Genomic DNA, 288,358 nt, shown 5'->3' on the forward strand with positions numbered 1-288,358 from the left:
AACCTTGCAAAAAGACGTTTTAAAAAGTTGACTACAACTCGTGCATCGTTAGTTGGGAGAGCTTTTGCTTCCGCCCATTTAGATACATAATCAATGGCTACGAGTATATATAGATTATTATGAGATTTTGGAAATGGACCCATAAAGTCAATACCCCAAATGTCAAATACTTCACATACTTGGATGACATTTTGTGGCATTTCATCACGTTGACTTATTTTTCCGGCTCTTTGACATGCATCAAAGGATTTGCAAAGAAGGTGTGCGTCTTTGTAAATTGTAGGCCAATAGAATCCAGCTTCATAAACTTTTCTTGCTGTTAGTTGAGGCCCATAATGCCCTCCTGTTGGTCCTGTGTGACAATGGTTTAATATTTTACTGGCTTCATCTCCAAATACACATCGGCGTATTATTCCATCGGGACAACTTTTAAACAGATGAGGATCTTCCCAGAAATAGTGTTTTATATCACTGAAGAATTTCTTTCGTTTTTGGTACGATAATCCTTTTTCAAGGAATCCACAAACTAAGTAGTTTGCATAGTTTGCAAACCATGGAATTTCTTTATAATCTATCTTCAATAGATATTCATCAGGAAAGTTGTCTTGTATGGCCGATTCATTTAGAACTTCTAACTCGGGATTTTCAAGACGAGAAAGATGATCAGCGGCGAGATTTTCTGCTCCTTTTTTATCTCGGATTTCAATATCGAACTCTTGTAAGAGTAAGATCCAACGGATTAATCGTGGTTTAGCATCTTGTTTCGAAAATAGGTATCTAAGAGCAGAATGGTCGGTATAGACCACCGTTTTTGCTAGAACGAGATATGATCGAAATTTGTTAAATGCAAAGACAATAGCAAGGAGTTCTTTTTCAGTAGTTGTATAGTTTGTTTGTGCTCCTTGTAACGTCTTACTAGCATAATATATAGGTTGAAATCGTTTTTCAATCCTTTGTCCTAAAACGGCTCCCATTGCAAAATCACTTGCATCGCACATTAGTTCAAATGGTAGATTCCAATTTGGTGTTATCATGATCGGCGCATTAGTGAGTTTCTCTTTAAGAATATTAAAAGATTTGATACACTCATCTGAAAAGATGAATGGAGCATCCTTTTCTAGGAGTTTATTCATAGGAGTGGCAATTTTAGAAAAATCTTTTATGAAACGTCGGTAAAAACCGGCATGCCCTAGAAAACTCCTAACTCCTCTAACATTGGTGGGATGTGGAAGTTTAGCAATTACATCTACTTTAGCTATATCCACTTCAATTCCTTCTTTTGAAATTTTATTTCCAAGAACGATGCCTTCTTTAACCATGAAATGGCATTTCTCCCAATTAAGTACTAGATTTGATTGTTCGCATCTAATAAGCATTCGTTCCAGATTAACTAGACATGATTCAAATGTATCACCGAAGACTGAAAAGTCATCCATGAAAACTTCCATGCATTCTTCTATCATGTCGTGAAAAATCGCCATCATACACCTTTGAAAGGTTGCAGGGGCGTTGCAAAGTCCAAATGGCATGCGTTTGTAAGCAAAAGTACCATAAGGGCACGTGAATGTGGTTTTCTCTTGATCTTCGGGTGCTATTGGAATTTGAAAATATCCGGAAAATCCATCTAGAAAACAATAGTAACTATTTCCGGCTAATCTTTCCAACATTTGATCAATAAAAGGTAAGGGAAAGTGATCTTTTCTGGTGGCGTCATTTAATTTTCTATAATCAATACACACACGCCATCCTGTTACAGTCCTAGTAGGAATAAGCTCATTTTTCTCATTTGTAATGACAGTCATGCCACCCTTCTTAGGCACGCATTGAACTGGGCTTACCCATAGACTATCAGAGATTGGATATATCAAACCTGCATCTAGCAGTTTAATAATCTCTTTCTTAACTACATCTTGCATATTAGGATTTAGTCTTCGTTGGCGTTGCACATACGTTTTATGACCTTCTTCCATAAGGATTTTATGTGTGCAATACGAAGGACTTATTCCTTTAATATCATGAATCTTCCATGCAATGGCTGGTTTATGAGATTTCAACACAGAAATGAGTTGTGATTTCTCATTTTCAGTAAGAGAAGACGATATTATTACAGGTAATTCAGATTCACCATGTAAATAAGCGTATTCCAAATGGTTTGGAAATGGCTTTAACTCTAATTTCGGTGGTTCTTCTATCGATGATTTATATCGATATCTGTCTTCTTCTTTTAGCATTTGAATTTCTTCTGTTGTTGGTTCATATCCATTAGCTATAAGTGTAGCTAACATTTTAGCTTCATCAATTGGTTCATTACCTTCTCCTAAAGAACATTCTCCTGTTCCTTGTAATTCTGGAAATTCTTCTAATAATTCTGCATGTGCATCTATAGTTTGAATATAATAACATGTATCATCTGCAGATTGTGGTTGTTGCATTGCTCTATCAACTGAAAAGGTAACACTCTCATCCTCTATACTTAGGGTCAGTTTCTTATCAAACACGTCTATCATTGCTTTAGCGTGTTTAAGAATGGTCTTCCTAATATGAGAGGAACTTGAGAATCTTCTTCCATGTCCAAAACAACAAAATCTACTGGAAATACTGTAGCGACCCGACCAAATCGTCATTGACGGCGCCGTCTACTTAGGTTCCGTTACGTGGTCATAAGTCTTTAAAACAACGTTTGACCAAAAGATATGTCGCATTCATTTCAAATGTAAAGGTTGTTCAAGTTTACAAGAATAGTTCCACCACAAGTTACGATACAAAGTTTTAAGTACAAATGAAACTTATGCGACACAATTTAAAAGTATCCAAAAGACGCTCCATGTATGCATATATACTCGACATCCAATGCAAGTATCAAAATAATGAGCGGAAGCATGTATCATGTATCGTTCAAGGACCTGAGAAAAACATAGAAATCTGTCAACGAAAACGTTGGTGAAATCATAGGTTTAAGTAAGTAAGTACAAGTGAACCACAAGATTTGCATCAAAGAAATAATAGTAATACATTCCAAAAGTTTGTTTCACGAGCACCCAATTATCAAAGCTTAACATTCCATCCATTGTATACCCCATGCATAGTGCTAGAACAAACACTGATTCTCGAAAATATATTTCATCCGTAGACGGTAGCGAACCGTCAAAGATGAGGGTTGTCAACCCATATGGCCATATAACATAAGTTCTCGCTTACACCCGGCAAGTGTAACTAATGATAATCGAATTGAGGATTTTTGTTCTAAACTCGTATGTAGAATGTTTGTTTTCCCGTTCTTGTGTTCACTTAGTTCAAAAGAATCGTTTATGTTTTCTCATCCCAAATATAAGTTCAAAAAGAGTAAAAGTGGGACTATGATCTCACCTTGAGTGCACGAGTAGTAAAGTACTTCGACAAGTAAACGTGTGCAAAGAACAATGCTAGTCTTGACCTAAACAATAGGTTTGTATCAATAACGGTAAACACGATAGGTCAAAGATGTTCAATTAGTCCTATGGCTCGTTACGACTCAATAATGTAGCATGTGAATCAAGTTGTCATGTTTCATGCAAGATACAAGTATAAAAGCATGTTAGAACGATTGCACAACCATTTGGTTAAGTTTGATTAAAAGTCAAACTTGGTCAAAGTCAAAGTCAACGGGGTCGGGTCGGGTATCCGACAATTTTTTTAAGTTATATAATCATATATGAGCATGTTGGCCAAGTTTCATGTTAATCGGAGGTCCGTAGCATAGCAAACATTTTTACGTCAAAAGACAACCCAAACAGCCAGTTTTAGTACAATGGGACGGCGTCCCAAATGGCTAGACGGCGTCCCACAATGAAGGGTGGGACGTCGTCCTGATATCCTAGACGGTGTCTAGGTTCAAAAGGTGGGACGGCATCCCCAGTATCTGGACGGCGTCCTGATCGGTTCCCAGGCCCTGTTTGCTGTATTCCTCAAATGGACGAACCAAAACACAAACAATCACATTTTATGATCCGCAAACAATTAGAACATGTATTTTATATCATCGGAAAGCTATTTCGACAAGGAACGCAACTAAGAACTTTTCATCAAGCAAAAACATCATATACTATAACCGAAATCCCGTCAAGTGATCAATAGAGGTTTATTTTCAAGTTTCAAGTTTATCAATTGTAATTTAAGTTTCGGGAATCCAATTTATACATATGATATGCCGTTTTGAAGGTAATGAAACATGTAATACCACTAAACACTTATCAATAACATTAACAAGCATTCAACGCATCAAAAGTTCGTTTTAAGAGTTGTCAACCCTAACCAAAAGTTCACAAAATCAATAATCGCGTTTATGAAGTTTCTTTAATCAATCTATACATCAAAATGAAGCTAATGATACTAGTAACACTTTTAAAACATGCACATTAACAATCTAATAACATTTGATCATCCAAAATCAAGGATTTAGCAAGAAATTTTCATAATGAACTAGTTACACCAAAAACAACAAATCGAGCATACAAATTACATACACGACATCACAATGAGCCATAGACACTAATTAACATACTTTTAAGTCAAGAACACAAATTTAAAGAAAACTAGTGTTTTAGAAATGTTACCCAAACGAGATGAAGTTGGTACCAAAACGAAGAGGATGAAGAGAGGATCACGAATATGTAATTTATTTTGTTGTAAGCCTCCTAGATCGAATTTAGATGATGATTGAATGAATTGGAAATTGGGTGTGTTCTTGCTAGAGAGAAAGAGAGAGAGAGAGAGATGGTTGAATGGTGGTGATTGGGGTAGACTAGGTGACCTAGTCAACTAGTTTGCCCCGTGTCAATTTTAGTCCCTCGAGTTTGTAGTCGGGTGCGGAAAATACCTAAACGGAATATTTTAAAACGCGTATTAACGGGAGATGTTATAGACATGTAACGGAGTTTAAATTGGTATAACGGAAAAGAAAACGGAAAAAGGCGGGATGTTACATTACCTACTCCTTAAAAGAAATTTCGTCCCGAAATTTAAGTAGGCGTAGTAGTCGTTGTTTCTTCCTCGAGATCTTGCGTTTCTGAATTCACAAATAGATGAGGATACTTCCTTTGCATTTGATCTTGTCTTTCCCAAGTAAACTCGGGTCCCCTTTTGGCGTTCCAACGGACTTTAACAATCGGGATTCGGCTTTGTTTCAATGTCTTGACGGAGGTGTCCACAATTTCAACCGGTTCCTCCACAAAATGAAGTTTGTCATCAATAGTAAGTTCCTCGAGAGGGATGATGATATCGGGTTCGGCAAGACACTTTTTCAAGTTAGATACATGGAAGGTAGGATGAACGGAGTTCAATTGAGGCGGAAGATTTAAACGATAAGCAACGGTTCCAATACGCTCCAAGATTTCGAAAGGACCAATATACCGTGGATTTAGCTTCCCGCGTTTCCCAAAGCGGATTACACCCTTCCAAGGTGCGACTTTTAATATGACGCGGTCACCGACTTGAAATTCAAGGTCGTTGCGTCTTTTGTCGGTATAGCACTTTTGACGACTCCGGGCCGTCCGAAGCCTATCTCGGATTTGAACGATCTTCTCGGTGGTTTCGTGAATGAGTTCGGGTCCGGTGATTTGTACGTCGCCTACTTCGGCCCAACAGAGAGGTGAACGACATTTTCGGCCATATAGCGCTTCAAAAGGTGCGGCCTTTATACTCGCGTGATAACTATTATTGTAAGAGAACTCGGCGAGAGGTAAGTGCTTGTCCCAAGCTTTTCCGAAATCAACCACGCAAGCTCGTAACATGTCCTCTAAGGTTTGAATTGTGCGTTCGCTTTGTCCATCGGTTTGAGGATGATATGCGGTGCTCATGTCTAAACGCGTTCCCAACGCTTCTTGCAAAGTACGCCAAAATCTAGAAACAAAACGGCCATCTCGGTCGGAGATAATCGATAAAGGTACACCGTGTCGGGCTACGATCTCCTTAATGTAAAGTTGTGCAAGTTTCTCCATTTTGTCCGTTTCTTTCATGGCCAGGAAGTGTGCGGATTTGGTGAGACGGTCAACAATAACCCAAATGGTATCATAACCGCCCGTCGTTTTTGGTAGTTTGGTGATAAAATCCATCGTTATTCTTTCCCACTTCCATTGCGGGATCTCGGGTTGTTGAAGTAGTCCGGACGGTCTTTGGTGTTCGGCTTTGACCTTGGAACATGTCAAACACTTGGAAACATAAGTAGCTACGTCCCTTTTGATGTTCGGCCACCAATATAGTTGTTTAAGGTCGTGGTACATCTTATTGGCACCGGGGTGAATCGAGTATCGTGACTTATGGGCTTCATCTAAAATAAGGCTTCGTAGGTCCCCATAACTAGGCACCCAAATCCTTCCGGCGTAATATCGGAGTCCGGTCTCCCTAATTTCGAATCGAGAGACGAGAATGTTCAAGAGCTCTTGTGAAAGGTTTTCATCCTTGAGGGCCTCATCTTGGGCTACCCGAATTTGGCTATTAAGGTTTGTGTGGATGGTGATGTTTAAGGCTCGGACACGAAGAGGCACCGCTCTTTCTTTTCGACTTAAGGCATCGGCTACTACGTTTGCCTTCCCGGGATGGTAACGAAGCTCGCAATCGTAATCGTTCAAAGTTTCAATCCACCGTCGTTGTCTCATGTTTAGTTGCTTTTGATCGAAAATGTGTTGGAGACTTTTGTGGTCGGTAAAGATAGTACTCTTGGTTCCATAAAGATAGTGTCTCCACATTTTAAGTGCAAAGACGACGGCTCCGAGTTCGAGATCATGCGTCGTGTAGTTTCGTTCATGAATTTTGAGTTGTCGAGAAGCATAAGCAATGACTTTCGTTCGTTGCATCAATACACACCCAAAACCATGTTTCGAGGCATCACAATATACAACAAAGTCATCATTGCCTTCGGGAAGTGACAAGATAGGAGCGGTGGTTAGCTTCGTTTTCAAGATTTGGAATGCGGATTCATGTTCGGTCGCCCAAATGAATTTCTTTCCCTTGTGAGTCAATGCGGTTAGAGGACGTGCAACCAAAGAGAAATTTTCGATGAATCTACGATAGTACCCGGCGAGACCCAAAAATTGACGAATGTGAGTAGGAGTAGTAGGAGTCTCCCATTTGCTAATGGCTTCGATTTTCGTTGGATCGACTTTAATACCTTGGTCACTTACAACATGACCAAGAAATTGAACTTCCTTTAACCAAAATTCACACTTGGAGAATTTGGCATAGAGTTGTTCTTGTCTTAAAAGTTCAAGCACAAGTCGGAGATGTTGTTCGTGCTCTTCTTCATTTTTAGAATAGATCAATATGTCATCGATGAACACAATAACGAATTTATCGAGATACGGTTTGCACACGCGGTTCATAAGATCCATGAACACCGCCGGTGCGTTAGTGAGACCAAATGGCATGACAAGGAATTCATAACTACCATAACGAGTTCGGAAAGCGGTTTTGGAGACATCTTCCCCCTTAACCCTCAATTGATGATAACCCGAGCGGAGATCGATTTTCGAATATACACAAGACCCTTGTAGTTGATCAAAGAGGTCATCGATGCGAGGAAGAGGATATCGGTTCTTAACCGTCAATTTATTTAGTTCACGATAATCAATGCACATTCGTAGGGATCCGTCTTTCTTTTTAACAAACAAAATCAGAGCGCCCCAAGGTGAATGGCTAGGTTGGATAAAACCACGATCAAGTAGTTCTTGGATTTGACTTTGCAATTCTTGCATTTCAGATGGAGCGAGTCTATATGGTGCACGTGCTACGGGTGCGGCTCCCGGAATAAGATCGATTTGGAATTCAACCGGTCGATGAGGCGGAAGACCCGGCAATTCGTCGGGAAATACATCGGAATAGTCACTAACAATTGGCACATCATCGATGTGCTTCTCATCGGACTCGACTTTCTTAACGTGAGCAAGGATCGCAAAACAACCCTTACGGAGTAGTTTTCTAACTTTAATACACGAAACGAGGTTGAGTCCGGTGCAACTCTTATCGCCATAGACGATCAAAGGTTCACCATTCTCGATAGGAATTCGGATTGCGTTAAGATCACAAAGAATGTGAGATTTCGTTTTGACTAACCAATTCATACCGATTATTACATCAAAGCTTCCTAGTTCCATGGGTATCAAGTCAATTTCAAATTCCTTACCCAAAATGTTTATCGTACACCCTCGGTAATATGTGTCGGCACTTAATAGTTTCCCGTCAGCCACTTCAATGGTATAAGTGGTATCTAATGGAAGAGGTGGAGTGCTAAAATAATGAGTCAAAGTCTTGGATACAAAGCATTTATCGGCACCCGAATCGAATAAACAGGAGACATAAGAATTGTTGAGAAGAAACGTACCCGTGACTAGTTCAGTGTCATCCCGGGCTTCCTCGGTGTTGATGTTGAAAGCTCGGCCGCGCGTGTTGGGGTTATCTTTCTTCTTTGGGCATGCAGTTCTATAATGACCCGTTTGACCACATTCGTAACAAGTGCCCGTCTTTGGTGCATTGGGCCACTTTCGAGCAACGGGAGTGGCACTTTTACAATCGTTGGCCTTATGACCAACTCCTTGGCACCGGTGGCAAATTAACTTGCCACATTCACCAAAGTGATGTTTGTTGCATTTGTTGCAAAGAGGTAGGTTCCCGGCATAACCCCTCTTGCCGTCGGAGGTGTAAGGCTTCTTAGCAAAGTTGTTGTTGCTTGGTTGGGAGGGTTCCCACTTTCTTTTGTTGCCGCCCGATTTATCCTCGGCCTTAGGTGCCGGAACTACGATTTCGTCAACCGTTTCTATCAATTTGCGGGCCATGTTCAAAGCTTCTTGATGATTAGTGGGTTTGGATGACATTACTCCGTGTTTGATGCTCTTTGGAAGACCATCCATGTAAAGTTCAACCCTTAAAGCTTCGGGGTTCACAAGATTTGGGCACATCAAGGCTAGTTCGGAAAATCGTTGATTATAAGCCTTGAGATCATTTCCGATCGCCTTTAAAGTTCTTAGCTCTTGTTCGAGCCTTCGGGTTTCTTCACGAGGGAAATATTCGACAATCATCTTTTCCCTCAAGTCGGCCCAAGAGAGGGCGTGAGCTTCATCGGTACCCACCGATTGTACATAAGTATTCCACCATGTAAGAGCGACACCGGCGAAGGTGTGAGTGGAGTATTTGACCTTGTATTGGTCCCGACAACCGCTTATGCTAAAGACGGCTTCCGTTTGCTCAAACCATCGGGTGAGCACGACCGGTCCCCCGGTTCCATCAAAAGTGTGAGGTTTGCACCCCATGAAAGCTTTATAGGAGCATCCCTCGTTTGAGTTTCCGGCTCCATTGTTGTTGTTGTTGTTGTTGTTGTTGTTGTGGTTGTTATTATTATTGTTGTTGGATGAGTGACCGGCCATGGCCGCATCTACGGCGGTGGCTATCATCCGTTCGAGAGCTTGTTCGGGAGTTTCATTGCGGCGTACACGACGAGGAGCCATTGTTCCTTCAAGACACAAGAATATCATTCATTAGTATTCTCAATAATACTAACCGTGATATAGAATAAAGATAAAGAGAAGTTTTTCCTCGACTCGCCTTAAATTCTTTATGTCATAATGTCGGAACGTTCATATGAGTCACCGTAATATAATCCCGGAAATTATATTACCCTGATTCATATGTGCATTCGACATCATTTCATATAGTCAAGGTGGCGCGTCAATCAAATTAAACAACGTGAGATTAAGATGAACTAAGAGTAGATATGAGTAGAAGCATTCGAGTATAAATGCACAAGTAGTCAAGTAATTCCTACTTCAAGTCTATATGCCGGTTGTAGTCTAGACTCACCAATGTACCCTATGACTCGGGGTTGACACTAATGAACTCTAAATCCCTACAACCAACGCTCTGATACCATCTGTAGTGACCCGACCAAATCGTCATTGACGGCGCCGTCTACTTAGGTCCCGTTACGTGGTCATAAGTCTTTAAAACAACGTTTGACCAAAAGATATGTCGCATTCATTTCAAATGTAAAGGTTGTTCAAGTTTACAAGAATAGTTCCACCACAAGTTACGATACAAAGTTTTAAGTACAAATGAAACTTATGCGACACAATTTAAAAGTATCCAAAAGACGCTCCATGTATGCATATATACTCGACATCCAATGCAAGTATCAAAATAATGAGCGGAAGCATGTATCATGTATCGTTCAAGGACCTGAGAAAAACATAGAAATCTGTCAACGAAAACGTTGGTGAAATCATAGGTTTAAGTAAGTAAGTACAAGTGAACCACAAGATTTGCATCAAAGAAATAATAGTAATACATTCCAAAAGTTTGTTTCACGAGCACCCAATTATCAAAGCTTAACATTCCATCCATTGTATACCCCATCCATAGTGCTAGAACAAACACTGATTCTCGAAAATATATTTCATCCGTAGACGGTAGCGAACCGTCAAAGATGAGGGTTGTCAACCCATATGGCCATATAACATAAGTTCTCGCTTACACCCGGCAAGTGTAACTAATGATAATCGAATTGAGGATTTTTGTTCTAAACTCGTATGTAGAATGTTTGTTTTCCCGTTCTTGTGTTCACTTAGTTCAAAAGAATCGTTTATGTTTTCTCATCCCAAATATAAGTTCAAAAAGAGTAAAAGTGGGACTATGATCTCACCTTGAGTGCACGAGTAGTAAAGTACTTCGACAAGTAAACGTGTGCAAAGAACAATGCTAGTCTTGACCTAAACAATAGGTTTGTATCAATAACGGTAAACACGATAGGTCAAAGATGTTCAATTAGTCCTATGGCTCGTTACGACTCAATAATGTAGCATGTGAATCAAGTTTTCATGTTTCATGCAAGATACAAGTATAAAAGCATGTTAGAACGATTGCACAACCATTTGGTTAAGTTTGATTAAAAGTCAAACTTGGTCAAAGTCAAAGTCAACGGGGTCGGGTCGGGTATCCGACAATTTTTCTAAGTTATATAATCATATATGAGCATGTTGGCCAAGTTTCATGTTAATCGGAGGTCCGTAGCATAGCAAACATTTTTACGTCAAAAGACAACCCAAACAGCCAGTTTTAGTACAATGGGACGGCGTCCCAAATGGCTAGACGGCGTCCCACAATGAAGGGTGGGACGTCGTCCTGATATCCTAGACGGCGTCTAGGTTCAAAAGGTGGGACGGCGTCCCCAGTATCTGGACGGCGTCCTGATCGGTTCCCAGGCCCTGTTTGCTGTATTCCTCAAATGGACGAACCAAAACACAAACAATCACATTTTATGATCCGCAAACAATTAGAACATGTATTTTATATCATCGGAAAGCTCTTTCGACAAGGAACGTAACTAAGCACTTTTCATCAAGCAAAAACATCATATACTATAACCGAAATCCCGTCAAGTGATCAATAGAGGTTTATTTTCAAGTTTCAAGTTTATCAATTGTAATTTAAGTTTCGGGAATCCAATTTATACATATGATATGCCGTTTTGAAGGTAATGAAACATGTAATACCACTAAACACTTATCAATAACATTAACAAGCATTCAACGCATCAAAAGTTCGTTTTAAGAGTTGTCAACCCTAACCAAAAGTTCACAAAATCAATAATCGCGTTTATGAAGTTTCTTTAATCAATCTATACATCAAAATGAAGCTAATGATACTAGTAACACTTTTAAAACATGCACATTAACAATCTAATAACATTTGATCATCCAAAATCAAGGATTTAGCAAGAAATTTTCATAATGAACTAGTTACACCAAAAACAACAAATCGAGCATACAAATTACATACACGACATCACAATGAGCCATAGACACTAATTAACATACTTTTAAGTCAAGAACACAAATTTAAAGAAAACTAGTGTTTTAGAAATGTTACCCAAACGAGATGAAGTTGGTACCAAAACGAAGAGGATGAAGAGAGGATCACGAATATGTAATTTATTTTGTTGTAAGCCTCCTAGATCGAATTTAGATGATGATTGAATGAATTGGAAATTGGGTGTGTTCTTGCTAGAGAGAAAGAGAGAGAGAGAGAGAGAGAGAGATGGTTGAATGGTGGTGATTGGGGTAGACTAGGTGACCTAGTCAACTAGTTTGCCCCGTGTCAATTTTAGTCCCTCGAGTTTGTAGTCGGGTGCGGAAAATACCTAAACGGAATATTTTAAAACGCGTATTAACGGGAGATGTTATAGACATGTAACGGAGTTTAAATTGGTATAACGGAAAAGAAAACGGAAAAAGGCGGGATGTTACAAATACTAAAGTACCAACTTTAACTAGCATGTTCTCCATTATCCCTCTAGGATATTTTATTGATCTATCGGCTAGTTGTATGCTTATTCTGGTTGGTTTCAATTCTCCAAGGTCTAGTTTAGCGTATAGTGAATATGGCATTAGATTTATACTAGCACCTAAGTCTGCCAATGCTTCTATTGAACTAAGACTACCCAGAAAACATGGAATTGTGAAACTTCCTGGATCAGATAGTTTTTCTGGTATCTTATTCAACAGCACTGCTGAACAATTAGCATTCATGGTAACAGCCGAGAGTTCTTCCATTTTCTTTCTATTTGAGATTAGATCTTTTAAGAATTTAGCATATCTAGGCATTCCTGAAATCACATCAATGAAAGGAAGATTTACATTTATCTGTTTAAACATATCCAAGAATTTGGATTGCTCGGCTTCAAGTTTCTCTTTCTTCATTTTACTCGGGTAAGGAAGTGGTGGTTGGTATGGTTTAACATAAGGTTTATCCTTAGCTGTGTTATCTTCATTAACCTTTTCAACTACCGGTTCTTTTTCCTTATCTTGATCAGGTTGTGGTTCTTGTAGAGTAGGAATAGCTTCATCAGAAGTTACAGGTATTTCCGGTGGTTTAAGTGTTGTACCACTTCTTGTGGTAATAGCTTTAGCTGTTTCATTCCGGGGGTTAGCATTTGTATCACTAGGTAGACTTCCCGGTTTTCTTTCACCTATTAACCTTGCTAGGTTACTTACTTCTTGTTCCAGATTTTGAATAGAAGCTTGTTGATTTCTAAATGCTTGAGCATTTTGTTCATTAGTTTGTTTTTGAGATGTGAAAAACTGCGTTTGAGTTTCAACTAGCTTCGTCATCATATCTTCTAAATTCGGCTTTTTATCATCGGTTTGTTGTGGTGGTTTGTTTTGAAAATTAGGTCTTTGCTGATTGTAAGTATTATTGGATACTTGTTGATTGCTAGGACCTTGTTGGTTGTTGTATGGAATATTTCGGTTATAATTCTGGTTTTGATTGTAAATCGGTCTTGGCGGTTGATAATTATTCTGATAATTATTTCCAGGCCTTTGGTTTATGTATGAAATATTCTCTCTTTGTTCCATTGTTAATTCAATACTGAGACAATCTTTTGTCAAATGTGGTCCTCCACACTGCTCACAACTAATTCGTATTGAGTGAATATCTTTAGTCATCTTTTCCATTCGTCTCTCCACAGCATCTATCTTTGCGGAAATGGAATCTAAGTCATGGCTAGAATCGGCTCTAGCTGCTTTAGATGATCTAACGATATCTTTTTCTTGGTGCCACTCATGTGAGTGGGAAGCAGTGTTATCAATAATTTTGTAAGCATCAGTTTCGGTTTTCTTCATAATAGAACCACCAGCTGCTATATCTATGTCTTTCCTTGTAGTGATGTCGCATCCTTGGTAGAATATTTGTACTATTTGACAGGTATCTAAACCATGTTGCGGACATCCTCTTAACAACTTTCCATATCTTGTCCACGCCTCATATAGAGTTTCATTCGGTTTCTGTGTGAACGTAACAATTTCTGCTTGAAGTCTTACGGCTTTAGATGCCGGAAAGAATTGTTTAAGAAAATTTTCAACTAAAACGTCCCATGTATCAATCGCCCCTTCAGGTAACGATTCCAACCAATCTTTGGCTTCTCCCTTTAAAGTCCAGGGAAATAACATGAGATATATCTGTTCATCCTCAACTTCTCGGATTTTAAATAGTGTGCAGATCCTATTAAAGGTACGAAGATGTTCATTTGGATCTTCCTTCGGCGCACCACTAAATTGGCATTGATTAGTCACCATATGTAGAATTTGTCCTTTGATTTCATAATCTGGCGCATTAATGTCAGGATGAGTAATTGCGTGACCTTGGCCAGTGCGTTTAGCTCTCATTCGGTCTTCCATACTTAAAGGTTCCAGATTTTCCATAATTGAATTTGTTGAATCTGAATCACTAGAGGATTCTGATTTAATGGTTCGTTCCTCAACAATCTCTGTTTGAATGATTGGTGGTTCCGGAGGAAAATTTAATGGTTCAGGATCTACGAATTGTCCCTGAATATTCTCCGGATTCTCAAATGTGAGGTCGGTTTCAAAAAATGGATTATCGGAAATTTGAATTGGAGTACTTGGTCGACTGGATGACGATTCTAAAGAAAAATCAACTGCGACAATATTTGCTAGATGTCTTGATCGAGTTACAGGTGGTGAACGTACAAAAGGTGGTAAACGTCTTGCTCGGTGCATTCACTGAATATCCTATTAGTTTTTAAAAAGGAAAGAAAAATTATATAAGTTATCCAATCAATAGACTTTTCTGATTTTGCCCACGTTTCGAATAGCCAAAAGATGCAGCAGAGGGGCAGGATTCGTTTGGTCTCAATATAATTGAGGACTGTTTGGCTCCAATAACCCGGTCCACGTACAAATCCAACTATTACTACGAACCAGAAAATTTTGATGTCTATCAATTTAACCACTTAAAATAAATTTTCGTAATTTTAAGAAATTTAGATAAGAAGTAGAATAAAAATCTTATCCTAAAACTAGAATAGCGAGAAATAAGAAAGAAAAAAAACGCGTCGAAAAAGGTCGAAAAATAAAAGGTCGAAAAATAGGCGTCGAAAAATAAGTGTCGAAAAATAATAAGAAAATAGCGCGTCGAAACTTAAAAAGGCTAAAAAATAAAAATTAAAACTTGCGTCTAAAGGTATTAAAGCTTAAAAGGTATTCTAAACGAAAAACGGCAATTACTTAAAAGATACTAAAATTTATAAACTTAAAACAGCGTCGCAAAATTCTAAAGCACCTAAATCTTAGTCTAAAGAAAAAGTACTTAAGGGATTTTACGGCAAAGCCTAAAAATCTAGAAATATAAAAATAAACTACGGCAAAAACTAGACTTAAAACTAAAAGTTGCGATTATAGTCTAAAAATCTAAAGTTAATAAAACTTAAAATAAAAACACTTTTTAATTTTATAGACAAAATCTTAAAAATATATTATTTTTAATTTTTAATTTTTTTAGAACATGGGTAGTATTTGTACTTGTGTTAGTGTACTATAAACAACAAGGAGACCCATACTGTGTGGCCGTGAGGTGTGTGACACGGCTTCTACAGCCGAGTACCCCAATTGGGGTTGGTCTTCGGTCAACACAAGGAACAAAGATCAAAGAAGCAAGACACAATTTAATTAATTGTTTGAGAATATAGCAAGTAATTTCTCGAGCTATTTTTTTTTTCTTTTCTTTTCTAAATAAAATTAATTTTTAATTCATAACTTTAATCTTTAATTAATTTCACAGTTTGCATTAAAGCACTTAGGATTCCGCTTAAAGACATACAGTTGGCTACTAATAATTTTTCAAGAAGTCAAGATTTGAGTAGTACAATACAGAGAGCCGATTGTCTCTTAGTGATTTTGAGTCATGACAAACAAACAAAAAGAAAAAAAAAATACTATAGGCGAAACATTTACAAAATATGACACAAGTTTTATTAATTTACGGATGGGATATACCTAAACCTTGCTACAACACTTATAGGCAGTGTACCTAATCGTAGAGTAGTGCAGTTTTTAGTAAGTCCGGTTCGTTCCACAGGGAGCTGGTGATACTTACTATATTTTTAACAACTATATTTATACAAAATATATATAATTATATAAGTAGTAATATTATTATAAAGGGGGGTTTTTTTACCGTTTAATGACCGGTTTGTCGATTTTAAAACTTTAGTCGCAGTTAAAACTAAATGTAAAATAATAAATAAATACAAGACTTAATTTAAAGCGTAAAGTAAATAACAATAATGAAATTGCGAATAATAAAAGTGCGATAAAATAAATTGGCGATAATTAAAAAGTACGATAATTAAAAGTGCAATTAAATATAATAACAATAAATAAAAGTGCTATAATTAGAAGTGCAATTAAATATAAAATAAAGGAAATTAAATATGAAATAAAAGAATTATGCTTATTTAAACTTTCTTAATCATGATGTTTGACGTGTTGATTTTAGTTTTATGCCCATGGGTTAATTGTCCTTTGTCCTGGATTATTTAATATGTCCGTCTGGTTTTTGTCCATAACAATCCATCAGTCATAAATATAAAGTGCGAGTATCTTCGTCAAATTATCCTTATACGCGAAGTTAAATATTCCAACTAATTGAGAACTTAAACTGTAACAAAATTTTAATACTTTGTTTAATAATTACACCAGGATGTCGACTGAGTGTAACCCAAGGTTTTAATATTTTGTTATCAATTAATGCCAAGTGTCCTTTTACATAATTTCAACCCTGTTTTAACAAGTCTAGTGGTTATTAATCCATTCCCGTGTCCGGTTAAATGAACGATTATTTGTACATATAAATACCCCACCCATCGTGTCCGATCGAGTGTAAATGGTTATTTATAGGGACGCCCAATTGTAAATCTTTATATTAACATTAACAAACTATCATTTAGTTAAACAAATATAAAGCCCATTAATAGCCCATAGTCTAATTTCCACAAGTGTCGTTCTTTTGTCCAAACTCCAATTATGGTACAAAGCCCAATTACCCAATTTTAGTAATTAGCCCAACATCATGATTACTTCGGATTAAATAAGCATAATAATAACTTAGCTACGAGACATTAAATTAAAAAGGTTGAACATAACTTACAATGATTAAAAATAGCGTAGCGTTACACGGACAGAATTTCGACTTACACAATCAAAATATTCTCTATCATAATCTTATTATTATTATAATTTAAAATTAAAATTAAAATTATTATTATAATATTTATATTTATATTACGATAGAGAGTATAGATAGATTTTAGGATTGAAAAGAAAAGGTGTCCTTATTTCATCGAATTACATGGCCTTTTATAGGCAAATTATAATTTGAAATTTTTACTTATGACCCCTTAACTATGCTCAATTAACAACTTTTTATTATTTATTATTATTCATATTATGAATTATTTAAATATTATATTATATTCTTGAGCATAGTTGACTTGTACTTTCAGCTCCATTGCGTCGAGCGTTGAGAGTTGACTCTGGTCCCGGTTCCGGATTTTCGAATGTCCTTGCGTACAATTTAATATCTTTTAGTTTGCGTTTTGAATCTTGTACTCTTGTAATTTCGAGACGTTTCTTATCAATAATTGGAACCTCTTTGATTGTCTTTTGTACTTTTGAGCTTTTTGGTCGTTTGCGTCTTCAATTCGTCGAATCTGTCTTTTGTCTTCACCTTTTATTATTTAAACGATAATTACTTGAAATTAGAACAATTGCAACTAAAAGCTTGTCTTTCTTGAAGAATAATGCTATGAAATATATGTTCGTTTTTAGCATTATCAGTTGGTAATATTTAAAAATCCATTTTATCAATCTCGTAAACAAGTTGTTTAAATCTTAATTGTAGATTCAAAAGCAATTTCAAGTAACGTCAATCATAATTCAGTTGCTTATATCTTTTAATCCGTTCATCGAAACTATTCGATATCTAAATGAAAAGTTATTGATTTTTCGCTAGCTTTCCAAAAACATGTATATCATATACCTTTTACCAGTAATATATGTATTTAATTCATGATTCATTATATACTGTTTAGCGACGAAATTTAGCATACAAGTATGTATAAATATATATATATATATATATATATATATATATACTCGAGCACTAGACATGGATACACAATTATTATATAAAAGATAAAATATAAGTACTTACATATCAATATTGAGATTCAATATTGTAGGAAAGGACGTAGACGTAACGGAACTGATAAACACTAGGTTTGATTCATAAATATATCCCCGAATATTACCCATAACCTCCTTGGCAATAACCCATAGTTTTCTTAGTTATAATCGGTTTGTAACCCGAATTAAAATACCCGTGTATCACTTGTTACAGTACCATACTACTAATTTAAAATTTAAGCTAGGAAATATACAGAGTGATTTATTTATGTGAGTGTGTGCGTGTTTTTAAGTTCCTAATCACAAGTACTTCGTTCATATATATATATATGTAAAATAATAATATAATAATATAATATATAATATAATAATAATAAACTGTGCCTAATTTAAGAAAAAGGTAAGCCGCCATCACTTTTTATGTCGACGAACTTTTTATGTCGACAAACATTACGCGTTTCGCGTAGATAGATACGCGGTCCGCATATGGTGTCTTTACGAAAGTTGTAGATTTTTGAGTTACGGACGTCTGGACACCGGAATCACCCTTTTTCGAATCAGTATAATTTAGTTATGATTTTTCTCGTGCAAGTGCGCAGGTTTAGTGATTTCCATCATTTTAACTTGAAATCTTGAGATGAAATGTTGTAGTCTTTTAGTGCTCATTAGAAACCTTTATTTTATCTTTATTTTCATTTTCATATCATTGAAAATCCATAAAAACATTTTAACAATCAAATTCTATTATATCAAAAAACGTGTCCATACTAAATCGAATAACTATAGTTCTCTAAAACTAATTACATTCACATCTTTTTATCGAAACGTTATAATAATTAAAAATCTATTATTTCGAAGAACGCTTTCATATATTTGAACTAAATCGAATAAATATAATTTAGTTTTCCAGAATTAGTTATATTCAAAATCATTCTTTAAAAGGTTTCATCTATGTCGTAAAACGTTTTCAATATTAAGAAAACTAAATAATTAACTTTATCAAGAGACACGAGACAATCATTGTGTTGAAAGTTAATCTCTACTAACTTTTGTCCAGTAATCGTTAATTGACATATTTGATCTTACTTGTAGGTCACTTTACCATTTATTTTGAATATCGTTAAAAAGGAAAGGTTTCCTAAATCAAAGTGGACCTCTCAATAGGGACTCATGATCATAAAATGTATCTGATAAATCAATCATTTGATATTATCTTTTAATTCCGTTGATAATTATATTAAACATATATCGAAACAAATACGTTCGTGTAAAGTATTATACGTCTAATACTTTGTTAACGTTTTCAAGTTATAATATATACACATATACATATATAATCATGTCCGTTCATATAATGGTTCGTTAATCATTGGAATTTGGTCGAGGTTAAATGAATGTATGAACATAGTTTAAAATTCTTGAGATTCAACTTAACAAACTTTGCTTATCGTGTCGGAATAATATAAAGATTAAAGTTTAAATTTGGTCAGAAATTTCCGGGTCATCACAGTACCTCCCCGTTAAAGAAATTTCGTCCCGAAATTTGAGTGAGGTCGTCATGGCCAACAATAAAAATGTTTTCATGACAAATATGTGTTGATAAATAGAATTTTTATCACCGTTGAATAATATGGATAAAATAATCCAATTACTCGAAGCGTATGAGGGAAGTTATTGTAATAAAGTGAAATAGAGAATAGAGATGCGTCTTATCTCTTGACGTAGTAACGATTGATTTTCGAAATGTAAGGAATAGAAAATCTTCATAATCTAAATAAGATTTGATTCTTCGGAATTTAAGGAAATTAAGATTTCCTTTGATTAAATGCGTAATCTGCCTCGATTGCTATGTCTGATATTTCGCTATAAATTGACCTCTTCCGTTTCATTTATTTTCACCACTCCTATAATCTTCTTCCTTATTTCAAACATCCCAATAGATTGTGAAAATGCTTAATCCAGTTCTGATTATTGATATTTTCCTGGCTATCGTATCCTTCATTCTTCTTTTTCATCTGCCACCAGAGGAAGTTATTTTCTTCTACTATTACCTTGGAGTTATAGTGTTTTTCGTTCTCCCGTGTCTTTATATTGCTATACACATCAATATACACGGTTTGTAAATTCCGGGGTTGTTATCGGGCTTTATATTTTCCATTATATTTCAGAGCTTCATGCTTTTATTTTCTCTTCCCGACCTTAAGTCAAGCGGATAATGGTCCAGAATTTGTAGATATGAATTTCGGAATGAACATAGTTAATATTCTAAGAAAGAAACGGTAATGGCACAATCTAACTTGTCAAATTACCAAAATATCTGGAAAAGACCGAATCATCAAGAAAAATATTTTCTTGATATATTTAGAGGTTAAATATAATGAAAGAGTTATGTAACATGGTTCATGATGAGGGTCTGATCTGTGAACCTTTATCACGTTCCATTAGAAACTCAGCATGACTTACTGTAATATAATCACGCTGATCAAGTGTCATTATATTATACTAACTCATGCTTCAATTCCCAACATTACTTCAAACATCCATTTTTTGAAATTTTTTTCAGAATTTTAGAAACTAAAATAGTTTCTTTTATGTTATAACACAGATAGCGTGAAGAGATGAATGATTTCAAATAAGAATGGTTATGAAAATATCTTCAGAAATATCGAGGATATTTATAATGAAAGATATGATAATATCTTAGAATTTCTAATATCAACGGATGGTGAAGAAGATTTGTCTCTGAAGGTTTAGAGTCAAGAGAAAGGTATTCGTTAATGACTTCAGCAGACACTGAATCATTTGGATTCTTTGAAGGCACGTTTAGTCTTTGTGATTTGTCCACATCCTTCTTCATAGTTTGCTCAATCCATTTTCCAGTTCCAAATTTTCTCTTTTTTTGTACTTTTCCAACACACTACTCTTTATCATCAAACTTTCGACTATTAAATTCGTTTACAGTTTTTGCTGCTTTATCAGCATTTTTCCAAAATTCGGAGAACTAGTTTCGTAGTTTGGGGTGTTTTTCAGAAACTTCACATTTGAAGTAAGTAAGTCTAGGAGATGGACATTATATGTATATGTATAACCGTTGGCGTAGAATTGCTGCGAAATTCGAAATACTGATTGCTAATTCCCGGTAGTTGGTATGGCAATTATTGTTACAAGATGTGGATGAGTACATGATGGGGTTTCAATGAGTATAAGGATTTTTCGGAAGGTCAAGGATCAATGAAGTTGTTGGTAAATTTACTGCTAATGTGGTGGGACATGAAAGGTTCCCCGGTAACAAGAATGTATATGTCAAGATTATAATAAGGCTAATCTGAAAAGTCGAAGTTGACTGTTGGAAGTATAGTAAAACTGGATACTTTGAAAAAGGATTGCAAGATTATTTTCGGTAAAAACAACGCTAAAGGATCCTGCACAGTTTTGAAGTCAAAGTATAGCTTTGAAAGATATAGAGATCTAAGAATGATGTCACTGGTTCAGAGTTATGACTTGGATTCTGATCCGTCAATATCAGAATATGTAATTGAATTTGTATGAAATGATTGTGTATTGCAGTTAAGGTAGTGAGTATAGTTAATGATTGTTTGTTTTTTTTTAAAGTTGAAGAATATACAGTGTAACATATTAATTGTGAACTTATATATTTCCCGAGTATTACCTACCCGTTAAAGATTTCACAAGTAATATTTTGTACAAAATAATTTTTCATTACAGTCTTTATGAAAATATCTGTATGTATATTTTCTTCAGATGTAATTCAGATTAAATGAGTTAAAATTATATTAAGCTCATTTGATTTTTGGCTTGAATTAGAAACGAATAATCTCTAAAACATTAGAGATTACATAATCTTCGTGGAGTATTTCACTAATGAAATCAATACTTCGTTATTCAGTTTTATTGATATTTCCTCAGTGAATCATGTTGGTGCTTATGGAACTCTTGCTAACTTCGCAAGGTAAAAATGATGTTTTCTGGAAAGTTTCGAGTATATCGAAAATGAAAATGTAAAATCAATTATGTAATTGAATAATACACTTGTTTTATTATGAAATGGAATTCATTAAGTTGAAACATAGATTGTAGTTAACAATGGTTAAGTTGTTAAGGAAGGATGTACATCATTGCATATTAGTAATATGAACTAACCGAGTAGTACCTACCAGTTAAAATTCACACGTAATAGCTTAGTACGAAAAGATTTATTTTGATTTCAAAATTCATATATATTAAATATACATAAATTTTCTTCAGGGGAAATGAGTTAATACTTCATCGGTTATTGTTGCTGGTATTTCTTGGTAACTACGGTGCGTATGACATTGATGCTCGTGGAACAGATTGTGAAGTTGAGGTTTGCGATGCGAATATTGTTGGTGGTGGTAATAGTACTGTTGGTGTTGTTGTTGGTGGTACTGTTAATGCCGGTGATGCTGCTGGTGTTTGTAACCTTTGCACCATATTCTCCAAAGCCACTACCCGAGCGCGAAGCTTGTTGACTTCTTCTACTACACCGGGATGATTGGCAGTTCGAACCAGTGGATAAATAAGATCCAGAATTTGAGATAGTATATTATCGTGACGATATACTCTGGAAATGAGAGAGAAAATGGTGTCTCGAACAGGTTCGCCGGTAAGTGTTTCAGGTTCTTCGCCAAGAGGACAATGTGGTGGATGGAAGGGATCACCTTCTTCTTGTCTACAATGATTAAGTAGACTACGAACCCATCCCCATTTCATCCAGAATAGATGATGGCTAATTGGTTGATCCATTCCGGTTACACTATCTTCGGAATTCAGGTGAATATCCATATCGGAATAGCTGTCGAAGTTTAAGGAATTTGAATTAGATACGGGATCCATCTTGTATAATTAGGGAGATGATTTTTGATATGAATTAGATTATAGAATTTAGTTTGGTATTCTTCAATACATAATTTACATATGTATATATAATACCAAATTCCATAAATCACGGAGAAATTTTCGGAAGATGTCAGGAAAAGTTTACAGTAACAGATACGCTAAGATATGAATTTTTGTCTATACACTATTTATGCAATAAATGCAGGAAAACGTGTCTAGACTTAAGAATGATAAGCATGTAATTTTCGACAAGAAATGATAAGCAAAACTTTTAACATGCAGACACGGTCGAAGTCCAGACTTACGAATGCATCTTAACAACTATCAGTTAGACACATTCATGCAAGACCTGGTTCGCTAGGACCAATGCTCTGATGCCAACTGTGACGATCGCTCCAAATCCATATGGACGAACACGTCATTCATCGATTTCATTGCGAGGTATTTGACCTCTATATGATACGTTTTGTAAACATTGCATTCTTTTGAAAAGGCACACCATAAATGAATATTTAAATCAAAGGTTTTCGACATCTGACGATTTCTACATATAGACAATCATCGTAAATAATAGTTTACAATAGTACTTCCGTTGACAATGCAGTTAAAATAAGATACATGGTGATGATTTGGTGAATGCAACGTTTCCTTGTAAAATATGCCATGTAAGACTCCATGCACATAGCTTGTCTAACATATAAGCAAACAGCGGAAGACTTCTAGGGAACCTGAGAATAAACATGCTAACAAGTGTCAACACAAAGGTTGGTGAGTTCATAGTTTTAGTGTTTCGCATAATCTGTATATAAAGGTGGATCACAAGATTTCAGTTGTTTCATCCAGAAATGTTTATCAAAATATTCTATGAAATTGAGCACCCTGGTAACTAAACTTTAACGTCTATATAATAAGTACCCTTTGTATAATCATCTTAATAATACACGCAAACCAACATATACGCCTCTCAAATAGCATACGTCCATTAAAGGGCTAGTGCTCTAGCTCGGACGGGGATATCAAGCCCTATAGATCCATATATAACTACTCGCACCCACCAGTTCTTATAACTGGCAGTTACTAGTTACCAAAGCTAAGGGATTTTTGGTTCAAACTCAGTGTAGAATTTAGTATGTACTTGTGTTCATTGCGTTTAAAATAAAGTGCATGTATTCTCAGCCCAAAAATATAGATTGTAAAAGCAATTAAAAGGGGATCTATAAACTCACCTTAGTAGCATATAAAGTCGTTCACCAAAATGTGACCGAAACTCGGATTACCAAATAACCGTAGATCTCAACCTAGAGAACATATGTTGGTCAATAAATGTCTATCAAGCTAGGTCAGGTCATAGTGTATCACAATCCTAATGCTTGAGATCGACATACAAAAGTTTATCAAAAGTCATTTCAAAAAGTCATTCTGACTTTAGTTCAACAAAACGAGACATGCCTTATATAAGGATTCATTTAAACGGTTGGTAATATTTAAAAATTCATTTTATCAATCTCGTAAACAAGTTGTCTAAATCTTAATTGTAGATTCAAAAGCAATTTCAATTAACGTCAATCATAATTCAGTTGCTTATATCTTTTAATCCGTTCATCGAAACTATTCGATATCTAAATGAAAAGTTATTGATTTTTCGCTAGCTTTCCAAAAACATGTATATCATATACCTTTTACCAGTAATATATGTATTTAATTCGTGATTCATTATAAACTGTTTAGCGATGAAATTTAGCATACAAGCATGTATAAATATATATATACTCGAGCACTAGACATGGATACACAATTATTATATAAAAGATAAAATATAAGTACTTACATATCAATATTGAGATTTAATATTGTAGGAAAGTACGTAGACGTAACGGAGATGATAAACACTAGGTTTGATTCATAAATATATCCCCGAATATTACCCATAACCTCCTTGGAAATAATCCATAGTTTCCTTAGTTATAATCGGTTTGTAACCCGTGTATCACTTGTTACAGTACCATACTGCTAATTTAAAATTTAAGCTAGGAAATATACAGAGTGATTTATTTATGTGAGTGTGTGCGTGTTTTTACGTTCCTAATCACAAGTACTTCGTTCATATATATATATATATGTAAAATAATAATATAATAATATAATATATAATATAATAATAATAAACTGTGTCTAATTTAAGAAAAAGGTAAGCCGCCATCACTTTTTTTTTCCGAAAAGCAATAAGTATATTAAACGAAGCTCGAGCAGGGGCAGGCCATAAGGCACCACCCCAAGTACACAGATACACGACTTCGGCTCTTGTGGCCGGTACAGGAGATAACAACGATTAGCATTAGTTGCGGAGGGGGCAACTACAACACAGGCTACAACTACCAAAAACTGATCAATCTATCATACTAACATACAGAAAGCAAAAAACAAATCGCGAAACATAAGGTCTTCAATCCGCATCAAGAGTTATCGAGCATATGTCGAAGGAGACGACATTTTCTAGCCAATCTATCTTCACTTTCTTGAAACGAGAACTAATCCATTCATAAGACTTGAGTTGAATTTCCATTAGAGCAATCGGACCATTACCATTCCAACCTTTGTTTGTAAAGACTTTTAGATTTCGATTTCGCCAAATTAGGTACCCACACGTCCATTCCACGGCTTGCCACATTATGCTCCCAAGCGAAGATAATGGTTGAGGACTCTTGCCACGGAACGCTTCATTGATACTAAGATTTGCAACCGGCCCTAAACCCCACCACTTATACACCCTTTCCCACACATCCAAAGAACGTCGACATAGAATTAGAGAGTGGTCAATCGATTCCACATCGTCATCACACAAGGGACATCTAGTGGAGTTCAAATCAATTCCACACCTATCAAGTTCAATACGTGTCGAAATACGCCTTCTAAGAACGTGCCAAATAAAGACTTCCACTTTTCCGGGAACTAAATAATTCTTGAGAGTTTCGTGACCCATGTTGTTACCCCCAAATAATTCATCATCAATAAGTCGTGATAATTTCTTTGTAGTGAAGATGCCATTCGTTGCTAAGCTCCAATACCACCCATCCGAGCTTCTGCCCTGTTTAACATAAGAATGTAACAAATTGGTTAGTAATACTAAATCGTCTCGAGCTCTTCCAATCGGTTCGTGCTTCCAACTCCATGATAATGCCGCCATGTTTTTAGTCCATATCACCCGATCACAAACAGAGGCTAGTTGATTAGCTTCCAAGTGGAATAGTCGCGAAAACTTGTCCTTTAACAGCTCACCCGAATGCCACGGTTCTGACCAAAAAAGAGTGTTGCTGCCGTCGCCTATGTGCTTCACGAAGGAGGATCCAAAATGCAATCCCATCTTGTTGATAGAGTAACCTGCACGTACAACGTTGAGCCACACACCACCCTTACCAAATGGCCTATTAGAGCCAAGGGGGATGTGAAGCCCGTTAGCGCCATGGATGCTTTTTAAAATTGACACCCAAAGTGAGTTGGGTTCCGTTTTAACCCGCCAAAACCATTTGCCCAACAAAGCAAGATTTTTACCCCGAAGAGACCCAATGTTAAGACCTACTTCACAATATGGCAAAAGAGATTCTTCCCATTTGACCCAAGTTAATTTAGCACGCTCACCCGTCCCACCCCAAAAAAATTGCGCCTAACACTCTCTAATTTTTTTAAAACACACACGGGGGCACGAAAAAGTGAGAAGTAGTATAACGGTAAGCTATTTAGAACCGATTTTACAAGCGTCAATCTACCACCAAACGAGATCGTTTTTGCTTTCCAATCCGCAAGCTTGGAGTGGACTTTATCGAACATGGGCTTCCAATTTTCCTCTCTATTCATGTTACGACTAATAGGGAGTCCTAGGTATGTGAACGGGATGTTACCCACTTTACACCCTCCTCTATGGGCCAACCGCTCAACTTCGTCTAAAGGAACCCCTAACCCGTAAATGAGACTCTTATGATAATTAACTTTTAGACCCGATACTCGTTCGAAGCAATTAAGAAGCTTCATTAGGTTGCAAAAGTTTTGCCTACTCCATTCTCCTAGGAAAATCGTGTCATCCGCGTATTGAAGGTGCGGGAGTGAGACTTTATCCGACCCAATTTCAACCCCTTTAAATAATCCACCGGCCATTGCTTTTTTGGTAAGGATGTTCAAGCCCTCCGCCGCAATAATAAAAAGGAAAGGTGACAACGGATCACCTTGTCGGATAACCCTCTCAAGTTTGAACTCATTTGTGGGGGAACCATTTACCAAGACCGAAACAGAAGCCGACTGTAGACATGCGAGAATCCACTTTCTCCACCTCTCACCAAACCCCATTCTTCTCATAATTTCTAGAAGAAAGTCCCAATTTAAACTATCGAATGCCTTTTCAAAATCGACCTTAAAAATGAGACTCTTGCTTTTATTTCTCTTAAGATACTCAATAGCCTCATTAACAATAAGAACACCATCGAGGATGTACCTCCCTTTAATAAACGCGATTTGAACCTCATCAATAGGACATGGAATGACTTTTCGAATCCGATTTGATAAGACTTTCGCAAGTATTTTGTAATAACACCCGATTAAACTAATCGGACGAAAATCGTTCAAATTCAAGGCGTCCGTCTTCTTTGGAACAAGTGTGATGAATGAAGCGTTACACCCACGTGAAATTTCACATTTCTCCCAGAACCATCCTAATGCCGAAAGTAAGTCCCCTTTGATGACGTCCCAGTTAGAATTAAAGAAATTAAACTTGAACCCATCGAGCCCCGGAGCCATTGTAGAACCACAGTCCTTGATAGCCTCAAATACCTCATTTTCAGTGAATTGCTATTCGAGAACAGCAGCCTGTTCACGGCTGATGCAGTTTGTCAGGTTCTGATTACACCCGTCGGTTATCTTCAGCCGTCGCATTCCTTGTCGTTTAAAGAGTGACACGTAATGATTAAAGACAGCATGTTTAATGTCAATCGGGTCCTCATTCCACACCCCATTGATGATTAACCCACGAATGTTCCTTTTAGAGTATCTTCGTCGCAAGGTGGAGTGAAAAAACTTGGTATTTTCATCCCCGTCCATGACCCACTTAACCCTTGATTTTTGTTTTGCCATACTACATCGGGTCTTGTCCTTTTCAATCCACATACGTCTAGTATTCAGCCATTCGTCTCTTTCAGCATCATTTAATTGTCTGACTTCAGCCATTCGCTCCCATTCGGCTACTTTCTTTGCAAGAACCTCAACCTCATTGTCAATGTTGCCAATCTTTTTTTGACTCCACTTTTTTAGTGCAATTTTGACACTTTTTAGCTTGTTCCGAAATCTGCAGTCTAGCCAAAGTCCATGGTGAGGTTGGTTCCAACAATCTGAGATAATTTTGTTCGAGCCTTCCAATTCTAGCCATTCATTAAAAACTTTCGTTGGTTTTGGGCCAAAGTCAATGGCCGCATCACGAAGTACAATCGGACAATGATCGGATAATTTACGTTCCAACGCAAGAACCGAGAGTTCCCCCCATGTGTCCCAAAATTTCTCCGAGACCAAGAATCTATCCAACTTGCCAAATATTATACCATTATCACATATACGGGTGAACCTTTTACCACCCATGGGGACCTCGATAAGCTTAGATGTGTTGATAAACTCATTGAACCACCTTGCTCTTCTATCCACGAAATCACAATTTTTTCTCTCCGATTCATCACGCACTTCATTGAAGTCACCACATATCACCCAATCCGTATCGAAAGAACCTACAAAATTCGCAAGACTCGACCACATTTTTGTTTATTAGAGTCGTTATGAGGACCATAAACGTTGGTAATGATAACATCCGCCCCTTTCCCTTTCCATTTACCCTTTACCGCGATAAAGTAATCGTCTATTATTGATTCCTCGACATCAAGTTCATTGGTATCCCAGATTAGTAGCATACCCCCCGACAACCCAACTTTTTCCTTTTGGATAAAATCGAAGTCATTTGACCGCCAAATTAAACTTACCCATTTTTTGTCCACGAAATTTCACTTAGACTCTTGGATAGCCACAACATAAGGTTTTTCTTGTAAAAGAAGTTTCCTACAGTCGCCTATTTTGTTATCTTTTCCCGACCCAAAACCACGGATATTAAAAGAAAGGATCTTCATTAAAAAAACAATAACTAACAAGATAAAGAGAGAATAGAAAGGTTAGACATATTCGTTCTCCCATTCGAGCCCAATCTCTTTTGAAAACTCCTCAAGCTGCACACTCCCTTCTGAGTAATCGTTTCTTGCCCCACTATCATTTGATCTGAGAGGTTTGGATCGCGTAGAGAAACTATGTTTGGAGCTTCGCCCTTTCTTATGATCATTGAGATTATTTCTACTCTTTTTCTGTTGAGATCTTGAGAAGCATTTGCCCCTCATAATAACAGAAGAAGCACGCCAGTTCCCACACCCATGTACACTGGAGCACCCACCCTTATCCTTTGACAGAACCCGATTTTGAGAATTGACCTTGATATTTACTCCATCATCGCATACATCATCAAATTCGGTACCTGCTTCCGAAATCGAGTCGACATACTCAATATTGGTACCCTGGTTGATCTCTAGGTCACGTGCCGATCCCCTTTCCACTTCAACAGAATCAGACGACTTATCTGTGTTAAGGTTGGATCCCTTTGCTTTCATTATACTTGGTTTGAGTGTAGAAACATATGGCCCGGTCTCTTGGACTTGTGTAGGGCTAAAATTGCCATCCTTATTTTCTTCCATTGGCCCGTTTGAATCACTTGAATTTTCACTTGTTTTGTCAGGCCCACTAAGTTCATTTGGCCCAATAGGTTTTTCTTTTTCTTCTCCTGCGTTTGTTGGGCTTTCATTTTCCTCTGCTACAGTTGGGTTTTGCTTTGGCCCATCCTTATTAACATTAGGGTTTGAGTTTGAGATTATTCCTGGCTCGACGGTTCGTTCACCCAGCCGCCATCACTTTTTATGTTGACAAACTTTTTATGTCGACAAACATTACGCGTTTCGCGTAGATAGGTACGTGGTCCGCGTATGGTGTCTTCACAAAAGTTGTAGATTTTTGAGTTACGGACGTCTGGACACCGGAATCACCCTTTTTCGAGTCAGTATGATTTAGTTATGATTTTTCTCGTGCAAGTGCGCAGGTTTAGTGATTTCCATCATTTTAACTTGAAATCTTGAGATGAAAAGTTGTAGTCTTTTAGTGCTCATTAGAAACCTTTATTTTATCTTTATTTTCATTTTCATATCATTGAAAATCCATAAAAACATTTTAACAATCAAATTCTATTATATCGAAAAACGTGTCCATACTAAATCGAATAACTATAGTTCTCTAAAACTAATTACATTCACATCTTTTTATCGAAACGTTATAATAATTAAGAATCTATTATTTCGAAGAATGCTTTCATATATTTGAACTAAATCGAATAAATATAATTTAGTTTTCCAGAATTAGTTATATTCAAAATCATTCTTTAAAAGGTTTCATCTATGTCGTAAAACGTTATCAATATTAAGAAAACTAAATAATTAACTTTATCAAGAGACATGAGACAATCATTGTGTTGAAAGTTAATCTCTACTAACCGTGGTCCAGTAATCGTTAATTGACATATTTGATCTTACCTGTAGGTCACTTTACCATTTATTCCGAATATCGTTAAAAAGGAAAGGTTTCCTAAATCAAAGTGGACCTCTCAATAGGGACTCACGATCATACAATGTATCTGATAAAACAATCATTTGATATTATCTTTTAATTCCTTTGATAATTATATTAAACATATATCGAAACAAATACGTTCGTGTAAAGTATTATACGTCTAATACTTTGTTAACGTTTTCAAGTTATAATATATGCACATATACATATATAATCATGTCCGTTCATATAATGGTTCGTGAATCATTGAAATTTGGTCGAGGTTAAATGAATGTATGAACATAGTTTAAAATTCTTGAGATTCAACTTAACAAACTTTGCTTATCGTGTCGGAATAATATAAAGATTAAAGTTTAAATTTGGTCAGAAATTTCCCGGTCATCACACACACACTGGAACAAACAGACAACATTACCATCAACCTCCCAACCCCAACCTCCATAACCAATCCACAAACCGTAATCCCAACTACCGTCATACCAATACAACCTTCAGCAAAAACAGGAACGTTAGTCAACCTTTCGATTCACCAAACTTTTTGATCCACCTTTCGATTCCCCCGAACCCAACAAAAACCATCCTCCTATCGATTCCTCTCAGCCCAACAATAACCAATCTCCTGACCACCCATTCAAAACTCTCTCTACTCCAGCCCAACTTTCCAATCCCTCTAAAACCATACCCCATAAACCTTCCATAATCGAGCCCAATAACCATTCCCTTTTCGATGAACACACTAACTTCAAAACTACTCAACCTACTCAACCCGTTCAATCTCCGTCACCTGCTATCTCCCCTTCACCAACTAAACCGTACTCTATTTCCAATAATCAAACCATATCGGCTAAAACCATAGCTAATACCTTCAAAAAAGATAAAAAAAAACACTCCTTTGGTACCAGGGAGAAATCCAACCATGAGTCTTCACATAGTAACAATAACTGGAAATCCATGATCGGATAGAAAACCTCTTCTCGCATGCTCCGAATTAAAAGTGTAGCTAGAGGTACCTCTAAAATTCATCAGAATGTCCCAGTTTCCACAAGTAAGAACAAAGCTAAAGTTGCCTCAAATAATACCAGGCAACCTACGAAATCTGCTTCTGTCAATCATAGTAAAAGGCCGAATATATCTGTTAATCATAGTAAAAGGCCAAATATTTCAAGAAACTCCAAAAACTCAACGTCTATCTCTGAAAGCAGTGTTGGGATCAAAGAGTTTGGAGAAAAGTTTGGCCTGCGATGGGTTGAAAACCCACAATAGAATAACCTTCCTCTATTCGCTTCTATATATTTTTCCATGAAGATGCTTTCAATGAACATTCGAGGTTTCGGTATATATGATAATACCGAGGGATTAATCAATTGGTTTAGAAGTATTCGCGTGTCTGAATGCCCGCAATTGGTAGCCATTCAAGAAACCAAATGCCCTGAAGTCAATGATCGTTGGGTAGAATATATATGGGGAGGGCCCGAGTTCGGCTATATCCAAAAACCTAAGGATGGTAAATCGGGAGGCATGCTTATTATTTGGGACACTAATTCATTTTCGGTATCGCATGCTGTCGAAGGGATACATTACTTGGCTATTAGGGGCAGGTGGGTAGGGAAAGAAACGGATACCGTCTTCGTGAATGTGTACGGCCCACATAATGATGAAGGTAAAATTGTGATGTGGAAAAGCTTGGAGAATCTCATGGAATTTAAAGATGCGGAATGGGTAATATGTGGCGATTTTAATGAAGTTCGTTCCCCGACTGAAAGATTGAACTGTCAATTTATCGAAAAGCGTGCAAATATGTTCAACGATTTCATCGATATATCTCATCTGCTAGAGGTCCCTCTTATCGGAAAAAGATTCACAAGGATTAGCGATGATGGTGTGAAGTTAAGTAAACTAGACCGCTTTCTAGTTTCAGAAAGTTTCATCAATAACTGGGGGGATGTCTCAGCTATTGCTCTGGACCGAGATAAATCGAATCACTGTCCCATTGTTCTTCGTGATAAAAACATCGATTTTGGGCCCAAACCCATTAAAATCTTCAATGTTTGATTAGAAAATAAAGAAGTGGAAGAAGTAATAGTGCATGCCTGGAACAAACCTATTTCGGGCCCTAGAGCAGATTGTCGCTTCACAAACAAATTAAAAAACGTCAAAGAGGCACTTCGCGCTTGGAGCAAAACTCAATATGGGTCGATAGACATCGACATAGTTGCTGCCAAAAAAACAGCCATGGAGCTTGAAGCAAAGGCTAACGCAAATCAGCTTACTGAAGTTGATCGTGAGATATGGCTAAAAGCTAGATGTAATTGGATCAAAAGGGAAAACGAAAAAAGCAGATGCTAAAACAAAAAGCCCGTTTAAAGTGGGCCTCGGAGGGGGACGAAAACTCAAAATTTTTCCACTCAACCATTAGACACAACCTCAATAAAACCAACTGTAACAACCCAACCCAATATACAATCGAACACGTGTAATAATTTTTTTTTTATTTTTTATATCCGAAGAGTGCGCCACGCGCACCACCTCAGGGTGCGCGGCGCGCACAGGCCCACATTCAGTTCTGTCCGGTTTTATCAATTTTCAATTAAAGATCTCCCACTTCCCGACATATTTAGACGAAACGCTTTTCACAACATGTTATAATGGTTAAAACTCACACGATTCAATAATAAAATGAGTTTTTACAAAACGGGGCCCACATCGGCCGTTTTACGAGTTTCGTACAAAAGTTCGAGTTTCGAACGCACTAGTTTAAATTCCAAACGACACTAGGAGCATGGTGTTTGGGGTTAAACTACCCATATCTCGGTCAAACTCCAAAAGCTATTACATCCCAAAAGCGTCCCCTAAACAACAAGCGGGATCTCTAATCCAATCGAAGGCCCTTACCCTTGTCAACGCCGGAGCCTATAAAAAGATAAACAACGAGAGGGTAAGCAAAGCTTAGTGAATGCAATAATTATACCCATATATATATAATATACCTACTTGCAATCACTTACACATATACCGCATACACGCTAGCAATACAATCAGCATACCATCACAAGTACGAAGCTAATATTCTCCAACAAACCGCTACTAGCGTAATAAATAACATATAATCGACATAATATAATATGCTACAAAACAAAATACACAACCATGGTTAACCATTCTCGCGTCATGGTGCTACCGGCTCTTTGGTTCACACCATACGCATTTGTCATGATGCTACCGGCTCTTTGGTTCACCCACAACTCGAGTCATACTCATGCTAGAGTGCTACTGGCTCTTTGGTTCACACCTAACAATGCTAAGGTGCTACCGGCTCTTTGGTTCACACCCTAACAAATCGTGCTATAGCGCTACCGGCTCTTTGGTTCACACTATAACACACGCACTATGACGCTACCGGCTCTTTGGTTCACATCATAGCACGCTCGCACATACTATGGCACTATCGGCTCTTTGGTTCATACCATAGCATACAAATAAATACATTACATACATATGCATATAATCATTCCACTCACCTTTAACGATTCGGTGACGGTTTTATACTTCCGCAAGCTTCAAAGCAAAGTACCTAATATAATAAGTACTTCAATCAACTCACAAAAACTAGTTGGACTAAATACCAACAATTTCACTTATTTGCATTTTAATGACTTATATGCATTAAATGCCCCATTTTCACCAAAACCGCCTTTTAATGGTCAAGACCATCATTAATCACTTAAAAGCTAGTGATTAAGGTCCAACAACACTAACCATTACACAATTAGGGCATTTCATACCCATTTTTCCCAATTAGGTCAATCATTAGCCCTTTGACTAATTTAAAGTCAACACACCCATTTCGGCTTATCTACTAACCCATCTAACACCCATTTACTAATTAACTAGGTGTGCTAGTGATTAACTAACCAATTAGAACTCATAGACATCACTTAACATTTTGAAACCCTAGGTTAGTCACCATTGAGTCTTCATGACTCCCTCTTACCCAAGAACACCCAAAATCATTAATTATGGGTTTTATGTTCATCACTATCCCAAACCCTAACCCTTACACAAAATCAAAGTAAGGAAATTAAAGTTAGAGCATACCACTACAACCACAACGGAGCTAGGGAGGAGATGAACAACTTTAATACCCGCACTTTGGTTCGAGAACAACTTCTTCCTCTTGGATTTAAGCTTTCTCACTCAAGAATCACACTCTCTCTCTAAAATTTAAGTGAAGAGGATAAGGTTGTTGATAATGGAGTTAATGATACTCCACAAACTGACCAACTGGCCTTTAACTCGTCCACAAGTGCAATTACCAAAATGCCCATCAAAATATCTGAATAAAAGAGCAGAAACACGGCTACAGTGTTAGTGCGCCACGCGCACTATTAAGGGTGCGCTGAGCGCACCTAGCTCAGATCCGTCTCTGACTTCTGTTTAACTGCACAATCATTCCCACTCTTTATGTACTCTATTTACACAGCTGTACAATGAAGATTAGGGTCTTACACCAACATTCGGGGGCTTCATGTTAATGGTTGCTGGCACGAATGTCCATATATTATCAAAGATGAAATTTATAATTTCTTTAAAAGGCACTTTGAGAGAAATCAAGACACTGATGTATATGTCGAAGGGCTTCACAATCTCAACTTTAAATCTATCTCTGTCTCAGAAGCATCAAATTTAGAATCAAGGTTTCGTGAAAGTGAAATTTGGGAGGTTTTAAAGAATTGCGGAGATTCGTAAGCACCGGGGCCTGACGGCTTCAACATTAAGTTTTTTCAGAAATTTTGGTGGTTGATCAAGGATGATTTATTAGAGGCGCTTGATTGGTTCTGGTCCTCCAACTCAATATCGAAATGTTGTAACGCTTCTTTTGTGACTCTTATTCCGAAAAAGAAGGATCCCTTGGGGCTCGGTGACTATCGCCCAATCAGCCTTATCGGTAGCTATTACAAGATTCTCTCTAAATTTCTTGCAAACCTCATAAGGAAAATAATCCCTAAGGTGATCGATTCCGAGCAGAGTGCCTTTATTAAAGGGCGACAGATTCTAGATGGCATTCTAATCGCTTCTAAGACTATAGATGAGCAGAAAAGAAACAAGAGAAAAAGCCTAATTTTCAAAGTTGACTTTGCGAAAGCTTTTGATAGCTTAAATTGGGGTTTTCTTGATTCGATTATGAATTGTATGGGCTTCGGTACTAGATGGCGCACATGGATAAAGGCATGCCTAACATCACCTTCGATCTCTATACTCGTTAATGGCTCGCCAACAATAGAGTTCACCCCTGAAAAGGGCATTCGTCAAGGAGACCCGCTATCCCCTTATCTTTTCATAGTCGCAGCCGAGGGGTTAAATCGATTGGTTAAAAAAGCTATTGAACATCGAACAATTAAAGGTTTAATCGTGGGAAGTGATAACATAGTGGTGTCTCATTTGCAATATGCGGACGACACCATTTTTTTCGGGGAGTGGAACAAACGAAACGCACGAAATATAATGAAACTCCTAAAATATTTTGAGATGATATCCGGGTTAAAAGTCAATTTCGCAAAAAGCTGCTTACACGCCATTGGTGTTCATAATATCGAGGTAGAGGAAATGGCAGCAATCATGGGGTGTAGCATCGGAAAATTTCCTTTTAAGTACCTCGGTCTCCCAATCGGTAGTAAAATGAACAAATTGAAGGACTGGGAATCGGTTGTAGAAAAGGTCAAAAATTAATTGTCGGATTGGAAGGCAAAGACAATGTCTTTTGGGGGTCGTATCACTCTTATAAAGTCGGTCCTTAGTAGTATCCCGTTGTATGCTTTCTCCCTCTTCCACGCTCCATCGTGTATCATCAACTTGCTTGAAGGTTTGCGTCATAATTTTTTTGGGGGCGGGTCGGGAGACATCTCAAAAATGCATTGGGTTAAATGGGAAACCATTCTTGGGTCTTACGAGTCGGGTGGGTTAAATATTGGGTCTTTAAAGGCAAAAAACTTAGCTTTACTAGGAAAATGGTGGTGGCGATTTCGAATTGAAAAAAATGCGTTTTGGGTTAAAATCGTGAAAAGCATTCATGGGCGGGATGGGGGGTTATTATCGTTTCCAAGCAACACTTGCAAAACGGGGTCGATTTGGAATAACATCATAAACTTAAACAAAGATCTGCTGAAACTAGATTTTAATTTTACTAGTTCGTTTGTTGAAGTTTTAAGTAATGGCGCGGACACACTCTTTTGGAAAGATTTGTGGATTGGCAATCAACCGTTATGTGAGCGTTTTGGAAGAATTTTCAGGCTTGACATAGACGCTAACACCACTGTTGCATCCAGATTGGAAAAACATGAGGATTCATGGGCCTTTACATGGGCCTGGCACAGAGAGCCCACAGGTCGATCACTAACAGAATTGATGTCCTTAAAAGATTTACTTGCAGGTTTCAAATACATCGACAAGGAAACAGATTCGTGGTCTTGGTCGATGCAAAGCAACGGTGTCTTCACAACCTCCATGCTAACCAGCTTAATAAATGAAAGATTGTTGCAAACAAGCAGCTCCGCGGATGAAACTCTACGTAACATACTCCTTCCCCAAAAGATAGGCGTATTTATTTGGCGGGCGATTCGAAACAGGTTGCCGGTTCGAGTGAAATTGGACAAAAGAGGGATCGACCTCGACTCGGTTAAGTGTCCGATATGCGACAACGACATTGAAAACCTCGAGCATATACTTAAGGATTGCATCTTCGCTAAGGAAACTTGGAACAAGGTGTTTCGGTGGCTAGGAATTAACAACAACCCTTCATGGTCCTTATCTGAAATACTAAAAGGCAACATGCTTAATGATGTAGGATCAAAGCCAAGTATTCGTCAAGCTTGTATTTGGGTTAGTGCATATGTCATTTGGCACAATCGCAACCATAAAGTATTTCGAAACTCGAGCTCAACGGTCCCGATGGCGTTTCGAGACATACAAATAAGAAGCTTTGAATGTATATCAAATCGGGCAAAAAACCTAGAACTTGATTGGCTTCAATGGATATCGAATCCCAACTATTTCGACGACAAAGGAAAGGATATAAATACCTCGTGTAGTTTTTCGTGGAGTTTTCTTCTTCTTTGCAATTGTTTAGTTTTTCTCGACTGTTGGTAGTCCTTGCCCATACTAATCTTATGTATGGCATGTTGTAATTCCCCTTTTTAATAAATCTTGCTTTTCAAAAAAAAAAACTGTTGATAATTTTGTTTGACCAGATAAATCATTAAAAGTTCAGAATCATTCATATGGAAGGCCGAAGTGAAATGAACACGACTAGTCTGGTGCAAGCTTCTTCATCAAGGAGTGCACATGAGTATGTAGAACTTGATGGCACTAAAGGTCTTCCCATTGATAATGAACCAAATAACTTAAATAGTGGCTAGCTATTTGTACTTCATTTTAGAAATGGTTGTAAATTTATTATCATGGTAGAATTGTTAGGTTTATATGTATGTTTAATTTATGCTACTGCTTGTACTTCTTTTTTTAGAAAATGTATGTTTTAGATTTAATGCAACTGAATGTAGTTATGACTCAACAGTTATCACAAGATTGGTTTTTTGAAAAGCTTCAAATTAACGAGCTCGAGTTTTTTTTAACGAGCCGAGCTATTACTTCCCCATTGATCCTGCCTATATATATATATATATATATATATATATATATATATATATATATATATATATATATATATATATTGAAAAGCAAAACACATTCTTATTACAGGATCATAAGCATGTAGAACATGCTCAAGTAAGGAAACAAAGTACATTAATAGGAAGTAAAAGTTAATAACCGTTATATACGACACATTGATGTACGTTAATAACATATAATACGGTTATCGTTAAATTAATGAGTAATTAAAATTGTAAAACAAACTAAATAATAATGAAAACAAATATATACATTATATATAAAGGATTTTGCTATAATGTGCCACCATAACTCATGATAAGATGCATTAATGACGGTGCTTGTTTCCTTCTTTTTTTACCATTTAAGACCCTTCACAGTGCAGCGCCATCGCCTCAAAACCTTCACCATCACGCCACCATCGCGCCCTAGTGCGGCATGATGGGTGGAGAAAATCGTCGGCGCCATGGCTGGATCACGGAGGCGTGTTCATTGCTTGATGGCTTCTGATTGGCTTCTTCAAAACCTTCCATTTATACATTGTTATTGTTTTTTTTCTAATTTGTCAATTTGATAGAAGGGATGAAGGATGATGAGAATGGTTCTGTGGCCACATATCGATGAAGATGATATGTTTATATTTTATATTTACTAATTTAGTCCCTCAACTATGTATTAGTGTATATAAATAGTAATTAGTAAATAGATTGTTTTATTTGTTACTCCTAATAACTAGTGTAGTACTTCGGTATATATGGTTTCGTAAATTATATTTTTTTAACAAATTATATCTATGTAGTGTATATGGTTTCATAAATTATGTTTTTTTTTAACAAATTATATCTATGTATTTAAATTATACTCATATTAAATAAAGATTAGTTATTTACACTAAAAAAATTAAACATTATAAACATTAACTTAATTAAAAATGAAAAAGAAAATAAAAAGGTGGGATCAATTACCCCATCACACAACCATCACGCCTATCAATACAAACTCCATCACGTCATCACTTTTGTCAAATCAGCACTATACGCCACAAAAACACACTATCGCGCCCCATCACTCCGTCACCACTAATAATGGTCTTAAGTGGGTTTTTTCATTTTCTACCATCCACAAAACTCCAAATTTTCAAACTTTATTTACGAAGTTGCTCCTTATGGGTGTGTTTGGGTGAAACTAGCTGGAGCTGTAGCTTATAGCTGGAGCTGGAGCTTATGGACTAGAGCTGGAGCTAGAGCTTATTTTTAAAGCTGATAGCTGGAGCTTATTATTTTTTATAAATGTTTGGTAAACTAGCTGGAGCTTATTTTTCAGTTCATAAGCTCTAATTTTTTTTCATAAGCTACTACAAGTAGCTTATTTTTTAAGAGCTTATGATTTTCATAAACTCTGCTTTTTATGTCTACCAAACAAAGCTTATGACTTGAAGCTTGTTAAAATTATAAGTTCAAGCACTCATAAGCTCCCATAAGCTCCAACAAGCTATTCAGCCAAACATACCCTATATAGAATTCACAGTTTCACACGTGGCCCACAACCATCCATAAAAACCCACTTAGATGTTAAGGTTAAAACGCAGAAAATTTAGAGGTTTGATTCTTACAATTCACAAAGTTATTCTCCCTCATAGTCATGGAAGTTCTCCTGCAATGACTCCAGGCTGGTCGCAAAGAGGATAGTCGTCATGAAATTAGTCGGTTCAAAAAAATGATTGGATATTCAGGTTAACAAAAAAAAAAAAAAAAAAAGGCAGAAAATTTCTAAAGAAAACAACATCCAACACCTTTTGTTATACAACGGATAATTTATATTATAATAAATAAATATAAATAAATATAATTCGACAAATTTCCGAAATTAATTTAATTTCGTAGGTATTTGCTAGTTTCCATAAATCAAAACTCCAAACATTTTCATAAAAACTTTTCATAAAAACTCTGAGTATCAAAAAAGATACTGACACTTTTAAAATAATTGAAGTCGGTTTACGAATATGGTTATAAAAATTTTAGCTTTATCTAAGTCTTAGACTCTTAGGAGATGCGTTTGCAAAATCTTAACAAGTAATATCCCCAATAAGAAAGGTTACCCCGTATTAATTACTTCCGTATGTTTTTCTCTCAAAATTTCTAGAATCCTTCTTTAAATAGCATGAACAATTCAAGCTTGACACTTCAATTCATACATTTATTCGTCAATATTTTTTTTTTTTTTTTTTTTTTTTTGAAAAGCAGAGAATTATATTATACTCACAAAAAGAAACTGTACAAGAGATGGGGAGTAGTCAGCAGCAAACTCCCAGTTACATACAATCATACAGATATCACAACTAAACCAAGGCTAGACTTGCTAAGATGCTAAGGTTGTATCCTAACAAGAACCAAGACTAGTAAATAGACATCATCATTTATACAATAAGGCTTTGTGGGTTATGTAGTCAAGTAAACCAATCGATCTTCTTTGTCCTGCAACGTTTCGCGATCCACTCAAAGCTTTTAACTTGAATTTCATTTAGAACAACCGGAGGATTCCAACATTTGTTTTTAAAAACCTTTTGGTTCCGATTTTTCCAAATGAGATACCCGCACGTCCACTCTACCCCTTGCCAAATCTTCGCACCCAATGAAGTCATTTGAAGCGCCGAATGTCCATTAAAGGCATCACCAATACCGAAGGCACTAGACCCATTCAAACCCCACCAATTACGCACTTTTGCCCATATATCTAACACGTCTTGACATAGGAAAAGGAAATGATCAACCGTCTCTATATCATCATCACAAAGAGGGCATCTAACCGAATGAAGATCGATACCGCGTTTGTTAAGTTCCGACAACACGGGTAATCTCCTCCGTTTAGCCCTCCACACGAACACCTCAACTTTTTTAGGTACCAAATCATTACGCATTGTTTCAAAACAGTTTGTTCCAGCACCTAGGAGTTTTGTTGTAATAACATCAGAAAGGATTTTAGTTATAAAAATACCATTACCACTTAACGTCCAACGCCACGAATCGATTTTGTCCGGCACCATCACCACCGAATTCATCAAACTGATAAGCTCAGCAAACTCACCAGCCATCCTTCTGCTCGGCTCTCTTGACCAGTCCCAAGAACCGCAACATGATACACCATTCTAGCCCGCACGATCAAAAACAGAAACATTTGGGTCCGTTTCGAGCTGTCGTTGTGTTAAGCGTTTTTTAAAAAGTGTCCGTTTCGCGTATAGTTAGTCCCGTTGGGTTCGTGAGACTTTTTCGAGTTGAACGGTTGACTCGAAAAAATTTAACTCGCACCGAGAGAAAAGATAGAGCCCGTTATAAATTCGGGGGAATTAGTTTATTTCATTTTAACAAAATTATATGTTTACACTTTCTACCCCTGAAAAAGTGTAAACCTGAGGGGTTATTGTGTAAATTGAGACGAAGTTGAGGACTGATTGTAGTGTGAACGCAAACTCAAAACTACAATCAACAGTTGTGTTCCTGGGGACTCGGTGAATGGCCGAAATTCGCCTCCTCTGTCTCCTTTACGCAATCATCATTATCCTGAAACAAATCACCAAAACCAAAGCACCCAGACTCCTCATCTTCCAAATTTGTCACCTTCTCCTCTGCATCTCCGGCCATCTCTTCTGAAACATCATCCTCATGAATATGATCATTGTTACAGAATACGTCGTCATAGAGACCATATTCGTCACCTGATGGAAAATCATCAGAATTAGATAGGTCGTCTGAATCGATACAATCCGTAGAGTAATCCGAATAGATATCGCTGGAGTCAGAATCAGGATCATTGGACGATGTCTTATTAACCGAAAAAACCTTACGTTCTTCTTCTACATTGATGAAATACGGTTTTGCTTTGTAAATAATTTTGAGAGAATCATTAACTATTTCTGGATTGTTGAGTTTCACCAGGACCCTTCCATGAGAAAGTTTTTGATTTCCTTTTAGCGAGCAATTTTCCATCACATGTACCGTACCCCACCATTCTGCAATGGACATGAAGGTTTCTTTGGTCCAGCATGGTGGTGGTACCCCACTGATCCTCAACCAAGACATGCGGCCATCAGGCCAGTAGTCAAAATCCCATAAATGCATCTTATGGATCCACTTATTGAATGGATGGTCAGCGCATAATGCCTTCTTCGCAGCTTCAACCGAATCGAGGACAATCAAGACATCTAATCCCCCCAATAATTTAACTTCAGTTTCCCCGAAACCTTCAGCGTTGATGATCGATTCAAGATTGGACAGGATATCCTGACTCTTTACCTCACCTATAATAGCCCTCTGAAGCAACTCAAGATTATTATTGTTGTTGCGATCGTCATTGATTTCAATAATTTTTTCCTTCTCATTATGAGCCATCGGGACCTTCCTTTTACTGTTTAGCATATCTCTTAGATCAGCAGGTTTGTTTTCCACTACGTTGCGAAAACTCCGGCCATCGTGGAACCTATTAGCACCTGGACCACCCTGGAACTGAACACCATCACTCCTAGAACCCATCTTCTTATTTGAGGTCTGTTCTCCTTTAGGTGCCCTAACAGTTGCCTTGAAAATTCAGATTGCAGCACCATTGAACTTGATGCCCTCTAAGCGTTGCAGCAGCTTAGATTCATCCATTACATCTGCAAATCTCACGAAAGCAAAACGACATCCGTTACGCAGTCGTTTACCAACTACGTACACATCTCTAACAACACCGTAAGACTTGAACACTCGCCATAGATCGACAACTTTACAGTCCTCCGGGAAGTTGAAAAACATGTATGATGTTAAGTGGTTTCTATGTGATCTCTCGTAATGATTTCTGTAGTTTCCGTTGTATCTCTCTTGAACTCTAGCCGTGCCTACCCCTGCCGTGCCGTTCCTCACCGGATTCACTCTTTCTCTCTCAATGTTTCCTCTCTCTCTCATTCTGTTGTTTCACTAATTTTTATTTTCATTTATTCGTCAATATGCTCATATAGGTAGATTCAGCTAGAAGTATTAAATCTTGAGACCATTTAAAAAAAATCAAAATTTTTCCAACTTTAATCGTATCTAGATCGCGTAGTTATGATAAGCCAAATAAAAATTACTCCGTATGAAAATAGTTGAACTGAATACCTGACAATGAAATCGTTTCAATAAGTTCTTATTCTACATATATTCAAGAGCTAAACACAAACATTAAGAATTTAAAAAAGACACTTTAAGATAAATGTTACTCCGTATTATTTTAACTAGAAAACGTTTGAAGAAATAACATTCATCGATAAATGTTATTCCAATAACATTCATCGAGGTGCATGCTATTCTTCGAGCATTTGTTTTTCATCTTCTATGAAGTTTTTTTTTTTTTTTTTTTCCCCTTCAAAATTTAGTCTGATTTAGAGTTTAGGGTTTAAACTCAAAACCCTAAACCGTTCGTGTTAAAAACTAAATCTAAACCCTAAACCCTAATTTCTAAACTCTAATTTCTAAACCCTAAAAAAAATCGCTCGAAAAGTAACATGCATCACGATGAATGTTATTTCTTGGAGCGTTTTCTGGTCAAAATAATATTAACATTTCTCACAAAGTGTCTTTTTTAAATGTTTATATTTTCATGTAATCTTAATATTTCTATAAAACGTTTTATATAAACAAAAAAATTACTTCCCTCGTTCTGTAAAAAAAAAAAAGTGTTTCCTATTGATTAAATCTAAACTAATATTGATAGTTTTCATTTTTAGCCTAATTATCAAATGTCCATAGCCTTTTTACAAAAGAGGGTTAGAGTGCTCACAACCAAGACATACTACCTCTCCAGAACTAGCCGCCACATCAGCACTTCCTCACGAGGACTAATCCAGGACTAAACACTAACAACAATGACATACTTCCTCAAATAAATTGGGACCCACTATATTAATTAAATAAATAAATGTACAAGTTCAAAAGCAAAAAGTACTACATAAATATACACTCCCTCCGTCCTCGGATATTTCACAAAAACACAAGAAGAGGAACGAGGAGCTGGGCTAACCCCTGGGCGGTGGTCTAGGCGGCTTGCTACCAACAAAGCCCTCCTGGGCGGATGCTGGGCGGCCCCCAAGGACTAACCGTTGGCACCTGCCTTATAAACACAATTAGAAATTCCATAGCCTTTTTTTTTCTTTTTCGAAAGGCAAGTCCATATTCAATACAAAGTAAAGTGTGCTCAACTGTTTCAATAGGACGCTGATCCAGATCCAAATTAATCCTTTTTTATAAAGATCGATATGTACATGTTATCTTTTAGCTTTGCCTTCCATACAAATTGTAAACAATCGTAAGTAATTGACTACTTTATTTGATAAACTGAATTGAGTTGATCGATTTTTTTACAAAGAACTTATATGGCTATTTATAGGGTTACTATGCAACGGCTATAACTGTAACAAGGCAAGAAACCTTCTTGTATCTTTGGAAAGAATTCAATTGTGATATGTTTGGTATGTAGCCGTTGGCCTTCTATAATCTCGTGGTATTCTTTTTCTTCTTAGTATTCCAACACTTCCCCTCAAGTTGAATAGTGAGATTTCCAATATTTAACTTGATTAACACTTCGTTGAAGATTCTTTCATTGACGACCTTAGTAAGGATAGCAAAGAGAAGGTCTTCTGATGACTTCGGCTTCGAACTTCTCTTTGATGAAATGTCTGTCGATTTCAACATGATTTGTTCGATCATGTTGAACTGGCCGGGTTCCCTGAAATGGCAATTGTAGCTTCATTATCGCATATTATCATGCTTGAGTCTACTGGTGGGAATTAGATCTCTGTTAGTAGCTTTTGGATCGACAATGCTTCTTGTACTCCTCGTGATATTCCCCTGAACTCAGCTTCAGCACATGAAAGAGCTACAACCTTTTGCTTCTTGCTTCTCCAAGTAACAAGGTTTCCTCCGACTAAGGTGAAATAGCCTAATGTAGATTTTATATCTCATATAATGATTCTCCAGACTGCTTCCATGTGATGTACTTGAGGTTGATTAATGAACTGGCTAACGAATCCTACCCCATACGCTATATCCAGACGAGTATGAGAGAGGTATATCAGCTTTCCAACAATCTTTTGATATTGTTTCCGATTTGTTCAGCTCCTTCTTCCATATACAACTTCTTATTCGGGATCACAGGAGTATCAACTGTCTTACGGTCGACCATTCCCGTTTCAGCAAGTATATCAAGAATATATTTCTTTTGAAAAATAAAAATTCTTTGATGAGATCGTAGAACTTCTACCCCAAGAAGTATTTTAGTCTTCCCAAATCTTTCATTTCTAATTCCTTTGACAAGTTTTTTTTCAAGTTTTCAAATTTTTTTGTTATTTCCTGTAATTATCATGTCATCGACATAGATAATCAAGCAAGTTATCAGTTAGTTTGTTTGTTTTATAAATAAAGTGTGATCTGAATTACCTTGTTTATAGCAGTACTTTTTCATGGCCAAAGTAAATTTCCCAAACCCTGACCGGGAGATTGTTTTAACCCGTAAAAAGATTTTTTTATGGAGACAAACTTCCCTGTTTTTGAAGTTTTTCGCGAATCCTGGAGGAGCTTCCATATAAACTTCTTCCTTCAGCTCGCCATGCAGAAAAACATTCTTGATGTCGAATTGGTGAAGATGCCATTTTTTGTTTACAGCGAGACTCTGATGGTGTCAATTTTTTCCACCGGTGAAAAGTTTTCTGAGTAGTCAATCCCGTATGTTTGAGTATATCCTTTTGCTACAAGCCGAGCTTTCTATCTTTCTATGGTTCCATCTAGTTTATTATTTACTGTAAATACCCAACGGCATCCCACTAGCTTCTTGGGTTGAGGAAGGATACATTTTCCCACGTATCATGCATCTTCAAGGCTTCCATCTCAACTTCTATTAGCTCTCTCTAGTTTTTCAATTTTAAAGCTTATTTTACCGCGGTTGGTATTTTTTCGGAGTATATCGTGAAATTGAATTTATTGGCTTCTTTTGATAGGTTCTCTTGAGCGATATTTTCCATCAGATATCTTAATCTGAGAGCTTCTTTTTCAGGATCATATCTTTTAGGTGGAATTCCACTATTAGCTCTTGGAGGAAGAACATATCCTTCGTTTGATTGATTTCGACTCTCTTGAGCTGCATCAACTTGATTTGAAGTTTATGGTTCATCTAAAATCGCAGTTGATTCTTGACTTGAACTTTGTGTCTATTCTTCAATGTCTCGTTGATTTGTTTCCTTACTTGAACTATATTGTTCGTCCGAAATATGTTGTTGAATTGATTCATCCTGACCTGAACTTTGTGGTTCGTGTAACATCCTCTACTAGGCCTAGTTGTAAGATTACTATATTGCCCTTAAGTTGTGTTGAGTTAATATTTATGATTTTATTTTTAATTAATATTTATTATTATTTAATAATGTGGTTAGGACCAGTTTGTGACAAGGGTCACAGAACAGGTTTGTTTATTTAATTTGGACTTTGTTTGGGTTGTCAAATGATGTACGAAAGATATCAGATAACTGATAAATACCCGTGTGTTGCACAGTGTGGGAATTAAACCCAAATATGTTGACTAGTGCTGCCCATTTTCTCCATTATTCCAGATTATTCTCAAACACCCCGTTCTTCATCTTCTCCACCAACACCAAACCCTAATCTCAAATCCTTGTTCTTGAGCTCAAATCTTTCTTACTATCTAGTTCTTTGTGATTTACTGATTCTTTTAAGGAAAGATTTATAACATTTCGTGATTTAATCTTTGAGAAATTAAGAATTTTGTGTTAGTTTTTATAAAAGTGTAAATTAGGTCAAAATGGATTGATTTAGTGTTGTTTGTGTCAAAACATTGTGGGTTTGTGCTTCTAAATGATCATTGTTTCAGATTTGGTAAGTTTTGTGGTTAATAACGAGCTCTAGATCGAGAATTGGTGAGTTTGGTGTGAAACCCGTCACTTTGGTAGTTGTTGCTGCTAATGAACTATCCTCGGCTGATGCTCCCTGATGACCGACCGATGGTGTCTGGCGATCGGCCGATGGACTAGACCGTCGACCGATGGTGTGAGTCCTCCGACCAATGGTTGTAATTTTATTGATCGACCGATAGTGAAGTCCATCGACCGATAGTGTAGTGACGATCGACCGACCGTCTCTGACGATCGACCGATGGTCTTTGTAGTGAAATATTTTACTAAGTGTTGATTTTTAGCCGTTATGCTGCCCATTTGTATATTGATGATCAGGATGTAAATTTTGAAAATGCTTAAGTGTTAAGTAGAAATTTTTAGCGAGCGCTTTTTGATACACAAATTTCTGTACTGTATTGTTTGGTGTTAACGGACAGCAACTAACTTGATTTGCCTTATGTTTAGGTGATAAGGATAAGGAAGCCGCTCAGTAGTAGATTATCTGAGCTGGTTGCTTATATTTAGTGAACGGGACTAACTGGAGTATATAGTATAGAGTAGCATGTTATATTATGATTGCCATGCTTGTTAGATATACTTACTGATACAGTTAGTTAGTATGTTGTGATGACTGCATGTTGGTTGATGTTTGTCTGTTGGAGCCTAGTGCGTCCCTATTGTGTGGTTGCCTCGGTAGGAGAGATCAACCTGCGGGTTAGGTTCCTCAGGTGGTTGCCTAGACAATCGTGGTGTATATATATGTGAATGACGCGTCCGTCGTGTGTGGATTATATATATACATACGGCGGTGGAGGAACTTCTGGTAAGCCCCAATCTGATCAACTGGTGGTTAATGGTTTGGACGAGCCGCCAGAGTCTCTGTAGATGGCACTTGGGTGATGTTTATGTGTTAGTATTTGCGACATGATTAGTATGACGGTTCCTGTATACTATTGCCTGTAGTTAGTTGTACTCACTTAGCTTCGTGCTAATTCCCCTCCATCTCCTCCCTGCAGGTTGATAGATTTTGTAGATAGTGCTTTTTGGGAGAAGACGGGCATGTTGATGTTATGTTTGACAGGGTTTAACTCTGATGTGGTCTTTTATAGTCTGAACGCTGTTCTTTTGTAAACATAATGGAATTATGTCTTTCCAGTTAAACATGTATTTTGTTGAAACGACACGTGACACTAGTTGTACTGTATTAACAATGGATGAAGTTTATTTTGTAATTAATTAATAAATGCTTCCGCCACGTATAAAAAAAAATTTTATTAGTGGTGTCTCAAGTTGGTATCAGAGCTTGGTTTGGCAGCATGTGCATTGTGATCTAAATGTCATGTTCCCAAACTTAGTAGAATCATGTCAAACATAACATGCTGGGGATGGGTTAAGTGAGTATTAGGACAGGTTGTGTGTTAGTTGTTAGTACTTACAGAGTTTATACTAAGTTTTGGTGTGAGTGTTGTGGTAGTGCAGTAAAGGCAGATAATGAAGCAAACACTACTAGCCCTACTGTCCCTGGAACTGGTACTTTCAGTGCTCCCGATGAAGATGGGCATGTGTCATCAGAGGAAGAAACCTCTCAAGAAGTAATAAACCTTCAAAGTCGATTACTAGAAGCTCAAGAGAAAATTAAGGAACTTGAATAAGAACGAGCGAGATGGAACCCTAATAGCACTGCGTTAAACACAATTTTTCCTCCAAATTTTTATACTCAAACCGGTGGCAGTTCCCAGTCACAATTTTCTCAAAACACCTATCAAAACCTCCAAATGCCATTCCCGTTTAACCAAGCCCTTCCGAATCAGATGATCTACCCATTTCAAATCCCTGATACAAGAAAGAAGTGTACGTATAAACAGTTTATGGACTGCAAACCTCCTGAGTACAGCGGTCACCCAAACCCTACAACGACGCTCAATTGGTTAAGAGAAGTGGAGCGAGCATTAGAGGCATGCCTTTATGAACCTGAATCTATGGTAATGTTTGCTAGTAGGCTTCTTAAAGGTGACGCAATGGAATGGTGGGACTCTATCACCGCATATTTACCCAAAGAACAGATCAGTTAAATAACCTGGGAACAATTTGCTGCTAAGGTGCGTGAGCAGTCTTGTTCAGAATATGAAATGGAAAGATTGAAAACCGAGTTTCTGAGTATGAAGATGACAGAAAGTATGATGATTGATGAGGTTTTCAGAGATTTCACATCTAAGCTAAGGTTCGTTCAACAGTGGGTACTGACTGAGAAAGATAAGATTCAGCATTTTATGCGGGTGATTAATCCAGAGTACAGAACTGTTACGAGATTAGCAACCACATTGGCACAGGCTCATGAGATGGCGAAGATTACTGAAGGTGATATCATGGCAGCGAAAAGAGAAAGTTCAAAAGGTGGGTCTTTTGAGGGAAAATCAGAGAGTCAAACTGGTGGTCAGTGTGTTTAGCAATCAAGTAAGCAATCATAATTTCGTGATAAGAAGTCATGTGGGTTTAAACAGAAAAGTAAGTCTGGTACTAGTGGACGGGGTTCTAGTCAGTCTGGGTGGTGTAATGTATGTAAGTCGACTCATGTCGGCCCATGTTCTCCAATGACCCGAAGATGTCTGAAATGTGGAGTGTTGGGTCATGAAGCAACAGCTTGTTCTTTTAAATCTTATGTTTGTTGGAGTTTCCATCAGGAGGGACATAGATCTCCAAATTGTCCATCTGCGTCAAGAGCTAATTCTTGGGCAGGGTCAGGGGCAAGGTCAGTAACTTCTGTAGGATCTTCTACTTCTACTGCCAGGCAGAAGAGAAAAAATCCTCCAACCACAAAGGCAAGGGCATTTCAGATGACGGTAGAAGCTGCAACCACTACCGATGATGTCATTACCGGTATGTTCTTGGTTAATTCCTTGCCAGCTCGTGTGTTATTTGATTCAGGAGCGAATCGATCTTTTATGTCCTTAGGCTTCTGTGATAAGTTGAAGTTGCCTGTTAGGATGTTAGATGCGCCTTTTGGGAATAGAAGTTACTGATGGTAAAATGGTTCCGTGCACATCATCTGTGTCTGGAATTATCATTGAAATCGACGGCCATTCCTTTCCTTTAACCTGTTTGTTGATGCCTATACCTAGCTTTGGTGTAGTCATAGGCATGAATTGGTTAAAGCTAATAGGGCTAATATTAAGTGTGATAAGAAGATTATTTCTTTCCATTTGGCCGATGGATCCCGAGTGATAGCTAGGGGAGAGCGCAGTGGATTTAGCTTTCATATGGTTTCCCTAATGAAAGCTCAGAAGGTGATATCGAAAGGGTGTGATTCGTTCTTAGCCTACTTGATCGATGTTAAGAAAGAAAAGAAGCAGGTGACCGATATTCCCGTTGTGTTAGAATTTCCAGAAGTGTTTCCAGATGATTTACCAGGGTTACCTCCAGTACGTGAGGTAGAGTATAAAATCGATTTGGTTCCAGGTGCTACGCCAGTTGCAAAAGCTCCTTACAGATTAGCTCCGTTAGAAATCAGAGAAATGATATCTCAGATTCAAGAACTGTTAGATAAGGGGTTTATTCGACCAAGTTCTTCACCGTGGGGTGCTCCTGTGTTGTTTGTGAAAAAGAAAGATGGGTCGCTTCGTATGTGTGTAGATTACCGCATTTTGAATAAGAGAACAATAAAGAATAAGTATCCATTACCGAGAATAGATGATTTATTTGATCAGTTACAGGGTGCTTCTTACTTTTCAAAGATTGATTTACGTTCTGGATATCATCACGTACGTGTTGCAGAGACTGATATACCGAAAACAACATTCAGAACAAGATATGGTCATTATGAATTTTTAGTTATGCCATTCGGGTTAACAAACGCGCCAGCAGTATTTATGGATATAATGAACAAGGTGTGTCATCAGTATCTTGACAAGTTTGTGATTGTCTTCGTAGACGATATCTTGATATATTCGGAAACCGAGAAGAATCATGCTACGCATCTGAGGTTGGTGTTAGAGCTTCTGAAACAGGAACAATTGTACGCTAAGTTCTCCAAGTGTGAATATTGGCTGCGGGAAGTACAGTTTCTGGGTCATGTGATTTGTAAACAAGGTATCAAAGTAGATCAGTCTATGATAGAAGCTGTAATGAATTGGAACTCGCCGAAAACGCCGACAGATATTAAGAGTTTTCTGGGTTTGGTAGGTTATTACTGCAGATTTATTAAAGACTTTTCTAAAATAGCAGGTCCGTTGAATAAGTTAACCAGAAAAGATGTAGCCTTTCGATGGACTGATGAACAAGAAAAAGCTTTTCAGACTCTTAAGCAGTTGTTATGTCAAGCGCTGGTTTTAGCTTTACCAGAGGGATCAGAAGATTTTGTGGTTTATTGTGATGCGTCACGTGCAGGTTTGGGTTGTGTTTTAATGCAAAGAAATAAAGTTATAGCATATACTTCACGACAGTTAAAGGATCATGAACGAAACTACCCTACTCATGATTTAGAATTAGCCGCAGTTGTGTTTGCCCTGAAACTTTGGAGACACTATTTATATGGTACGCATTCTGAAATCTATACAGATCATAAGAGTCTTTAGTATATCTTTTCGCAGAAGGAATTGAATATGCGTCAACGTCAATGGAAAGAACTGATTAAAGACTATGATTGTGAGATTAAGTACGATCCGGGTAAAGCAAATGTGGTAGCAGATGCTCTGAGTCGCAAGAAGACAGTCGAAAATGTCAAGTTTATGAGAATTGAGATAGTTTCAGACTTAATCGATCGATTGAAAACTATTTCGTTAGTAGCATTGAACGATGAAAATCTAAAGACTGAACAAATGACCAAAAGAAAATTTGACCTATGCAATAATTCTAGAGGATTAAAGACCTATAAAGACCGAATTTGGGTGCCTATGCTTGGAGATTTAAGGGATTTAATCCTTACAGAAGCGCATAAATCTAGATTGACAGTGCATCCAGGTAGTACTAAGATGTATATAGATTTGAAAACGTTGTATTGGTGGCCGACAATGAAGACAGATGTTGCAGGTTTCGTTGAGAAATGTCATATTTGTGCGCAAGTTAAAGGAGAACATCAGAAACCATATGGATCTCTACGACAGTTAGAAAATCCTTAGTGGAAATGGGATCATATAACGATGGATTTTGTCACCAAGTTACCCCGAACCCATAAAGGTCACGACATGATCTGGGTGATAGTGGATCGTTTAACAAAGAGTGCTCACTTCTTAGCTACTCGTGAAATAGCTTCATTGAGTGATTTGGCAGAGTTGTACTTGAAAGAAATTGTTAGTCGACATGGTGTACCGTTGTCAATAGTTTCCGACATAGATACCAGGTTCGTATCAAACTTTTGTAACAGTTTACAACAGAATCTGGGTACGTGTGTGAATCTTAGTACAACTTATCACCCACAAACAGACGGTCAGAGTGAACGAACGATTCAGACATTAGAAGATATGTTGAGAGCATGTGTCTTAGAATATGGTGGTTCTTGGGATTCACATCTTCCATTGATAGAGTTTGCTTACAATAATTCGTATCATTCGAGTATCGGAATGCCGCCGTATGAAATGTTATATGGTCGTAAGTGTAGAACTCCAACGTGTTGGTTAGAGGCTGGAGAGAAACAATTTGCAGGTCCCGAAATTGTTCAGATAACTGCAGAAAAAGTTGAAATTGCACGTGAGAAATTAAAAGTAGCTAGAGACCGACAAAGGATGTATGCTGATCCGCGCAGACGTCCAGTGATATTTAATGTAGGTGATCGTGTATATCTGAAAGTTTCGCCATGGAAATGGGTGATCAGATTTGGTAAACATGGTAAGCTAGCACCAAGATTTATTGGGCCATTTCTGATTAAAGAAATTCTGAATGATCAAACTGTTATTTTAGATCTTCCTTTAGAGTTAGCAGGAATTCACAACACGTTCAATGTATGTTATTTGAGAAAGTGTAAAGTAGATGATGAAAGCCTGATTCTTCCACTTAAGGATTTGAAAGTGGATTTAAGCAAGAAGTTAGTAGAAGAGTGTGATGGCCCCGTCAAAACACATAACGGCTCCGTCACTTGGTCCCACAGCTTGATCGAACTTAAATGAATTTAACAAACGACATTGCATTCTTTTATTTCAAAAGTTTCCCAAAAAGGAAAGCATACCAAAATATGTAGTTTAAAAGTAACCCAACATATTAATAATCCAAAGTTGACACAAAACATTGTCAACAACCCACAAGTATTAATTATTCAAAAACCGAATGCAAGCAAAAGTTTCATAAATTGTTTCATAAAAATCTGCCCAAATGCATGCAGACTCTTCTAAACACATCGGAAGCATCACATAAACTCAAGTACCTGTGAAAACATGCGAGTAAACTATCAACACAAAGGTTGAGTGAATTATAGGTTTAAATAATTGAATAAACTTTAGACCACAAGATTTAAAAATGTTAGAAAACATTAAACATTATTCCATTATCAATGAACCACCTGGTAACCACTTAACCCTTTATTTACCCTTGCCAAACACAATAAAAATATACACTGGACAGTATATCTACAACAAAATACGAAGTACTAAACATTCCGATTATAAATTGCTAGCGCGACTAGCTCGAAATGGGGTTGTCAAACCCGATAGATCTATCTGTAGGATTCGCGTTCACCGGTAGAAACCATTGATTACAATTACCAGACTAGGGAATATTTTTGTCCAACTCACAATGAATAATTTAAATTTAATTGTCACTTGTGTCTAAACGTGAAATAAAATGCATGTAATCACATCCCAAAAATATACTTTGAAAAGTATGTAAAAACGGGACTATAACTCACCTTAATAGTAACGAAGTAACCAACAAAATTAAGCGAACAGCATAAGTAGTACAGTGATCAGGAATGATCACAACGCTGACCTATAAATAAAGTAGGTCGATATAAATAACTAACTTAGGTCAAGTCTTATTATGATAGCTATTGTACATGTTACAAGTAGACATAGAACAATACTCAATATGCATCAGTTTGATCGGAAAAGCTTACGGACACACACTTTCTATTTTTAGAAAGTTTCTATTTTTAGCAGGTTTCCATTTTCGGAAAGTTTCTATTTTTGGAAAGTTTCTATTTTTGGAAAGTTTCTCTTTTTGGAAAGTTTCTATTTTTGGAAAGTTTCCAAATTTAGAAAGTTTCCAAATTTAGAAAGTTGCTATTTTAGGAAAGTTTATAAGTTAGGAAAGTTTCCTTAATTAGAAAGTCAACAAAAGTCAACTGAAAGTCAAAGTCAACCGAAAGTCAACTCAAAAGTCAACCTTGGTCAAACTTAGTCAACATAAATTTTAAAAGGGTAAGTTATAATAATAATGTAAGTTATAACGTTTGTTAAAGTTAAATATGTCTAATTATGTCATAACATAAGTTTAATTAAATTAAAATGAATTATTAAAGTTAATATAAGTTTAAATGATATATTTAATATAACATAAGTATTTAATTAATTAATTAAATATTAGTCATAATATAAGTATTATTAATTAATAATAAATTATTAATCATTTCATAAGTTTCTAATTAACAGTGAATTATTAATCATATCATAAGTTTCTAATTATAATTATTAAATTATAAGTATTTAATAATTAAATTATAAATAAATAATAACTAAGCCTTATAATAATTAATTAATTAATTAATCCTTATTGTAAGTCTCATTATAATAATCTCATAATATAAGTTTAATACTTATTATAAGTATTTTCCATTAATAATAAAAGTATTATTAATCATAAGTTTAATTAAAATGTTAATTAAATCATAAGTAATAATTAAATGATATAATAAATATATATATCATAAGTCTTAAAATTTTAGTAATTACTTTTTATATCATAAGTAATTAAATTATAATGAAATTCATTATTTATATCATAAGTTTAATAATTAGTCATAAGTTTTAAATCAAAAGTTCACCGGGTCGTATCTTGAGCCCCGGGTGTCGGTTTTCGGCGAGCCTTACATATATCTCCGCCTAATCAAACCACCCGAGACTTTGGTACACTCAAGAACACACCAATAACAGCCCACAAGTCGTGGTGATCAGCCATGACACCACTTGAAACTTTAATTCAATCAAAATCGTGTTTTAGACGTAACGGGTGATTCGTGGCTCGGATTTAGATGACCCGAACATGAAAGTTCATTCCACCATTAATCCTAAAACACTAACACACCCTAAATTCACCAAATATTGTCACCAAGTTGGACCAAACCTGGTTCATACCAAAATCACATTTCAATCTTAACAAAATATCATTTTGATCATATCTAGGGCTCCGGGAATCGAAACGACATGAATCCGGAGTCTAAAATTAATGTATTGATGAGAGGAACTCATCTAGATACTTTATTTTAACTTTTATAACAGTCACAATATCAGAAATACACGAAATAGCTGCTGTCCCAATTTTATCAAACCGAAAACATGTGTTTATGAGTAATTCTATGCATACAAACACCATTACAATAACAAGTAATCATCATACTATTAATATATAATCAAAATACAGAAATATAATGAAAAATCAAAAGTTCTAGGGTTAGGGTTTATACCCTAATCAAGAAACGAGAAGTATAATCGCGTAGAGAACGGAACGAGGAACGCGTTGGTGTTAATTGATCCTTGATCCAAGCTATAATAATTGATGAAGATGATGATATTTGTGTGATGTTGGGCGACGGCCAAGGTGCAAGAAGGGAGGAGGAGAAGAGCAAAAAAATAAAAGCTAGGTTTTAGGGATATTTTGGTGGAATGAAAAATAATCACCAAAAAAAGAAATCAAGGGAGTAATACTCCCTCCCTCCCCCCATTCGGCTGAATTTGGATGGGGTGGGCCCCATGGTGGGACAACTTGCTAAATGTGAAATCCCTTGTGGCCCGGAAGCCCGAACGAAACCCGAAACGCGAAAACACACTTATGCGATTAAAAATTCGGAGAGATAAAAAACGCGCGATGAAAAATAAATATAAATACTCTATATAATAATATGACCTTAAAATATCATATTTAAAATAATTAGGATTTAAATATCCCAAAAACGCGACCGTTGGTTTGAAAACCGAAAAGATTCGCCGGATAGAAATCCGCGACACGTAGAAACGTATAAATTAAAATATGAATACAATTATTCACGTAACACTTAATAATTAATATATTACTATTAATATAATATAATAGGTCATAGAAATGACGTAACACAATTAACAGTTAACGGTCGTTAAATAATTAACGATAAAAGATAACGGAAAAGTAGGTTCGTGATAGTACCTTCCCGTTACGGAAATTTCGTCCCGAAATTTAAGCAGGTGCAGGGGTTGACTCAGCATCTGGGAACAAATGCGGGTACTTCTGCTTCATCTGATCTTCACGCTCCTAAGTGAACTCGGGACCACGTCTGGCGTTCCATCTAACCCGGACAATAGGAATTCGGCTCTGCTTAAGAGTCTTAACTTCTCGATCCATAATTTCAATAGGTTCCTCAATAAAGTGTAGTTACTTATCAACATGAAGTTCTTCCAAAGGAATAGTCTTGTCAGCCTTGGCCAAACACTTCTTTAAGTTCGACACATGAAAAACATCGTGAAAAACACTGAGTTCTTGTGACAACTTCAAACGATAAGCCGCCGGTCCAATTCTCTCAACAATCTCAAACGGTCCAACAAAACGAGGACTTAACTTTCCCCTTTTACCAAAACGGATCACACCCTTCCAAGGTGAAACCTTTAACATAACACGATCACCAACTTGAAATTCTACATCTTTCCTTCCCCTATCGGCATAACTCTTTTGCCAACTTCTAGCAGTTCTCAATCTTTCTTTAATCTGTACAATCTTCTCGGTAGTCTCGTGAATAATTTCTGGACCTGTGAGTTGAGCATCCCCAACCTCATTCCAACAGACAGGAGACCTACACTTCCTACCGTATAGAGCTTCAAATGGTGCGTCTTGAATACTTGTGTGATAACTGTTGTTATAAGAAAACTCAGCTAGCGGCAAGAATTTATCCCACCCATTACCAAAATCGATAACACACGCTCGTAACATATCTTCCAACGTCTGAATGGTCCTTTCACTCTGACCATCCGTTTGAGGATGATAAGCAGTGCTCATATCTAACCTAGTTCCCAAGGCTTCTTCTAAGGATCGCCAAAACCTCGATACAAATCGACTGTCTCGGTCTGAAATAATGGATACAGGAACACCATGCCTAGAAACAATCTCCTTCAAGTACAAACGAGTAAGCTTCTCCATTGAATCCGTTTCCCTAATCGTCAAAAAGTGAGCCGACTTAGTGAGTCGATCTACAATTACCCAAATAGTGTCATAGCCACCCGCAACTCTCGGTAACTTAGTAATAAAATCCATCGTAATTCCTTCCCACTTCCACTAGGGAATCTCAGGTTGCACCAAAAGTCCAGACGGTTTTTGATGTTCAGCTTTAACCTTAGCACAGGTCAAACACTTAGCCACATACGTAGCCACATCACCTTTCAAATTTGGCCACCAATGCAGCTCCTTAAGATCATGATACATCTTTCCTGAACTAGGATGAATAGAGTACCTAGACTTATGAGCCTCATCCAAAACAAGTTGTCGCAGTTCCCCGAACTTCGGAACCCAAAGACGTCCTGCAAAGTACCTAGTACCATCTACTCGAATCTCAAATTTCTTAGCCATACCTCTTACGTTCTCATTCACAAAAATCTCTTCCTTTAAGGCTTCTTGTTGTGCCTCAAGAATCTGCCTTGCAAGGTTTGTTCTAATTGTCATATTCAAGGCCCTAAACATGCGAGGTTCAGCCCTTTCTTTACGACTCAATGCATCTGCCACAACATTGGCCTTACCCGGATGATATAAAAGTTCACAATCGTAATCGTTCAACGTCTCAATCCATCTTCGTTGTCTCATGTTCAACTGTTTCTGATCGAGGATATGTTGAAGACTTTTGTGATCTGTGTACACAGTACTCTTGACCCCATACAAATAATGTCTCCAAATCTTAAGCGCAAAAACAACAGCCCCCAACTCTAAATCATGAGTTGTATAGTTCTGTTCATGAATCTTCAATTGACGTGACACATACGCAATAACTTTCTTTCGCTGCATCAAAACACAGCCAAAGCCTTAACGTGAAGCATCACAATAAACAACAAAATCATCATTACCCTCAGGTAGTGACAATATCGGAGCGGTAGTCAACTTCTTCTTTAAAATCTGAAAAGCAGCCTCTTGTTCATCCCTCCACTCATACTTCTTCCCCTTATGCGTTAAAGCAGTCAGAGGTTTCGCGATACGAGAGAAATCTTGAATGAACCTTCTATAGTAACCTGCTAATCCTAGGAACTGACGAATCTGAGTAGGAATTTTCGGAGTTTCCCACCTTTCAATCGCCTCAATCTTAGCAGGATCAACTTATATCCCTTGTTTACTAACAATATGTCCAAGGAATTGAACTTCTCGTAACCAGAATGCACACTTAGAGAACTTAGCGTACAACTCTTCTCTTCTCAACAGATCAAGCACTAACTTCAAATGTTCCTCGTGATCTTCATCATTCTTCGAATAAATAAGGATGTCGTCGATGAACACAATAACGAACTTATCCAGATAGGGTCTACACACACGGTTCATGAGGTCCATGAACACAGCATGTGCATTTGTCAATCCGAACGGCATAACAAGAAACTCAAAGTGACCGTAACGGGTGCGAAAAGTAGTTTTCGAAACTTCAGATTCTTTAACACGCAACTGATGATAGCCGGAACGAAGATCGATTTTTGAATAAACAGATGAACCCTGAAGCTGATCAAATAGATCATCAATTCTCGAAAGGGAATAATGGTTTTTAATAGTAAGCTTGTTCAACTCACGATAATCAATGCACAAACGAAAAGAACCATCCTTCTTCTTAACAAACAGAACAGGAGCTCCCCAAGGGGACGAACTAGGACGAATAAAACCCTTGTCTAACAACTCACGGAGTTAACTTGACAATTCTTGAAGTTCAGAAGGTGCAAGACGATAAGGAGCACGTGCTACAGGAGCAGCACCGGGAACAAGATCAATTTGAAATTCTACCACGCGTTGCGGCGGAAGGCCAGGTAAATCTTCGGAAAATACCTAAGGAAAATCTCTAACAATATGAACATCTCCAACGCTCTTCGTTTCTTTATCGGAATCAACAACATAGGCTAGAATAGCATGACAGCCTTTGCGAAGATGTTTAAGAACTTTCAAACAGCTAATAAGATTTAACTGTCGGCATTTCTTATCTCCAAAAAACCATCAGCGGCTCTCCAACCACATTAGTAATATGAATAGCTTTATCATAACATACAATCTCAGCACGATTCGCAGATAACCAATCCATCCCAATGAAAATGTCAAAACTACCAAGTTCAATCGGTACCAAATCTATCTCAAAATCTCTACCCGCCAGATTAATGTTACACTTACGATACACAGTTTTAGCAGTGAGCACTTTACCATTAGCTATTTCAATAACATAAGTATTGTCTAAAGGAGTTAACGGTGTTTTAATTTTTGGACTTAATTTACTCGACACAAAACTCAAATCAGCCCCTGAATCAAATAGTACATAAACTGATAAATCGTTGACCGAGAACGTACCAGTAACAAGTTTAGGATCTTCCTCAGCATCCCTAGCGTTAATGTTGAACGCTCTTCCTCGTGCAGTCTCTGCAGTCTTCTTGTTGGGACAGGCATCACGGAAATGCCCCGACTTCCCACACTCGTAACAAACTCTCGGATTACCACCATTATTCGGCTTTCCATTACCATTACCATTACCATTCCCACCTCTATTACCAGCATTATTACCATTATTACCACCTGCGGTAGGAGTAGCAGAACTCGGCAGAAGCACCGTACAATCCTTAGCAATGTGTCCCTGTTTGGAACACCTCTTGCAAGTCACGGTACAGAAACCATCATGAGCCTTGTAACAACGTGGACACACACGCTGACTGTGGTTATTTGAACCAGAAGTATCCTGCTTTTTCTGCTGACCTTGGCTTGATTGCGGTTATTATCCCACTTTCTCTTCCCATTATTAGCTTTCTTAACAGTCTCTTCACTGGGTTCGGTTACAGCAGCCTTGCTTCTTCTTAAGATCTTATCATTCAACTTATGAGCCATAGACATCGCGGCCTCAATAGTCTGGGCTCACTAGATTCAACCCCATGCTCAATTTTCTCGGATAGCCCATCAATGTAAGCTTCAATCTTAAGATTCTCATTGGCATAAACATTAGGGCACAACAAAGTCATCTCAAAGAATCTCTGCTCGTAGGCATCTAATTCGGTGCCCTTTATTTTCAAGTTTTTAAGTTCAACCTCTAACTTCTTAAGCTCACCCCTAGGACGGTAGCGGGTGATCATTCTTTCCTTGAAATTATTCCAAGTTAAACCATAAGCCACATCATTTTCCAAACTGTTAACCAAGTTGTTCCACTAGGTCAATGCACTATCCTTCAAAGTGCAGCTAGCAAAACTAACCTTGTCCTCCTCTCGGACTCGACTAACCCTGAAAATAGACTCGATTTTCTCGAACTAGTGGGTAAGTCCTATGGGTCCTTTTGTACCACTGAATTCCTGTGGGTGACTTGCCATGAACGTTTTGTGGGAGCATCCTACCTGATTGTTGTTCGCATTAGCATTAACATTTGTAAAGACCCGTCCTAATCCATCCGAACGAAGTCCATATCGATTACAAATGATTCACAACAGTTGATTACATCGCGAGGTACTTGACCTCTATATGATACATTTTACAAACATTGCATTCGTTTTTGAAAAGACAAACTTTTATTACATCGAAAATTGATGGCAGGCATACCATTTCATAATATATCTAATTATAATTGACTTAATAATAATTTTAATGAACTCGACGACTCGAATGCAACGTCTTTTGAAATATGTCATGAATGACTCCAAGTAATATCTTTAAAATGAGCAATTGGACAGCGGAAGATTTCTTAAGCACCTGAGAATAAACATGCTTTTAAGTGTCAACCAAAAGGTTGGTGAGTTCATTAGTTTAACATAAATAATCATTTCATAATTTTAATAGACCACAAGATTTCATATTTCCATTTCTCATAAATATACGTCCCATGCATAGAGACAAAAATATCATTCATGTGGATTGAACACCTGGTAACCGACATTCACAATATGCATATAAGAATATCCCCATCATTCCGGGATCCTCCTTCGGACATGATATAAATTTCGAAGTACTAAAGCATCCGGTACTTTGGATGGGGCTTGTTGGGCCCGATAGATCTATCTTTAGAGTTCGCGTCAATTAGGGTTTCTGTTCCCTAATTCTTAGATTACCAGACTATATAGGGGCATATTCGATTTCGATAATTCAACCATAGAATGTAGTTTCGATTACTTGTGTCTATATCGTAAAACATTTATAAAAGCAGCGCATGTATTCTCAGTCCCAAAAATATATATAAAAAGGGAGTAATGAAAACTCACCTAATGTATTTTGTAGTAAAAATACATATGACTATATTGAACAATGCAGGGTTGGCCTCGGATTCACGAACCTATATCATTTGTATATATATATTAAAACATATAATCATAATTGGATCAATTTATTTATTATATCCTCAATTTATATCTTATGTATATTTAATTTGTGTATATATTCAAAATGGTTAATATTTATATAGTTACATTAATATGTCCATATTTATATACATAGTTGTTTAGTGTTACATTTAAAAATCGATAGTTGTCATTTGTAAGTATTTATATACATAACCTTAATAGGTTTGATATATATAGTTATGTGAAATTTAATTATAATTATAGTACATGTAATAAGTATATTTAATGTTCACAATATTTATTTACTAAAATGATATTTTTGAAATAATGATTTACTACTACTACTACTACTACTACTACTACTAATAATAATAATAATAATAATAATAATAATAATAATAATAATAATAATAATAATAATAATAATAATAATAATAATAATAATAATAATAATAATAATAATAATAATAATAATAATAACAATAACAATAATAAAAGGAAAACTACCTCATCCAAGTAGGCTTTAAAAAGAAAAACAATGCCACCAGCAGGGATCGAACCTAATACCTCTCGCTTAATTCAAACACCACTAGCCAATACATTGTATGCTTCATTTTGTGATTTAGAACACAGGCTTAATATATATTAAGTATGCTTATTAATTTCTAACATTTACCATCTCTGGCCCAAATTCCTTTGGCCCAACAGTGACTACTTGGCCCAACTCGCATCAACAGCCCAAGAGTAATTAGTTAGATTTCGACCCAAGAAACAGTCCGTTTGAATAGCCCAACAGCTCCTCTTGATAATAAAAAAAATATTGTAGTGGCCTGGGTTCGAACTCAGGACCTCTCGTTCAATACAAACACCCCTAACCATTACGTTATTTACGCTTTTGTGTAATAATTCGTATTTAAATATATTTAACCCGTATTTTCTGTTTCTCTTATTCTTCAAAATAAAACCCAGAACTATTCATCCTCTTCTTTAATACTTCATAGTCTCCAATCATCTTCATGATCATTATCATCATTCACCATCTTTATCATAGAACCTAACCCGATCAAAATCATCATATAGACATCACCTAATTATCATTATCATAGACTAATACTTATCATCATCTTTCATCGTGTATTATTATCATCACCATAACATCGTTATTTTCTCTCCTCATTAAACATCATCGTTCCTCACCATCATCTTTATAGTATTATCACACATCTTCATCCTCCTCTCGTTTAATCATTACCATCTTTGTCATCATCACTTTAATACTCGCGTACTATTCATCGTTTTCAATATCGTGATCGTACATCACCATCATCATTTCGCTGTCAACATATACATCATATTATACGTGTCTTCTTTTTGTCATCATGCACGACATCATTAATTCTTAACCTTACCACTTCATTATTGTAACAGAGCCACATAAACAGAAGTAGCGGTTTTAAAGGGGTGACGTTTTAGGCTAGTGGGCTGTAAAACATTAGCAAGAAAAGAGCTGCAACCGGAACAGTATCTCAGTAGTATCCGCAGCCTGTGTTGGTGGTGTGGTGGTTATTCGCGACGGTCGAAACAGATAAAGAAGAAGAAAAAATGACGCAGCAGTAGCTGCAGTAATTATACTAAAATTATGGCGGTTTGTGGTGGTTGTACATGGTTGATACAAAGACAATAGATGGTTGTTGGTATGGGTTGTGGGTTCACGAAGAAGGTGGGTTAAGGGTGATGGTTGTTAACCGGTGATAGTGGCGATGGTGATCATGGAGGTCTCCGATGATTGAAGGTGGCTTGATGGTTATTTTGTGGTTCTTACGAAAATAGAAAAGAAATATACATATATGGAAGTGGGTTTGTTAGTGTACGTATGTAATAATGTATACATAAAGAAGATGAATTGGTCATAAGTGGGATGGTGGTGAAGTTGACAGAAAGCATGTTTCAATCAAATTGCATCTTTCTTTTTTTTTTTTATATGTATATGCATGTGTTAAATATAAATAGATGACATAGTTGATGGTAATTGAAACGGTCAAACACAGTATAATACAATTTTATAATCAACTTTAATTAAACATGAATCATAATAATTAACTTCTGCCGACACTATTTTTGGGTTTCGAACTCCGTTGATATTCAGTAGCGGATAAAAGTCTTTGAAAGAAAAAAATCCCAAATTTTTAGATTAACTATATTTATTTACATTGGTCATTATGGTATAAAATTCGAGCATTAACTTGTTAAATAAAAATTACCTCAACTGTCCCTCTCATTTATGGGTGAAAAATAAAAAGTATTGAAATTTAATAACTAGGTCCTAAATATAATTTTAGTAAGCCTAAAATTTATAGAATTCATTTTCGTATCACCGTTTATTTTAAAATTACACTAGGTTGAATTTAACTTGCTTAATATCAATCGAATCATCAAACGAGTATTACAATCAATTAATATTTATTTTTAATATACTTTACTTATATATAGAGATATATTTTTAAACAATAATTATTATAATATCCTATTTTTATTTTATAAATTTTTAATAACAACAACATATAATACTTCAAATTATATTTCGTATTATTATTTATATATACATACACACATATCTATTTACAATTAATTGTTCGTGAATCGCGAGAGCAGTCGAAGGTTAACTAAATATATTAAAACAGTTCAAAAATTTTGAGACTCAACTTTACAGGCTTTGCTTATCGTGTCGAATTCATATAAAGATCTAGTTTAAATTTGGTCAGAAATTTCCGGGTCATCACAGTACCTACCCGTTAAAGAAATTTCGTCCCGAAATTTGAGTGAGGTGGTCATGGCTAACAATAAAAATGTTTTCATGACGAATATGAGTTGATAAATAAAGTTATATCATCATTGAGTAATATGGATAAGACAATTCGATTACTCAGAGAGTACGAATGAAGTTATCACTAAATAGTGCAATGAGAAAGACAAGTTTCATCATAACTTTTGACTAGTCATGGTTGAATTTCGGAATTCAAGGGGTTTAAAGAAAATCTTCGAAATCTGAGAGATTTGATTCTTCCGCGAATAAGGAAATTAAGATCTCTATAATTAAATACGGTGATCTACCTCGATTACTCTGTCTGATATTTCTATTATAAATTAAACTCTTCCGGCCCCTTATTCTCACCATTTCTATACAATCCCCAAATTCAAAAGATTATGAAAATGCTTAATCCAATTCTAAACCCTGATATTTTCCTAATTATCATTTCTGTCATCCCTCTTTTCAATCTTCCACCAGAAAATCTGTTTACTTTTAATATAACCTTGGGGTGATACTATTCTTAATTATACCGTATCTTTATATTGTTATTCGTATTAATATCCACGGTTTGTAACCTCCGTGTTGTGATTGAGCTTTATATCTTCTCTTATATTTTGGAGCTCCTTGCCTTTTTATTCTCCTCTCGACCTCTAAGTCAAGCGAATAATGGTCCAGAATTTGTAGATATGAAATTCGAAATGAACATACTTAATGTTCTAAGAAAGAAATCGTGATAGCAAAATCTTGATTTGTCAAATTTCCAGAATCACTGAGAATAGAACTATCAAGAATATACTTTCTTGATATGTCTAGAAGTTAAATAGAATGAAAGAGTTATGTAACATGGCACATGATGATGGTATGATCTACTGTGAACCATCATCACGTTTCCTTAGAAACTCAGCATGACTTACTGTAATATAATCACGTTGATCAAGTGTCATTATATTATACTAACTCATGCATCAGTTCTCAACATTACTTTAATAACATTCATATTTTAAGCTGGAAAGTTTACAGAATATAGAAACTAACAGTTTCTATATGATGTAATACTGATAGCACGAAGAGATTAATGTTTTCAAATAAGAATAGTTATGAAAATATCTTCAGAAATATGGAGGATATTTATAATGAAAGATACGATGATATATTGGAATTTCTAATATCGAAGGATGATGAAGAAGATTTATCCGTAAGGGTTTAGATTCGAAAGCAAGGTATTCGCTAAAGATTTCATCAGAAACAGAATCATTTGGATTCTTTGAAGTCAAACATATTCTTTGTGATTTGTCCACGGCTTCCTTCATAGTTTCGCATAATCCGATTTTCGGTACTAGATTTTCTATTGAATGTTTCCAATATAATGATATACAGGAAGCACGAAGAGGTGTATAATTTCGGACGAGAATATTTATGAAAATATCCTCAGAAATATCGAAGATATTGATGATGATATTTTGGAATTTCTAAGTTCGATGGTTGATAGAGAAAGATTTTTCCGTAAAATTTTAACATGACTTCGGAGCAAGATATTCTCTAAAGATTTCAATGGATCCAGAGTTATCTGGATTCTTTGAATATAGGGTATGGTCCTTGTATTTGTCTTTGGTCTCCTTCATGGTTAACTCTATCCGTTTTCCAGTTCCAACATTTCTGAGCTTTTCCAACATATTATTCTTTATCATCAAACTTCCGATGACTAAGATCGTTTACGGTTGCCTATAGTTTCTGCTGCTTCATTCAGCTTTTTCAACATTCAGAGTATCAATTCGTAAACTGAGTGCCTTTTCAAAATTTCAGAATTGAAGATCGTAATTCTAGGAGATAATTGTTATATGTAAACATATAACTATTGATGTAGAAATGCTACGAGATTCGAAATACTGATTGCTGATTCCCGGTAATTGGTATGGCAATTATTGTTACAGGGTATAGATGAATACAAGATGGGGTTTCAATGAATATAATGATTTTTCGAAAAGTCCAAATTCATTGAAGTTGCTGGTAATTTTACTGCTAATGTGGTGAAATATAAACGGTTCTTCGGTAACGATGACGACAAGCAAACTTATATATCGCGGTTATAATAAGGCTGATTCGAATAGAAGTTGAAGTTGATTTGTTGAAGCTGTGATAAAATTGGCTAATTTGAAAAAGAGTTGCAATGTTATTTTCGGTAATAACAATTCCAAAGGAGCTAACACAGACACGTGTTAAATGTTTAATCAAGTTCCGAATGTTTTCAGGTGCGTAACTATATGCATCGATCTTTTCTTCTGAAGATGAAGTGCGGTTGGTTCATCCTCTCGATTGAGGTGTTTTCAAGAATCATGAAAGGTTTGAACGTAGATTGTAATCGTTAAGATACAAATGAGGTTTAAGATGAAATCAAGTGGCAAACTTGAAGAATTGTTTAGTTTCATATGTTATAATCAATATTTTAATCCTTTTTAATTGTCCAATGTCATTAGTCCACAGTTAACAGTCCAATAATTCATATATAGTTTAATATATAATATACGAATTAATTAATACGTATCGTGACCCGTGTACATGTCTCAGACTCAATCAAAACTCAAAGTATATATATTATTATAGAATCAACCTCAACCCTGTATAGAGAACTCGATCATTGCTGCATATAGAGTGTCTATGGTGATTCCAAATAATATATATAGATGCGTCGATATGATATGTCAAAACCTTGTATCCGTGTCCCGATATTTAAAGTGCGTAAAAATAAATAACAGAAGTTAAATGACGATAAATAAAGTGTGTAAAGTAAATAACAGAAACTAAATGACGATAAAAATTGTGAGAATGTAAATTGCGATAATTAAATTGCGATAAATAAAATGTAATCAGTTAGCTAGGAACAATTAGCTAGGAACAGTTAGCGTGGATTCTTAACAATTATTTTTTTTTCGTAGTTAAATTTGTTTGTTTATATCAAATTTTTATTTCGTCAAATGTTTTCTTCATTATGCCACTTGTTGGATTCTGATAAATCAAAATCCAAATATGAAATTGGATGAAAATGATTATTCTGTGGTGAACGGATTTGTATAACGGTGGATGTAAGTAAGATAGTAAACGACTGTTGAATCAGCTTTGAAGAATGTACAGTGTAACTTATTAATGTGAATCTTAAATATTCCTCAGGTATTACCTACCCGTTAAAATATTTTTATCATTAACAGTTTGTACAAAAGGATTTTTAATTACAATCTTTATGAAAAAAAATATATATATACCTATATATTTTCTTCAAATGTAATCATGGATTTAATGAGTCAATATGATATTATACTCATTTGATTTATCGTTAGAACAAGAATATATAATCTCTAAAACATTAGAGATTATATAATCGCCATGTCGAACGAAGATAAATGATGTAGAACGATTCGTGAAACGATAATTATACTCGAGGTACAGAATGAGATGTTGAGGCATGGATTGTTGATGGTACTGGTTCTGTTACTAATGGTACTGTTGGTGCCGGTGATGTTGCTGAAGCTGGTACATTTTGCACCATATTTTCCAAGGCTACAACTCGGGTGCGAAGCTCGTTGACTTATTACTCCGGGATGATTGTCAGTAGGAACGAGCGAATGAACAAGGTTTAGAATTTTAGATAGAATATAATCTTGGCAAGATGTTCGGAAAATGAGTGTGAAAATGGTGTTTCGAATGGGTTCGTCGGTAAGTGCTTCAGGTTCATCGTCAAGAGTGCAGGTTGGTGGGTGGAAAGGATCGCCTTCTTCTCATCTCTATCGGTTAAGTCGACTACGAATCCATCGAATGAATTGGGGATGGCCGAATGGTTAATTAGTTCTGGTGACGCTGCTTCCGGAGCTTAGGTGAACATCTAAGTCGGAATAGCTGTCGGGTTCCGAAGAACTTGAACCAGTGACAAGTTCCATTTCGTATGATTGAGTAAAGGATTTTTGATAAGAAATAGATTATAGGATGTAGATTAGTACCCTGCAATACATAATTTACATATGCATAAATAATACTAAAATCCCATAAGTTACGGAGGAATCTAGGGAAACTGTCAGACAAAGGTAACAATAATAGATACGCTAATATATGAATTTTGTCTATACACTATCGATGCAATAAAGGCAGTAAGGCGTGTCTAGACTTAGGAATGTTAAGCAGGTAATTTTCTAACGATGAAAAGCAGATGATTTCCGACCAGAAATGATAAGCAAAACTTTTGACATGCATACACGGTCGAAGTCCAGACTCACTAATGCAACTAAACAACTATCGGTTAGACACACTAATGCATGACCCGGTTCGCTAAAACCACCGCTCTGATACCAACTGTAAAGACCCGTCCTAATCCATCCGGACGAAGTCCATATCGATTACAAACGATTCACAACAGTTGATTACATCGCGAGGTACTTGACCTCTATATGATACATTTTACAAACATTGCATTCGTTTTTGAAAAGACAAACTTTCATTACATCGAAAGTTGATGGCAGGCATACCATTTCATAATATATCTAACTATAATTGACTTAATAATAATTTTAATGAACTCAACGACTCGAATGCAAAGTCTTTTGAAATATGTCATGAATGACTCCAAGTAATATCTTTAAAATGAGCAATTGGACAGCGGAAGATTTCTTAAGTACCTGAGAATAAACATGCTTTTAAGTGTCAACCAAAAGATTGGTGAGTTCATTAGTTTAACATAAATAATCATTTCATAATTTTAATAGACCACAAGATTTCATATTTCCATTTCTCATAAATATACGTCCCATGCATAGAGACAAAAATATCATTCATATGGATTGAACACCTAGTAACCGACATTCACAATATGCATATGAGAATATCCCCATCATTCCGGGATCCTCCTTCGGACATGATATAAATTTTGAAGTACTAAAGCATCCGGTACTTTGGATGGGGCTTGTTGGGCCCGATAGATCTATCTTTAGAGTTCGCGTCAATTAGGGTTTATGTTCCCTAATTCTTAGATTACCAGACTATATAGGGGCATATTCGATTTCGATAATTCAACCATAGAATGTAGTTTCAATTACTTGTGTCTATATCGTAAAACATTTATAAAAGCAGCGCATGTATTCTCAGTCCCAAAAATATATATAAAAAGGGAGTAATGAAAACTCACCTAATGTATTTTGTAGTAAAAATACATATGACTATATTGAACAATGCAGGGTTGGCCTCGGATTCACGAACCTATATCATTTGTATATATATATTAAAACATATAATCGTAATTGGATCAATTTATTTATTATATCCTCAATTTATATCTTATGTATATTTAATTTGTGTATATATTCAAAATGGTTAATATTTATATAGTTACATTAATATGTCCATATTTATATACATAGTTATTTAGTGTTACATTTAAAAATCGATAGTTGTCATTTGTAAGTATTTATATACATAACCTTAATAGGTTTGATATATATAGTTATGTGAAATTTAATTATAATTATAGTACATGTAATAAGTATATTTAATGTTCAAAATATTTATTTACTAAAATGATATTTTTGAAATAATGATTTACTACTACTACTACTACTACTACTACTACTACTACTACTACTACTACTACTACTACTACTACTACTACTACTAATAATAATAATAATAATAATAATAATAATAATAATAATAATAATAATAATAATAATAATAATAATAATAATAACAATAACAATAATAAAAGGAAAACTACCTCATCCAAGTAGGCTTTAAAAAGAAAAACAATGCCACAAGCAGGGATCGAACCTGATACCTCTCGCTTAATTCAAACACCACTAGCCAATACATTGTATGCTTCATTTTGTGTTTTAGAACACAGGCTTAATATATATTAAGTATGCTTATTAATTTCTAACATTTACCATCTCTGGCCCAAATTCCTTCGGCCCAACAGCGACTACTTGGCCCAACTCGCATCAACAGCCCAAGAGTAATTAGTTAGATTTCGGCCCAAGAAACAGTCCATTTGAATAGCCTAACAACTCCTCTTGATAATAAAAAAAAATATTGTAGTGGCCTGGGTTCGAACTCAGGACCTCTCGTTCAATACAAACACCCCTAACCATTACGTTATTTACGCTTTTGTGTAATAATTCGTATTTAAATATATTTAACCCGTATTTTCTGTTTCTCTTATTCTTCAAAATAAAACCCAGAACTATTCATCCTCTTCTTTAATACTTCATAGTCTCCAATCATCTTCATGATCATTATCATCATTCACCATCTTTATCATAGAACCTAACCCGATCAAAATCATCTTATATACATCACCTAATTATCATTATCATAGACTAATACTTATCATCATCTTTCATCGTGTATTATTATCATCACCATAACATCGTTATTTTCTCTCCTCATTAAACATCATCGTTCCTCACCATCATCTTTATAGTATTATCACACATCTTCATCCTCCTCTCGTTTAATCATTACCATCTTTGTCATCATCGCTTTAATACTCGCGTACTATTCATCGTTTTCAATATCGTGATCGTACATCACCATCATCATTTCGCTGTCAACATATACATCATATTATACGTATCTTCTTTTTGTCATCATGCACGACATCATTAATTCTTAACCTCACCACTTCGTTATTGTAACAGAGCCACAGAAACAGAAGTAGCGGTTTTAAAGGGGTGACGTTTTAGGCTAGTGGGCTGTAAAACAGTAGCAAGAAAAGAGCTGCAACCGGAACAGTATCTCAGTAGTATCCGCAGCCTGTGTTGGTGGTGTGGTGGTTATTCGCGACGGTCGAAACAGATAAAGAAGAAGAAAAAATGACGCAGCAGTAGCTGCAGTAATTATACTAAAATTATGGCAGTTTGTGGTGGTTGTACATGGTTGATACAAAGACAATAGATGGTTGTTGGTACGGGTTGTGGGTTCACGAAGAAGGTAGGTTAAGGGTGATGGTTGTTAACCGGTGATAGTGGCGATGGTGATCATGGAGGTCTCCGGTGATTGAAGGTGGCTTGATGGTTGTTTTGTGGTTCTTACGAAAATAGAAAAGAAATATACATATATGGAAGTGGGTTTGTTAGTGTACGTATGTAATAATGTATACATAAAGAAGATGAATTGGTCATAAGTGGGATGGTGGTGAAGTTGACAGAAAGCATGTTTCAATCAAATTGCATCTTTTTTTTTTTATATATGTATATGCATGTGTTAAATATAAATAGATGACATAGTTGATGGTAATTGAAACGGTCAAACACAGTATAATACAATTTTATAATCAACTTTAATTAAACATGAATCATAATAATTAACTTCTGCCGACACTATTTTTGGGTTTCGAACTCCGTTGATATTCAGTAGCGGATAAAAGTCTTTGAAAGAAAAAAATCCCAAATTTTTAGATTAACTATATTTATTTACATTGGTCATTATGGTATAAAATTCGAGCATTAACTTGTTAAATAAAAATTACCTCAACTGTCCCTCTCATTTTTGGGTGAAAAATAAAAAGTATTGAAATTTAATAACTAGGTCCTAAATATAATTTTAGTAAGCCTAAAATTTATAGAATTCATTTTCATATCACCGTTTATTTTAAAATTACACTAGGTTGAATTTAACTTGCTTAATATCAATCGAAACATCAAACGAGTATTACAATCAATTAATATTTATTTTTAATATACTTTACTTATATATAGAGATATATTTTTAAACAATAATTATTATAATATCCTATTTTTATTTTATAAATTTTTAATAACAACAACATATAATACTTCAAATTATATTTCGTATTATTATTTATATATACATACACACATATCTATTTACAATTAATTGTTCGTGAATTGTGAGAGCAGTCGAAGGTTAACTAAATATATTAAAACAGTTCAAAAATTTTGAGACTCAACTATACAGGCTTTGCTTATCGTGTCGAATTCATATAAAGATCTAGTTTAAATTTGGTCAGAAATTTCCGGGTCATCACAGCATTAGCATTCGCTGCCATAGCAGCAGCTATCCCTTCGGTAATAAGACGTTGCATACGGAATAACACAATGCGTCCTGAAACCACAAGCAACGCGTTTAGTACTAACGATTGTGTTATAAAGGAATAGATCGAACACGAAAAGATTAACCATTAAAATAATAGTCAGTAACCACTATGAGTAATAACATGATAGTTATGATTGTTATAGAAATAACCACCACATGCATACATATTTTATGATAACATCATACAACAAACATAGCGCCTAACATACATGATCTACATTACGCATAATATAACATGCCAAGAGTCACAACATCAGAAATAAAATGTGATAATGATAATAGATATCATAAAAATAACCATCCATACATAATGAAAAACATCCCATAACAAAATTTTAATAAAATCCTCGGTAAAACGCCGTACATAATCCAAAAATGTATGTATGAAAGGACATTAAGTCTTATGAAATAAGTAATCAATCATGAATCATTATATCACATCTGCTTAGAGCGAGTGTGATAAGCTGGGCCGGCATGAGTCTCGGCAGAAGGCTCATACTTCCGCAACTTTCCTTTCACTTCTTCCAACTCTACCTTCAAACCACGAACTGTGCTCTCTAGAGCCTCGAACCTAGCGTCAACTTCACGGTTACGCTTACGATTCTCGAACCCAACATTGTTCTTGAAGCTAACAAACGAATCCATACTAGCTCGAATCTGGTCCATCATCTCGTTATGTGGCAAAGTACGCATACAATCATTAAGAGTATTAATACGCGTCACTTCATTGTAAGCCCTGTTCATATGAGTAAGGGTGGAAAAGTAGTAGTGAACAGGATCATCGATCTGGGGTTGACCAGCACGGCGTCTGGCAGCAGCCGGAGGAGCAGGAGTAGCAACGGAGTTATCGCTCGAAGTCGACTTCTGCAAACAGTAAAACTGCAAACCATATACATAATAGGAATAAATGCTAATGATATAACTTATACGAAATGGAATGCATAATAATGCTATAACAAAAGGGTCGGGCTGTAGACTAGACTCTAATGCACCCTAAGAATCAAGGGTTGACCACATTAAGACCGCCTAGTTCCCTACAACCAGAGCTCTGATACCAACTATGATGGCCCCGTCAAAACACTTAACGGCTCCGTCACTTGGTCCCACAGCTTGATCGAACTTAAATGAATTTAACAAACGACATTGCATTCTTTTATTTCAAAAGTTTCCCAAAAAGGAAAGCATACCAAAATATGTAGTTTAAAAGTAACCCAACATATTAATAATCCAAAGTTGACACAAAACATTGTCAACAACCCACAAGTATTAATTATTCAAAAACTGAATGCAAGCCAAAGTTTCATAAATTATTTCATAAAAATCTGCCCAAATGCATGCAGACTCTTCTAAACACAGCGGAAGCATCTCATAAACTCAAGTACCTGTGAAAACATGCGAGTAAACTGTCAACACAAAGGTTGAGTGAATTATAGGTTTAAATAATTGAATAAACTTTAGACCACAAGATTTAAAAATGTTAGAAAACATTAAACATTATTCCATTATCAATGAGCCACCTGGTAACCACTTAACCCTTTATTTACCCTTGCCAAACACAATAAAAATATACACTGGACAGTGTATCTACAACAAAATACGAAGTACTAAACATTCCGATTATAAATTGCTAGCGCGACTAGCTCGAAATGGGGTTGTCAAACCCAATAGATCTATCCGTAGGATTCGCGTTCACCGGTAGAAACCAATGATTACAGTTACCAGACTAGAGAATATTTTTGTCCAACTCACAATGAATAATTTAAATTTAATTGTCACTTGTGTCTAAACGTGAAATAAAATGCATGTAATCACATCCCAAAAATATACTTTGAAAAGTATGTAAAAACGGGACTATAACTCACCTTAATAGTAACGAAATAACTAACACAATTAAGCGAACATCAAAAGTAGTACAGTGATCAGGAATGATCACAACGCTGACCTATAAATAAAGCAGGTCGATATAAATAACTAACTTAGGTCAAGTCTTAGTATGATAGCTATTGTACATGTTGCAAGTAGATATAGAACAATACTCAACGATAGATCGGTTTGATCGGAACAGCTTACGGACACACACTTTCTATTTTTAGAAAGTTTCTATTTTTAGCAGGTTTCCATTTTTCGAAATTTTCTATTTTTGGAAAGTTTTTATTTTTGGAAAGTTTCTATTTTTGGAAAGTTTCTATTTTTGGAAAGTTTCCAAATTTAGAAAGTTTCCAAATTTAGAAAGTTGCTATTTTGGAAAAGTTTATAAGTTAGGAAAGTTTCCTTAATTAGAAAGTCAACAAAAGTCAACTGAAAGTCAAAGTCAACCGAAATTCAACTCAAAAGTCAACCTTGGTCAAACTTAGTCAACGTAAATTTTAAAAGGGTAAGTTATAATAATAATGTAAGTTATAACGTTTGCTAAAGTTAAATATGTCTAATTATGTCATAACCCAAGTTTAATTAAATTAAAATGAATTATTAAAGTTAATATAAGTTTAAATGATATATTTAATATAACATAAGTATTTAATTAATTAATTAAATATTAGTCATAATATAAGTATTATTAATTAATAATAAATTATTAATCATATCATAAGTTTCTAATTAATAATGAATTATTAATCATATCATAAGTTTCTAATTATAATTATTAAATCATAAGTATTTAATAATTAAATTATAAATAAATAATAACTAAGCCTTATAATAATTAAATAATTAATTAATCCTTATTATAAGTCTCATTATAATAATCTCATAATATAAGTTTAATACTTATTATAAGTATTTTCCATTAATAATAAAAGTATTATTAATCATAAGTTTAATTAAAATGTTAATTAAATCATAAGTAATAATTAAATGATATAATAAATATATATATCATAAGTCTTAAAATTTTAATAATTAATTTTTATATCATAAGTAATTAAATGATAATGAAATTCATTATTTATATCATAAGTTTAATAATTAGTCATAAGTTTTAAATCAAAAGTTCATCGGGTCGTATCTTGAGCCTCGGGTGTCGGTTTTCGGCGAGCCTTACATATATCTCCTCCTAATCAAACCACCCGACACTTTGGTACACTCAAGAACACACCAAGAACAGCCCACAAGTCGTGGTGATCAGCCATGACACCACTTGAAACTTTAATTCAATCAAAATCGTGTTTTAGACGTAACGGGTGATTCGTGGCTCGGATTTAGATGACCCGAACATGAAAGTTCGTCCCACCATTAATCCTAACACACTGACACACCCTAAAGTCACCAAATATGGTCACAAAGTCGGTCCAAACCTGGTTCATACCAAAATCACATTTCAATCTTAACAAAATATCATTTTGATCATATCTAGGGCTCCGGGTCGAAACGACATGAATCCGGAGTCTAAAATTAATGTCTTGATGAGAGGAACTCATCTAGATATTTTATTTTAACTTTTATAACAGTTACAATATCAGAAATACACGAAATAGCTGCTGTCCCAATTTTATCAAACCGAAAACATGTGTTTATGAGTAATTCTATGCATACAAACACCATTACAACAACAAGTAATCATCATACTATTAATATATAATCAAAATACAGAAATATAATGAAAAATCAAAAGTTCTAGGGTTAGGGTTTATACCCTAATCAAGAAACGAGAAGTATAATCGCGTAGAGAACGGAACGAGGAACGCGTTGGTGTTAATTGATCCTTGATCCAAGCTATAATAATTGATGAAGATGATGATGTTTGTGTGATGTTGGGCGACGGCCAAGGAGCAAGAAGGGAGGAGGAGAAGAGCAAAAAAATAAAAGCTAGGTTTTAGGGATATTTTGGTGGAATGAAAAATAATCACCAAAAAAAGAAATCAAGGGAGTAATACTCCCTCCCTCCCCCCATTCGGCCGAATTTGGATGGGGTGGGCCCCATGGTGGTCCAACTTGCTAAATGTGAAATCCCTTGTGGCCCGGAAGCCCGAACGAAACCCAAAACGCGAAAACACGCTTACGCGATTAAAAATTCGGAGAGATAACAAACGCGCGACGAAAAATAAATATAAATACTCTATATAATAATATGACCTTAAAATATCATATTTCAAATAATTAGGATTTAAATATCCCAAAAACGCGACCGTTGGTTTGAAAACCGAAAAGATTCGCCGGATAGAAATCTGCGACACGTAGAAACGTATAAATTAAAATATGAATACAATTATTCACATAATACTTAATAATTAATATATTATTATTAATATAATATAATAGGTCATAGAAATGATGTAACACAATTAACAGTTAACGGTCGTTAAATAATTAACGATAAAAGATAACGGAAAAAGTTGGGTCGTGACAAAGAGCCAATTCGAATAGTAGATAGGAAAGTCACCAAGTTAAGAAAGAAGCAGATTCTAATGGTATTAATAGAGTGGAAACACAGTTTAGGTTCTAACTTGACGTGGGAAACCGAGGAGTTAATGAGGGCGCGCTATCCCCAATTGTTTGACCTTGACCAGATTTCGAGGACGGAATCTTCTTAAGGGGGTAGATTTGTAACATCCTCTACTGGGCCTAGTTGTAATATTACTATATTGCCCTTAAGTTGTGTTGAGTTAATATTTATGCTTTTATTTTTAATTAATATTTATTATTATTTAATAATGTGGTTAGGACCAGTTTGTGACAAGGGTCACAGAACAGGTTTGTTTATTTAATTTGAACTTCGTTTGGGTTGTCAAATGATGTACAAAAGATATCAGATAACTGATAAATACCCGTGTGTTGCACAGTGTGGGATTAAACCCAAATATGTTGACTAGTTCTGCCCATTTTCTCCAATATTCTAGATTATTCCCAAATGCCCCGTTCTTCATTTTCTCCACCAACACCAAACTCTAATCTCAAATCCTTGTTCTTGAGCTCAAATCGTTCTTACTATCTTGTTCTTTGTGATTTACTGATTCTTTTAAGGTAAGATTTGTAACATTTCGTGATTTAATCTTTGAGAAATTAAGAATTTTGTGTTAGTTTTTTTAAAAGTGTAAATTGGGTCAAAATGGGTGATTTAGTTATGTTTGTGGCAAAACATTGTGGGTTTGTGTTTCTAAATGATCATTGTATCAGATTTGATAAGTTTTGTGGTTAATAACTAGCTCTAAATCGAGAATTGGTGAGTTTGGTGTGAAACCCGTCACTTTGGTAGTTGTTGCTGCAGATAAACTACCCTCGGCCGATGGTCCCTGACGACTAACCGATGGTGTCTGGCAATTGGCCGATGGACTAGACTATTAAGACGTGTATATCTTCTCTATATTTAGTATATTTATGTATTTTTAGAATAGCTATTATCTTGATTTCTATGAGTTGTAAATAGCTTTGTTACATCCGTAATTCATGGATGACAGTTGTAAATATTGTACTATATATTGTTTTTGTGTGCAATGAGAAAGATACAGAGAAACCATTTCAATTATATGGTAATCAGAGCATTCATCTCTTCCATAATTTCTTCATCTTCTACAATCCTCTCACCCTAATTATCTTCCTTCAACCCTCTCACAATCCTCTCCCCTGTTAGATAGTAAAATTTGAATATCTTTATGAAATTGAGTTTGAATCATTTTATAAAATAATTAAAATTAATCAAAAACTTCAAATATATTCATTAAGAAATAGGTCCATATCATTCGCGTACAATCGTCAATAAACAGTAAAAAAAAATATCGTAAGTCTTTTCCCTGTTTATTTGAGCTGGTCCCCATACATCTGAATGTATAAGTGAAAATGGAGTTTTTTTTTGTTTTAGAGGGTTTAAAAGTACTTTTATGGCTTTTTGGTAATATACATGTGATAACTCCTAAGTTTTACATGTTTTTGAATACATTTTGAGGAGTTATTTTAGCATTTTAATGACATTTTAATTTGAAGTACTTTAACATACAAAAATGGGTAAAAACTGGAAAAAAATGTATTTTTAATGTTTTGTTTGAGAAAATGTGTTAAAACAAGGAAAAAACAGGAAAAAGCAGAAAAGTTGATTGAAGCCGCCGGCATGAAACAATGGAGGCCGCCAGCTTGGTGTTAAATAGAGTGAAATTCCATAATGTTCTAGAAAACAAGTCAGAAATCGAAGAATTTGGAGAACAAGTAAAAGCAACAGAAGCTGCCGGCTTGATCAAATGAAGCCGCCGGCCAGATCAACTTAAGCCGCCGGCTTCACATCCAAAGCCGTCGGCTACAGAACCATTTATGGAAGCGACTTGGCGACCAAGTAATGCGTAAAAGCTGCAGAATCTATATTTTGGCCATAACTTACTCATACGATCTCCGATTAAGGCGTTCCAAGTGTCCCGACGTCCGTATTACATAGCTCTACAACTTCCGTTTTATAAGCTTTGTCTAATTCGGCCCGGTTCGGAAGCTAGAAGGAAAAATATGGCTGCTGAATATTAAATACGGGATATTAAAGGTTTTTAGCTAGTTTTTGTCCCACATTGGTAGAAAACAAATGTAAGAGGCTCATCGTTCACCTATAAAAGGAGGCATCCATCCCTTAGTTTTGATGTACCTTTTCTTTCATTCTAACGTCTTCTTTTTATTTTGTAAGTATTTTCATTTTAAGTTAATTATTTATTTTCTTTTTTTATTGTCTTTTAATTTATTGTTATTTATTTAATGTCTTTTATTTATTTGTCTTTAGTTTATTTTATTGCTTTAGTTTATTTAATGTATTTTATTTATTTAATTGCTTTCTGTTCGTCTCCAACTATGAACTAAACGTTCATAGTGATTACTTGGACGAAAACTGTGAAAATATGGGAAAACAGATGAAGCCGCTGGCTTGGCTGAGCCAAGCTGCCGGCTTCGTGCTTCAGTCCGTACGGATTCTGGTTCTTTTTCAGATCTGTATGTTCATGTTTCTGTGATGATTATTTAAAATGTTTATATCTGCCATGATTAAATAACTTGTTTGCCATGCTTAATGATTAAATATTATTAATCTAGAATTAACTAATACTTGATTCTATGATCTTATATTTGATTCATATCACTTGTTTAGATCTAGTTCATCAAATATAGTGTTTGGATTGCATGCAAATTAGCTAAACATTATTGGAAGTTATACAACTAGTTGAACTTGAATCACACTTATATAATAGAATTCATTATTGTTAGGCTTAATCGGAGAACCTTTATTTATGTGCGTTTAATTGTCAATTGCATGAGAGCTTGATTAAGATTAATTTTCAGCTAGTAACTTGAGTTGATCTGATTAAGTTTATTAGCTTATATAATTTGTCAGTCTAATTAAATGTTGCCTTGGATCCACATCAGGTTTAAGTAATATTTATCATGTGATTATTTGAATGCCATGAATGAAGACATAAGCTATGAACATCACTTAGTTAATGTATGCTTTAGGTCCTACCTTATGAATGATATGCGACACTTAGCTTAACCTTTTAGGGATAATGATTGGTCTATGTTGTTATCTTACCTTATGCACGTACTTGTAATCACTTCTCTTTTATATTGTTTATTTAATTTAAATCTTTATTTTATCTTTCCTTAATAGTTTATTAAAAGTTTTCAATAACGTTTCATTAATCATCTCTTTCCTAAGAGATAAGAATCAACAACCTAAAACACATAAAAAAAACTATCTTTAGTTCTTTAATAAGAGCTAAGCTATATAATAAAACAACTATTAACGCATCTACGCTCTCTTGGGACGATAACCTAAAATACTACATCTGACCGGGTCTTATTGCTCGTTAGGGTGTTAAAAGTGATTCAAAAGGTTTTATATATTTATAAGTTTGAGAAGCAAATTAAGCACTACACACTTTTGCACATCAACTTTTTGGCGCCGCTGCCGGGGAGCGCGGTAAATACAGAAATTGGATATACTTTGGTTATTGATATTTCTTGAAAACGGGTGATGACTGTCTTCCTTTAGGGGAAGGTTGCTGGGGTTCCAATTTAAAGGCTCCTGCTCGAACCTAGACGCTGACGGGTCACTTAAGTATTGAAAGATTCAATAGGCCGTGTATGTTTGATTATTTGTTGTTATGCGATAAAAGTTGTTATTTAATTTATTTATAAGTTATTTATATTTTATTACTTAAAATTTAATCTATTTAGTTATTAGTTAATTACTTAAATTATTTTCTCATTTAAATCTTAATTCCTCCTATAATTAAAATCACCATTTTAAAATATAAATCTCAACTCTCATTTAAAATTATGGAACAACCAACAAAGAGAGAAGAAGATATAAATTTTATGGAAATGTTTAGAGACTCTATTAAAGAGAATAGGGCTGATCCATTTTCACTAAAACAAATACAATCTATATTAGAATGAAATGAATACATGAGACAAGTAAAGGAAAAGGAAAAAAATGTTCAAACTCAACATGCGATAACTGTCACACCATATCTTTCCAATGCGTATTATTTGACTAATAATGAGGAAGAGTTGATTAATGAGGAGTTCGAACCAGTCAAAGAAGAGGTAGTGGAGATTGGGGTTAGTGTTAGAAACATGTCGGTAGAAGAGATGATGATAGCTGAGGGATTTTGTCAGTGTTTTTATGGACCCTTTCAATGTTGCACAAATCCAGACGTAAAACATTCACGTGCCCCATCTAATACACAATTACCTACCGATTCATACCTAGAACAATTAAGTAAGACATAATATATTACAATACCACAACCTACCATTCCACCACCTATGTTAGTAGACCCGGATAGTATATTTAGCAATGATATTTTAGATGAAGAATCACTGGGTATAGATTGGGATCCTTCAGATACCGAATACGATGATGAGTTCCATCCGATCAAATGGGATTCTTCTGATGATGAAGATGATGATTCTTATCCTAATTTTGAGGTGGACGTATTGCTAGAAAATACTAGGTTAGTGGAAACTGCTCCAATTTTAAGGTTATATGACATTGATTCTTCTCTTGAGGAAGACTTTCGGGAATTAATTAATGTAGACATAGGGGATTTCACACCTATAAGTATTAAGGATGAAGATCTAGATGCCAAGTTTGACAAGTATATGAAGGTCAACATCAATGATGAATCCGAGGATGAACTGTTTGAAATATTTACTAAGAAAGAACTTATACCGGAAACACCACTTGAAATATGTATAACCCCGATAGACTTTGTGTATCCTTAAGAAATTATCAAATGTGAAATGGTATTTAAAGACCCGTTTTGGCAAGAACCTGCAACGAAAATAAACTTATTACCGCATGACTTACACAATGAGAAACTATTTATTGACACTCGGGTTAATTTCAAAATTTTGAACAAACAACAAATTAAATATATCTTTACAACCCGAGGTGTTAATGATTGGCTCACGTTACTAATTCGTGGAACATTTTCCACCGATTTTATATGCCACCCGATAAGTGTGGGGGAGGTTAAACCCCACTAAGGAAAAATTTAAATGGGGTCGAGTCTAGCTTATGACTCGTTAATAAAGAAGAACGTATTTATTTCCTTTTTATTAGTGATTATTTGAATAAATGGGGTGATTGGGCGCGTGTTCTTCAAATTCAACTTCTGCAACTATCCTGTAACTACAATCTAATTCCAAGTAACATCATTCTTCTCCATATTTACATTTTTGTCTTCCTTTATTTTATCGTTGTAATATAAATTCATGCAAATAAGGACATTGCATGATTTTAAATGTGGGGGGAAAGACGTGAATTCTTCACTTAATTAAAAACCTAAGATATTTTTTAAAATTGTTAAGAAAAGACTAATAAATGAGGTTTTTATGATTAAAGAGTCACACTTGATTTTGTTTGTTCTACAGTATAAAAAATTGTTGCTTTTTGATTAATAGTTTTACCTTTTAAAAGTAACTAGTTTTTTTTTTTTTTTTAAACTCCTTAATATGGTGAATTTTTTAAATTTTGAGATGAAATAAAATATAAAACACCTAAGATCAAGGTAATGTAAATGATAAAAAAAATATCTAGGATTTTATTTAGCTTTTTTATTTTAAAACCAATTTAAACCAGTACCCAGGTCGTTAGCACCCAGTATGTGTGCTAGATATAACTAGTTACCATTAGAAACCTTAACCTTTTTAGGAATAACCAATTTAAACCAAATTCTCATTCCTAACCCTATATTTATGGAAGTATAAATTCTTAGTTAAACTTATGTCTTTTCATTAATCTAATCTTAAAGCTAATAGAACTACTCTCAACTTCGAGATCGGACTACTTGTTTAAGCTAGGAAGTAAACGCCAAATATTGTGAAACAATTGCAAACTTATAGCCACTACCATATTGCATAATAAGTATGGACCACTGAGGCAGCAAAAGAGTCCCAATAAGGGCCAACATAGAAAAAAATTGTCAAGTGTAAAGCAAAAGCTAAGCATGAAAGCAAAAGAAATGAAAAGCAAAAAGAGCCCAATGAAGGCCAATAAGAGTGATAAAAGCAAGAGAAAAGAGTTCCAATGAGAACCACACACTTTTAAAAGCTCTAGTTAGAAAATAAAAGAGTCCAATGATGACCAACTGTTGTATAAATCTGGATTAATGAACATTATGACCACTTGTACTTCTTGGTCTGGTTCAGACTAGTTCTTATAATAATAACTAAACTTTAATGATTAGACATTTTTTTGACTTTGCATTTTGCTTTCGCTTTTAAACCAATTTTATCCGTGTCATGACCACCCTGATAAACCAAATCCCGATATAAACTACCCGTTTAATATTTCTTTTGATACATTACCTAGGTGAAATTCATAAGTAATTGTTAATCTTTGATTAGTTTTAAAGATAATTTTCAGCTGAAAACACAAGATTAACCATAGTATTGACAAAACAACTCATTAAATACTATGTTTGATAAAAATGCCTAAGGGAGTATACTTTTAAATATTTTTATCTTTATTTGTTTGAGGACAAGCAAAAGCTTAAGTGTGGGGGATTTGATAACTCCTAAATTATACATGTTTTTGAATACATTTTGAGGAGTTATTTTAGCATTTTAATGACATTTTAAGTACTTTAACATACAAAAATGGGTAAAAACGGGAAAAAGGTATTTTTTAATGTTTTGTTTGAGAAAATGTGTTAAAACAGGAAAAAACGGCTTGGTGTTAAATAGAGTCAAATTCCAGAATGTTCCAGAAAACAAGTCAGAAATCGAAGAATTTGGAGAACAAGTAAAAGTAACAGAAGCCGCCGGCTTGATCAAATGAAGCCGCCGGCCAGATCAACTTAAGCCGCCGACTTCCCATCCAAAGCCGTCGGCTACAGAACCATTTATGGAAGCGACTTGGCGACCAAGTAATGCGTAAAAGCTGCAGAATCTGTATTTTGGCCATAACTTACTCATACGATCTCCGATTAAGTCGTTCCAGGTGTCCCGACGTCCGTATTACATAGCTCCACAACTTCCGTTTTATAAGTTTTGTCTAATTCGGCCCGTTTCGGAAGCTAGAAGGCAAAATATGGCTGCTGAATATCAAATACGGGATTTTAAAGGTTTTTAGCTAGTTTTTGTCCCATTGGTAGAAAACAAATATAAGAGGCTCATCCTTCACCTATAAAAGGAGGCCTCCACCCTTTAGTTTCAATGTACCTTTTCTTTCATGCTTTCTCTCTTTTGGGGACTTAGATTCTCCAAACCCTTTGGGGTTTTGAATTATTCGGGATCTCATCTAGTTTAATATTTTATTTGACGTCGAGGTTCTGCCCGAACGTCTTCTTTTTATTTTGTAAGTATTTTCCTTTTAATTTAATTATTTCTTTTCTTTTATTTATTGTCTTTTAATTTATTGTTATTTATTTAATGTCTTTTATTTATTTGTCTTTAGTTTATTTTATTGCTTTTGTTTATTTAATGTCTTTTATTTATTTGATTGCTTTCTGTTCGTCTCCAACTATGAACTAAACGTTCATAGTGGTTACTTGGACGAAAACTGTGAAAATTTGGGAAAACGGATGAAGCCGCCGGCTTCCTTAGTCCAAGCCGCCGGCTTGGCTGAGCCAAGCCGCCGGCTTCGTGCTTCAGTCCGTACGGTTTCTGGTTCTTTTTCAGATCTGTATGTTCATGTTTCTGTGATGATTATTTAAACTGTTTATATCTGCCATGATTAAATAACTTGTTTGCCATGCTTAATGATTAAATATTATGAATCTAGGATTAACTAGTACTTGATTCTATGATCTTATATTCGATTCATATCACTTGTTTAGATCTAGTCCATCTAATATAGTGTTTGGATTGCATGCAAATTAGGTAAACATCATTGAAAGTTATACAACTAGTTGAACTTGAATCACACTTATATAATAGAATTCATTATTGTCAGGCTTAATCGGAGAACCTTTGTTTATGTGCGTTTAATTGTCAATTGCATGAGAGCTTGATTACGATTAATTTTCAGCTAGTAACTTGAGTTGATCTGATTAAGTTTATTAGCTTATATAATTTGTCAGTCTAATTAAATGTTGCCTTGGATCCACATCAGGTTTAGGTAATATTTATCATGTGATTATTTAAATGCCATGAATGAAGACATTAGCTATGAACATCACTTAGTTAATGTATGCTTTGGGTTCTACCTTATGAATGATATGCGACACTTAGCTTAACCTTTTAGGGATAATGATTGGTCTATGATTGTTATCTTGCTATTTGTTAATATAAGTTATGAAATAATTAATATATTTCCCTTATGATTCGCACGTCCTTGTAATCACTTCTCTTTTATATTGTTTATTTAATTTGAATCTTTATTTATCTTTCCTTAATAGTTTATTAAAAGTTTTCAATAACGTTTCATTAATCATCTCTTTCCTAAGAGATAAGAATCAACAACCTAAAACACATAAAAAAAACTATCTTTAGTTCTTTAATAAGAGCTAAGCTATATAATAAAATAAATATTAACACATCTATGCTCTCTTGGGACGATAACCTAAAATACTACACCTGAGCGGGTCTTGTTGCTCGTTAGGGTGTTAAAAGTGATTCAAAAGGTTTTATAAATTTAAAAGTTTGAGAAGCAAATTAAGCACTACACACTTTTGCACATCAACATGTTTCACAAGTTATTACGGAATTTGGTGGAAATAATTTTGAAAAAAGAATATTTAACTAACTTGCAGAAGGGTGACCAAACCTTCTATGTCATAACCAAGCTTTCCTATTAGATGTTCCGTGTGCTAGCATCATGGTACCTTGTTGGGTTACTTTGTCCACTTAATATAACGCTCCCCGTTCAGTACCACGCCCAATGATCACTCCAGTCCTTTTATCTTGTAAGAAACAAAAGTGGGCTATAATAAGATAGAAAAATTTAGTTCTTTTGTAACATGGCTACATGATAACACTTTATGAGATAGAGTTGGAATATACAGGCAATTAGACAACTTCAAGTTCGGAGTAATTTCAATTGTCCCTCATCCTTTTCCATGAACATCCCCTCCACTCGTAGTTTGAATTTTATTTATCAGGGGTTTAGATTCAGAAAAAATGTCAAATTTTTCAAAAGTCATGTTGTCGGTAGCACCACAATCAATAATTCATTCGTTACTTTTTGTTTTATTTGTAATAACATTAGCATATGAGATATTATTATAATAATAATAATAATAATAATAATAATAATAATAATAATAATAATAATAATTATTATTATTATTATTATTATTATTATTATTATTATAATATTATTATTATTATTATTATAAGTTTATAACTATAATATTTATAATTATTATTTTTTATTTTATAAAAGAAGATCCAAATATTTTATTTTCTGAAAAATATGATGGATAGGAGCTGTGTTGCAAATTCTGATTATAGAAGGGTTTATTTGTAATAAGTTAAGTCATGTAAGGTTCTTTTTGAAGTTTATGGTCAGAGAGGACTCTAGTTTCTAACTTATGGTCAATGGAGGGTTTAAAATGACAAGTAGAAGTTTAAGAGGGGTTTGAGAATCAATACCCAAAATCTTAAATATAAGAGCACTCGGTGTCCATCCGTCGAATTCCCCGTCGCCCAAAATTGACGCCAGGATCGACTGTCGGTTGACACCCGGCCGCCGTCGCAGCCACCGTCGATTTCCACCGTTTTGTAGTCGACGGTGAAAAAAGTGACCGTTGCTGTTTTATTTTTTGAATTTTCTTTATTTTTACTTTCCTTTTTTATTTAATTTTGCTGTTTTATTTTTGATGGCTTTTTTTGGTTTTTTTTTTGCAGGTTAATGGAGGAAGAAGGATAAAGAAGGGAGAAGAAGAAGAAAGAAGGAGGTGAAAGTTGCTGTTTTATTTATATGTAATTTTTGCACATTTTTTTTTCTTTTTAAAATTAATAAAAAAACAAAAATATAATAATAATAATAATAATAAAAACAAATATCTTGTCCGGGATTTCCTTGTTGATGTTTGTTATCGATCTGGGATTTCAGCGAGAAAGAAGGTTGACATTGGATTGTCTGGAGGGAACGACAGGGCCCTCAGACCTGCAGATGTGTTACTTTATTCCTGGGATTGTGGTCGCGATGTTTGTGTTGACTTGACAGGATCTTCTCCTTTGACACAGTCTGGGCTTTCTGACTTTGTCCCTGGACGTGCTGTGATTGATGCGGCTCGTCGGAAGCGGGTCAAGTACGAATCTAGTTGTCTGGCGATTGGTTATGGTTTCATTCCTTTCTCATTTTCTTCCCTTGGGGAATTAGAGAAGGAGGCTGTTTCTTTGCTAAAGCGGGTTCAGAAGAGTTCGATGGCGCAAGATATTGGTGCCGGTGCTGCTGCTCATATTTTTACTAGGATAGGTTTTGCTATTGCTAGAGGTGTGGGGGCCCAGATTGTCTCTAGGCTTCCCACTAATTTTTTGTAAGTTTTAAAACTTTTAAGTTTATTATTATTTTAATAATAATAATAATAATAATAATAATAATAATAATAATAATAATAAATATGTTAAAATATAATAAAAATTAGTTAAAAAATTAAAATTAAAAAAATGAACACTGAAATTGACACTGTAGACACCTTCACCTTACATACTGTCAGTCAATTTCAGCTTCCAAAATGGACACTGAAAAATGGACACTGAAATGGACACGGACACCTTGTGCTCTAATGGTGCCATTTGATTTTTCTCAGCCAAAAAAATTCTCCGACCTTCCAAATCGCTCGTTTTTCATCAGCTAAAAACAAACCAAAATCTCTTATGCCATGGCTGTCACTGCTGCTCTTTTGTGGTTGTTGGTGGCCGTAGCTACTAGTAGTTGCTTCGTTGTCACCCACCTCCGCCGCCTCTCTATCACCCATGACCGTCGTCTCTTTATCACCCACGACTGTCGTCTCTCTATTACCCACCACCGTATCTGTTCCATTTTTCGATTTACCACAGTATCTGCGTTTAGATTTATTTGATGTAAATGTTAGAGGTGGATTGCGGTGGTAATGGGTTCCGGTGATGATGGTTTGCTATGAACAACAAGTGCTTTGTTCTTCTTATTGTTTATTTTTCACAATAAAAGGCAGCTGATTGCGATTGATTAACGTCTTTATTTTGACTGAGATATTTGGTTGGACATTAAGGCTGTTGGCTGAGCTACCGTCCCTTGACATGGCAGCTCAGTTTTGTTCGCTAGATGATTAAGGTTGAAGTGTAATTTTGATCCTAGAATTAATCACGCTGCTCTTGATACCATGTAAACAATTGTAAGTTATTGACAATTTATTTGATAAACTGAATTGAGTTGATTGATTTTTTACAAAGAACTTAAATGGCTATTTATACAGTAACTATACAACAGCTATAAGCCTATGACTCTAACAAAGGCAAGGAGTCTTCTTGTATATTTAGAAAAAATTCAATTGTGATATGTTTGGTATGTAGCAATTGGCCTTCCGTAATCTCGTTGTATTCTTTTTCTTCTTAATATTCTAACACAAATATTCCAAACTTTTGTGGAATCGGTCAGTTTGTTGCTCTATATGAAAGGAAAAAAAAAGGAAGTGAGGAGGATGTAAGCTCGGGAACACATATTATTTTTAATTTCCCTTTCACTTCCTTTCCTTTCTCTCCAAAATAAAACTCGAGAAAAAAGCCTAAGTACACGTTTACAAAAACTAATAGCAACTATTGTATCGTTCTTAATAATACGAAGTACTGCATAATTTAGTTAGTTTCAATATAACATTTCAGTACACTATAGATACCATCTATCGATCATTTCATTTGGGTTGATCAGCTGGAGGTTCATTCTTGCAGTGCCTCTTATTCATGTTTTTTATGCGGTTCCTAGGCTTTTGGGAGTCAAAGGGGTCTTCGAGCATAGACAAGATAGACAACCGCTTAGGGCTCAAAAATTTAAAAACTCCCAAAAATTGAATATGTAAATATTTTTCTCAATATATTTAATTAAATCAAATAAAAAATTGACAATTAAAGTTAAAATACCTTGTTTTTTATAGTTAAATACAATGTAAGTAAATAAATATATAATTTGAGTGTGACTATGCCAAATACAATTAAGCTTGAAGTTGAAACTAGTCAATACAATTCGTGAGCAGAATTATTTAAAATTCACTGTCGTGTCCATGATCTAATCGAACATCTTACCTCAGATGATACTCCTGTTATATCCGTTGGTTCGTCGAAAGACATACCAATCTCACCGGAACTCTGGAACCGTCAAGACGCCATTGTGTTACAATGGATATATGATACCATATCGAAGGATTTACTCCACACCATCCTGGAAACCGATACTACTACAAAGAAGGTGTGGGATCGTCTTCCGAGCATTTTTCATGATAACCAACACTCGCGTGCAATTGCTCTCGAACACAAATTCACCAACATCAAACTTGAAAACTTCCCCAACATCTCTGTATATTGTCAAGAGGTGAAAATGCTCGTTGATCAATTGATTAATGTGGGTATTACTGTTACCGATCAGAGAATGGTTCTTCAGATGGTGGCCAAATTAGGTGATAACTACGAAACAGTCGGTACATACATCTCTCAAACCGACCCTCTCCCAAAGTTTTATAAAGCTAGGTCACGCTTGATTTTAGAAGAAACTCGCAAGAGTCAGAATACAAACTCTTATGCAATCGCTGTTGACAGTGCTCTTCATACAACTACTGTCAATCGTGAATCACGTGAAGCACAACGCTCAAATGATGAGATAATTTTTGAGGGGATAACTCACAAGAAAATCGGGGCAGGAGTGGTCGTTTTGGCATCCGTGGTGGTCGCTCTACTTATCGTGGCAGAGGATAAGGTAATAACCTAAATAACCACTACTCTGGATCACGACCAAATTCGGTTTCTCCATCCCCTTGGGCTTGACAATCCAACTGGAATACTTTTCCACCATGCCCCTACCCTACCTCATCTTGGGTCAGGCCCAATATTTCAACCAATTCAAGCAACACTGCTCCTGGAATATTAGAACCACATCCAACTAACTCCTACCCCTATGCTGACTATATTGAACCTTCAGCCAATTATGCACCAACATTAATTGACAGTGCATTTCAGTCCATGACTTTAAACCCACCCGAAGAAAACTAGTATATGGATACGGGAGCTTCTTCACACATGACACGTAACCGAGATATGATTTCTTCTTATATTAATACGAATGTGCCTAAACAAATAATTGTCAGGAATGTGTGATGATCCTTCCAAATCCCTTTAGACGAATACATCATTCATCGATTTCACAGTGAGGTACTGACCTCTACATGATACGTTTTGTAAACATTGCATTCTTTTGAAAAGGCACACCATAATTGAATATCAAATTCCAAGGTTTTTGACGTTTGATAATTTCTACATATTGACAATCACCGTAATTAATAGTTTATAATATTACATCCGTTGATAATGCAGTCAAAATAAGATACATGGTGATGATTTTGTGAATGCAACGTTTTCTCGAATAAACCATGTATGACTCCATGCACATAGCTTGTATCACATATAAGCAAACAGCGGAAGACTTCTAGAAACCTGAGAATAAACATGCTTTAAAGTGTCAACACAAAGGTTGGTGAGTTCATAGTTTTATTGTTGCGCATAATTTGTATATAAAGGTGGATCACAAGATTTCAGTTGTTTCATCCAGAAACGTTTATCAAAAGATTCTACGTAACAGAGCACCCTGGTAACTAAACTTTAACGTTATAATGATAATTACCCCATTCGTTTTAATACACGCAAACCAACGTGTCATAAACTCAAAGAACATACGTCCGTTAAAAGGCTAGGGCTCCAGCTCGGACGGGGATGTCAAGCCCTATGGATTCATATACTGTTATTCGCGCCCACCAGTCCATATCCTATGTACTGGCAGCTACTAGTTACCAAAGCTAAGGGATTTTTGGTTCAAACTCAGTGTAGAATTAAGTATGTACTTGTGTCCATTGTGTTTAAAATAAAGTGCATGTATTCTCAGCCCAAAAATATATATTGCAAAAGCAATTAAAAAGGGAGCAAATGAAACTCACCTTAGCAACACATAAGGTCATTCACCGAAATGTGACCGAAACTCGGAAAGAAAAAAAATCGTAGATCTCAACCTAGAGAAAATATGTTGGTCAATACATGTCTATCAAGCTAGGTCTGGTCATAGTGTATCACAATCCTAATGCTCGAGACCGACATGTGAAAGTTAACAAAAGTCATTTCAAAAGTCAACCTGACTCAATATAATATTTAAATCTATACATGTTTATTATATTAACATAGTATAAGTCTTGATAGTTGAACGAATTTATAGTTTATCAAGCTTAAAACATTATTTATTTCAAGAGTTATATTGTATTTGAATGATCATGGCAATTGGATATATTTTAACATTTCATATAGTTTCCCAATACTTTTAAAACCAGATTATAGTGTTTATAAAGCTTTAAAACATGATAAGACAGTCAACTTTAACAATTGATCAACAAAACAAAACGTGCCTTATATAGAAATTCATTTATTCAATTAGTAATATATAAAAATCCCATTTATTAATCTTATAAACAAGTTGTTTAAATATTAATTTACAGTTTCAAACACAATTTCAATTAACGTTAACCATAATTCAGTTGACCATATCTTTTAATCCGTTCATCGAAATCACGCGATTTCTAAATGAAAAGTTATAAATTTTTCGACAGCTTTCCAACGACATGCATATCATATACCTTTTATCAATAACATATGTATCAAATTCGTGATTCATCATAAACTATCTAACGACAAAATTAAAGCATACAAGCATGCTTAAACATATATAATCGAGCACTAGATATGGATACACTATTAATATATAAAAGATAAGATATGAATGCTCACATATCAATATTGTGATTCAATATTGTAGGAAAGTATGTAGACGCAGCGGAGATGATAAACGCTAGGTTGACCTTTGACTCATGATCATAACCCCCAAGCAATACCCATAACCTTCATAGCTATAACCCATAATTTCCTTATTTAAACAGTTTGAAAACCCGTTTTGAAAAATAACAATAAATTGATGCGGAGTATAGATACGGAATAATTTAAAAATTTATGTTGCGGAGTATGTTGTTCGACGATATTCACACACATACACACACACACACACACACATATATATATATATATATATATATATATATATATATATATATATATATAAATACATATATATAATATAATAATATAAATATAATAATATAATAATAATAAACATGTTAAACAGTGAAGCCGCCACAAAATATGTCGACGACATTACACGTTTCGCGTAAAGATTACATCTCCCGTGTAATCTTTTAAAACATTACGCGTTTTGCATTGATAGGTACGCGATCCGCATATGGTGTCTTCACGAAAGTTGTAAATTTTTGAGTTACGGACGTCTGGACACTGGAATCACCCTTTTTCGAGTCAGTATGATTTAGTTATGATTTTTCTCGTGCAAGTGCGCAGGTTTAGTGATTTCCATCATTTTAACTTGCAATCTTGAGATGAAATGTTGTAGTCTTTTGGTGCTCATTAGAAATCTTTATTTTTATTTTCATATCATTGAAAATCCATAAAACATTTTATAATCAAATTCTATTATATCGAAAAACGTGTTCGTACTAAATCGAATAAATATAATTTAGTTTTCCAGAATTAGTTATATTCAAAATCATTCTTTAAAATGTTTCATCTATATCGTAAAACGTTTTCAATATTAAGAAAACTAAATAATTAACTTATCAAGAGACACGAGACAATTATTGTAAAGCAAGCATTAAAAATTAAGCAGGAATCTCTACTAACTTTTGTCCAGTTACCGTTAATTGACACTTTTGTTCTTACTTGTAAATCACTTTACCATTTATTCCGAATGCTGTTAACAAGGAAAAATTTCTCAAATCAATGTGGACCTCACAACAGAGACTTATAATAATATCACAATACTTATGGAATTGATAAATGCTAATAAAATATCCATTAATTAATTCATTTGATATTATCTTTTAGTTCCGTTGATAGATATATTAAACATATATCGAAACAAATACATTTAATGTAAAGTATTATATATTTAATACTTTGTTAATGTTATCAATTAATGTAACTATATATTATATATACATATCTACATACACATAAATGTTCGTGAATCGTCGAGCACAGTAAACAGGGTAATTGGTTACATGAATATAGTTCCAAAGTTTTTGAGACTCAACATTACAGACTTTGCTTATCATATCGGGAACATATAAAGATCAAGTTTAAATTTGGTGGGAAATTTCCGGGTTGTCACAGTACCTACCCGTTAAAGAAATTTCGTCCCGAAATTTTATTGAGATGGTCATGGATGACAATAAGTATGTTTTCATGACGCATACGAGCTGAAAATTAGAGTTTTATCATCATTGAGTAATATAGATAAAACAATTCGATTTTGTGAAGAGTACATGTGAAGTTATCACAAAAGAGTGAAATGAATAAATGTAGATTCGTCATATCTTTTGATGTAGATAGGATTGATTTTCGGAGTTCAAGGGATTTAGAGAAAATCTTCGTAATAAGATTTGATTCTTCGATAATTAAGGAAATTAGGATCTTCTTTGATTAAATGCGATAACCTGTCACGATTGCTCTGTCAGATTTTTCGCTATAAATTCACTCTCTTTGTTTCTTTATTTCCACAGCTCACCTTCTATTCTTCCTCCCTCAACTCATACTTTAAAGTATTCGTTAATATGCTTCATCCAGTTCTGATTCTTGATATACTCCTAACTTTCATATCTATCATTCTTCTTTTTCATCTGCCGCCGGAGGAATCTATTCACTTTTACTATACTCTTGGATTTATAGTATTTTTAGTTCTCCCGTGTCTTTACGTTGCAATACTTATTGATATACACGGTTTGTAATTTATGTGTTGTAATCGGACTTTATATCTTTCCTTATTTTTCATAGTCCCTGCTTCTGTCTTTCTATAATCACCGGCATCCACAGTTAATGCTCTCTCCTACTATTTGCTGCGATTTATACCCCCATATCTATTTCAGAGCTTCATGCTCTGTTTTATGTTCTATCCATTAAGCACCGCATGTAATGGTCCATAATTCGCAGATATGAATTTCAGAATGAACATAGTTAATGTTCTAAGAAGGAAATTGTAATGGCACGGTCTTGATTTGTCAAATTACCAGAATATCCGGAAAAGACCAAATCATCAAGAAAAATATTTTCTTGATATGTTTAGAGGTTAAATAGAATGAAAGAGTTATGTAACATGGTTCATGATGAGGGTATCATCTGTGAACCTTTATCACGTTCCATTAGAAACTCAGCATGACTTACTGTAATATAATCACATTGATCAAGTGTCATTATATTATACTAACTCATGCTTCAATTCCCAACATTACTTCAAAAACATTCAAATTTTGATTCGATTTTTTTTTTCAAAATCTAGAAACTAAAACAGTTTCCTTTATGATGTAATACAGATAACGCGAGGAGATAAATGATTTCAGATAAGGATAATTATGAAAATATCTTCAGAAATATCGAGGATATTTATAATGAAAGATATGATGATATCTTAGAATTTCTAATATCGAAAGATGATAAAGAAGATTTGTCCGTAAAGGTTTAGAGTCGGGAGTAAGGTATTTGTTAATGACTTCAGTAGATACTGAATCATTTGGATTCTTTGAAGGCAGGTTTAGTCTTTGTGATTTGTCCACAGCCTCCTTCATGGTTTGCTCTATCCGTTTTCCAGTACCAAAATTTCTCTTTTTCTGAGCTTTGCCAACACGTTATTCTTTATCGTCAAACTTTTGACTGTTAAGGTCGTTTACAGTTTTTGCTGCTTCATCAGCATTCAAAGTTATCATAACCGAATCGTCGGTTATCAATCCGAGGTATTTTCAAAAGTTTGAAGGGTTTGCATGAAGATTGTAATTGTCAAGATATATATGATGTTCTAGAAATTTGAATGATACAAATAATTTTTTTCTGGGTTTATGAGTAGAAGTGATGTTCTAGCACAGTTTTGAAGTCAAAGTATAGCTTTGAAAGATGTAAGAATCTAAGAGTGATGTTTTCTGTTAAATCTTGACTTGGATTCTGATTTTTTTTTTCAAAATCAGAATATGTAATCAAATTTGAATGCGAATGGTTATTTTGATTTCTAGGAAAGAAAGTATATCGTTATGAAAGTAGTGAGTATAGTTGATGATTTGTTGAATCAGAATAGAAGAATGTAACATATTATTTGTGAATTTATATATCTTTTGGGTATTACCTACCCGTTAAAAGTTTCACAAATAATATTTTGTACAAGAGAATTTTATTACAATTTTTATGAAAATATTAGTATGTATATTTTCTTCAAATGTAATACAGATTTAATGAGTTAATATCATATTAAGCTCGTTTGATTTTCAGTTGGAACTAGAAATGAATAATCTCTAAATCATTAAAGATTTAATAATCTTCGCGGAGTATTTCACTAATGTAATCAATACTTCGTTATTCAGTTTTATTGATATTTCCTCAGTGAATCATGTTGGTGCTTATGGAACTCTTGCTAACTTCGCAAGGTAAGAATGATGTTTTCTAGAAAGTTTCGAGTACATCGAAAATGAAAGTGTAAAATCAAACATGTATTTGAATAATACACTTGATTTATTATGAAATGGAATCTATTAAGTCGAAGCAGAGATCATAGTTAACGATTGTTTAAGTCATTAACGAAGGATGTACATTATAGCATATTAATAACATGAACTAACAGAGTAGTTAGGATTCACACGTAATAGCTTAGTACGAAAAGATTTATTTTTATTTCAAAATTCATATATATTAAATATACATATAATTTCTTCAGGAAAAATGAGTTAATACTTCATAACTCGTTGATACAATATACGCGTTATTGATTTGTGATGATGTTGGTGATTATGGAATTGGCGGAACTTGTAGTGCTACAGGTTTTTGCCGGTGTTGGTGATACTGACGGTACTGTTGATGCTGCTGATAAAACAAGTCTAGCTTGTAAATCGTGCACCATTCCGTTTAGAGTTTCTACACTTCCTTCTATTGTTTCGGTCCACTCGTCTGATTTACAATTAGAACTAGAATAAGTAATCTCTAAAACTTTTAGAAACTACATATTCTCTGCAGAATATTTCTTCAATGAAGTTATGAATCAATACTTCATCGTTTGTTGTTGTTGGTATTCCTTGATATCTATGGTGCGTATGACGTTGATGCTCGAGGTACAGATTGTGATGTTGAGGTGTGGGATGCGGATGTTGTTGTTGGTGGTGGTAATGATAATGTTGGTGTTGATGATGGTGGTACTGTTGATGCCGGTGTTGCTGCTGGTGCTTGTAACCTTTGCACCATATTCTCTAAAGTCACTACCCGAGTGCGAAGCTCGTTGACTTCTTCTATTACACCGGGGTGATTGTCGATTCGGACGAGCGGACGAATAAGATCTAGAATTTGAGATAGTATATAATCATGACGAGATACTATGGAAATGAGAGAGAAAATGGTATTACGAACAGGTTCGCCTGTAAGTGCTTCAGGTTCTTCGCTAAGAGGAGAATGTGGTGGATGAAAGGGATCACCTTCTTCTTGTCTCCAATGATTAAGTAGGCTACGAACCCATCCCCAATTCATCCAGAATAGGTGATGGCTAATTGGTTGATCCATTCCGGTCACGCTGCTTTCGGAGCTCGAGTGGAAATCCATATCGGAATAGTTGTCAGAATCTAAGAAATTTGAACTAGATACGTGATCCATCTTGTATAATCAGGGAATTGATTTTTGATATGAAATAGATTATAGGACTTAGATTGGTATTCTTCAACACATAATTTACATATGTATATATAATACCAAAATCCCATAAATTACGGAGAAATTTTCGGAAGATGTCAGGAAAAGTTTACAGTAATAGATATGTTAAAATATGAATTCGTCTGTATACTATCTATGCAATAATTGCAGGAAAATGTGTCTAGACTTAAGAATGATAAGCATGTAATTTCTGGCAAGAAATGATAAGCAAAACTCGATAAAAACAAATACGGTCATAGTCCAGACTCACTAATGCATCCTAACAATTACCAGTTAAACACACTAATGCAAATTCTAGTTCCCTATGACCTTAAGCTCTGATACCAACTGTGACGATCCTTCCAAATCCCTTTGGACGAATACATCATTCATCGATTTCACAGTGAGGTACTGACCTCTACATGATAGGTTTTGTAAACATTGCATTTTTTTGAAAAGGCACACCATAATTGAATATCAAATTCCAAGGTTTTTGACGTTTGATGATTTCTACATATTGACAATCACTGTAATTAATAGTTTACAATACTACATCCGTTGATAATGCAGTCAAAATAAGATACATGGTGATGATTTTGTGAATGCAACGTTTTCTCGAATAAAGCATGTATGACTCCATGCACATAGCTTGTATCACATATAAGCAAACAGCGGAAGACTTCTAGAAACCAGAGAATAAACATACTTTAAAGTGTCAACACAAAGGTTGGTGAGTTCATAGTTTTATTGTTGCGCATAATCTGTATATAAAGGTGGATCACAGGATTTTAGTTGTTTCATCCAGAAACGTTTATCAAAAGATTCTACGTAACAGAGCACCCTGGTAACTACTCTTTAACGTTATAATTATAATTACCCCATTCGTTTTAATACACGCAAACCAACGTGTCATAAACTCAAAGAACATACGTCCGTTAAAAGGCTAGTGCTCTAGCTCGGACGGGGATGTCAAGCCCTATGGATCCATATATTGTTATTCGCGCCCACCAGTCCATATCCTATGTACTGGCAGCTACTAGTTACCAAAGCTAAGGGATTTTCGATTCAAACTCAGTGTAGAATTAAGTATGTACTTGTGTCCATTGTGTTTAAAATAAAGTGCATGTATTCTCAGTCCAAAAATATATATTGTAAAAGCAATTAAAAAGGGAGCAAATGAAACTCACCTTAGCAACACATAAGGTCATTCACCGAAATGTGACCGAAACTCGAAAAGAAAAATAATCGTAAATCTCAACCTAGAGAACATATGTTGGTCAATACATGTCTATCAAGCTAGGTCTGGTCATAGTGTATCACAATCCTAATGCTCGAGACCGACATGTGAAAGTTAACAAAAGTCATTTCAAAAGTCAACCTGACTTAATATAATCTTTAAATCTATACATGTTTATTATATTAACATAGTATAAGTCTTGATAGTTGAACGAATTTATAGTTTATCAAGCTCAAAACATTATTTATTTCAAGAGTTATATTGTATTTGAATGATCATGGCAATTGGATATATTTTAACATTTCATATAGTTTCCCAATACTTGTAAAACCAGATTATAGTGTTTATAAAGCTTTAAAACATGATAAGACAGTCAACTTTAACAATTGATCAACAAAACAAAACGTGCCTTATATAGAAATTCATTTATTCAATTAGTAATATATAAAAATCCCATTTATTAATCTCATAGACAAGTTGTTTAAATATTAATTTACAGTTTCAAACACAATTTCAGTTAACGTTAACCATAATTCAGTTGACCATATCTTTTAATCCGTTCATCGAAATCACGCGATTTCTAAATGAAAAGTTATAAATTTTTCGACAGCTTTCCAACAACATGCATATCATATACCTTTTATCAATAACATATGTATCAAATTCGTGAATCATCATAAACTATCTAACGACAAAATTAAAGCATACAAGCATGCATAAACATATATACTCGAGCACTAGACATGGATACACTATTAATATATAAAAGATAAGATATGAATGCTCACGTATCAATATTGTGATTCAATATTGTAGGAAAGTATGTAGACGCAACGGAGATGATAAACGCTAGGTTGACCTTTGACTCATGATCATAACCCCCAAGCAATATTCATAACCTTCATAGCTATAACCCATAATTTTCTTAGTTTAAAACGGTTTGAAAACCCGTTTTGAAAAATAACAATAAATTGATGCGAAGTATAGATACGGAGTAATATAAAAATTTATGTTGCGGAGTATGTTATTCGACGATATGCGCGCGCACACACACACACACACACACACACACATATATATATATATATATATACACATATATATAATATAATAATATAAATATAATAATATAATAATAATAAATGTGTTAAACAGTGACGCCGCGACAAAATATGTCGACGACATTACACGTTTCGCGTAAAGATTACATCTCCCGTGTAATCTTTTAAAACATTACACGTTTCGCGTTTATAGGTAAGCGATTCGCATATGGTGTCTTCACGAAAGTTGTAGATTTTTGAGTTACGGACGTCTGGACACCGGAATCACCCTTTTTCGTGTCAGTATGATTTAGTTATGATTTTTCTCGTGCAAGTGCGCAGGTTTAGTGATTTCCATCATTTTAACTTGCAATCTTGAGATGAAATGTTGTAGTCTTTTGGTGCTCATTAGAAATCTTTATTTTTATTTTCATATCATTGAAAATCCATAAAAACATTTTATAATCAAATTCTATTATATCGAAAAACGTGTTCGTACTAAATCGAATAAATATAATTTAGTTTTCCAGAATTAGTTATATTCAAAATCATTCTTTAAAATGTTTCATCTATATCGTAAAACGTTTTCAATATTAAGAAAACTAAATAATTAACTTATCAAGAGACACGAGACAATTATTGTAAAGCATTCATTGAAAATTAAGCAGGAATCTCTACTAACTTTTGTCCAGTTACCGTTAATTGACACTTTTGTTCTTACTCGTAAATTACTTTACCATTTATTCCGAATGCTGTTAACAAGGAAAAATTTCTCAAAACAACGTGGACCTCACAACAGAGACTTATACTAATATCACAATACTTATGGAATTGATAAATGCTAATAAAATATCCGTTAATTAATTCATTTGATATTATCTTTTAGTTCCGTCGATAGATATATTAAACATATATCGAAACAAATACGTTTAATGTAAAGTATTATATATTTAATACTTTGTTAACGTTTTCAATTAATGTAACTATATATTATATATACATATCTACATACACATAAATGTTCGTGAATCGTCGAGCACAGTAAAAAGGGTAATTGGTTACATGAATATAGTTCCAAAGTTTTTGAGACTCAACATTACAGACTTTGCTTATCATGTCGGGAACATATAAAGATCAAGTTTAAATTTGGTCGGAAATTTCTGGGTTGTCACAGAATGGCAATCGGCTTCCAATTTCGTGGTCTTGGACAAACTAAGATATCAACCATCAATCGCCCATTACATATAAATTCTGTGTTATATTCGCCTAACCTTATTACTAATTTAATTTCTATTAGACGCCTTTTAATTGATAATAATCTCTCTATTACTTTTGATCCGTTTGGTTTCATTGTGAAGGATTACAGGACGGGGATCCAACTCATGAGATGTAATAGTCAAGGCGACCTCTAGCCTCTCACCGCCACCGCTCTCCACAACCTTCAAAACCTTCCAACTGTTCTCACCACCGTGTCTGAAGATATTTGGCACCGACGATTAGGTCATCCCGAGGCTAATATTTTACGTTTGCTTAAAAATAATATTTCTATGTCTAGTTCTACAAATAAAAGTCCTTCTACTTTATTTCAATCTTGTGTGTTTGTTAACATATTGGGTTACCATTTATAACTCAAACTCGTCTACTTTGTTTCCATTTGATATTGTTCACAGTGAGTCATAGACATCCCCGGTTACAAGTTATATAGGCCATAGATACTATATCCTTTTTCTTGATGATTATTCTAATTTCTTATGGACTTATCCCTTAGAAAGCAAACCACAATTCTTCAACACTTTTCTTAATCATAACAACCATATACATACTCAATTCTCAAAAAAAACATAAAAAGCTTCCAATGTGACAATGGAACCGAATATAAGAACTCCTCGTTCGACAACTTCTGTCAAAAATATGGCATGTCTTTTAGATTTTCTTGCCCGCACACTTCGGCCGTAAATGGAAAAGCCGAGCCCAAAATTTGAGTAATTAATAACATCATGCATACCTTACTTGCTCATTCTTCCGTTCTTCCTCATTTTTGACATCATGCTTTATCTATGGCCACATACTTAATTAACATTCTCCCCACTAAAAATCTTAAGTATCAAACTCCTACCTACATCGCGTTCAATAAAATACCTCAATACTCTCACTTATGAATTTTTGGTTGCCTTTGTTATCCATTACAACCATCCACCAAAATCAACAAGCTTCAATCTCATTCAACACCTTACGTTTTTCTCAGATATCCCACATCACATCGAGGATATAAATGCTATGATCCATAAATGAATAAGATTATTATCTCACGACATAGTACTATTTGACGAAACACAATTCCCCTTTTCTTCATCACAAATAAATTTGGATGGTACCTATAAATTTCTACATCAAATTTTTTTCCCAGATCTTCTACCACATTATGTTCCACCAGTTGTAAACTCACAGCCCAATAATGACCAGGCCCAACAACCTTCTTCTCCTGTCCAATCGACTACTAATACCTCAAACTCAGATTCAAGTCCACATTATTCCACTAATTCTAACACCTCAAGCTCAAATTCACAGAACACCTCACAGGCCCAATCATCGGCCCAAGCCTCATAAACTCCTCAAGACACTCAATCGGCCCAATCCATACCACCACCAAGTCACAACACAAATACAAATATCACTCCTTCACCTTTTGTACTCACCCAAAAGATACACCAGGAGCATGTCCAACATATTTAAAACCAAACCTTAATTCAATCTCCATTCTACTACTTCCAACCTTTCTCCAATTCCTAAAACTCCCCTAGGAGCTCTAAAAGATACTAACTGGAAACTAGCCATGTCCGATGAAATTGCCGCTCTTATTAATAATAAGACATGGGATCTAATACCTCATGAACCTAACATGCATGTAATACGATCTATGTGGATTTTTAAGCATAAATTGTGCTCTAACGGATCTTTTGAGTGATACAAAGCTCGTTTAGTTAGTGATGGCGGGTCGCAACAAGTCAGAATCGATTGCACAAATATTTTTAGTCCAGTTAAACCGGCTACTATTCGAGTGATTCTATCTTTGGCACTATCTCACTCTTGGCAAATACATCAACTAGACATAAAGAACGCCTTTCTTCATGGAAACTTACAAGAAACAGCATACATGCACTAACCAATGGGATTCCGGGACCCAACTTATCGTGATTATGTGTGTCGTCTCAACAAGTCATTATACGACCTCAGACAAGCTCCGAGAGCGTGGTATCAATGCTTTGCCTCTTATGTCTTCACTCTTGGTTTCAAGCACAACTTATGTAATCATTCCCTATTTGTATACAAGAAAGAAAAAGATGTTGCATATGTTCTTCTTTAGGTCGATGATATAATCCTAGTTACCTCATCAGATGGTCTATGATGCCAAATTATGGAACTTCTTGCTTCGGAATTTGCCATGAAGGATCTAGGACCCCTTAGCTATTTCTTGGCTATATCATTGTGTAAGAAACAGTCTGGTTATTTTTAAACCAATCTAAGTACGCGAAAGAGATCTTGGAACGAGCAGGCATGAGCACTTTCAAACCATCCAACACACCTATAGACACAAAGTCAAAGTTAAGTAGCAACTTAGGCAATCTGTGATCCATCTTTCTATCATAGAATGGCAGGGGCTCTACAATATCTCACTTTTACAAGGCCCGAAATATCGTATTCTATCCAGAAAATCTGTCTTCATATGCATAATACTCGCGACACACATGGCAGCTTTAAAAACAATTCTTCGATATATACAGGGTACGATTTGGCTTACACATGACAAACACATCAACAACTTCCCTAATATCATACACAGATGCCGATTAGGCAGGTTTCCCGGACACAAGAAGAACCACATCTGGCTACTGTGTCTATCTAGGTGACAATTTAATCTCATGGTCCTCAAAACTTCAGCTTACAATTTCGCGGTCTAGCACCGAAGCAGAATATAGAGGAGTTGCTAATGTGGTCTCAGAATTGTGTTGGTTACGCAACTTGTTACTTGAACTCCATCATCCTCTGAACAAAGAGAATATTTCTTATTGTGATAACATCATCACCATTTTTCTTGCAAGCAATCCCATACAACATCAACGTACGAAATAAATAGAGCTTGATGTCACGACCCATAAATTTCGATCAAATTTAAACTCTGATAACTCCGACAAGATAAGCAAATTGATGTGTTGCTTTAAAATGTTTTTCATACATTTAATTAACCATTGGACTTTACCCTACGATTCACGAACAACCTATAATTTAAAACTCAAATCCGTCATGATTTATATATGATTTTACTTTCTTAAACGAAGACGTTTTATGATATAATAATTTCTATTATTATAACCTCTTAATAAAAATGATTTTGAATATAATTAGTTCTAGAAAACTAAATTTTATAATATTTATATACGAAATGATAAAAATTTACTATTGAATGATGCAATTTCAAATTAAAAATTTTACGTATATAATCGTTTTATTTTTATGATGTAATTTTTTTTAATTTATAAGAAAAACACAATTAAATCAAAGATGTACAAGTCGTAAAGCACAACGTACAACAATCTAACTTAAATAGTTGAATCAAAATTAATTCATTTACTATTCATATGAATAGTAAATAAACGAAATTAATCAATTTACTATTCACATAAAAGCGACATGATAGAAATTATTAATTATAAGTTACATAACATACCCCTAAAGTATTTGAGAAATATGACTTTTTAAAATTTTAAAATTCAAATTTGAATCGAATTATTATTATATTATTACTTTATTATAATTATTATATTATATTTATATTATTATATTATTATATTATATATCTTTGTCCCGTCAAAAAATAGGAAAACACATATTACGCGTACAAACTTTATATTACGAATTTTTTTAACAACTAGTTTTATAAAGCTTAAGACCAAAATAGATATATATTTATTCAAATATAAAAGTGGAATTTTTACTCATACTTTTACCCATCAATTATTAGCAACAGAGTACGAAATACCAGTCCGTGAAAAACTGTCGGTAGAATGAGACAAAGGGGCGGCTAACATTAAGCACGTTTGATTCTCCATAAACTTTTATATATATTTTAATATTATTATATTTATTATATTATATATATATATATATATATATATATATATATATATATATATATATATATATATATATATATCATTCGATTTCAGTTTCTGCTAGATACAAAACACACACACATTTTACATTCATATATATTACTCCCACCTTATTATTATTGTTATTATTTATATTTACATTATTAATATTATAAATATTATTAATATTAAGATTATTAATAATAATCTTATTATTAAGAAGTATTATTATTAGTATTATTATTAGTATTACACATAGAATACTACGACGGGGTTATGTTCAAGTGATTTCAAAACGGGTTTTCAAATGGGTTAAAGCTAAGGAAATTATGGGTATTGTTCGGGGGTATTGTTCGTGAATCAAAGGCCAACCTTGCATTTATCATTTCTGTTGCATCTGCATACTTTTCCTGCAATATTAAACCACAATATTGATACGTGAGTTTCATTTGCTCCCTTTTTAAATGCTTTTGCAATATATATTTTTGGGACTGAGAATACATGCGCTGCTTTTATAAATGTTTGACGAAATAGACACGAGTACTTAAAAACATTCTACGACTGAATTATTATACCGGATATCACCCCCTTATAGCTTGGTAACATAAGAATTAGGGAACTGGCCCCTAATTGACGTGAATCCTTAAGATAGATCTATGGACACTAACGACCCCATACTGAGAGTTTGGATGCTTTAGTACTTCGATTTTTGTACAGATGTGTTAATCCTGTACGTATACAGATGTGTTAATCCTGTATCTTTGGGGATATCCTATATGCATTATTGTTAATGTCGGTTACCAGGTGTTTATTCGTATGAATGGATTTGTATACAGATGTGTTAATCCTGTATGTTGATTATAAAATAGAAATCTTGTGGTCTTTTAAAATTATTGAAATCGTGATTATTGATAAACTTATAAACTCACCAACCTTTTGGTTGATACTTTTAAGCATGTTTATTCTCAGGTATTAAAGAAGCTTCCGTTGTTTAACTGCTATGTGCATGGAGTCTTGCATGGTTTATTCAAGAAAAATTGCATTCAAAAGATATCATTTAATTTATTGATTATATCATTATGGATGATAGTTTATGAAAACAATTTATTTATGGGGACTGTATTTATGTAATTTTTGTCATCTGTCAAAACCATTTGTCTATATACATTAGAAATGTATAATGATTTTGAAAACTTTCTTGTATAGAAAGCACGTCTTTTGAAATGAATCCAATGTTTACAAAACGTATCATATAGAGGTCAATACCTCGCAATGGGATCGATGAATGATATGCTAGGGATTTTGGCGGGCCGTCACAGTTGGTATCAGAACGTTGGTCTAAGCGAACCAGAATCTGCATTAGTGTGTCTAACAGGTCTTTGTTAGGATGCATTAGTGAGTCTGGACTTTGACCGTATCTGTTTAGTTATAAGTTTTGCTTATCATTCCTTGTCGGAAATTACCTACTTATCATTCTAGTCTTGACATGTCTCACTGCAATTATTGCATAGATAGTGTATAGACAAATTCATATCTTATCGCATCTATTATAGTAAATCTGCCTTACATATTCCGTAATTTCCTCCGTAACTAGTGGGAATTTGATATTATATATACATATGTAAAATATGTATTTAGAATATCAATTTAAGTCCTAAAAAATATTTTTCATATCAAAAAATATTTCCCTGATTATACAAGATGAATCGCGCAACTAGTTCGAGTTTCTCGGATTCCGATAGATATTCTGATATGGAGATTTATTTAAGCTCCTAGAGCAGTGTAACCTGAATGAACCAAATCATCAGTCACCACCAATTTTGGATGAATTGGGGATGGGTTCATGGAAGACTTAACCAGTACAGACAGGAAGAAGGCGATCCGTTTCATGAACCGAATTCGCCTCTCGGTGGAGAACCTGAAGCACTCACCGGTGAACCCATTCGAAATACCATTTTCGTTCTTCTTTCCAGGATATGTCATCATGAATATAATATTACTAATATTATAGTCTATCCGACCTTTACTCCGCTTAAACAATCAACCGAACCTGGTAGACGAAGTGAATCAACTTCGTGCTCGAATAGTGGCACTAGAGAATACGGTGCACAATTTGCAAGCACCGCATGCACCACCAGCACCAGCAGTACCTGTACCAGCAACAACGGTACCACCAACAACAACGTCAGTAGTATCACAAGCCTCAACATCACAATCTGCACCACGAACATCAACATCATACGCACCATAGATACCAAGGGGTACCGACAACAATAAACGATGAAGTATTGATTCATAACTTCATTGGATAAATATTCGCGAAGAATATGTAATTTCTAAAAGTTTTAGAGATTATTCATTCTAAGTTCCAACCGAAAAATTCAATGAGTTTAATATTATATTAACTCATTAAATCCATGATTACATCTGAAGAAAATATATATGTACGTATATTTTCATAAAGACTGTAATAAAAATTCTTTTGTACAAACTGTTAATTGTGAAAATATTTTAACGGGTAGGTAATACCCGAGGAATATTTAAATTCACATCAATATGTTACACTGTACATTCTTCAATTTTGATTCAACCATCATTAACTACATTACTTACGTTCACAGATATATATCTCTTCACAAAAATCAAGACAACCATTTTCATACAAATTCAATTACATATTCTGATTTTGACATATCAGAATCCAAGTCAAGATTTAACAAGTGGCATCATTCTTAAATTTCTACATTTTTCAAAACCCTACTTTGAATCCCAAAGGTATTTGAAAACCACATTTATTCACAAAACCCAGAAGAATATTTTTGCATCGTTCCGAATTCACGATGATTTCACCTCAACTATCATATGTAAATTGACAATTATATCCTGCTCTTGAACACCTCAATTCAAAATTCTTGAAAACACCTCAGATTGAAAATCAACGATTTGGACACGTTATATATGAGAATGCTGATGAAGCAGCCAAAGCTGTTGATGGACTTAATAGTCAAAAGTTGATAATAAAGAAAAGTATGTTGGTAAAGCTCAAAAGAAATTTGGAACTGAAAAACGGATTGAGCAAACTATGAAGGAGGCTATTGACAAATCACAAGGACAAAACCTGTACCTAAAGAATCTAGATGATTCAGTTTCTGATGGAAATCTCAGAAGATATGCAATCTCTTTACGTATTCTAAATCCTTGCGGAAGAATTTTTCTCATCATCCTTTGATTTTAAATATTTAAAAAAAAAATCTAAGATATCATCGTATCTTTCATTATAAATATCCTGAATATTTCTGAAAATACCTCCATAACCATTCTTGTCCGAAATTAATTTTCTCTTCGCGCTATCTGTATTACATCATAAAGGAAACTGTTTTAGTTTCTAAATTTCAGTTATATTTGAGTTTAAATTCATTGATATTTTAGAGTAGTGTTGGAATGAAAGCATGAGTTAGTGTAATATAATGACGCCCGATCAACATGATTATATTACAGTAAGTCATGCGGAAGTTCCAATAGCACATAAGGAAGGTAGTACTTGATCAATATTACCCTCACCATGTACCATGTTACACGACTCTTTTATTTTACTTAACATCTGAATATACCAAGAATGTATTTTCTTGATAGTTTTATACTTTTCGTGATTCCAGCAGTTTGCTAATATAATCGTGCCATTACATTTTTCTTTCTGCTTATAACACTAGTTATGCTCATTCGAAATTCAAAGAATAACTACGAATTCTAGACGTCTTAATCTATTTATTTCAAGTCGAGAAGAAAAACAGAAGCATGGAGCTTAGGAACATAAGCAAGAATATAAACGACAGCAAACAACAAATTACAAACCGTGTATATCTATGCGAATCGCAACATAAAGACACGGGAGAATGATAAATACAACAATCCCTAGAGCATAGTAAAAGTAAATAAATTCCTCCGGTGGGAGTTGAAAAAGTAGGACGATTGTTGCAATGGTCAGGATAAGATCAAGGATCAGGGCTGGACTGAGCATCTTCACAATCTTTAGAATAAGAGTCGAGAGAGAGAAGATATGAGTTGAGAAAACAATGATACGAAGATGGTAAATATATAGTAAAAGAATCAGACATGACAATCAAGGCATATCACTATATTTAATTACAGAAGGTCTTAATTTTTTTCTTCTCTTATTCTCCGTAAACCAAATCTTTCCGATTCGAAGAGATCCTAATCTCCTCAATTATCGGAAAATCCAATTCTATATTAATTATGAAGATTTCCTTTAAAATCTTTAAATTCAGAAATTCAACACGTTTGAATTATAAGGCTTCGCAATTAATTATTACCTCCTACACTCTTTTGCAATCTTACCTCTCGTAAATTAATCATTTTATTCATATATCTCAATGGTGAAAAATTCTGTATTTATTAAAATCGTACTTATCATAAATGAGACTCGACTCATTCAGAATATTCAAAATACTCCATATTATCATTATTTTTATGATGATTATATGAACAATCGAATTCATTTTAAGAATTCAAGTTAAATAATAGTTCGTGATATGAAAATATCCTCGTTTTCGTTATCAACTTTCCTTAGCTAAATTTCGGGTCGAAATTTCTTTTAACGGGTAGGTACTGTCACGACCCGGAAATTTCGGTCAAATTTAAACTCTGATAACTCCGGCAAGATAAGCAAATTGATGTGTTGCATTAAAATGTTTTTCATACATTAATTAACCATTGGACTTTACCATACGATTCACGAACAACCTATAATTTAAAACTCGAACTCGTCATGATTTATATATGATTTTACTTCCTTAAACGAAGACGTTTTATGATATAATAATTTCTATTATTATAACCTCTTAATAAAATAATTTTGAATATAATTAGTTCTAGAAAACTAAATTTTATAATATTTATATACGAAATGATAAAAATGTACTATTGAATGATGCAATTTCAAATTAAAATTTTTACGTATATAATCGTTTTATTTTTATGATGTAATTTTTTTTCATTTATAAGAAAAATGTAATTAAATCAAAGATGTACAAGCTGTAAAGCACAACGTACAATAATGTAACTTAAATAGTTGAATCGAAATTAATTCATTTACTATTCATATGAATAGTAAATAAAACGAAATTAATTAATTTACTATTCACATGAAAGCGACATGATAGAAATTATTAATTATAAGTTACATAACATACCTCTAAAGTATTTGAGAAATAAGACTTTTTAAAATTTTAAAATTGATTCGAATTAATATTATATTATTACTTTATTATAATTATTATATTATATTTATATTATTATATTATATATCTTTGTCCAGTCAAAAACTATGAAAACACATATTACGCGTACAAACTTTATATTACGAATTTTTTTTACAACTAGTTTTATAAAGCTTAAGACCAAAATAGATATATATTTATTCAAATATAAAAGTGGAATTTTTACTCATACTTTTACCCGTCAATTATTAGCAACAGAGTACGAAATACCGGTCCGCGAAAAACTGTCGGTAGAATGAGACAAAGGGGCGGCTAACATTAAGCACGTTTGATTCTCTATAAACTTTTATATATATTTTAATATATATATATATATATATATATATATATATATATATATATATATATATATATATATATATATATATATATATATATATATATATATATCATTCGATTTCAGTTTTTGCTAGATACAAAACACACACATTTTACATTAATATATATTGCTCCCACCATATTATTATTGTTATTATTTATATTTATATTATTAATATTATAAATATTATTAATATTAAGATTATTAATATTAATATTATTATTAAGAAGTATTATTATTAGTATTATTATTATTAGTATTAGTATTACACATAAAATACTACGACGGGGTTATGTTCAAGTGATTTTAAAACGGGTTTTCAAATGGGTTAAAGCTAAGGAAATTATGGGGTATTGTTCGTGAATCAAAGGCCAACCTTGCATTTATCATTTCCGTTGCGTCTGCACACTTTTCCTGCAATATTGAACCACAATATTGATACGTGAGTTTCATTTGCTCCTTTTTAAATGCTTTTGCAATATATATTTTTGGGACTGAGAATATATGCGCTACTTTTATAAATGTTTGACGAAATAGACACGAGTACTTAAAAATATTCTACGATTGAATTATTATACCGGATATCACCCCCTTATAGCTTGGTAACCTAAGAATTAGGAAACTGGCCCCTAATTGGCGTGAATCCTAAAGATAGATATATGGGCACTAACGACCCTCATCCTCAGAGTTTGGATGCTTTAGTACTTCGATTTTTGTACAGATGTGTTAATCCTGAACGTATACAGATGTGTTATGTAAAGACCCGTCCTAATTCATAAGAACGAATACAATAACATATGATTACATCGCGAGGTAATTGACCTCTATATGATACATTTTACAAACATTGCATTCTTTTTTAAAAGACAAACTTTCTTTACTATGAAAGTTGACGGCATGCATACCATTTCATAATACATTCAACTATAATTGACCTAATAATAATCTTGATGAACTCAACGACTCGAATGCAACGTCTTTCGAAATATGCCATGAATGACTCCCAATAATATCCTTAAAATGAGCTAATGCACAGCGGAAGATTTCTTTAATACCTGAGAATAAACATGCTTTCAAGTGTCAACCAAAAGGTTGGTGAGTTCATTAGTTTATCATAATCGATCATTTTCATCATTTTAATAGACTACAAGAATTTCATTTCCATTTCTTATAAATATACGTCTCATGCATAGAGACAAAAATCATTCATATGGATTGAACACCTGGTAACCGACATTAACAAGATGCATATAGAATATCCCCATCATTCCGGGACACCCATCGGACATGATAAAATCGAAGTACTAAAGCATTCCAAATTCCAGAATGGGGGTTGTTAGTTCCCGTAGATCTACCTTTAGGATTCGCGTCAATTAGGGGTGCACTAATTCTCAAAATTAATGATGTTCCCTAATTCTTAGGCTACCAAGCTAAAGGGGCATATTCGGCTTCGATCATTCAACCATATAATGTAGTTTCGATTACTTGTGTCTATTTCGTAAAACATTTATAAAAATTTCGCATGTATTCTCAGCCCAAAAATATAAAGGGTAAAAAGGCAAATGAAAATCACTCTACAATATTTTGTAGTAAAAATATTCATACGACGATACTGAACAATGCTGGGTTGACCTCGGATTCACGAACCTATATCTTATATATATATCTTATATATATATATATATATATATATATATATATATATATATATATATATATATATATATATATATATATATATATATATATTAACACATATAATTATAATCGAACGAATTTAGGTATTATTATTAATTTTTATTTTAGTAACTTGTACGTTTCATTAATAACTAAATTAACTATATTTATTTTTATATACATTAAATAGATCATTAATATTTATTACAAACATATTAATATAGTTATGTTTTATGTAACTAATATATTTTTATATAGAAAATCTTTATTTGATATATTAATAATACTAATAATAATAATGATAAAAATAATAATATTAGTGTTAGAAATAATAAAAATGATAATAAAAATATTAATGATAAAAATAATGATAATTCTAATAATAATAATAATAATAATAATAATAATAATAATAATAATAATAATAATAATAATAATAATGATAGTTCTATTAATAAAAAATGATAATTTTTATAAAAAGAAAATTAGTTTCAATAATAATACTACTTACATTAAAATGATAATAATAATAATAATAATAATAATAATAATAATAATAATAATAATAATAATAATAATAATAATAATAAAAATGAGTAATAAGTAAACTACCTCAAAGAAGTAGTTCTAAAAAAATGCCCAAGTCTGGGTTGAACCCGCGACGTTCCGCTAACCCGATAACATCCTTAACCATCTCATCCATTACTATTTTCCCGAACTAATATGAAACCCATTTATATATATATATATATATATATATATATATATATATATATATATATATATATATATATATATATATATATATATATATGGTTCTATTCGTCTCATCCCAACTTCAAAATTAAATACGGCCCAATCGTAACATGTAAACGGCCCAAGTTGCATGTCATCCTAAAACTAAATGGCCCAAATGTTTTTCGATCCAAAACGTTCAGTTGGTCCAAGATAATTTTAAAGGCTCGGTTTCAATAGTATAACTCGTACGTTCTCAATCTCCTTCTACAATCGACATCATCATATCGTCTATTAATCATCATCATACCTCTATTTTCATCATCATTATCATTTTATGTACATCGTCATCATCATTTATAGCATACATCACCAACAACGAATATCATTATTAACATTATAATCTTATATCATCTCGTCATTCCATAATCCTAATCACAACCTCCATAATCTTAACATCATCGATTTGTTATTATCATCACTTAACATAATCATCATAATATCATTGTGATCTACTTCGTGACATCACAACTGTGTACTCGTCCTTAACTTCATGTACATATTATCTTTATGTTTTCACGATTCATGATCTTAACATCTAATTATGTATAAATTCCGGCCCAAAATAGAAAACTTAAACATAGGGCCCAATAACTACATCAGCCCAATGGCACAAAGAGGAATACGATCCAATAAGTAAAACATTATCATTACGGCCCGAGTCTAGTAACAATTTCACGGCCCAACTGCTAATATAAGTTCACGGCCCAACAAAAGATTATATATGGCCCAATTATTAATTTAGGATCATAACAGCTCGCTAGTAAATCGTGTTCCCCAAAAGTTTTATAAAAAAAAAAAAAATCGTTGTTAACTGCAGACAAAGACAAAGGAGATAAGTGGTGTTGCTTTATATCAACAACTTTTCCTCCCTCCAGCTGTTGTAGATGTCACAATATGGCTCCCACAACATTTCAATAAAGCTTGTTAAAGTAATAGGAACGAATTAACTAATTGTAGTAATTCAACAATTTGTTTGATGGTGGGGTTATTCGTTTCTTTTCTGGCCGAAGAACTGTGCACAACAAGAATAATAGTAACAACAATTGATCGTGCTCCAACAGAAAACGAAGCTGCACAGCAGTTATGATTGTTTTGGGAGCATGGGTTATTCAAGTGGGTCTGTGGTGTTGAACAGGAAAATAGAATCGAAACATAGCAACTGGGTTTCGTTTAATAACTCAACATCAAAGGTTTTGGCTTACGGTTCTGGTCTGTTAGAAGTGAACGTACATAGTAATAGTATGAAAGGGTCGATGAAAGTGATTCGTGGTGCGTTATCAACCCCTAACATGACCAATAGTCTGGTACGTAAGGTTAATCGACCAATGGTTTAGTAGCAGCAAGATTATAGCTGTAGCTATCGAAGGAACAAAATAAAAAAACATGGTGGCGAAAAGAAGCAGTATGGAAGATGATTTGTGTGGTGATGGTGATCGAAAAAAATATAAAAAAAAATATAAGAAGCAGTAGCAGCGTAGCAAACTTGCAGGTTTTCAAGTGATTTACGATGATAAACTGAAAATAGAAAGTATACCAGCGTATAGTAGCAGTTTGAGATGTTGGTTGCTCGTGACTTTTCAACAGAGAATAGAGATACGATAGCAGCGAGAAATATTGGGTTTATGGAGGTGACTCGATGAAAAAGATCGTTGTGGGTTTCATCAAAGGGTGGTGGTGCGATGAAGGGTGGTGGTCATGGATGTTAAGGTGATGATAAGGTGATGGAAGCTCGATATGGGTGGTGGTCTTGGGAAATAGTTGGTGGTGGTATTGAGACGTAAGCAATGAAATTGATGATAGTTTGAAGGGAGGATTTGGGCTTAAGAGAATAAGTTTTAGGAGATGTTGACGATTTGCAAAGATTCAGTATTGAAACTAGTGTTGAACGTTGAAGAATTATTAGGATGATTATGTTTAATTTTAGATACAAGAAATAAGAACACAGTAGGGATTGGAGAAGATTTTGGGATTACATTTAAAGGGTTTTGTTCTTGTATATATATTATGAAAGAAAAGGAACAATAATATAACTACTAGTCGTGAATTGGAATTGCATGGTACGTGAATGGTTGATGAGGGTTGTTACATAAGATTATGATATTGATAATCAATCAACAACCTTAGCTGGAAAGGATGTGTACTCCACAAAAGAAAATATAATAATTAAATATTAAAACAACAAAGAAAGAAAAAAAAACGTTTTAAGATAAATGATTAAATCTCTGCCGACAGTTTTAATGCAATTATTATATCATTTTTAATGCAATTATTATATCATGATCCATTGTTAATCTGTGACGGATAAAAGTCCTCTAAAAATTCCAAATTTTAATTTAACTATATTTATTTATTTTGGTCATTATAGTTTAAAATTTGGTCATTAATTATTAAATAAAAATTAACTCAGTTGTCCGCACTCGATCCTGGGTAATATATAAAAAGTGTTGAAATTTGTTAATTAGCTTCTAATTATATTTTTAATAAGCCTAAAATTTATATAACTCATTTTCGTACCACCGTTTATTTTAAAATTACATAAGTTTGAATTTAACTTGCTTAATATCAATCGGAACATCAAACGAATATTATAATCATTTAATATTTATTTTTAATATACTTTATTTATATGTATAGATATATTTTAAATAATAATTATTATAATATCCTATTTCATAACAACAACATTTAATATTTCAATTTATACTTTCGATTATTATTTATATATATACACACATATTTATATACAAATAGTTGTTCGTGAATCGTAGAAAATAGTCAAAGTCAAATGAATGTATGTAAACAGTTCAAAAATTTTTGAGACTCAACATTATAGACTTTGCTTATCGTGTCGAAATCATAATAAGATTAAGTTTAAATTTGGTCGGAAATTTCCGGGTCGTCACATGTTAATCCTGTATCTTTGGGGATATCCTATATGCATTATTGTTAATGTCGGTTACCAGGTGTTTATTAGTATGAATGGATTTGTATACAGATGTGTTAATCCTGTATGTTGATTATAAAATTGAAATCTTGTGGTCTATTAAAATTATTGAAATCATGATTATTGATAAATTTATGAACTCACCAACCTTTTGGTTGACACTTTTAAGCATGTTTATTCTCAGGTATTAAAGAAGCTTCCGTTGTTTAACTGCTATGTGCATGGAGTCTTGCATGGTTTATTCAAGAAAAATTGCATTCAAAAGATATCATTTAATTTATTAATTATATCATTATGGATGATAGTTTATGAAAACAATTTATTTATGGGGACTGTATTTATGTAATTTTTGTCATATGTCGAAACCATTTGTATATATACATTAGAAATGTATAATGATTTTGAAAACTTTCTTGTATAGAAAGCGCGTCTTTTGAAATGAATGCAATGTTTACAAAAGGTATCATATAGAGGTCAATACCTCGCAATGGGACCGCTGAATGATCTGCTGCGTCAATAGAGATTTTGGCGGGCCGTCACACTTGACATCCACTTTGTCCGGGGAAAAGTTGCTCGCGGACAAGTACGCATTCTTCACGTTCCATCACGGTACCAAGTTGCGGACATATTTACTAAAGGTCTTCCACGACTTATATTTGATGACTTTCGGTCAAGTCTCAACGTCCGTGCTCCTCCCGATTCGACTGCGCGACTCTAGTAGTCAACGATTTGTAGAAATAAATGTATAAAAGAATATCTCATACATAAGGAAATGTATATCAATTAGAATGTCAAGCATATCGTTTAAAATCATGTATAAATATTGACAATGAGAATGACAGAAGGCATCAATCCTTTACATACTCATATGGACTATAGGTCCCATGACCCCACAATCGTTGAAATATTTATTAAATACACATAAAATAGCATTTGACATCACTAAATTTAACTATAGAACCCCATATATTTGTATGGTTTATGATTTTTCTAAAGTAAACAACTACTAATTATGAAGGGTACTTTGTAAAAAAAAAATTACCACACCTTTAAGTTTTCATTCTAGATTTGCCACTGTGTGCCATTAGAGATTATTTCTATGATGAGTACTGCACTACAAAACAACTAATAAGCTTGTTGGGCTACATTGTGTCGCCACGACAAATTATACCGTTGTCATTCATAAGGCAACAATCCCCCGCGTTGCTACACATAATGTAGTAGCCACACCTTCAATAAGTTTAGCAAGAAACACTCGAGAAGAGTAGGTAAGCAACTCGTACCCCAAGCGACCCTGGGTGGGGAAGGCATGCAAATCCGTACTTTAAGTGATCAATGTGCCCCAGGCAAGTCCTCAGGAGGTGTCACAAGCAAAAACGGTTAACACAGAGGTCGAGGATGACGCCAGGGGCGGACCTATATTATACTCAGTGGTTGCACGAGACACCACTGAGATACGCGGTGTAGTGGAAATTTTTTGGGTTTTTAACTAGTAACACTACTGGATAGTGTAATTTTTTTTTAGTGACACCACTGAAATAAGACATCTAGCAGAAATTTTTTTGGGGTTTTAACCGGTGACACCACTGACTACCAATTCTAGATCCGCCAATGGATGACGCTGACCAACTTGCTAAGAAATGAAGAGCCACCAGCATACGCTTCACCAATAGCACAACCACCGGTATGAATATTATCTTGCTTTTTAAAAACAACTTAACACACTAAAATTTTTACATATCCTTCAATCTCATGTATTTTTACGGTCAATTCAATGAAATTACGATGCTATAACAATTCGTGAATGTTTCATGAAAAGAAAAGCTTCATATTAGAAGTAACCATTAGCTAGGGTAACACATTTTCTATTACTACACATTAAACATCGGTTAATATGATATTCATTGACTATCAAAATTGATAAATCTACTGAAGTTATGATTTAATTAATTAATTAAAGTTAATTATATATGTACTTTTGTAATAACTAATTGAAGGACTCGTGCAATTACAAATTTGTTGAAGAAAAAATATTGAATAATATATCATAGTCTACAAATGTGTTTAAATTAACATGTGAATCTTATATAAATGTAGCTTATCTATAATAGACAAAATTTCATTCCTCGTTCCTGAACTATACATCGACTTTGACTCCCGGTCCTTTTTCTTTTTTTTGTGCATTCCGAGTCCCTAAACTATAAAAAGAGTACATCCCTCGTCCCCCCGTCTACTTTCTGTCAAAACAAGCCGTTACCCCTTATCACGTGTATGTCATGTGATGATATTTTTGTCATTGTTTTTTCTTCTTATACCATAAAAACCCCCAAATCTTCACAGCTCACTCTTTATTCCTCGTCCCCAAATTTATTAGGGTTCGTGAACTTAACTTTTTCATTAGACTGCATGTGAAGCTCGTATTCGATGGATTACATAATTCGACCTAAAGATCCTGATTACGATCTTAGATTTATTTATGGTGAGTGTCTGTGTATCTTAATTGCATTTTTTGTTCTGTAACAACACCCTCAATTTGGTCCCACTAGTCTCACCTACCTCCACATCTTTTGAAGTTTGACCAGACTCTTTCCAAACAACACCCTCACATCTTGCCCTCACTCTAATCCTGTCATTTTTCACTATTACCAGATTCCTTCTACTCTCAACTACATGCAAATTAATTGCTTCTGTAACCTCTGCCTTAGTTCCAAATTCTTGACCATGAATGAACCTAATAGTACCAACTCCAGCTGGTCTTTCCTGCTCTTGTGCCTTCAATTCTTTAATTTTTTTTCTTCATAAAAGCAGGGTCATCCTCATCACCAATATCACTATCAAATTGATCAATACCAAAATCTTCATTATCAACATAGTCATCCTTTTGTGCTTCAGCAGGTTGTTTGGTTGAATTTCCCATGTATTCAACATCAATATCAATATTGTTTACAAATTCTCTCATGTCAACAAACTCATCAAATATATCATTCTCTTCATCTACAATAAACTCAGCATCATCTTCATCATCATTATCACTTTCATTTAATGCCTCAGGTTCATCATCTTCAACACCTTCTTCCCTAACTACTGGAACTTCACTGGATAGGACAAATGGTTCATCATCTTCAACATTATTAGCTTCTTCCCTAACTACTGGAACTTCACATGCAGGGACCAATGGTTCATCAACTTCAATATTAATATCACATTCCCTAATTACTGGAACTTCACTAGATAGCACCAATGGTTCATCATCTTCAACAATTAGTTTACCTTTTAAAACTTCAGCTCCTTCTACAACTAGTTTCTTAGCAACTTTACTTTTTTTACCTTTTGGTTTATTCTTAACTGTTATTTGCTCTTCCTCAACTATCCCCTCTAAAACAAATTTACTTCTAACAGCTGGACTAACAAACTCAGGCACAATCACCTTTGGGTTGAGTTCATGTTCTGTGTAAACAGACATTTTCACAATCCTATTCTTCTTCCTACTTTCTTTGACATATTTAAGCATATTTCTAACATCATCATCTGAACCTAATGGTTCTAAACCAAAATCAAGGTCACTATCAGGCCTAAGAAAGTGATATACTATCACCTTAAAACCATCATATCCCAGGTCCTGAATGAGATGGTCAAGCTCATGTATTAAAAACATATCCATGTCAATAAAATCAATGTAACTTACTTTCCCATTCACATATTCCCAACCTGGAGCATCAGTAAACTCTTCACCATGATGAATCTTTAGTGTAAATAGTAAATTATCACATCCTGTTAAAAATAAAAGACAAAATAAAATAGACAAAATTAGGGTTTAGAAGGATATCGAGTGTGAAATTACAGAACAAAAAATGCAATTAAGATACACAAACACTCACCATAAATAAATCTAAGATCGTAATCAGGATCTTTAGGTCGAATTGTGTAATCCATCGAATACGAGCTTCACATGCAGTCTAATGAAAAAGTTAAGTTCATGAACCCTAATAAATTTGGGGAAGAGGAATAAAGAGTGAGCTGTGAAGATTTGGGGGTTTTTATGGTATAAGAAGAAAAAACAATGACAAAAATACCCTCACATGACATGCACGTGATAAGGGGTAACGGCATGTTTTGACAGAAAGTAGACGGGGGGACGAGGGATGTACTCTTTTCATAGTTTAGGGACTCGGAATGCACAAAAAAAAAAGAAAAAGGACCGGGAGTCAAAGTCGATGTATAGTTCAGGGACGAGGAATGAAATTTTGTCTCTATAATATTATAAGTTTGTAATTGTAAAATATGCAGATATCTGAACTATATTATGAAACCTTGCAATGTAGTGTAAACAAATGTTATGTAGGTCCTTAAACAACATCTATAGAACAAACACTTGTGGTAAACAAAACAATTCGTGCATTGCTAAAATATGAAAGCATAGTAAATTGTAATAATTCCATACATGTCATGATGAAATAAAGTATTCAATCTGCATAGATAATTTCAATTCCAATGCGAAGGATCTGCAACCTTTATAACTTGTATAGTAAGATCATCAATGGCTAAAACCTATCGGCATAAAACCTGTAAAAAATCAGATGCATGAAAACGTAAATAAAAGAATGTGTGTAAACTATTGAGAACAGTTGGCTATAACATGAATTAATAATTTTATTTAGCAAACTATATAGAATACCTGTAGACGAAAATGAGTTCTTTTTTATGATTATTATTATTAAAAATTCTGTAGACGAAAAGTCGTCCCCAAAAAGCCACAATCCGACAAAAAAAATCTGCTTTTTCGTTCACTTTTTACTGAATGGTTTGACCAGACTTTCCCGGACGACCCAATGTCGTCCGGAAAAGTAGACACCAATTATTGTACTGGCGAAAATTGGCTCCAAAAAATAGAAAATTTTCGCGCGTTTTTTCCCCGGAAGACTAGTCGTCTGGAATGCCTTTAGGGATGACTGGTCGTCTGGAATGCCTTTAGGGACGACTTGTCATCTGGAATGCCTTTAGGGACGACTAGTCGATTTGCCTACTTATACTTCATCCTCAACAAATATTGAACACACATCTAACACATATCCAACACTTAAACTGCATTATCACACTTCCAAACTCAAAATGGTGACCCTTTCGCCGATGATTGTCTCAACCGAAGTGTATTACGGAAGTGAATTCCGTAATGAAATGAAACTTTACGATTATAAGCGTGGTTCAAAAGCTATGTTCAAAAACATTGACGTTCGCGACGTTGGTTTAGAGGAGCTTTTAACCTTTTTGAAAGAAAATGTTCCGTTCGAACACACGGACGTCTTGTTTTATGAAGATTACTATGTTCCGGAATTTTCCGCAACATATCTCCGTACTAACGATCAGTGGAACGGTATAAAAGAAACCCTGAGTTGGCGTTCTGGTCACATTTCTCTTTATTTGGTTTTGGAAGACGAAAAAACTTTTTTAACTTTCCGTTAAGTTAGTTAGTTAGTTAACTTGGGTATTATTTGTATCGTTTGTATTTGTATCGTTTGTATTTGTGTCTCGTTTGTATTTGTATCGTTTGTATTAGTTATGTTGAATGAAATTGTTATATTGTTGTCATTTGTTTTGAAAGAAAACGGATTTTAAGTAGATAAATCGGTTATTATATATAAAGAGCAATATTTAAGTAGACAAACGAATTTTTTTTTGAATTAAACACAACAAACGACAAACATTAAATTAATATAATACAAAGTTACCGAATTAAACACACTTCAACGATAGGTAAAGTACTTATCAGACGTCATCCTACATATCCTTCAAGCACACGACTAAAATTAAACACACTTACTAAATTTAAACACACTTACTGAATTAAACACACTTCAAGCACACGACTACAAAGTTACTGGTATTGAAACACACTAATAACGACAACGAGGATGACTACGAGCATCAGATTTAGTGGACGAACTTTCAGAACCTGAGCTCGATGCTGCCGATGTTTCAGAAACGAAGGACCGGTCGATAGGTAACGTGGTTATCGGACGTCATCCCACCAGACCTTCAACCACATCAATATTAGTAAATACACGGTTCAGAAATGCTCCGTACGGAAGATGAGGTCTGATGTGCGAAAAGTGGTATATGAATTATCATATGGAAAATACCGGTTTTAGAGATTGCTACACACTAACGGGCAGTGTACCCGATCGTGTAGTAGTATAGTAACTGGTTTAGTTCTGTGTATCGTTCCAAGGACAGTTATATCAGTCAAACTAGAATTAGAAACTATATTATGATTAACTAAGTGAATGAAAATTAAAAGTACAAGTTTTATGTTTTGGTGGCTATTTAACGATTTAGCCAAATCAACGAAGGTTAAATGTAAAAACAATATTTTTGTCTTTTAAGTTTATGAAATGATAATAAATGCAAATAAAGCAAGTAAGATAGTTTTGAATTAAATCAAAGAGATGAAATGTTTATCTAGATATTTTACCCTCGGTATTAGATGTATTTTTAGATATTAAGTCCTGATTGAATAATTATGTGTGTAGTTATCTAATAGGTTCACTAAGAGTTCTCTCGGATAAACACGCAAATACAATAACAAGATCAAGGGTTCCCTTTTCACTATGGTTCTTGTATTTGTAATCAAATAACTATAAGCATGCTAATCACCTAAATCGACTCGCCAAGAGTTCTCTTTAGCAAGTACTCAAACTAGAATTACTAAGCGATGGTTCCCTATTACTTAGACCTTTTCGTTTGTGACTAGTTGATCAACAAGATCAAAGACTTGAATAACAATTGTCTTTGCGTTCGCTCTACACAATTCATTCCTATTTTGTTTAACCGTTTTAATCTAGTTTACCCCCTTGGTCCGGTTTAGCAAACAATCAATCTAAGACAAGTTGATTGTAAATTAATATGATACATCAACAAGAGTTCTCTTTATCAACAACATATCAATTAACTAGATACAAATGATTTTAACAACAATAAGCATGGTTCTTAATTCAAGCTTCAATCTATCACGCATAATACATTCAATCAATAAGATTACATCCAATACCTTGGTTATTAATCTAGACAAACATTATAGAAACTAGCCAACAATCATGGTAACAGACAACAATACAATCAAATTATTAACTGAAATCATTGCTGAGAACAAGTAAATAACCTACAAGAACAAGAGTTCTTGGATGAAGAAGGTTCTGATGGATGATGCCTTGATGTTGAGCCTCTTCAAAGAGGTTGGAGTTCTCCAATTTGTTCCTGAAAATCGCCTCTAAACTCTCTGGTTCGTATTCTCATGAAACAGTCTCTAAAAAACTGAAGTTTTAAAGTGGAGAGAGTAGGTAAAAAGCCAAAAAGTCGGCTACACCTACTACGGGACGTCGTCCCAAAGGGCAGGACGGCGTCCCGGTATAAAGGGCTAGACGGCGTCCCAATTTCCGAGACGGCATCCCGAATTGAAAGACAGGACGGCGTCCCACCTTCCAGGACGGCGTCCTGTTGTGCTGATTTTGACTGTTTCGTTTTCTTTTCAATATTACTTCATTTGGACGAAGCCTAACACCTTGGAAGCTTTGTTTTATCATTTTAGAGTGCTATCTTGACCCTAACTCGTATCGGGATCAACCAATGTCATAAATCATCAAAATTCTTTGTAAATCATTCTTCCGATACAAATTTGTACATCTTGGCCTATAGCTTGTAGAACACCTTCATCATCTTCGATTCTAGAGCGTTTTTAGTGATATTGCGATAGATATATATGATGTTATTGAGCAATATCAAAACACCCCACACTTAAACCTTGCTTGTCCTCAAGCAATTCTTTCTTTACAAAGTAAAACAATATCAAACATAATCACACAATATAGATTACAAACATTACATGAATCACTCGTAACACACAAAACACACACGTTGATATGAAACACAAGTCACACTATATAAAACACACGCTTTAAGTAACACACTCACGCTATATACACAATGGAAACACACACACACATTTTTGAGAGATTAAAGCCAAGTATCCGAAAAATTTGATCCTAGGGAAATCAGGACCTTGATGAAAAACGTTTTATGGTTTTGAAAATATCATGCTAGTTTTTAATACTAGACACGTTTTCCGATTTTTGTCGGATTTTCTGAATTTTGAAAAATGAGTGCGGGTTTCCCGCTATTGGTCAAGCCAATCCCTCCCACGGTACCTAACATCGCGAGATGTCGGTAGAAAATAATGTGCTTAGGAGGATACACATTACGTCCGGATATCATCGATAATCATGAGGTAATCATCTAATCCGTTAAGTCAATCATAAAGATTGAAGTTCATCAGGCTTAAAAGCTGATATATTACCTTTCTGGAGGTTATCCTTCCGGGGATCTGATAAATCACTAACATTTTGTGTATACATGGTGCCCCCCCCCCCCCCCCCCCCGTTTTACTAGTTAATCCCCCTCATTGAGACAAACCTTGACTACCAGTTTCCCTGTTTGACGTTGAGGCCTGGTAGATTTCCAGTCGATGTTAGTAATGACTTTTCAAGAGTTTTTATCACCCTACGACTGGTCTGGACTACATCTTCTGAATTGAATCAGTAAGTGTGTCATTCGGAAGACTTTACTTCCTTGAGGATGGAACAGATACATCCTATTGGTTATAATAGGTGGTCGGACGCAACATTGTCCTTGTTAGGAGAAACAATGAGGATCGTCCTTAAGGTTTTCGATCTGGCGCGAGATCCGGTTTCCGACCACGCTATACAATCACCGCTCTCTCACGGTTTACACTCGTTTTGGTACAAGTGACCTACAAGTTAGCTTACTAAACTAGTAGGATTTTCATTCAAATAATTGAATGATAGTGCAACTTCAAAGACTATTAATAATTTAAAATGTAAACCAACATTTATTTTCTAGATTTTAAGACCATAATGTGTATAACGTGGTTTTTGGGCTTTTAATCGTTTTTAAGGCTTACATGAAAATTTTAAAATTTTATAATAAACGCCTTAATTTTTGTGAAACGAGTTCCCGATAAATTTCTATTCCCCACCCCACACTTGAGATCATGCAAGGCCCTCATTGCATGAAATCACAAAAAGGATTAAATTTAGAGGGCAAAGTGATAGGGTGATTGTAGAAATTTTCAATTTTTAACCTGTAAATCGTGGAATATGTAGACGGATGCCGCTGAACTTACTGCCAGCATAAGAGCATCATCCATTCCGCGATTATCATCATACACATATCATAATATCAAATGTCACTGAACTTAATGCCAGTCTTTGAAGTTTAATCATGCTGCACAAATTAACAAACCAAACAAATCATAATAAAAATAACGGTGTTTTTACAACCACAACCGTTTATCAAACCACACCAATAGTAAATTATTACAAACCAAAATATTGTCTAAAATCACACCACACAAATTAAATTGTCTCAAAACAAAGTACAAAATGATCAAAGGCACGCAGGCCTAGTTATCAAACGGCCAAAAATAATTACCCGAACCATCTCTGTACGGGCGTCCCTGTGGATATTGCTGCTCAAATCTGTTCCGAGCATCCTGCAACGCAGCGGTATTATCATAAATCGGGTGAGGCGGAGGTGGGTTTTGAGGATCCGTGTAATATTGGGGTGTCAGACGTGTCGTCCTATAGTACTGCTCGGGGTTGGAATAAAACAACTCTGAGTTATGGTTATTCCAATCAATACCATAACTCATCCATCCCTGATCGTGCACTTGAGCAATATGTCATTGCTCCATTCGCTGCTGACTATCCCACATTCGATCGTTGTGCATCCTTTGTTCGTTCGGGCTCAACCTCATGTTATTAACACTACCAACCAAACTGTCCCAACTTGATTGGGACGGATGCCACGGAACCTGTTCACCAACATTAGTCTGTGCCTCCATTTCCGCCTCCTCTTCCTGCCGCTGCTCTTGCTGAACACCACTGCCACTTGCGTCACCTGCACCAACTGCCACAAAAGGCACCAAATGCCCATTTCTATCTTTCATAATGATTTCGGCATTAATATAAAAAACCTTTTTAATGGTTTCATTACGCTCGTGTACTCCTGTAATCTACTGAAATCAATGTTAAAATGTCGGGCAATTCGGGTGATGTAGTGGCCTCCCAGAAGTGGCTTCTGTAGCCGTGTCTCAGTCGCAATGGCAAGGAAATAATTACCGATTAGCCCAGGAATGTCGGTATAGGAACCCCGCTTGATTTGATCCATAATCCACAAATCTAATGTTTTCACCTTCTCATTACCCTCAATCCTCGCATTAAACGTGCATGCGATGAGTCGATGAAGCAGCTTATCATCCCGGGCTGCGATTTCGTTGTACCTGTGCTTGCTTGATCTAAAATGTGCAGGCACAATATTTGGCTTACAAATTCTGCGCCAATAAGAGGTGTCATCAAAAACATGCCTGCCAACGTAATCAGAAGCCCGCAAATATTCACCTAACTGATTATCGGTGAATTCCTCAAAAATTCCCAGAACTCTACAAAGCTGTAAACTGCTTATACCCCTATCTTGGCCCCCGAGACGAAACCGTAGAAACTCATTCGATAAATAATCGCTGACATTGTTAAACCGCATGGTAGAGTAAAATTCTTTAAGCAGCACCGGGTAGATTGGTTCATTGATGCTAAAAACATGTTCCCAAGCGTGGGCGACTACTCTATTGTACGGGATGGCTAGTAAATTAGTAACATGTCGGCGCATGCCCGCTTCTTCCAATGGCCCCCAGAAAAAATACCAAGTGGCATTAATCGGCCTGCGATTTATTCTCTCAAACGTTTCGGTGTAGTCTTCGTCGTTCTGAACCTGTGTTAACCAAACTCGAGGATCATTTAGATCCTCCTCCTCTTCTTCTCCGGAAGACGATGATGAATGATGTTGTTGTTGTGGTGGTGGTGGTTGTCGTGGAGGAGCCAAACCTGCTGTCCTTCCTCTTTTTGCCGGTCCTCCTCTGCTTGGTTGTCCCTGCAAAACATTATACACCAAACCAAAAGAACATAGAAACCGTTGTGTTAATGTTAGCTAAAACATAACCGAGTAGCAGGAGAACTTAATCATTCAATTCCTAGTTCAAAAGTATCAGGATTCATTTACACAAAAGTGCATGTTCACCGTTTCAAACCAAAATCAACCAAAGTCAACATGAATTCGTTAAGACGCCTTTAAAAATGAAAATCATAACTTCACAAAGTAGCACAAACTTAGGACTCAAAGATTCAAGTATGTTGTGTCATAGGTCATAACATTTAACTTTGCATTCTAATCATATTCATCACAAATCATAATACAATTTTCACAATTTTTAGCTCAAATGACCATTATAACATCATACATTAAGGCATTCCATTCCCTTAATTTGATTCAACAGGCCCTTACAAATGAAAAACAAGCATACACATTTCATAAATTCATTACAATTCAACAATATGCTTAGAAATTTACTAACATTCAAAAACGACCCGGCCAAGTTGACATCAACATCACCAACACAATCATATACTTCACAAGAATCATAAACATCATACATAAACTCAACTTCATAAGTTAAGTCACCCTAAATTCGGATTTAATTTCTACAAACCCTAGAATCATGAACAAAACCCTTAAAAGTATGTAATCTTTGCAAAATAAACACATTAAGGGCAATTAAAACATCTAAGGCATGTTAATCTTAACAATAATCATGCAAATCAAACACCCCACACTTATCTTTAACCAATTGATAGATATAAACATACAATTCAAGTAATTGATAAAGAAAAGTGTAAAAATGGAGTATCCATACCCAAAAGTTCATGATTTGAAGCTTGAATTTGAAGAAGGAAACGCGAAATTGAAGTAGAAATTAGGGTTTTTGGAGAGTGGTTCGGGTTAGGGCAGAGAGAAATAGAGAAGAGTGCGTTTTGTGGATAAGAAATGGGTTGGATATGGTTTAAAAACGTATTTTTTTTCTGACTCAGGGGGTCTAGACGTCGTCCTGATTTTTTGGGACGGCGTCTCGATTCTTTAAGTGGGACGGCGTCTAGGGTACCAGGACGGCGTCTAGGTCTTTAAGTTGGGACGACGTCTAGGACTAATGGGACGACGTCCCGTTATGCTAAAACCCACTGATCTGTTTTTTCGAGTCGTTCGCGTTTAGAGGTTATACGTTAATCATTTTATACCAAACTAAAATTTATCGTGCACACAATACAAACCTAATTACAATTGTGAACCATTTTTTTTTACGAGTCGTTCACCAACTCGTCCCCATTTAGATTTAGGCGTTTTTCTTGAAGTTGAGGCTAACCTCATCCTCAATTTCTAGGGGACCATCAACATAGTGTTTGACCCGGTGGCCATTCACTTTAAAAATATCACCCTTCCCGTTCTCCATTTCGACTGTACCATAAGGGTACACCTTTCTAACAACAAACGGTCCCGTCCATCGGGACTTAAGCTTTCCGGGTGATAACTTGAAACGGGAATTATAAACAAGGACACGATCGCCTTCCATGAATTCCTTTGGACGTTTCAATCTTTTGTCGTGCCATTGTTTGGTTTTTTCTTGTAAATTAGAGAGTTGTCATAGGCTTCAAGCCTCAACTCGTCTAATTCATTTAGTTGGGTCAAACGTAACCGACCCGCTTCTTGGTAATCTAAATTGCATGCCCTTAGTGCCCAATGTGCTTTATGTTCAATCTCCAACGGGAGATGGCATGCTTTTCCTTATACCATACGGAAAGGAGTTGTTCCAATCGGTGTTTTGTAGGCCGTGCGAAAGGCCCACAATGCATCGTTTAACTTGGTTGACCACTCTTTTGGATTGGCACCAACGGTCTTTTCAAGTATGCGTTTTAATGACCGGTTGGTGTTTTCTACTTGCCCACTCGTTTGGGGATGATAAGATGTCGAAATTTTATGGATTACTCCATATCTTTTCAACACCTTTTCCAATTGCTTATTGCAAAAGTGGGTGCCCCGGTCACTTATAAGAGCTTTTGGTGTGCCGAACCTAGAGAAAAGTTCCATCAAAAAGTTTACCACTACTCGGCCATCATTTGTTGGTAGAGGTTTTGCCTCCGCCCATTTAGAAACATAATCTATGGCGACAAGTATGTAGAGGTAAGAATGAGATTTTGGAAAGGGGCCCATAAAGTCAATTCCCCAAACATCGAACACCTCGCATACTTAGATGCTTTGTTGAGGCATTTCATCCCGTTTAGTTATTTGACCGGCCCGTTGGCACGCGTCACAAGCTTTACAGATAGCGTAGGCATCTTTGAATATGGTAGGCAAATAGAAACCGGCCTCGTAAACTTTCTTCCCCGTGATTTGGGGACCAAAGTGCCCACCTGTTGGACCAAGGTGACAGTCAAGCAGAATTTCGGTGCATTCCTTCCCCGAAACACACCGACGGATTATCCCATCGGGACACTGTTTAAAGAGATATGGGTGTTCCCAAAAATAGTATTTTAAGTCACTAAAGAATTTCTTTCTTTTCTGGTGTGACATACCGGTTTCTAGGAATCCACCCGCAAGATAGTTGGCAATGTCTACAAACCATGGATCATCAATTTTCTCAACTCTCATGAGATTTTCATCAGGAAAATTATCTTGGATAACTGTCTCATGTAGAACCCCAAGATTCGGGTTCTCAAGTCGAGAAAGGTGATCGGCAGCTAGGTTTTCGGCACCCTTTTTATATTTTATATCGATGTCGAATTCTTGCAAAAGCAAGACCCAACGTATTAAACGGGGTTTAGCATCTTGCTTAGAAAGCAAGTACTTTAATGCCGAGTGGTCTGTGTAGACAACCGTCTTTGCTAGCACTAAATAGGATCGGAATTTATCAAACGAAAAGACGATTGCAAGGAGTTCCTTCTCGGTGGTAGTGTAATTAAGTTGGGCTCCTTGCAGTGTCTTACTAGCATAGTAAATGGGCTTGAAATGTTTTTCTATTCTTTGCCCCAAGACGGCACCAATAGCAAAGTCACTGGCGTCACACATAAGTTCAAATGGTATTGACCAATTCGGCGATATGAGAATCGGTGACTGCGTGAGCTTTGCTTTAAGAAGATTAAAGGCGGTAAGACACTCGTCCGTAAAGACAAATGGAGCGTCCTTCTCAAGAAGTTTGTTCATGGGGGTTGCAATTTTGGAAAAATCTTTAATGAACCGCCGGTAAAAACCGGCGTGCCCCAGAAAACTCCTAACACCTTTCACATTCGTTGGTGGTGGTAATTTGGCTATTACTTCCACTTTAGCCCGATCCACCTCAAGACCTGCACAAGAAATTTTATGACCCAATACAATTCCCTCTTTTACCATAAAATGGCATTTTTCCCAGTTTAGTACAAGATTTGATTCTTCACACCTAATCAACATAAGCTCTAGATTTTTAAGACATGAGTGAAAAGAATCACCGAAGACTGAGAAGTCATGCATGAATACTTCCATAAAGTCTTCAATCATGTCATGAAAAATAGCTACCATACACCTTTGAAAGGTAGCAGGAGCATTGCATAAGCCAAAAGGCATACGCCGATAGGAGAAAGTACCATAAGGACATGTAAAGGTCGTTTTCTCTTGGTCCTCGGGTGCTATAGGGATTTGGAAATATCCCGAGAAACCGTCAAGAAAACAATAAAAATTCTTTCCCGCTAATCTTTCCAACATTTGATCAATGTAAGGAAGGGAAAAATGGTCTTTTCGGGTAGCATCATTTAATTTCCTGTAGTCAATGCATACCCTCCAACCTGTGATAGTCCTGGTAGAAATTAATTGGTCGTCTTCATTTGTGACAACGGTCATGCCACCCTTTTTGGGCACGCATTGGACCGGACTCACCCAAGGACTATCCGAAATTGGATAAATAAGACCCGCATCTAGGAGTTTTACAATCTCCTTCTTAACAACTTCTTGCATATTGGGGTTGAGTCGCCTTTGTCTTTGTACACACAGCTTATAGTTATCTTCCATTAATATCTTATGTGTACAATAAGAGGGACTTATACCCTTGATGTCATGAATTTTCCATGCTAGAGCCGTTTTATGGGCTTTTAACATGGAAACAAGCTTAGATTTCTCACTTACAGAGAGTTCGGATGAAATGATCACCGGGAGAGTAGAACCTTCTTGTAGGTAAGCATATTCCAAGTGACTTGAAAGTGGCTTTAGTTCCAAAACGGGAGGTTCTTCAATCGATGTTTTACATCGGTATTCATTCCCTAAATCCAACTTTCTGTACTCTTCATCATTTGGCTCATACCCGTTAGCCATCAAAGTGGTCAACATCTCCACTTCTTCCACCATTGTTTCATCATCACCTTCCGCAAAAATGCATTCTCCTGTACCTTGCAATTCTGGAAATTCCTGCAATAACTCCGAATACGTGTCTATGGTTTGCAAATAATAACATTGATCATCAGTAGACTCGGGGTATTGCAAGGCATGGTCAACGGAAAAGGTAACCTTCATATCCTCAATACTAAGGGTCAATTTCTGCCCATGAACATCTATCATAACTCTAGCGATATTGAGGAAAGGTCGACCTAATATAAGAGGCACACATGTGTCCTCCTCCATGTCTAGAATTACAAAATCAGCCGGAAATACTAGGGTACCTACTTTTACTAACATATTCTCTAAAATTCCACGAGGGAATTTAACAGAGCGGTCTGCTAGTTGGATTGCCATTCGAGTTGGTTTCAGTTCCCCGAGGTTTAGCTTAACATATAATGAATAAGGCATTAAATTTATGCTAGCCCCTAAATCCGCTAATGCTTTAATGCATTCCAAATCTCCCAGGAGACATGGTATGGTAAAACTTCCAGGATCAGCTAACTTTTTCGGTATTTTGTTCATCAAAATTGCTGAACAATTTGCATTCATGGTGACGGATGAAAGTTCCTCCATTTTCTTCCGATTAGTAAGTAAGTCTTTTAAAAACTTAGCATACTTGGGCATACCTGAGATTACATCAATGAAAGGCATGTTTATGTTAATTTGTTTAAACATATCTAGGAATTTTGACCTTTCGGCCTCTAGCCTCTCTTGTTGTTGTTTTCTTGGGTATGGGAGCGGTGGTTGATATGGTTTCACTACGGGTTTTTCCCGTTCTTCCTTTTCAACCACTTTTTCTGGCTCCTTAACCGGTTCATCATTTTGGTTCAATGGAACCCTGAAATCAGAATTTTCGGGCATTTTTGGAGCATCGTATGCTAGACCACTCCGTGTGGTGATAACATTTGCGTGCTCATTTCGTGGGTTTTTACTGGTATCGCCCGGTAAACTACCTGGTTTCCTCTTGCTCAGTAAATTGGCTAAACCACTCATTTGTTTTTCTAAATTTTGAATTGATGCTTGTTGGTTTCTAAATTGATGTTTGTTTTTCTCGTTGGTTTGGTTTATATTTGTGACAAGCTGAGTTTGTGATGTAATTAACTTTTCCAACATACTCTCTAAATTTGACTTTTTCTCTTCCTGTTGGGGTTTTTGGTAAAAACCCGGAGTTTGTTGTTGGAACCCACTATTTGACCCTTGTTGAAAATTGAAAGTTTGACCTTGAGGGTTGTAGGGGTTGTTAAAGTTCCGGTTAAATTGGGCTCTTCCCTGAAACTGGTTATTATTTCTTTGGCTTATGAAAGCCACTTCTTCTTTTTGAGCCATGGTTAACCCGGCATCACAATCTTTTCCTAAGTGGAGACCTCCACAGTATTCACAACCTACTTTCATACTATGGATTTCCTTGGTGATTTTGTCCATGTTTCGGACAACACCATCTATTTTTACACCTAGGGAGCTTAAGTCATCATAAGCACCGGCGCTTTGGACTTGAGCATTTCGAGTAATTGGGCGTTCTTGATGCCACTCATGAGAATAATCGGCTAGTTTCTCGATTATCTCATAAGCCTCTTGCTCGGTTTTGTCCATAAGAGAACCACCGGCCGCTTGGTCAATTGAAATTCGGGTTGCTACATCACAACCTTTGTAAAAGATTTGGACCTTTTGAAAGGTATCCAAACCATGGTTTGGACAACCTCTTAGCATTTTGGAAAATCGATTCCATGCTTCGTACAGGGTTTCCATCGGCTTTTGACAGAATTGGGTAATTTCGTGTTGGAGTCTCGCGGACTTGGATGCTGGAAAATATTTCTTAAGAAATTTTTCCAACATACCATCCCACGTTTCTATCGTAGCCTCGGCCAATGAATCTAACCAACTTCGTGCTTCCCCTTGGAGTGTCCAAGGGAAAAGTCTTAATAATATGGCCTGGTCAGTTTTTGGTTTAAGTTTAAATAGAAGACATATCTCTTGAAAGAGACGAATATGTTCGTTTGCATCTTCATTCGGACCACCACCAAATTGACACCTGTTATTAATCACTTGAAGAATAGGTCCTTTTATTTCAAAAGTTACCTCACCAGTAGGTGGAGTAATAGCACTACCTTGTCCGGTCCGGGTTGCTTTCATCTTTGCTGCCATTGAATATCGTGGTACCAACGGTCTTTCTCCTTCCATTTCAAAATTTGGGGGTTGAACGGGTTTACCAAAGTCTGAATATCGAGGCTTGGTCGTACTTGATTCTGAATCAAAGGTTTCTTGCTTTGATGAAGATTCAAAAATTTCAAGTACTTCTTTTAAAATCCTACCAAGCTTTCTATCAGGTTCTGTAAACGGTGTAAGTAATGGAGATTCTGAACTTCGGGTATGTGGCATATGCGACCTATAAACTGTCAATCACACAACTAACAAAAATTATTAAACATACCGATTCTATAAGTTTAAAAATCAAAGATTATTAAAAATTTAAAATAGTTAAGAAACTACTTAATCACAAATCAGTTAATAATTCTATTTTGACACAAAACTGTCCCCGGCAGCGGCGCCAAAAACTTGATGTGCGAAAAGTGGTATATGAATTATCATATGGAAAATACCGGTTTTAGAGATTGCTACACACTAACGGGCAGTGTACCCGATCGTGTAGTAGTATAGTAACTGGTTTAGTTCCGTGTATCGTTCCAAGGACAGTTATATCAGTCAAACTAGAATTAGAAACTATATTATGATTAACTAAGTGAATGAAAATTAAAAGTACAAGTTTTATGTTTTGGTGGCTATTTAACTATTTAGCCAAATCAACGAAGGTTAAATGTAAAAACAATATTTTTGTCTTTTAAGTTTATGAAATGATAATAAATGCAAATAAAGCAAGTAAGATAGTTTTGAATTAAATCAAAGAGATGAAATGTTTATCTAGATATTTTACCCTCGGTATTGGATGTATTTTTAGATATTAAGTCCTGATTGAATAATTATGTGTGTAGTTATCTAATAGGTTCACTAAGAGTTCTCTCGGATAAACACGCAAATACAATAACAAGATCAAGGGTTCCCTTTTCACTATGGTTCTTGTATTTGTAATCAAATAACTATAAGCATGCTAATCACCTAAATCGACTCGCCAAGAGTTCTCTTTAGCAAGTACTCAAACTAGAATTACTAAGCGAGGGTTCCCTATTACTTAGACCTTTTCGTTTGTGACTAGTTGATCAACAAGATCAAAGACTTGAATAACAATTGTCTTTGCGTTCGCTCTACACAATTCATTCCTATTTTGTTTAACCGTTTTAATCTAGTTTACCCCCTTGGTCCGGTTTAGCAAACAATCAATCTAAGACAAGTTGATTGTAAATCAATATGATACATTAACAAGAGTTCTCTTTATCAACAACATATCAATTAACTAGATACAAATGATTTTAACAACAATAAGCATGGTTCTTAATTCAAGCTTCAATCTATCACGCATAATACATTCAATCAATAAGATTACATCCAATACCTTGGTTATTAATCTAGACAAACATTATAGAAACTAGCCAACAATCATGGTAACAGACAACAATACAATCAAATTATTAACTGAAATCATTGCCGAGAACAAGTAAATAACCTACAAGAACAAGAGTTCTTGGATGAAGAAGGTTCTGATGGATGATGGCTTGATGTTGAGCCTCTTCAAAGAGGTTGGAGTTCTCCAATTTGTTCCTGAAAATCGCCTCTAAACTCTCTGGTTCGTATTCTCATGAAACAGTCTCTAAAAAACTGAAGTTTTAAAGTGGAGAGAGTAGGTAAAAAGCCAAAAAGTCGGCTACACCTACTACGGGACGTCGTCCCAAAGGGCAAGACGGCGTCCCGGTATAAAGGGCTAGACGGCGTCCCAATTTCCGAGACGGCGTCCCGAATTGAAAGACAGGACGGCGTCCCACCTTCCAGGACGGCGTCCTGTTGTGCTGATTTTGACTGTTTCGTTTTCTTTTCAATATTACTTCATTTGGACGAAGCCTAACACCTTGGAAGCTTTGTTTTATCATTTTAGAGTGCTATCTTGACCCTAACTCGTATCGGGATCAACCAATGTCATAAATCATCAAAATTCTTTGTAAATCATTCTTCCGATACAAATTTGTACATCTTGGCCTATAGCTTGTAGAACACCTTCATCATCTTCGATTCTAGAGCGTTTTTAGTGATATTGCGATAGATATATATGATGTTATTGAGCAATATCAAGGTCTTGTTTCTGCATAACGAAGTTGATTCATGCAGGAAGCGACCAAATGAGCAATATTTACTTGGATGTTGTGAGTTATGCACCAGTGAAGACATGCTTCGGTCATTGACAATCGAGTGACGTTTGGTTTGCGGTGGTACATGTTACTGCTAATAATTGCATTTCTTATTGCAATATTTCCAGGACGAAGATATTCATCAAGGATGCCTGAACGTTCTACAGTTCTGAATGGAATCGCAGTACGACACACAAGTATGGCCATGTCATATTTTGGAATATCCTGAGGAAGAGCTTCGAGGTCTTCACTAGGAAAAAAGATATTTTTACCTTCAAATGGTACGCTCAATAGCATACCAAATTGTTCAAGAGTATACTCGTGTTGCTAGTCATAGATTTGAAACCTCACCAACTGTTCATTAGTGAATTCAAAGTTGGAATAGAATTGATGCACGAGTGCAGGAAAAAAAAATTATCAAGCAAAAGGAAAGGAAGCCAACCCATTCTTTTGAATTCACGATCGATCTATGGAAAATCTTGTAGTCTAACTTGTCGACCTTCACTAATAGGTCTATTATTTGTTGGTTGATTCATAGTGTGATTGTAGATATAGAGATAGAGAGACTTGAATGGGTAGATATGGATGAAAAGAGTGTGTATGGCTACTCTTTAAGTAGATCCACAAACTGCCATCAAGAATTCCCGCACAAATATTTCCCGCCCTAATGTAACGGTGTTTATGTATCGGTGTACGTAACGGTGTAATGTAACGTTGTTATGTAACGGTGTATTGAAACAGTGTTATGCATGTGTCGGTGGGCGTTTAAATCACTAATTTTTTTTTTAACGTCACTTTCATTAAAACAACATTACGGTTACAATTTTTTGAAACTACAGATTAAACACAATAACAATGAAAGCTAAACAACGATAATAAACAATGATAATACAACAAAACATTTAGAAATCATTGAGATCGGGAGAATCAGATGAATAGAATTTGCCATCCGTGTCGTACTGTGGTCCGGAGGGCACGTAGTCCTCTTCATCAGACACAATGTTTTCACTCTCATCCCGGAACTCGATATACAACTTGATGATTTTGTTGCTGGTCACTGCTCGACCCACAGGCATAGTCCAGTCTTCTTCATCTTTAAGAAGACTGGCTGGAACATTGGGTTCCTTGAAGAACCACACTTGTGAGAATGCAAGAGGTATGTCCTCTTTGAGAAAATCAAGTAGTTCAGACAACGGATAATTTCGGACATTCATGCACTCCCTCTGTTCAGAATTGACGGTGGAGTAATTCTTGACCTCGCGGTCGAATTCCCCACCATAGTTAACTTGAAGCATAACATTCATCTGAGACATTTTGAACTTATAAATTTTAGTTTTAGTAGAGAAATAAGTGTTTGAGGTGTGGTTTGTTAACAATTGAGGGGTTGTATTTATAGGGGTAGAAGCACTTGTTTGAATGAATCCAATGTTTGAATTAAAAACACATGTTGAATACAGCTTTAATAAAGTAATAGTGGAAACAGCTTTATACAAAGCATCTCTGCTCAACACAACTTTATACAGAGCATCTCTGCTCAACACAACTTTATACAGAGCATCTCTACTCAACACAACTTTATACATAGCGTCTCTGCTCAACACAGCTTTATTTAATGAATCCAATGTTGAAATTACACGATTTATTGAAAATTAAAATTACACAGTTTATTAAAATACAACAATTTATTGAAATTCAAAATACAACAATGACACAATTTAAGAATTCATAGTTCTAAAGTTAGGGGTATTATTTCAAAGTTGGTCATGAATGTGGTGGTGGTGGATTAGATGATGGAAGGCTGACATCAGCATCAACCATGAAGATGCATATTATTGGAAACGTTGCATTGAAATAGTGGATGTAGTAATCATGTTATGGTTTGTTTAGTTAACCAGGTGAGATGAGGTGGAACTGGGCACATGTGTTATGATGAAGGTTATGGTCAGGTGGTGGGGTCTACCATAGTTCTAAAGATCTCATGTCAGTATGCTTCAGCCGTATTTTTAGATAAACAGATTTAGGCATGTACAAGTTATATCAAATTTCTTTTTATCACATTTTCTAATTGAATTGATTGATGATGATGGAAGGCTGACGTCTATATCAACCATGAAGATGCATACTATTGGAAACGTTGCATTGAAATAGTGGATGTTAATTACTTACCACTACATTTAGAAACTGAAATTAATTCTGAAACTACAAACTAATTCTGAAACTAAAATGCTAGAAACTGAAATTAATTCTGAAACTACAAACTACTACACAATACTTCCAAAGGGGATTACATCGGTTAGTTGAAAATAAAATACGAAACAAATTCTACAAAAGTACAAATTAACATCAGTTTCAACATTTTTGCTTGACGTTCTGCGGTTTCGAGTGAACGTTCTAGATCTTTTTTGGACCTTAACAATTCTGGTATCACTTCAAGCGCCCTATCAGACCAGAGCGGATCAATCCAAATTTGTCGCTTTCTACAAAGTTCAGACATCAAGGTGCTGAACCTACCACAACCATAATATCGTCGACCATACTGGTACTCATCAGTCAAGCAAGTTTTGAGAACCATCTTTGAACCACAAGATCGACAAAATTTCACAGGTAAAGTTTCCACTGGACCATAATGGTAATTATCAGCCATATTGTTGCAGTCATCTAGTGTTGTGATTAGTGGGGTAGTTATATAGAAGAATTTTCCCGCACAAAAAGCCATCATCTGTTTTCCCGCCAAAAATTTCCCACCAAATGTTTCCTGCCAAAGATTTGACGTCACATGTGACGAGGATGATGACGATGATGACGATGATGATGATGATGACGATGATGATGACGATGATGACGATGATGATGATGATGACGATGATGATGACGATGATGATAATGATTACGGTGATATGTGACGATGATGATAACAGATTAATTTAAGGATGACGAGGATGATGATGATGATGATGACGATGATGATGACGACGATGACGATGATGATGATGATGATTAGGGTTTAATTAGGATTTAATTTATATAATTTATAAGTAATAAAAAAAATATTTAAGTGATTAAAAGTAATTTATAATTAATTTTATAAGTAATTAAAAGTAATTTTAAAAGTAATTAAAAGTAATTTTAAAAGTAAGAAAATGTAATTTTTTAAGTTATTAAAAATAAATTTTAAGTAATTTTATAATTTAAATGTAATTAAAAATAATATTTAAGAATTTAAAAATTATTTTTAAGTAATTTTTAATTAATTACTTAAGTAATTATATAGATTTTATTAATAAATGAAAATAAATTAAAAATTATGAAATATTTATATAATTCATGAAAAAACTGGCGGCATCTTTTTGGGTTTCCCTCCACCATTTTCCCAGACGACTTATCGTCTATGATTAGTCATCCGGAAAAAAAATTCACCAAAAAGCTGATGAACCAGCCTCTGTCAGCATTACCTAAAAAAAAAAATACTCCCAACTCTAAAAACATTCTGGCGATTTTGAGGTATTTCGAACCAAATCGAACCAAATCCTACCTAATCCAACCTAATATTACTCCTATAACACTAACAAAGGTATGTTCTTCATTTATTTTTGTTAAATCCGAAGTTTTTTTGCTTATTTTTGTTAAATCCGAATTTTTATGCTTTGAGTTATTGCTATTAAATCCGAATTTTGTGTTTATGTTTTGAAGATTGTTGTGTGTGATTATGTTTATGCTCATGAAGAACATGCTTTGAGTTATTGCTATTAAATCCGAATTTTGCTTATGTATGATGATTATGTTTGTTATGTATGTTGAAAATTAATATTTTTTTAATTAATATAGACTGAAAATTAAGTTATGTTTAGTTATGCATGTTGATTATGTTTAGTTATGTGTTTTTTTAATTAGAATATTAAGTATATATTTAGTTAGTAAATTGATGGGTTTAGTGATGAAAGTTGTATGTTTAGTTAGTAAATTAGAAAATTAAGTATATATTTAGTTAGTAATAGTTGTATGTTTATGTTTATTGTTTTATGAACATTGTATAAGTATAAGTGTAAATGTTATTGTTTATGTTTATGTTTATGCTTATTGTTTTATGAACATTGTTAGGTTTAGTGGTTAATTTCGGAATAGTTGTACCTTAGGTTCGAAATTAATCAATCCTATAGAATACCCGTCCAAGGTTAATTTATTAGAAATTAACTTTGGAAGGTCCCCTTTTTGGGACTGCTTTCTGTGTGTTTTGTATTTTTTAGGATGTGGATGCGTATAACTTATTTACTAGTTACAAAAATTTTGGTACACATTTTCCCTTTACTCCTACAAATATGCGTTTAATACGACATATTTGGGGAGTTTAGGGGAAATGCTGCTGAATTTTTGCTAACTAGTAAATTAGTTATGCGCATCCATAGTTGAGACAAAACATTCAGAGAGTGGGTTAGGTTGCCTTCCATAGTTGGACCACCCGGCTTTGATTATACATATATTAAGTGTTTTTAATTTTAATGTTTTTTGTTGTTTTAAACTTGATTTAATTAGGGAATATCTATGATGATTGATAAGAGGTGGACTACTATACGACGTTCATTTAATCCTGACTTTATCATTGGTCTTAATGCATTTATTGAGAGGTGTAAAAACTATTTGGATTCGCACGGTAAGTGTAGTTGCCCATGTAAACATTGTGGTAATACGGTTTTTCTTAAACCTAAACATATAAAAGACCATATAATTAAAAATGGGTTTGAACCCTCTTATACTTTGTGGCGTCATCACGGAGAACTACCACAACCACCCGAAGTACAAAACACAACGGAACTGATGTCAAAGCTAAGGGGTATAAAATACTATTAAATTTTAGCAGAAAATACTATTAAATACGATACAATTTTACACAAGATATTTATTTATTTATAGAATGGATATACTTAAACCTTGCTACAACACTTATAGGCAGTGTACCTAATCATACAGTAGTGTAGTTTTTAGTAAGTCCGGTTCGTTCCACAGAGAAATCTTTAAACAAAGCTCAACGCTATATTAGTTTACTTTTATAAAAATACAAATATATATATAAGTAATATTATTATTATAAAGGGGGGTTTTTACCGTTTAATGACCGGTTTGTCGATTTTAAGATTTTAGTCGCAGTTAAAACCTAATGTAAAATATAAAATAAATACAAGACTTAAATTAAAGTGTAAAGTAAATAACGATAATGAAATTGCGAATAATAAAAATGCGATAAAATAAAATTGCGATAATTAAAAAGTACGATAATTAAAAGTGCGATTAAATAACAATAAATAAAAGTGCGATAATTAGAAGTGCAATTAAATATAAAATAAAGGAAATTAAATATGAAATAAAAGAATTATGTTTATTTAAACTTTCGTAATCATGATGTTTGACGTGTTGATTTTAGTTTTATTCCCATGGGTTAATTGTCCTTTGTCCTGGATTATTCAATATGTCCGTCTGGTTTTTGTCCATAACAGTTCATCAGTCATAAATATAAATTGCAAGTGTCCTTGTCAAATTATTATTATACCCGAAGTTAAATATTCCAACTAATTGGGGATTCGAATTGTAACAAGGTTTTAATACTTTGTTTAATGAATACACCAGGTTATCGACTGCGTGTAAACCAAGGTTTTACTACTTTGTTAACAATTACACCAATTACCCTTGAATGTAATTTCACCCCTGTTTTAATTATTCTAGTGGCTATTAATTCATTCCCGTGTCCGGTTAAATGAACGATTATTCGTACAAATAAATACCCCGCCCATCGTATCCGATCGAGTGTATATGGTAATTTATAGGGACGCCCAATTGTAAATCTTTATATTAACATTAACAAACTTTCATTTAGTTAAACAAATATAAAGCCCATTAATAGCCCATAGTCTAATTTCCACAAGTGTCGTTCTTTTGTCCAAACCCCAATTATGGTACAAAGCCCAATTACCCAATTTTAGTAATTAGCCCAACATCATGATTACTTCGTTTTAAATAAGCATAATAATAACTTAGCTACGAGACATTAATGTAAAAAGGTTGAACATAACTTACAATGATTAAAAATAGCGTAGCGTTACACGGACAGAATTTCGACTTACACCCTTACAACATTTGCTAACATACCCTTATTATTAGAATTATAATCAAAATTAAAATATAAATTATAAATATAAATATAAATTTTACGTATGAAGAGGAAGAAAAAGATGATGAAATTTGATCAGAATTCGGTTTGCTTTATAGCCAGACTTGATTTTTGGGGCTCCGCGACTCGCGGCAAAATGCTCTTCAAACTCCGCGAGTCGCGGAGATAGAAATTACAGCTCAGTCCTTGGAGTTTTCTCTGCCGACGGTTTTATATATATAAATATAATATATATATAATTAATATAATTAATTATATATTATATTATATTTATATACATAGTTAACTTGTAATTTTTAGTCCGTTGCGTCGAGCGTTAAGAGTTGACTCTGGTCCCGGTTCCGGATTTTCGAACGTCCTCGCGTACAATTTAATATCTTGTACTTTGTGTTTTGAATCTTGTACTCTTGTGATTTCGAGACGTTTCTTATCAATAATTGGAACCTTTTCGATTGTCTTTTGTACTTTTGAGCTTTTTGGTCATTTGCGTCTTCAATTCGTCGAATCTGTCTTTTGTCTTCACCTTTTATTATTTAAACGAATATTACTTGTAAATAGAACAATTGCAACTAAAAGCTTGTCTTTCTTGAGGAATAATGCTATGAAATATACGTTCGTTTTTAGCATTATCAAATATTCCCACACTTGAGCGTTGCTTGTCCTCAAGCAATATTGTCTTGAAATACTAGAATCACTTCTTTATTCTTCACACTTTGTACATCAGTGATTTCTATACGGCGGTATAAACAATGGTAGTAACGATATGGTTTACAGTCCCACATGACTATAAAAATTTAGATCCATTAAGGAAATTGGATCTTTATGAAAACATTTGATCTTTTGAAATCTAGTTTTTACCCTAGATAAGTTTTCCGGAATAACCCTTTACCGGTGTTTGCAAAATATTTTTGTGGGTTTGGTGGGTTTCAGAATTGAAAACTTTAGCTCAAAACTTGCGGTTTTGTGTCACCCACTTGCTAACCTTGTCTTTGGAAAGCAACACGTCCAGTTTACTTGTCCCGTATATTACCTTTCGGTAAACTACCGTCCGGTTGTAAAGGAAAGCGTTGAACAAGCAACTGTTAAGGCAATGTCCCGTGACATGCTTTTGATTATGGTCTATAACGTGTCGGACGCAATTACTATCCTTGGTAGGAGCAATAGTAAAGCTCACCCTTATAATTTTTCGGTCTGACACAAGGTCCTGTCTTTGACCATGTTATGCAACCACCGTTCTTACGGTTGACACCCGATTTGGTTCAGGTGACCTAATGAATTCCAGGTGAATTCCTAGGATTTTACGTTCAATGGTAATGAACGCATTGAAAATGGGTTTTCAGAAAACAAATCGGTTTGTATTTTTGATCAAAATATTTTCTCGTTCAAGCTCGAGTTTAGATATCATTGAATTCCATGAGTTTGTAATTCTCAATCTTTAAGGTCAATCTCTAGGATTGAGTAATATCAGTCTTAAAAGCTGATTTTTTATCTTTAAGGAGATTATCCTTTCTGGGGATCTGATTCATTAGTCTTATCCAGCTAATTTGCATGGTGCCTCCCCATTGTACGAGATAAATCCTTCTCATGGTTAGGATAAATCTGACCACTTGGCGACCCTGTTTAATGCTGAGGTCCGTGGATTTCCTGCTGATTTTAGTGATGACTTTTCTAGATTTTTCGTCAACCTACAGCTGGTCTGGACGACAACTTCATGACCTAAATCAAGAAGCGCGTTTCTTTTTCGGAAGACTTTACTTCCTTTTACTGATGGAATTGATTCATCGTGTAGATCCATCTTTTCTTTTCTTTTATCCGGTAAAACTGTTTAGTTTAGTCCAAAGCAAAAGTATTTTCAGTTATTTGTTACAGATATATGTGACATATGTTTAAAATAACTTGGTAAATTTTCCCACACTTGGCTTTTATTTTCCTTTTTATCGTCCTCTATTCCATTTTAAATGAATTTTAACATTTTAGTTTGTTTCTCAATTTATGTCCTTTCCGAGGTAACAATAATTTCGGTGTTAAAACCTAGTTTTATCGTTCATAAATATGTATAAACATGATTTTGAATTCATTTAATTGAAAATTTTGAAAATTTTTACTAGAATTGGGTAGTCAGTATATAAGACTAGGGCTGTTCTTTTTTATCAGAGAGCACTAGATTCTAATACAACTACTGCTTTACTAGTATTTTTAATGGTAACCAAGTGTATAAAGTAAAAATTTTTAAAATCCGAAAGAATTTAACCCCTTCCCACACTTAAGATCTTGCAATGCCCTCATTTGCAAGAAATCAGTAACAATTTAAATTATTGAGGGTGATTTGTGTGAAAATGATTAAATTTTTACCAAAGTTTCCAAATATATTGGCGTTTGTTTGCTGAATGATAAATGGTGCACATCATTTGTTCATTCCGTCTTGTTGTTATTTCACATATATTTTGCATCTTGTCGTCAAAATTAGTTGCTTTTGCTGAACTTAATGCCAGTCTTTGAAAATGCGTTGTTTTACCCTGTTGTGTACATAAGATAAACTGCAAACATATATACATATTTTTGAAGTTTGGTTTATTACCCCACATTCAAAAATTATTAAAATCTAAGAATAAAAGTTAGATAATTATAAAAATGATTACAATATTAACAAAAATATTAAATGTATTAATAATTACAAATTACAAAATAATAAAAAAAAAATAAGTAAACTAAGGATGATATTGGTACCAATAGGGGTTCCAGGCATAACCATAAGTGCTATAGAATGCTTCGGCAGGGTCATACGTAGGATATGGTGGCTGCATCTCTATCGACCAAGGAGGGAAGACGGGTTTTGGTGTAGGAATATAGTTTCTACCTATATGTTGGCAATGCGCTATGATCTGGTTCTGATGAACTTGCCAATCTTCAAATGCTCTCTGTCTAGCATTTTCGTATTCCTGAGAAGCTATAAACCTATGCATTTCTTGCATCTCATTCCCCCCTCCTACATTACCTTGTTCCTGGTTTCTCTCCACCTGTGGATGTCTACCATGGTATCGTACTGCGGCGTTATTTCGCCGCTTCAAAACTTTCGCACCATGGTATACATTTAAACCTATAGTGTCGCGGGGTTCCGGCTCTTCTAGTAATAATCCCCCCCGACTTATATCCACACCGAGATATTCACCAATCAAAGTAATAAAAATACCACCTCCTATTATGCTATGTGGACGCATCCCCCGAACCATAGCTGATAAATAATAACCCACACAATATGGTATACTTACAGCGCTATGTGGGTCTCGAATACACATATGGTAAAACAAATCCGGTTCATTTACTTTTTCTTTGTTCTTACCCCTTTGTGTAATCGAATTAGCTAAAAACCTATGTATCACTCTTAATTCGGCTCTATCTATATCCAAATAAGAGTAGTTTCCCCCTTTGAAACGGTGATGGCTTGTCATTTGACTCCACACACCGTGTGTATCAAAATTCTCATCTATCTTTCTACCGTTTAGTATCAATCCTCTACAATCGGCAGACGCTAACTCCTCAGGCGTATATATACGTAAAGCCTGAGCCATGTCCAGTAAAGACATGTGTCGCATCGAACCGCCTAACAAAAATCTAATAAAAGAACGATCGGTTAAACTAGCTACCCGATCATTCAACTCTATACTACATAACAACTCTTCACACCATACTTTATATACAGGTCTGCGTATGGTGAATAAACATATCCAGTCATTAAAAGAAGAATTACCATACCTCTGTACCAGTAATTCCCTAATTGGCCCGGCCAATTCTACAGCTTCTAAGGGTCCCCATTCTATGACCCTCGGTACCTCAACAACCTTAGAGTGAAGAGTATGCAAACCCCGTTGATATTTTGGATAATCTATCCAAAGTCTGTCAAATCTCAGGTTCGGGTGCAACTGTTCCAAGTGCATATCTGAAAAGGTCATGACTGGATGAGGTACATCCTGCTTGTAGTAGTTATCCACCTCCTGTTGTTCCAAATTCTCGGCAGGAGCATGGCGGGCTTGGGATGAAGATTCACCCCTTTCATTCTGCAAAACACATCAAACACAAATTTTGTGCATCCAAATATGCATTAGTGTCAGCAAAATCATCAATCAAAATAATTACAATGACATTATCAATTTATATCAAACTTAAGCTTATTTTCACATTTTTATCAAATCTACACTTTTTCAAATAAGCATATACGAAAATTTTCGCCAAGTTCATAAGCATTCAACTCAAATAACATGTCAAAATAATCATTACTAGCAATTAAACAAGTCTCAAATGGCATTATCTTTCAAAAATCAAGTTCATGAATTTTAGACTTGAAAAAGTCCACTTTAATTCTCAAAATCATGTTTAGGCTCAAAGTTTGGATCATTTAACTACCTAGACATGTTATACTACTCAATTTAGCAACAATTCATGACAAAAATCGGCCATAACCTGTTTATATCAAAAAGCCCCAAATTGCTCAAGAACACAAACCCTAGATTATTCAAAATTTGAAGTTTAAGGCTTCTAATCATGTTAAACAGCATCAATCTAGGTTATACAAGCATAATACATAAACAATTTAAGTCTAATTACACTAAAAAGCATCAAAATCAAATTGGGGAAAAATAGCTCAAGAACACCTAATTTCGAATTAATGGTGTTTAGGTGTAGAAATTTACCGTTTTTCTTGAGAAATTCTTAGATAGCATCCTTCTCAACATGATTTTAGCAAAAAATTTGGTGATTAACGGTTAAAAATTGAGATTTTTGGGGTGTTTTTGGGTGTATTTTCGGGTTCTTTTTTCGCAGTATTTGGGTGTTTATGTGTGTGGGAGCTGATCAGTTCGTGCAGCTCTTTTATTTTTTTTCTGGATTTTGGTCCCTCCGCGAGTCGCGGAGGTTTTGTACTTCAAACTCCGCGAGTCGCGGAGTTTGCTTTTTTTTTTTTTTTTTTTTTTTTTTTTTTATAATCTTTAACTTATAAAACAATTAAGAAATTAATTTTAAAATTTTGTTTCCCTTGTTATTTAGGACGAGGTCGTTTCGGATCGATGTCCTAGTCCGTCCCTCGACAAAATTTTAAAATTTGTCTTTTTGTAGCGATTGTTTTAAAAGCTAAGATTTTTGGGTTTTTTTCAATGTTTTTGGCATACTTTAAATCAATAAGATTAAAAATAATGATAATAAAAGTTCTCGTCCCTCCCTCGGGTAAAGCAATTTCGGTTCAAAGACCTAGTCTTCAACTTACGACGAATTTTAAAAATCATATTTTTAACTTAATGAGATAAAGTAAATTTTTGTTTTTTAAATTCACACAACTTAAATATAAAATTCAAAATTAAAAATTAAAAATTAAAAATTCACACCAAACTTAAAATTTGAAATGCATAAAATTAAAAATTAATATTTTTAAAAAATTAAAAATTCACACCAAACTTATATTAAATTTTTTTTTTCAAATATTTACAATTTTAAATATATTGTTTTTACAAAGTTTACAATATTAATTTAAGATTTAAATATTAATTTTAAAAACATGGTAAAAATAAAATTAAAAATCTTTTTGTCTTTTTATCCCACTTTAATCAATCAAATATTATCAAAAATATGCGCCCCTCTTTTCGGTAAAGTAATTTCGGTTCCAAGACCTAATTTAACTCATGACGAATTTTTGAAATATTTTGGGTTGATTGATTAAAGATATTTATACCTTAAGAATAAACGTTAAATTTTGCAGTGATGTAATAAATTTTTGAATGATATCAATAATTTCGGTCGCCAAACCTAATTTTATTCAATACCAATTTAATACTTTTTAGCGAACAAATTAGCGTTTATTATCAAAAGGTTAAAAATGAAAATAAAAACTAAAAACTGTACAGACATACCTGTGAAATAGATTTCTTAGTTATATGATCTATTATATTCATAAGATAGTCGGTTTAATTGGTTTTCCATGGCTCCAAAGGCGTAACCTCGAGCATTCAGTGTCTTTTCTTCTAAACATATGAACGGTCCGTCTCTGCATAAAGTAACAAATTCGGTATTTGAATAGGTTTGATTATTTGAACATTTACCTCCATGTGACCATTTTCCGCATTTGTGACATCGTTCTAGGTGTCGTGCTCTTCTTTTCGCTGCGGATTTTGATTTTCCTTTACCAAATTGTAACTTATTATCTTCGCATCTGGATCCTTTTCTAACTCCGTCCATTCTTTCTCTGATTACTGATACTAATTCACTCGGGAGTATATCATTATTTCTTTTAGTGATCAAAGCATGTAGCATTAGACCATGGTTTAGTTCACAGGCAGTCTTCATTTTGTAAAAACCTAAAAAAAATAAAAATTCAGAATGGGGGGAGAAGACTAGTTCTTTAGGGTCTGCTAGGGAAAGACCATACGTGTTCCATTTTCGAGAACTACACGAAAACAGACAATCTAACTCTAACAGAAATACATATTATCCTTTAAAGACTTGATTCTCCCCACACTTAGTTAGCTGTGGTGTCGAAATTGTGATTAACTTCGTTGTCGACTTCCATCGGACCATGTATGTAATGTTTAACTCTGTGACCATTAACTTTAAATTCAATCCCATTTGAATTTATTAATTCTATCGTTCCATATGGGAAAACTCTTTTGACTATGAATGGTCCAGACCATCTTGATTTCAATTTTCCAGGAAATAGCTTGAATCGTGAATTGAAAAGAAGAACTCTGTCTCCTTCTTTAAATTCTTTTGAACTTCTGATTCTTTTATCATGCCATTTCTTCGTTCTTTCTTTATAGATTAACGAATTTTCGTATGCTTCATGTCTTAATTCTTCTAATTCGTTTAGTTGACTTAATCGTAGACGTCCGGCTTCATGTAAATCAAGATTACATGTCTTCAAAGCCCAAAATGCTTTGTGTTCAATTTCTACTGGAAGATGACATGCTTTTCCATAAGCAAGTCTAAAAGGTGTGGTTCCAATTGGAGTTTTGTAGGCTGTTCTAAAAGCCCAGAGTGCATCCTCCAATTTAATGGACCATTCCTTCGGATTTGATCCTACGGTTTTCTCTAGAATACGTTTTAAAGCTCGGTTGGTATTTTCAACTTGTCCACTTGTTTGTGGATGATATGCGGTGGAGATTTTATGAGTTACTCCATATCTTTTAAGAACTTTCTCAAGTTGATTATTACAGAAATGAGTACCCCGATCACTTATTAAAGCTTTCGGTGTTCCAAACCTTGCAAAAAGACGTTTTAAAAAGTTGACTACAACTCGTGCATCGTTAGTTGGGAGAGCTTGTGCTTCCGCCCATTTAGATACATAATCAATGGCTACGAGTATATATAAATTATTATGAGATTTTGGAAATGGACCCATAAAGTCAATACCCCAAATGTCAAATACTTCACATACTTGGATGACATTTTGTGGCATTTCATCACGTTGACTTATTTTTCCGGCCCTTTGACATGCATCACAGGATTTGCAAAGAAGGTGTGCGTCTTTGTAAATTGTAGGCCAATAGAATCCAGCTTCATAAACTTTTCTTGCTGTTAGTTGAGGCCCATAATGCCCTCCTGTTGGTCCTGTGTGACAATGGTTTAAAATTTTACTAGCTTCATCTCCGAATACACATCGGCGTATTATTCCATCGGGACAACTTTTAAACAGATGTGGATCTTCCCAGAAATAGTGTTTTATATCACTGAAGAATTTCTTTCGTCTTTGGTACGATAATCCTTTTTCAAGGAATCCACAAACTAAGTAGTTTGCATAGTCTGCAAACCATGGGATTTCTTTATAATCTATCTTCAATAGATATTCATCAGGAAAGTTGTCTTTTATGGCCGATTCATTCAGAACTTCTAATTCGGGATTTTCAAGACGAGAAAGATGATCAGCGGCGAGATTTTCTGCTCCTCTTTTATCTCGGATTTCAATATCAAACTCTTGTAAGAGTAAGATCCAACGGATTAATCTTGGTTTAGCATCTTGTTTTGAAAATAGGTATCTAAGAGCAGAATGGTCGGTATAGACCACCGTTTTTGCTAGAACGAGATATGATCGAAATTTGTCAAAAGCAAAGACAATAGCAAGGAGTTCTTTTTCAGTAGTTGTATAGTTCGTTTGTGCTCCTTGTAATGTCTTACTAGCATAATATATAGGTTGAAATCGTTTTTCAATCCTTTGTCCTAAAACGGCTCCCATTGCAAAATCACTTGCATCGCACATTAGTTCAAATGGTAGATTCCAATTTGGTGTTATCATGATCGGTGCATTAGTGAGTTTCTCTTTAAGAATATTAAAAGATTTGATACACTCATCTGAAAAGATGAATGGCGCATCCTTTTCTAGGAGTTTATTCATAGGAGTGGCAATTTTAGAAAAATCTTTTATAAAACGTCGGTAAAAACCGGCATGCCCTAGAAAACTCCTAACTCCTCTAACATTTGTGGGATGTGAAAGTTTAGCAATTACATCTACTTTAGCTCTATCCACTTCAATTCCTTCTTTTGAAATTTTATGTCCAAGAACGATGCCTTCTTTAACCATGAAATGGCATTTCTCCCAATTAAGTACTAGATTTGATTTTTCGCATCTAATTACCATTCGTTCCAGATTAACTAGACATGATTTAAATGTATCACCGAAGACTGAAAAGTCATCCATGAATACTTCCATGCATTCTTCTATCATGTCGTGAAAAATCGCCATCATACACCTTTGAAAGGTTGCAGGGGCGTTACAAAGTCCAAATGGCATGCGTTTGTAAGCAAAAGTACCATAAGGGTACGTGAATGTGGTTTTCTCTTGATCTTCGGGTGCTATTGGAATTTGAAAATTTTCGGAAAATCCATCTAGAAAACAATAGTAACTATTTCCGGCTAATCTTTCCAACATTTGATCTATGAAAGGTAAGGGAAAGTGATCTTTTCTGGTGGCGTCATTTAATTTTCTATAATCAATACATACACGCCATCCTGTTACAGTCCTAGTAGGAATAAGCTCATTTTTCTCATTTGTAATGACAGTCATGCCACCCTTCTTAGGTACGCATTGAACTGGGCTTACCCATGGACTATCAGAGATTGGATATATCAAACCTGCATCTAGCAGTTTAATAATCTCTTTCTTAACTACATCTTGCATATTAGGATTTAGTCTTCGTTGGCGATGCACATACGTTTTATGACCTTCTTCTATAAGGATTTTATGTGTGCAATACGAAGGACTTATTCCTTTAATATCATGAATCTTCCATGCAATGGCTGGTTTATGAGCTTTCAACACAGAAATGAGTTGTGATTTCTCATTTTCAGTAAGAGAAGACGATATTATTACAGGTAATTCAGATTCACCATGTAAATAAGCGTATTCCAAATGGTTTGGAAGTGGCTTTAACTCTAATTTCGGAGGTTCTTCTATCGATGATTTATATCGATATCTGTCTTCTTCTTTTAGCATTTGAATTTCTTCTGTTGTTGGTTCATATCCATTAGCTATAAGTGTAGCTAACATTTCATCTTCATCAATTGGTTCATTACCTTCTCCTAAAGAACATTCTCCTGTTCCTTGTAATTCTGGAAATTCTTCTAATAATTCTGCATGTGCATCTATAGTTTGAATATAATAACATGTATCATCTGCAGATTGTGGTTGTTGCATTGCTCTATCAACTGAAAAGGTAACACTCTCATCCTCTATACTTAGGGTCAGTTTCTTACCGAACACGTCTATCATTGCTTTAGCCGTGTTTAAGAATGGTCTTCCTAATATGAGAGGAACTTGAGAATCTTCTTCCATGTCCAAAACAACAAAATCTACTGGAAATACTAAAGTACCAACTTTAACTAGCATGTTTTCCATTATCCCTCTAGGATATTTTATTGATCTATCGGCTAGTTGTATGCTTATTCTGGTTGGTTTTAATTCTCTAAGGTCTAGTTTAGCGTATAGTGAATACGGCATTAGATTTATACTAGCACCTAAGTCTGCCAATGCTTCTATTGAACTAAGACTACCCAGAAAACATGGAATTGTGAAACTTCCTGGATCAGATAGTTTTTCTGGTATCTTATTCAACAGCACTGCTGAACAATTAGCATTCATAGTAACAGCCGAGAGTTCTTCCATTTTCTTTCTATTTGAGATTAGATCTTTCAAGAATTTAGCATATCTTGGCATTCCTGAAATCACATCAATGAAAGGAAGATTTACATTTATCTGTTTAAACATATCCAAGAATTTGGATTGCTCGGCTTCAAGTTTTTCTTTCTTCATTTTACTCGGATAAGGAAGTGGTGGTTGGTATGGTTTAACATAAGGTTTATCCTTAACTGTGTTATTTTCATTAACCTTTTCAACTACCGGTTCTTTTTCCTTATCTTGATCAGGTTGAGGTTCTTGTGGAGTAGGAATAGTTTCATCAGAAGTTACAGGTATTTCCGGTGGTTTAAGTGTTGTACCACTTCTTGTGGTAATAGCTTTAGCTGTTTCATTCCGGGGGTTAGCATTTGTATCGCTAGGTAGACTTCCCGGTTTTCTTTCACCTATTAACCTTGCTAGGTTACTTACTTCTTGTTCCAGATTTTGAATAGAAGCTTGTTGATTTCTAAATGCTTGAGCATTTTGTTCATTAGTTTGTTTTTGAGATGTGAAAAACTGCGTTTGAGTTTCAACTAGCTTCGTCATCATATCTTCTAAATTCGGCTTTTTATCATCGGTTTGTTGTGGTGGTTTGTTTTGAAAATTAGGTCTTTGCTGATTGTAAGTATTATTGGATACTTGTTGATTGCTAGGACCTTGTTGGTTGTTGTATGGAATATTTCGGTTATAATTCTGGTTTTGATTGTAAATCGGTCTTGGCGGTTGATAATTATTCTGATAATTATTTCCAGGCCTTTGGTTTATGTATGAAATATTCTCTCTTTGTTCCATTGTTAATTCAATACTGAGACAATCTTTTGTCAAATGTGGTCCTCCACACTGCTCACAACTAATTCGTATAGCATGAATATCTTTAGTCATCTTTTCCATTCGTCTCTCGAAAGCATCTATCTTTGCGGAAATGGAATCTAAGTCATGGCTAGAATCGGCTCTAGCTGCTTTAGATGATCTAATGATATCTTTTTCTTGGTGCCACTCATGCGAGTGGGAAGCAGTGTTATCAATAATTTTGTAAGCATCAGTTTCGGTTTTCTTCATAATAGAACCACCAGCTGCTATATCTATGTCTTTTCTTGTAGTGATGTCGCATCCTCGGTAGAATATTTGTACTATTTGACAGGTGTCTAAACCATGTTGCGGACATCCTCTTAATAACTTTCCATATCTTGTCCACGCCTCATATAGAGTTTCATTTGGCTTCTGTGTGAACGTAACAATTTCTGCTTGAAGTCTTACGGCTTTAGATGCAGGAAAAAATTGTTTAAGAAATTTGTCAACTAAAACATCCCATGTATCGATCGCCCCTTCAGGTAACGATTCCAACCAATCTTTGGCTTCTCCCTTTAAAGTCCAGGGAAATAACATGAGATATATCTGTTCATCCTCCACTTCTCGGATTTTAAATAGTGTGCAGATCCTATTAAAGGTACGTAGATGTTCATTTGGATCTTCCTTCGGCGCACCACTAAATTGGCATTGATTAGTCACCATGTGTAGAATTTGTCCTTTGATTTCATAATCTGGCGCATTAATGTCTGGATGAGTAATTGCGTGACCTTGGCCAGTGCATTTAGCTCTCATTCGGTCTTCCATACTTAAAGGTTCCAGATTCTCCATAATTGAATTTGTTGAATCGGTATCACTAGATGATTCTGTTTTAATAGTTCGTTCCTCAACAATCTCTGTTTGAATGATTGGTGGTTCCGGAGAAAAGTTTAGTGGTTCAGGATCTACGAACCGTTCCTGAATATTCTCTGGATTCTCAATTGTGAGGTTGGGTTCAAAAAATGGATTATCGGAAATTTGAACTGAAGTACTTGGTCTACTGGATGACGATTCTAAAGAAAAATCAACGGCGGTTATATTTGTTAAACGATGTCTTGATCGAGTTACAGGTGGTGAACGTACAAAAGGTGATGAACGTCTTGCTCGGTGCATTCACAGAATATCCTATTAGTTTTAAAAAGGAAAGAAAAATTATAATAAGTTATCCAATTAATAGACTTTTCTGATTTTGCCCACGTTTCGAATAGCCAAAAGATGCAGCAGAGGGGCAGGATTCGTTTGGTCTCAATATAATTGAGGACTGTTTGGCTCCAATAACCCGGTCCACGTACAAATCCAACTATTACTACGAACCAGAAAATTTTGATGTCTATCAATTTAACCACTTAAAATAAATTTTCGTAATTTTAAGAAATTTAGATAAGAAGTAGAAAAAATTCTAAGTCCTAAAAACTAGAATGGCGAGAAATAAGAGAGAAAAAGAGTTCGTCGAAAAAGGTTGAAAAAGAAAAAAAAAAATGGTTGAAAAATAAAAGGTGACGGAAAAATAAAAGAAACTTATCAAAACTTAAAAATACTTAACTAACCTAACCTTATTACTACAACTAACTTAAAATTATAATCGCAAATTGAAATTACTAATTGAAATGATAATTGGTACATAGTAAAAGGTCTAAAAATATTAAAGCTTACAGGAAAAACTAAATCCCAAATAGAAATAACTTAAAAAAAAACTAAAACTTAAAAAGGCGTCGCAAAATTCTAAAGCACCTAAATCTTAGTCTAAAGAAAAAGCACTTAAGGAATTCTATGGCAAAGCCTAAAAATCTAGGAGTAAAAATAACTATAGCAAAAACTAAGTTTAAAATTAAATATGAGCTAAAAATACAAATATTACGCTACAACGATTAAAAAGGTACAAAATATAAAAATATACAAAAAGTTGTAAAAATTACAATTTTTATAAAAATATTATTTTTATATTATTTATTTTATAAAACTATTAATTTTACAATTTTATTAAACTAATTTATACTAAATACATTAAATTAAATAAAAAGTAAAATTAAAAATAAAACTAATAATAATAATAATAATTAGGTTTAAAATAATAATAATTAATAATTACCGTAATTAATGCTCGATTAGGGCTTCCTGTGCGCGTGTCAGAGTAGCTCCGCGAGTCGCGGCAATTAAAGAAGAAAACCCCGCGAGTCGCGGGGATCAGAAATTCAGCTGACAGGGTTGAGTTTTTACGCGTTTTCTTTATTTTTTTTTATTTTATTTTATGTTTTCTGTTTTTTAAATAAATAAAAGATTTTAAAATAAAACTTATATTTTTATAAACTAAAATAGAAATAAAGAAACTTATAAAACTTAAATATTTAACAAAATCTTAAAAATACTTATATTTTTGTTTTTCTTTTTATATTTTTCGAATAATTAAAACGTATTTTTACAAAAACGAATTTTAATAAAAGTAAACAAAAAATTTTTTTTATTTTTTTTTATATTAGCGTTGCGCTTCCGGCTTTTAAGTTAGTTCCCCGGCAGCGGCGCCAAAAATACTTGATGTCAAAGCTAAGGGGTATAAAATACTATTAAATTTTAGCAGAAAATACTATTAAATACGATACAATTTTACACAAGATATTTATTTATTTATAGAATGGATATACTTAAACCTTGCTACAACACTTATAGGCAGTGTACCTAATCATACAGTAGTGTAGTTTTTAGTAAGTCCGGTTCGTTCCACAGGGAAATCTTTAAACAAAGCTCAACGCTATATTAGTTTACTTTTATAAAAATACAAATATATATATAAGTAATATTATTATTATAAAGGGGGGTTTTTACCGTTTAATGACCGGTTTGTCGATTTTAAGATTTTAGTCGCAGTTAAAACCTAATGTAAAATATAAAATAAATACAAGACTTAAATTAAAGTGTAAAGTAAATAACGATAATGAAATTGCGAATAATAAAAATGCGATAAAATAAAATTGCGATAATTAAAAAGTACGATAATTAAAAGTGCGATTAAATAACAATAAATAAAAGTGCGATAATTAGAAGTGCAATTAAATATAAAATAAAGGAAATTAAATATGAAATAAAAGAATTATGCTTATTTAAACTTTCGTAATCATGATGTTTGACGTGTTGATTTTAGTTTTATTCCCATGGGTTAATTGTCCTTTGTCCTGGATTATTCAATATGTCCGTCTGGTTTTTGTCCATAACAGTCCATCAGTCATAAATATAAATTGCAAGTGTCCTTGTCAAATTATTATTATACCCGAAGTTAAATATTCCAACTAATTGGGGATTCGAATTGTAACAAGGTTTTAATACTTTGTTTAATGAATACACCAGGTTATCGACTGCGTGTAAACCAAGGTTTTACTACTTTGTTAACAATTACACCAATTACCCTTGAATGTAATTTCACCCCTGTTTTAATTATTCTAGTGGCTATTAATTCATTCCCGTGTCCGGTTAAATGAACGATTATTCGTACAAATAAATACCCCGCCCATCGTATCCGATCGAGTGTATATGGTAATTTATAGGGACGCCCAATTGTAAATCTTTATATTAACATTAACAAACTTTCATTTAGTTAAACAAATATAAAGCCCATTAATAGCCCATAGTCTAATTTCCACAAGTGTCGTTCTTTTGTCCAAACCCCAATTATGGTACAAAGCCCAATTACCCAATTTTAGTAATTAGCCCAACATCATGATTACTTCGTTTTAAATAAGCATAATAATAACTTAGCTACGAGACATTAATGTAAAAAGGTTGAACATAACTTACAATGATTAAAAATAGCGTAGCGTTACACGGACAGAATTTCGACTTACACCCTTACAACATTTGCTAACATACCCTTATTATTAGAATTATAATTAAAATTAAAATATAAATTATAAATATAAATATAAATTTTACGTATGAAGAGGAAGAAAAAGATGATGAAATTTGATCAGAATTCGGTTTGCTTTATAGCCAGACTTGATTTTTGGGGCTCCGCGACTCGCGGCAAAATGCTCTTCAAACTCCGCGAGTCGCGGAGATAGAAATTACAGCTCAGTCCTTGGAGTTTTCTCTGCCGACGGTTTTATATATATAAATATAATATATATATAATTAATATAATTAATTATATATTATATTATATTTATATACATAGTTAACTTGTAATTTTTAGTCCGTTGCGTCGAGCGTTAAGAGTTGACTCTGGTCCCGGTTCCGGATTTTCGAACGTCCTCGCGTACAATTTAATATCTTGTACTTTGTGTTTTGAATCTTGTACTCTTGTGATTTCGAGACGTTTCTTATCAATAATTGGAACCTTTTCGATTGTCTTTTGTACTTTTGAGCTTTTTGGTCGTTTGCGTCTTCAATTCGTCGAATCTGTCTTTTGTCTTCACCTTTTATTATTTAAACGAATATTACTTGTAAATAGAACAATTGCAACTAAAAGCTTGTCTTTCTTGAGGAATAATGCTATGAAATATACGTTCGTTTTTAGCATTATCAGGAACCTCTAAGAAATTTCTTGCATGATATTCAGTTGGAGGAAGTTCCTAATTTTGAAGAGGAAGGTCCGAATGACGATGAGACTATGAATGACACGACCGCAACTGGTCTTGAGGATTTAATTGACTCCACCTAAACCGAGCTATATCCGGTAGCAAGTTGTCCTCATTAGAGTTTTTAGCCAAGTTAACACACATTAAGGTCTTGAACAAATGGTCGAATACTTCATTCGACCAATTGTTTGAATTACTCATACAATCACATCCCCCAAATAACACAATTCCGAAATCATTTTACGAAACTAAGAAGTGGATGAGAAAGATCGGTTTAGGGTATCAAGCGATACATGCTTGTAATAATGATTGTTGTTTGTTTTATAAAGAATACTAGGATTTGGAAAACAGTCCAATATGTAACGAGAGTAGATGGAAAGATGAACGCACAACGGGGAAGAAAGTTCCTAATAAAGTTTTGAGTTATTTTTCAATAACTCCAAGGCTAAAACGTTTGTACAGTTCCGGATACACTGCAAAGGATATGACTTGACATGCTACTGGACGGTGCAATGAAGAGGGTAAGATGTGTCATTCGGTAGATGGTCGAGCTTGGAAAGAAATTGACAAACGATATCCGGATTTTTCACGTGAACACAGAAACATTCGACTAGGGTTGGCTGCTGATGGTTTCAATCCATTCGGCAACATGAATAATCCATACAGCATGTGGCCAGTAATATTGACAACGTACAATACGCCGCTGTGAATATCTATGAAAGAAAGGTCTCTCATGTTGAATCTGTTAATTCCTGGTCCTAAATCACCTGGAAAAGATATTGATGTTTACTTGAGGCCTTTAGTTAATGAACTGAAGATTTTATGGTCCGAAGGGGTTGTTACACATGACTCAGTTACAAACACGTATTTTCAAATGAAAGCAATGCTTATTTGGACCATAAACGATTATCCCACCCGTAGTAGTTTGTCCGGTTGGAGTAGCCAAGGCTATAAAGCATGCCCTGCATGTAACGAGGACACTCCTGCTATGCGTGTGAAAAACAAAATTGTTTTTGTCAGTCGCAGACCGAACCTTGAATCGAATCACCCATACAGAGAAAGCTTAGAATTCAATGGTAAGGTTGATCATACCTCTAAACCTAGAAAGTTCAAAGTAGCATCGAAAATCAACTTACAGATTTGTTGCCAGTTGGTAATCCCAGTAAAAATCATACAAATGTTGGTAAAAAGGAAAACGTTGTAGCGACCGACCAAATCATGTTTGACGGCGCCGACTACTTCGGTCCCGTTGCGTGGTCATAAGTCTTTATTATGACGTTTGACCAAAATATGACGCATTCATCTCATAAGTAAAAGGATGTTTCAAGTTTACAAATGTAGTTCAAAAGAGTAGTTACATTACAAGTTTAACGTACGAATGAAACCTATGCGACACAATTTAAAGTAGTCAAAAGACGCTCCAACTATGCATGTATACTCGACATCCAAGCAAGTATCAAAAAGAGTGCGGAAGCATGTATCAAGTAGCTTTCAAGGACCTGAGAAAACATATAGAAAACTGTCAACGAAAACGTTGGTGAAATCATAGGTGTTTTAGTAAACGTTGCATTTGAACCACAAGATTTAATATAATATGATTATCAAAATCATTTGCATTCCAAAGTTGTTATTTGTTTCGCGGGCACCCAATTATCAAACTTAACTATTTTGCACCCTTTGCGTAGTGTTAGAACATACACTAGACCCGAAAATATATTTCATCCGCTAACGGTAGCGAACCGTCCGAATGAGGCTCGTCAAGCCCATGTGATCACATAATATAAGTTCACGTTTACACCCTGCAAGTGTAACTAATGATAATTGAATTGAGGATTTTCGTTCAAACCCGTACGTGGAATGGTCGTTTTCGTACTTGTGTTCAATGTATAAAAGTATGATACGTATATGTTTCTCATCCCATAGTTTAAAGCATAAAAGTTGTTTGAAAGATGGGACTATGATCTCACCTTGAGTGCACGTATGAAAAGTACTTCACAAAGTAACGTGTGTGAAGGATAGTGCTAGTCTTGACCTAAACCAATAGGTCGTATTAATAACGGTAAACACGATAGGTTCAAGATGTTCAATTTGTCCTATGGCTCGATACGACTCGATTATGTAGCATGTGAAATCAAATTGTCAAATTTCATGCAAGATACAAGTGTAGAAACAAGTTAGGAAGGTTGCATAATCATTTGGTTAAGTTTGATAAAAAGTCAAACTATGGTCGGTCAAAGTCAACGAAAAAGTCAACACGTTGGGGTCGGGTCCCGAACTATTTTTCTGAGGTTTTTATTCATATATAAACATGTTAGAACAAGTCTCATGTGAATCGAAGGTCCATAGGGTGCCAAACATTTTTCATAATTTGACCAAGGAGGTCAGAGCCTGACCACGGCTTAGGCCGCGCCGCGACCCAGGATTGTTGCGCCGCGATAATACACGGGAGCTGGTACCTGGTCAGTCTCAAATTTCCAAGTCTCAATTCCAAACACTTTCAAGCATAACTCGCAAACCGCTAATACTTAGAACTCGTATCATATATCGTTAGAAAGGTAATTTGACAAAGAACACAACTAAATACATTTCACCAACCAAAAACGTTATTTGTAACAATCGACTTTCCAAAGTAAATGATCAATTAATGCACACATTTAATATTCAAATTTGATAAGTGCACATTTATGATTTGGGCATTTAATACATACATACAACATGCCGTTTTGTAGGTAATCGAGCATACAATACAACTAACTACTTACTAACAATAATTCATGGCATTCAATGCATCAACTATTCATTTCAAGCTTATCAAACCCTAACCCAATTTCACCAAAATCACTAATCAAGTTTATGGAGTTTTCTCAAGCAACCTATACATCAAATTGAAGCTAGTGATACTAGGAATACATTTAATGCATGCATTTATAACATTTAACAACATTAAAACAACCAAATCACCAAATCAAACACACCAAAGTTCATACTCAAGCTAGTTACTTCAAATAACGAAATCGAGCATATAAATCATATATTCATGTTAGACTTGAGCCATAGACACTAATTAACAACTTTATAAGTTCAAAATATCAAGAACACAAAAATCTAGTGATTTTAGAAAGTTACTCAAACTTGATGAAGTCGGTATGGAATCGAAGGGGCAGTTGCAAGGATTCCAAATATGTAATTTGTTTTGCAAGACACCCGCTAGCTTGGATTTAGATGATGATTCTTTGATATGGAGTTTGAGAGAAAATTGGAAAGTAGTAAAGAAAAAGAGAAATGAAATGAAAAAGGTGGGAGGGAGGGGTTGACTAGTCAAATGCTAGTCACCTCTTTGGCACTATGGCGAAACTAGTCCCTCAAGTTCGGTTGCGGGTGCGTGAATTACCTAAACGAGATATTTTTAAAACGCGTATTAACGGGAGATGTTATAAACATATAACGGGATTTAAATAGTTAAACGGAAAAGTAAACGGAAAGAGGCGGGATGTTACAAACGTCCCCCTAAATGTCGTCACAACTGGACTAAAATTTCTATATTTCGGGAACTTGAGTATTGGAAATATCTTCCACTGCAACACAACTTGGATGTCATGCATATTGAAAAGAATGTGTTGGAGGCTATTTTTGGTACCTTATTAATGAATGACAAGTCCAAAGACACTCACAATGCACGAGTTGAATTGGAAAAATTGGGAATTCGAAAAGATTTGTGGCTCAAACCTAAAACCAAAGGTAAAAAAGATGGGCAATTCTTCAAACCTCTTCCCAAATACTATTTAAAACCCGAAGACAGAGTAAGTTTTTGTAAATTCATTAAAGAAGTAAAACTTCCAGATGGGTTTGGATCAAACTTCAGGCATAAAGTGAACAAGGATAATACCAACATTACGAACATGAAATCTCATGATTGCCATATGATGACGCAACGATTATTACCGGTTGGCGTTAACGCGTTTTTGGACGAAACCATCTCTACACCAATAATGCAGCTATGCACATTCTTTAAGCAAATTTGTGCTCGAGAGTTAATGGTGGTAGACATGTTGAAAGCTCAAAAACAATTGATTAAACTGTTATGTACTCTCGAGTTAATTTATCATCCCGCTTTTTTAACATAATGATTCATTTGGTGATGCATTTACCAAAAGAGGCTATATATGGAGGGCCTATTTACATGAGGTGGATGTATCCAATTGAGAGATACATGAAAAAACTAAAAAATTATGTTTGAAATAAAGCTAAGCTTGAAGGTTGTATAGCTGAGGGGCACGTTGCCGATGAAGCATTAACTGCATGTTCAATGTCTCTTGAAGGTATACAGACGAGATTTAATCGTCCTGACAGATATGCGGACGGGCCAATTAGGTCATGTGAGTTTCGTGTGTTCAACTCGTTATGTAAATTTATTAGTAAAGGTGTGTTCAAATCTTTGGCCCGGGATATTCAGGATAAACTTCAGTGGTATGTACTCAACAATTGTTTAGACATCGAAGAATACAAAAAGTAAGTCATTATACTAAAATATGAATTTATAATGACTTAACTGTTTAAACATTGATCATACTAACAATTCTCTTTGAACATTTACAGTCAGTTTAAAGCAGAGAACCCCAATATGGACATGAAAACAAATTTTCCTAGTTGGTTAACCAACCAGGTAAACTCATTATATATATATATATATATATATATATATATATATATATATATATATATATATATATATATATATATATATATATATATATATATAATTTACATTGGATAACTATTTTTATTCAACCTTTATATATATATTTTTATTTTTTAATAGATACGTGAACTACGGTCAGTTGACGGATCGAAGTATAGCGATGAATTGATCTGTCTAGCTGAAGGACTGGTGGGTACCTCAAACCATTACAGTGCCTACAATGTGAATGGTGTCGGGTTTGTGGTTAGCAATCGCGATGATCGACGCACAATACAAAATAATGGAATTGCAACACTCGCAGATGCCGGTGCTCCTGTCTCTAAGTATTATGGTCGGTTGAAAGATATTGTTGAGTTGCATTATGGTGGTGCATTTAGTGTTGTGTTATTCAGATGCCGGTGGTTCAATACTGAGAACACCCGGAACGTAAACGTACAGTTAAAGTGAATAACATAACTAGTATTGACACGAAAGATGAGTGGTACCAAGATGATCAACACATTTTTGCAACACAAGCTCAACAAGTCTTTTACATCGACGATCCTTCCAAAACCACTAGCAGCTGGAAGGTCGTTCATGAGGTACATCATCGAAAACTCTGGGATAGAGACATTATCGAAGACACCATACGGGATGTTGTACACGAAACCAATTCATCCGATCTTAGCCTTGATGCTGATTTAGATAATATGACTTATATAAGTATGAGTGTACCGGGAGAATCAATACCAATTCAGTTTAATCCACCAACACATGAAGTTTATCCACCAACACATGAAGTTAATGATGATGATGATGAATGTGATGACGACATTTGTGATTTAGAACCTTTTTCCCTTCCTCATGACATATATGATGATGATGATGATGATGTGGTGGTGGCTGACGATGAGCTAAATCCCCAAATTCCTCTAAATGAAGCTTACTCTAGCGATGATGATGATTATTGATGTGTAATTCTTGTCATTTATCAAAAAATGCTTGTTGTTGTAATCAAATGTTTAATATTTTTATGAATGTTATTTCTATGAATGTCTTTTTAAATTTTCTGCATGAAATATATGTATATGTATGAACACACAAACACACACACACACACACACACATATATATATATATATATATATATATATATATATATAGTCGTTAAAAAAACTATAGTTTAATGTATATTTATGCATATATGTATATATATATATATATATATATATATATATATATATATATATATATATATATATAATGTATATGTATATATCATTGTTCTATTCACTTTATTTGTATTTATGCAGATGAATTTCTTTGCTCTCATTTTCCTAATGATCGGTGTGGGGGCCAGTGGCCAAGATAACGAACCCCAACCTAATACACGGGGTAAACGGGGAAAATCAAAAAACATAGGTTTACGAAGAATGTACGATGCTTAAGGACGACTCGATATTGACTTTGATTTTACGTGGAATACCGTTAATCCGATAGGCCCCAATAGTTCAATGTTTGTTAATTTGATATCTAGTGTTGTGAGGTCCCCGAAGTTACTGAAACATTACGAGTGTTGGGCGGATGTGCCAAGGTCTTCAAAAGAATTAGTTTGGATTGATATCCGCGTAAGTTTAATTAATTAGTACTTATACTTATACATATACATATACATACATATATACTTTATATATATATATATATATACATATATATATATATATGTATATATATATATGTATATATATATGTGTATATATATATATATACATATATATATATATACATATATATATATGTATATATGTATATATATATGTACATATATATGTATATATGTATATATATATATGCGTTTCTTATATACAATCTTCTAATATATCTATTATTTTTTTCGTAGAATTTCTTTAAAATTGAATCTTGGCTAGAATCGGATCAAGAACAACTAGTCCGAGCTGTTGTTAACAAAATAGCGGGGGATAGATGTAAAAATGGAAAAAGTGAACAACAAGGTTATTTCAAACACATCCGAAACCAATTTCCTAATGATATTGGTTCTATTCGTTCCCACCCACCACCGGACGTTGAAGCCGAACTCTGGAATTCTTTTGTTGACTTAATGCTTAACGAAGAATACCAAAAGCGTTGTGAGAAAAATGCAAAAAAAGGGTCTAAAGTCCAATACCACAGTTTGCATGGAAGCAAATCGATAGTTAAACATTTGGTAAATTACTTAAACATCCTTGTTTTTAATGTTTTACATAAATGATAAAATGTTAGAAAATATGTTATTTGATTTATATACATTTAAGTTATTTTTTGTGTGTTTGTAGAACGAGAATAAGATAAAAAAATAGTCCGGAACCTTTCGGTCCTATCAAAAATTACAAGCTCTTGCACAAACCTAAGGACGGAGCCGGGTGGACTAAGGATTTCAAACCAAAATAGCACTACGTAAATAATAAATTTTCATAGATTTTGGTGTACTACTTATAAATATAAATATAAGTCAAATGGTATATATATATATATATATATATATATATATATATATATATATATATATATATATATATATAAGTCCCGAAATGTATATATATAAGTATATACGTATATATATATATATATATATATATATATATATATATATATATATATATATATATATATATATATATATATATATATATATAATATTAATATTTGTTTAACCTTGTAGACAAGAATGAAGCAATTGCTAAAAGAACAACCGGGAAGAGACGAGACCGATATCATGGAAGAAGTTTTGGGTGATCGAACCGGACATCAACGCGGAGTGGGGCCAAAGTTACCAAAGTCGACAAGTAATTCCGCATCTTCATCTTCTACCGGTCGGAGTAGACAACCACCAATGGAACCATAATACACGGCAAGTCAAATTGAACAAATCTTTCGTTTTAATAATCTTGTAGTCCCTCCCGATATTCAACCAAATTTTGGGTATACTTCCGGTACTTCCAATTCCAATACTCCGCGCCCGAGCCGTAACAATGATGATGATTTGTATGATGATGGATTTGCCGATTTGTAATTTGTTTGGTGTGTTTGAAAACAATTATGCTTTTATTGGGTGTTTTTCCGGTTGTTTCAAGACAATTATGTTAAGTTTGGTTGATTTGTAAACGATATTAGTTGATTTGTTAGTTTTTCCGGATTTTAAAATGTATGGATAATTATTTTCGCGTTTGGATATTTTTTTTAATGTTATTGTGGTATTTTGTGAAACTATAATCTTATTTATGTAGCAGGTTTGGATATTTGAAATGTGCCGTATCGAATACGGCTGGACACAGCAGAAACGAATACGTCTGGTTACACAGAGGGCTTTCCGGACGACTTGTCGTCCAGGATGAGTCGTCCGGAATTTTTTTTATTTTTCTGTTTTCAATAAATAATTATTAATAAAAATATAATATTATTTTAATATTAAATCTTTAGGGACGATTTGTCGTTTCCACAAGTCGTCCGGAAAAATCGTCCACAAAGGCTAGCGTTGAAAGTCAATGTGGGCCACACCTTCCGTCCGGGAAAAAAGACTTGCCGTCCACAAAAACTTTCCGGGACGAACCTTTCTGGACGACACATCCCGGACGATGTGCCGTCCGGGAAGACTTTTTGGGACGATAAGTCGTCCGGATTGATCGTCCGGAAAAATCGTTTTTCCAGTAGTGAATCATAGTAAATTGAAACGAAATGAGTCATGTTTGAAACAAAATGAGATATGTTTGATAATGTTGTTGTGAGAACAATATATAAACATTGTAACATAACCATTTCTTGATATGGAACAGTTGCTCAAATAATGAGGGTTCCACGTGAGCTTCGAGTATTACAATAATTGCTTCAGATTGCTAGTTGTGATATCACTCAAAGAGAATTTTTACGTGAATGAGAGACACTTGTCTTGAAGAACAATGTCAAATTTGCAAACACAATTTTAACATGCAGTTAGTGTTATGACCAATAAAACTCAAATATTTTTTTAAAAAAAACATAGAAATATAAACTAAATGTTATAAGAAATAAGTAGTAAATTATTAAGAGAACTTTAAACGCAAAAAAATAAGATAAGACAATCTGAATTCATCACAATTGACAATGCAAAATCTCATAAATTATTAAGAAAAATAAATAAGCTTCCTACCTCATTACCTCCTAGGAAGCTTATTTCTTTGAGTAACTTCTATGACCAAAGAAATAGAATGAATTTAAACCACACCTAGCCGATGAATGAATTATGAGATGAACTAACTAATAATCCGCTATTAAAAATTGTTTACTAACTGATTAGCTATATAGTTCTATTCAAAGCTTTACATAATTAATACATTTAACCAAATTAAATGTGATCCAAAACATTATTCAAAATTCTACATGTGATCCAAAACATTATTCAAAATTCTACAACGTGACGGTTTTCGAAGCTTTACATAATTAATACATTTAACCAAGTCAGATGTGGATTAAAGTATGCATGTAATCCGCATTGTTATCGATTTTGGTTAACGGATCACCGACTAAGGAATTTGGTCTTGAGAGAGGCATTAGTTAGGACGATCCGTTATCTCCTTATCTATTCATTATTGCAGCAGAAGGCCTAAACCACTTAACCAAGATTGCGGCTAACAGAAACAAATTTTTCGGAATCTTAGTTGGAGACAATAACATTCATCTCACTCACCTACAATACCTGTGATATTTTATTTATATGCAATAAAATTTCCGACCTTAAAAAAAAGAATATTCAAAGTTTAATAAATGTAAAACTGTAAGATTCAAAACTAAAAAAATAAACATTAGAAGATAAAAATAATGTTTTTACATAATAACGTATTGCTAAGTGTCTAAGAACTAACAGATATATTTATTCACATATTGTTAAAATGACATGTCCTAGCAATCTAATTATCATTGTTGTAGTTTGTATAGTTATAGTGTTGTTTGGTGTTGCAGAATATCAAGATGAAGTTGGCATTCTGCTAATCCTAAGTTGAGTGTAGGGATGATGTTTCATAGTAGTTGTTGAAGGATTGAGTCGTGTATGAATCACGTGTATGACTTGTATTTGAATAAGGTACTTGGTATCGGATTTAATATAGGTATACCCAAAAGTGGGATGTAGATTGGCATAATTTAATATCTACATGAAGTGTTGCAAAAAACTCGATTACTCACCGATTAAGCCCCGATTAATCATTTTTAAGAGCAATCCGTTCCGATTTTCTAAAATCCGTTTAATTATTCCTTGAACATCAATTGATGGGTTAAAATCGAATTTGGTAATCAAAGTCGGTCAAAGTCAAATTTGGTCAACATTTTAACATGTATTTAAACTAGAAATTTATAGTTTTTGAACAAAATTAACAAATTTAGACCATTATGTTAAAGTTCATGTTTATGTTTATGATTTTCTTCTATATTTACACATATAATTTTCGAAATTTAATACTAAAATGCATATAGTACACTCCGATTAATCTCCGAATTACCGATTGATCCTTCAAAAGTCTTGACCGATTAATCCCCGAATAGCGAATTTTGTAACCTTGTCTACAGGGACTGAAAATATGGTCGGTTGGGTTAAAGTGTAAAAATTAAACTTTCAAGTTTCTATCTATAACATCCTATAAAGCATGAGGCTTATCCTACGCGGCTTACCCACAGCTATCCGCCAAAACAGTTACGCCACGTGTCTCCATCTTATTGGTTGCTCAGAATGTGTCAGCGGGGTCTGACATCGCGACATTTGTCGCTTCATTATTGGTCAAAAAAAATAAAACGGCAGCAAACCTAATTAAGGTTGATTTGAATAAAACCACCACCGCCGCTGTCATCGTTCATCTTCTGCATCATAACAATTGTTTCATCTTCATCTTCATCATACAGTCAAAACCACCACCGCCACCATCTACTCGTGAAGATGATTAACTCTGTTACATCTTCATCCTCATCGATTTACACCAGTACGAACTCTGCTATTCGATTTCTTAACCGATTTTTTCAATCCACTGCTCAATCGATTAATCAAGATTAAATCACACCCGCTGATTAAATCACACTCTCTGATTAACCACGACATCACAGAATCTCTGTTATGATTTTGAATCAGTTTATCATCACATATTTTGAATCGATTTTTCCTGATGACGTTTGGGGATAATATTTAGGGTTTATGAACCGATTAACAGTGTAAGTATTCGTTCATTATTTCTGTACTCTTAGGTGTAACAGCCTAGCTTCGAGCCTAGTGGTAATGACCTATTTAACCTTCTGTGTTATTAAAGTGATTTTAATAATTATGTGTTTTATAATTATTGTGTATGGGATAATGTGCGTTTTGTGACAATGGTCACAAAATATATTTCCTTTTGTGAATTGGACTTAGAATGAATTAGTTATTAAGATTTTGGGTTTCAGATAACTGGTAAATACCCGTGTGTTAGACGGGAGAGCTTACCTTCATGTGAAGAAACCTAAAATTAAATATATACTCCGTACGTTTATTACTTGCTAATTTTAGCAAGAACATAACCCTAAAACACACATTTGCTTTCTAAATCCAAAAATCAAAAAGTGTAATTCGAAGCTTGTGATTTCGTGCATCTGATTCAAGTGATTTCAAGCATCAAAACAAGGTATAAATCTCAGACTTTGAAGAATTAAATTGAGTTGTAAATGGATTTTGAAAAAGTTAACTTTTATGCTTGATTCTTGCTTTGAATGTGTTTGTTATGCTTAATTGAGGTTAGAAATAGATTATATATGTGTTATATAGTGTTCTTGGGTCATTGGATTGATCAAAATAAACATAAATCGAGTTTTTGGTGTAAAAAACTCAAAAACAGCGAGCTGGTGGTGTTCTTCAGCACCCACACGAGGACAGATAAACCACGCAGTTGAGCACACTTTTGAGGTCTCAACCACGCGGTTGAGGGCTCAACTACGGTTGGTTGAGCAGTGGTCAGCTTTTGGTAAAATTGAAAAGGCTGTAACTTTCAAACCGTAACTCCGTTTTTGACAAATAAACTATCATTGGAATCGTTTTAAGATATAGTATCCAATGATAAGGTTTTAAAACACTAAATCAAACTTTAGGTTGGGTGTAAAAAGCTAGAATTTCAATTATGCTGATGTACTTGCTCAACCGTGCGTCTGAGGCACTCACTCGTGCGAGTGAAGTGTCCATTCTCACGAATGAGACACTAAACCGTGTGAGTAGGTTTGATAATCACTAATATAAGTGATAGGTAAGTAGTGCGAGTGAGGATACCCACCCGTGCGAGTGAGCATAGTCAGTCGCACGAGTGAGACCTCATCCGTGCGAGTGACAGTGGTTGTACGTTTGAGTCAAGTGCAATTCTGACCCATTTATTATATTGCTGTGATATTAATGCTAATGAGTAATTTTATTGAAAAGTGTACTAACTAGAGAACTAATATTCTCAGGTGATAAATGGAAAGGTGAAGGCTCAGTGATATTAGACAACTGAGTACTTGTGCTTCCAGGTGAGTGGGATTATCTTTATGGATGTGATTATATAGTGACAAGTATAGTGATCCATGCCATGCTTATAATTAGACTGTGTAATGAGTCTGTGACCAGTATTGTGACTATATGTGACTATGTGCGCACCAGTGAACGTCGAGGTGTTTTGTGAGACGTAAGAGGTCAATGCTATTTACCTTATATATTTAGGGTGATAGTATTGGGTCCAAGTGTTACTGATTAGTGGTATAGTATGAATGACGAGTGCGTCACGTTTGGAAGACTATACCAGTGACTCAGTAGTGTGGAATATTGGTACATTCTAGCTTGATCAGCTATGGGTTGCCGGTCCTCTTGTGTATGGCTTTAAGTGATTAGTGACCAGTGCCTATAAGCTGTGCTTGATGCTTGTAGTGATGTCCACCTAGATATTACCATTCACTTAGCGTTATGCTAATTCCCCTCACAGTGTTTTGCCCTGCAGGTGTGTATTAGCAGCTTTTGGTGGGTTTTGCAGGACGACCGAAGATGTTTGACACAGTGTCACTCTGATGTGTTTTGTAATAAACTATATGGTTAAATGGTTCGTAGTAATAACGTAACACCAATTTTTGTGTAATCATATGATATGTAAATTAATTAGTCTTCCGCTGTGAGTATCTTTAAAAGAAAAATGTGTGTGTGTAAAAAGTACGGTGTTACAAGTTTGTATCAGAGCATAGGTTTGGCAGTATGTGCACTGTGTAAGTAACTTACTCCCAAACTTATTGTGACGACCCGGCAATTTCTGACCAAATTTAAACTTAATTCTTATATGATTCCGACACGATAAGCAAAGTCTGTAATGTTGAGTCTCAAAAACTTTGAACTGTTTTGTATATTAAATTGACCTTCGACCATTCTCGACGATTTACGAACAACTATATAAATAGATACATATACATTAATTTGAAATATTATTTGAAATAATATATGAGTTAATTGTTGGAAATAAATATGTAAACTAATATGTGATATAATGAAAACTACTATTATAAATATATATATATATATATATATATATATATATACATATATATATATGTATATATATATATATATATGTATATATATATAGATGTATATATATATATATGTATATATATATATATATATATATATATATATATATATATATATATATATATATATAAATACTACTTATAAATATATAAAATAATATTAAATCTATTTGTTTAAAAATATATAATATATATTTATGTGATAAAACTTGTTATTTAAAACTGATTATTTTTAGAGAGAGAGTAAATGGAAAATGAATGATTTCGAGCTTAAGTAGTAAACGTCAGTAACACTCGGTTGATGTTTTGATAGTTTAAATATATATATATATATTGTACATGTTCATGATGGACTGAAATAAAAGTTGGATTGTAAATTGATTACGAAGATTTTAGATTGGTCAAGAATTTTTTTACCTTTTTAAGTTTAAATATTAGTACTCCGTACATATAAATCGGAGCAGAAAATAAATAATTTTTTGAACCTCTTTGATCAGGTTTCAAACAGGTAATGAGTGAAATAAATAAATATGGTTAATTTAAAAGTTTGGAATTTTTAGGAACACTTTTAGATATTAACTGTTTAGCAATGAACCACGATATAGCACTTCGGGAGAGAGGTGTCGGTAGAATAATTTAAATAGTGTGGCTGCTAACTTTTTTTTTTGACACGTTATTTAATTTATTTAATTCAATCAATTATTATTATTGCATTATTTTTCACCACTTGGTTCTTTTGTTTGGTGGAAAACAAGACTCAATTATATACATATGTAATACAGACATCCAACTGATCACCATATACCTTCTTTCTAGTTCTTCTATTTATGTTAGTTTGAAACCCTCTTCAACCTCCACAACTAAGCAAACATCGCCATTTAAACCGTCATCCCATCATATTTTCTTTCTTCTTTCGCCGGTGTTGTGACCGAATAAACACCACCACACTTATTACTAGCTACCACCATCTTTAATGAAGAATACCACAAACCCACCACCCTTACAGCCACCACACCCGTCACCAATTTTTACCGTATCTAATTCTGTTGCCACCACCGAGAACCACCTCCAGCCACCTTCCATCATTGCCATCACCCTACCTCCATCTCTCTCTCTCTCATCCTTTCTTTCTATATCTATATCTCTCTCTATTATCTTTATAACCGAGAATCGATCACACTAAACCACCCTTGATTGCTTGTTACTTTACTGTTTCGAAAGACTGCAACTACTTCTTTCGGTTTTCTTGTCGAACAACCCACAACCCACATACATCATCACTCAAAGTTACTACAGGTACTAGCCTTTGTTTTTTTTTCTGTTTCACTTTACGATGATGACTGTGAAATGATGATGGACGTGAAAGAAGTTGTCACGATGATAAAGATGATGGTGAGATGAGGACGAGCTGAGATGATGGTAATCGGGATAAAAAGTAAAGATGATGATGAGAGGAGTATGTGAGGTTAACAAGAGTGATTATGATGACGATCATAATGAATATGATACGATGATATGAAAGTGAAAATGATGATTATGATGATGGTCGTGAATGATAGATGATGGAGATGATTGGGTCTGTGAGTTAATGAAGAAGAAGAAGTAGCAGCAGGAGATCTAGGATAAAATGGTTTAGGGAGTTAAATAGAGCATAAATGAATGATCAGCGTAATGGTTGGGTGTTTGGGTGCTAACCGAGAGGTCACAAGTTCGAAGCCAGGCCACGACATATTATTTTTTAATTAGCAATAAAAGCTGTTGGGCTCCTAATATGCAAATTGGGCTGAGACCCAACTGTAAATCAGTCGGGTTGAATCAATTAATGCTAATGTTAAACGGGTTAAATAAAACATAATCGAGAAATAAAACAGAAAAACAAGGATAGAGGGACGGCTAGAGTGGGAGTCGAGTTAACGAGAGGTCTTGGGTTCAAGTCCGGTTTGAGGTAATTTTTTTGGGAAAAAGCTTTTAAAGGTAGTATTACTTGTTATTATCATTTTCATTATTATTATTATTATTATTATGGTTATTATAATTATTATTGTTATTGTATTATTAGTATTAATAATATTATTATTATTAGTATTAATATTATTATTATGAAGTATTATGAATATTATCATTATTATTATTAATATTATTATTTATTATTAATATTGTTACAATTATTAGTATTATAATTATCGTTACTATTATTAATATAGGTAACATGAGAAAAATTATTATTTACTATTTTTTTTATGATTATAGCTACAAACATAATATTGTTATGAAAAATGGTTATAACTTTAAGTTATAGGAACTATAGATATAGACTACAAAATTTAACACGAGGATTATGATAAAATTTATTATTACTAACACCGTTGTTATTATCATTATATCATCAAAGTAAAGTATTATTATTATCAAAGTTACTATTTTTATTAAAAACTATCATTTATAACTTAGTATTAAAACTATCATTTTTATTACCATTATTACTATCATAATTATTCTTATCAATATCAGTATTATCACAAATAGCCCCTTTTATATAAAAATACATTACAATAAAATAAATATTACATATCACTATATTCTTATTACTAAAATGATATTAATTAAGTTATAAAAGATATCAGTTAATAGATAAATATATATTTTTATCATGTATAAACCTTAAAATAAACTGTTATATTAGCTATATATAAAATATATAAACTAAATATATTAAATTTACCTATATCTATATAACATATGAGATAACAAGTATATTATTAACAATAATATATATATATATATATATATATATATAACCTTGTTCGATTTCGATTATATGTTTTAATATATATACAAATGATATAGGTTCGTGAATCCGAGGACAACCCTACAGTTGTTCAATATAGTCATATGTATTTTTACTACAAAATACATTAGGTGAGTTTCATTTGCACCCTTTTACTCTTTATATTTTTGGGCTGAGAATACATGCACTGTTTTAAAGACTGTTTTACAATATTTATATACGTGAGTTTCATTATTCCCTTTTTAAATATTTTTGCAATATATATTTTTGGGACTGAGAATACATGCGCTGCTTTTATAAATGCTTTACGAAATAGACACAATTGATCGAAACTACATTCTGTGGCTGGATTATTAAACCGAATATGCCCCTTTTTATTAAGTCTGGTAATCTAAGAATTAGGGAACAGACACCCTAATTGACGCGAATCCTAAAGATAGATCTATCGGGCCCAATAAGCCCCATCCAAAGTACCGGATGCTTTAGTACTTCGAAATTTATATTATGTCCGAAGGAGGATGAAAGGACCCGTTCATATACATTATAAACGATTCACAATAGTTGATTACATCGCGAGGTATTTGACCTCTATATGATACATTTTACAAACATTGCATTCATTTTTAAAAGACAAACTTTCTTTACATCAAAAATTGACGGCATGCATACCATTTCATATTACATCAAACTATAATTGACTTAATATTAATCTTGATGAACTCAACGACTCGAATGCAACGTCTTTCAAAGTATGTCTTGAATGACTCCAAGTAATATCCTTAAAATGAGCTAATGCACAGCGGAAGATTTCTTTAATACCTGAGAATAAACATGCTTTAAAGTGTCAACTAAAAGGTTGGTGAGTTCATTAGTTTATCATAATCCATCATTTCTGTAATAGTAATAGACCACAAGATTTCAATTTCTATAAATATCCGTACACTCGCAAGTGTATAAAAGTATTCTATAAGTTGTAGGCACCCGGTAACAAGCCTTAACATTCATGTTTTACCCTCTGAAGTACACCAGATCAGGTGTGTTTAAAATAACCTCGAAGTACTAAAGCATCCCATAGTCAGGATGGGGTTTGTCAGACCCAATAGATCTATCTTTAGGATTCGCGCCTACCGTACATAGACAAGTAGTTTAATGTTACCAAGCTAAGGGTATATTTCTGGTTTAAACTCACATAGAATTAGTTTTAGTACTTGTGCCTATTTCGTAAAACATTTATAAATCAGCGCATGTATTCTCAGCCCAAAAATATATATAAAAAGGGAGCAAATGAAACTCACAATACTGTATTTCGTAGCAATTATGTATATGACGGCACTGAACAAGTGCAGGGTTTGTCTCGGATTCACGAACCTATATTAAGTATATATAATAAATATGTTGGTCAATATCTGTCTAACAATTTAGGTCAAGTCATAGTGTATCACAATCCTAATGCTCGAGACCGACATGCAAAAGTCAACAAAAGTCAACTTGACCCAAAATGACTTCCAAAATCTATACATGTTTATTATATAACTTATATATAGTAGTTTTATATATTTAAATATATTTATCAGATCTTATTATACTAAATAATACAAGTCATTTATTAATAAAAAAAAATTTATATTAAAATTCATATATGATAAAAATATACTTTTATATATCTCAAGTAATAAAATTTATAAAATTCACTTAATATCATAAAAATATAGTGGTATGTGTTATTAATGTAATTACATTACGTGTGGTAAAAATATCTTTGTACACATATTTATTTGATAAAATAATATTGATAATAATAATAATGATAAAAATAATAAAATGATAGTTTCAATAAAAATATTAATTTTTAGTAATAAAGATAATTTTAGTAATAACAACAACTGATAACAGTTATAATAATCGTTTTAATAATAATATTAAAATTAATGATAATTCAGTTGACCATATCTTTTAATCCGTTCATCGAAACCACACGATTTCTAAATGAAAAGTTATTAATTTTTTCTTCAGCTTTTCAACGACATGCATATCATATAACTTATCTCAGTAGCATATGTATCAAATTCGTGATTTATCATAAACTATTTAACGACAAAACTAAGTATACAAACATGCATAATCATATATACTCGAGCACTAGTCAGGGATACATCATTAATATATAAAAGATAAGATATGAATGCTCACGTATCAATATTGTGATTCAATATTGCAGGAAAGTACGTAGACGCAACGAAAATGATAAACGTTAGGTTGACCTCACGAGCAATACCCTCGATCAATACCCATAACCTTCATAGCTATAACCCATAATTTCCTTAGCTCTATCCCATTTGAAAACTTATTTTGAAATCGTCTGAATATAACTCCGTCGTAGTATTTTATGTATACTAATAATATCTTGAAATAATACTAAGTAAATATATATATATGTAATTCGATTGAGAGAGTTTAGAGAAATATATTTTCAAGTTTCTATGAAATAATGAAACATATTGAATTCTATTTATAATAGATTTTTGAATTATTAAAGTGAATTATTAAAGTATGAATTATTAAAGTGAATTATTAAAGTATGAATTATTAAAGTGAATTATTAAAGTATGAATTATTAAAGTGAATTATTAAAGTATGAATTATTAAAGTATGAATTATTAAAGTGAATTATTAAAGTATGAATTATTAAAGTGAATTATTAAAGTATGAATTATTAAAGTGAATTATTAAAGTATGAATTATTAAAGTGAATTATTAAAGTATGAATTATTAAAGTGAATTATTAAAGTTAAAGTAAAGTAAAAGTAAAGTAAAGGTAAAGTTAAAGTATAGTAAAAGTATAAAACTATGTACGTATAATACGCGTATAAAAATATATATAATATTAATTTAAATCGTTATATATATTTAATAAAATAAAATATAATTATCGTTATCTTTATCATACTGGTTAAGTAATGAGTTGTCAAAAAGAATAGATTTCTTAAATCACAGTGGACCTCATAACATAGGCCTGTAATCATATCATAATGTATCTGATAATTCAATCATTTGATATTATCTCTTAATTCTGTCGATAAATATATCGAAACAAATATGTTCATGTAAAGTATCATATATCTAATACTTTGTTAATGTTTTCAGTTAATATTATATATTATATATACATATCTATATACACATAATTGTTCGTGAATCGTTGAACACGGTCAAAGGGTAATTGATTACATGAATGTAGTTCCAAACTTTTTGAGATTCAACATTACAAATTCTACTTATCGTGTCGGAAACATATAAAGGTTAAGTTTAAATTTGGTCGGAAATTTCCGGGTCTTCACAGAGGATCCCGGAATGATGGGGATATTCTTATATGCATATTGTGAATGTCGGTTACCAGGTGTTCAATCCATATGAATGATATTTTTGTCTCTATGCATGGGACGTATGTTTATGAGAAATGGAAATATGAAATCTTGTGGTCAATTAAAATTATGAAATGATTATTTATGTTAAACTAATGAACTCACCAACCTTTTGGTTGACACTTTAAAGCATGTTTATTCTCAGGTACGAAAGAAATCTTCCGCTGTGCATTTGCTCATCTTAGAGATATTACTTGGATTCATTCATGACATATTTCAAAAGACGTTGCATTCGAGTCGTTGAGTTCATCAAGATTATTATTAAGTCAATTATAGTAAGATATATTAAGAAATGGTATGCATGTTGTCAACTTTCGATGTAATGAAAGATTGTCTTTTCAAAAACGAATGCAATGTTTGTAAAATGTATCATATAGAGGTCAAGTACCTCGCGATGAAATCAACTGTTGTGAATTGTTTATAATCGATATGGACTTCGTCCGGATGGATTAGGACGGGTCTCTACACTTATGAATGTGTCGTGTCAAACATTCAAGTGGGGAATAAGTGAATGTAGAGATATGTGCCTAGGTGATTGTGCTTAGTGATAGGTGCTAACAAGTTATCAACTAAGCTTTTATGAGATGATGTGTTTGCAGACAGGTATAGCTGATCAGACCAGAAATAACGATGCCCCTGTGACTCCCGGACCCAGAATATTTAGAGCGCCATCAGTGGAGCATAGTCTAGAACATGATCCGGATGATTATGTTCAACAGTTAGAAGGCCAGTTACAGGTAACTCGAGAAAAAATGAAGGAATTGTAACTTCCCGCCTTTTTTCGTTTACTTTTCGTTTATTCATTTTAAAGTCCGTTATATATTTATAACATCTCCCTTTGATACGCGTTTTAAATTATCTCGTTTAGGTAATTCACGCACCCGAATGAAAGTTGAGGGACCAAACTCGCCAAAGGATCAAACCTTTGACTAGGTCAAAGGGTCAAACCCCTCTTACCCATTCATTCATCTCTCTCTCATTTTACTACTTCCTCCATTTTCTCTCAACACCCCATTTCAAAGAATCATCATCCAAATCCGAGCTGGCAGGTGTTTTGCAAAATAAATTACATTTTTGGAATCCTTGCAACTTCCTCTTCGATTCCATACCGATTTCATTACATTTGGGTAACTTTTTAAAATCACTAGATTTTGTGTTCTTGATGTTTTTAACTTATAAAGTTGTTAGTTAGTGTCTATGGCTTAAGTATAACATGAATACATGTTTTGTGTGCTCGATTTGTTATTTTGAGTAACTAGTTTGAACATTTGAAATGGGTGTGCTTAATCCTTGCTTTTAGTTGATTAAATGTTGTTTAAATGTTAAAGTTCATGTATTAAATGTGTTACTAGCATCATTAGCTTCATTTTGATGTGTAGGTTAATTTAGAAAAGCTTCATTTACAAAACGGTTGAATTCATGATTTTGATTAGGGTTTGATGAACTCTAAAATGAACTTTTGATGCTTTGAATGCCATGAAATGTTATTAGTTAGTGATTAGTTGTATTGTATGTTTCATTACCTTCAAAACGGCGTATCGTATGTGTAGATTGGATTCCCGAGTCAAGAAATGCGTTTTATGAACTTGAAACTTCGATTTTGAATAGTTAACGATCATTTATTGAGGTTTTAATTGTTGTTAATGATGGCATTGATTCATGAAATGTATTTAGTTGTATTCCTCTTTAAATTATCTTTCCAACGATATAAGATACGTGTTTTGAATATCAACGAGTCAAAAGTTATGATCGTTTGAAGTTGAAATCGTCTAAGTGTTAAACTGCTCCAGAATTGCTGCACCAGACACAGATGCGGCGCATCTGCCTTGGATGCGGTGCATCTGAGGCAGACTGCCCAAAAATGTCAATTTTCGCTTAATTCTAAGTATGCTACGCACCCCCAATCAACATGAAACTTGGCCAACATGCTCATACATGATTTCTAAGCTCAGGAAAATAGTTCGGGACCCGACCCCGTTGACTTTTTCGTTGACTTTGACCAAGTTTGACTTTTAGTCAAACATAACAAAACACTTATGCAATCGTCCTAATCTTATTTTATACTTGATTCTTGCATGAAACTTGACAACGTGATTCACATGCTACATAATCGAGTCGTAACGAGCCATAGGACTAATTGAACATCTTTGACCAATCATGACTATTGTTATTGATACAACCTCATTGTTCAGGTCGAGACTAGCATTGTTCTTGCAAACGTTACTTGTTGGAGTAAATTTACATTCCTACACTCAAGGTGAGATCATAGCCCCACTTCTCAAATACTTTTATACTTTTAAAATCGTGGGATGAGAAAACATATACATTACATACTTATATATATTTTTCACATGTATATATATACTTTTCATAATTTGATACTTTGAATACTATACAAAAGCAAAGATACATACGAGTTAGAACGAAAATCCTCAAGTCCAATTATCATTAGTTACACTCGTAGAGTGTAAGCGAGAAATTATGTTGTGTGGCCATGCGGGTTTGACGAACCCTCATTCAGATGAATGAAACGTACCTTCGATGTATAGTGTAGGTTCTAACACTATTATGCAGAGGTAAGATTCAGTTAAGTTTGATAATTGGGTGCTCGTGATACAAACACATCTTTTGAGATGTATACGCTTGATAAACGATTTATACTAAACCTTGTGATAAAAATATACTTTATGCTTACAACTATGACTTCACCAACGTTTTCGATGACAGATTCTTTTATGTTTTCTCAGGTCCTTGAATGCTTAATGATATATGCTTCCGCTCATTCTTTTTGATACTTGCATTGGATGTCGAGTATACATGCATACGTGGAGCGTCTTTTGGCTACTTTTAAATTGTGTTGCATATGTTTCATTTGTACTTTAAACTTTGTAACGTAACTAGTTGTCGAACTACTTTGTAAACCTTGGAACATCTTTACTTTTGAAATGAATGCGACATACTTTTGGTCAAACGTTGTTTTAAAGACTTATGACCACGTAACGGGACCTAAGTAGACGGCGCCGTCAATGACGATTTTTTCGGGTCGTTACAGGAATTAGAGGCCCAAATCAGGCATTCAACTGTGGTGTCTGAAGCTAGTGATCCACCGATACCCCCAGGGTTTACTGGTACTCAGTATACATCTGGTCCGTCGGGTAGTGCTTCCCAACCACCTCAAGTTCAACCTCAAATGTCATATCAATCTTCCCAACAATACCAATACCCTCTTCAATATCAATATGCAACATCGAATCCATTTCAAACTCCTATGTTTCAGCAAGTAGTGAAGGAGAAGAAGAAGTGTACCTTTAAGCAGTTTATGGACTGCAAGCCCTCTGAGTATTCGGGTCATCGAGATTCGATTGTGACAATGAATTGGCTAAGGGAAGTTGAATGGGCACTGAAAGCCTCTCAATGTGAACCAGAATTGCGGGTAACTTATGCCAGCCGACTGTTTAAGAATAGAGCTATGGTTTGGTGGGATACAATTACTGCTCCGTTGTCCGAAGAGCAACTCAATCAGGTCACTTGGTGAAATGACCCGTCCTAATCCATAAGGACGAATACAATAACATATGGTTACATCGCGAGGTACTTGACCTCTATATGTTACATTTTACAAACATTGCATTCGTTTTTAAAAGACAAACTTTCATTTCATTGAAAGTTGACAGGCATGCATACCCTTTCATAATATATCCAATCTATAAATGACTTAATCTGTTATCTTCTTAATAATAATCTTTATTGAACTCAATGACTTGAATGCAACGTCTTTTGAAATATGCCATGAATGACTCCAAGTAATATCTCTAAATGAGCAAATGCACAGCGGAAGATTTCTTTCAAACCTGAGAATAAACATGCTTTCAAGTGTCAACCAAAAGGTTGGTGAGTTCATTAGTTTATCATAAACATTCATTTCCATCATTTTAATAGACCATAAGATTTCAGATATATAATTGTACACGTAACCCGAGTACAAAATAGTACGCATAACATGCGAATTAAAAATCATTCATATGGTGAACACCTGGAAACCGACATTAAAAAATGCATCTAGAATATCCCCAATATATAGGTACACTCATCTGTATATAAAATCGAAGTACTAAAGCATCCGTAACCCGGATGGGACGTGTCAAAGTCCATAGATCTATCTTCAGGATTCGGTTCAATTTGGGGGTCTGTTCCCAAATTCTTAGGCTACCAAGCTAAAAGGGTGATATCCAGTATAATAATTCAACCATAGAATGTAGTTTCAAGTACTTGTGTCTATTTCGTAAAACAGTTATAAAAGCAGCGCATGTATTCTCAGTCCCAAAAATATATATAAAAAGGGAGTAATGAAACTCACAATACTGTATTTCGTAGCAATAATGCATATGACGGCACTGAACAAGTGTAGGGTTGGCCTCGGATTCACGAACCTATATTAAGTATATATATTTATATAATGATCAATATCTGTCTAATAATTAAGGTCGAGTCATAGTGTATCACAATCCTAATACTTGAGATTATCATGCAAAAGTCAACAAAAGTCAACTTGGCCCATAATAGCTTTCAAAATCTATACATGTTTATTATATAAATTAAATATAGTCGTTATATGTATTTACATATATTTATCAGAATTTATTAGAGTAATTAATACAAGTCATTTATTACTAAAATTTATATTAAAATTTATATATGATAAAAATATCCTTTTATATATCTTAAGTAATAAAATTTATAATGTTCACTTAATATCATAAAAATATAGAGGTATGTATTATTAATGTAATTATATTACGTGTGATAAAAATATATTTGTATCACATATTTAAATACTATAGATAATAATAATAATGAATAAAAGTTGTATTATTTTGAAATAATAATAATTATTATTATTTTATTAATAATAGTAATAACAATATTTATTTACTAATGATGATATTAATTATAAAATGATAATTTTAATCATAACAATTCTTAATAATAATGATATTTTATAACAATATTAATATTTTATATAAAATAATAATTCTATTCAAAATGATAATTTTTAATAATAATAATACTAAAATATTAATAATAATGATATTTTATAATAACAAGGATATTTCTATTAAAACGATAATTTTGATAAAATGATAGTTTTAACTTTAACGATACTTTTAATAAAAATAATAATGATAAAAATAATAAAATGATAGTTTTAATAATAATAATAATAATAATAATAATAATAATAATAATAATAATAATAATAATATTGATTATTAGATAATAATAATAATGACGATAATAACGACGATAATGATAATGATAACGATAGTAATAATAATAATCATTTTAACTATAATACTTAAAATTATAGATAATTCAATCAACTATATCATTTAATCATTCATCGAAAACACACAAGTTCTAAATGAAAAGTTCTTAATTTTTTGCCAGCTTTCCAACGACATGCATATCATATACCCTATCTCAGTAGCATATGTATTAAATTCATGATCTATCATAAACTATATAACGACGAAATTAAACATACAAACATGCATAATCATATATGCACTAGTCAGGGATACACTATTAATATATAAAAGTTAAGTTATAAGTGCTCACATATCAATATTGTGATTCAATATTGCAGGAAAGTAGGTACACGCAACGGAGATGATAAATACTAAATTTGACTCACGAGCATATACCCCCGAATATTACCCATCACCTCCATAGCTATAACCCATAATTTCCTTAGCTCTATCCCGCTCGAAAAACCATTTTGAAAGCATACGAGCAGAACCTCGTCGTAGTATTTTATGTATAAATAATACTAATAATAATACTAATAATAATACTAATATCAAAAATAATAAGTTCAATATTAATAAATTTAATATTAATAATAATAATAATAATAATAATAATAATAATAATAATAATAATAATAATAATAATAATAATAATAATAATAATAATAATAATAATAATAATAATAATAATAATAATATACATATTTATGTATCTGCGGATAGTGTGAAGGAAATGAATCAGAAAAACTGAAACGTTCGCTTTATATAACAATTTCAGCCACCTAACCCCTCCATGCGATCGCATGGGAATTAGCTTGTGTGGCCATACGATCGCATGGCCTTGTAATACAGCACAAAATCCTTGCCGACACTTAAACACACTTATTTGTTTAATGTAAATAATTATATATATATTTAATGTTTAGAATTAATTAAATATTATATTATATTCTCGTGCATAGTTGACTTGTAATTTTTACACCGATGAATTGTACGTTGACGCTCGACTTACGTACCAGTTCCGGTTTTTCGAACGCATTTTCGTACGCTTAGAAAACTGGTACTTTACGTTTCGTGTAATGTACCTTTATCAATAACAAGACTCAAATCAATGAAAAATTATCCCACTCAACGTGTAACTTATTCATTTGAGTGTTTTGATCATTTGATTCTATAAATCGTCATCTCGTTATTTTCCAATATATATTATAATAATACTATTTTAAATTCAAAACGTTTTACGACTAAGTTAATATTATATTTTATCACTTTGTAAAATAATGATATTATCATTTAAAAATATAAACTTATATATTTTAGAAATATTTACTTACTAATATAATATTTAGTTTTTCAAAAAAAACTAATTATATTTCAAAGTTTAATATATTTAAAATCGTTTAAATATTAGATATTATTATATCACCTTACGTTTTTCGCTCTAGTACATAATTTGATATAATTCATTTATGCGCCAATGATTAATTTAACTTCTCAAACTTTCTAATTAACATATCTATAAATCAATCGAATCAATAAACAAGTGTTACTATCGTTTACTTACCTTATCGATATTCATTTTCTAAGTTATCTATATTTCCCAATTTTACTTTTACTTTAAATAATATGAAAGTTAAATAGTTTATCTTATCAAAAGTCACGAGGCAATTATTGTAAGGCATGTATTGGAATTCAACAGGAATTTCCACCAATCTGTCTAGCTTTCGCTTCTTGACACTTTGTCCTTACTCGAAGATTACTTTACCATTTATTTCGAATGTAATTAAAAAGGAAAGGTTTCCTAAATCAAAGTGGACCTCTCAACAGAGGCTCGTAATCAAATCACAATGTATCTTATAAATCAATCATTTGATATTATCTTCTAATTTCATCGATAAACATATTGAAACAAATACGTTCATGTAAAGTATTATACGTTTAATACTTTGTTAATATTTTCAAGTTATAATATATATACATATATATATATATATATATATATATATATATATATATATATATATATATATATATATATATATATATATATATATATATAATCATATCCATTTATATAATGGTTCGTGAATCATCGAAATTTGGTCGAGGTTAAAATGAATGTATGAACACAGTTTTAAATTCTTGAGATTCAACTTAACAACTTTGCTTATCATGTCAGAATAATATAAAGATAAAGTTTAAATTTGGTCGGAAATTTCTGGGTTGTCACAGTACCTACCTGTTAAAGAAATTTTGTCCCCAAAATTTGATCGAGGTTGTCATGAATAACAATAAGAATGATTTTCATGCCGAATTTGAGTTGATAAATAGAGTTTTATCATTATTGACTAATATAGATAAAACGATTTGATTATGTGAAGCGTACGAGTGAAGTTATCACAAAAGTGTGAAATGAGTAAGTGTAGATTCGTCATATCTTTTGACTTAAATAGGATTGATTTCCGGAGTTCAAGGGATTTTGAGAAAATCTTCGTAATAAGATTTGATTTTTCGGTAATTAAGGAAATTATGATCTTCTTTGGTTAATTGCGATGATCTGTATCGATTGCTCTGTCTGATATCTCACTATAAATTCCTCCTCTTCGTTTCCTTATTTTCACAACTCATACCTTCTATTTTTTCTTTCTCACATCATATTCCAAAAGATTGTGGAAATGCTTCATCCAGTTCTGATCCTTGATATACTCCTAACATTCATATCTGTCATTCTTCTCTTTCATCTGCCACTGGAAGAATCTATTTACTTCTACTATACTCTTGGTTTTATAGTCTTTTTAGTTCTCTCGTGTCTTTATATTGCTATATGCATTGATATATATGGTTTATAATTTCTAGGTTATCATTGGGCTTTATATCCTCCTTTATATTTAGAAGTCCTTGCTTCTATCTTCTATAATCATTGTCATCCACAGTTAATGCTCCCTTCTATTTGCTGCGATTTATACTCCCATTTCTATTTCGGAGCTTCATTCTTTCGTTTCCTCTTCTTGCGATTAAGCACCGTATGTAATGGTCCAGAATTCGTAGATATGAATTTCGGAATGAACATAGTTAATGTTCTAAGAAAGAAATTGTAATAGCACGGCCTTGATTTGTCAAATTACCAGAATATCCCGGAAAATAGAACTATCAAGAAGATATGTTCTTAATACGTTTGGAAATTCGGTAGAATGTAAGAGTCATGTAACATAGCACATGATGACGTTATGATCTGTGAATCATCACGTTCCATTTAGAAACTCAGCATGACTTACTGTAATATAATCAGGTTGATCAAGTGTCATTATATTATACTAACTCATGATTCAGTTCCCAATACTACTTCAAAAACATTCATATTTTAAATTCGAATTTTTCAGAATTTAGAAACTAAAACAGTTTCTTTTATGATGTAATGCAGATAGCGCGAAGAGATGAATTATTTCATATAAGAATAGTCATGAAAATATCTTCAGAAATATTGAGGATATTTATAATGAAAGATACGATGATATCTTAGAATATCTAAGACCAGGGGATGATGAATAATATTGTCCGTAAAGGGTTTAGAGTCAGGAGCAAGGTATTTGATAACAACTTCAGCAGATACTGAATCATTTGAATTCTTTGAAGGCCAGTTTAGTCTTTGTGATTTGTCCACAGCCTCCTTCATGGTTTGCTCAATCCGTTTTCCAGTTACAAACCTTCTCTTTTTCTGAGTATTTCCAACATCTTATTCTTTACTATCAAACTCTCGACTGTTGAGGTCATTTACAGTTTTTGCTGCTTCATCAGTATTTTTAAGATTTCGAGAACTAGTTCGCAGTTTAGGGTGTTTTTCAGAAACTTCACATTCGAAGTATGTAAGTCTAGGGGATAGACGTTATATGTACACATATAACTGTTGGCGTAGACATGCTGCGAGATTTTAAAATACTGATTGCTGATTCTCAGTAATTGGCATGACAATTCTTGTTACAAGATGCGGATGAGTAAATGATGGGGTTTCGATAAATATAATGATTCTTCAGGAAGTCAAAGATCAGTGAAGTTGTTGGTAAGTTTATTGCTAATGTGGTGGACATAAACGGTTCCCTGGTAATGTTGGCGAAAGGGCAACGTATAAATCGAGGTTATAATAAGACTGTTTCGACTGAGAAGTCGAAGTTGACTTGCTGAAGCTGTGACAAAACTGTCTATTTTGAAACGGGATTGAAAAGTTATTTTAGCTAATAAATGCCAAAGAGTCTGACACGGATACATGTTAAACTATGACTTTGGTTTCAAGAGTTTTTCAGGTACATAACTGTGGGTAACATGTGGTTAGATCATCATCTCGATGATTCATTATTTGAAGTGTCTTCAGGAATTTCGAGGGATTTGATCATAGATTGTAATCGTTAATATTCATATGATGTTCTAAAATTTTAAATGATACAAATACTTTTCTGGGTTCTATGAATAGAAATGATGTTCTAGTATAGTTTTGAAGTCAAAGTATAGCTTTGAAAGATGTAAGAATTCTAAGAGTGATGTCTTCTGTTAAGTCTTGACTTGAATTTTGATTTGTCAAAATCAGATTATACAATTAAATTTGGATGAGAATGGTTATTATGATTTCTATGAAAGAATGTGTGTCATTGTTAAGGTAGTGAGTATAGTTGATGATTGTTGAATCAGAATCGAAGAATGTGACATATTAATTGTGAATTTATATATCTCTCGGGTATTACCTACCCGTTAAAAAAATTTCACAAGTAATATTTTGTACAAGAGAATTTTATTATAGTCTTTATGAAAATATGTATATATTTTCTTCAGATTTAATACAGATTTAATACAGATTTAATATTAAATTAAACTCAATTGATTTTCGGCTGGAACTAGAAATGAATAATTCTTAAAACATTAGAGATTACATAATCTCCGCAGAGTATTTCTCTATTGTGATCAATACTTTATTATTTATTCTTATTGATATTTCTTGGTGACGGATGTTGATGCTTGAGGAATTCTTGCGAACTTCGTAAGGTACGAATAATATTGTTTAGAAAATTTTGAGCACATCGAAGATGATAGTGTAAAATCAAATATATAATTGAATAATACACTTGGTTTATTATGAAACGGAATTCATGGAGTTGAAACAGAGATTGTGGTTAATGATGGTTAAGTCGTTAATCGAAGGATTATAGCATATTAGTAATATGAATTTAATTGAGTAGTATCTACCCTTTTTCAATTCGTACATAATAGTTTAGTACGAAAAGGTTTATGATGGTTTAAAATTTATATATGTATAAGATATACATATAAATTCATCAGAGGAAATGAGTTAATAATTCATAACTCATTGATACAATATACTTGTTGTTGATTCGTAATGATGTCCACGGTGATTCTTGAACTGATGAAGCTTGTGATGTTATAGGTGCCGTTGGCACTGACGGTGCTGGTGATGCTGACGGTACTGTTGATGCTGTTGGTAAAACAAGTCTAGCTTATAATTCGTGCACCATTCCTTGTCAGGGTTTTTACTCTCCCTTTTTATTATCTCATTTCACACATCTGATTTCTGGTTAAGGCTAGAATAGATAATCTCTAAGACTTTGGAGATTACATAATCGCTACAGAATGTTTCTCCAATGAAGTTATAGATTAATACTTCATCGGTTATTGTTGTTGGTACTACCTGGTATCTATGGTGCGTATGACGTTGATGGTCGAGGTATGAATTGTGAGGTTGAAGTGTGGGATGCGGATGTTGGTGGTGGTGGTGGTGATGGTACTGTTGGTGTTGCTGATGGTGGTACTGTTGCTGCCGGTTCTCCTGCTGGTGCTTGTAACCTTTGCATCATATTCTCCAAAGCCACTACCCGAGCGCGAAGCTCGTTGACTTCTTCTATTACACCGGGATGATCGGTGGTTCGAACGAGCGGGTGAATAAGATCTATGATTTGAGAAAATATATAATCGTGACGAGACACTCTGAAAATGAAAGAAAAAAAGGTTCACCGGTAAGTGCTTCAGGTTCTTAGCCAAGAGGGCAATGTGGTGGATGGAAGGAATCACCTTCTTTTTGTCTCCAATGATTGAGGAGGCTACGAACTCATCTCTAATTCATCCAGAATAGATGATGGCTGATTGGTTGATCCATTCCAGTCACACTGCTTTCGGAGCTCGAGTGAAACTCCATATCGGAATTCGAGGGACTTGAACTAGTGGAGAGTTCCATTTCGTACAATTGAATAAAGGATTTTTCGATATGAAATGATTTTCGACTATCAGATGGTATTCTAATTACATAGAATATCTATATATAGAATAAAAGATTTCGTAGATTACGGAGGAATTTATGGAATATGTCAAGCAAAGTTTACAGTAACAGATACACTAAGATATGAATTAGCAGATACGCTAAGATATGAATTTTGTCTATACACTATTAATGCAATCAATGCAGTAAGATGTGTCTAGAATAAGAATGATGAGTATGTAATTTCCGACAAGAATGATAAGCAAAACTTTTTAACATGCAGACACGGTCGAAGTCTAGACTCACTAATGCATCCTAACAACTATCAGTTAGACACACTAATGCAAGACCTGGTTCGCTAAGATCACCGCTCTGATACCACCTGAAATGACCCGTCCTAATCCATAAGGACGAATACAATAACATATGGTTACATCGTGAGGTACTTGACCTCTATATGTTACATTTTACAAACATTGCATTCGTTTTTAAAAGACAAACTTTCATTTCATTGAGAGTTGACAGGCATGCATACCCTTTCATAATATATCCAATCTATAAATGACTTAATCTGTTATCTTCTTAATAATAATCTTTATTGAACACAATGACTTGAATGCAACGTCTTTTGAAATATGTCATGAATGACTCCAAGTAATATCTCTAAATGAGTAAATGCACAGCGGAAGATTTCTTTCAAACCTGAGAATAAACATGCTTTCAAGTGTCAACAAAAAGGTTGGTGAGTTCATTAGTTTATCATAAACATTCATTTCCATCATTTTAATAGACCACAAGATTTCAGATATATAATTGTACATGTAACCCGAGTACAAAATAGTACGCATAACATGCGAATTAAAAATCATTCATATGGTGAACACCTGGTAACCGACATTAACAAATGCATCTAGAATATCCCCAATATATAGGTACACTCATCTGTATATAAAATCGAAGTATTAAAGCATCCGTAACCCGAATTAGACGTGTCAAAGTCCATAGATCTATCTTTAGGATTCGCGTCAATTTGGGGGTCTGTTCCCAAATTCTTAGGCTATCAAGCTAAAAGGGTGATATCCAGTATAATAATTCAACCATAGAATGTAGTTTCAAGTACTTGTGTCTATTTCGTAAAACAGTTATAAAAGCAGCACATGTATTCTCAGTCCCAAAAATATATATAAAAAAGGGAGTAATGAAACTCACAATACTGTATTTCATAGCAATAATGCATATGACGGCACTGAACAAGTGTAGGGTTGGCCTCGGATTCACGAACCTATATTAAGTATATATATATATTTATATAATGATCAATATCCGTCTAATAATTAAGGTCGAGTCATAGTGTATCACAATCCTAATGCTCGAGATTATCATGCAAAAGTCAACAAAAGTCAACTTGACCCAAAATAGCTTTCAAAATCTATACATGTTTATCATATAATTTATATATAGTCGTTATATGTATTTACATATATTTATTTGAATTTATTAGAGTAGTTAATACAAGTCATTTATTACTAAAATTTATATTAAAATTTATATATGATAAAAATATCCTTTTATATATCTTAAGTAATAAAATTTATAATGTTCACTTAATATCATAAAAATATAGTGGTATGTATTATTAATGTAATTATATTACGTATGATAAAAATATATTTGTATCACATATTTAAATACTATAGATAATAATAATAATGAATAAAAGTTGTATTATTTTGAAATAATAATAATAATTATTATTTTATTAATAATAGTAATAACAATATTTATTTACTAATGATGATATTAATTATAAAATGATAATTTTAATCATAACAATTCTTAATAATAATGATATTTTATAACAATATTAATATTTTATATAAAATAATAATTCTATTCAAAATGATAATTTTTAATAATAATAATACTAAAATTTTAATAATAATGATATTTTATAATAACAATGATATTTCTATTAAAACGATAATTTTAATAAAATGATAGTTTTAACTTTAACGATACTTTTAATAATAATAATGATAAAAATAATAAAATGATAGTTTTAATAAAAATATTAATTATTTTAATAATAATAATAATAATAATAATAATAATAATAATAATAATAATAATAATATTGATTATTAGATAATAATAATAAGGACGATAATAACGACGATAACGATAACGATAGTAATAATAATAATCATTTTAATAATAATACTTAAAATTATAGACAATTCAATCGACTATATCATTTAATCCGTTCATCGAAACCACACAAGTTCTAAATAAAAAGTTCTTAATTTTTCGTCAGCTTTCCAACGACATGCATATCATATACCCAATCTCAGTAGCATATGTATTAAATTCATGATCTATCAAAAACTATATAACGACAAAATTAAACATACAAACATGCATAATCATATATACTTGAGCACTAGTCAGGGATACACTATTAATATATAAAAGTTAAGTTATAAGTGCTCACGTATCAATATTGTGATTCAATATTGCAGGAAAGTACGTAGACGCAACGGAGATGATAAACACTAAATTTGACTCACGAGCATATACCCCCGAATAATACCCATCACCTCCAAAGCTATAACCCATAATTTCCTTAGCTCTATCCCGCTTGAAAAACCATTTTGAAAGCATGCGAGCAGAATCTCGTCGTAGTATTTTATGTATAAATAATACTAATAATAATACTAATATCAAAAATAATAAGTTTAATATTAATAAATTTAATATTAATAATATATATATATATATATATATATATATATATATATATATATATATATATATATATATTATGTATCTGCGGGTAGTATGAAGGAAATGAATCAGGAAAACTGAAACGCTCGCTTTATTTAACAATTTCAGCCACCTAACCCCTCCATGCGATCGCATGGGAATTAGCCTGTGTGGCCATGCGATCGCATGGCCTTGTAATACAGCACAAAATCCTTGCCGACGCTTAAACACACTTATTTGTTTAATGTAAATAATTATATATATTTTTAATCTTTAGAATTAATTAAATATTTTATTATATTCTCATGCATAGTTGACTTGTAATTTTTACACCGATGAATTGTACGTTGACGCTCAACTTACGTACCGGTTCCGGTTTTTCGAACGCATTTTCATACGCTTTGAAAACTGGTACGTTACGTTTCGTGTAATGTACCTTTATCAATAACAAGACTCAAATCAATGAAAAATTATCCCACTCAAAGTGTAACTTATTCATTTGAGTGTTTTGGTCATTTGCTTCTATAAATCGACATCTCGTTATTTACCAATATATATTATAATAATACTATTTTAAATCCAAAACGTTTTACGACTAAGTTAATATTATATTTTACCACTATGAAAAATAATGATATTATCATTTAAAAATATAAACTTATATATTTTAGAAATATTTACTTACTAATATAATATTTAGTTTTTAAAAAAAAAAACTAATTATATTTCAAATTTAATATATTTAAAATCGTTTAAATATTAGATATTATTATATCACCTTACGTTTTTCGCTCTAGTACATAATTTGATATGATTCATTTATGCGCCAACGATTAATTTAACTTCTCAAACATTCTAATTAACATATCTATAAATCAATCGAATCAATAAACAAGTGTTACTATCGTTTACTTAACTTATCGATATTCATTTTCTAAGTTATCTATATTCCCCAATTTTACTTTTACATTAAATAATATGAAAGTTAAATATTTTTATCTTATCAAAAGTCACGAGACAATTATTGTAAGGCATGTATTGGAATTCAACAGGAATTTCCACCAATCTGTCTAGCTTTCGCTTCTTGAAACTTTGTCCTTACTCGAAGATCACTTTACCATTTATTTCGAATATCGTTAAAAAGGAAAGGTTTCCTAAATCAAAGTGGACCTCTCAACAGAGACTCGTAATCCTATCACAATGTATTTGATAAATCAATCATTTGATATTATCTTCTAATTCCATCGATAAACATATTGAAACAAATACGTTCATGTAAAGTATTATACATTTAACACTTTGTTAATATTCTCAAGTTATAATATATATACATATATATATAATCATATCCATTTATATAATGGTTCGTGAATCATCGAAATTTGGTCGAGGTTAAAATGAATGTATGAACACAGTTTTAAATTCTTGAGATTCAACTTAACAACTTTGCTTATCGTGTCGAAATAATATAAAGATAAAGTTTAAATTTGGTCGGAAATTTTCGGGTTGTCACACTTGGGAACAATTTGCTGCAAAGGTCCAGGAGCAGTACTGCACTGCATTTGATATCAATCGATTGAAGCAAGAGTTCATGCAAATGATGATGACTGAAGAAATGATAGCCGATGAAGCGTTTGAGCAGTTTATGGACAAGTTAAGGTTTGTGCATCAGTGGATACCTGACGAATAGTCCAGAGTGCAACGGTTTGTAGAAATTTTGCGACCTGAGTATCGCACGATTGCAAGACTTGCTACTACTTTGTCACAAGTGCATATGTTAGCAAAGGTAACTGAAAGTGACATTAAGGCGGCCAGAAGTGTGAAAACTGAAAGTGTGTCGCAAGTGAAACCAACGGCATGTCAGTCTAGCCAGCAATCCAAGAAATCAAGTCAGTTTAAGCCAAAAGGGCAATCTAGCCAGGGGATTAGTATCAAGTGGTCAGAAGACATGGTGTAGAATGTGTAAGTCTTCACATAGTGGGTAGTGTTCAACATTAATGAAACGGTGTTTGCGGTTGTGGTATAGTGAGACATGAGCCTCAAGATTGTTCATTTAAGAATAATGTGTGTTGGAACTGTCATAAAGAGGGTCACAGATCTGCTAAGTGTCCAGCTGCAAGAAAGAGTTATTCCAGGGCGGGGTCCGGGTCAGGGGTACGTGCTGTGTCAGCTGGGGGATCATCTGCTTTCTCTGTGGGGCAGAAGCGCAAGAATCCTCCACTACCTGAAGCTAGAGCCTTTCAGATATCAGTAGATGCTGCTACTGCTACTGACGATGCAATCACCGGTATGTTCTTAGTAAATTCTATGTCGGCTCGTGTACCATTTGACTGTAGAGAAAATCACTCGTTTGTGTCAACTACATTTTGTGCTAAGTTAAATGTGCATGTTAGGGTAATTAATGATCCCTTGAGTGTCGAAGTGGGTAACGGTAGAACTGTTCCTGTCACAAAGTTTGTGTCTGGAATGACTATTGTTATAGAGGGTAGTCTTTTCCCTGTGACTTTCCTAGTGATGCCTATACCAAGCTTTGATGTAGTGCTAGGCATGAATTGGCTTAGTGACCATAAGGCCAGTATTAAGTGCGATAGAAAAGTTATCTCTTTTTCGGTGGCCAGTGGGAAATGGGTAGTGGCTCTTGGTGATCGCGGCGGGTTCTGTTGTCCATTATTGTTGATGATGAAAGCTCCAAAATCTTTGGCCAAGGGATGTGATTCTTTCTTAGCCTATGTGATCGATGTAAAGAAGGAAAAGAAGGTAGTGTCCGATATTCCCGTAGTGTCTGAATATCCAGAAGTATTCCCAGATGAATTGCCAGGCTTACCGCCGATCAGGGAAGTTGAATATAAGATCGAGTTAGTGCCATGGGCTACGCCGGTTACTAAAGCTCCGTATAGATTAGCTCCTTCAGAAATTCGAGAAATGTTGTCCCAAATTCAAGAACTGTTGGACCGCGAGTTCATTCATTCGAGTTCTTCGCCGTGGGATGCACCAGTGTTATTCGTGAAAAAGAAAGATGGTACGCTTCGAATGTGTATAGATTTTCGTGAACTAAATAAAAGAACAGTGATGAATAAGTATCCGCTTCCGAGGATAGATGACTTATTTGATCAGCTTCAAGGAGCTTCGTTCTTTTCGAAAATAGATCTACGTTCGGAATATCACCAGGTTCGTGTTGCTGAATCTGACATTCCTAAGACTGCATTTCGTACTCGTTATGGTCATTATGAGTTCTTAGTGATGCCGTTTGGGTTAACCAACGCTTCAGCAATTTTCATGGATCTTATGAATAGGGTGTGTAAACCGTTTTTGGATAAGTTTGTTATTATTTTCATTGATGACATCTTAGTGTACTCCAAAACCGAATCTGAGCATGCTGAGTATTTAAAACAAGTGTTGGAACTTTTGAAACGTGAACAACTTTATGCAAAGTTTTCCAAGTGTGAATTCTGGTTATGTGAAGTTCAATTTTTAGGTCATATTATCTGTAACATCCTCAATCGGGCCTAGATGTAAGATTACTAGATTGCCCTTAAGTTTGTATTGCGTTATTATATGCTTTTATTTTTATTTAATATTTATTATTACATAATGATGTGGTTAGGACCAGTTTGTGACAAGGGTCACAGAACAGGTTTGTTTATTTAATTTAGACTTCGTTTAGGTCTCCAAATGATGTACGAAAGATATCAAATAACTGATAAATACCCGTGTGTCACAAAGTGTGGGAATTATCCACAATTAAGTGACTAGTGGGCTGTGTTCTTGCCATTTCTAGAAAATTCACCAAACACTCCCGTACCTTCCCTTCCACCTACAATCAAACCCTAATCCTTAAACATTGATTTTGAGCTCAAATTGGTGTTAGAATCGTGTTTGTTATCGTTTACTGAGTCTATCAAGGTAAGTAACATGTGTTTTTGTGTTCAATTCGTTGTTAAATTTATAGTTTTGTGTGAGTTTTGTAAAAAGCTTGAATTTGTGTCAAAACAAGTGATTTAAGTGTTGTTATGGTCAAATTGTTGTGGGTTTTGAGTCTATAGCAAGTAGTGAACAAGTTGTGGTCGATTTTGGTGTTTAAAACGAGCTCTAGATCGAGTTTTGAGGATTTTATCGTGAAGTCCGTAGCCTTTGTTCAGTTTTTGATGAAGATGAACACAGTCGACCGACTGTCGGTCGACAGTCGACCGACTAAGAGTTGAACCGGCCGATTGACGAAGACAACCGACCGACTGTTGAGTGAACCGACCGACTGAGATTTACCTTCGGCCGATTGATGTAATACCAAATGAATCGACCGACTGGGAAGGTCAGTCGACCGACTGAGTGTCCAGGGCATAATATTTTACCTAAGTGTTGATTTTTTAGCCGTTATGCTGCCCGTTTGTTTTTTGATGTTTATGATGTAAATTTTGAAAGTGCACAAGTGTTAAGCAAAAATTTTTAGCGGACAGTTTTTGATACAAAAATTTATATATTGTGTTATTTGATGTTAACGAACGGAAACTAACTTGTGTATATGTTTTTCTCAGGAGAAAAGGAGAAAGAGAAGGTTCAGTTATTAGATAGCTGAATACCTTCTCGTTTGCTGGTATTTGGTGAGTGGGACTAACTGGAGAATATATTATATAGAAGCATGTTATATTATGATTACCATGTTTGTTAGATATACTTATTGTTGTGGTTAGTTAGTACTTGTGATGACTGCATGTTAGTTGATGCTTGTCTGCAGGAGCCCAGTGTGTCCCTATTGTGTGGTAGCCTCGGTTGGAGAGATCAACCTGCGGGTTGGGTTCCTCTGTGGTAGCCTAGACAACCGTGGTGTATATATATGTGAATGACGCGTCCGTCGCGTATGGATTATGTATATACATACGATGGTGGATGAACTTCTGGTAAGTCCCAGTTCGATCAGCTGGTGGTTAATGGTTTGGCCGAGCCGCCAGAGTCTCTGTAGATGGCACTTGGGTGATGTTTGTGTGTTAGACTATTGTGACATGATTAGTATAACACTTATGTATGCTATGGCATGTAGTTAGTCGTACTCACTTAGCTTCGTGCTAATTCCCCTCCATCTCCTCCCTACAGGTTGATAGCTTTTGTAGATAGTGCTTTTTAGGAGAAGACGGGCATGGTGATGTTATGTTTGACAGGATTAACTCTGATGTGATCTTTTATAGTTTAAACTGGGTTCTTTTGAAAATAGATTGTAACTCCATCTTCTCCGTATAAACATGTATATTGTAATGACACGTGACACTGGTTGTCTTAGCAATAGTTAATGTTATTTTGTAATTAATAAATAAATGCTTCCGCCACGTTTTAAAAAAAATAAAAAAATAAAAAAAATTAGCGGTGTCACATTATCTGTGCGGAAGGTATAAAAGTGGATTCGTCTAAAATTGAAGCTGTGATGAATTGGAATTCACCCAAGAATCCAATAGAAATCAAGAGTTTTCTAGGATTGGCCGGTTACTACAGACGATTTATTATAGATTTTTCAAAGATTGCAAGCTCTTTGACAAAGTTAACTAGAAAAGATGTGTCTTTTCAGTAGGGTAATGAACAGGAAACTGTGTTTCAGACTTTGAAAAGTTTATTGTGCCAAGCACCAGTGTTAGCCTTACCTGAGGGATCCGACGACTTCGTTGTGTATTGCGACGCGTCCTTATCCAGTTTGGGCTGTGTATTAATGCAAAGAGATCATGTAATTGTGTATGCGTCTCGACACTTAAAAGCAAGTGAAAAGAATTATCCAGCACATGACTTAGAAATGGCTACAGTAGTGTTTGCGTTAAAGTTGTGGAGGCATTATCTTTATGGTACGCATTGTGTTATCTGCACCGATCATAAAAGTTTAAAGTATATCTTTTCGCAGAAAGAGATGAACATGTAATAGATACGGTGGCAAGAATTAATTAAGGATTACGACTGTGAGATCAGATATCATCCTGGCAAGGCAAACGTCGTGGCTGATGCGTTAAGTTGTAAGAAATCCGCTGATAGTGTAAAGTTTATGCAAATTGAGATTGTGTCTAATTTAGTGGATCAACTAAAGATAGCTCAACTCGAAGCATTACAAGATGAACATTTGAAATCTGAGTTAATAGTGAAAAGAAGAGTAGAATTGATGAATGATTCTCGAGGATTAAAGACTTATCGTGAACGAGTTTGGGTGCCGTTATTTGGAGGATTGAGGGATTTAATCTTAAATGAAGCACATAAATCGAGATTATCTTTGCATCCCGGTAGTACAAAAATGTACCATGATCTGAAAGTGTTGTATTGGTGGCCAACTACGAAAGCAGACATCGCGCAATACGTGGAAAAGTGTCATATTTGCGCCCAAGTGAAAGCAGAACACCAGAAACCGTATGGGTCTTTGCGTCAATTAGAAATTCTAGAGTCGAAATGGGAACATATCACCATGGATTTTGTGACAAAACTACCCAGAACCCAAAAAGGAAATGACGTGATTTGGATAATAGTGGACCGTTTAACCAAAAGTGCACATTTTCTAGCTACTAGTGAAATAGCTTCGTTGACCAAATTAGCTCAGTTGTACCTAAATTAAATAGTATCACGACATGGGATACCGTTGTCTATTGTGTCAGATAGAGATTCCCGATTTGTGTCTAGTTTCTGGAATAGTTTACAAGAGAATTTGGGTACTCGTGTCAACCTTAGTACAGCTTATCATCCTTAGACTGACGGTCAAAGTGAACGAACTATTCAGACTTTAGAGGATATGTTAAGGGCTTGTGTGTTAGAGTATGGTGGATCGTGGGATTATCATCTATCATTAATCGAATTTGCATACAACAACTCCTATCATTCAAGTATTGGCATGCCTCTTTATGAAATGTTGTATGGTAGAAAGTGTCGAACTCCATCGTGTTGGTTGGAGGCAGGTGAGAAACAGTTTGCAGGTCCAGAAACTGTGCAGCAGACTGAAGAAAAAGTGGCTATCGCACGTGAAAAGCTGAAAGCTGCTAGAGATCGACAAAAGATGTATGCTGATCCTCGTCGACGACCAATGACGTTTACTGTGGGTGAACGTGTGTATTTAAAAGTGTCACCGTGGAAGGGTGTAATTCGATTCGGTAAACGAGGAAAACTAGCTCTGAGATACATTGGTCCTTTTAGAATTCGTCAAATGCTGAACGATCAAACTGTAGTGTTAGATCTTCCTCCAGAGTTAGCAGGTATTCATGACACGTTTAACATCTGCTACATTCGTAAGTGTAAAGTGGACGATGAAAGTAAGATTCTTCCTCTACAAGATCTAAAAGTAGATTCTAATAAGAAATTGGTGGAAGAACTAGTGAGAATCGTCGATAGAAAAGTGACTAAGTTGCACAAGAAAGAGATTTCAATGGTGCTTGTGGAATGGAAGCGTAGTTTAGGCACCAATCTGACATGGGGGACCGAGGAGTTGATGACCTCTAGATACCCTCAGTTGTTTAACCTTGACCAGATTTCGAGTATGGAATCTCCTTTAAGGGGGTAGATTTGTAACAGCCTAGCTTCGAGCCTAGTGGTAATGACCTATTTACCCTTCTGTGTTATTAAAGTGATTTTAATAATTATGTGTTTTATAATTATTGTGTATGCGATAATGTGCGTTTTGTGACAAGGGTCACAAAACATATATCCTTTTGTGAATTGGACTTAGAATGAATAAGTTATTAAAGATTTTGGGTTTTAGATAACTAGTAAATACTCGTGTGTTAGACGGGAGAGCTTACCTTCATGTGAAGAAACCTAAAATTAAATATATACTCCGTACGTTCATTACTTGCTAATTTTAGCAAGAACATAACCCTAAAACACACATTTGCTTTCTAAATCGTTAAATATAAAAGTGTAATTCGAAGCTTGTGATTTCGTACATGTGATTCAAGTTATTTCAAGCATCAAAACAAGGTATAAATCTCAGATTTTGAAGAATTAAATTGAGTTGTAAATGGGTTTTGAAAAAGTTAACTTTTATGATTGATTCTTGCTTTGAATGTGTTTTTTATGATTAATTGAGGTTAGAAATAGATTATATATGTGTTATATAGTGCTCTTGGGTCATTAGATTGATCAAAACAAACAGAAATCGAGTTTTTGGTGTAAAAAACTCAAAAACAGCGAGCTGGTGGTGTTCTTCAGCACCCACATGAGTGACAGCTCAACCACGTGGTTGATCACACTTTTGAGGTCTCAACCACGTGGTTGAGGGCTCAACCATACGGTTGAGGGCTCAACCACACGGTTGAGCAGTGGTCAGCTTTTGGTAAAATTGAAAAGGCTGTAACTTTCAAACCGTAACTCCGTTTTTGACAAATAAACTATCGTTGGAATTGTCTTGAGATATAGTATCCAATTATAAGGTTTTAAAACACTAAATCAAACTTTAGGTTAGGTGTAAAAAGCTGGAATTGCAATTGTGCTGCTGTACTTGCTCAACCGTGCGTCTGAGGCACTCACTCGTGCGAGTGAAGTGTCCATTCGCACGAATGAGACACTAAACCATGTGAGTAGGTTTGATAATCACTATTATAAGTGATATGTCAGTCGTGCGAGTGAGAATACTCACCCGTGCGAGTGAGCATAGTCAGTCGCATGAGTGAGACCTCATCCGTGCGAGTGACAGTGGTTGTACGTTTGGGTCAAGTGCAATTCTGACCCATTTATTGTATTGTTATGATATTAATGCTAATGAGTAATTTGATTGAAAAGTGTACTAACTAGAGAACTGATATTCTCAGGTGATAAACGGAAAGGTGAAGGCTCAGTGATATAAGACAACTTAGTACTTGTGCTTCCAGGTGAGTGGGATTATCTTTATAGATGTGATTATATAGTGACAAGTATAGTGATCCGTGTCATGCTTGTAATTAGACTGTGTAATGAGTCCGAGACCAGTATTGTGACTATATGTGATTATGTGCGCACCAGTGAACGTCGAGGTGTTTTGTGCGACGTAAGAGGTCAATGCTATTTACCTTGTGTATTTAGGGTGATAGTATTGGGTCCAAGTGTTACTGATTAGTGGTATAGTATGAATGACGAGTGCGTCACATCTGGAAGACTATACCAGTGACTCAGTAGTGTGGACTATCGGTACATTCTAGCTTGATCAGCTATGGGTTGCCGGTCCTCTTGTGTATGGCTTTAAGTGATTAGTGACCAGTGCCTATAAGCTGTGCTTGATGCTTGTAGTGATGTCCACCTAGATATTATCACTCACTTAGCGTTATGCTAATTCTCCCACAGTGTTTTGCCCTGCAGGTGTGTATTAGTAGCTTTTGGTGGGTTTTGCAGGACAACCGAAGATGTTTGACACTGTGTCACTCTGATGTGTTTTGTAATAAACTATATGGTTAAATGGCTCGTAGTAATAACGCAACACCAATGTTTTGTGTAATCATATGATATGTAAATTAATTAGACTTCCGCTGTGAGTATCTTTAAAAAAAAATGTGTGTATGTAAAAAGTACGGTGTTACATTAGGTTTTAGATTTTATTTTTTGAATTCGATTGTTTATGAAATAAACTCAATTTTATGTTTGATAAAACCTAAATCTTCATAAATCATTGTTATTAATATGACGTGTGGGGATAATAGGGTATGGTTCATTGATTTCATTTCGTTTTCCATGTCAATTCCATTTGCTTAATTTTATTTCTAAATAAATGTCAATTTCATTACTATTGCAGTATTGCTTATGTAAAGAAAACTGACTCAGGAATATTTATTTTGTGATATTCATGTACATTAATTTAAGCATAGATTTTAGATCAATGGAAACTGGATTTGACATAGTATCGGTTTATTAATGTTGCTGGAGTTATTAAAGCTTTATGTCGCAGATACTCATCATATATACACCAATTCAGTGTTACTATGTTTTGTGTTTTTGCAGGGATTAGGTCATTTTTGGAAAGCTAAAGTTCTGGTATTGTTCCACTGGTGTAGATCGTTTTTATCTTACGAAAGTTGGTTAAAGATCACATGAAGGCTTATGAACACACAATTTCATATAGTGTGTGTTAATATCATACAACTATCCTACTTATAATATCAACTTCTGACTTATTTAATATCATACAACTATCCTACTTATAATAGTGTGTGTTAATATATGTTGGGTCACCACAATGTTAAAACTAATATTCATAGATAAACTCAGTAACCTTCCTCAACCCAATGATTATTTAATATAATTTGGGTTTTTATGTATAGGATGGATAAAGCCAATATGCATTGGAAGACATGCCTTTGGTGATCAGTACAAAACTAATGATGTAGTGATTAAAGGATGGGGATAATTACGTATGCATTTAGGTATACTACATTCCTTGCTATGGACCATAATACTTGGAATTAGGTATGTCTTCTAATAGCAGCTATAAACGAGGTATTTTTAGAGGTTAAAAAAATAGCTGCTATAAACGAGGTATTTTTTTAACACCACTGCGAGATCTTTTAATTTACAAAGATTTTAACATGTGAGTAGATTGAATCACCCATAAATGTTGATACAGAGTAAGAATGAACATAAAATAGTTTGAAAAAAACTTATATTCTACCTATATAATCTAATATATAGTTTCTCGCTCACATATACATATTTATTTGTGATGCATTTGAACATTTCATATAATTAACAATTTAACATGTAATTTGTGGTAATGAACATATGTTTGTTAACGATATGAGTATTAGTTAACATTTTCATGTAATTTGTTGCATTTAAATGCATAAAAACTATGAACTTAAGTAAATTTAACAGTTATGATTTAAAGGGATAAACACTAATTTGGGGATAAGTAAATTTTGTTTTTTTATATCTTTAGTTCTACAGTTATGATTTAAAAAATAAAAATATCTGGGTTTAATTTCATTGTGTAGATTCAGAAAAAAAATTTAACAGCAGCTTATCATGAATCCGAAGTATTTAACCTGTTGTGAGCTCTTTTTCAAGATTTAGCCCGATTTAGCTCGATTTAGAGTTTAGGATTTAGGGGTTAGGGTTTAGTGTTTTGTAAACCCAAAACTCAAAACCCTAAACCATAACCTTTAAACTTTAAACCGTTCGTGTTAAACCCTAATTTCTATACCATAACTACCAAACCCTAAACATTATTTTTCATTAATCAAATGTCATTTTTCTCTTTTTTTTTTTTTTTTTTTTTTTTGTTATCATACATCTGGTGTGTGAACAGTTGTTAACATGTATCAGTTGTATGTTAACAAGCCAGTTTAAAAAAATAAAAATAAAAAATATTTTCTGAATCTATACAATGAATACTACTCACAGATTTTTTTTTTTTTTTTTTTATACATCGGAATTGTAGAACTAAAGATATACATAATCACAAGTTTACTTATTCCCTTATCTCAACATACGCACTTAGCGCTATATATATATATATATATATATATATATATATATATATATATATATATATATATATATATATATATATATATATATATATATATATATATATATATATATATATATATATATATATATATATATATATATATATATATATATATATATATATTATGTTGGTTGAATGTTGTTTAATGGACTAACCGACAAGGTTAAGTATGATGCTTAACCAAAGAATATGTTTTGATGATGACACATACATACGCATAAGTGATGATCGACATCTTAACATAAAACACGCAAGTTCACTAATCCATACATAATCTTGCAAATGACCAAGTCAAACAAAACTTATAGAATGAAAATAAAGATCATTAAAATACACAGTCAAAGTACGGTCAACCGTACACTTAGCCGTAGAAGCCCAGGCTGAATCTGCAACGCAGTTTTGTGGAAACAAGTTGCACGACTGCCACCACGGTCAACCGTAGTGCGACCGCAGAATCCTCTGTCACCATTTTTGATCAAATTTAGTTTGACCACTTCCCGACATCTATAATTTATGAAACCTTTTTCAACACCCTTAGAATAGATGTCCTTTCCATACTCAATTGAGTCTTGGTCATAAAAATACTAATCTTGGTTAATTACGCTTAATTACATCTTAATGACAAATTAACCATGATTAGGCATAACACATAAGTGTTAATCAATAACTTGTGATCTTAAAACTTGTCTAGACATTCTTAGGATGATCACGAAGTACCAATACACATAAGCTAATGTCACTAGAACACTAATTACAATTAAAGATTACTTAGTGACAAACTAAGGCTAAATGAAGAACAATACTTTTGAGTATAACTAGTAAAGACTTGTAATCTTAAAACACACTTAGATACATTTAGGATGGTCACCAAGTCCCAACTAGAGATTGCAATTCTCTTGTGCATGTGTTGGACATTAATGTGTGCTTACACATTAATCATGCAATATGTCATATTGCAAGTAAGCTTGCTAAAGCTTAAACCATAGTGTTGTGCAAATATTTATATGATTGATTTTAGAATAACTATCTCTTGCTATATGTGAGTATTACTTGCTACTACCTCCGTCTCATTCCAATAGTCCACAGACAAAAAACACGCAGTTTTAGGAAATCCCACTAACTTCATTTCTCCACCAATGAAATATCTTCTCTCTCCAAATCCACCAATGAAATATCATCTTTCCTTTCTATTTATGGAAGTGGACTATCAGAATAGGACAACCCAAAATGGAATACTAGCCTATTGGAATGAGACGGAGGTAGTACTTGCTAATATGTTTAATGCTCATTAATTTGCCAACTTGATTAACATGCTTGTTATGTGCTACTAGTTAGAATACTAGGATTCAAGTAACTAGTTTACTTCAATGAATTAAGTGTAAAATGGTTCACAAAAGAATAATGGTCAATAATCTATTTGGTCTTGGCCAAGTAACACTTTGTGTAACATGTCCAAGTATAACTTAACATTGATGTATTTGTACACTTAATGATTAATTTAGAAAGACATCATCCAATTAATCATCATCCAATTAATCTCTACTTAGTCTTAAATAAATATGACTTGTGATTAATTGAAACTAGGAAGTTAATGACATGTCGACTAGTCTTTAGGATTGAACCAAATGCATTAGTGAACCTAACTAAATCTTGACCAAAACTGAGATTACCCTAAATATCAATCAAGACAATTCTCCAAGAATGTTGGGTTTACCACATTTGAAGTGTTAGGTCATTTTCACTCAATAAGACCAAAACTCACACACTTAATGTATATAGTACTTGTATATGATATTGAGTTTCTTTTGCAGGTGCTACATGGAGTAAAGATTCCAAAATGTGGTGTTCAATTATGAGTCAAACGGCTATACAACGGATACATATTTTGGACTGGGGTACGCACGGTCGAACCACGATCGACCGTGTGACAACGGCTAGTTTATGAATCTCATTATAAATAGCAAGCATTGAAGAGCATTTGAAGCTGACCCTCTTGCATATTTCAAAGGCTTATTCCCAGAGATCACAAGTGCTTTAATTACTACTCAAATGTGATCAAGCAAGAGAAGATTCTATGATCTTATAGATATAGAATTTGGTTGTTGTAAACTAACTAATCAAAATCATTAATCTTGTGAGTTTACTTAGTGTAATGTATGTCCTAGTATTGTCTTAAGATCATCATTGCAAAGTGTATGAGTCTTGTAACTTCAATTAGTAGAAGCATATGCTAGCTTAGTGATCTACTTCTTTAAAGGGACTTAGGAAGTTGATTAATCATATTTGGAGATTAATACTTGTCCAAGGTGAAGACAAGTTGATCTAGGTTGGAGTTGATCTTTCAAAGGGATAGAAAGATTAGGTTTATTGTCTACCAAAGAAGTTGAAGACTTGTAAATCGGATCTCCACTGGGTTTGGAGAAAAGTGCTTAGTGAAGCAACAAATCCCGATTAGTGTAATCGGGGAGTGGATTAAGGTGGATTAATTAACATCCACTCGAACCACTATAAATCCTTGTGTCTATGTTCTTTACATTACTTCATTCATAATTTTGAACATATACACTACACACATCAAGTTTGAGTTGAATTCGTTGATCATAGTTAAACACCACATCAGAGCAAATTGAGTGGCATAGACATTTGAGTGATTACCGGATTTTCAATAGATGTTGTAGATGATGATTTTGTTCCAAATGTCATACTCATGACGAAGGTGTTTTCCTTGTACACCAGATTTCTTAATTTCAGCTCTAGGAGCATCATTTTTGCAAAGTGTATCAATCAGAGGAATATTGTCTGAAATGAAGTCAGGAAGATTTGAGAGGTCATATTGCCTATTGTAGAATTTTTCACCATCGGTGGGAACATCCAGCATAATCTCGAAATCCGTAACAGGATAGCAATAATTATTGCCCAGAAGGTTGAACAATACTTCTTCATTTACAAAGTTGAAGTTGGCGTAGAATTCTTGAATGAGTGACGGATAAATAGGACCGTTTGGAGTAAGAAAGGATTTCCATTTAAGTTTTTCAAATTGCCTTAAAAGTTCAGGCATTTGAGTGTGAGCAACTCTTCTTCCTTCAGCGATTTTTCTGCCTGAGAGGAATTCAATGTTGTAAGCGATTCTCTCTTCAGGATCCGATGGTGGACCGTATGAGTCTTTTCTTTTTGTGACAATCGTCTTGCCTTTTCCTTTTGCCATTTTCTATACAATGACACTTCAAATTAATCTAAAGTGTATGGTTCAATTGTAGGCAACAAGTTTTGCAAACTTTAATTATCATCAATACTTAGATGTTTTGATGTTAATGTTCTTCACATTTTCACTCTTCATTAGTGTTAATGAGTTTGCAACTAGATTATGATTTTCACAAAGTTCATATGTGTTCTAGACTTTTGAGATCATCATCAACACATGTTTTGACATCTAACATTATCACACTCAATTTGCAACAATGTTATTTATATCGTATGAACAATGATTCTATGAAAATCTAACCTAGATGTATAATGAACCCTAGAATTGTCCAAAGTTAAATCAATGCATAGATATATTACCATCATCACTACAATCGTTTCTAAATTATTTTTCAAAAACAATTTTGATTGTTTGCATCAATTTGAGTTTTGATTCATTCTAGTTAGGGTTTCTTCATAACCCTAATTCATTATACAAATATAATTGAATGCTAGGAAAGCACGGATTAATCATACCGAGAGTAGGAATTGAGATGGAGGGAATACGTGTTCTTTTTCGTGCGGTCGATCTCCTCAGCCGTGTGCAAGGTGTGTGTGTTTTGAAGTGGGTTTGAAAGAAATAAAAGTGAGGGTTTTATTTAAATTAAAACAGATCAGACAACGCACGATCGAAGCACGGTCGACCGTGGTGTCTGCCGCGAAAGGATTTCCAAACGTATAGAGCAGGAATCTGCAGTCGAGTAGACGGTCAGCCGTGATCCAGCCGTAGATTCTTCTGATCACCAATTTCTTCACTTCTACTTCTTTTGAGCGCGTTTTGACGATTCGTAGGTTCTATAGAATATTTGAGGACAAGTTTTCTTTCCCTAACATTGAATGATTACATCCTCCCGATGTTTAATCATCAATGACACGTAGTATACTATATTTATATGTATATATATATATATATATATATATATATATATATATATATATATTTATATATATATATATATATATATATTCAATCATACACATAGTATACACAAAGCGCATCCATCTTGTATTTAGCATGCAATACATAGTTTCACACAAACACACAATCCTAATACAAGTAAGCTTCCTTCACTAATCTTTTAATCATTTTTCAAAAACAATTTTACTTTTGTAAGAAAAACCTTTCATTAATACAAAGTCTTTTTGAGAAGGTTATTCTCATTAGCATTTTGATCATTGGTTTTGATTGATTTTAGGTTTACCAATCCTTGACTTATCTCTTCCATAGAATTGCTAGCTTGGTCCATTTTTTCCATGTTCTCAATTTTCCTAGTAATAGACAATGGACTTTGATTACATGGTTTGTGTTTGCTAGAGTCGTGACACACATTCATTTCACGTTTGTCTTTTGATGAATCATAAATAATCATTCTTTCAAGTTTTCTTTTCAAAGCGTTGTTTTCATCAATTAAGACTTTGTTAAGTTGTCTAACATTGTGTAATTCTTTCTCTAAAAGTTTTACTTTGTCACGACTACTATCATACACAAATTTTTTAGCTTTGTAATCATCTAACAATTCTTCATAATTAGAAGGATAGAATACATGTATCTCATTGCAATCCATGCTTGAGATATCATCTTCTTTGAATGGAAATTCAACTTCTTCTTCACTTTGACCACCTTGATCCAAATCATTCCAAGAACCAATGAGACAAACATCTTCATTTCCATCCAAAACCTTTTCTTGAAAGTCTTCAAGCTTCCCCAATTCTTCCTTACTCCTTTACCCATTAAACTCCTAGAGTTTTCTTCTTCTTGAGAGCAAAGTGAATCCCAACACTCTTTTGCACTTTCACATGAAGTTATCTTTATTCTTTCTTTACTAGGAAGAATTCCATAAATTAGTGAAATTGCATCAAATTGTTTCAAAACATCATTGTTTTGAAATGTTGACTTCACTAGTCTTGAACTTGCTTGTGGAACAAAGTCTCCTACTTTGATAATTCTTCACAAGTAGTAATCTTTGGATTTGAGATAAGTCTCAAATCTCAATTTCCGCACATCGATATCTATCTTATCAAATATTGGTACTTCTTTCACCAATTCTTCCAAGTATCCCATAGTTTGAGTTGATCCGAGAATCGTTGACTCAAGTTTTTGCACGAAATGAATTTTGAAACTTTCAAAAACATTTATAGAGCAATGATTTGAGCAACCGCTCTGATACCAATTGTAAGTAAATAGAGGGGGTGAATAGTTACTTAATACGTTTTTAACACTTTTTCGATTGATGACCAAATTCGATTAACTATGATCAACTAATTCAACTCAAACTTGATGTGTGTAGTGTATATGTTCAAAATGATGAATGAAGTAATATAAAGAACATAGACACAAGGATTTATAGTAGTTCGGGTGGATGTTAACTAATCCACCTTAATCCACTCCCCAATTACACTAATCGGGATTTGTTGCTTCACTAAGCACTTTTCTCCAAACCCGGTGGAGATCCGATTTACAAGTCTTCAACTTCTTTAGTAGACAACAAACCTAATCTTTCTATCCCTTTGAAAGATCACCTCCAACCTAGATCAACTTGTCTTCACCTTGGACAAGTATTAATCTCTAAATAAGATTAATCAACTTTCTAAGTCCCTTTAAGGAAGTAGATCACTAAGCTAGCCTATGCTTCTACTAATTGAAGTTATAAGACTTATACACTTTGTAATGATGATCCTAAGACAATAATAGGACATACATTACACTAAGTAAACTCACAAGATTAATGATTTTGATTAGTAAGTTTACAACAACCAAATTCTATATCTATAAGATCATAGAATCTTCTCTTGCTTGATCACATTTGAGTAGTAATTAGAGCCCTTGTGATCTCTAGAAATAAGCTTTTGAAATATGCAAGAGGGTCAACCCAACATTCATGGAGAAGTGTCTTGATTGATATTTTGGGAAATCTCAGATTGGTCAAGACTTAGTGTAGTGACCCGAACTTTTCCATGTTTATATATATTAATTGAGATTGATATTTACATGACTAAATGTTTCTAACGTGTTAAGCAATCAAACTTGTTAAGACTTGATTAATTGAAATAGGTTTCATATAGACAATTGACCACCCAAGTTGACCGGTGATTCACGAACGTTAAAACTTGTAAAAACTATATGATGACATATATATGATTATATATATAGTTAATATGATATTATGATAAGTAAGTATCTCATTAGGTATTTTAACAATGAGTTATATACATAAAATTGAGTTTATTGAATTAAGAAACTCGAAAGGATATATATAATGATTATCGTTATAACGTCTTACTAAATACATATGAATCATATTAAGATATTTATACACTATGTTTAATCATGATAAATGATAAGTAAACATGCCATTAAGTGTATTAACAATGAACTACATATGTAAAAACAAGACTACTAACTTAATGATTTCGAAACGAGACATATATGTAACGATTATCGTTGTAACAACATTTAACTGTATATATATCATACTAAGATATATTAATATATCATAATATCATGATAATGTAATAATTTAACATCTCTTTAGATATAATAAATAATGGGTTAACAACATTTAACAAGATCGTTAACCTAAAGGTTTCAAAACAACATTTACATCTAACGACTAACGATGACTTAACGAATCCATTAGAATGTATATACATGTTGTGCTTTGATATGTATTCTTACACTTTTTAAAGACTTCAAGACACATATCAAAGTAATTCTACTTAACAAAAATTCTTACAATTACATCCTCGTTCAGTTTCATCAACAATTCTACTCGTATGCACCCGTATTCGTACTCGTACGATACACAGCTTTTAGATGTATGTACTATTGATATATACACTCCAATGATTAGCTCTTAGCAGTCCATGTGAGTCACCTAACACATGTGGGAACCATCATTTGGCAACTAGCATGAAATATCTCATAAAATTACAAAAATATTAGTAATCATTCATGACTTATTTACATGAAAACAAAATTACATATCCTTTATATCTAATCCATATACCAACAACCAAAAACATCTACAAACACTTTCATTCCTCAATTTTCTTCATCTAATTGATCTCTCTCAAGTTCCATCTTCAAGTTCTAAGTGTTCTTCATAAATTCCATAAGTATAGTTTCATAAAAATCAAGAATACTTCCAAGTTTGCAAGACTACTTCCAAGCTTTCTAATCCATTCCAAGTAATCTTCTAAGATCAAGGAACCTTTGTTATTTACAGTAGGGTATCTTTCTAATTCAAGGTAATATTCATATTCAAACTTTGATTCAATTTCTACAACTATAACAATCTTATTTTGAGTGAAAATCTTACTTGAACTGTTTTCATGTCATGATTCTGCTTCAAGAACTTTCAAGCCATCCAAGGATCCTTTGAAGCTAGATCCATTTTTCTCATTTCTAGTAGTTTTATCCAGAAAACTTGAGGTAGTAATGATGTTCATAACATCATTCGATTCATACATATAAAGCTATCTTATTTGAAGGTTTAAACTTATAATCACTAGAACATAGTTTAGTTAATTCTAAACTTGTTCGCAAACAAAAGTTAATCCTTCTAACTTGAATTTTTAAAATCAACTAAACACATGTTCTATATCTATATGATATGCTAACTTAATGATTTAAAATCTGGAAACACGATGAACACCATAAAATCGGATATACGCAGTTGTAGTGAAACCGGAGGCTGTTTTGGTTTGGATAATTAAATACTATGATAAACTTTGATTTAAAAGTTTTTCCTCTGGGAAAATGATTTTTCATATGAACATGAAACTATATCCAAAATTCTTGGTTAAACTCAAAGTGAAAGTATGTTTTTCAAAATGGTCATCAAGATGTCGTTCTTTCGACGGAAATGACTACCTCTTTAGTAATTGACATGTAACTTAAATTTCTGACTATAACCTATACTTTTTCTGTTTGGATTCTTAAATTAGAGTTCAATATGAAACCATAGCAATTTGATTCACTCAAAACGGATTTAAAATGAAGAAGTTATGGGTAAAACAAGATTGAATATTTTTGATCTTTTTAGCTACGGGAGATATTTAACAAATCTATACAAATCATATCCTAGCTAACTTATATTGTATTATACATGTATTCTAATATATTATGTAATCTTGGGATACCATAGACACGTATTCAAATATTTTGACATATCATATCGACCCATGTATATATATTATTTGGAATAACCATAGACACTCTATATGCAGTAATGTTGGAGTTAGCTATACAGAGTTGAGGTTGATTCTAAAAATATATATTCTTTGAGTTGTGATCTAGCCTAAGACGTGTATACACTAGGTCGTGGATTGATTCAAGATAATATATATCAATTTATTTCTGTACATCTAACTGTGGACAACTAGTTGTAGGTTACTAACAAGGACAGCTGACTTAATAAACTTAAAACAGTAAAACGTATTAAAAATGTTGTAAATATATTTTGAAAATACTTTGATATATATGTACATATTTGTTATAGGTTCGTGAATCGACCAGTGGCCAAGTCTTACTTCCTGATGAAGTAAAAATCTGTGAAAGTGAGTTATAGTCCCACTTTTAAAATCTAATATTTTTGGGATGAGAATAAATGCAGGTTTTATAAATGATTTACAAAATAGACACAAGTACGTGAAACTACATTCTATGGTTGAATTATCGAAATCGAATATGCCCCTTTTTATTAAGTCTGGTAATCTAAGAATTAGGGAACAGACACCCTAATTGACGCGAATCCTAAAGATAGATCTATTGGGCCTAACAAACCCCATCCAAAGTACCGGATGCTTTAGTACTTTGAAATTTATATCATATCCGAAGGGTGTCCCTGAATGATGGGGATATTCTTATATATGCATCTTGTTAATGTCGGTTACCAGGTGTTCACCATATGAATGATTTTTATCTCTATGTATGGGATGTGTATTGAAATATGAAATCTTGTGGTCTATTGTTACGATTTGATATATATAGGTTAAACCTATAACTCACCAACATTTTTGTTGACGTTTAAAGCATGTTTATTCTCAGGTGAATACTAAGAGCTTCCGCTGTTGCATACTAAAATAAGGACAAGATTTGGAGTCCATGTTTGTATGATATTGTGTAAAAATTGCATTCAAGAAACATATGTCGATGTAATATATTTCTATTGTAAACCATTATATAATGGTCGTATGTAAACAGTATATTTTAGATTATCATTATTTGATAATCTACGTAATGTTTTTTAAAACCTTTATTGATAAAATAAAGGTTATGGTTGTTTTAAAAATGAATGCAATCTTTGAAAAACGTCTCATATAGAGGTCAAAACCTCGCGACGAAATCAATTAATATGGAACGTTTATAATCAATATGAACGGGACATTTCAGTTGGTATCAGAGCATTGGTCTTAGAGAACCAGAAAATTTGCATTAGTGTGTCTTATCGGGTTTGTTAGGATGCATTAGTGAGTCTGGACTTCGACCGTGTTTTTTCTTTAAAAATGATTGCTTAACATTTTTGTTGGAAACTATATATTATTAACATGTAAATATTATGTGATATATTAATCTCTTAACATGTTTGATATTGTGTGATAGATGTCTACCTCTAGCACAAATCCCATTGACTCACCTAATAATAACGAAGAGTCGAATATATATTGGCAAGATTCACAAGTTCCCGAAGAACCGGAAAAAGAGGAAACGGAACCAGAAGAAGAGGAACCGAAAGAAGAGGAACCAGAAGAAGAGGAACCGGAAGAAGAAGAGGTTCCGGAGGGGGGAATAGTAGGAACCACAGAAAACCGGTCAAATAAAAGAAAATCCTCAACCAATGGACCAAAGTTAATAATGGTCAATGGTGTTTCCGCTAAGGAAGCAAAATATTGGGAAAATTACCAATTTTTCGATGAATCGGATCCTGATGAGGATTCCGGTGATGTTATAGAAATTACCCCGACCCAATTTAATGAGGCAAAAGAAAATAATAAGGGAAAAGGCATCAAAATAGAGAAATCTGATTCTGACCCCGATGAACTTTATATGTACCGTCAACACCCGTATTTTCAATAATGTGACAATAACCTGGGAACCTCTAAACCACCAGGTTTTTCTAAACCAATGTGGAAAATGACGACTCGTATTAGAGGAACATCATATATCCCTAGAAGATTAGGAAAAAGAACCAAGTCCGAAGAAGAAGAAACCAGTGATTCAGATTAGAGGGGTGTGAGCATGTTGTGTAATAAATGTATTGTAGTGTGCTTGTACTTTTATGTTCTATGTAAAAATTGCTTGTATTGTTTGTTATTACGAATCTAATCCTTGTCTATTTTACAGTATAAAAACAAAATGGACGTTAAGGGTAGACAACCGAATATTTTAGAAGACCTACCAGAGGATATGATTGAGAAAATCTTGTTTAGAGTCGGTCAGAATTCATCAGCACATTTAGTTATGGCGAAATTAACTTGTCAAACATTTGAAAGACTTTACAGAAATGCCGTAGTTTATAAAAGGCTTTCCTTTGATAGGTGGGGTATATCACATTGGGGAGACTTTAAGTTACGCCTTGTTTTCTTTAAAGCGTTAAATGCGGGGAACCCAAATGCAATTTTACGCTACGGGTTAAGAACCTATTTTGACTCAACATATCCCAACATAGGATTTCGTGAATTAGAAAGAGCTTCTAACATGCAATATAAAGAAGCATGTTATGCTTACGGGTTAGTGATGTTCGCTTCTTACCAAAGTGAGAAAAAGAACATCGGATTGCAGCTTTTAAATAAAACTTTCCCACAAGTGACGGATTCAGTAGTTGGGGTGAGAAACAAGGTTTTTAGATTATTACGGGGCTGTTGGACATTGCGAAACCCTCGTCCTTTTGACGACATTACAACATGCTGCCTAGCTAATGGTCATAACGGTTATTTTTCACAAGACCAAGGATGTGAAGTCGTCTTAGTAAAACCAGAATGCATGACTTGTTTCTGGACTTATGAATTACGTGTCTTTATTTCCTTTGCTGAACAACTTGCGAATTAACTAGATTTATCTTCAAAACTGCCCTGTATCATAGTGTACTATATTTCATGTTATATTTAATATAGCGAAGTTGTAAGTTTGAAGAATATTTGTATGTGATATATTATTATAATCAGTTTTTCATATGGAATTGTAGTAGTTGAATTGTATATTAGCTACTAAGTATGAACTTAACGGGTAGGTAGTACCCGAATTTAAAATTATAAAACGCTAATATGAAGAAAAAGCTTTTATAAATGAGTTCATATTATGCTACGAGATACTATTGACTACTCTTAATATTCTGTATGATTAAATTGTTTCATTTGACTATTTTGAAGGAAATGGCACCGACTACTCGACACACCTTGAATATGAGCGAAGAGGAATTTCGTGCCTTTCTTGCTTCAAACATAGCCGCAGTACAGGCCGCGCTACATATCAACAATAACTCTGAATCTAGCAATACAGCTAACGACGCAAGAAATCGTGTAGGATGCTCCTACAAGGAATTCACTGCCTGCAAACCTTCAGAATTTGATGGGACCGAAGGACCAATCGGATTAAAACGGTGGACCGAGAAAGCTGAATCGGTGTTTGCCATAAGTAAGTGTGCTGAAGGAGACAAAGTGAAGTATGCTACGCATACCTTCACAGGTATTGCGTTAACTTGGTGGAATACCTATCTAGAGCAAGTGGGACAAGATGCTGCTTACGCGCTACCGTGGTCAGCATTCAAACACTTGATGAACGAGAAGTACCGTCCCAGAACCGAGGTCAATAAGCTCAAGTCAGAACTTAGAGGGTTACGAACACAGGGATTCGATATTATTTCGTACGAAAGATGATTCACAGAATTGTGCCTATTGTGTCCGAGAGCGTTCGAAGATGAGGAAGAGAAGATCGACGCATTTGAGAAAGGGTTACCGGAGAGAATCCAAGAAGATATAAGTTCACATGAGCCTGCCTCCATACAAAAGGCATGTAGAATGGCTCACAAACTAGTGAACCAGATTGAGGGAAGAATTAAAGAACAGGCGGCCGAAGAGGCCAACGTAAAGTTAGTCCAAAGAAAGTGGGAGGAAAACGGTGATAAGAGTCACCAAAACAACAACAACTATCCCAACAATTGCAACATCAATCGCAACTACAACAAACGGCACAACAACAACAACAACTACAACAATCATCCCAACAACAATAACAACCGCAACAACAACAACAATCAGAAGCAGCTATGCCAAAGGTGTGAAAACTATCACTCGGGGTTATGTACCAAATTTTGCAACAAGTGTAAAAGAAATGGTCATAGCGCGGTGAAGTGTGAGGTCTACGGACCAGGGGTTAACAGAACGAAAGGAACAAATGGTGTCGGAACGAGTAATGGCGGAGCAAGTAGTGTCGGAGCAAGTTATGCCAATGTAGTTTGTTATAAATGTGGAAAACCGGGCCACATTATTAGAAATTGCCCGAACCAGGAGAACACGAATGGACAAGGCCGCGGAAGAGTTTTCAATATTAATGCGGCAGAGGCACAGGAAGACCCGGAGCTTGTTACGGGTACGTTTCTTATTGACAATAAATCTGCTTACGTTTTATTTGATTCGGGTGTGGATAGAAGCTATATGAGTAGAGATTTTTGTGCTAAATTAAGTTGTCCATTGACTCCGTTGGATAGTAAATTTTTACTCGAATTAGCAAACGGTAAATTAATTTCAGCAGATTATATATGCTGGAATCGAGAAATTAAACTGGGTAGCGAAATATTTAAGATTGATTTGATACCAGTAGAGTTAGGGAGTTTTGATGTAATAGTTGGCATGGACTGGATGAAGGAGATGAAAGCAGAGATCGTATGTTACAAAAATGCAATTCGCATTGTACGAGAAGAAGGAGAACCCTTAATGGTGTACGGAGAAAAGGGCAACACGAAGCTACATCTTATTAGTAATTTGAAGGCACAAAAACTAATAAGAAAAGGTTGCTATGCTGTTCTAGCATACGTAGAGAAAGTACAAACTGAAGAAAAGAGCATCAATGATGTTCCCGTCGCAAAAGAATTTCTCGATGTATTTCCGAAAGAATTACCGGGACTACCTCCACAACGATCTGTTGAATTTCAAATAGATCTTGTACAAGGAGCTGCACCAATAGCTCGTGCTCCTTATAGACTTGCACCCAGCGAGATGAAAGAACTGCAAAGCCAACTGCAAGAACTATTAGAACGTGATTTCATTCGACCAAGCACATCACCATGGGGAGCTCCTGTTTTGTTTGTCAAGAAGAAGGATGGTACATTTAGGTTGTGTATTGACTACAGAGGGTTGAATAAACTTACCATCAAAAACCGTTATCCACTGCCGAGAATTGACGACTTATTTGATCAACTACAAGGCTCGTCGGTTTATTCGAAAATCGATTTACGTTTTGGATATCATCAAATGCGAGTAAAGGAGGATGATATTCCAAAAACTGCTTTTAGAATGCATTATGATCATTACGAGTTTATGGTTATGCCGTTTGGATTGACTAACGCACCAGCTGTGTTCATGGACCTTATGAACCGAGTGTGTGGGCAATATCTTGACAAGTTTGTCATTGTTTTCATCGATGACATACTTATTTACTCAAAGAATGATCAAGAGCACGAAGAACATTTGAGAAAAGTGCTAGAAGTATTGAGGAAAGAAAAACCGTACGCTAAGTTTTCAAAGTGTGCATTTTAGTTGGAAGAAGTTCAATTCCTCGGTCACATAGTGAACAAAGAAGGTATCCAGGTGGACCCGACAAAGATCAAAACCGTTGAAAAGTGGGAAACCCCAAAAACTCCGAAGCATATACGTCAATTTTTTGGATTGGCTGGTTACTATAGAAGATTCATCCAAGATTTCTCCAAAATAGCAAAACCCTTGACTGCATTAACGCATAAAGGGAAGAAATTTGAATGGAAGGATGAACAAGAGAAGTCGTTTCAGTTATTGAAGAAAAAGCTAACTACGGCACCTATATTGTCATTGCCTGAAGGGAATGATGATTTTGTGATTTATTGTGAAGCATCAAAGCAAGGTCTCGGTTGTGTATTAATGCAACGAATGAAGGTGATTGCTTATGTGTCTAGACAAATGAAGATTCACGAGCAAAATTATACAACTCACGATTTGGAATTGGGTGCTGTTGTTTTTGCATTAAAGACTTGGAGGCATTATTTATATGGGGTCAAAAGTATTATATATACCGACCACAAAAGTCTCCAATATATATTTAATCAGAAGCAACTGAATATGAGACAACGCAGGTGGATTGAACTGTTGAATGATTATGATTTTGAGATTGGATACCACCCGGGGAAGGCGAATGTGGTAGCTGACGCTTTGAGTAGAAAGGACAGAGAACCTATACGGGTAAAAGCTATGAATATAATTATTCGTACTAACCTTACTACTCAAATAAAGGAGGCGTAACAGGGGGTTGTAAAAGAAGGAAAGTTGAAGAATGAGATACCCAAAGGATCAGAGAAACATCTTAATATTCGGGAAGACGGAACCCGATATAGGGCTGATAGAATTTGGGTACCAAGGTTTAGAGATGTGAGAGAAATGGTACTTAAGGAAGCACATAAAACTAGATATTCAATACATCCCAGAGCGGGGAAGATGTATAAAGATCTCAAGAAACACTTTTGGTGGCCGGGTATGAAAGCCGATATTGCTAAGTATGTAGGAGAATGTTTGACGTGTTCTAAGGTCAAAGCTGAACATCAGAAACCATCAGGTCTACTACAACAACCTGAAATCCCGAAATGGAAATGGGAAAACATTACCATGGATTTCATTACTAAATTGCCAAGGACTGCAAGTGGTTATGATACTATTTGGGTAATAGTTGATCGTCTCACCAAGTCAGCACACTTCATGCCAATGAGAGAAGATGACAAAATGGAGAAGTTGTCGCGATTGTATTTGAAGGAGGTTATCTCCAAACATGGAATACCCGTCTCTATTATCTCTGATAGGGATGGTAGATTTGTTTCAAGGTTCTGGCAGACGTTGCAACAAGCATTGGGAACTCGTCTAGACATGAGTACTGCCTATCATCCACAAACTGATGGGCAGAGCGAAAGGACGATACAAACGCTTGAAGACATGCTACGAGCATGTGTTATTGATTTCAGAAACAGTTGGGATCGACACCTACCGTTAGTAGAATTTTCCTACAGCAACAGTTATCATTCTAGTATTGAGATGGCATCGTTTGAGGCACTTTATGGTAGAAAGTGCAGGTCTCCGATTTGTTGGAATGAAGTGGGGGATAGACAGATTACGGGTCCGGAGATAATACAAGAAACTACCGAGAAAATCATCCAAATTCAACAACGATTGAAAACCGCCCAGAGTCGACAAAAGAGCTACGCGGACAGTAAAAGAAAAGATATAGAGTTTGAAATTGGAGAAATGGTCATGCTTAAGGTTTCACCTTGGAAAGGCGTTGTTCGATTTGGTAAACGGTGGAAACTAAATCCAAGGTACATTGGACCATTCAAGATTATAGATCGTGTCGGACCAGTAGCTTACCAACTGAAGCTACCTCAACAACTCGCGGCTGTACATAACAGTTTCCACGTCTCGAATTTGAAGAAATGTTTTGCTAAAGAAGATCTCACTATTCCGTTGGACGAAATCCAAATCAATGAAAAACTTCAATTCATTGAAGAACCCATCGAAATAATGGATCGTGAGGTTAAGAGACTTAAGCAAAATAAGATACCAATTGTTAAGGTTCGATGGAATGCTCGTAGAGGACCCGAGTTCACCTGGGAGCGTGAAGATCAGATGAAGAAGAAATACCCGCATCTATTTCCAGAAGATTCGTCAATACCTTCAACAGCTATAAATTTCGGGACGAAATTTATTTAACGGGTAGGTACTGTAGTGACCCTAACTTTTCCATGTTTATATATATTAATTGAGATTGATATTTACATGACTAAATGTTTCCAACGTGTTAAGAAATCAAACTTGTTAAGACTTGATTAATTCAAATAGGTTACATAAAATTGAGTTTATTGAATTAAGAAACTCGAAAGGATATATATAATGATTATCGTTATAACGTCTTACTAAATACATATGAATCATATTAAGATATTGATACACTATGTTTAATCATGATAAATTATAATTAAACATGTCATTAAGTGTATTAACAATGAACTACATATGTAAAAACAAGACTACTAACTTAATGATTTCGAAACGAGACATATATGTAACGATTATCGTTGTAACAACATTTAACTGTATATATATCATACTAAGATATATTAATATATCATAATATCATGATAATGTAATAATTTAACATCTCTTTGGATATAATAAACAATGGGTTAACAACATTTAACAAGATCATTAACCTAAAGGTTTCAAAACAACATTTACATCTAACGACTAACGATGACTTAACGACTCCATTAGAATGTATATACATGTTGTGTTTTGATATGTATTCTTACACTTTTTAAAGACTTCAAGACACATATCAAATTAATTCTACTTAACAAAAATTCTTACAATTACATCCTCGTTCAGTTTCATTAACAATTCTACTCGTATGCACCCGTATTCGTACTTGTACAATACACAGCTTTTAGATGTATGTACTATTGATATATACACTCCAATGATCAGCTCTTAGCAGCCCATGTGAGTCACCTAACATCTGTGGGAACCATCATTTGGCAACTAGCATGAAATATCTCATAAAATTACAAAAATATTAGTAATCATTCATGACTTATTTACATGAAAACAAAATTACATATCCTTTATATCTAATCCATATACCAACGACCAAAAACATCTATAAACACTTTAATTCTTCAATTTTCTTCATCTTATTGATCTCTCTCAAGTTCCATCTTCAAGTTCTAAGTGTTCTTCATAAATTCCATAAGTATAGTTTCATAAAAATCAAGAATACTTCCAAGTGTGCAAGACTACTTCCAAGCTATCTAATCCATTCCAAGTAATCATCTAAGATCAAGGAACCTTTGTTATTTACAGTAGTTTATCTTTCTAATTCAAGGTAATATTCATATTCAAACTTTGATTCAATTTCTACAACTATAACAATCTTATTTCGAGTGAAAATCTTACTTGAACTGTTTTCATGTCATGATTCTGCTTCAAGAACTTTCAAGCCATCCAAGGATCCTTTGAAGCTAGATCCATTTTTCTCATTTCCAGTAGTTTTATCCAGAAAACTTGAGGTAGTAATGATGTTCATAACATCATTCGATTCATACATATAAATCTATCTTATTCGAAGGTTTAAACTTGTAATCACTAGAACATAGTTTAGTTAATTCTAAACTTGTTCGCAAACAAAAGTTAATCCTTCTAACTTGACTTTTAAAATCAACTAAACACATGTTCTATATCTATATGATATGCTAACTTAATGATTTAAAACCTGGAAACACGATGAACACCATAAAATCGGATATACGCCGTTGTAGTGAAACCGGAGGCTGTTTTGGTTTGGATAATTAAAAACTATGATAAAATTTGATTTAAAAGTTGTTCCTATGGGAAAATAATTTTTCATATAAACATGAAACTATATCCAAAATTCTTGGTTAAACTCAAAGTGAAAGTATGTTTTTCAAAATGGTCATCAAGATGTCGTTCTTTCGACTGAAATGACTACCTCTTTAGTAATTGTCATGTAACTTAAATTTCCGACTATAAACCTATAATTTTTCTGTTTGGATTCTTAAATTAGAGTTCAATATGAAACCATATCAATTTGATTCACTCAAAACGGATTTAAAATGAAGATGTTATGGGTAAAACAAGATTGGATATTTTTGATCTTTTTAGCTACGGGAAATGTTTAACAAATCTATACAAATCATATCCTAGCTAACTTATATTGTATTATACATGTATTCTAATATATTATGTAATCTTGGGATACCATAGACACGTATGCAAATGTTTTGACATATCATATCGACCCATGTATATATATTATTTGGAACAACCATAGACACTCTATATGCAGTAATGTTGGAGTTAGCTATACAGGGTTGAGGTTGAATCCAAAAATATATATACTTTGAGTTGTGATCTAGCCTGAGACGTGTATACACTGGGTCGTGGATTGATTCAAGATAATATATATCGATTTATTTCTGTACATCTAACTGTGGACAACTAGTTGTAGGTTACTAACAAGGACAGCTGACTTAATAAACTTAAAATAGTAAAACGTATTAAAAATGTTGTAAATATATTTTGAACATACTTTGATATATATATACATATTTGTTATAGGTTCGTGAATCGACCAGTGGCCAAGTCTTACTTCCCGACAAAGTAAAAATCTGTGAAAGTGAGTTATAGTCTGTAACGACCCGGAAATTTCCGATCAAATTTAAACCCTAATCTATATATGTTTCTGACACGATAAGCAAAAACCCTAATGTTGAGTCTAGAAAGCCTCAAATCTATATCTGGATGATTAGTTACCCTTTTGACCAAGCCTGACGATTCACGAACGTTTATGTGTTTATATGTTATATATTTATTTATAGTTAACGATAACAAAGTACTAGATATAATAGGTTTCGATATAAGAATATTATATTTATCGGCGAGGGTAAAAGATAATAAGATTTATAAATATCTGGATATGTTTTTGTCAATTTGATAACGAGTTGTTTTTATAAAAATAAAGATTTTAACGTTAATTAAAAGTCGGAACTTTTCTAGAAACCTTTTGACAAATTGTAAGTGTTAACGGTCCGTGATTTTAATAAAAATAAATATTTAAATAAAACGTGTTCATCAAATATATTTTTTTTAAATATAATATTTAACTTAAAATAAAACGTTTTCGATTTAAAAATATACTTTGAAAAACAACGGGACTTGGATTTATACAAGTAAATTACCACAACACTCAAAAGATTAAGTTACATTTTGAGTGGGTTAGTTTTCCATAAATTTAAGGTTAAATTTTGATAAAGGTACGAATCACTAAACGTAAAAGGTCCGTTTTCTCAGCATACGAAACTGTATTTGAAAAACCGGAACCGGGACTTTAGTCATGTGAAAAAGTAAAAGTGATTTTTGTAAAAATTATATTTTTACTCTTAAGGTAAATATAATATATTATTTAATTAATTAATAAAATTAAATATATTAAAATAATATATATATACTCATGTTGGCACAAGAGATCAAATGGGTGACAGCTGGTTTTTTTTGGACAACCAAAAGTCGCAGGGACGTAGGACCCATTTCAGACTTATAAATATAACACGAGTTTACAGATGAGCTTAACCATTTTTATTTTTTATTTATTTATTTATTTTTTTTTTTTTTGTTTTCACTTCTGTCTTCATGATACCATATATACTCCGTAATAAGAATATCATTTCATCAAACACTTGCACACACTCACACCTAAATATTATCAATTATCTATATTACTATGTATTATTTGCCATATTTATCTTAATTATTAAATTTTAAAAATTATTAATATTATTATTAAGATTGATAATCTTAGTATTATTATTATTAACATCAATTTTAGATTATGAGTGTTATTAATATTAATTATACACAAAATGGTATGACGGGGTTCCGCCCAAGTGTTTCCAAAAACTGGTGTCATGAGTGGGACAAAATTTATGAGATTATGGGTGATAGCTATGGAAGTTATGGGTATGGATCGGGGGTTTTGCTCGTGAGTAAAATTTGTGTTTATTATCCCTGTGGCGTTTATAAACCTTTCCTACAATATTGAATCTCAATATTGATACGTGAGCACTCTAAACTTAACTTTTATTTATTTTTAGTGTATCCCTGACTAGTACTCGAGAATTTAGGATTGTGCATGTTCGTGTATTTATTTTTGTCAAAATATAATTTAAGATAGAATCTGAATTAATTAAGCTTGTGGCTAAGTAAAGGTATATGATATATACGTTTTTGGAAAGGTGGCGAAAAACTATAAACTTTTCATTTAGATGTCAAATGGATTCGACGGACGGATTTGAAGTTATAGCCAACTGAACTTTTGTACAAATTATTAAAGTGAATATTTCTATTTTTACGTCGTCTTTAAAATTGTTATTATTATTTGATTAGTATTATTATTATTATTATCATTTTGATATATTTTTTATTTAACAATAAATAAGTTATATTATTTACATAATAAGTTTTGTGGAAATATTTAAAAATATAACATGACGATATTGAATCAGGTATAAACTTTTGAAAATCATTTTGAGTCAAAATTATTTTGTTAACCGTTGCATATCAGTCTCGAGCATTAGGATTGTGATACACTGTAAATTAACTTTAATTGTTAGATAGATATTGATCAATATGTAAATATATATAATAAAATAGGTTCGTGAATCGAAGGCCAACCTTATAAGTTATCAATGGTGTTATATGTATTTTACTACAAAATACATTAGGTGAGTATATAGTCCCACTTTTAAACTTTAAATATTTCGGGATGAGAATACATGCATTTTATGTTTTACGATATGGACACAAGTAACTGAAAAATATATTCTACGTTGAGTTGTACCACTGGCATACTTCCCTATAGCTTGGTAACTACTATTTACAGCGGTATTGTAAACGCGAATCCTGTTGATAGATCTATCGGGCCTGACAACCCCAACCTGACTGGACGACCAGTATTCAACGGTTGCACAGTACTTCGTTTCGTGACTACACTTGGTACAGTGTAGTAAGATTTCATATTAAAGGGAATATGCGACGTGATTAATTGTTAAGTATGGTTACCAAGTGCTCAACCACTTAGAATATTTTTATTAAAATGTTTACATATGAAATCTTGTGGTTCATAGTTATAACGCTGCTAGCAACAAACCTATATATCTCACCAACTTTATGTTGACGTTTTAAAACATGTTATTCTCAGGTACGAATTAAGTCTTCCGCTGTGCATTTGCTCAATTTAAGGACATTACTTGGAGTCGACCATCGCAATGGGACCAAATGTTGAAGATATCGTCCGGATGGATAAGGACGGGTCTTTACAGGTGGTATCAGAGCGTTGGTCTTAGTGAACCAGGCCTTGCATTAGTGTGTCTAACTGGTAGTTGTTAGGATACATTAGTGAGTCTGGACTTTGACCGTGTCTTCATGTCAAAAGTTTTGCTTATCATTCATAGCCGGAAATTATTTGCTTATCATCCTTAGGAAATTACCTGCTTATCATTCGTAAGTCTAGACACGTCTTACTGCATTTAGTGCATCGATAGTGTATGGACAAAATTCATATCTTAGCATATCTGTTATTGTTACCTATGTCTGACATCTTTTCAAAGATTCTCCGTAATTTACGGGATTTTGGTATTATATATACAAATGTAAATTATGTATTGAAGAATACCAAATATAACTCCTATAATCTATTTCATACCAAAAATTCATTTCCCCGACTATACAAGATGAATTCCGCATCTAGTTCGAATTCCTCCGACTCCGACAGCTACGCCGATATGGATTTCCATTCGGGCTCCGAAGGCAGCGTCACAGGAATGGATCAACCAATTTCCCATCATCTATTCTGGATGAATTGGGGATGGGTTCGTAATATACTAAATTATTGGAGACAAGAAGAGGGTGATCCCTTCCATCCACCAAATTGCCCTCTTGGCGATGAACCTGAAGCACTTACAGGCGAACCTGTTCGAGAAACCATTTTCACTCTCATTTCTAGAGTATCTCGTCACGATTATATACTATCCCATATTTCAGATCTTGTTCATTCGCTCACTCCAACCACCAATCATCCCGGTGTACTAGCAGAAGTTAACGAACTTCGCGCTCGCGTGACGGCTTTGGAGAATACGGTGCGAAGGTTACAAACACCAGCAGCAGCACCAGCAGCATAATCCGTACCACCATCATCAACACCGACAGTACCCATATCACCCTCAACCACAACCGCGTCGTAAACCTCAACATCACAATTTGTACCTCGGATATCAACATCACTCACCTCAATATCACTATCTGTACTTCGAGTATGATCTTCGTTTTACATATCATTCTATATCGATTATCTTCGCTTTACTTATCGTTCTATCTCATTTATTTTCGTTCGACATGGCAATTATGTAGTCTCTAATGTTCTAGAGGTCATATAATCAAGTGCCAACAATAAATCAAATGAGTATAATATCTTATTGACTCATTAAATCTATGATTACATCTGAAGAAAATATATATGCAAGTATATTTTCATAAAGATTGTAATTAAAAATTCTTTCGTACAAACTGTTAATGATGAAAATATTTTAACGGGTGGGTAGTACCCGAGGAATATTTAGAATTTACATTAATAAGTTACATTGTACATTTTTCGAATCTGATTCAACGATCATTTGCTATCTTGCTTACAACTACCGATATTCGTATCTGTTCACCACCGAATAACCATTTTTATTCAAATTTCGTATTTGGATTTTTATCTATCAGAATCCAACAAGTGGCATAATGAAGAAAACATTGGACAAAATAAAAAGTGCTAGAAACAAACAAATTAATTATGAGAAATTCTGTTAGGAATCCACGCTAACTGTTCCTAGTTAACTGTTCCCAGCTAACTATTAATTCCGTATTACATTTTATCGCAATTTAATTTATTGTCATTTAAGTTCTGTTATTTATTTTACGCACTTTAAATAACGGGACACGTACACAAGGTTTCGACCTATCATATCGACCCATCTATATATATATTTCGGAACAACCATAGACACTCTATATGTGAATGTTGGAGTTGGCTATACAGGGTTGAGGTTGATTCCAAAATATATATATACTTTGAGTTGTGATCTACACTGAGACCGGTACACGGGTCACGATACGTATTAATTATATATATTAAATTATATATGAATATATTGAACTGTTGAACTATTGGACCATTGGACAATCGGACTGATAGACTGCTAACTATGGACAAGTAAAATGAATTAAAATATTGATTATAACATATGAAACTAAACTAATCTTCAAGTTTGCCACTTGATTCTATCTTAAACCTCATTTGTATCTCAACGTTTACAATCCGCGTACAAACCTATCAGGATTCTTGAAAATACCTCAATCGAGAAGTTGAACCGACCGCACTTCATCTACAGAAGAAAAGATCTATACACATGAAAAACTCTTGAACCCAAAGTCATAGTTTAACACGTACCGCGACTAATTCTTTAGTATTTATTAGCAAAAACAACCTTACGATTCCTTTTCAAAGTAGCCAATTTTGTCACAGCTTCAACAGAACAACTTCGACCTTTCATTCGAAAAAGTCTTATTATAACTTTGATATATACGATTGGTTTTCCTCATCGTTACCGGGAAACCTTTCATACTCTGCCATTTTATCATCAGCATTTAATCATCTAAAAACACAATTCGCCCAAAAACACCTCGGATTGATAATCGACGATCCAGATATGACTGCATTAAATGCAGAGGAACAGTAAAATTTTAGATGGCCTAAATGGCCAAAAGTTTGATGATAAAGAAGGGAATGTTAGGAACGCTCGATAGAAAATTTAGTGCTGAAAAATGGATTGGGCTAACCGTGAAGGAAACAAAGAACAAATACAAGGAATGAACCTGCCTTCAAATAATGAAAATGATTCAGTGTCTGTTGAAACCGTCAGTATGAACCCTACTCCTTATTCTAAACTTTTTCAGATGATATTATTCATCATCATCTTATCTTAGATATTATAAGATATCTTCATATTCTCCGCTATACATATTCTCCATATTTCTAAAGATATTTTCATAACTATTCCCATCTGCAATCATCTATCTCCCCGTAATATCTGCGTTACAACATAAAAGAAACTGTGTTAGTTTCTAAATTCTGAAATCTTCAAGTTTAAAATATGAATGTTTTGAAGCAGTGTTGGGAACTGATGCGTGAATTAGTATAATATAATGAAACTTGATCAACTTCATTATATTACAGTAAGTCATGTTAAGTTTCTAATGGGAAGTAATGATTCACAGTACCGTCATCATGTGCCATGTTACACGGCTCTTACATTCTATCCCATCTCCAAACATATCAAGAATATATCATCTTGATAGTTCTATCTTTCTGGATATTCTGGTAATTTGACAAATCAAAATTGTGCCATTACCATTTCCTTCTGAGAGCATTAGCTATGTTCATTCCAAATTTTATACCTACAAATTCCGGACCATTACAAGAGATAATTAATCGCAAGAAGAGGAAACGAAAGAATGAAGCTCCAAAATAGAAATTGGAGAATAAATCGCAGCAAATAGAAGAGAGTATTAACTGTAGATGACAATGATTATAGAAGACAGAAGCAAGGACATCAAAGTATAAGGGAAGATATAAAACCCAACAACCACCCAGAAATTACAAACCGTGTATATCAATACGTATTGCAACGTAAAGACATGGGAGAATTAAAAACATTATAATTCCAAGGAAATAATAGAAGTGAATAGATTCTTCTGGTGGTAGAAGAATGATAGATATAAAAGTTAAGAGTATATCAAGAATTAATACTAAATGGAGCATATTAATGAACTCTTTAAAGTGTGAATCGAGGAGGAAGAATAGGATGTGAGATATGAAAATAAGGAAACGAAGGGGATAGATTTATAGTGAAATATCCGACAGAGAAATCTAAACAGATTGCCGCATTAAATCAAAGAAAATCCCGATCGCCGAAGAACCAAATCTTATTACGTAAGATTTTCTTTAAATCCCTTAAATCACGAAATTCAATAGTAACTACGTCATCGGTTGAAACGAATATATTTATTTACTCATTTCACTCTTTTGTGATAGCTTCACTCGTGCGTTTCACATGATCGAATCATTTTATCTATATCTCTCAATAATGATAAAACTCCATTATTAACTCATATTCGTCATGAGAACATTCCTATTGTTATCCATGACGACCTCTACCAAATTTCGAGGACGAAATTTCTTTAACGGGTGGGTACTGTAACGACCCGGAAATTTCCGATCAAATTTAAACCCTAATCTATATATGTTTCTGACACGATAAGCAAAAACCCTAATGTTGAGTCTGGAAAGCCTCAAATCTATATCTGGATGATTAGTTACCCTTTTGACCAAGCCTGACGATTCACGAACGTTTATGTGTTTATATGTTATATATTTATTTATAGTTAACGATAACAAAGTACTAGATATAATAGGTTTCGATATAAGAATATTATATTTATCGGCGAGGGTAAAAGATAATAAGATTTATAAATATCTGGATATGTTTTTGTCAATTTGATAACGAGTTGTTTTTATAAAAATAAAGATTTTAACGTTAATTAAAAGTCGGAACTTTTCTAGAAACCTTTTGACAAATTGTAAGTGTTAACGGTCCGTGATTTTAATAAAAATAAATATTTAAATAAAACGTGTTCATCAAATATATTTTTTTTAAATATAATATTTAACTTAAAATAAAACGTTTTCGATTTAAAAATATACTTTGAAAAACAACGGGACTTGGATTTATACAAGTAAATTACCACAACACTCAAAAGATTAAGTTACATTTTGAGTGGGTTAGTTTTCCATAAATTTAAGGTTAAATTTTGATAAAGGTACGAATCACTAAACGTAAAAGGTCCGTTTTCTCAGCATACGAAACTGTATTTGAAAAACCGGAACCGGGACTTTAGTCATGTGAAAAAGTAAAAGTGATTTTTGTAAAAATTATATTTTTACTCTTAAGGTAAATATAATATATTATTTAATTAATTAATAAAATTAAATATATTAAAATAATATATATATACTCATGTTGGCACAAGAGATCAAATGGGTGACAGCTGGTTTTTTTTGGACAACCAAAAGTCGCAGGGACGTAGGACCCATTTCAGACTTATAAATATAACACGAGTTTACAGATGAGCTTAACCATTTTTATTTTTTATTTATTTATTTATTTTTTTTTTTTTTGTTTTCACTTCTGTCTTCATGATACCATATATACTCCGTAATAAGAATATCATTTCATCAAACACTTGCACACACTCACACCTAAATATTATCAATTATCTATATTACTATGTATTATTTGCCATATTTATCTTAATTATTAAATTTTAAAAATTATTAATATTATTATTAAGATTGATAATCTTAGTATTATTATTATTAACATCAATTTTAGATTATGAGTGTTATTAATATTAATTATACACAAAATGGTATGACGGGGTTCCGCCCAAGTGTTTCCAAAAACTGGTGTCATGAGTGGGACAAAATTTATGAGATTATGGGTGATAGCTATGGAAGTTATGGGTATGGATCGGGGGTTTTGCTCGTGAGTAAAATTTGTGTTTATTATCCCTGTGGCGTTTATAAACCTTTCCTACAATATTGAATCTCAATATTGATACGTGAGCACTCTAAACTTAACTTTTATTTATTTTTAGTGTATCCCTGACTAGTACTCGAGAATTTAGGATTGTGCATGTTCGTGTATTTATTTTTGTCAAAATATAATTTAAGATAGAATCTGAATTAATTAAGCTTGTGGCTAAGTAAAGGTATATGATATATACGTTTTTGGAAAGGTGGCGAAAAACTATAAACTTTTCATTTAGATGTCAAATGGATTCGACGGACGGATTTGAAGTTATAGCCAACTGAACTTTTGTACAAATTATTAAAGTGAATATTTCTATTTTTACGTCGTCTTTAAAATTGTTATTATTATTTGATTAGTATTATTATTATTATTATCATTTTGATATATTTTTTATTTAACAATAAATAAGTTATATTATTTACATAATAAGTTTTGTGGAAATATTTAAAAATATAACATGACGATATTGAATCAGGTATAAACTTTTGAAAATCATTTTGAGTCAAAATTATTTTGTTAACCGTTGCATATCAGTCTCGAGCATTAGGATTGTGATACACTGTAAATTAACTTTAATTGTTAGATAGATATTGATCAATATGTAAATATATATAATAAAATAGGTTCGTGAATCGAAGGCCAACCTTATAAGTTATCAATGGTGTTATATGTATTTTACTACAAAATACATTAGGTGAGTATATAGTCCCACTTTTAAACTTTAAATATTTCGGGATGAGAATACATGCATTTTATGTTTTACGATATGGACACAAGTAACTGAAAAATATATTCTACGTTGAGTTGTACCACTGGCATACTTCCCTATAGCTTGGTAACTACTATTTACAGCGGTATTGTAAACGCGAATCCTATTGATAGATCTATCGGGCCTGACAACCCCAACCTGACTGGACGACCAGTATTCAACGGTTGCACAGTACTTCGTTTCGTGACTACACTTGGTACAGTGTAGTAAGATTTCATATTAAAGGGAATATGCGACGTGATTAATTGTTAAGTATGGTTACCAAGTGCTCAACCACTTAGAATATTTTTATTAAAATGTTTACATATGAAATCTTGTGGTTCATAGTTATAACGCTGCTAGCAACAAACCTATATATCTCACCAACTTTATGTTGACGTTTTAAAACATGTTATTCTCAGGTACGAATTAAGTCTTCCGCTGTGCATTTGCTCAATTTAAGGACATTACTTGGAGTCGACCATCGCAATGGGACCAAATGTTGAAGATATCGTCCGGATGGATAAGGACGGGTCTTTACATAGTCCCACTTTTAAAATCTAATATTTTTGGAATGAGAATACATGCAGGTTTTATAAATGATTTACAAAATAGACACAAGTACGTGAAACTACATTCTATGATTGAATTATCGAAATCGAATATGCCCCTTTTTATTAAGTCTGGTAATCTAAGAATTAGGGAACAGACACCCTAATTGACGCGAATCCTAAAGATAGATCTATTGGGCCTAACAAACCCCATCCAAAGTACCAGATCCTAATATGGAACGTTTATAATCAATATGAATGGGACATTTCACTTAGTTAGTCACTTTAATGCATTTGGTTCAATTCTAAAGACTAGTCAATATGTCATTAACTTCCTAGTTTCAATTAATCATAAGTCATGTTTATTTTAAGCTTAGGTAGATTAATTGAATGATGTCTTTCTAAGATAATTATTAAGTATGTAGAGACATCAAAGTTAAGTCATACTTGAACAAGCAATCACAATTTGTTACTTAGACAAGACCAAGTAAACAATTGATCATAATTTCATTGTGAACCAATTTACACTTAATTTGTTGGAGTAGACTAGTTACTTGAATCCTAACTAGTAAGCACATAGCAAGTATGTTAATCAAGTTGACAAATTTATGAGTATTAAATATATTAGCAAGTAGCAAGTAATACTCACACATAGCAAGAGATAGTTACTCTAAGATCAATCATATAGATATTTGCACAACTTGTAATTTAAGCTTTTAGCAAGCTTACTTGCAATATAACATATTGCATGATTAATGTGTAAGCACACATTAATGTCCAACACATGCAAAAGGGAAGAGTAATCTCTAGTTGAGACTTAGTGACCATCCTAAATGTATCTAAGTGTATTTTAGGATTACAAGTCTTTACTAGTTACACTTGAAAGCATTTTCCTTAGTTAATCACTAAGTCATCTTCAATAGTAATTATTGTTCTAGTGACATTGGCTTAAGTGTGTGGGTACTTGATGATCATACTAAGGATGTCTAGATAAGAATTAAGATCAAAAGTTGTTGATTAACAGTTATGTGTTATGCCTAATCTTGGTTAATTTGTCATTAAGATGTCATTAGGCGTAATTAACCACGATTAGTGTTTTTATGACCAAAACTCAATTGAGTATGGAGAAGGCATCTATAATAAGCGTGTTGAAAAAGGTTTCATGAATTATAGATGTCGGGAACTAGTCCAACTTTATTTGGTCAAAATTGGTAACAGAGAAAACTGCGATCGCACTGCGGTTGACCGTGGTGGCGACCGTGCAACTTGTTTTCACAAAACTGCATTGCAATTCAGTTTGGTGTTCTGCAGCTGACTATACAGTCGACCGTGCCTTTGATCGTGTATGTTACTGAACTTTTAATTCTATTCTTTAAGCTATGTTTGACTTGGTCATTTGCAAGATAAAGTATGAATTAGTGACCTTGCGTGTTTTATGTTAAGATGTCGGTCATCACTTATGCATATGTATGTGTCATCATCAAAATATATTCTTTGGTTAATCATCATTCTTAACTTTGTCATTTAGTTCATTAACCAACATTCAACCAACACGGGTCACAATACTCGCCACCTCGATCGGTACGCAATGTTTTAATTGAACAATCAAGTTGCAATTCTACTTCAGTTTTATAGATTTTGAATTTGTCTAAAGCTTCATCTTTAGAATGCAAAAGATACACATAGCAATACTTAGATGAATCATCTATAAAAGTAATCATGTACTTCTTATTACCCATTGAAAGAGTAGCATGAAGATCACATAGATCACTATGAATTAGTTCTAATAATGATGATTTCCGGTTTATTTCTCTAAAAGGTTGTCTAGTGATCTTTGTTAGCATACAAGTTTTACATTTATCTGAATGTTTATCAAAACTTGGTATTAAGTCATCCTTAGACTGATAATGCTAAAAACGAACATATATTTCATAGCATTATTCCTCAAGAAAGACAAGCTTTTAGTTGCAATTGTTCTATTTACAAGTGATATTCGTTTAAATAATAAAAGGTGAAGACAAAAGACAGATTCGACGAATTGAAGACGCAAACGACCAAAAAGCTCAAAAGTACAAAAGACAATCAAAAACGTTCCAATTATTGATAAAAAAAACGTCTCGAAATTACAAGAGTACAAGATTCAAAATACAAAGTACAAGATATTAAATTGTACGCAAGGACGTTCAAAAATCCGGAACCGGGACCAGAGTCAACTCTTAACGCTCGACGCAACGGACTAAAAATTACAAGTTAACTATGTATATAAATATAATATAATATATAATTAATTATATTAATTATATATATATTATATATATATTATAAACCGTCGGTAAACAAAGAGCCAAACTCCTCTGAGTTGTAAAAGTAACCTCCGCGACTCGCGGAGTTTGAAGGCAAAATTGGCCGTGAGTCGCGGAGCCCCAAAATGAAAAACTGCCTATAAAGCCAACCGAATTCTGATCGCAAAAAATAATCTTTTTCTTCCTCATTCATACGTAAAATTTATATTTATATTTATAATTTATATTTTAATTTTAATTATAATTCTAATAATAAGGGTATGTTAGCGAATGTTGTAAGAGTGTAAGTCGCAATTCTGTCCGTGTAACGCTACGCTATTTTTAATCATTGTAAGTTATGTTCAACCTTTTTACATTAATGTCTCGTAGCTAAGTTATTATTATGCTTATTTAAAACGAAGTAATCATGATGTTGGGCTAATTACTAAAATTGGGTAATTGGGCTTTGTACCATAATTGGGGTTTGGACAAAAGAACGACACTTGTGGAAATTAGACTATGAGCTATTAATGGGCTTTATATTTGTTTAACTAAATGATAGTTTGTTAATGTTAATATAAAGATTTACAATTGGGCGTCCTTATAAATTACCATATACACTCGATCGGACACGATGGGCGGGGTATTTATATCTACGAATAATCGTTCATTTAACCGGACACGGGAATGGATTAATAGCCACTAGAATAATTAAAACAGGGGTGAAATTACATTCAAGGGTAATTGGTGTAATTGTTAACAAAGTAGTAAAACCTTGGTTTACACGCAGTCGATAACCTGGTGTATTCATTAAACAAAGTATTAAAACCTTGTTACAATTCGAATCCCCAATTAGTTGGAATATTTAACTTCGGGTATAATAATAATTTGACGAGGACACTCGCACTTTATATTTATGATTGATGGACTGTTATGGACAAAAACCAGACGGACATATTAAATAATCCAGGACAAAGGACAATTAACCCATGGGCATAAAACTAAAATCAACACGTCAAACATCATGATTACGGAAGTTTAAATAAGCATAATTCTTTTATTTCATATTTAATTTCCTTTATTTTATATTTAATTGCACTTCTAATTATCGCATTTTTATTGTTATTTTATTTAATTGCACTTTTAATTATCGTACTCTTTAATTATCGCAAGTTTATTTTATCGCACTTTTATTATTCGCAATTTCATTATTGTTATTTACTTTACGCTTTAATTTAAGTCTTGTATTTATTTTTAATATTTTACATTTGGTTTTAACTGCGACTAAAGTTTTAAAATCGACAAACCGGTCATTAAACGGTAAAAACCCCCCTTTATAATAATAATATTACTTATATATATATTTGTATTTTTATAAAAGTAAACTAATATATCGTTAAGCTTTGTTTAAAGATTTCCCTGTGGAACGAACCGGAATTACTAAAAACTACACTACTGTACGATTAGGTACACTGCCTATAAGTGTTGTAGCAAGGTTTAAGTATATCCATTCTATAAATAAATAAATATCTTGTGTAAAATTGTATCGTATTTAATAGTATTTCCTAGTAAAATATAAACTATTTCGTATACCTTAGCTTTGACATCAAGTATTTTTGGCGCCGCTGCCGGGGAACACTCTTAAACGCCGGAAGCGCAACGCTAATAAAAAAAAGAGATTTTTTCTATTAAAAGTCGCTTTTGTAAAAATACGTTTTAAATATTCGAAAATATAAAAAGAAAAACAAAAATATAAGTATTTTTAAGATTTTGTTAAATATTTAAGTTTTATAAGTTTCTTTATTTTTATTTTAGTTTATAAAAATGTAAGTTTTATTTAAATATCTTTTATTTATATAAAAACAGAAAACAGAAAAAAAAAAAAAAACGCGTAAATTTTAAACTGTTTTAGATCTGAAATTCTGAACCCCGCGACTCGCAGGGTTTGAAGCATTAAATACCGCAAGTCGCGGAGATAACCTGACACGCCGACAGAAGCCCTAATTCAGCATTAATTACGGTTAATTATTAATTATTATTATCATAACCCTAACTAATTATTATTATTATAATTACTTTTACTTTTTATTTAATTTATATATTTTAGTTAAATTAGTTTAATTAAATTGTAAAATTAGTAGTTTTATTAAACAAATAATATAAAAATAATATTTTTATAAAAATTGTACTTTTTACAACTTTTTGTATATTTTTATATTTTGTCCCTTTTTAATCGTTTTAGCGTAACTTTTGTATTTTTAGCTCATATTTAATTTTAAACTTAGTTTTTGCCATAGTTATTTTTACTCCTAGATTTTTAGGCTTTGCCGTAGAATTCCTTAAGTGCTTTTTCTTTAGACTAAGATTTAGGTACTTTAGAATTTTGCGACGCCTTTTTAAGTTTTAGTTTCTTTTTAAGTTATTTCCATTTGGGATATAGTTTTTCCTGTAAGCTTTAATATTTTTAGACATTTTTTTCTATGTATCAATTATCATTCCAATTAGTAATATCAATTTGCGATTATAATTTTAAGTTAGTTGTAGTAATAAGGTTAGGTTAGTCAAGTATTTTTAAGTTTTTATAAGTTTCTTTTATTTTTCCGTCACCTTTTATTTTTTTCAACCATTTTTCTTTTTCAATTTTTTTTTCCGACGAACTCTTTTTCTTTCTTATTTCTCGCTATTCTAGTTTTAGGACATAGATTTTTATTCTACTTCTTATCTAAATTTCTTAAAATTACGAAAATTTATTTTAAGTGGTTAAATTGATAGACATCAAAATTTTCTGGTTCGTAGTAATAGTTGGATTTGTACGTGGACCGGGTTATTGGAGCCAAACAGTCCTCAATTATATTGAGACCAAACGAATCCTGCCCCTCTGCTGCATCTTTTGGCTATTCGAAACGTGGGCAAAATCAGAAAAGTCTATTGATTGGATAACTTATATAATTTTTCTTTCCTTTTTAAAAACTAATAGGATATTCAGTGAATGCACCGAGCAAGACGTTCACCACCTTTTGTACGTTCACCACCTGTAACTAGATCAAGACATTTAGCAAATATAACCGCCGTTGATTTTTCTTTAGAATCGTCATCCAGTCGACCAAGTACTTCAGTTCAAATTTCCGATAATCCATTTTTTGAACCCGACCTCACAATTGAGAATCCGGAGAATATTCAGGAACGGTTCGTAGATCCTGAACCATTAAACTTTCCTCCGGAACCACCAATTATTCAAACAGAGATTGTTGAGGAACGAACCATTAAATCAGAATCATCTAGTGATTCCGATTCAACAAATTCAATTATGGAGAATCTGGAACCTTTAAGTATGGAAGACCGAATGAGAGCTAAACGCACTGGCCAAGGTCACGCAATTACTCATCCAGACATTAATGCGCCAGATTATGAAATCAAAGGACAAATTCTACACATGGTGACTAATCAATGCCAATTTAGTGGTACGCCGAAGGAAGATCCAAATGAACATCTACGTACCTTTAATAGAATCTGCACACTATTTAAAATCCGAGAAGTGGAGGATGAACAGATATATCTCATGTTATTTCCCTGGACTTTAAAGGGAGAAGCCAAAGATTGGTTGGAATCGTTACCTGAAGGGGCGATCGATACATGGGACGTTTTAGTTGACAAATTTCTTAAACAATTCTTTCCTGCATCTAAAGCCGTAAGACTTCAAGCAGAAATTGTTACGTTCACACAGAAACCAAATGAAACTCTATATGAGGCGTGGACTAGATATTGAAAGTTGTTAAGAGGATGTCCGCAACATGGTTTAGACACCTGTCAAATAGTACAAATATTCTACCAAGGATGCGACATCACTACAAGAAAAGACATAGATATAGCAGCTGGTGGTTCTATTATGAAGAAAACCGAAACTGATGCTTACAAAATTATTGATAACACTGCTTCCCACTCACATGAGTGGCACCAAGAAAAAGATATCATTAGATCATCTAAAGCAGCTAGAGCCGATTCTAGCCATGACTTAGATTCCATTTCCGCAAAGATAGATGTTGTGGAGAGGCGAATGGAAAAGATGACTAAAGATATTCACTCAATACGAATTAGTTGTGAGCAGTGTGGAGGACCACATTTGACAAAAGATTGTCTCAGTATTGAATTAACAATGGAACAAAGAGAGAATATTTCATACATAAACCAAAGGCCTGGAAATAATTATCAGAATAATTATCAACCGCCAAGACCGATTTACAATCAAAACCAGAATTATAACCGAAATATTCCATACAACAACCAACAAGGTCCTAGCAATCAACAAGTATCCAATAATACTTACAATCAGCAAAGACCTAATTTTCAAAACAAACCACCACAACAAACCGATGATAAAAAGCCGAATTTAGAAGATATGATGACGAAGCTAGTTGAAACTCAAACGCAGTTTTTCACATCTCAGAAACAAACCAATGAACAAAATGCTCAAGCATTTAGAAATCAACAAGCTTCGATTCAAAATCTGGAACAAGAAGTAAGTAACCTAGTAAGGTTAATAGGTGAAAGAAAACCGGGAAGTCTACCTAGTGATACAAATGCTAACCCCCGAAATGAAACAGCTAAAGCTATTACCACAAGAAGTGGTACAACACTTAAACCACCTGAAATACCTGTAACTTTTGATGAAGCTATTCCTACTCCACAAGAACCACAACCTGATCAAGATAAGAAAAAAGAACCGGTAGTTGAAAAGGTTAATGAAGATAACACAGTTAAGGATAAACCTTATGTTAAACCATACCAACCTCCACTTCCTTACCCGAGTAAAATGAAGAAAGAAAAACTTGAAGCCGAGCAATCCAAATTCTTGGATATGTTTAAACAGATAAATGTAAATCTTCCTTTCGTTGATGTGATTTCGGGAATGCCTAGATATGCTAAATTCTTGAAAGATCTAATCTCAAATAGAAAGAAAATGGAAGAACTCTCGGCTGTTACTATGAATGCTAATTGTTCAGCAGTGCTGTTAAATAAAATACCAGAAAAACTATCTGATCCAGGAAGTTTCACAATTCCATGTTTTCTGGGTAGTCTTAGTTCAATAGAAGCATTGGCAGACTTAAGTGCTAGTATAAATCTAATGCCGTATTCACTATACGCTAAACTAGACCTTGGAGAATTAAAACCAACCAGAATAAGCATACAACTAGCCGATAGATCAATAGAATATCCTAGAGGGATAATGGAGAACATGCTAGTTAAAGTTGGTACTTTAGTATTTCCAGTAGATTTTGTTGTTCTGGACATGGAAGAAGATTCTCAAGTTCCTCTCATATTAGGAAGACCATTCTTAAACACGGCTAAAGCAATGATAGATGTGTTCGGTAAGAAACTGACCCTAAGTATAGAGGACGAGAGTGTTACCTTTTCAGTAGATAGAGCAATGCAACAACCACAATCTGCAGATGATACATGTTATTATATTCAAACTATAGATGCACATGCAGAATTATTAAAAGAATTTCCAGAATTACAAGGAACAGGAGAATGTTCTTTAGGAGAAAGTAATGAACCAATTGATGAAGCTGAAATGTTAGCTACACTTATATCTAATGGATATGAACCAACAACAGAAGAAATTCAAATGCTAAAAGAAGAAGACAGATATCGATACAAATCATCGATAGAAGAACCTCCGAAATTAGAGTTAAAGCCACTTCCAAACCATTTGGAATACGCTTATTTACATGGTGAATCTGAATTACCTGTAATAATATCGTATTCTCTTACTGAAAATGAGAAATCACAACTCATTTCTGTGTTGAAAGCTCATAAACCAGCCATTGCATGGAAGATTCATGATATTAAAGGAATAAGTCCTTCGTATTGCACACATAAAATCTTTATGGAAGAAGGTCATAAAACGTATGTGCAACGCCAACGAAGACTAAATCCTAATATGCAAGATGTAGTTAAGAAGGAGATTATTAAACTGCTAGATGCAGGTTTAATTTATCCAATCTCTGATAGTCCATGGGTAAGCCCAGTTCAATGCGTGCCTAAGAAGGGTGGCATGACTATCATTACAAATGAGAAAAATGAGCTTATTCCTACTAGGACTGTAACAGGATGGCGTGTATGTATTGATTATAGAAAATTAAATGACGCCACCAGAAAAGATCACTTTCCCTTACCTTTCATAGATCAAATGTTGGAAAGATTAGCCGGAAATAGTTACTATTGTTTTCTAGATGGATTTTCCGGATATTTTTAAATTCCAATAGCACCCGAGGACCAAGAGAAAACCACATTCACGTGCCCTTATGGTACTTTTGCTTACAAACGTATGCCATTTGGACTTTGCAACGTCCCTGCAACCTTTCAAAGGTGTATGATGGCGATTTTTCACGACATGATAGAAGAATGCATGGAAGTTTTCATGGATGACTTTTCAGTCTTCGATGATACATTTAAATCATGTCTAGTTAATCTGGAACGAATGCTAATTAGATGCGAAAAATCAAATCTAGTACTTAATTGGGAGAAATGCCATTTCATGGTTAAAGAAGGCATCGTTCTTGGACATAAAATTTCAAAAGAAGGAATTGAAGTGGATAGAGCTAAAGTAGATGTAATTGCTAAACTTCCACATCCCACCAATGTTAGAGGAGTTAGGAGTTTTCTAGGGCATGCCGGTTTTTACCGACGTTTCATAAAAGATTTTTCAAAAATTGCCACTCCTATGAATAAACTCCTAGAAAAGGATGCTCCATTCATATTTTCAGATGAGTGTATCAAATCTTTTAATATTCTTAAAGAGAAACTCACTAATGCACCGATCATGATAACACCAAATTGGAATCTACCATTTGAACTAATGTGCGATGCAAGTGATTTTGCAATGGGAGCTGTTTTAGGACAAAGGATTGAAAAACGATTTCAACCTATATATTATGCTAGTAAGACATTACAAGGAGCACAAACAAACTATACAACTACTGAAAAAGAACTCCTTGCTATTGTCTTTGCTTTTGACAAATTTCGATCATATCTCGTTCTAGCAAAAACGGTGGTCTATACCGACCATTCTGCTCTTAGATACCTATTTTCAAAACAAGATGCTAAACCAAGATTAATCCGTTGGATCTTACTCTTACAAGAGTTTGATATTGAAATCCGAGATAAAAGAGGAGCAGAAAATCTCGCCGCTGATCATCTTTCTCGTCTTGAAAATCCCGAATTAGAAGTTCTAAATGAATCGGCCATACAAGACAACTTTCCTGATAAATATCTATTGAAGATAGATTATAAAGAAATACCATGGTTTGTAGACTATGCAAACTACTTAGTTTGTGGATTCCTTGAAAAAGGATTATCGTACCAAAGACGAAAAAAATTCTTCAGTGATATAAAACACTATTTTTGGGAAGATCCACATCTGTTTAAAAGTTGTCCCGATGGAATAATACGCCGATGTGTATTTGGAGATGAAGCTAGTAAAATTTTAAACCATTGTCACACAGGACCAACAGGAGGGCATTATGGGCCTCAACTAACAGCAAGAAAAGTTTATGAAGCTGGATTCTATTGGCCTACAATTTACAAAGACGCACACCTTCTTTGCAAATCCTGTGATGCATGTCAAAGGGCCGGAAAAATAAGTCAACGTGATGAAATGCCACAAAATGTCATTCAAGTAGGTGAAGTATTTGACATTTGGGGTATTGAATTTATGGGTCCATTTTCAAAATCTCATAATAATCTATATATACTCGTAGCCATTGATTATGTATCTAAATGGGCGGAAGCACAAGCACTCCCAACTAACGATGCACGAGTTGTAGTCAACTTTTTAAAACGTCTTTTTGCAAGGTTTGGAACACCGAAAGCTTTAATAAGTGATCGGGGTACTCATTTCTGTAATAATCAACTTGAGAAAGTTCTTAAAAGATATGGAGTAACTCATAAAATCTCCACCGCATATCATCCACAAACAAGTGGACAAGTTGAAAATACCAACCGAGCTTTAAAACGTATTCTAGAGAAAACCGTAGGATCAAATCCGAAGGAATGGTCCATTAAATAGGAGGATGCACTCTGGGCTTTTAGAACAGCCTACAAAACTCCAATTGGAACCACACCTTTTAGACTTGTTTATGGAAAAGCATGTCATCTTCCAGTAGAAATTGAACACAAAGCATTTTGGGCTTTGAAGACATGTAATCTTGATTTACATGAAGCCAGACGTCTACGATTAAGTCAACTAAACGAATTAGAAGAATTAAGACATGAAGCATACGAAAATTCGTTAATCTATAAAGAAAGAACGAAGAAATGGCATGATAAAAGAATCAGAAGTTCAAAAGAATTTAAAGAAGGAGACAGAGTTCTTCTTTTCAATTCACGATTCAAGCTATTTCCTGGAAAATTGAAATCAAGATGGTCTGGACCATTCATAGTCAAAAGAGTTTTCCCATACGGAACGATAGAATTGATAAATTCAAATGGGATTGAATTTAAAGTTAATGGTCACAGAGTTAAACATTACATACATGGTCCGATGGAAGTCGACAACGAAGTTAATCACAATTTCGACACCACAGCTAACTAAGTGTGGGGAGAATCAAGTCTTTAAAGGATAATATGTATTTCTGTTAGAGTTAGATTGTCTGTTTTCGTATAGTTCTCGAAAATGGAACCCGAATGGTCTTTCCCTAGCAGACCCTAAAGAACTAGTCTTCTCCCCCCATTCTGAATTTTTATTTTTTTAGGTTTTTACAAAATGAAGACTGCCTGTGAACTAAACCATGGTCTAATGCTACACGCTTTGATCACTAAAAGAAATAATGACATACTACCAAGTGAAATAGTATCAGTAATCAGAGAAATAATGGACGGAGTTAGAAAAGAATCCAGATGCGAAGATAATAAGTTACAATTTGGTAAAGGAAAATCAAAATCCGCAGCGAAAAGAAGAGCACGACACCTAGAAAGATGTAAAAAATGCAGAAAATGGTCACATGGAGGTAAATGTTCAAATAATCAAACCTATTCAAATACCGAATTTGTTACTTTATGCAGAGACGGACCGTTCATATGTTTAGAAGAAAAGACACTGAATGCTCGAGGTTACGCCTATGTAGCTATAGAAAACCAATTAAACCGACTATCTTATGAATGGGATAGATCATATAACTAAGAAATCTATTTCACAGGTATGTTTGTACAGTTTTTATTTTTATTTTTTTTATTTTTAACCTTTTGATAATAAACGCTAATTTGTTCGCTAAAAAGTATTAAATTGGTATTGAATAAAATTAGATTTGGCGACCGAAATTATTGATATCATTCAAAAATTTATTACATCACTGCGAAATTTAACGTTTATTCTTAAGGTATAAATATCTTTAATCAATCAACCCAAAATATTTCAAAAATTCGTCATGAGTTAAATTAGGTCTTGGAACCGAAATTACTTTACCGAAAAGAGGGGCATATATTTTTGATAATATTTGATTGATTAAAGTGGGATAAAAAGACAAAAAGATTTTTAATTTTATTTTTACCATGTTTTTAAAATTAATATTTAAATCTTAAATTAATATTGTAAACTTTGTAAAAAAAATATATATTTAAAATTGTAAATATTTGAAAAAAAATTAATATAAGTTTGGTGTAAATTTATAATATGAATTTTTAAATTAAGATTGGTGTGAACTTTTAATTTTTAAAATATGAATTTTTAATTTTATGCATTTCAAATTTTAAGTTTGGTGTGAATTTTTAATATTAATTTTAAATTTTATATTTAAGTTGTGTGAATTTAAAAACAAAAATTTACTTTATCTCATTAAGTTAAGAATATGATTTTTAAAATTCGTCGTAAGTTGAAGACTAGGTCTTTGAACCGAAATTGCTTTACCCGAGGGAGGGACGAGAACTTTTATTATCATTATTTTTAATCTTATTGAATTAGAGTATGCCAAAAACATTAAAAAACCCAAAAATCTTAGCTTTTAAAACAATCGCTACAAAAAGACAAATTTTAAAATTTTGTCGAAGGACGGACTAGGACATCGATCCGAAACGACCTCGTCCTAAATAACAAAGGAAACAAAATTTTAAAATTAATTAATTAATTAATTGTTTTAATAAGTTATTAAAAAAAAAAATATCAAACTCCGCGACTCGCGGAGTTTGAAGGGTATTTCACCGCGAGTCGCGGAGGGATGAAAAATCAGAAAAAAAATAAAGAGCTGGAACAGATCAGTCCCAACCCCAAAACAATAAAAACCTGCGAAAAACTGCACGCGAAAAACCCGAAAAATACACCCCAAAATCACAATTTTTAACCGTTAATCACCAAATCTTTTGCTAAAATCATGTTGAGAAGGATGCTATCTAAGAATTACTCAAGAAAAACGGTAAATTTCTACACCTAAACACCATTTAATCCGAAATTTGGTGTTCTTGAGTCATTTTTTTCCCAATTTGATTTTGATGCTTTTTAGTGTAATTATGCTTAAATTGTTTATGTATTATGCTTGTATAACCTAGATTGATGCTGTTTAACATGATTAGAAGCCTTAAACTTCAAATTTTGAATAATCTAGGGTTTGTGTTCTTGAGCAAATTTGGGGCTTTTTGATATAAACAGGTTATGGCCGATTTTTGTCATGAATTGTTGCTAAAATAAGTAGTGTAACATGTCTAGGTAGTTAAATGATCCAAACTTTGAGCCTAAACATGATTTTGAGAATTAAAGTGGACTTTTTCAAGTCTAAAAATTCATGAACTTGATTTTTGAAAGATAATGCCATTTGAGACTTGTTTAATTGCTAGTAATGATTATTTTGACATGTTATTTGAGTTGAATGCTTATGAACTTGGCGAACATTTTCGTATATGCTTATTTGAAAAAGTGTAGATTTGATGAAAATATGAAAATAAGCTTAAGTTTGATATAAATTGATAATGTCATTGTAATTATTTTGATTGATGATTTTGCTGACACTAATGCATATTTGGATGCACAAAAATTGTGTTTGATGTGTTTTGCAGAATGAAAGGGGTGAATCTTCATCCCAAGCCCGCAATGCTCCAGCTGAGAATTTGGAACAACAGGAGGTGGATAACTACTACAAGCAGGATATACCTCATCCAGTCATGACCTTTTCCGATATGCACTTGGAAGAGTTGCACCCGAACCTGAGATTTGACAGACTTTGGATAGATTATCCAAAATATCAAAGAGGTTTGCATACTCTTCATTCTAAGGTTGTTGAGGTACCGAGGGTCATAGAATGGGGACCCTTAGAAGCTGTAGAATTGGCCGGGCCAATTAGGGAATTACTTGTACAGAGGTATGGTAATTCTTCTTTTAATGACTGGGTACGTTTATTCATCATGCGTAGACCTGTATATAAAGTATGGTGTGAAGAATTTTTGTGTAGTATAGAGTTGAATGATCGGGTAGCTAGTTTAACCGATCGTTCTTTTATTAGATTTTTGTTAGGCGGTTCGATGCGCCACATGTCTTTACTGGACATGGCTCAGGCTTTACGTATATATACGCCTGAGGAGTTAGCGTCTGCCGATTGTAGAGGATTGATACTAAACGGTAGAAAGATAGATGAAAATTTTGATACACACGGTGTGTGGAGTCAAATGACAAGCCATCACCGTTTCAAAGGGGGAAATTACTCTTATTTGGATATAGATAGAGCCGAATTAAGAGTGATACATAGGTTTTTAGCTAATTCGATTACACAAAGGGGTAAGAACAATGAAAAAGTAAATGAACAGGATTTGTTTTACCATATGTGTATTCGAGACCCACAAAGCGCTGTAAGTATACCGTATTGTGTGGGTTATTATTTATCAGCTATGGTTTGGGGGATGCGACCGCATAGCATAATAGGAGGTGGTATTTTTATTACTTTGATTGGTGAATATCTCGGTGTGGATATAAGTCGGGGGGGATTATTAGTAGAAGAACCGGAACCCCGCGATACTATAGGTTTAAATGTATACCATGGTGCGAAAGTTTTGAAGAGGCGAAATAACGCCGCAGTACGATACCATGGTAGACATCCACAGGTGGAGAGAAACCAGCAGCAAGGTAATGTAGGAGGGGGGAATGAAATGCAAGAAATGCAAAGGTTTATAGCTTCTCAGGAATACGAAAATGCTAGACAGAGAGCATTTAAAGATTGGCAAGTTCATCAGAACCAAATCATAGCTCATTGCCAACATATAGGTAGAAACTATATTCCTACACCGAAACCCATCTTCCCTCCTTGGTCTATAGAGATGCAGCCACCATATCCTACGTATGACCCTGCCGAAGCATTCTATAGCACCTATGGTTATGCCTGGAACCCCTATTGGTACCAATATCATCCTTAGTTTACTTATTATTATTTTTTTTTATTTTGTAATTTGTAGTTATTGATACGTTTAATGCTTTTGTTAATATTGTAATCATTTTTATAATTATCTAACTTTTATTCTTAGATTTTAATAATTTTTGAATGTGGGGTAATATACCAAACTTCAAAAATATGTATATATGTTTGCAGTTTATCTTATGTACACAACAGGGTAAAACAACGCATTTTCAAAGACTGGCATTAAGTTCAGCAAAAGCAACTAATTTTGACGACAAGATGCAAAATATATGTGAAATAACAACAAGACGGAATGAACAAATGATGTGCACCATTTATCATTCAGCAAACAAACGCCAATATATTTGGAAACTTTGGTAAAATTTTAATCATTTTCACACTAATCACCCTCAATAATTTAAATTGTTACTGATTTCTTGCAAATGAGGGCATTGCAAGATCTTAAGTGTGGAGAGGGGTTAAATTCTTTCGGATTTTAAAAATTTTTACTTTATACACTTGGTTACCATTAAAAATACTAGTAAAGCAGTAGTTGTATTAGAATCTAGTGCTCTCTGATAATAAAGAACAGCCCTGGTCTTATATACTGACTACCCAATTCTAGTAAAATTTTTCAAAATTTTCAATTAAATGAATTCAAAATCATGTTTATACATATTTATGAACGATAAAACTAGGTTTTAACACCGAAATTATTGTTACCTCAAAAAGGACATAAATTGAGAAACAAACCAAAATGTTAAAATTCATTTAAAATGGAATAGAGGACGATAAAAAGGAAAATAAAAGCCAAGTGTGGGAAAATTTACCAAGTTATCTTAAACATATGTCACATATTTCTGTAACAAATAACTGAAAATACTTTTGCTTTGGGCAAAACTAAACTGTTTTACCCGATGAAAGAAAAGAAGAGATGGATCTACACGATGAATCAATTCCATCATTAAAAGGAAGTAAAGTCTTCCGAAAAAGACACGCGCTTCTTGATTTAGGTCATGAAGTTGTCGTCCAGACCAGCTGTAGGTTGACGAAAAATCTAGAAAAGTCATCACTAAAATCAGCAGGAAATCCACGGACCTCAGCATTAAACAGGGTCGCCAAGTGGTCAGATTTATCCTAACCATGAGAAGGATTTATCTCGTACAATGGGGGGGCACCATGCAAATTAGCTGGATAAGACTAATGAATCAGATCCCCAGAAAGGATAATCTCCTTAAAGATTAAAAATCAGCTTTTAAGACTGATATCACTCAATCCTCTAGATTGACTTTAAAGATTGAGAATTACAAACTCATGGAATTCAATGATATCTAAACTCGAGCTTGAACGAGAAAATATTTTGATCAAAATTATAAACCGATTTGTTTTCTGAAAACCCTATTTTCAATGCGTTCATTACCATTGAACGTAAAATCCTAGGAATTCACCTGGAATTCATTAGGTCACCTGAACTAAATCGGGTGTCAAGCGTAAGAACGGTGGTTGCATAGCATGGTCAAAGACAGGACCTTGTGCCATACCGAAAAATTATAAGGGTGAGCTTTAATATTGCTCCTACCAAGGATAGTAATTGCGTCCGACACGTTATAGACCATAATTAAAAGCATGTCAGGGGACATTGCCTTAACAGTTGCTTGTTCAACGCTTTCCTTTCAACCGGACGGTAGTTTACCGAAAGGTAATATACGGGACAAGTAAACTGGACGTGTTGCTTTCCAAATACAAGGTTAGCAAGTGGGTGACACAAAACCGCAAGTTTTGAGCTAAAATTTTCAAATCTGAAACCCACCAAACCCACAAAAATATTTTGCAAACACCGGTAAAGGGTTATCCCGGAAAACTTATCTAGGGTAAAAACTAGATTTAATTTTCAAAAGATCAAATGTTTTCATAAAGATTCAATTTCCTTAATGGATCTAAATTTTTATAGTCATGTGGGACTGTAAACCATATCGTTACTACCATTGTTTATACCGCCGTATAGAAATCACTGATATACAAAGTGTGAAGAATAAAGAAGTGATTCTAGTATTTCAAGACGATATTGCTTGAGGACAAGCAACGCTCAAGTGTGGGAATATTTGATAATGCTAAAAACGAACATATATTTCATAGCATTATTCCTCAAGAAAGACAAGCTTTTAGTTGCAATTGTTCTATTTACAAGTGATATTCGTTTAAATAATAAAAGGTGAAGACAAAAGACAGATTCGACGAATTGAAGACGCAAACGACCAAAAAGCTCAAAAGTACAAAAGACAATCAAAAAGGTTCCAATTATTGATAAAAAACGTCTCGAAATTACAAGAGTACAAGATTCAAAACGCAAAGTACAAGATATTAAATTGTACGCAAGGACGTTCAAAAATCCGGAACCGGGACCAGAGTCAACTCTTAACGCTCGACGCAACGGACTAAAAATTACAAGTTAACTATGTATATAAATATAATATAATATATAATTAATTATATTAATTATATATATATTATATATATATTATAAACCGTCGGTAAACAAAGAGCCAAACTCCTCTGAGCTGTAAAAGTAACCTCCGCGACTCGCGGAGTTTGAAGGCAAAATTGGCCGCGAGTCGCGGAGCCCCAAAATGAAAAACTGCCTATAAAGCCAACCGAATTCTGATCGCAAAAAATAATCTTTTTCTTCCTCATTCATACGTAAAATTTATATTTATATTTATAATTTATATTTTAATTTTAATTATAATTCTAATAATAAGGGTATGTTAGCGAATGTTGTAAGAGTGTAAGTCGAAATTCTGTCCGTGTAACGCTACGCTATTTTTAATCATTGTAAGTTATGTTCAACCTTTTTACATTAATGTCTCGTAGGTAAGTTATTATTATGCTTATTTAAAACGAAGTAATCATGATGTTGGGCTAATTACTAAAATTGGGTAATTGGGCTTTGTACCATAATTGGGGTTTGGACAAAAGAACGACACTTGTGGAAATTAGACTATGAGCTATTAATGGGCTTTATATTTGTTTAACTAAATGATAGTTTGTTAATGTTAATATAAAGATTTACAATTGGGCGTCCTTATAAATTACCATATACACTCGATCGGACACGATGGGCGGGGTATTTATATCTACGAATAATCGTTCATTTAACCGGACACGGGAATGGATTAATAGCCACTAGAATAATTAAAACAGGGGTGAAATTACATTCAAGGGTAATTGGTGTAATTGTTAACAAAGTAGTAAAACCTTGGTTTACACGCAGTCGATAACCTGGTGTATTCATTAAACAAAGTATTAAAACCTTGTTACAATTCGAATCCCCAATTAGTTGGAATATTTAACTTCGGGTATAATAATAATTTGACGAGGACACTCGCACTTTATATTTATGATTGATGGACTGTTATGGACAAAAACCAGACGGACATATTAAATAATCCAGGACAAAGGACAATTAACCCATGGGCATAAAACTAAAATCAACACGTCAAACATCATGATTACGGAAGTTTAAATAAGCATAATTCTTTTATTTCATATTTAATTTCCTTTATTTTATATTTAATTGCACTTCTAATTATCGCATTTTTATTGTTATTTTATTTAATTGCACTTTTAATTATCGTACTCTTTAATTATCGCAAGTTTATTTTATCGCACTTTTATTATTCGCAATTTCATTATTGTTATTTACTTTACGCTTTAATTTAAGTCTTGTATTTATTTTTAATATTTTACATTTGGTTTTAACTGCGACTAAAGTTTTAAAATCGACAAACCGGTCATTAAACGGTAAAAACCCCCCTTTATAATAATAATATTACTTATATATATTTGTATTTTTATAAAAGTAAACTAATATAGCGTTAAGCTTTGTTTAAAGATTTCCCTGTGGAACGAACCGGACTTACTAAAAACTACACTACTGTACGATTAGGTACACTGCCTATAAGTGTTGTAGCAAGGTTTAAGTATATCCATTCTATAAATAAATAAATATCTTGTGTAAAATTGTATCGTATTTAATAGTATTTCCTAGTAAAATATAAACTATTTCGTATACCTTAGCTTTGACATCATAGACATTTCATAATTCATTTGTAATGTACATGACCTAAACGAGCATGCCATAAACCGGAATCACAAGTACTAGAACTAATCATGAAAGTAGAATTAATGGCCCTAGGGACATTTTTGAGATTAAGCATGAACATACCATTGTTATAATACCCAAAACCAACGAACACACCACACTTAGACAATATATATTTGTCACTTTCAAACACTTGTTTATACCCGCATTTATTAAACATGGGACTAGATATAAGATTCTTACGCATGTTAGGTACATACAATACATTATAAAGAGTAATAGTTTTTTCGGAGCTAAACTCCAATACAACATTTCCATAACCAACAACACTAGTAATAGATTCGTTGCCCATGTGCAAAATATCCTTTTCCGGTACAAAAGTCTTGAACCATTCACGATCCTTGCAAGCATGGCATGTTGCACCCGAATCTACCCACCATCCAATTGTATCATCATGTACATAGAATGCATCAGAAATATGTGAAACATAGTTCTTAATTGGAATGGTCACAAAGTTAGAAATTTGACCTTGATTAGGAGTAGGATCCTTTAATCCTTGGCCCGCACCCGATGTGCTTCCTCCTTCTACCAACTTGACTTTGCAATCCCGCTTATAGTGACCGGGTTTGCCACATCTTCAACAAGACTTCTTGTCCTTCTTATTGGACGCATTCTTGTTGCCATTAAACTTTCGTTTCTTGTTGTTTGATTTCTTGTTGTATTTATTCACATGGGATTTATCTTCAATCATGTTAATTGAAGAAGATCCCACTTCTTTACCCTTCCCCTTGCCACTATCTTGTGTCCGAATTGATTCCACAATTCTCAAGTGACAACCCAACTCATTCAAATTCATATCTTCCTTTTTGTGTTTGAGTGTGTGTTTAAAATCTTGCCATGAAGATGGCAATTTGTCAATGATGTATGAAACCGTGAAAGTTTCATCCACACTTATGTTGTGTTGGGTAAATTGCCCCAAGATCCTAAGGATCTCATGGTATTGTTCCATGATGGGCCTAGTATTAACAATTTTGTAATTGTTGAAATTGGTAACAAGAAATTTCTTGCTAGATGCATCCTCGGCCATATACTTGGCCTCCAATTTATCCCAAAGTTCCATTGCCGATTGAATCGAATTGTAAACATCGAATAAAACATCGGACATACCATTCCCGTTACGGAAATTTCGTCCCGAAATTTAAGCAGGTGCATGGGTTGACTCGGCATCTGGGAACAAATGCGGGTACTTCTACCTCATCTGATCTTCACGCTCCCAAGTGAACTTGGGACCGCGTCTGGCGTTCCATCTAACTCGGACAATAGGAATTCTACTCTGCTTGAGAGTCTTAACCTCTCTATCCATAATTTCAACATGTTCCTCAATAAAATGGAGTTGTTTATCAACATGAAGCTCCTCAAGAGGAATAGCTTCATCGGCCTCGGCTAAACACTTTTTCAAATTCGACACATGAAAAACGTCATGAACAGCACTGAGTTCTTGTGGCAATTTCAAACGATATGCCACGGGTCCAACTCTCTCTATGATCTCAAACGGTCCAACTAAACGAGGATTCAACTTTCCCCTTTTACCAAATCATACCGCACCTTTCCAAGGTGATACCTTCAACATAACACGGTCACCAACTTGAAATTCTATATCTTTCCTTCTCTTATCAGCATAACTCTTTTGCCGACTCCTGGCGGTTCTCAATCTTTCCTTAATCTCTCCGATCTTCTCGGCAGTCTCATGAATAATTTCTAGACCTGTGAGTTGAGCATCCCCAACCTCATTCCAGCAAACAGGAGACCTACACTTCCTACCATACAGAGCTTCAAACGGTGCAGCTTTAATACTTGCATGATAGCTGTTGTTATAAGAAAATTCAGTTAGTGGCAAATATCTATCCCACCCATTACCAGAATCAATAACACACGCTCGCAACATGTCTTCCAGCGTTTGGATGGTCCTTTCACTCTAACCATCCATCTGAAGATGATAAGTGGTGCTCATATCCAACTTAGTTCCCAAAGCTTCCTGTAAGGATTGCCAAAACCTCAATATAAATCGACTGTCTCGGTCTGAAATAATAGATACGGGAACACCATGTCTTGAAACAATCTCCTTCAAATACAAACGAGTGAGTTTCTCCATTGAATCCATTTCCTTAATCGGTAAAAAGTGAGCTGACTTTGTGAGTCGATCTACAATCACCCAAATGGTATCATAGCCACCCACAACTCTCGGTAACTTCTTAATAAAATCCATTGTAATACCTTCCCACTTCCACTCGAGAATCTCAGGTTGCACCAGAAGTCCGGACGGTTTCTGATGTTCAGCTTTAACTTTAGCACAGGTCAAATACTTTGCCACATACATAGCCACATCAGCTTTCAAATTAGGCCACCAATACAGCTCCTTAAGATCAAGATACATTTTTCCTGAACCAGGATGAATAGAGTACCTAGACTTATGAGCCTCATCTAAAACAAGTTGTCGCAGATCACCAAATTTTGGAACCCAAAGACGTCCTGCAAAGTACCTAGTACCATCGGTTCGTACCTCAAACTTCTTAGCCATGCCTCTGACTTTCTCGTTCATAAAATTCTCCTCCTTTAAGGCTTCTTGTTGTGCCTCAAGAATCTGCCATGTGAGGTTTGTTCGAATTATCATATTCAAGGCTCTAAACCTACGAGGTTCAGCCCTCTCTTTACAACTTAACGCATCGGCCACAACATTGGCCTTTTCCGGATGATATAAAAGTTCGCAATCATAATCATTCAATGTCTCAACCCATCTTCGCTGCCTCATATTCAACTGTTTTTTATCAAGGATATGTTGAAGACTTTTGTGATCAGTGTACACTGTACTTTTGACCCCATAAAGATAATGTCTCCAAATCTTAAGCGCAAACACAACAGCTCCTAACTCTAAAACATGGGTTGTATAATTTTGCTCGTGAATCTTCAACTGACGTGACGCGTACGCAATAACTTTCTTTCATTGCATCAAAACACAAACAAAGCCCTGACGTGAAGCATCACAATAAACAATAAAATCATCATTACCCTCAGGTAGTGATAATATCGGAGCGGTAGTCAACTTCTTCTTCAGAGTTTAAAAAGCAGTCTCTTGTTCATCCTTCCACTCATACTTCTTCCCCTTGTACGTTAAAGCAGTTAGAGGTTTCTCTATACGAGAGAAATCTTGAATGAACCTTCTATAGTAACCTGCCAACCCTAGAAACTGACGAATCTGAGTAGGAGTTTTCAGAATTTTCCACTTCTCAATTGCCTCAATCTTGGCAGGATCAACCTGTATTCCCTGTTTACTAACAATATGTCCAAGGAATTGAACGTCTCTTAACCAGAAAGCACACTTAGAGAACTTAGCATACAATTCTTCTTTCCTCAACAGATCAAGCACCAACTTCAAATGTTCTTCGTGCTTTTCATCACTCTTGGAATAAATAAGGATGTCGTCGATGAAAACGATAATGAATTTGTCCAGATAGGGTCTACACACATGGTTCATGAGGTCCATGAACACAGCAGGTGCATTTGTCAATCTGAACGGCATAACAAGGAATTCGTAGTGACCATAACGGGTGCGAAAAGCGGTTTTCGGAACATCAGATTCTTTAACAGGAAGTTAATGATAACCGGAACGAAGATCGATCTTAGAATAAATAGATGAACCCTGAAGCTGATCGAACAAATCATCAGTTCTTGGAAAAGGGTAACGGTTTTTAACAGTAAGCTTGTTCAATTCACAATAATCAATACACAAATGAAACGAAACATCTTTCTTCTTAACAAATAGAACAGGAGCTCCCCAAGGGGATGAACTGGGACGAATAAAACCCTTGAATAACAACTCAAGGAGTTGACTCGACAATTCTTAAAGTTCGAAAGGCGCAAGTTGGTAAGGAGCACGTGCTACAGGAGCAGCACCGAGAACAAGATCGATTTGAAATTCTACCGCGCGTTGCGGCGAAAGGCCAGGTAAATCTTAGGGAAACACTTCGGGCTCTAACGATATGAACATCACCAATGCTATTCTCTTCTCTATCAGAATCAACAACATGGGCTAGAATAGCATGACAGCCTTTGCGAAGATGTTTATGAACTTTCATACAGCTAATAAGATTTAACTGTCTGCATTTCTTATCCCCAAAAACCATCAGCGGCTCTCCAACCACATTAGTAATATGAATAGCTTTCTCATAACACACAATCTCAGCACGATTCGCAGACAACCAATCCATACCAATAACAACGTCAAAACTGCCTAGATCAATCGGTATTAAATCTACCTCAAAATCTCTACCAGCCAGATTAATGTTACATTTACGATACACAGTCTTAGCAGTAAGCATTTTACCATTAGCTACCTCTACGACATAAGTTCTGTCTAAAGGAGTTAACGGAGTTTTGATTTTTGGACTAAATTTACTCGACACAAAACTCAAATCAGCCCCTGAATCAAATAGCACATAAACTGATAAATCGTTGATCGAGAACGTACCCGTAACAAGTTTCGGATCTTCTTCAGCATCCCTGGCATTAATGTTGAACCCTTCCACGTGCATTCTCAGTAGTCTTCTTGTTAGGACAGGCATCACGAAAATGCCCCTGCTTACCACATTCATAACAAACCCTTAGATTTCCACCATTTCTCGGCTTTCCATTACCATTACCACCATTATTACCAGCATTATTACTACCACCTGCAGTAGGAGTAGCAGTACCTGGCATAACCACCGTGCAATCTTTAGCATTGTGTCCCTGCTTGGAACACCTCTTACAAGTAACCGTGCAATAACCATCATGAGCCTTATAACATCACAGACAAACACGCTGATTACAGTATTTCTAATTAGAAGTATCTTGTTTCTTCTGCTGACCTTGGTTCTGGTTGCGGTTGTTATCCCACTTTCTCTTCCCATTGTCAGCCTTTTTAACAACTTCTTCACTAGCATCAGTCACAGCTGCCTTACTTCTCCTCAAAATCTTGTCATTAAGCTTATGTGCCATAGACGTAGCAGCTTCAATAGTCTGGGGCTCACTAGACTCAACCCCATGCTTAATTCACTCAGATTACCCATCAATATAGGCTTCAATCTTACGGTCCTTATCAGCATAAGCATTTGGACACAACAACGTCAATTCAAAGAACCTTTGCTCATAGGCATCTAAATCGGTGCCCTTCATCTTTAAGTTCTTAAGCTCAGCCTCCAATTTCTTAAGTTCACCCCGGGGACGATAACGGGTGATCATCCTCTCTTTAAAATTATTCCAAGACAAACCATAAGCAGTATCATTACCCAAACTACTAACCAGATTATTCCACCAAGTTAAAGCACCATCTTTAAGAGTGCAGCTGGCGAAACTAACCTTGTTCTCATCACGGACTCTACTAACCCGGAAAATAGACTCAATCTTCTCAAACCAACGAGTAAGTCCAATGGGTCCTTCGGTGCTACTAAATTCCTGTGGATGACTAGCCATAAAAGTCTTGTGGGAGCATCCCACCTGGTTGTTAGCATTAACATTAGCATTAGCTGCCATAGCAGCTGCTATCCCTTCAGAAATTAGGCGTTGCATACGAGCTTCGTTGGACTCATGGGGAGGCATGATCTTCAAAATAGAATAACACAACCGTTAGTACTAAGAATAATACCAGTGTTATAAAGGAATAGATCGAACACGAAAAGATTAACCATTAAAATAATAGTCAATAAACACTATGAGTAATAACATGATAGTTATAGAAATAGCCACCACATGCATACATACTTTATGATAGAAATCATACAACATACATAACACCTAACATACATGAACTATATTACGCATAATATAACATGCTAAGATTTACAACATCCGAATTAAAATGATAATGATAACAGATGTCATAAAGAAATAACCATCCATACATAAATGAAAATATCCCATAACAAAATCCTCGGCAAAACGCCGTACATCACCCAAAAATGAATGTATAAAAGGATAATAAGTCTATGAAATAAAATGATCACTCATGATATCACATCACATCTGCTTGGAGCGGGTGTGATAAGCTGGGCCGGTATGAGGCTCACCAGGAGTCTCATACTTTCTCAACTTACTTTTCACCTCCTCCAACTCCGTCTGAAGGCCACGGACCATGCTCTCAAGAGCCTCTAACTTAGCGTTCGCCTCTCGGTTACGCTTCCGGGTCTCTAACTCAACATCATTCTTGAAACTAATAAATGAATCCATACTAGCTCTAATCTCGTCCATCACCTCCGTATGTGGTAAGACACGCATACAGTCGCTGAGAGCATCAATACACGTCTCGTTTGAGTATGCTCTAGTCAAGTGAGTGATGGAAGCCATGTAGTAGTTAACAGGATCCCTTAGGCGAGGCTGTCATGCACGACGATCGGCAGACGGGGAAACGGGAGCAGGAACGGAATTGTTGCTTGAAGCCGACATCGGCAAACAGTAAAACCACAAACCACAAGCAAAATAGAAATAACATAAGTAATAACTTATAATTATTCCTCATATGAAATAAAATGCATAATAATGTTATATCAAGAAAGGTCGGGCTGTAGACTAGACTCTAATGCACCCTAAACACCACGGGTTGACAACATTATGACCGCCTAGTTCCCTACAACCTGGCTCTGATACCAACTGTGATGGCCCCGTCAATACACTTAACGGCTTCGTCACTTGGTCCCACAGCTTGATCGAACTTTAAATGAATTTAATAAACAACATTGCATTCTTTTATTCAAAAGTTTCCCAAAAAGGAAATTTACCAAAATATGTAGTTTAATCAAACCCAACATATTAATTAACCAAAGTTGTAGTGACCCGAACTTTTCCATAATTATATATATTAAATGATATCTAATATTAACATGATTAAATGTTTCCAACATGTTAAGCAATCAAACTTGTTAAGACTTGATTATTTGAAATGAGTTTAATATAGACAATTGACCACCCAAGTTGACCGGCGATTCACGAACGTTAAAAACTTGTAAAAATGACATGATGATATATATATGGACATATATATGGTTAACATGAGATTATGTTATGTAAGAATCTCATTAGGTATATTAACAATGTGTGATATACATAAAAATAAGAATATTGAATTATGAAGCTCGAAATGATATACATAACGATTATCGTTATAATAACGTCTTACTAAATACATATGTATTGTAATAAGATACTGATATACTATATTTAACATGATAAAATGATAATTAAGTATATCATTGAGTGTATTAACAATGAACTATACAAGTAAGATGAGACTACTAACTTAAGGATTTCGAAACAATATATATATGTAACGATTATCGTTGTAATAGTATTTTAATATATATATATATATATATATATATATATATATATATATATATATATATATATATATATATATATATATATATATATATATATATATATATATATATATATATATATATATATATATATATATATATATATGATGTTAAGATATATTTATACACCATGTTATCATATTAACATAAAAATTTAACATCTCATTTAAGTATAATAACAATGAATTAATTACATTTAACAAGATCGTTAACCTAAAGGTTTCAAAACAACACTTACATGTAACGACTAACGGTGACTTAACGACTCAGTTAAAATGTATATACATGTAGTGTATTAATATGTATTAGTACACTTTTGAAAGACTTCAAGACACATATCAAAGTACTTCTACTTAGCAAAAATGCTCACAATTACATTCTCATTCATTTTCATCAACAATTCTACTCGTATGTACCCGTATTCGTACTCGTACAATACACAACTTCTATATGTATTTACTATTGGTATATACACCTTTAATCATTCATTCTTAGCAGCCATCTTAGAGTCAAAAACATATGGAACCATTATTTAACAACTTGTATGACTAATGAGCTAAAAACAAACTTAAGGATCTTTTTTTTTTCTTTATAACAAGTAATCCCGTTTTTATGATTTCACCCCATTTTTTCATTCCATTTTCTCATACTTACACTCCAAATTCTCTCTCAAAATACTCCTAACATCATACTTGATCATCTCCAAGCATTTTCACCATATTTTAGCTTTAATTACAAGCTTTAATCATCATAAAAACAACCATTCAAGAACACTTCAAGAAATCTTTCAAACTTGCTAGCTTACTTCCAATCTTGCAAATCCATTTCAAGTGATCATCTAATCTCAAGAAATCTTTCTTATTTACAGTAAGATATCTTTCTAATTTAAGGTAATACTCATACTCAAACTTTGATTCAATTTCTATAACTATAACAATCTTATTTCAAGTGGAAATCTTACTTGAACTTGTTTCCGTGTCATGATTCTACTTCAAGAACTTTCAAGCCATCCAAGGATCCTTTGAAGCTAGATCTATTTTTCTATTTTCCAGTAGGTTTATCCACAAAACTTGAGGTAGTAATGATGTTCATAACATCATTCGATTCATACATATAAAACTATCTTATTCGAAGATTTAAACTTGTAATCACTAGAACATAGTTTAGTTAATTCTAAACTTGTTCGCAAACAAAGTTAATCCTTCTAACTTGACTTTTAAAATCAATTAAACACATGTTCTATATCTATATGATATGCTAACTTAATGATTTAAAACCTGGAAACACGAAGAACACCGTAAAACCAGACATACGCCGTCGTAGTGAAACCGGTGGCTGTTTTGGGTTAGAAAAATAAAAACTATCTTAATCTTTAAATTGGAAGTTTGTTTTTTAAAAAAATAATATTACATATGAACATGATACTATATCTAAAAATTATGGTTAAACACAAAGTGGAAGTATGGTTTTCAAAATGGTCATCAAGATGTCGTTCTTTCGACGGAAATGACTACCTCTTTAAAAAAATGACATGTAACCTGTATTTCCAACTATAAACTTATACTTTTTCTGTTTAGTTTCATAAATTTCAGTTCATTATGAAACCATAGCAACTTGAATCACTCAAAACGGATTTGAAACGAAGAAATGACGGGTAAAACAAAATTGGATAAATTTGCTAGTTTTAGCTACGAAAATTTTGTAACAAATCTAGACTAAACATATCCTAACTAATTTATATTGTATTATACATATTATGAAATCTTGGGATACCATAGACACGTATACAATGTTTTGACATATCATATCGACCCATCTATATATATATTTCGGAACAACCATAGACACTCTATATGCAGTAATGTTTGAGTTAGCTATAAAGGGTTGAGGTTGATTCCAAAATAATATATATATTTTGAGTTGTGATCGAGTCTGAGACTTGTAGACACTGGGTCGTGGATTGATTCGAGATAACATATATTGCTTTATTTCTGTACATCTAACTGTGGACAACTAGTTGTAGGTTACTAACGAGGACTGCTGACTTAACAAACTCAAATCATTAAAACGTAATAAAAATGTTGTAAATATATTTTGAACATATTTTGATATATATGTACATATTTGTTATAGGTTCGTGAATTGACCAGTGGCCAAGTCTTATTTCCAATGAAGGAAAAATCTGTGAAAGTGAGTTATAGTCCCACTTTTAAAATCTATTATTTTTGAGATGAGAATACATGCAGTTTTATAAATGTTTTACAAAATAGACACAAGTGATCAAAATTACATTCTATGTTGAATTATCGAACCGAATATGCCCTTTTTTAGCTTGGTAGCCTAAGAATTGGTGTTTATTATAATTGCCACCAATTGATACGAATCCAAAAGATAGATCTATTTGGCCCAACAAGCCTCATCCGAGTTACGAATGCTTTAGTACTTCGATTTATCATGTCCGATGAGAGTCCCAGAATGATGGGGATATTCTATATGCATCCTGTTAAGGTCGGTTACCCGGTGTTCATCATATGAATGATTTTTATGCAGATTGCATGTTGCTTATGAGAAATGGAAATATAAAATCTTGTGGTCTATTATTACGATTTGATAAATATATAGGTTAAACCTATAACTCACCAACATTTTTGTAGACGTTTTAAGAATGTTTATTCTCAAGTGATTATTAAGAGCTTCCGCTGTTGCATGCTAAAATAAGGACATGATTTGGAGTCCATGCTTGTATGATATTGTGTAAAAACTGCATTCAAGAAACTTATTTCGATGTAATATATTTTTATTGTAAACTATTATGTAATGGTCGTGTGTAAACGGTATATTTTAGATTATCATTATTTGATAATCTATGTAATGCTTTTTAAACCTTTATCGATAAAATAGAAGTTATGGTTGTTTTAAAAAAAATGAATGCAGTCTTTGAAAAATGTCTCATATAGAGGTCAAAACCTCGCAACGAAATCAATTAATATGGAACGTTTATAAATCGATATGAACGGGACATTTCAAAAGTTGACATAAAACATTGTCAACCAAACACCCACAAGTTTAAATATCCAAAAAGAGAATGCAAGTTTAATGTTTCATAAATCGTTTAACAAAATCTACCCATATGCATGCAGACACTTCTAATACAGCGGAAGCACCAAACAAATCAAGTACATGTGAAAACATGCGAGTAAACTGTCAACAAAATGTTGAGTGAATTATAGGTTTAAATAAACGAATAAATTTTATACTACAAGATTTAAAATGTTAGAAAACATAAAACATTATTCCATTATTAATGATCCACCTAGTAACCACTTAACCATTTATTTACCCTTGCCAAACACAATATATATACACCGAACAAGTGTATCTTCAAATAATTACGAAGTACTAACACATTCCGATTATAAATTTCTAGCGCGACTAGCTCGAAATGGGGTTGTCAAACCCGATAGATCTATCCATAGGATTCGAGTTCACCAGTAGAAACCAGTGATTACAGTTACCAGACTAGGGAATATTTTTGTTCAACTCATAATGAATAATTTAAATTTAATTGCCACTTGTATCTAAACGTAAAACAAAATGTATGTAATCACATCCCAAAAATATACTTTAAAAAGTATGAAAAATGGGACTATAACTCACCTTAAAGCAAAAGTAGTAACCACACAAAAAGCGAACAGCAAACGAAGTAAAGTGATCAGGAATGATCACAACGCCGACCTATAAATAAAGCACGTCGATATAAATAACTAACTTAGGTCAAGTCCTAGTATGATAGCTATAGTACTTATTGCAAGTAAACATAGAACAATACTCAACATGCTTCGGTTTGATCAGAACAGCGTAAGGACACATACTTTCTATTTTTAGAAAGTTTCTATTTTTAGCAGGTTTCCATTTTTAGAAAGTTTCTATTTTAGGAAATTTTCTATTTTAGGAAAGTTTCTATTTTTGGAAAGTTTCCAAATTTAGAAAGTTTCTATTTTTAGAAAGTTTTTAAGTTAGGAAAGTTTCCTTAATTAGAAAGTCAACAAAAGTCAACTGAAAGTCAAAGTCAACCAAAAGTCAACTCAAAAGTCAACCTTGGTCAAACATGGTCAACATTAATTTTAAAGTATAAATTATATTTATAATATAAGTTATAATGTTATTTAAAGTCATATATGTATAATCATGTCATATCATAAGTTTAATTAAATTAAATTGAATTATTAAAGTTAACATAAGTTTAAATGATATAATTAATATAACATAAGTATTTAATTAATTGATTAAATATTAGTCATAACATAAGTATTATTAATTAATAATAAATTTTTATCATATCATAAGTATTATTAATTAATAATGAATTATTAATCATATCATAAGTTTTAATTATAATCATAAATCATAAGTATTTAATAATTAAATCATAATTAAATAATAACCAAGTCTTATAATAACTAAATAATTAATTAATATTTATTATAAGTCTTATTATAATAATCTCATAACATAAGTTTAATACTTATCATAAGTATTTTTCATTAATAATAAAAGTATTATTTATAATAAAAGTATTATTAATCATAAGTTTAATTAAATGTTTAATTAAATCATAATATAATTAATAAATGATATAATAAATATGTATATCATAAGTCTTAAATTAAAATAATTACTTTTTATATCATAAGTAATTTAATAATAATGAAAATCATTATTTATATTATAAGTTCTATTTTATAACCATAAGTTTTAATTAAAAGTTCATCGGGTCATAATTTGAGCCCCGGGTATCGGTTTTCGGCGAGTCTTATATATATATATATATATATATATATATATATATATATATATATATATATATATATATATATATATATATATATATATATATATATATATATATATATATATATCTTTGCCTAACCAAACCACCCGACACATTAGTACACTCAAGAACACCCCAAGAACAGCCACCAAGTCGTGACCAACAGCCATATATCAACTTGGAGCTTTAATCCGTTCAAAAACATGTTTTAGTCATAACGGGTGATCCGTGGCTCGGATTTCGATGACCTGAACATGAATGTTCATCCAATCATCAATCCTTACATACTAGTACACCCTAGAGACTCCAAAAATGGTCACAAAGTTGGACCAAACCTGAAACAATTCATTTTTATATTTTGATTTCAAGAAAACACCATTTTAATCATATCTTAAGCTCCGGGAATCGAAATAACATGAATCCGGCGTCTAAAATTAATGTCTTGATGAGAGGAACACATCTAAACAATTTAATTTAACATCTACATCAGTTAAGTTTAGAGAAATGATCAAACAAGCTGCTGTCCCAAATCAATCATACCGAAAACATGAATTAACGAGTGATTCTACGCATACAATCAACAATACAACAACATACAAGCATCATACCATCATAATAACATATAAATACAGAAAAATAATGAAAAATCAAAAAGTTAAGGTTAGGGTTTATACCCTAATCAAGAATTGAATGATATGAGTGTGTAGAGATCGAAGAGATGAACGCGATGATGATTCAAGCTTTTTGATCCAAGTAATATTTTGTGAGATGATGATGATTAGTGGTGGTGCTGGCGTAAATATTCAAGAGAGAAAGAGGGAGGAGGTTTGAGAGAAAACTAGAATTTAGGTTACAAGTAATTTGATGAAATGAAATAATGAAATAGCAAAAAGGAAAAACACAAGGGGTATACCCCCTTGTTCGGCTGAATATGGCATGGGGGTGGGCCCCACTTAGCCTAATTTTGTAATTTTGATAAAATCCTTGTGGCCCGAACGCTCGATCGAAGACCGGAACGCAAAAACGCTACTACGCGATTAAATATTCGGAGAGATAACAAATACGCGACGAAAAATATATATAAACACTATATATAAACATATGACATTAAAATATTATATTTAAAATAATTTGGATTTAAAAATCCCAAAAGCATGATCGTTGGTTTGAAAACCAAAAGGATTCGACGGATAGAAATCCACGACACGTAGAAACGTATAACTTAAAATATGAATACAAATATTCACATAGCACATAATAATTAATATATTATTACTAAAATAATATAGGTCATTGAAATGACGTGACACGAATAACAGTTAATGGTCGTTAAATAATAGACGATAAAAGATAACGGAAAAAGTAGGGTCGTGACAGGCCTAGTATCAACAATTTTCTAATTGTTGAAATTGCTAACAAAAAATTTCTTGCTAGATGCATCCTCGGCCATATACTTGGCCTCAAATTTATCCCAAAGTTCCTTTGACGATTCAATCGAATTGTAAACATCGAATAAAACATCGGACATACCATTTAGAATGTGGTCACGACACATCAAGTCATCGTTGTTTCATTTGCTCCTTAACTGGACATGTTCCATTGTCTCGTCATCCGATTCAGCGGGCCTTGGAGTTGACAACACATAAACTAATTTCAATGTGGTCAAAAGAAATTGCATCTTCTTTTGCCATCACCTAAAATCTGCCCCTTTAAATTTCTCCAATTTTGTAAACCTTAAAGTCATTTCTTTCACTATTTCACCGGACATGGTGATTACAATATTCGATTAGAATGTTATTAACTTGGATTGTAATAAACCTTCGTGCCTGAAACGGAACCGACTCTGGATTGATCTTTGAATCGTGTGAACACTTTTCTAATCGAATATTTCGACCCAGTTAGCCACGGGTTACACCAAGTTTTGATTAGGATAAGACAAAGACTATATTGTTGTCTTGGCTAAAAGAAAACAATCAAAACAATTGTAGAGATTTATCTTCTAATTGTTTAAGTTGAAAGTGTGTGTAAAAAGCAAAAAATCTGGAACCTTTTTCAAATACACAAAGAGTGTATTTATAATGGGTCAAAAGGTTACTTGAAAAGTCACAACCTTTGATTCATACCCATTAGTGACTTGGAAGTTAATATTCATGTATTTGGACTTAAAATGGTCTAAAAACATATAAAAACGCAGTTTAAATGCCCTGAAACAACCCCAAAATGTTTGGGGTTCAAATATGCCTTTTAGGTTGAAAGAGGCACCTTTTCAGCGAATGAGTGTTAAGCCGCGCCGCGGACTAATAAAGAACCAAACTTCCAATCAGGCCAAAATGCTCGACATTGAAATCGTGCCTTAAGCCGTGCCGCGGGTGGCGAGGCCGCGCCGCGGCTTAATATTTAACGACCTGTCCTAATCCATCTGGACGAATACATTACATTTGGTTACATCGCGAGGTACTTGACCTCAATATGATACATTTTACAAACATTGCATTCGTTTTTAATAGACAAACTTTCTTTACATCGAAAGTTAACGGCATGCATACCATTTCATAATATATCTAACTATAATTGACTTAATAATAATCTTAATGAACTCAACGACTCGAATGCAACATCTTTTGAAATATGTCATGAATAACTCCAAGTAATATCTCTAAAATGAGCAAATGCACAGTGGAAGATTTCTTTCATACCTGAGAATAAACATGCTTTCATATGTCAACCAAAAGGTTGGTGAGTTCATAGGTTTATCGTAATCAATCATTTCCATAATTTTAATAGACCACAAGATTTCCTTTATTCAAAAATCATACACTCGCAAGTGTTTAAAAATCATTCATATGGATTGAACACCTGGTAACCGACATTAACAAAATGCATCTAGAATATCCCCAAACATATAATCGAAGTACTAAAGCAGTTCAAATTCTCTGACTAGGGTGGGTCAAGGCCCATAGATCTATCTTTAGGATTCGCGTCAATTGGTGGCAATTATAATAAACACCAATTCTTAGGTTACCAAGTTCAACAAGGGCGATATTCGGTATTATAATTCAACCATAGAATGTAGTTTCGATTACTTGTGTCTATTTCGTAAAGCATTTATAAAAACAGCCCAGTATTCCCAGTTCCAAAAATATATATATTGCAAAAGCATTTAAAAAGGGAGCAAATGAAACTCACAATACAATATTTTGTAGTAAAAATATTCATACGACGATACTGAACAATTGCAGGGTTGACCTCGGATTCACGAACCTATATCATTTGTATATTCATTAATATATATAATCGTAATCGAATAAATATATATATATTATTATTAGTGATGTAATTTATATATTTAATAAGTTATAAGTTTCATTATTCATTTATATATTTTCATGTTATATATATAAATGTTAATATAGTTAAGTTATGTGTACAAAATATATTTACATATATATAATCTTTATTTTCATACTTATAACTTTAAGTACGTTATTAAAACTTTTATTTTAGTAATCATAATTATTTTAAAAATATTGATATAGATAATACTGATAATAATAATAATGATAATTTTAATGATTGTAAAATAATAATAATTTTTAATAAAAATAAAAATAATGATAATATTTATAATAATGCTTATGTTACTAGTAATAATAATTCTAATAAAATGATACTAACACTAATAATAATAATATCTACAATATTGATAATAGTGATAATAATAATGGTACTAATTATAATAGTTATTATCATAGTAGTAATAAATGATAATTTTTATCCTAATACTTATATTTGTAATTATAATAATAATTATCATACTAATAATAATGATATTGATAATTATAATAATGATGATCTTAATAATAATAATATTACTAATAATTATAGAAATGCTACTAATATTAATATAAATGAAAATAATAATAATTTGTATCATTTTCATAATAATATTTATATCCAAGATTTCTATATTCGTAATCTTCGTGTTAAATTTCTAAACTAATGACTAAAGCTTCTATATCATAAATTCGTAATCCTAATCATAATGATGTTAATAATACTTAAAATGATAAAATTAATAATAATAACATTAGTAATACTTGTAATAACATTAATTAATAATAATAATAATAATAATAATAATAATAATAATAATAATAATAATAATAATAATAATAATAATAATAATAATAATAATAACATAACAATAATAATAATAAGAAGATGTTACTTTACTTTAATAATATAATGATAATAATAATGACAATAATACTACCTTAATAACAATACTAATACTAATAATGTTAGTGATACAAATTATATTAATGTTAATAATAATAATAATTTACTTAATAATAATAACAAGGATAATAATAATGATAAAAAAAATAATAGTGAGAAAAACTACCTCACAAATATTTCCCAAAAAGAATAAGACTGCTCACGCCGGGGTTCGAACCCGAGACCTCTCAAATACCCGACATCTCCCTTAACCATCTGCTCCATTTAGTTTTTCTGATTATAATCAAACCCAATTTTTATTTAACCCCTTTTTCAGTGTTTATCATCTTCTTCCTTGAAATCAAATCAAACTCAGACTAAATCCTAAACGCGAATCACATTATTGATCTAGGACTTAATATCCAACATATTAGCACTTGTTTATGATTAAATGGTTTGAAAAAAAAAATATGAAGGGAACACCACTGCTGCTGCTCGTCGCTAGTAGGAAGAAAAAAATGATTTTTGATTTCGAGTACGTTTTAGACCAAGCTTACAACATGAAATAGATTGTAATCCACTCATAGAAACTATTGAAATCGTCAATTTACCTTGAAACATCAAAACGATTTCGAATTTTGCTATGAACAAAATGTTTGACTTTTTGAAATAAAAGCTTGACTTCGAAATTGGAATTCGTTAAGATGAATTGAGAGCTCGATTTTTGCATAAAGATCATTTAAAATATTCCTAACAAAACTGCATTTATAAATTTTGTAATATTAAACGGATTTGAATTGTAAAAAAAATTAAAAATTACGCGCGCATGGAACCTGCTAGTTCTTCTTCATATTTCAGTTTAATCATTTGCAAGTAGTAGTAATTGAATATAAGGTAATTGAATGATTAATGAAGTAACAAAGATTGATTGGTGATAGTTTTGTAGGGATTCATGTGTCCACATCAGGTCACGGACGAGGGAAAAGAAAAACACAGAAAGAGAAGAAAAATAAAAAAAAATATAAAAGTGAAAGGGATAAGAAATCACGCGTTGTATAAATCTATATATCTGTATATTTTTTTATAGTAGTACTTATTTATTATCTGTTATATATTTATATACATATCCGCTATAACTGAATTATTTATTTATCTGTTATTCAAATCTGTATATATTTATATGTGTATTTATAAAGCATATAATCAATATTAATAATAAATATATAAAAGGAATAATAATAATAATTTTAATCATTCTTAACATTTATATTTAAAATCTTTATTTTAATAATTATAGTCTTTTAATTATAATTATGACAATGATAATATTAATAATACTAATATTAATATTAATACCAATAATAACATTGATGTAATGATAATATTACTAATACAACTATATTTTACTTGAAATTAAATTTAATATATTAGCATTTCATATTATTGATTATGTCATATAACTATATAATATACCTTTCATAATAACTTATATTGATTATTAAATTTTATACACTTTAACATATATTACAATATACATTTAATAATAGTTATATATAGAAATCGTATATGTTTATATATCGATTCATTTTTAAATTTACACTTAATTATTTTGTATCCTATTTTACATATTTAATTCTAATGTTTATTGTTACCACTTGTTGTATATTACATTATTTAAACAAAGACACTTTATTAATCAACTCGAAACAATTACGTTTATGTAAAGTATTATTCCTCTAATACTTTGTTAACATTTTTAATTAATATTTATATATATTTATATAGGCACATCAAGTTAACTATAATTGTTCGTGAATCGTTGGGAGTAGTCGAAGGTCAAATGAATTCATGAATATAATTTCAAAGTTTTTGAAACTCAACAATACAGACTTTGCTTATCGTGTCGGAAACATATAAAGATTGAGTTTAAATTTGGTCAGAAATTTCCGGGTCGTCACAGTACCTACCCGTTAAAGAAATTTCGTCCCGAAATTTGAGTGAGGTGGTCATGGCTAACAATAAAAATATTTTCATGACGAATATGAGTTGATAGATAGAGTTTTATCATCATTGAGTAATATGGATAAAACAATTCGATTATTCGAAGAGTACGAATGAAGCTATCACAAAAGAGTGAAATGAATAAATGCATATTGGTTTTGTCTGGTGACGCAGTCACGGTTGATTTTAGAAAATAAGGTGCATCTTAACTTTTGACGTTGTCTTAGTTGAATTCCGGAATTCATGCGATTTAAGGAAAATCTTCGAAATCTAAATGATTTGATTCTTCGGCGAGTAAGGAAATTAAGATCTATGTAATTAAATACGGTGATCTGCCTCGGTTACTCTATCTGATATTTTCATTATAAATTAAACTCTTCCGTTCCATTATTCTCACCATTCCTATACTTTCTTTCTTAGTTCATACATTCAAAAGATTGTGAAAATACTTAATCCCGTTCTAATCCTTGATATTTTCCTAATTATCATTTCTGTCATCCTTCTTTTCAATCTTCCACCAGAAAAATCTGTTTACTTTTACTATTACCTTAGGGTGACACTGTTCTTAATTATACCGTGTCTTTATATTGTTATTCGTATTAATATCTATGGTTTGTAAACCTCCGTGTTGTTATTGAGCTTTATATTTTCTCTTATGTTTTGGAGCTCCTTGCCTTTTTATTCTCTTCTCGACCTCTATTAAAGCGAGTAATGGTCCAGAATTTGTAAGTATGGAGTTTCGAATTATCATAATATCCAAGGTAGAAAGGAAAGGTTGTAGCACGATTTGATTTGTCAAATTACCAAAATATCCGGAAAAGACCGATTCATCAAGAAAATATTTTCTTGATATTTTTTGAGGTTAAATAGAATACAAGAGTCATGTAACATGGCACATAATGACGTTATTGTCTGTGAATCATCACGTTCCATTAGAAACTCAGCATGACTTACTGCAATATAATCACGTTGATCAAGTGTCATTATATTATACTAACTCATGTATCAGTTTCCAACACTACTTCAAAAACATTCATAATTCCAACCCTAAGTTTTCAGAGATTTGGAAACTAAAACAGTTTCTTTTATGATGTAACACAGATATCGCGGAGAGATAATTAATATCGGACAAGAATATTTATGAAGATATCTTCAGAAATATCGAAGATATTTATGATGATATTTTGGAATTTCTAAGATCGAAGGTTGATGAAAAAAGATTTTTCACAAGATTTAACATGACTTCGGAGCAAGATATTTGCTGAAGATTTCATTGGATCCAGAATTACCTGGATTGTTTGAATATAGAGTTTGATCCTTGTATTTGTCCTCGACCTCCTTCAGGGTTAGCTCAATCTGTTTTTCAGTACTAAATTTTCTATCAAGCGTTCCCAACCTTCCATTCTTTATTATCAAACTTTTGGCCGTTTAGACCATCTATAATTTTGCTGTTTCCTCTGCATTTAATGCTACCATATCTGAATCATAGGTTATCAATCTGAGGTGGTTTCAAGAGAATTGTATTTTTAGATGATTAAACGCTGATGGTAATATGGTGTAATATGAAAGGTTCCCCAGTAACAATAAAAGATCACGCATATATATCAAGGTTATAATAAGGTTGTTTCAGACAAAAAGTCGATGTTGACTTGCTGGAGCTGTGACAAAACTGGCTATCTCGAACAGGAGTTGCAAAGTTATTTTCGGTAATAGTCATGCCAAAGGAGCTAGCACAGATACGTGTTAAACGTTTTACTCAGGTTCTGAGTGTTTTCAGGTGCATAACTATATGCATCAATCTTTTCTTCCGTAGATGAAGTGTGGTTGGTTTATCCTCTCGATTGAGGTGTTTTCAAGAATCATGAAAGGTTTGAACGCAGATTGTAATCGTCAAGATACAAATGAGGTTTACGATGAAATCAAGTGGCAAACTTGAAGAGATGTTTTGTTTCATATGTTATAATCAATATTTTAATTCATTTTAATTGTCCAATGTTGGTAGTCCACAGTTAGTAGTCCACATTTAGTAATTCAATAATTCATATATAATATTCGAATTAATTAATACGTATCGTGACCCATTGTATACATGTCTCAGACTCGATCACAACTCAAAGTATATATATTATTGTAGAATCAACCTCAACCATGTATAGCTAACTCTGTCATTACCGCATATAGAGTGTCTATGGTTATTCCAAATAATATATATAGATGCGTCAATATGATGTGTCAAAACCTTGTATACGTGTCCCGATATTTAAAGTGCGTAAAATAAATACAGAAATTAAATGACGATAAATAAAATTGCAAGAATTAAAATTGCGAATATAAATTGCGATAAATAAATGTAATATGGAATCAATAGTTAGCTAGGAACAGTTAGCTAGGAGTTTGTTAGCGTGGATTCTTAACCAAATTTCTCATAGTTAATTTGTTTGTTTCTAACAAATTTTATTTTGTCAATTGTGTTCTTCATTGTGCCACTTGTTGGATTCTGATAGGTCAAATCCAAATATGAAATTGAATGAAAATGGTTATTCTGTGGTGAACGAATTCATATATCTGTGGATGTAAGTAGGATAGTAATTGACTGTTGAACCAGATTCGAAGAATGTACAGTGTAACTTATTAATGTGAAATCTTAATATTCTTCGGGTATTACCTACCCGTTAAAATATTTTCACTATTAACAGTTTGTACTAAAATAACTTTTAATTACAATCTTTATGAAAATATATGTACATATATATTTTCTTCAGATGTAATCATGGATTTAATTAGTTAATATGATATTAAGCTCATTTGATTTTCGGCTGGAACTAGAAATGAATAACCTCCAAGACTTTGAAGATTACATAATTGCCGCAGAATGGTTCTCCAATGAAGTTATGGATCAATACTTCATCAGTTTTTGTTGTCAGTATTCCTTGGTATCCATGGTGCGTATAACGTTGATGTTCGAGGTACTGTGACGACCCGGAAATTTCTGACCAAATTTAAACCTAACCTTTATATGTTTCCAACACGATAAGCAGAATTTGTAATGTTGAATCTCAAAAAGTTTGGAACTACATTCATGTAATCAATTACCCTTTGATCGTGTTCGACGATTCACGAACAATTATGAGTATATAGATATGTATATATAATATATAATATTAACTGAAAACATTAACAAAGTATTAGATATATGATACTTTACATGAACGTATTTGTTTTGATATATTTATCGACAGAATTAAGAGATAATATCAAATGATTGAATTATCAGATATATTATGATATGATTACGGGCCAATGTTATGAGGTCCACTGTGATTTAAGAAATCTATTCTTTTTGACAATATTCGGAAAATGGTAAAGTAAGTAAGAACGTGGAGTGTAAATAACTTAGATGTTGGATATCGACAAGTTAAGTAACTCGACATTTTTCATTAAGATGATTTCATACGTTTATTAAACCTTTGGACTTTATCCCATGCTTCACCAACAGACTGTAATTTAAAAACTTGAAACCTATTATGAATATATATAATTCTACTTTTCTAAAATGTTTTATGATATAACGATTTAAATTAATATTAAATATATTTATACGCGTATTATACGTACATAGTTTTATAATTTTACTATACTTTAACTTTACCTTTACTTTACTTTTACTTTACTTTTACTTTACTTTAACTTTAATAATTCACTTTAATAATTCACTTTAATAATTCATACTTTAATAATTCACTTTAATAATTCATACTTTAATAATTCACTTTAATAATTCATACTTTAATAATTCACTTTAATAATTCATACTTTAATAATTCACTTTAATAATTCATACTTTAATAATTCACTTTAATAATTTAAAAATCTATTATAAATAGAATTCAATAGGTTTTATTATTTCATAGAAACTTGAAAATATATTTCTCTAAACTCTCTCAATCGAATTACATATATATATATATATATATATATATATATATATATATATATATATATATATATATATATATATATATATATATATATATATATATATATATATATATACTTAGTATTATTTCAAGATATTATTAGTATACATAAAATACTATGACGGAGTTATATTCAGACGATTTCAAAATAAGTTTTCAAACGGGATAGAGCTAAGGAAATTATGGGTTATAGCTATGAAGGTTATGGGTATTGTTCGAGGGTATTGCTCGTGAGGTCAACCTAACGTTTATCATTTTCGTTGCGTCTACGTACTTTCCTACAATATTGAATCACAATATTGATACGTGAGCATTCATATCTTATCTTTTATATATTAATAGTGTATCCCTGACTAGTGCTCGAGTATATATGATTATGCATGTTTGTGTGCTTAGTTTCGTCGTTAAATAGTTTTGATAAATCACGAATTTGATACATATGCTACTGAGATAAGGTATATGATATGCATGCCGTCAATTTTAGATGTAAAGAAAGTTTGTCTTTTAAAAACGAATGCAATGTTTGTAAAACGTATCATATAGAGGTCAAATACCTCACGATGTAATCAACTATTGTGAATCGTTTATAATGTATATGAACGGGTCCTTTCAGTTGGTATCAGAGCGGTGGTCTTAGCGAACCAGGTCTTGCATTAGTGTGTCTAACTGATAGTTGTTAAGATGCATTAGTGAGTCTGGACTTCGACCGTGTCTGCATGTCAAAAAGTTTGCTTATCAATTCTAGTCGAAAATCATCTACTTATCATCCTTAAGAAATTACCTGCTTATCATCTTAAGTCTAGACGCGTTTTACTGCATTTATTGCATAATAGTGTATAGACGGATTCTTATCTTAGCACATCTATTACTATGAACTTTGACTGACATCTTTTCAAATATTCTCCGTAATTTACGGAATTTTGGTATTATATATACATATGCAAATTATGTAATTGAAGAATACCAAATCTAAATTCTACAATCTATTTCATATCAAAAATTCTTTCCCTGATCCTACGAGATGGATCCCTCAACCAGTTCGAATTCCTCAGATTCTGACAGCTATTCCGATATGGATATCTACCTGAGCTCCGAAAGTAGCATCACCGGAATGGATCAACCAATTTCCCATCATCTATTTTGGATGAATTGGGGATGGGTCCGTAGTCAACTCAACCATTGGAGACAAGAAGAAGGTGATCCCTTCCATCCACCACATTGCCCTCTTGGCGATGAACCTGAAGCATTTACCTGCGAACCTGTTCGAGACACCATTTTCTCACTCATTGCTAGAGTATCTAGTCATGATTATATACTATCCCATATTGCAAATCTTATTCATCCGCTCGTTCCAATCGCCAATCATCCCAGTGTACTAGCAGAAATTAACGAACTTCGCGCCCGAGTAGTGGCTTTGGAACACATGGTGCAAGGATTACAAACACCATCAGCAGCACCAGCAGCATAACCAATACCGCCAGTAACATCCACATCGCAAGCCTCAATACCACAAGCTTCAGCAGCATCACCAGCAGTTATCGGCAGTATCATCAGCATCAACAATATCGTCAGCACCACCATCACCGTCAGTACTGTCAGCATCATCAGCACTAGCAGCACCTATAACATCACAAGTTCCGTCAGTTCAAGAATCGCCGTGGACGTCATCATTGATCAACAACGAGTATTTTGTATCAACGAGTTATGAAGTATTAACTCATTCTTCTGAAGAAATTATATATATATTTTATATATATGAATGCTGAAACTAGAAAAATCTTTCGTACTAAGCTATTGAATATGAATTGAAAAAGGGTAGATACTACTCAGTAAAATTCATATTACTAATATGCTATGATGTACATCCTTCGTTAACAACCTAACCATCGTAACTACAATCTTTGATTCAATTAAATGAATTCGGTTTCATAATAAAGCAAGTGTATCATTCAATAACATGTTTGATTTTACACTTTCATCTTCAATGTACTCGAAACTTACTGGAAATCAACATTCGTATCTTGTGAAGTTAGCAAGAGTTCTATGAGCATCAGCATAGTTCACTAAGGAAATATCTATAAGAATAAATATTGAAGTATTGATTACATTAGCGAAATACTCCGCGAAGATTATGTAATCTCTAATGTTTTAGAGATTATTCTTTACTAATCCAAGCCGAAAATCAAATGAGCTTAATATGATATTAACTCATTAAATCTGTATTACATCTGAAGAAAATATGCATACATATATTTTTATAAAGACTATAATGAAAAATTCTTGTTCAAAATATTATTTGTGACATTTTTTTTAACGGGTAGGTAATACCCGAGAGATATATAAATGCACAATTAATATATTACATTCTTCGATTCTAATTCAGTAAATCATCAACTATACTCCCTATTTTCACAACAGTATACCTTCTTTTATAAGAAATCAAAACAACCATACTCATTCAAATTCAATCACCTATTCTGATTTTTGAAATCTCAGAATGCAACTCGAGATATAAGCAAAACCATCACTCTTAGATCCTTACATTTTTTTCAAAGCTATACTTTGACTTCAAAACTGTGATAGAACATCACTTTTAATTGTAACACTCAAAAGCATACGAGAATCAATCGAGATTTATGACGAATTTATCCTTTGGATATTGACAATGACAAGCTGCATTTATAACGCTTCGAAATTTCAGAAGACACTTCAAATAAGGAACAATCGAGATGATGATCCAATCACACATTACCCGAAGTCTTGTACCTGAAAAACTCTCGAACCTAAAGTCATAGTTTAACACGTACCCGCGTTGAATTCTTTAGCATTTATTAGCAAAAACAACCTTACGATTCTTTTCAAAGTAGCCAGTTTTATCACAGCTCCAACAAGTCAACTTCGACTTTTCAGTAAAACTAATTTTATTATAACTTCGATAGATACGCTGCCCTTTCACCATCGTTACTGGGGAACCTTTCATATCTCACCACATTAGCAGTAAACTTATCAACAACTTCATTAACCTTCGACTTAAACCTCTCCGAAAAGTCACTATACTTATTCATTGAAACTCCATCTCTTACTCATCTGCATCTTGCAACAAGAATTGCCATACCAATTACTGAAAATCAGCAATCAGTATTTTGAAATCTCGCAGCGTTTCTACTTCGATAGTTATATATACATATAACGTCTATCTCCTAAACTTACACACTTCGAATGTGAAGTTTCTGAAAAACATCTCAAACTGTGAATTAGTTCTCGAAATGCTAATGAAACAGCAGAAATTGTAAACGACTATAACAGTCAAAAGTTTGATGACAAAGAATAATGTGTTGGTAAAGCCCAAAAAAGAGAAGAGTTGGTACTGAACAATGGATTGAGCAGACCGTGAAGGAGACTAAGGACAAATACAAGGACCAAAGTCTGTATTTAAAGAATCTTGATGATTCTGTTTCTGACGAAGTCATTAACGAATACCTTGCTCCTGACTCTAAATCTTTGCGGACCTTATTCTTCATCATCATCTTATCTTAAATATTATAAGATATCTTCGTATCTCTCATTATACATATTCTCCATATTTCTGGAGATATTTTCACAACTATTCTTATCTGCGATCATTTATCTCTCCATAATATCTGCAACATAAAAGAAACTGTGTTGGTTTCTAAATTCTGAAAAAAATTCAAATATGAATGTTTTGAAGTAGTGTTGGGAACTGAAGCATGAGTTAGTATAATATAATGACACTTGATCAATGTGATTATATTACAGTAATTCATGCTGAGTTTCTAATGGAACGTGATGATTCACAGAACATACAGTCATCATGTACCATTTACACGACTCTTACATTCTACCAAATCTCCAAACATATTAAGAACATATCTTCTTGATAGTTCTATCTTTCTGGATATTCTGGTAATTTGCCAAATCAAGATCGTACCATTACGATTTCCTTCTTAGAACATTAACTATGTTCATCCAAAACTTCATTCCTACTAATTCTGGACCATTATTCGCATGACTTAAAGCCGGGAAGAGACAACAAAAGTATGAAACTCTGAAATGTAAGGGAGAATATAAAGTCCAATAACAACACATAAATTACAAACCGTGAATATCAATGTTTATCGCAACATAAAGATACGGGAGAATGAAAAACACTATAACCCCAAGGGCGAAGTAGAAGAAAACAGATTCCTTCGGTGGTAGTTGGAAAAGGAGAATGATTGTTGCGATAGTAAGGATAAGGACAAGGATTAGAACTGGATTAAGCATTTTCGCAATCTTTTGAAATTGGAATTGAGTATAGAAGTGGTAAAAACTAATGGAATTGAAAAGGTAAATATATAAGGGAAATATCAGACATAGTAATCGGGATAGATCATCGCATTTACTTAAAGAGATCCTAATTTCCTTAAATCTCGAAGAAACAGATCTTATAGATTTCCAAGATTTATTATTTTTTTTTTTGAATCCCTTGAATTTCGGAATTCAACCATGACTACGTCAAAAATTATGATGAAACTTATTTTCCTCATTCCACTATTTTGTGATAGCTTCACTCATACGCTTCGAGTAATCGGATCATTTTATCCATATTACTCTATGGTAATAAAATCCTATCTATCAACACATATCCGTCATAAAAACATTTTTATGGTTAGCCATGACGACCTCGATCAAATTTCGGGACGAAATTTCTTTAACGGGTAGGTACTGTGACGACCCGGAAATTTCTGACCAAATTTAAACCTAACCTTTATATGTTTCCGACACAATAAGCAGAATTTGTAATGTTGAATCTCAAAAAGTTTGGAACTACATTCATGTAATCAATTACCCTTTGACCGTGTTCGACGATTCACGAACAATTATGAGTATATAGATATGTATATATAATATATAATATTAACTGAAAACATTAACAAAGTATTAGATATATGATACTTTACATGAACGTATTTGTTTTGATATATTTATCGACAGAATTAAGAGATAATATCAAATGATTGAATTATCAGATACATTATGATATGATTACGGGCCAATGTTATGAGGTCCACTGTGATTTAAGAAATCTATTCTTTTTGACAATATTCGGAAAATGGTAAAGTAAGTAAGAACGTGGAGTGTAAATAACTTAGATGTTGGATATCGACAAGTTAAGTAACTCGACATTTTTCATTAAGATGATTTCATACGTTTATTAAACCTTTGGACTTTATCCCATGCTTCACCAACAGACTGTAATTTAAAAACTTGAAACCTATTATGAATATATATAATTCTACTTTTCTAAAATGTTTTATGATATAACGATTTAAATTAATATTAAATATATTTATACGCGTATTATACGTACATAGTTTTATAATTTTACTATACTTTAACTTTACCTTTACTTTACTTTTACTTTACTTTTACTTTACTTTAACTTTAATAATTCACTTTAATAATTCACTTTAATAATTCATACTTTAATAATTCACTTTAATAATTCATACTTTAATAATTCACTTTAATAATTCATACTTTAATAATTCACTTTAATAATTCATACTTTAATAATTCACTTTAATAATTCATACTTTAATAATTCACTTTAATAATTCAAAAATCTATTATAAATAGAATTCAATAGGTTTTATTATTTCATAGAAACTTGAAAATATATTTCTCTAAACTCTCTCAATCGAATTACATATATATATATATATATATATATATATATATATTTACTTAGTATTATTTCAAGATATTATTAGTATACATAAAATACTATGACGGAGTTATATTCAGACGATTTCAAAATAAGTTTTCAAACGGGATAGAGCTAAGGAAATTATGGGTTATAGCTATGAAGGTTATGGGTATTGTTCGAGGGTATTGCTCGTGAGGTCAACCTAACGTTTATCATTTTCGTTGCGTCTACGTACTTTCCTACAATATTGAATCACAATATTGATACGTGAGCATTCATATCTTATCTTTTATATATTAATAGTGTATCCCTGACTAGTGCTCGAGTATATATGATTATGCATGTTTGTGTGCTTAGTTTCGTCGTTAAATAGTTTTGATAAATCACGAATTTGATACATATGCTACTGAGATAAGGTATATGATATGCATGCCGTCAATTTTAGATGTAAAGAAAGTTTGTCTTTTAAAAACGAATGCAATGTTTGTAAAATGTATCATATAGAGGTCAAATACCTTGCGATGTAATCAACTATTGTGAATCGTTTATAATGTATATGAACGGGTCCTTTCAGGTACAGATTGTAATGTTGAGGTGTGGGATGCGGATGTTGCTGTTGGTGGTGGTGATGGTACTGTTGGTGTCGATGTTGTTGCTGAAGCTGGTAAGTTTTACACCATGTTTTCCAAATTGATTATTCGAGCGCGAAGCTTGTTGACTTCTTCTATTACACCGGGATGATTGTCGGTCGGAACGAGCGGATGAATAAGATTTAGAATAGTGGATAGAATATAATCGTGTTGAGATACTCTAGAAATGAGGCTGAAAATGGTGTTTCAGATAGGTTCGCCGTTAAGTGCTTCAGGTTCTTCACCAAGAGGTGAATTCGGTTGATGGAAGGGATCGCCTTCTTCTCGTCTCCATTGATTAAATTGATTACGAACCCATCAGATGAATTGGTTGATTCATTCTGGTGACGCTGCTTCCGGAGCTTAGGCGAACATCCATGTCGGAATAGCTGTCGGGTTCCGAAGAACTTGAACTAATGACAAGTTCCATTTCATACGATTAGGGAATTGATTTTTGATATGAGATAGATTATAGGACTTAGAAACACAAAATTTTCATATGTATATAGAATACCAAGATCCCATAAGTTACGGAGGAATCTTCAGAAGCTGTCAGGAAAAGTTTACAGTAACAGATACGCTAAGATACGAATTTTGTCTATACACTATTCATGCAATCAATGCAGTAACATGTGTCTAGACTAAGAATGATAAGCAGGTAATTTCCTAAGGATGATAAGCAGATGATTTCCGACTAGAAATGATAAGAGAAACTTTTGACATGCAGCTAAGGTCGAAGTCCAGACTCATTAATGCATCTAAATAACTATCAGTTAGACACACTAATGCAAGACCTGGTTTGCTAAGACCACCGCTCTGATACCAACTTTAGTTACAGTGGGGACAACCACCATCCCACCCAGTGCCTTAACTATCCGGCGACTACTGAGTGTACCTCAGATACTGATTTTAGGGCCTGCATCTCGGCTACTGCCAACCCTTGTAAGGGATCACAAGGAGTAAGAGCCAATGCTTCGCCACAGGTCACACTGTGAGAACCTCCTTTACGACTAACCCGCACCAACGACGTTAAACTAGCTCTGATACCAACTTTAACGATCCGTCCTAATCCATCTGGATGAATACATTACATTTGGTTACATCGCGAGGTACTTGACCTCTATATGATACATTTTACAAACATTGCATTCTTTTTTAAAAGACAAACTTTCTTTACATCGAAAGTTAATGGCATGCATACTATTTCATAATATATCCAACTATAATTGACTTAATAATAATCTTGATGAACTCAACGACTCGAATGCAACGTCTTTTGAAATAAGTCATGAATGACTTCAAGTACTATCTCAAAAATGAGCAAATGCACAGCGGAAGATTTCTTTCATACCTGAGAATAAACATGCTTTCAAATGTCAACCAAAAGGTTGGTGAGTTCATAGGTTTATCGTAATCAATCATTTCCATAATTTTAATAGACCACAAGATTTCCTTTATTTAATAATCATACACTCGCAAGTGTTTAAAAATCATTCATATGGATTGAAAATCTGGTAACCGACATTAAAAAAATGTATCTAGAATATCCCCAAACATATAATTGAAGTACTAAAGCAGTTTAAATTCTCTGACTGGGGCGGGTCAAGGCCCATAGATCTATCTTTAGGATTCGTTTCAATTGGTGGCAATTATAATAAACACCAATTCTTAGTTTATCAAGTTCAACAAGGGCGATATCCGGTATAACAATTCAACCATAGAATGTAGTTTCGATTACTTGTGTCTATTTCGTAAAGCATTTATAAAAATAGCGCATGTATTCTCAGTTCCAAAAATATATATATTGCAAAAGCATTTAAAAAGGGAGCAAATGAAACTCACAATACAATATTTTGTAGTAAAAATATTCATACGACGATATTGAACAATTGCAGGGTTGACCTCGGATTCACGAACCTATATCATTTGTATATTCATTAATATATATAATCGTAATCGAATAACTATATATATATTATTATTAGTGATGTAATTTATATATTTAATAAGTTATAAGTTTCATTATTCATTTATATATTTTCATGTTATATATATAAATGTTAATATAGTTAAGTTATGTGTACAAAATATATTTACATATATATAATCTTTATTTTCATACTTATAACTTTAAGTACGTTATTAAAACTTTTATTTTAGTAATCATAATTATTTTAAAAATATTGATATAGATAATACTGATAATAATAATAATGATAATTTTAATGATTGTAAAATAATAATAATTTTTAATAATAATGATAATATTTATAATAATGCTTATGTTACTACTAATAATAATTCTAATAAAATGATACTAATACTAATAATAATAATAATATCTACAATATTGATAATAGTGATAATAATAATGGTACTAATTATAATAGTTATTATCATAGTAGTAATAAATGATAATTTTTATCCTAATACTTATATTTGTAATTATAATAATAATTATCATACTAATAATAATGATATTGATAATTATAATATTGATGATCTTAATAATAATAACATTACTAATAATTATAGAAATGGTACCAATATTAATATAAATGAAAATAATAATAATTTGTATCATTTTCATAATAATATTTATATCCAAGATTTCTATATTCGTAATCTTCGTGTTAAATTTCTAAAATAATGACTAAAGCTTCTATATCATAAATTCGTAATCCTAATCATAATGATGTTAATAATACTTAAAATGATAAAATTTATAATAATAACATTAGTAATACTTGTAATAACATTAATTAATAATAATAATAATAATAATAATAATAACATAACAATAATAATAATAATAATAATAATAATAATAATAATAATAATAATAATAATAATAATAATAATAATAATAATAATAATAATAATAATAATAATAATAATAATAAGATGTTACTTTACTTTAATAATATAATGATAATAATAATGACAATAATACTACCTTAATAACAATACTAATACTAATAATGTTAGTGATACAAATTATATTAATGTTAATAATAATAATAATAATTTACTTAATAATAATAACAAGGATAATAATAATGATAAAAAAAAATAGTAGTGAGAAAAACTACCTCACAAATATTTCCCAAAAAGAATAAGACTGCTCACGCCTGGGTTCGAACCCGAGACCTCTCGAATACCCGACACCTCCCTTAACCATCTGCTCCATTTAGTTTTTCTGATTATAATCAAACCCAATTTTTATTTAACCCCTTTTTCAATGTTTATCATCTTCTTCCTTGAAATCAAATCAAACTCAGATCAAATCCTAAACGCGAATCACATAATTGTTCGGGGACACGTGTCAGATGATGATACGTTCTGTTACTTGTGATCCGAAATTTATGCTGAAAGTGGCGTTCTCCGGCCAGGGCTTACGCGCTAGGCGGCCTTCAGGGCTTACGCATGACGGAGCAGCCTATACAGCGGAGAACGCTGGATGGATAATTCCACAAAACTGTTATTTCCAGTCTTCCTGATGCTACTTTTATGCAACCATTATGCCTTTTATGCATGTATACGATAGGATACACCATTAAGTCCCCCCAGTTTAATGACTTAAGCATTTGAAAAATGATTAAGGTGTTAAACTTTTGATAATGCACGCCAAACTAGCCTGTTCATTGCCCATTTGCATTGGGGAAAACATTACAGGCATTAAATGCAGACGATATTTACTGACTCTGTGATGATTAACTTTTAAATGGTTGAGAATCTCCACACGCCTCCAGCTGTAAATAGTGTCATTTCGTATCCCACGTTTAAACTTACCCGTACACGTGTCACAATCTTGTCCATAAAAATTGCATCAATAAACTCCTATATAAACCGGCATAACCCTTTTATCTTCACTTTTTTACCTTTGCCAAGATCTAAAAAGCACATTTCTTCCCAAATATTCATCGCTTTCTCCAACCTTCAACTCTTTAAGGTTTTATCGTCTTCCAAGGTCAGTTACACCTCATCTTACTGCTATTTCTTTCCTGTTGATATCCTTTTACTTTATTACCATGGATTCTGCACTGAGTACTAGCCAAGAACACGCAGAGCCTTATTCTTCAAATGCTGCTGACATTTTAGAAGTTAGCACAATGGCGTCATCACTAACAGGAGAATACTTAGAAGGTTTGAAGATTGCCTTTCGCCATCTTAATCAATACAATCCTGTTCTTCCTACCAACAGGCAAACTGCCAACCATCCTCCGGAAGGAAAAATTACTTTATACGCCTTACAACTTACTCATGGCAACCTCCGTGTTCCCCCTACTAACTTTCTCCTTCGCCTTCTTAGATATTATAAGGCCTGCCTTAGCCAAATGCATCCTCATGGTCTTCAAAAAATTATCCTTTTTGAAATGTACTGTAATGCCATCAATATTAAGCCTCGCATTAAGGTTTTTATCTCTTTGTTTAGAATTCGTACAATTAGCGACTGCTGGCTTACTATTGATAGTAAACGAAATACTCATTTTGTTGGTACAAATAAAATATCAAACTTGAAGGACTGGAAGAGTCCATTTTTCTTTGTTGATGAGACTGTTATTCCAGAGGAGTATTCCGTTGTCCGGAAATGGGGTGCTATTGATGCTAGTGTAGGAAAGGGTGTTAAGATTTCAGCCGCAGAGCAGCGGATAGTAAATAGTTTGAAAGAGCTCCGCCTTCCGCTCAGATCATACGAGAAGTATGAGGGGATTCTTGTGCTATGTAGAGTGAGTCAAGAATGGCCAAGAAATTCTGTGCCAGTACTCCGTGAGAAGAATCAGGGTAGGATGTGATATGATCATCCTAATATATATAAATGCCTGTCTATTGTTTACCATGTTTGCTTATATTGCTGTTCATGTTTAATTTTTGCAGCCAACTCCGAGATGCAGGTTCGCTCTGCTCTTTTATCCGTTGATCTTTAGGATGAAGTGGAAATCAATGACCATGCTAAAACTGCTGAAGAGTTAGAGGCAGAGAGGGCTGCAGCTGAGGCTAAGGCTGCTGCTGATGCTGATGCTGCTGAAAAGGGTGAAGAAATCATTGTTAGCAGTTCTGACAGTGAGTCTGGGTCTGAACAGACAGATACTGAACGGACAGCGAATGACACCACCACCGCCGAGCAGCAGACATCAGGCTCGGTTGACATCACAGGGGAAACAAACCCCAATCCTCCTCCAATCAAAAAGACGAGGAAGAAGTGCATAGGCTCCAAAAGGGAAAAAAGTACTGAGGGGAGCCAACAGCAAAAACGCAGAAGAAGTATGTCCATTCTGCTCTTTCTTGATAATGCACATGTCTTTGCTTATAACTGTTATATTTGTTCATAATGCTAATTTGTTTCTGTTAATGATTTTAGTAGAATCTGACGATAGCCAAGGGAAGGCTACTGAAGGCGGTGAGTAGAGGCCGGAGAAGAACCTTGAAGGTGAAGGAGATAAGGGTCTGAAAACTCCTGACCCAAACTTTACTCCATTTGAGGAATCTGAATTCCTTGAAGAGAGGCTAGAAGGCGACTCTGCTTATCATTCTCCTCCTCCTAGTACCACTAACCCTGCTGTCACATCTTTCAATGTTCAAGAGCCATCTCTTCCTGCTCATGTGAGGACGTTGCAGGCGATCATTGAGAATCCTGCTACTAAGGACAAAGAATTTTCAACTCTTCTTCAGGTATGAATGATAAAACTTCCTGCATGTATATGCTTGATGTTATGCGAAGTGTATATGAAATAGTATTAATTTAAATACGAAATACGACGAAATATTACACAAGTTTTAATTATTTATTTAAAAAATGGATATACCTAAACCTTGCTACAACACTATAGGCAGTGTACCTAATCGTAGAGTAGTGTAGTATTTAGTAAGTCCGGTTCGTTCCACAGGGAGCTGGCTTATTTCACACTATATTTTAAACAATCATATTCGTACAAAATATATTATATTAATAATATATAAAAGGGGATTTTACCGTTTAATGACTGGTTTGTCGATTTTATATTTTAAGCGAAGCGTAAAGTAAATGACGATATTTAACTAACAATATAAAATAAATAACAATAATTAAAATGACAATAAATAAAAGTACGAGGAAATATGAAATAAAATATATTATGCTTATTTAAACTTCTGTAATCATGATGTTTGACGTGTTGATTTTTAGTTTATTCCCATGGGTTAATTGTTCTTTGTCCTGAATTATTTAATATGCCCGTCTGGTTTTTGTCCATAACAGTCCATCAGTCATAAATATAAAGTGCGAGTGTCCTCATCAAATTATCCTTATATCCGAAGTCAAATATTCCAACTAATTGGGGACTTAAACTGTAACAAGGTTTTAATACTTTGTTTAATAATTACACCAGGATATCGACTGCGTGTAATCCAAGGTTTAATACTTTGTTAACAATTACGCCAAGTGTCCTTGTACATAATTTCACCCCTATTTTAATAATTCCATAGACTATTAATCCATTCCCGTGTCCGGTTAAATGAACGATTATTCGTACATATAAATATCCCGCCCATCGTGTCCGATCGAGTGTATATGGTTATTTAGAGGGACGTCCAATTGTAAATCTTTATATTAAAATTAACAAACTATCATTTAGTTAAACAAATATAAAGCCCATTAATAGCCCATAGTCTAATTTCCACAAGTGTCGTTCTTTTGTCCAAACCCCAATTATGGTACAAAGTCCAATTACCCCGTCTTTAATATTTAGTCCAACATCATGATTACTTTGGTTCAAATAAGCATAATAATAACTTAAGTACGAGACATTAATTTAAAAAGGAGAACATAACTTACATTGAGTATTTATCACGTAGTGTTACACGGACAGAGTTCCGACTTCAAAAACCCGTAAAATAACCTTTACATAACCCGAACTAATCTAATATAAAACTACCCTATACTATATATAAATATATATATATATATATATATATATATATATATATATATATTATTTATTACAGAGTATTATTATTATTTTTTTATTTTTTTTTTAAACTCGGCAGAATGCATGGCCTTTTATAGGCATTTCTGATTTTTGCAGCTCCGCGAGTTGCGGCATTTTAAGCCTGCAAACTCCGCGAGTCGCGGAGTTTGAAAATCCAGCTCACACTATTTTGGAACCTTGCTTGTCGACATAATTTATATATAAATATAAAATATAAATAATTAATATAATTATTTATATATTATATTATATTCTTGTGCATAGTAGACTTGTAATTTTTGGTCCATTGCGTCAGGCGTTGATAGTTGGCTCGGGTACCGGTTCCGGATTTTCAAACGCCTTTTCGTATAATTTAATATCTTGTACTTTGCGTTCCGCAACTTGTACTTTTGTCATTTTTAGACGTTTCTTATCAATAAGTTGAACCACTTGGATTGTATCTTGTACATTTGAGCTTTTTGGACGATTTTGTCTTCAAATCGTCGTTTTCGCCTTTTGTCTTCGCACTTATTTAATATAAACGATTACAACTTAAAATAGAACAATTAAAACTAAATAATTTACTTATTGGGAGGATATTGCTACAAAATATATGTTCATTTGGAGCATTATCAATGCTTGCAATTTATTTGTGTGAATTGCTTGAAATTAACCATAAAATTTTTCTTCTACAGGGTTATGCTATCCCTGAGCTAAAACCCCAGTTCACCGCTCTCTGCTCTGAGCAGCTCAGGGAATCAACTGCTGCAGCTCATGTATTGCTGACCAACCATCTGGATTCTGTGCTGCAACTGCAGAAGCAACATGAGTCCATACTTGCCTTTGCCCGTGCTGAGATTGCTCAAGGTGCAAATGCTCACAAAAGAGCAATTGATGTTGAACGTGCCTTGACTGATGCTCAGAATATATTGAAGGCTAGAGAAGCTGAGCTGAAAAGTGCTCAAGATGCCGATGTTGCTCTGAAAGAGGAAAAGGACAGGTTAGTGGATGCTGAAAAGAAAAAGTTTGAGGAGGAGCAGGTGAAGGTGAGTGAGCCAGAGAAGGAGTTGAGTGCGGAAAGGGGGAAGTCTGCTGAACTTCTTCGGAGGGCGGAGGAAGGTGAGGGTAACTTTGCTGAGCTTAAGAAGGGTATACCTGGTCTGATAGCTAAGGTTCTTGGGTCCAAGATTGTTGGGGACCCCTACAGTGATTATGTTGATGCTATGTGCACCCATGCCATTTCTGATGTGACAGATAAATTGACCAGACGCCTTGCTCCAAATCAGACTCTCCTTGCTGCTATTACTAATCTGATGCTCCCTGGAACTCTGGAGAAGGTCAATAAAGCAATGGACAAGTTGGTTAATCTGAAGATAGATGTTTATGATGAAGTATGCAGCAGGGATGAGTCCTCTGCTCAGGATGTGCTTAATGTGGAATTTTCATAAATTTGTAACTATTTGAAGAACAACCGTTTGTAATAAATTTTGACAATTTGGATGCCATAAATATGTATTGCTTTAATGGTTGTGTCTCCTTTCATACTTGCTCCAATTATTTTGTTGTTTCTTGCAACAAATCTGTGATGCACTGAAGCATATAATAAATTTGTTACGTACAATTGTACATTGTATAACTGAGCAAAGTACTTAGAAAAGTATTTAAGGTAATTCATTTTTGGATATTTTGCATTGTTAACTTCAGATAAATGAGCAACATATCAAAAATTCACTTTGCAAACATTATGCCTTCAAACATTCAGTAGGACATTTGTAGTTTGTTATACGCTTTCCGTCATCAAATTGATGGGGAATAGTTATGAAGTGTTTTTGAAAAGTAATTATAAAATAATCTTTCCGCCATACGCCTTCCGTCATAAAGTATATGAGGATGAGTTTCTAAAATATTGTGTGAAGATTAGCTATGGCTTAGTGACCTATCCGTCATACGCCTTCCGTCATTATATGAGGAAGAATTGTGTAATATATTTGTCCTTCATAATATATAAACTTCTTTCGTTCTGTGAAGTAAGTTTTTTATAATGTTTGTCATGACAAGTATCTGATTTTTGTATTTTGCCTCGGTGCATTCTAGTAAAACTTTAACGTTTTCTAGCCGATCCCTGGTGCCTTTGCTGGCCGGCACAAAAGCTTCCGCCATCGGAGGTGTTAAAAATACTCTCCTTCTGAGGGCAGGATATAAATGCAATGTTTTACATTTGTCACAGGCAGCACTTTGCAAAAGAAAAATATAAAATTTTATTGATCAGTACTGTGCAATACATAAACAATTGATGACGAATTTAGGTGGATCAAGCTTAATTAGTACATCATGAACGTTTAGTGTATGCAATTGAAAACATAGGCACTGTAAAGATGACCACAATGGTCTACAGTAAATTGATAAATTTTGTTCTTCAGAAATGCTAACAAACTGCTCTTATTGAAATGATAAATTTTGTTCTTGAGAAAATGCTGGAATTTGTTTCTTTAAACGCCAAGCGCCTAGCACTGTCCGGCCTGAACACTTGATCATGGTATAAAGAACTCCTGAACCTCATCCTGCCTGAACAATCGATTACGCTTCCTCTGATTCATATTTCCTTCTGGTAAATTTGCAAATGTGGATCGTTCCCTTGTTGGTGCCACATACTGTGAGTGTATGGCGGCTACTCTGTTTGGAGTTGGGAATCCGATCTCTGCATGAGCCATTGATGTGATTGCTCCAAATTTAGCTAACACTGCCCGTCCAAAAAGGACATTAAATCGAGAGTTGCCATCCAGAATAGTGAAATCAATTGTTTCGGTTCTCAATAATGGAAATGTTCCCAAAATGACCTCCAAACGAACTCGCCCCATTGCATTCACTGGCGCTCCTGTTAGCCCTGAAACCTTCAAACTCGTCCGTCTAGCTCTAACCTGCACATGTCTTGGAAAATCCTTGAAACAATGCCAATAAATGATGTCAGCCTCACTACCGGTATCTGTGTAGATATGGATGACGAACTTGTTTGCAATTTCTGCTGAAATGACCACTGGCTGAACGGACAAGGCCCAATTTTGAATTGGTTGAAAAATGATTGGGGCATATCTCCAGCTATCAACATTGTCATCCGACTGCTCACCGTCCTCATAGTGACTTCCATTCAACCACACCATTTTGATTATAACGTCTGGAGTTGACTCACGCTCCATGATCGGTTTTCCATACTGGTTTCTGTTATCTCTAAAATGTCTCGTTCATATTGATTATAAACGTTTCATATTAATTGATTTGGTCGCGAGGTTTTGACCTCTATATGAGACGTTTTTCAAAGACTGCATTCGATTTTAAAACAAACCATAACCTTTAAAATATTATGATGATTATCAAATAATGATAATCTAAAATATAGCATTTTTCACACTACCATTACATAATGGTTTACAATAATATTACACATCAACATAAGTCTTCGAATGCAGTTTTTAAACAATATTATACAAGCATGGACTTCAAATCTTGTCCTTAATTTAGTATGCAATAGCGAAAGCTCTTAATAATCACCTGAGAATAAACATGCTTAAAACGTCAACAAAATTGTTGGTGAGTTATAGGTTTAACCTACATATTATTAAATCATAATAATAGACCACAAGATTTCATTTTATAACACATCTCTTATCAGGCATTTCGCAAACTGCATAGAGATAAAAATCATTCATATGTTGAACACCTGGT

General features: G+C 33.7%; 2 protein-coding genes across 2 annotated transcripts; both read right to left on the reverse strand.

Annotated features, from left to right (window-relative positions):
• Nucleotides 1–27,719: 27,719 nt before the first annotated feature.
• LOC139841003 (uncharacterized) lies at nucleotides 27,720–28,670 on the reverse strand. The gene has a single exon (XM_071831241.1). It carries the CDS (start codon nucleotides 28,668–28,670, stop codon nucleotides 27,720–27,722), a length of 951 nt encoding a protein of 316 aa, XP_071687342.1.
• Nucleotides 28,671–40,680: 12,010 nt separating this feature from the next.
• Nucleotides 40,681–41,325, reverse strand: LOC139841005 (uncharacterized). The gene has a single exon (XM_071831242.1). It carries the CDS (start codon nucleotides 41,323–41,325, stop codon nucleotides 40,681–40,683), a length of 645 nt encoding a protein of 214 aa, XP_071687343.1.
• Nucleotides 41,326–288,358: the final 247,033 nt, after the last annotated feature.

Source organism: Rutidosis leptorrhynchoides, chromosome 4 (assembly GCF_046630445.1).
Source record: "Rutidosis leptorrhynchoides isolate AG116_Rl617_1_P2 chromosome 4, CSIRO_AGI_Rlap_v1, whole genome shotgun sequence".
NCBI classification, from domain to species: Eukaryota; Viridiplantae; Streptophyta; class Magnoliopsida; order Asterales; family Asteraceae; genus Rutidosis; species Rutidosis leptorrhynchoides.

Excerpts from the sequence above, each read along its gene's own strand:
- LOC139841003 (XM_071831241.1), bottom strand. The coding sequence starts at position 28,670 with ATGTGGTCGAGTCTTGCGAATTTTGTAGGTTCTTTCGATACGGATTGG.
- LOC139841005 (XM_071831242.1), bottom strand. The coding sequence starts at position 41,325 with ATGGCTGGTGAGTTTGCTGAGCTTATCAGTTTGATGAATTCGGTGGTG.